Source organism: Abramis brama, assembly GCF_963993115.1.
Source record: "Abramis brama genome assembly, chromosome: 2".
Taxonomy (NCBI): Eukaryota; Metazoa; Chordata; class Actinopteri; order Cypriniformes; family Leuciscidae; genus Abramis; species Abramis brama.
In genome coordinates, this window is record NC_139964.1 from 53,904,538 (window position 1) to 54,151,212 (window position 246,675).

General features: G+C 37.4%; 8 protein-coding genes across 19 annotated transcripts; 3 read left to right on the forward strand and 5 right to left on the reverse strand.

Annotated features, from left to right (window-relative positions):
* The first annotated feature begins 2,495 nt into the window (after positions 1–2,495).
* On the forward strand, positions 2,496–85,536 carry ptprdb (protein tyrosine phosphatase receptor type Db). Its single transcript, XM_084104308.1, has 38 exons — positions 2,496–2,801; positions 7,359–7,381; positions 9,746–9,827; positions 21,404–21,443; positions 40,440–40,583; positions 43,447–43,592; positions 43,824–43,965; positions 45,377–45,562; positions 52,235–52,345; positions 53,317–53,328; positions 56,297–56,566; positions 57,468–58,049; positions 58,161–58,303; positions 58,410–58,551; positions 60,306–60,608; positions 60,969–61,162; positions 62,621–62,644; positions 62,943–63,060; positions 65,158–65,811; positions 66,326–66,423; positions 67,788–68,044; positions 69,373–69,466; positions 69,645–69,854; positions 70,085–70,245; positions 70,812–70,927; positions 72,448–72,545; positions 72,751–72,874; positions 73,674–73,849; positions 75,113–75,136; positions 75,743–75,862; positions 76,949–77,103; positions 78,081–78,366; positions 78,643–78,821; positions 78,956–79,082; positions 79,793–79,918; positions 82,573–82,727; positions 83,017–83,152; positions 85,011–85,536. Exons 5-38 carry the CDS (start codon positions 40,496–40,498, stop codon positions 85,077–85,079), a joined length of 5,826 nt encoding a protein of 1,941 aa, XP_083960434.1. The 5' UTR covers positions 2,496–2,801; positions 7,359–7,381; positions 9,746–9,827; positions 21,404–21,443; positions 40,440–40,495; the 3' UTR covers positions 85,080–85,536.
* Positions 85,537–91,415: 5,879 nt separating this feature from the next.
* Positions 91,416–105,599, reverse strand: ptpn9b (protein tyrosine phosphatase non-receptor type 9b). 4 transcript variants are annotated; one of them, XM_084106705.1, is made up of 14 exons: positions 105,519–105,592; positions 104,718–104,842; positions 103,609–103,752; positions 103,409–103,498; positions 101,832–101,956; positions 101,640–101,745; positions 98,103–98,213; positions 97,116–97,972; positions 96,895–96,991; positions 96,102–96,171; positions 95,934–96,012; positions 94,797–94,947; positions 93,160–93,367; positions 91,416–93,077 (listed from the first exon to the last, which is right to left on the reverse strand). In XM_084106705.1, exons 3-14 carry the CDS (start codon positions 103,681–103,683, stop codon positions 92,854–92,856), a joined length of 2,193 nt encoding a protein of 730 aa, XP_083962831.1. In that variant the 5' UTR covers positions 103,684–103,752; positions 104,718–104,842; positions 105,519–105,592; the 3' UTR covers positions 91,416–92,853. The 4 variants fall into 4 exon arrangements, with proteins under 4 accessions (XP_083962831.1, XP_083962832.1, XP_083962829.1 ...); XM_084106706.1 differs by having other exon boundaries at positions 104,774–104,842; positions 105,519–105,568; XM_084106703.1 differs by lacking the exon at positions 104,718–104,842 and having other exon boundaries at positions 105,519–105,599.
* Positions 105,600–106,073: 474 nt separating this feature from the next.
* On the reverse strand, positions 106,074–110,270 carry exosc9 (exosome component 9). Its single transcript, XM_084106991.1, has 12 exons — positions 110,104–110,270; positions 109,900–109,994; positions 109,393–109,512; positions 109,206–109,308; positions 108,488–108,625; positions 108,316–108,398; positions 107,457–107,589; positions 107,221–107,309; positions 106,876–107,022; positions 106,543–106,661; positions 106,333–106,396; positions 106,074–106,204 (listed from the first exon to the last, which is right to left on the reverse strand). Exons 1-12 carry the CDS (start codon positions 110,167–110,169, stop codon positions 106,180–106,182), a joined length of 1,182 nt encoding a protein of 393 aa, XP_083963117.1. The 5' UTR covers positions 110,170–110,270; the 3' UTR covers positions 106,074–106,179.
* A 5,136-nt stretch (positions 110,271–115,406) lies between these two features.
* Positions 115,407–171,130, reverse strand: limch1a (LIM and calponin homology domains 1a). Of its 7 annotated transcripts, XM_084107231.1 has the most exons (33): positions 170,663–171,130; positions 153,928–153,998; positions 153,474–153,543; positions 152,651–152,757; positions 151,648–151,678; positions 151,434–151,544; positions 151,127–151,328; positions 148,301–148,523; positions 147,920–148,099; positions 146,449–146,787; positions 143,884–144,165; positions 143,082–143,369; positions 141,149–141,460; positions 138,525–138,932; positions 137,481–137,831; positions 136,636–136,851; positions 135,250–135,282; positions 134,098–134,230; positions 133,851–134,008; positions 132,554–133,028; positions 131,581–131,884; positions 130,858–130,976; positions 130,202–130,289; positions 128,347–128,372; positions 127,920–128,033; positions 123,623–123,715; positions 123,342–123,547; positions 122,971–123,065; positions 122,067–122,175; positions 121,747–121,833; positions 119,295–119,403; positions 119,112–119,214; positions 115,407–118,276 (listed from the first exon to the last, which is right to left on the reverse strand). In XM_084107231.1, the coding sequence occupies exons 1-33, from the start codon at positions 170,768–170,770 to the stop codon at positions 118,251–118,253; spliced, it is 5,577 nt and encodes a 1,858-aa protein (XP_083963357.1). In that variant the 5' UTR covers positions 170,771–171,130; the 3' UTR covers positions 115,407–118,250. The 7 variants fall into 7 exon arrangements, with proteins under 7 accessions (XP_083963357.1, XP_083963362.1, XP_083963358.1 ...); XM_084107236.1 differs by lacking the exon at positions 141,149–141,460; XM_084107232.1 differs by lacking the exon at positions 135,250–135,282.
* A 6,652-nt stretch (positions 171,131–177,782) lies between these two features.
* rnf38 (ring finger protein 38) lies at positions 177,783–212,304 on the reverse strand. 2 transcript variants are annotated; one of them, XM_084106813.1, is made up of 13 exons: positions 212,209–212,304; positions 210,151–210,760; positions 196,079–196,140; positions 186,869–187,062; positions 185,890–186,145; positions 184,196–184,375; positions 183,857–184,024; positions 183,011–183,175; positions 181,743–181,846; positions 181,553–181,640; positions 181,336–181,457; positions 181,035–181,134; positions 177,783–180,166 (listed from the first exon to the last, which is right to left on the reverse strand). In XM_084106813.1, the coding sequence occupies exons 2-13, from the start codon at positions 210,686–210,688 to the stop codon at positions 180,104–180,106; spliced, it is 2,040 nt and encodes a 679-aa protein (XP_083962939.1). In that variant the 5' UTR covers positions 210,689–210,760; positions 212,209–212,304; the 3' UTR covers positions 177,783–180,103. The 2 variants fall into 2 exon arrangements, with proteins under 2 accessions (XP_083962939.1, XP_083962938.1); XM_084106812.1 differs by having other exon boundaries at positions 181,553–181,646; positions 181,740–181,846.
* A 10,830-nt stretch (positions 212,305–223,134) lies between these two features.
* Positions 223,135–226,967, forward strand: LOC311073649 (cysteine-rich protein 2). Its single transcript, XM_084099553.1, has 4 exons — positions 223,135–223,288; positions 225,575–225,669; positions 225,848–225,902; positions 225,990–226,967. The coding sequence occupies exons 1-4, from the start codon at positions 223,246–223,248 to the stop codon at positions 226,034–226,036; spliced, it is 240 nt and encodes a 79-aa protein (XP_083955679.1). The 5' UTR covers positions 223,135–223,245; the 3' UTR covers positions 226,037–226,967.
* Positions 226,968–238,538: 11,571 nt separating this feature from the next.
* slc25a51a (solute carrier family 25 member 51a) lies at positions 238,539–241,226 on the reverse strand. The gene is made up of 2 exons (XM_084107278.1): positions 241,091–241,226; positions 238,539–239,602 (listed from the first exon to the last, which is right to left on the reverse strand). Exon 2 carries the CDS (start codon positions 239,520–239,522, stop codon positions 238,674–238,676), a length of 849 nt encoding a protein of 282 aa, XP_083963404.1. The 5' UTR covers positions 239,523–239,602; positions 241,091–241,226; the 3' UTR covers positions 238,539–238,673.
* Positions 241,227–241,679: 453 nt separating this feature from the next.
* Positions 241,680–242,474, forward strand: LOC311078500 (thymosin beta-b). 2 transcript variants are annotated; one of them, XM_084107320.1, is made up of 3 exons: positions 241,680–241,801; positions 241,912–242,029; positions 242,164–242,474. In XM_084107320.1, exons 2-3 carry the CDS (start codon positions 241,930–241,932, stop codon positions 242,193–242,195), a joined length of 132 nt encoding a protein of 43 aa, XP_083963446.1. In that variant the 5' UTR covers positions 241,680–241,801; positions 241,912–241,929; the 3' UTR covers positions 242,196–242,474. The 2 variants fall into 2 exon arrangements, with proteins under 2 accessions (XP_083963446.1, XP_083963447.1); XM_084107321.1 differs by having other exon boundaries at positions 241,765–241,794.
* Positions 242,475–246,675: the final 4,201 nt, after the last annotated feature.

Genomic DNA, 246,675 nt, shown 5'->3' on the forward strand with positions numbered 1-246,675 from the left:
GCGACGATTGGATATAAGACAGGAACAAAATGCAGTGAAAATACCCTGTGCATTGAGCAGTGTGTGTGTGTGGCCTGGTAAACCCTACATTATGGGAACAAAATGTCCCCATAAATTTGGCAATATCCGAAATCCTTGTCCTTAAGGAAAACAGCTTAATAAAGCACAAAGTGATGTTTCTTGAATGCAGAAAGTTTTCTGTAATGGATAGGTTTAGGGGTAGGTTTAGTGTAGGGGATAGAATATACAGTTTGTACAGGATAAAAATCATTATAATTATGAAAAGTCACTTGCGCGCGTGCGTGTGTGTGTGAGCGTGCGTGCATGTTCAGACCCTAATTAATCTCTGCACTGTCTCTCTTGAGGGCAAACACATTAAATACCCAAGATGGGTTGAATTTTTTTATTGATCAATAGTGGATCCCATAATTCATATTTCATTGTTTTTAATTGTGTATATATGTAGCTGAGGCTGCTTTATATGATTAATTGATACCTATTGTATTGCTATTTAGAGAATTATAAACAATAGACATTTAATACATTCTAAAACATCTGTTTAGGAGTTCCGTGTTGTAATCGTGTTTAATGTGTCCAACATGCTTTATGATCAGGCTTGATTATTTCTTCATTTGCAGTGATGTGTGTATGCGTGTGCGATAAACAGTGGCTCCTGTGTGTGTTATCTGGCAGTGATTCTTATTAGAAATGTGAGACAGTCTTTCACTGAAAGATCCACCACCTGCAGTCTCAGCTGTATGGTGATGAGACACACACACAACCACACATACTCACACATAAGCTCTCTCTCACACATGTACACAATCAACACACATTCTGCTTCCTCACATGCATTGTCTCCTTATCTCACACTCAGACAAAGCGAAGAAGTGAGAAGAAAGGTGTTTCTTCTTAATTGGGCTTGCATACAAAATCTTATATGTTGTCTATTTCGAATGCTCTTTATACTCTCTTGAGTGTTTTTAATACATTCCTTGACATAGTGGCACACACACACACACACACACACACACACACGCACGCATGTAAACACTCCCAGGGGATTGATTCATAGAGAGTTATGGCTCTGCTTCTTTGACCTCTCATCTATTAGAGCAAGGTGCTGAGTTGCAAGTGTGTTCAATATGTGTGTTTGTGTGTTTTCGGACCTTAATAAAGGTGTAGACTCGACCTCTGGGTGTGAGGTCAAAGGAGCTAAAGAGATAGCCCATCCAAAAATGTCGTTCCAAATCTGTATTTTCTTTTGTTTTTTGTCCATATAAAAAACGAATGGCTAACTTTGCAGACATTCTTAAAGAGCTATAGGCCTATTGTACAGCTAATATCTGAAAAAGCATAATAGGGACACTATTATTTAAAATATATTCCTTTGTGTTTTCACAGAAGAAAGACAGGTTTAGAACGGCATGTGGGTGAGTAAATTATGACAGAAGGTTTATTTTTATACAATTTATTTATGTGAATCCAAATACATTTTCAACAATAATTGTTTTTACTCTTGCCATCATTCACAGGTTTTTGCATATTCTCCTTCCCTTTCATTTATTAAATATTTCAGCTCATTTGATAACGCTTCCAGCTTCCAATAAAAGTGTACAGTACTCTCAGCTCCCTTTATGTAATATATCACATTTGAACTATTATTATATTTCCATTCCACAGATTCTCCCCCAAAATCTGTGCAGAAAGTATAAAAAAATAATTAAAAAAAATACCGGGTAAGGATTCTGTCTGGGCCTGCTCATTATTCACCTTCTCTCATCATCTGTTTCTTATAGGCCTATATTCTTTCAGCCATGTGAAAACAAGAGATGAAGATAGGATGAAGGCTGGTATTAGGTCATATAGCCTACATGTTGTGCAATTGAGTGTTTGATGTGTTTGTGTGTGTTTTCTTTACACAGCCCCCATAAGCACAGGAAGCACTGGGTGGGCTATACGACCTAGTTTTTATTTTCACACAAACACATCCACACTCAAAATAACATACATCGGCACAGTGGTGCTCATGGAATATACTTGAATGTATATATGATTGATGTATGCTGTTAAAGCATTGTGTTGTGTTGTTAATGAGCTCACGCTCAATCTAATGACGCCATGGGATGTCCTGGAATAGATGCACTGTGTGTGTGTGTGTGTGTGTGTGTGTGTGTGTGTGTGTGTCTGTCTGTGTATGTGTGTGTTGTCTTTTGATGAGTTAATGAACGATGATGAGATTTCTATTGCTCTGAGCTGAGCTCCCCTTTGGGCTTGTATTAACATGAAGTTGTTAATTCGGCCCTCTTTTCTTTGTTACATCTCCCACACAAAAACAAGAGGATTTCCTGCTAAAATGCAGTTTTAAATGTAATTGAAATCTTTTATGTAAAAAAAATCTATTCTAAATCGTCACCCCCCCTTTACGCGCGCGCGCACGCGTGTGTGTGTGTATGGGCTGCATCCTGCATATCTTTGTTCGTGTCTTCATCAGATATGTGTTGAGAATCAACTTGCGCTTCGACTCTTCTGCCTTTGCGCGACCCTGAATACCTGAGAGTCAGGAGAGTATTTTTAAAAGCAGGGTGCGAGCGCGTCGCTTGAAGCTCAGCACTTCAAAAGCTTCTAAAGCCATTCACTTCTATTGGGCTATGCGCGTGGACTCATCGGGTTTTTGAGAACCGTGCAGACTGCACTCGTCTTTTGTCGGAGTTAGCGGATCTTGGACTCTCACTTGGGCGGATAGAGAGACTGATCTCCACCGGAATCTCCTCGCACCGCGACTGTACCTGGAGAATCCGGTAAGAGCTCGAAAATGATGCGAGGTCGTCCGGTCCTTTGGTCAAGTGTGTGTGTGCACGTGTGTATGTGTGAGAGAGCTGTGGTATTCGTTGAAAGACAAACTATTGTTAGGCAGTCAGTTAAGAAAAAAATGTCCAGGATGTGCTTTCACAGAACATGTCGTTATTCAGCCACAGTGTGCAGAACGCTCTTAAATTGAATTATTTATTCGATTTGGACGGGCTGTCGAACGTTTTAGGACAGGATGAACTCATTAAAAGTCTTGAAGTTTTGTTGGTTTTCAAACTTGCACTGACTGCGGACTATTAGCCTACATACAAACCACACTGTAAAAATGTTCGTGATATTAATGCCAAAGTGCTACAGTAAAACTGTAAGTTACATTAGCATATAGGCCTACAGTACAAAATACATTACATTTTAAAAGACAATACATGTAATGGCCTGCATGTAATACATTTTACAATACATGTTAATTGATAAATGTGTATTTAACAATAAAGCTATAGGTCTACGTTATGTATTATTATTGTTAAAATAATGTTACTTATTTTAAGTAGGCTATGAATCCGAATCACCTCATAAATACTTGAAAGTGGAATCCACATAATATCAATTTTAAGTTAGATTCACAATGGGGTGTTTTAAGGTAGGCTATATTTGATGTTTTTAGTTCATGTTTGTGGTTATTTTAGTGTCGTATTTGTTACACATGGTGTTTCTGTGGTGTAGCACAGTCACCAAAGAGGCCAATTTAACTTATCTTTGGGTAATCATGACAATTATGTCATTGTACAGAAAATTAACACGTTTTACAGAAACAAATAGATTTAATAGCTGAAATGTATTATACTAATAATATACAGTTTAATGACACCAAAATGCATCTTGTGACACCGTCACTGTATTTTTACAGTTCTTTACAATTAAGTCCCCTCCCCCTAAATATAAAAAAAAAATGTTTTAAATTTATTTTGCTTACCTATTGTCTGTATTTTGCTGTCTACTTTTAAATGACATTAAATAATGTTTACATATATGCCTGTGAATCTATATGAATGCTCTTGAGAACCAGAGGTCACTTTAGTCTAGAAATACTCTGAGAGACAAGAGGCTTGCATAAGCAGTTTTTTATTTCTGTTCAGCCCTGTCATATTTTGACATTTTCTCACAAGACTTTTGTAAAGTGCTGACTTCTTCCCGCTGCTCTAATGTATACTGAAAAGACAGCCCAGTTTGAATATCCACGTCCTCCCTTCTATAACTAAAAAGTAAGAGTAAAATCAAATGGAAAACATCAGTGTTGTCTTAGAATAGAAGCTCTATAGGCGCTTTTTCTCCTATTTTAGCGCCTGTAGATTTAGGCGAAGTGAAAATGAGAGAGAGAGAGCTAGAAATGAGCTGTTTCTCCCTCGTGCTGCGAGGATGACTTAGTGTCTCTCACCTTCATCCTGACACCTCATCTATTATCATTAGGCACACAGTCAAACAACTCTCTCAAGATGTGGGTGTGAAAGTGTGTGTACGAATGTGGGGGAGTAGATGAGTGTGAAAAAAAAGAGAGAAACAGAAAAGGAACTTAAAATCTTCTCTTTCTGAGTTCATGATTGACAGGCCCGGGTCACAGTCTTGACCTGCTCCATTTACACTCAAACATACATAGTAGACTCGCTTGGTGGTCAGTGAATTTACTTGATGTGACCCTTGACCTGTCAGGCAGTTGATCCCTAAATGATTTTACCTACCCGTAGCAGTTCTACACGGGGATAGAGACACATTAGACCAGTGTTTCCCAACCTTTTTTTTTTTTTGTCTTAAGGAAGACACCAAACTAGAATTTTATTTGATCAATAATACAGTAAAACAGAGCACAGTAAAGCACTGGGCAGAAAATGTATCCTTTAAAGAAAAAAGTCCTGTTTGGGGGATTAATTCTCTTGACATCTGGCAACCCCAAGCAGGAAAGACAGTGGATGCTTGTTACCAATGCAAGACAAAGGAAACGTCTTAACAGAATAAAAAAGGTTTTCAGGACAAATAATCAGAAGGACAAATATCATGACGATTATTTTTAACTAATCGAGAGAAGCATAAATAGTTATTACGATATTTATTACAGTAGCCTAAATACGATACAGCCCTAAGTTGTGCTGTTTAATATTTTTGTGAAAGCATGATCATGTTTATTTTGGAATTCTTGAATGAATACAAAAGCAAAAAAAAATTAACGATGTAAATGTCTTTATTGTCATTTTTGATTAATTTAATATGTCGGGCAGAAACCTCAAATGTCCAAAACCGCTATTTTTCAGGAAATGGAAAACAGTCACTGTATTTAAAAAAATAAAAAAATAATTAAACATTGTGTTGTCAAAGTTAATACTGTGGCTTTATTTGGTCAGACACTTGCATGTGTCATTATATAATTAACAATACTGAAATCAAGCTCAAATGGAGAATGTCGGACATAGCTAGCCAACGTGTTTTGCATTTGAACGGCCGAACCTAAGGCAGTAAGTGCATCGCATTACATTTTCATCAACTTACAAGGTTACTTCATCAATATTACAAAGTTTATTGTGATCTGCTCAAAATCTCATGTAATAAAAGATGAAGTGCTACGTGCGCACAGGCTATTTATGACAGTATTGATATGACTAGATTACAAATGCTAGACTAAAACAGTCTTCTACGCACCTCAAATGCATAAAACATTAGCCTTTATATAAAGAGTATTTCTTGAGTAAAGAAAACAATGTACTTATTCAAACAAATAGTTTATTTACCCTTGCAAACAAGCAGAGACAGTCCAAACTGCATGCGGTATAAGAGTGGTGCAGGTACGACGTCACACTGGCTAGGATCACACTGGTTCCCTCGACAAAAACCCAATAGGATTTTAGGATTTTATTTACCCAATAGGATACTTACACGTTTTGTCCATCAAGTTTATTTTTTACAGATGAACAAAACTTTTATGAATTCTGAAGCCTAATTGCAGTCGCCAGAAGTAAAAAGCTAAATGTATTTTATAAACGAACTCCACCACCAATAAGCTTCCGGCAACTCTTTCAGTTTTTATTTAAAAACATTTTCCCAGAACGTTTGAGTTAGAATAGTTTATAAGAGCACAATTATAAGCATAATGAGGATGTAATAGCGGATTGAGTTTACCTGTTCAGCATGATGACGTTTAATCCTCGACAGCCTCTGTAGTCCAATTTAGCCTCTTGTTAGTAACCGCCTTTTTCAAGACACGTAACAGCTTCAGAAATCACGAGTGGGGTAATAGCGATGTATTTTATGCCGTGTTCACCACACACCTTGTTTCAGCCATTTAACCCCATTCAGAAAACCCATTGACTTCGGGACGATGGAACCGGACGTGCTAAAATGCTAACTCGCTAACTCTCTTTGGCCTACAAAGTGATGTCATACCTGCACCACTCTATAGACCTTATGTAGCCCCGCCCCTTTTCAGCGCTGCTCTCGTTATCTTTTGACTTCCGGTATGTATTTTCACAGCGATCTTGCGTGTAATGAATGAACGGCTCGTTTTAAAATCTTCCCGGTCTACTGACATTTGTTAAGTCGTCTGCTTTAAACATTACAATCCTCATGATAACTTTCGTTAACTTTACATTAAGTAAATCCACTTCAAAAACTAATTACTCCTGGACAGCAATGCCATAGAAATATACAGAGCGACCGCAAAAACAGAAGTTCAAAGACAATGTTCTAAAGATGGCGGCGCCCTCGTTTCTCTGGCGCATAAGGTCTATAGAGGCGGGTGAAGTTATGAGGTTTGATCGACAGTTTGAGAATCCAGTGAAGATATGAAGTTTATTCACAAGCTCTTTTTAATACGTTTCATTTGTTAAATATTTGCAGAAACCCATAAACAGATGTAAAGGGTGACCAATAGTAAAGAAAAAAAAGAAATATGGAGATACGAGGTTTTTGCCGGATATTAAAAATGTAGTTAATTTAGATTAGATAGATTGTCATACAATTGTTTTACCATTAGATTGAAATAATACTAATAATTAAAAAAATATATTATTTCTCCTCATGCGAGCATAGGCAAGTGCCTTGAATGCTTATGCATAAATCCGGCCCTTTACTTTTGAACGGTAGTTGTATATATATATGCAAATATGTTCCATGTCACAAATTGACCAAACTGATACACATTTTTTTTCCCTTAAAAAAACAATTGAAAATTTGATCTGCAAAAATTGTTTAACATTATTTTAACAATTTGATTGCCCTAATATATTTTATTTTAAAGTCGTGATTCCTGTTTTAACAGGTTTAAAAAAGCAAAAGCAAAATCTCTCCAAGTATCCTCATGGGTATTTGTGACCCTGGTTGGGAATCATTGCGTTACATCAACTATGACAGCGCATCTGATATTGCCACAGTTCATGGAGACTGCATTTTTGATCTTTTGTCTGGAAAACAGTTGCATGATAATGAAGTGTTGGTGTAATGCTGTCATTTTGGATGACTGTATTCAGCTCACTCCCTTTTCTCTCTTTCTCTCTCTCTTCCAGATTGACTCAAATAGAACACAGAGGTAAGTGAGTTTTTTTTTTTTTACAGCTTGAAAAACTAACAAGCAGGGTGACAGAGTAGGAATGAGAGGTGAAATGTGTCACGACAAAGATCAATCTTTACATTTCTGAAACCAGAAACTGTTTTAATCACAAGATATTTGAACAGTCACGATTGGAATCTGCGCAGAACTCCACAGAATTGGAACACCCGTCTGCACTTATGCCGCTTCTTGTGTGTTTGTTCAGGAAATATTTTGCATAATTTGAAAATGCTTTCAGCTATCACTGAAGACGTAGTACTATCAGCTCCATTTAACACATTTTACTATATTTAAATCCACTAAAATCAGCACAGAAAATGCAAAAAAGTAAGCAGATTCCTTCTGGGCCTGGCATGAAAATGATGGTATTCAGTTCAGTTGTTTCATCTACAGTTCTTGTCTTCTCTAAATATGAAGAATGCCTATCCAGAGCAGTTTAAAAGCATAAAAAGGCCACTTTTGCATATTTTTCATAGCCAGTAGATAAGGCTTGTCTTGTCTCATATTCAACGCTCCAACACTGTTTAGACATTTTAATGTGCCTTTCTGTACAAGGCCATGCTGGAAGGCGCTGATGTCCACTGAGATCAATAAAACCTCCATTCAGCGAGGGGTTGAAATGTCTTCTCTCTTTCTCACTAAACCCTTTTGGTCTTTCTCTCTCTCTCTCACACACACACACACACACAAACACACACAAAGGGCTGACTGTTTTAGTCTCTTCAGTCTGTATACTGTCTCACTCAGGAACGCACACTTTGCGTATTAGACCCTACGGATCATGTATTGTATAAACATATTATGTAATAAATAGCCGATGTTGAATTTATGTTCCCAGCATTTCTCAGGTAATATTTACTACCTGTTCACAATCAATATTGTGATCGATGAATGAAAGTGAACAGCACAACCTAGTGGCCACATGTTCTTACTGCATTAACACCTTTCTGCTCTTAAAACCCAAAATACACCCCATCTGTCAGTCATCTCACACAAGAGCATGATCTCTCTCGTCGGTGTTCCTCATTTAAAAATAGCTCCAATCCAGATGTTTGCAAGTACAGTATAAAGTGGGGGATATATTTTCAGCACTATTTCTAGGTCACTAATCGAATGTAAACAAATTTGTAGCAAAGGTCAGATGTTCTTGCTTCCATTGAAGCACATGAGATGCTCAATGGAATTTTCTCAAATCATGCTGGAAGCTTTTTTCAGCTCGAGTAATTATAAATTACAATGCCGATTTTATAATCAAATTTTCTATTATAATCATTTAAAGAGACAAAATGCAAAACAGAAGCATTTTTACTTGTGAAAATTTGGGCTCCAAGCAAAATGACTTAAAATATTAGAAAAATAAACTTAATTCAAAGGGAAAACAAGATTATTTTCCGACCCCATTGGCAGATTATTTTTCTTGTTTTAAACTTAAACTTTTTTTTATTATTATCAGAAAATCAGAATATAGTAATTTTGCTTCTCAATTAAATATATCTTGATTTAAGAATGTTTAGACATTTGTAATGGAAAACAGGACAAAAATAAGATTATGCACAAACACGTTAAAAATACACATACACTATCATTCAAACATTTGGGGTCAGAAAGATTTATTATGTTTTTTAAAAAGTATCTTATGCTCACCAAGGCTACATTTATTTGTAGTAATAAATAATTAAATATTATTACAATGTTAAATAACTATTTTCTATTTTAATATATGTTAAAATATAAATAATATGTTTGATGGAAAAGCTGAATTTTCTGCAGCAGTTGTCACCTGTCACCTGATCCTTCAGAAATCATTTTATCATGCTGATTTGGTGCTTAAGAAACATTTATTATTTTCTTAAATTTTTTTTTTAAATGCTTGTTTTCAGGATTCTTGCATAACAGCATTTGTTTAAAATAGATTTTTTTTGTATCTTATAATTTTTTTTTGATAAATTTAATGCATTCTTGCTGAATAAAAGTATTAATTTCTTCTTTTTTTTTTAAATCTTACTGACCCCAAACTTTTAAATTGTACATCATACTGATTTATAGGTCCATTTTTTGTCATGCAGAGTATATCTTAATACAAAAAGTCTAATAATAGGCAAATTTTCATTCCATCTGGCTAAAGTGACTAGCTCACAGTAAGATCCTCATATTCTGACAGATGTCTGTTGATCTCAGAGCTTTAGTGCTAGAACACCTGAGTCAGCTGTTTCCAAACTAGACTGAAAAAATCATAAAACAGTCAAATCCCAACTGGTGCTTTCAGTGAGTGTGTGGATGCTTGAGAGAGAAGGATTTAAAAGGGCTGCGTGTTGTGTGTTTAATGAGTTTTTCATCTTTCAGGAGAGTCCTGTGGAGTCTGTCCTTCTTTCACCCAGCGAGAGACATCTGAGTTTAGACTCAGTTTAAACTCATTATAGCACATGTAAGTTGTTTGCATTCTCACACATTCACTCACACACTGGCTCTGTCCAAAACCTAGTGAGCTTATAGCCTTCTAAGTCATAAACGACTGATTTGGAACTCTACATAGGTAGCAGCAGCAGCTCGTAAAACACACAAGTGACCCGACCTACAATTGTTTTTCATATTGTAAGACTGATGCCGGACTGTCTGGACCAAGAGAGGGCTACTCTCTGTAAAGGTTTTAAGAGTTTAGAGATAATTTGCTTACTGTGGTGGGTGTGCTCCTTTCACAGGGGGTTTCATGCAAATCGTCTTCTGTCCTCAGTAAGGTGCAAACTACCCAGATCTGGGACCCTTATAAATGCAAATTCCTATTGAAAGTGTCTCACTTTGGGCAATGTTTTGTCTTGGTCCCAGTATTTAAAGAAATGCTGCAAAGGGCTTGAGCGTGATTTGTAGTCAGATCAGACAAAAGTCCAGTTTTGAGTGGATCATAGGGCACGCCAACTGAGATTTTAGTGATCCGGCTAAAAATTGGCAGTGGTTCAAGTGAACTTTGACTGTAAAGGCTAATAAAGGGAATTTCTGTTTAGGACAACACAATGTTGCTCGACCAACCTAAATAGGGTGAGCCCTACCTCTGTTTATTGTAAAATTACTCAAGCAATCAGGAAAAAGTAATATCGGTCGGCTTATATCTGTAGTAGTGGTCATGACCTCTGACTAAATATAGTGTTACTTTAGTTCAAATTTATATAGATCAATGGGGACTAAACAAAATACTTTTAGAGAGAGCAAGCATGGGAGCGGCCCTCTAAACAGTATAGTCAATTACCTCTGTCCAGTGACCAAGACTGGCGAGTTTGTGATCGTGGGATCCGCGTTAAACGAACGGCGCGAGACCCTAAGCGACGTTGGTATCCAAATGAACGAGTACAATAAGAGTAAAGAGTTAAATAGAATAATCAAATGTCTAGATAAATTATCATATAAATGACCAATAAAAAATTGCCAATCCAACCTAAATTCGAGGTTGCGATAAAATGGAGTCAGATAAAAGTAAATTGGAATTAACGCCACACTGAAAAGACAGAACGCGCAGTATCCCTTCACCCGCTCTTTTGGAAACCGTCGGTGGGCCGATTGGGCGGGCCTTACAATATATATACAGTTTGACGTTAGTATGTTGCTAAGCTAACAACATTATACTATGCCCACACAAATAGTAGAAAAAATGGTACCTTTTTTTTAAGCTCAAGTATACAAAAAATAAATAAATAATTGTTTGCCTACAATCTGCTATAGCCTATTGGTCAGTTAAAAAGATAACTTTGACCCAAATCAATCTACAAATTTCTTAATTATAACAATCTTTAGAACTATCTTATAAGCTTATTAACGTATTTTTACACTGATTTAACACTGTTTGGATTTAAATAGGCAAATACTTAAGACTGGTTTATTATTGCAGTGATTACTATGTTTCTAGCATGTTATATGTTGGGCAACAATTCTTCTAACCCTAACTGATGAAGTGTGTAGCTTTTCATTTCTTAAACAACCATGTAGGAAAACGCCTCGGTTACGACTGTAACCTCGGTTCCCTGAAGAGGGAACGAGCGTTGCGTCGAGATTTGACGCTATGGGAACGCTTTGCGTGATGACGTCTTGAAGCACATGTAAAATCAGTCCAATGGCGTGGCGGAACGTCAGAGGCGGGTGACGTCACGTACCAGGAAACTATAAAGCCTGCCTGAAAACAGAAAGCGAAAGCTTCGTAAAGTCTGAAGTAGTCGCTGACAGGCATGAAGGAGATATGGCAAGGTGACGCAACGCTCGTTCCCTCTTCAGGGAACCGAGGTTACAGTCGTAACCGAGGCGTTTTCCTACATGGTTGTTTAAGAAATGAAAAGCTACACACTTCATCAGTTAGGGTTAGAAGAATTGTTCAAGGGATTTGCGTTGCGTCGAGATTTGACGCTATGGGAACGTCTATACCAACGCCACCATAGCTACAAGTGTCTGTCCTGTGTGAATCATAAAGAGCAGCACTAGCATGACAGGACCTGAGACCCTGGTGTAGAGTCCAGGTCCAAGGAGTAAAACCTGACAAAGGTGTGCGGTGAGGACCAGCCTGCCGCATCACACACGTCCTGGAGAGAAACTCCTGAAATAAGGGCCTTGGAGGCCGCCATACTCCTTGTAGAGTGCGACCGGACAGCCATAGGAGAAGGCTGCCCGGCCGCTTCATAAGCAAGCGAAATAGCCTCAACCACCCACTTGCTCATTCTTTGATTAGACACTGGAGATCCCTTGTTAGGGGACTCAAAGCATACAAACAGCTGATCACTTTTACGCCACAGGGCAGCTCTGTGGACATAAGCGTCTAACGCCCGAACTGGGCAAAGCAAATTATTCGTCTCCTGGTCCGCATTCTGAAAGAGAGGAGGACAGAAGGCCTGCAGAACAATAGGTCTAGCCACATTAGTGGGGACCTTGGGGATATAACCCGGTCTCGGATGCAGAAAAGCTTTAACCATACCCGGTGCAAACTCTAAGCATGACGGAGCAACCGACAATGCTTGAAGATCCCCTATTCTCTTGAGAGAAGAAATAGCTAGAAGGAACAGAGCTTTCAATGTCAAGAACTTCTCAGGAACCTCCTCAATAGGCTCAAAGGGGGCCAGGGAAAGGCCTTGCAGCGCAATGGACAAATCCCATGGTGGCACCCTAGAGCGAACTGCAGGCCTCAGCCTCCAGGTGCCACGAAGGAAACGAGATACCAAGGGGTCTTTCCCCACAGACATTCCGCCCAAAGGAATGTGGTAAGCACCTATGGCCGCCACATAAACCTTTAAAGTGGACGGGGTCAGACCTGCAGTGAACCGGTCCTGCAGGAACTCCAGCACTGTACCAATTGGGCAGTTAACTGGGTCCAACCGACGGTCACTACACCAAGAAGTGAATACTCTCCACTTCAGGGCATAAAGTTTCCTCGTGGAGGGAGCTCTGGACTGTAGAATGGTTTCAACAACCTCAGTTGAGAGACCTGACTCTATGAGCTGGGCCCCCTCAGAGGCCAAGCCCACAGGTTCCACAGTTCTGGTCGGGGGTGTAATATCGAGCCCTCCGCTTGGGACAGAAGGTCCCTCCTGACAGGTAGCTCCAAAGGAGGCCCGTCGAGGAGAGACACAAAATCGGGAAACCATACTCTGCCCGGCCAGTGCGGGGCTATAAGAAGTAGATGGACCCGGTCCCTGCGAACTCTTTCCAGAACTCCCGGGAGCAGAGCAACTGGGGGAAAAGCGTACAGACGCAGCCTCGGCCACGTCTGTACCATAGCATCCAGTCCCAGAGGAGCTGGATGCGTGAGGGAGAACCAAAGTGGACAGTGAGACGTCTCTCGAGACGCAAACAGATCCACTTGCGCTTGGCCAAACTCCCTCCATATCAGCTCCACCACCTCGGGGTGGAGCCTCCATTCCCCGGGCCTCAGCCCCTGTCTCGACAGAGTGTCTGCTCCTATATTCTGGACCCCAGGAATGTAAGCTGCCCTGAGTGACAACAGCTTCCCCAGGGACCACAAGAGGATATGGCGTGTCAGATTGCATAATGGGCGTGAGCGCAAACCCCCTTGGTGATTTATATAGGCGACTACCGACGTGTTGTCCGTATGTACTAGCACATGGTGTCCCCTGAGATCTGTGATAAAGCTCCTCAGAGCCCGGAAGACAGCTAACATCTCTAGGCGATTGATATGCCATGAACGATGATGGTCTTCCCACAGACCTTGAGATGATCGACCCTCTAGAATCGCTCCCCAACCCGTGAGGGAAGCATCTGTCGTTAGCAGTTTGCGACGACAAGGAGCTCCCAACACTGGGCCTTGGGACAGGAACCAAGGTTTCTTCCACATAACCAAGGCACGTAGGCATCGCCGCGTGACCTTGATTGTGCGAAATGGGTTGCCCCTCGGGGAAAACCCCCTGGTCCTGAGCCACCACTGCAGGGGCCTCATGTGCAGCAGTCCAAAAGGTATCACGTTGGAAGCTGCTGCCATGAGACCCAACAGTCTCTGGAACTGTTTGACAGTGAGTAGCTGGCCTAACTTTACACTTTTCACAGCTGCAAGGATGGACTCTATACGTGGCGGTGACAGGCGTGCCTGCATCGACACTGAATCCCAAACCACGCCTAAAAAAGTGGTCCTCTGAAGTGGAGAAAGCACACTCTTCTTGGCGTTCAGCCGTAACCCCAGCTCTTTCATATGGGCGAGGACGACATCTCGATGCCGAATCGCCATCTGATGCGATTGAGCTAAAATCAACCAATCGTCGATGTAGTTCATTATGCAAATACCCTGAAGGCGCAAGGGCGCCAGAGCTGCATCCACGCATTTGGTGAAAGTGCGGGGTGATAAAGCTAGACCGAATGGAAGAACTCGATATTGGTATGCTTTGCCCCCGAAAGCAAACCTCAGGAACTTCCAATGACACGGACGGATGGAAATATGGAAATATGCGTCCTTGAGATCTATCGTGACAAACCAGTCCTCGGACCTGATTTGTGGCACGATTTGTCTCAAAGTCAACATTTTGAACTTGAGCTGCATGACTGACTCGTTCAGAACTCGAAGATCTAAAATGGGACGCAATCCCCCGTCCTTCTTTGGAACTATGAAATACCGGCTGTAAAACCCGGATTCCCTGTTGGAGGGAGGTACATATTCTATGGCCCCTTTCTCTAACAGAGTGTTCACTTCTTGTTCCATGACCAGAACCTGCTCGGAGTCCACCACTGTGGGTAGGACCCCCATAAACCTAGGTGGGCGTTTCTTGAACTGTATTTGATACCCTTTTTCTACGGTCTGCAGGACCCATCGAGAAACATTCGGCAGTAGCTTCCACGCTGTCAAAGATTCTACTAGAGGTACCAGTCTCTCGAGACTGGCTTCTGGATTTTGTTGCTGTTGAGTAATCGGTTCGTCGCCCTGTAACGGCGCACCGGCAGGGAACGACTGAACGGACTGCTCTAACACCCTCCTCAGAGGGGGCGGGCATCCCGAGGCCACTATGTTTCCGGGTGGTCCTTGAGATATGTGCTCGCCGGAGACCGCTGCGCCCTGAAACACCGGAGGCGGCAGGGTTGGCAGAACGGTCCCCTGAGGGTACCGAAGGGAGACGGGCACCGTAAAAGGAGGTGTTGACCGCTGCACTTCGGGGGGGACTACCCTCATTGTCCTGAGTCCTTGGAAGTCAGGACTTTTTCCCAGCAGCCTTCTTGGCGGTAATAACGGTCCGCAGATCCGTTCTACCCCTCGAAGGCTGCTGGGTTTGAGCGTGCCTTCCGTGTCCCCGAGATTTTTGTGGGGGAGCACGGGAGGACACGCTCTGTTTTTGAGTGGCACGATGTTCAGCGCTCTTTTTAGATGAGTGAGGCTGCTCCCGCTCAGCAGCCTCATAAAAAGAACGGCGGGGAAGAAGTTTTTGAAGGGCGGCTGCCTGTTTAGAAGCTTCCTGAAACTTATCTACAGCACTATTCACCGCATTACCAAATAATCCCGAAGTGGAAACAGGCGCATCCAACAGAAAATGTTTTTCTTTATCTTTGATGTTACTGAGATTGAGCCACAGATGCCTCTCAGTGGCCACCAGGGCTGCCATAGAGCGGCCGATGGATTTAGCCGTCTCCTTGGTGGCCCTGAGAGACAAATCTGTGGCTCTACGCAGTTCGCAAACCACAATGGGACCAATCCCCCCGCCCTCATCTAAATCACCCAGTAATTCTGCCTGGTAGGCTTGCATCAAAGACATGGTATGCAAACACGCTGCAGCTTGACCAGCGGCGGAATATGCTTTATTAACCAGGGAAGAAGTGACTCTGACTGGCTTGGTGGGTAACATAGGAGCCTTCAGGGAAGATGCAGTTGCTGGAGAGAGATAGCTCGCAAGCGTCTCCTCCACCTTCGGCATCTCCCCATAACCATGCTCTTTATAATTGGAAATAGTGGAGTAGTGTGATGTTTGTGCACTGTAAACTCTGTATGACATGGGTTTCCCCCACGATCTCGACACCTCGGTGTGGAGATAGGGGAAAAACGGAAGGCTTCTGCGCTGAGGCTGTGCACGAGATGGCAGAAAACGTTCGTCGAGCTTGCTCTTCGAGCGAACGTCCTGCCTATCTTCTGGCCACTCAATAGATAGTCTTTCGACAGCTCTTGTCACTACCTCTAATAATTCTTCGAACGCATGAGACTGAGGTGGCGAATCCTCAGACTCAGCGTCAACACTAACAACATCCAACTCCTCAGAGCTGGACAATTGCAGTGTTGGTGCCTCCATCGGGGGGGAAGAAACCGCAGCGCGTGCTTCCACACACTGATGAGAGGCACTGGGTCTATCAGAAAGAGACTGAGATAAGGCAGAGCCCGTCTCAGCATCCACTGATAGATCCATTTGCGAACCCCAGGTCTGTGATCGACGCCGTGCCTCGGCAGCGGCGGGACCAGAGCCCTGGGGAACGCGATCCTGAATGTTCTGGAAGAACACCAGGCGGGATCGGAGCGTACGCAAAGGCAGCGCGTCACAATTCTCACAGCCAGCACCCTCGAGTGCTGACTGGGCATGCTCCTCACCCAAACAGGCAACACAAAGGACGTGAGTGTCCCCACCCGTTAAATAACGCGGGCAGGGGTGCACACACAACCTAAACTGCTGCTTGCTCGCCATACTGAATATATATATATATAATATAGACAGACAACACCAAATAACGGGACAAATTCACATAGAGCGCTACTGAAGACACAGAAGCTTTCGCTTTCTGTTTTCAGGTAGGCTTTATAGTTTCCTGGTACGTGACGTCACCCGCCTCTGACGTTCCGCCACGCCATTGGACTGATTTTACATGTGCTTCAAGACGTCATCACGCAAAGCGTTCCCATAGCGTCAAATCTCGACGCAACACGAGTTCCCTTGAAAGGGAACACATTATGGCCATATTCCAGGATGACAAAGTCAAGATTCATCAGGCTCAAATTAAATGTTGTGATGTTATTTCCATCAAGAGGTGCATACATTTTTGGTCAAGATCTTGTATTGACAATGCAAGAGTCAAGCACTCTGTAAAGTCTCCTTCAGCACATCCCAAAGACTTTCAATGAATTTAAGGTCTGGACTCAGAGGTGCCAATTCATGTGTGAAAATGATTATTCATGCTCCCTTCACAATTTGAATCTTGACATTGTCATCCTGGAATATGGCCATGATGTGTTTTCCTACATGACTGTTTAAGAAATGAAAAGCTACACGCTCCATCAATAGAAGAACTGTTGCCAAACATATAACTTGCTAGAAACATAATAATCACTGCTTATTCATAACTTTCCTGCGAATCTTATTGGGCGTCGCCATGACACTCGATACTTCCTGTTGCCGGTATCTCAGTTCCGGTTTAGCCTAACGCTTAATGAAGCTAGCAGCACACAAGGGATACTCACGTTGTGGTACAAACGGGTGAAACTGATTACTGACAAGTAGTAATGCTGACAGATTAAGCAATGGCTCCTTGTGGCTCAACGTGTACCGTTGTCGGGTGCACAAACAACACACGAAAACATAAAGGATTTTATGAATGGGACCTGTTTCCAACATAAACCGACCCTCTACGCAGAAAGTGTTTCTTGTAACGTTACTTAGAAAAAACTGCAGTACAACTGTATATATATATTTTTTAAGTGGCATGTTTACTGTTTTCAATAATTTGAAAATTAATTCGAGAATTAACTTGAATGTGCAGCAATTTGTACAAATAGAGAGTATGTAGGCCTACTATATTTGTTGTAGCCATTAAATAAGAACATTTAGTTTCATATTTGTTCAAATATTATAATGTTATTTTTTCCATCTATGTTGATTATGAAAAGTGAACACCATGATAGGATGCATCTGTCACGATCCACACTAGGAAACACAGGAGAAGATCCAAATGCAGTAAGTATCTTTAATGAGGGAAATCCGTTACTCAAAATCCAGTCCAGGCAGAGGTCATAACCAGGGTAGCAATCAAACATAAACATAAACATAAACAAAACAACGGGCAATAACAGACTTAGAAACAGAACTCAGAAGTGGTGTGATAATTACAAGAACAGTGACACATACTAAAACAGACAGGGTTATATACACAGGGAAATGACAATGCTAATGGGGAATTGGCTGAGTGCAATGATTACTGACAAGGGACAGCTGAGTGCAATGAAGAAGAAGGATCGTGGGGAATGTAGTTCAGAATGTGACAGACACCATGGGGAAGGAGGACATCTAGTGGTGACCCAGGGAACTCAAACCAGACACTGTGACAGCATCGGGACACATAGAGTGGGTCAGACATGATTAAACTTAATTTTCTTCATTACGTTTTGTTTTGTAGAAAGCCTTTCTTTAAAGTGAATTTCGTTTTGTATAAATTGTATCTTAATTTTAATAATTTTTTATATTATAATATAGCATACAATATAAATCATGACATGGAGGCGCCGGCGCGCCGCGGTCACTTGCATTGCACGTGAACAGGAGCGCATCTCATCATAAATTAACTGAAACTCAGACATGAGAAATATAGACTATCTAAAGAAAGCTTTAAATGTCTTTAAATGAAATAATTAAAAATGAAAAGAAATAGGCTACTCTCTGATTATGTAATCCAAGATGTGCATGTCTCTCTAGGCTATAGGCGCGTTCACTACAGAGATGGCGATCGTCAACTTCATCTTTGCAGCAGACACTGACAGAAAAGACTAGCAAAAATCAATGCCACCGGATCAATGCAATCAGTGTCACCGGATTTACAAATCCACATCTTGCTTGTTGCACGCACACTCGGCACACATATTATGTCGAAATAACGAGATATTTTGTTGAAATAACATTATTAATAATAATAAATCTTTAATAATATTTGATTGAATGCCGAATGTTGTGCTTGTTCAATTTAATACAATTAATACTTTAATTGTGATCATTAAAATAATTGAATATTAAATATTAAGTGGCCAATTTTTGCTCATTTATTAAAAGTATTTATATATAATATATCTAGCACCCCCTCAGCACATGTTAAAAAATTATCTGGCGCCGCCCCTGGTTATAACGGCCCACGTATTAAAAATGGTTGGGTCTTAATCGGGCTCATAATTACAGTTAATGTGTCGGGCCGGGCCGGGCTCGGACACAATGGGCTCAGGTAGGGTCGGGCTTGATTTTTTAGGCCAGATCTAAGCTCTACTCATCATTACCCAAGCAAGTTGTTTGGGCTTGTTGAGGCTCTCTGATAGCAGTATCTTCAGGCTAACGTAAACCGGAAGTTCGTTACCGGCTTGTTCTACGTTGCCATAGCGATCATGGGAAAGGTCAGAGTTCGGGAAAGTTGTGAATGGGGTGGTTGATTATGATTTCACTTTTCTAACTTTAGTTAGTGTGTAAAGTTACAAAGCTCAAAGTTCAAAGCCAAGCAAGATATTTTCTTTTAAAGAAATTGCTTTTTAAGGACTTCAACAAACGGCTGGTAGGGACTACACAACATTCCTCCAGGGTTAGTGACATCACCAACCCTAGAATTTACATAAACCCCGCCCCCGGAACACGATTTATAGATTATCAAGACAGAATATGCTAATCAATGACTTGAAGATAACTACACATCAGCTTCATAAGCCATTCAGAAATGTCCTGTTGCATTCTACATGGTGTCACTTCTTCTTGAATCTCCATCATTGTCCGACTCCGGTTTGAACATTAAAGAACATTTTTGACATTCTCAGTGCATGTCTGTGTGAGGTAAAAGGACACAAGCTGTTGTAGCTCTGCCTTCTGTGCTGGGAGCAGCAGCTCATTTGCATTTAAAGGAACAGACACAAAACGGTTTGTTTTTGCTCACCCTCAAAAAGTGACAACTTTAACATGCTGTATAAAAAAATATATGTGGGGTATTTTGAGCTAAAACTTTACATGCACACTCTGGGGACATCAAAGACATATTTGATATCTTGTGAAAAGGGCATTATACCACCCCTTTAAGTATTTGCCTATTTAAATTTAAATTAAATTAAAAAAAAAAAAAAATGTTGTCGGGCCGGGCAGTGTAATAAGTGGAAAAAAAAAAATGAAAAAAAGATATGAATACTTTTATTAAGAAAAATTGATCAAAAGTGAAAGTGAAGACATTATAATTTATCAAAAGTTTTCTATTTTAAATAAATAATGTTTGTTTGAGCTTTCTATTCATCAAATAACCTGGATAAAATGTATCACGTTTTACACAACAAAAAATTAAGCAAAACAACTGTTTCAACACAATGATAAAAATATATCACCAAACCAGCATATTAGAATGATTTCTGAAGGATCATGTGGCACTGAAGACTGGAATAATGATGCTGAAAATTCATTATTTTAATTATTTTAAATGCAGCTTATAAATCAACATTTCTCTTACTTTATTCACCAACTTGGACGTATTTGCAGCTAAGCTTTTTGCAGCGCCATTCTCTGTGAATGATACACACTTCACAATTTAGCCTAAACTAGCTATATCAGAAGGAGCACAGCCATATGGAACAACCTTTACATGTTTGATGATGTCTTAAAATGTGGCCTTAGAAGGCAGCTCATTAGGATTTGGAACAGAGCCAGTCTTAGGAGCTTTAGACTGCCTTCCTTTTTTACATGTGCAAGTACAAATGCCTCTCTGTATTCCCCACATCCCTGTTTCCCTCTTCCTGTGTTCTCACACAGTTGTTCCTGAAGTAGCTTCTCTCTGTCCAGCTGCTGCCAAGCCTTGCAGCAAATAACGCGCACATGAATACTGTATTTGACCATAAAACCTCAGCGGATTTAGCGCGTTAAGAGTGCGTGTGTGTTTTATAGTGCATACACTGCTGCATTATTGAGAGCTACTCACAGATGCATCCAACTCTTTTTGACACTGACGATGTAATCCACTAAAAATACTTACTTACCTCATCTCTCACTCTCTGTCTCTCCCTCTTCCTGTGTTGGTTTTCTTTCTCGCTCTTGTCTCACTCTTTCTTTCATCTTACTCCCTCTCTCCAATTATTTTCTTTCACTTCTTGATTCACTCCTCATCTCTCTCTTTCTGGCCCTCTCTAGTGTGTGTGTGTGTGTGTGTTCACGTCTGACTGTTTTAATGTGCTAAACTGGAGCTGCATTAGATGCATTAGATCGTTTTTCCCCTCTCCTTTCAGTCGCTCAATAGCTATCCCTTTCTTTTTCTCACTCTCCTTTCTCTCTATCTCTTTATTAGAGGTGGTACTTATGAATCTGGTAGTGCATTAAAGTGATAGATGAATATAGTATATTCCATATTGCTCATCTATAAATAGGTGCAAATAAACCATTAGGGAAAGCAGACACAGCACCTCGTCCTCTTCTGTTTATTGGCACAACTTTTACTGTTGATTTTAAGGCATTATCGCATGCTGTGAGACTGCTGCTGCCCTCCTCTGGAGGCTGATATTTTAACATTTTAAAAGCCAAAAGAAATCAAAATATGTTTCTTCTTTTTGTCTCATATCAGCTTTCGTAACTCTGACCAGCAGCATGTGGGATATTAAAAGGTAAGAACACCTCAAGCTCAACATAACACCAGTTAATCCAGGCTTGGTTTGCAGTTTATTGTTCTGTATTATATAAATCGTACATATTATGTATCCAACCATGTCTCTCTCAGCCAGTTTTGTGCATCGGAAGTGGAACGGTTCTGCCATGTTGTGTCAAAGGATGAACTAGACTGGCTAGATAATTTTTGCCTCAGGAGTAAGCACTGGCCACATAGTTCAGTTACAGTATATGCACCCCGATAGACTGGAGACAGACAAACCTACAACAAAATGGAAATTAGTTGGAGATCTGACTTGAAAAGTAATGCACATGCTCTAAAATTTGGCACAGGTGAGAAAGGTCAAATATGGCTGCATATTATATTATATTATATTATATTATATTATATTATATTATATTATATTATATTATATTATATTATATTACAGGCCACAAGTGTTATTGTACTTAACAACAGCGTGATTGATTGCAAGTGTGATATTGATTTAACAAAACAGTTAATCAAAATAAATTAAAATTGAGTCTACATTTTAATAAAACTTTTTTCAGCAAGGACACATTAAATTGATCAAAAGTGACAGTAAAGAAATTTATAATGTTAGAAAATGTTTCTATTTTAAACAAATGTACCTTTATTTATCAAAGAATACTAAAAAAATGTTTCACGGTTTGTGGTGTACTTCACGTATCACCACAAAAATATTAAAAACTTTGAAAACTGTTTTCAAAATTTATAATAAAATGAATTATTCTTGAGCACCAAATCAGCATATTAGAATGATTTCTGAAGGATCATGTGAGACTGAAGACTAATGGCTTCTAAAGTAATGGCTAAAGTAATGGCTGCTTTGTCTTTGCATTATTACAGAATGAAGATATCAAAGTAGCATTTATTTTAAAGAAATACACTGTAGCTCAAGCAATCAATTCAATCAAAATATTTCACAAAAACGTGTTTGTTAGTTTTCAGAATATGAAGTAATAAATATTTAGTTCAAAATGACAAGTCGTGGACACTTTCTGGTTGTCAAATATGTTTATAGTGTGTAGTTTAATGTGATATGGTTAACTTAAGGGGAACTGACTTCATATATCCATAAAAAAATGATCAGTGTGACTAAATTGTCCAAATAAAAAAAGTTCAGTGTAAGACTGGAGAAATTTCCAAACTCACACACAACTGAGGCTCTTAGATGGAATATGAGAACATAAGAAATTACATTTTACTCATAAAGACAAGATATATCTTTGAATTTGAGAGATTATTGAACTCTGAGGGGGGAACTTAATTCATAACGTTGATCCTTACTTGTGCACATGCAATCACTCAATGAGAGAGAGAGAGAGAAAGAGAGAGAGAATGTGTGTTTTTTTTTAGGTGTGCAATAGTGTGGATATAAGTAAATAATCTGATTATTGTCACTTCAGATGAACATGAAAATAGATTAGGCTCACACATATATGAACTGTGACTAACAGCCCTTTGTGTGTGTGTGTGTGTGTGTGTTTCTTTTGCAAGTCTGTTCAATTTGTTCAAATTTTTTAATTTGAATTAAATGGATACAGTACAGTATAAGGTCAGCTGGAGTTGATCAGTATGAGAATGACTCATAAAAAAATAGACACTGGTCCTGCACATCTTTGTGTGTACGAGTTTGTTTGTGTGTGTGTTAGAGAGAGACAGGAAGGACGAATATCTGGGGGATGGGTTGGGTTGATTCTTTCTTTTTCACGTGCTCACACTCACACAAGAAATCAGATTAGTGTGAGGATTACAGAGCACCAACCATTTTAGAGCAATCGTATGAGCATCTAAAACACAAAACCAGTGACGGAGAACGCTGAATAATCTATAATCAACAGTTCACCGGAGAATACAGATCACAGATGATAGTAGTTTCTGTTACCCATTCTTCTCTTTCATTTTCAAAGGCCAGATCAAGATTAATTAAATGTCAGCACGCTGATGTCGTGCGCGTGCGAGTGCATACGTTTGGTGTCTTGCTGGGTGTTAATTTGGTGCGAAATGTCGAGTGTCTTCTGCTCTTACGATGGTATTCTGATTAAAAGCATTGAATACATCCAACTTTTTTTTTTTTTATCTGTATGATGCATTATACATAACCTTACATTTGTATGGTCGATTAACAGTGTTTCCAGAAATAACTCTTCTTTATGTGCCTGCTAGTGTTTGTATGCAAGGGCTGCCGGGTCTGTGGTTACCTGGGCACTTTCTGCAACTAAAGCAAATTAATGCCTTCATTTACATATCGCTGTGGGAACTAGGTTACTGATGAGGCATACATCTTTTTGTGTGTGTGTGTATGTGTGTGAGAGAGAGAAAGAGACAGTGAGCATGAGAGAAACAAATTTCATTCTGCATTTATTTTGTGTATTGTTCAAATTCAGCCCACTAGAAAAGTTGGCGCCTTAATTTGCATATAATTGAATTCTGCTGCAGTAAACAGTTAATTAAAACAGTTCATCATAAGTGTCCCCGTTATTTCTCGCTTCCGCCTGAGACTGCAAAAAAAGAAAACATTTTTTGCATTTAAATGTGTTTTATTTTGTGTTGTACATAAAGAGACAATATAACAATGTTTTTTTTATATATATATTTTAAAATATGTCCTTATAACATATTTGCATTACAACTTGAATAAGTAAGCCATTCATAAGATGAAATAATATTCACCATTTGTGAATATTATTTCAACAAAATCCAACATAGCGGCCAATGGCGTTGTTTGGGGGTGAGGCTATCTATTTGTTTGACCAATGACAGATGGGTTAGTGTTTGGGGGAAACATGTTTGAAAACAGTACTTTAAAAAAAATCCATTTGATGATGCATCCAAACCATTAGTCTCCAGTGCCACCATTTTTCAGAACTGCATCCTACCTGGAGTCTCCAGAAAAACAAGGTGTCCGGATCTCAGAGACTTTAGTAAAGAATCCTGAAATAAGACCCACACTTAATAAGAATCACAAGCTGAAGTGTTGTGAAATACATGAAGACTGTTCATAGACAACCTATCTGTCTGAAGGCTTTATAGACAGATAGGATGAGAGTGACTTTTAAGGGACCAGCACAAGTTCAAGTCAGACAACAGCAGCGGTGGCGAGGGAGTCGTGCTGTGAGCTGCTATGAGCAAGACGGACCTTTCAGGGTAGGAGATGGACTTAAAATCAACTCCCAAAACTTACTGCCAGATTCTGGAAGATGAATTCTTGTGAATTCACTCTCAACCTATCTGTCTATAAAGTCTATAAAAAAAACACTCTTCATGTATTTCACAACACTTCTGCTTGTGATTCTTATTAAGTGTGCGTCATATTTCAGGATTCTTTACTAAAGTCTCTGAGATCCGGACACCTTGTACTTCTGGAGACTTTAGGTAGGTTGCAGTTCTGGAAAACGGTGGCACTGAAGACTAAATGGTTCCTAATGGTTTCCCACCTAATTCTTCACCTTAATTCCTATTTTTTTGTTGTTGTTGCAGTTAACATGTGTCTTTTCTTCTTGGCCTGTTTTTGTCTGACCCTGCTAAAGCAATGAGCATCTTGCTGTCCATTGGTCACGTCTTAATTTAGCAATTTCTAGTATTGCATTAGCATTGCATCCTTGTCATGAGCACTTAATCATTTTTTACTTTTCAGTGCGAGTTACAGTAAATCTCTTTTTGGCCACTTTACATGTAAAAGAAAACCTGCTTAAACCACACCTGAATATAAGGCGTTTTTCACTTCCAGCCTTCCATTACAATTATATATCACTTATAAATGTTTAAATACAAAATGAATAGTAGTTATTAAGATTGATGTGGTTTGGAATTGGTAAAATGTGCGTGGAGAAAAAATATGATTAGAATATTAACTTGCATAATAGTTATGCATGCATGCACGCACTGTGTGTGTGTGTGTGTGTGTGTATATATATATATTAGGGCTGTCAAACGATTAATCGCGATTAATCGCATCCAAAATAAAAGTTTGTTTTTACATAATAAATGTGTGTGTACGGTGTATAATTATTTTCTACATATAAATACACACACATGCATGTATATATTTAAGAAATATTTGCATGTATATACTGTGTATATATATTTATATTATATAGAATTTATGTTATATATAAATATTTTATATATAAATAACACATTTTCTTAAATATATATATATATATATGCATGTGTGTGTATTTATATATAGAAAATAATTATACTATATACACAGACATAATAATTATACTATATACACAGACAACGCCTGGATAATTATACGTACACAGACATAAATTATGTAAACACAAACTTTTATTTTGGATGCGATTAATCACGATTAATCGTTTGACAGCCCTAATATATATATATATATATATATATATATATATAGAAAGAATTTACAGTTTATTTTTATAAATTCTACTTTATATTAATATTCTTACATTGACATTTTAGTTGAGCCAAGTGCTAGTTGTCATGCTGCATGATAAAGTTGTCACAAAGCCTATATCTAAGTTTTGAGCGTACTGGTTGGTAGGCTACAGGTTGTCAAATGTGTTTTACACTTACACACATATTTTGTGTTTTAAAATTGTTTTACTTTTATATTTTCCTGAAAAGCCTGTAATAGGCCATTTCACGCAGGGAGGATCAATTGTGACAACTTACCCCTTCTTATTTTGGTAGCCATATGCCTAAACAGAACTTAATAAACTTAATAGGGGTGTGCAAAGCAGCCGGTATTTGTATCTGTATTTGTATTTGTTGAGGGGGGAAAAGTATTTGTATTTGTATTCGAGTAAAATTCAAAATAGGTGTAAAAATCCAGTTTTTTTGCGTTACACTTCTAATTTACATTATAGTGTAAGTATTCTTTAATTATATCTATTATAATAAATATAGATATGCAATGTGTAAAATATTTTTTTCAAAACTGCATTCATATTTAATTTTAAAATGGCTTTTTAAACCTGCTAAGAGTTATCCAGCCAATAATAAGCCTAGAACTGCTTTTCTGACGGACTGATATTAATGACATAATGACGGCTTTTTATTTCATTTCTCATCTCCATAAATATATCTAAAGCTAATGCAAGGGCTAGAAATCAATTAATTCTTTGCTGATACTTCCTCGTCATCACGGAGAGCGCAGTTCGCACCGCTTTCTCCTTTCCACAAGCGCTTGTTCTCTCGTGGCGTTTGTCGTTGCTATGCAACCGTGAACATAGGCGCGCCTGGAAAAACGAGCGCTCTGCTCGCTTGCCGCGCGCCTACATTTGAAATCTGCACGCGCAAAAAACGCGCTATGTGAGCGAAATATTTCCATATGTGGCTCTTTCCTCCTATCTTATCAACAAGTGGACAGCCACCACATCAGCAGCACCGCCGGTCGCCATGTCTCATGAGGAAACGCAGCTTTTTGATATAAAGTTTTTCTTGTTCCCGAATACAAATATTTTTAAAGTATTTGTTCGAAATAAGTATTCGTAAAAAACACACTATTTGTGCCTTTCCGAATACCGTATTCGGGTTCGGCTCCACCCCTAAAACTTAACATAAGAAATATGTTAAAAATGACTGGAGTTAAAAGTGACAACTTACCCCAGTCTCCCAATTCAAATTATTAGCCTACATAGCCTACAGGTTACTTTAGGCTTGTGTCACACATTAATATTAGGCTATCATATAGGCTACCTTTCAAAAAGATCAATAATTCCTTTTTAATATAGTCCAACCTTGTGAATTAAAACAGTGCCATGTAGGCTATGGTCTCAGTAGCCTACATAAAATAAATAAATAAAAACTATTCTGGATGAGTGACCTGGTTTCTGGACGCTTACCTTAAGTGTCTCCGATGTGCAAATGCAATTCCTCCAAATTATTTATTTTCCCTGAACCGGAGATTCATTCCGGGGCACCTGACGTCACTCCGCCGTCGCCGCTCTGTCCTGCCTCGAGCCCGTCCCTCATATTCCGCTGTACGTGAGTGTGTGCGTGTGCGCGAGCGCTTTTGTATGCTCGCGCGCTCGGCTGCACACACAGCATCAGCATCATCAAAAAGAGAGACCTGCGAGCTCTTTACGAGCGCTGGAAACACGCAGTGCTTCTGCTGCTGTTGTGCTTTTTATAGTTCAGCCCTGAACCGGTGAACATCAGAAAGGAGAGGACGGGCTTCTGGATTATATCTCTGGTGCTTATAGATGATTTCACGAAGGTACCGAGCCGGTGAGACCCGAATGAAAACCTGAACCCGACAGCGATGTTGATCAGGTAGGCGAGGAGTAAAAGCCTCATCCGCTCCCTGGTTATTATAGAGGAAATGACTAAATAATTTCATTGTTATGATCAGTCATCCACTCGAGCTCGAGTCGATGAATCGATTGTTATTTTTATTTTTATTTTTATCATTGGCAGGCTATTACAGAAGACCATATTGCATGCACATTCCCACTTTTTGTGGGTGCTGCTTTAAAAGCATATCAACATTATGATAAGGACGGAGTATTGCATCATGTTCCTAATATTTCTATTTGTCATATTGTTTTACAAAATCACATATATATATATTATTATATGTAAATATATATTATTCATCTATATACAGTATATATACACGCACAATATATACAGTATACAAGCATATGTTGTTAAATGATAATTTAGGCAATTGCAGTTGTCTTTATTGTCTTAAATGGCATGCATTTTTGTGGTGGTTTCCCCACTCTGCTGCTTTTTAGATCATTCAGTGATGTTCGGGGGAACCCAGTGCTCCGGGGTATTATGCTGAGCTTAAAGTATTACTGTTTATGACGGAACGTTCTCCACGGATCATTAAAAGCATATTCTTAATGGACCAATAAACTGAATGACTCTACATTTGAACAAAGTTCACGTTGAAGGGGATTATGTGTGATGACTTTTGCTATACCTCGTAATGCTCTTAGTGTGTGTGAGAGAGACTGAAGGGGGAGCAGGGAGAGTGAGGGATATTATGATGTTCGGGTATTAAGGTTTGCATATGCAAGAGAAAGGAAAGGAGCCGGAGAGTTTGGTGGTTGGTCTGAGGTGTAAAAGTTTGACCTGTAATGCCCAGAGCATGAGCCGTGAGAAAATGACAGATGGACGAAGAGAGAGAGAGAGAGAGAGTGATTTTCTGACTTTTGAATAATTTATTTCATTCCACCTGCAGACTAAGGGTTGCTCAGAGCACACTTGAAAACCTGCACTATTTGAAAAGCAGATTGCATCAGCTTCAGTGGCATATGGTTTATATTAATAATGTAGATATCACAGAGGCACAATCCCTGTGCTTATTGCCCAGACTTGCATCTTTGATACCATTTATAGGTGTGGGTCTTAAGTGCTTCTGCTAGTGAAAGTTGTGCTTATGACACTGAGCTGAAAGCGAGCTGTAAAATCTCTTCCTGAAACTGGAGAAGACTTTAATAGCACTGATGTGCTCAGTGCTTAAAGCTTGATCAGCTCAAGTGTTCTGCATGTGCATTACTGTCAAAACCATATGGTTCAAGTACTTTTTGTATATGATTTCTAACCTTCTTGAGAACAGCTTGCACTCAGTATATAGTGGTAAAGCTGGCCTGATGGACCAGGGCAAGTATGATTGAGTTTCAAACAACTTCATGGGACTGTGACTGGCTCAATTGTTGCAATTCTGTATTTATGCCATACCTGTAAGTTATGTTTGGGTGTGCTTCTGTGTTTAAAGCTATACTGTTGAGCAATAGATATACAAAATAGTGAGTCGTCGTCAACGTGTGATGCATTCCTGCTGTTGAATACAGCTAGACGAAGCACAATGGAATAGAACAGAACTTCTGCATACTTTTTTGTGCTTGACAGTAGAGTTTTAAAAACTGAACGCTCATGGCGCTAGATGCTAAAAAACAGTGAGATGAATTGCAAAGAAGTCTATTTGATGCATGTCTAATGTTGACAACAATTAAAAATGTATAGAGCACGTCCTGTCCGTTCACCATCTTAAAGTCAACATTACTTTTGCAAACTTACTTGTGGAATGGAATATTCAGTCAGAAAATTGTATATTTGTTTCTTTTCTGTTATTTGATGTAAATTTGTAAATCTTAAAGAACCATAATGTTTAATATAAAACTTTTTTTTTGTTGAAAAAAAACAAATTTTCATCAGTGCCTCAGGGCCGGAAAAATGTGTCCTGTCTGTATTTGTTAAATCATTTTTGTTGAGTCCTGTTTTGACTGTGACTATATTATTGTAATATTTGAGCATATCAGCTCACTCACAGCATGATGAGGATTACAGACAAGAGACAAGATTGTTGCTTACAGATAAGAGACAGAATAAAGCATGGCTCTCTGGAATATTTCATTGCATTCTGTATTTTTTAAAATGACTAATAAACCGTATGACATCTGATTTCCTACATACTACATAGCTGTGCTAGTTTCTTGTTTAGCTCTTTTGACTTTTGCTTCTTACGTGACAAAATACAGTCGGATAATTTACAGAGACGATCGTTATTGCAAAGTAAACCTCAACAGGGTGATCTGAAAGCGGGGTTTATTTTCCAGTAATGACTGGCTGACTGTACATTATCACTTACTTGTAAGTCTACGTTTTTAGCATTAACATAATTATCTAGGAGGCTATATTTTTACTTCTCTCATGTCACATCTGTTTTCAGTCATTATGCTTACCAGTTTAAAATTTTTAAGGTGACGCATGTCATTTCAATGACACTATTGTCTCCAAATGGCACCGCATCTGCCATTGTTCAGAAAAACATAATTCCGCCCCAAATAAATGCCATTAACAGCCATTGTTGGTATTTCGGGCTTGTCAGGAAGTAAACAGAGCAATGTTTTGAAAGCGACACAGTAAATTCACCTATAAATAGCTTCTAGTTGTCTGTACTTTAACATTGAACAATTTACCACTTTACCTTTAAAAAAGCTCATAGTATGTGAGGTTCCATGAACTTAAAGGGAGATCTTGCAGGATGCAAGCATTTTCTAGCTTAATTTCCATAAGCTAAACATCAAAGAGTGGTGATCAAGGAGACCTTGTAGTGATGTACAATTCATCAACCAGTTTCAGATCTTTTTTTAAAGCATTTTTGCCTCTTTTTGGATAGTGGAGCCAACTGTTACATAATCACCATGGCTTAATGTGGTAGGCAATACAAGTTATTCTGACATGTTGTTTTAATGAAACATTGCACCTGATTCACGAAACACACTGAATCGGTCTAAATCAATCATGAGTTAATGCTCAATTCAACAACTCTCAGTTCTTTCAAACTGGTTGTTTCATGAATCAGTTTGATTCAGTGATTTGTTTACATATTTTAACATGATGTAGGATATATATAAACGTATATATATGTTTCAGCTGTATATTTTGGAATATGTTAAACCAGTTAAAGAGTATTTATCGTATTGACTGTAATTTTGTGTGTTTCAGTTCAGTCTGTTCAGTTACACCCTAGTTATTGTCTTCATGCCACATAAAGGAACACACTGTTACTTACAGCACTGTTCCTGTTAAATGGAGAAGTCTGATTCAAGGTTGGCCCATTTCTCTTTGGAACCTTTAGAACTATCCATGAGTGGTTTATAGTTTTATTTCTAGTTTTTCTGCCCACTATATGGAGATGGAAACTACCTTATGTATTATGCTTTGCATTCCATGTTCCACTGAAAACAAATATAGGAGTATAAAAAGAAGTGTAAAAGTATAAACAGAATAATCCTCAGTCACTAGCGATCAGGCACTTTAAAAAGGCATGTTATTGATTATGGTTTGTTTTAACTTGGTGCTGCAAATCCCATTTATAGGATATAAAACATAAAATTATGGTAATCCATTTATACAAGCTGTCTTCTCAAGTATGTTTATTTTTTCAATTATCTAAGAATATTTTGATCTATTCTCAAAATATGTATTTTGGGGGTATTCAGATCTTTGTTTCCTATTTGAATCATTTAGCAATAATTACATAAAAACTGAATTGAAGTTTTGAAATAAACAGGCTTTCATTTGTTTATTCACAGCAAGAAAAAAATTCTTCCTCAGTATTTTTGTCTTGTTTTCCAAAAAAAAAAAAATAAAAATCTTAAATCAAAAAGATACATTTAATTGAGAAGCAGGAGAACCGTTTGACAGATATTGTTCTTGTTTTTTTATCTTAAACTCACTTAATTTTGATGATATTTTCAGAAAACAATACTTAATATCCTAAGTCATTTTGCTTTTCAAGTAAATGTATCTTGATTTAAGAATGTTTAGATATTTATAATGGAAAACAGGAGAAAAATACTGAGGAAGGACATGTTTTTGCAGTGTATATTTGTGACTTACAGTATATAAGGGATAATCTATGGCTAGCTGTGCATTGAATGCTTTTAATGTGACATGGAGACAAGGAATCGCCTGACGTTAAGTATTCAAATTGTCATTTTCCAGCATTAACAAGTTAAAGCTGTTATTTATGTTTGCTGCGCAATATTTGACTGGAAGGATAAAAATGACTTTATTTTCATCAGTTATGGCTAGTTAGATCTAGCATTCTGTCCGCTTTAAATCAGACTGAGATAGAGTAGTGTGGTAAGATTACATTAATTTGAATGAATGAAATATTGCATTTATTTGAATTAGCCTAATCATTGATTGAGAGAGAAAGAGAGATGGATGAGACGTGAATTACCTGCCATCTGTGCAGCATCAATGAAGCAGTGAGTATAATTAAACAACGATGTTACCCCCTCATTGCTGAGAAATGGAATGTAGCGATTATGGTTGGGTATCGTTTGAATTTGAGCAATTCTGATTCTGCTTATCGATCCCGATTCTTAACGATTTTCGATTCCAGTATAAAAAAGTCAAACATTTAGATATCAAGCATATTTATCTGTCTTTTCGCAAAACATTCTGTTGCAGCTGAATACCATGAAAAAAACCCCTGCAGCCTAAAGAAGAACTAATTAATAAACTATAGACAAACTAATATAAATTATGAAAAAAACATTATGAAAGTTCAGTAAGAACAAAGGAACAAATTAGCAACTGGACAAATAAATACAACTGAACAAGTTCAAGTTCAGAAATTGAAATCAAATTAAAAAGATTAAACCTTATTAAAGTTACAAAAGTTATTCATTCAAGATCAGTGAGTGAGTTTGTCGTGGAAAAATTAACTTCAAAGGCAGATTTGGAAAAACCAACAAAGTGTCTTTATAAGGTTTTTATTCTTGCAAGAAGGACCCTCTTACATACAGAGAAGAGACCAAAAGGGAATTCACATTAAAACACTTAAAGGCCACCCATCCCCTGTGGTCGGTGGATGTGTGAGGGCTTCCTATTATTCAGGTAAAACAGCTCCTTATGTGGTATTCTGTTATCTGCACATGTGGCACTTACAAAAAAACCAAAAAACTGCATATTGCTCAAGGCTGAGCCACCAAATATGTTTATCACAAGACAACCAGAGGGAGGGTGTCCTTAATATTGGACAAAACAAATTCTAAAACTTACTTTGTTAAAATTTCCATCACATTTATTTAATTAATTTAACAGTAATGACACAGACAGCAGCAGGTTCAGTAGCCTGCTGTCACTTTAAGACAATGCACAGATCCAATATACTGTTACACATGTGTTTTCTTTCTCATCTGTTTACGTTCACTTAAGACATAACTGACTGTGTTTACAAGGATATTTGGACTTGTTTGTCCGTTCAAGCGCAAGAAGACACGGAAGAGGAATCAATTCAGTATTTGTGCACTACATGAGAGGCGGCTTTTCAACAAATTACAAGCATAGATAAATACAATAGAACAAAGATACAAATGAAATAAGCAGTGATTTATGTTTTTCAGGTTAACCTAACAGTATTCAGGTACAGGAATTGAATAATCAAATGTAAAATAACACTGCCTTCACTTAATAAATAAAATATAATGAAATAATTAATACAATTTATCTTTGTAAAAGCTACAAAAGGGTTTTTTCTTTCTCTTTTGTTGCTTGATTAACATTGGTGACAAACAGATGCAGGTTTATTAGGCTGCTGTCACTTTAAGACGAATGCACGGATCCAATGTAATGATGATATCTGTTTTCTTTTTCAATTGTTTACTGTGTTTACCAGGATTCTCGCAGAGATGGGCATTTTGACTTAATTTTGTGTGTATGTGTCCCTTCAAGCACAAATAGATGAGAAAGAGAACAGTATTCGGTGTTCCAGTCTTCTTGTGCTCGATGTTTAAACTGACAGGACTTAAAAACGTGAAAATGATAAACTTTTACTATATGATGGATAAGCTTTGCAATTAATCCGTGAATCACATGTGTTCCGAACTGGGGGACAACTAGCCTGTACGTATCATGGATCAGCTACGATCACTACTTGACGTCCCACATCCTGCGATGTGACACATTGTGATATCGATGCTCAAACAATATATCGTGCAGCCCTACTGTGCATTAAACAGTTTTAATGCACACTTTCCAGCCAATCAGAATCGAGTATTTAGAGTCTAGTGAGACAGACCATGGTATAAAGTTATTTAGGCATACATTTTATTTGTAATTGTAAGTTCTGCACATCCAGGCTAGTTCTTTTTGTTTGTTTTGTTGAAAAAAAATGTGGAATGTAACATCTAGAAGGTCTTAAAATGTTGCATTGAAGTATAACAGAAGCCACTTGAAGTACGCAGAGGACCCATATGATTGTGTCATTCCATATGTAGAAGCTTCGGGTCACTTTTCGTCAGGGTGAGACAGATGTGTGTACCTGTTAACTGTCTCAGCCGCTCCATGTCAAAGTAGCTCTAATTGGAGTTCTGCATTGTCAAGGCAATGAGTGCCTGCCAGCAAGACTGCCCCACATCTACATGTCATTTTGTCCTCATCTGTCTCTTGCCCTGACAGCTGCATCTGTTGTACTGAGACTTAATGAGGGGTTTTGTAGAGTTTGTGTTTGTAACAGACTTACATGTTCTTGTGTTGAGTTACAGCGGCCATATGGCCAAAGAATTGTTTTTCCTTGCTGTTATATGTTTGAGTGCTCATGTGAGGGGATGCATATTAGAGAAGCTGTTTGAAAATGAGAAAACTTGGATTTGATTCAGCTACTAGGTAACTAGTAAAAAATGGTAATCTCTCTTTCCAGTTAGTGATTATATCCGATTCAGTGTGCGTTTTTGTATGTTAGAGAACAAACATAAGGAAACGCACAGCAATTTTCCTCCCCAATACTGCAAATCACCTTATGTAACTGCCGTTATTACCATGTCCTCATCTGAGGCACACACACACATACACATTACACTCTATATGCACAAACAAATATAAACAAGTTTCACTAGTCTTCTACATGAATAAACAGATTTGCTTGGAAGATCAGCAGGGGTCTTTAACCTTTTTCAGGCCAAGGACCCCCTGGTGGATAAAAGACAGAGCAGGGACCCCCTGTTACATTTGAAGTCTGGCCTTCAAATATGCGTATAGTATCAAATGAATGTATGCTATAATGCTTACATTACAAAACCATTCAAATGATCATTAACTATGTACAGAGAGTTTTAATTTTGAAGTTTAATTTTACTTAATGCATTCTGTTGTGGAAGGGGCAATATATAATTTAGCTGAACTTCATTTTATTAACTTTAGCTTAATTCTATTGAAGTTTACTCACCATATTTTTTTCTTGTCACAAACTTCCTGTTGAAGACTCCTACAGCATTAATAGATCAGAAGTTGTATGTATTATTGGCATTGCAGCTCCATCTATAGTTAATAAGCTACATTTTAAATTGCCGCTCATGTCCATGGACCTTAGAGCACAAATTGATTTAATAGTTAAAAACTGATGTGGTTCAGCAAAATAAGAGTGCATCGCTCAGTCAGGGTTTGCGAGGGAGTTTAGTGGCTCGTCTATTCAGCTTTAACTGTAGTCATTCAAAGCCTACATAATTCTGGTTCCTTTTTTCACTTGAAATACAGGGGACGTGGTTTAATACAGTATAAAAGTTGTGTAGACATTAAAAGAATAGTTAATCCAAATTCTCTTGAAATTCCAAACCCATATGACTTTCTTTCTTATGTGGAGCACAAAAGGTGAATTTTTAAAGCATATCCTGGTCAATCATTTCTATATAATGAAACGTGCTCCATAATGACCAAAAACACTATAAAAGCATCATCAAATGTGGCAGATTTTGAATGTATTTAGATTTAGAAAAAGTAGATTTAGATGTTGATGTAGACCTTGTGTTAGGTTTGATTTAGATGTTTTGTTTGACGTCAAAGACATCAAGCAGCATTGCTTCTCGCATATCTTGTGATTGAACGCTGGTGAGTGTGTTTCATGATGACAAAAAGCACCATCATTATCAAATTTGGCAGATTTAGATGTTGTGTTAGGTTAAATGTCAATGGCACCAAACAGCATTGCTTCTTACAAATCTTGTGACCAACGTCAGTGAGTGCATTTACGTACATACATGTTCTTAAATCGATTATGCTTAATAAGCCAACCAGAGTAAGTGTTTCTGGTTGTATATATCATAGAAATACCCAAGGAATTATAAAAATGTGTTCTCATCTTGTGTAGGCGAATGAGAAGTAGTACAGTCATAGAAATTGCAAACATGAGAAGAGAATATGAGTGTACAAGTTTCCTACTGACATTTAACATTACAACTCACATCATTGAAAACTGAATGGAATACATAGAGTGGAATACATAAATGCTTACATTTTGGCATCGCCACTGTGAAATAACTTGATCTTGCATTGCATGGTTATTGTTTTGCATGTATGAACATGTCTGAATCATGAATCATGTCTGAATCATGTCTGAAGATAACAAAAGGGGAAATTAAATAATATATCTACAGATATCTAAATTTATAAACTCATGACTTCAAGTAACAAAGTGAAGTAAATCAAGAAGTCAGAGTTTGCTTCTACCTAGTATCAGAAAGGTTTGCTGAATTATGCTAATGAAGAACCAATCTTATTGTAGGAAAATTATGTTATGTATCATGTCACCTTTGCCATGCTCCTATTCTATAAAAACTGTTGTATTCTTTTTGCTGGTGGGATTCTCTGAAATTTGTCTGAGATCCTCCGGCCATGAAGGCATTAGAAGGCATTGTCTGGAGTCTGTTTAGTTATTGCTGTGCAGCAGGTTAGTAGAACACTAGAGACCTTATTCCCAAGTGATTGTGTTAAAAAAGAAACGAGATGTCGTTCGACTCGGTGTGAGACTCTTAGGAGGGGTTAGTTTGCAGTCAGGTAACTATTATATGCGTTCAGAATAGCTATCTTAGGCGTCAGCCAACTCGATCAGAAGTGAATTCACCAGAGTATAATTTTGCAAGTGTCGACTGTAGACGCTTGGGTGTCGACTGGAGACGCCCCAGGTAAACTTAAGTCTTGTGTGTAGGGGAAAATCTACATGTAAACTGGTCAACAGCCAGGATATTCTTCAAAATATCTCAATTTGTGTTCCATGCAAGAAAGGAGGCTGTATGAGTTTGGAACGACATGAGGGTGAATAAATACTAAAAGAAGTGTAATTTTTTTGTTAACTATCCCTTTAACAATGGACGACGAAGGTCTCTCAAAAGAAAGCTCGTCATTCACTGTTGTTTGATATGCTGTTATCCCTCTCATCACCTAATTGCAGGCTAATTGTGTTGGTGCATGTTAACATGATTGGTGCCTTAGTAATAAATATCAATTATTTGACTCGTTGCATCTGAATAAGTAATTAAGATGCAGATTTGTTTAGTCAGTAGCTATGTCTCGCTGTTCCACAAATACACACATATATGCGCTTGCTGATGGCTTACTTTCATAGTCTCTTATGTTTCTCTCTCTCTGTCTCTCTCATATGCACACAGACGTAGCCACAAAGCTTAGCTATCGACTTCTGACACAAATGGAGTTGAAGCAGGAAATATCAGGTTATCATAATGATCTCTGTTCTTTTCAGATTAGGCAGGGTAGCATATGGCTCTAACACAGGGGAGAGGAATATAATCCCCCCCCACACACACACACACATGCACACACACATGCACACACACATGCGCACACACACACACACACACACACATGCGCACACACACACGTCTGGTTTACTATCTTTGTGGGGACTCTCCATAGACGTAATGGTTTTTATACTGTACAAGCTGTATCTCCCCTTACACTAACCAGACCCCTAAACCTAACCTACCCATCACAGAAAACTTTCTGCATTTTTACATGGTCTCTTTCTGTATGATTTAGAAGCTTGTTTCCTCATGGGGACCTCAATTGTGTGACACAAGTCACCATGAGTCTGTGTGCATTCAGGTTGAAGTCCCCACCGGGGTAGAAAAACATGTACACACACACAAACACACACTTGTTGAGTTTTTTTTATGTTTTATGGGGAATTTCCATAGACAATGATTTTTATACTGTACAAACTGTATATTGTATCCCCTTACACTAACCCTACCCCTAAACCTACCATTTTGTCCCCATAATGTAGGGTTTACCAGGACACACACACACACACACACAATATCCACATTGTCCAAATCGAAAAATAAATTCTTATTTAAACCTGTAAATAAACAGTTAGTTCTAGCATACAAATTTCAGCAAGACTCAGCACTATTGTGACCTTTGTGCAAAAAGTCAGATTTTCTTTCAAAGAAGAGGCTCTTTCGAACATGGATAATCAGACATGTGAAGTTTATTCCAGCTTGAGTGCATGCTGTAAAAAAAGTAAAAATTCTCAATTTTAATTTCTATCTGACTTTGAATTTTATTTATTTATTTATTGTTAAATAATGTATTTTTTAAAAAAAATTTACAGAAAGTGTTATACTCATTAAATTAGAAATATATAAAGTAGAAGAAAATATAAGCATTTTCAATAGTGGTCTTAGACTTTTAGATGTGACGCATCTTTGGTGGATATACTCGGCGTATTTGTGCGTTTGCGTATGCCTTGCGTGCATCTACGTATTTTCCTGATAATAATGTGTATTAGGGATTGTGTTAAGCTGCTGTGGAGTGTTTTCCAAATGAGGCAGATGGTGTGTGTGTGTAGGGTTAGGGGTTTGAAGGGCTTCAGTTTTACATGAGTCAGAGATCAGATTGACCCATTTCCTCCACAGTCGAATCCAGACATGTGGAAACACACACTCATTTGGGGTTTGTATGTGTCACCGTTCTCCTCCTTCACTCCCCGTTTCCTACATCATCACGATTCCCTGCAGGAAGTAACACGTGTGGTCTTTTCTCTCTCAGCACTGTAAAAGTGAAGGAAGCCTCAGAGTGCAGTGGAGGAATTAAATATGGATAGGCAGCACGGATGAGGGGGTCTGCAACCACTCTCTCTCCTAATGATGTGATGTGATGTGACAAGCGTGGTGCTCATGGGGGCAGAGTTACCATAGCGATTCCCAACACACCCCCATCTGTGGCAATCTCCCATGCACAGCATCCATATTTAATGCAACTTTTACTTAGTGCAGTTCAACTGCCCACCCAACTCTTTTTCTCTCTCTCTCTCTCTCTCTCTCTCTCTCTCTATCTCTTTATTTCTCGTTCTCTTCGTTATATTTTCAGAAGTAAGATACATTATACATTTATGGGCTCTAGGTTATAATTATTGAGTTTATGGTAAAGTTTTCTGGCCTACTGGGGAGAGAGAGAGGCCTTTAGGAGCTGTCATGTATTATCATATATTCCATGCTGTTTTTTTACTTAAAGTTTTACAGAGTTATTGTAATCTGAACTTTGTATAACTTCCCAGTTATTTTTTGTCCCACTTTTGTTATAACCAGAACAGATGTTAACAATTTTTGTTCGTCCAACTATCAGCTATTTCCCCCCAAAAAACGTTTCTGCTAAACTCGGCTGACAGCTTTGAAGTGTGAGAAATGGCAAATTGTTTTAAAGTTTATCACTTAGAAATGTTTAGCACGCTGGAGGACAATTACTGTCAGTATTCTCTGAACTAAATTAAAGAAATAGTTCATTCAAAAATGAACATCATTAATTCACCCTCATGCCATTCTGAACACACACCACTCTTCAAAAGTTGGGTAAGATGTTTTGAAAGAAGATTCTTATGCTCCAAAAGCCTGCATTTATTCGATCTAAAATACAGTAAAAACAGTAATATTGTGAAATAATATTACAATCTAAAATAACTCTTGTCTATTTTAAAGTTTAATGTATTCCTGTGATGGCAAAGCTGAATTTTCAGTAACCATTACTGCAGATTTCAGTGTCACATGAATGATCCTTCAAAAATAATTCTGATATGCTGATTTGCTTCTCAATAACATTTCTTCTTATTATTCTCAATATTGAAAATACTTGTGCTGCTTAATATTTTTGTGGAAACCTTAATTCATATTTGATGAAGATATCTATTGCAGGATGCATGGAACTTTTCTGTAAATGAAATTAAATGGGGACTAGGGCTGTCAAGCTTAAAAAACACTATGATTTTAAATAAATCTATAAAAATCATAAAAATACATAATTTGTGCCAGTTTTGATGTCAGCGACAATTGGCCTTGATGCACCATATCTGAATATCCCTAAACATGAATGACAGAACGTATGCAAAGATTTTCATTAAGTTGTACAGCTTCAGAAGATTTATATTCATTCATTCATTTTTTGTGGAGCTCAACAGCCCCTATTTGGTTTGGAACAACATTAGGGTGTGTAACTGGGTGAACTATTCCTTTAATGCAAGCTAGACTACTCTCTGCCTGTGAAGGCTCTATGTTAAATGATATGTTCATTGTTCAGGAATTGATTGACCACTCAGTAATTTGTTATCTGATCCTCAGAGAAAGTCTCACACACAGAGTACTAATTGATTAATGCGATCGATTCATGTCATGTGCTGCGGCCTACACATGTGACTGACAGATATGGTTGCTTGTTCACATATGTATTTTAGGTTATGAGTGCACTTACAGCTTGGTGATCCACATAAACAGACAAGCCAATGAGAGGATGGCCAGAGGTCACATGATCTACAGAAGCGCCTACCAGCCGGTACTACTGATTCTACTGAGCGTGCTCCAGCTGGCGCATACACAAAGTGAGTATACAGGCATCAAAAACATATCAAACAGTGGCTGAATCCTCTGAACTCAGAATAATTGCTGGCTCTTTTCATGAAATGCTCTAGTTCCCCAATCCCCACCAGTGTAAAGGATAAAGGCACACTTTAATGCAGCTTACAACGTAGTATGTAATTAAAAAAGTAAGGTTTGTGAACATTCTAAGCAATTTCATAATGCTAAACCAGTTGGATGGATTATAATACTATCCTCCAATGTTTCTTTCACTGCACCAAATGTCCGGATCAGTGTTTACAAGACAACTGTGCCCTTCGCTGACTACGTAAAGAAATGACGTCAACATTTAATACATGGATTTAATATGTCTTTTCATTTGATGACCATGGCAAAACATTTAAGCAGATAATCAGGCCTGCATTGTGTTATACTCTAGTAGATGAGGGAAAAAATACCATTGTGTTTTTAGTTGTTAAGAATTGAAATGCAGAAAAAAATATTACATTTCATTCAAATATAGTTAATTGTATTCATTTAATTTATTAAATAGATTTATTATGTGGATGTAAAAAAAAAATTTTAATTAATTATTTTTATTAAATTATTTTATAATAATAATTATAAAATGTGTATTGTTCTCTCTATGGTCTTTGTAATTGAATATAAAATATAAATATAAATACGAAAATGGAAAAGTAGTTGCACTCAATGGCTTTGTTGTGCAGATGTTATCTGCGCCTGTGTAGATTAAAGCATGACAAGTTAAAGGGTTAGTTCACCCAAAAATGAAAATTCTGTCAGTAATTACTCACCCTCATGTTGTTCCAACCGCGTAAGACCTTCGTTCATCTTCGGAACACAAATTAAGATATTTTTGATGAAATCTGAGTGCTGGATCACTTCTCCATAGGCTGCTAGGTGACCGAAACTTGCTGGCCCAGAAAAGTCCAAGTGACTACAGTGGCTCAATCTTAAGTATATCAAGCGACGAGAATACTTTTTGTGCGCAAAAACAAACAAAAATAACGACTTTATTCCACTATTCATTTCCTTCTCTCTGGGCCTCGTAGTGTTTTTGCGCTGCGCGTCTGTGTTACACGTCATCACGCATCACACACATGACCAGCGTCGGCCAATTGTGAGCCTACGTGGTGACGTATAACACAGACGCGCAGCGCAAAAACACTACGTGAACCAACTAGAGGCCCAGAGAGAAGGAAATGAATAGTGGAATAAAGTCGTTATTTTTGTTTGTTTTTGCGCACAAAAAGTTTTTTCGTCGCTTGATATACTTAAGATTGAGCCACTGTAGTCACTTGGACTATATTAACGATCTCTTTAATAACTTTTCTGGGCCAGCAAGTTTCGGTCACCTAGCAGCCTATGGAGAAGTGATCAGCTCTCAGATTTCATCAAAAATATCTTAATTTGTGTTCCGAAGATGAACGAAGGTCTTACGCGGTTGGAACAACATGAGGGTGAGTAATTACTGACAGAATTTTCATTTTTGGGTGAACTAACCCTTTAAGATGAAGAGATTTCATAGCACATCATCTGGGGTGATGACATGAACATTCAACCACCCTCGTATATGTTCTATTTGAACCGGAGCTGAACCTTTGGTTAGTTACACATGCCATTAGTTCAGAGCTGCTGGTCAGTGGGTTATAGAGCAGATTAATGTGACATTATCTGTAGACCGAGTGGATTAGCAAGCGCTGCAGAATGTGTCAATCACACTGCTGATCCGCACTCTTTTCCTCATCTACAAGTTAATTCACTCTGTCTTTCGTATTAACTGTAATGCACTTTTAATGCACGCATGAAGTCACTGCCTGATTTTTAAAGAGGTTTTATGACTTTAAGTCAAAGTCAGGTTTATTGTCATTTTCAACAATGGCAATCAATGTGGTCATTATTTTTAAAGGGGTCTTCACATATGATTCTTTCTTGCATCATCCATTTTGTTTTATTTTATTTAAAACGACTGATTTGAGTTTGTAATTGAATTCACAATAGTATACAATTTTACACAATAGTATAGAATTTTAGTATTTGGTACAATGTAAAAATAATTATTCGGCTTACATGTAGAGTTACATGCAGGGTTTAAAATTAACAAGCGCCAAACGCAGGTAAAATTTCTTGCCAATTGGTCCATAAAGTTTTAGTAACTTAAATGTATTTTTTTATTATTTTTTTTTATTTTTTTAAATCAGTAGCATTTAAACCATGAAAATAATGATTGGCTTAACTGTGCATGTCATGACATATGTATATATGCAGTAAACTTATTATACTGTTATATTAAGTGCATTTGTCGCTTGTTTATTTTAAACCCTGCCGTTAACCTTTAACTTATTCTACTCTTTATGAGAACTATAACTTAAAAATGTATGGATGCATTCATATTCATTCTGGAGATTTTAAATACTAGAAGAGAGTTTCCCCATCCTGAAGACATTTTTGCACTTCCCAAAAATGAAAATTCTTTCATCATTTACTCACCTTCAAGTTGTTCCAGACCTGTATGAATTTCAATACTCTGCTGAACACAAAAGATGATGTTTGTATCGATATGTTGGTAACGAAACAGTTGATGGGCCCCATTGACTTCCATAGTATAAAAAAATACTATGGAAGTCAAAGGGGCCCATCAACTGTTTGGTTACCCATATTCTTTAAAATATCTTTGTGTTCAGCAGAAAATTCAGTTCAGTATGAAAAAATTCATACAGGTTTGGAACAAATGAAGGGTGAGTAAATGATGACAGAATTTTAATTTTTGGGTGAACTATCCCTTTAACTGGGCTTGTATTCACCCAGTCATAGTTAATTATGGGTCACCTTATACAAACCACCAATCTCTGTCCTTCTTGGCAGGTGCTCCTCGGTTCACTCGTATGCCCACTGATCAGATAGGTGTTCAGGGGGGCGTGGCCTCCTTCGTATGTCAAGCCACAGGAGATCCACTTCCCAAAATCACATGGAGCAGAAAAGGCAAAAAAGTCACCAACCAGAGATTTGAGGTAAACTCCCGACCCCCGAATGCACAAACACAAACCGTACAGACAGCTTGCTTACACATTTGCTGCAAGCAGCGATATGAGGTTGTAACACTATTAAAGTGAGATTCCCATAGTACACTTCCTGTAATTTCACACATTTGTCCTGGCTCAGTGGGTTCAATACACATGGTCTATAAAAACACACAAGCTATTCAGGGAGTTACTAACACATTTTTCTCTGTCTGTCTGTAGGTGATAGAGTTTGAGGATGGTTCAGGGTCTGTTTTGCGAGTGCAGCCGCTACGGACTCCGCGAGATGAGGCTATATATGAATGTGTAGCATCTAATGATAGGGGGGAGATCAGCGCCTCCACACGTCTCAGTGTTCTCCGCGGTAGGTAATGGATCTGACTGGAAGCTTCTTCAAAAATGTGCTTTAGCTTGGAGTTCTGAAGTGCGCTTCTGTCAAGCTTGCCTGATACATGGCATTTCTGCTATTTTTAGAGAAGTACCACAGAATTTTTGGAAATACCAATAAGAAGTAATTAGAATAATTGTTTTCATGCAGTGACCAATAATCAATATAATGGCCAATATACAGCTATACGCCAACACTGAATCTACACTTTTTACACATTTTCTGTGCTGATTTTGTGGTAAATTTTGCAGATATTATGCATTAAACCATTTTTTTTAAGTGACAAAATATGATGATCCCCTTACCCCCTTCCTGAAACATAAGAGCAGCTGTATGATTTCATGTGTAAAGACCAATTTAAAAATGTTTAGAATGTTGTAAATACGTTATTTCCTAAATTCAAAAGCTTGCTTTTTTGTTCTCACTATACTAAAGCCAGAGCTAATTTTTTAAATATTATTTAGAAAATATGTACTTTTTATTAAGTTGACGGCATATTATATATAATAAAAACAGCTCTAAATTAAGTAAGAAATAAAAACGAAATATGTCTATAGAATAAAATAATTGTGATGCATTTTGTATTTTCTGACTTCAGTAACAATATAAAATTTGGATAAATATGTGTAAATCATTTAATTAATATATTTTAGGGATTTTAGGGAATATGATTAGCCTATATGACAGAACTTGTTGCACTTAACTGTATTTTCCTTTTTTGAAGTGATTCCAATCATATTTCAAGCAATTCAAAACCATCATGACGAACAGTGTCTCAGCATCTGAAGCGTTTCAGCTCAAGGAAATAATCCATTATTTATCGACTTTAATATATTGGCCAAATTTTTGTATTGGGCCGATAAAGATAATATTAAAAATGAACAAATATCGGCCAATAACCGATATGGTGGCCGATATATTGTGCATCCCTAGTATATTTCAATTAATATCTTATATTGAGATGTTAACTTTGACAAACCCTAAACATATTTTTTTTGTAATGAGTGAACAACTTGTAAAAATTGTGAAAATAATTATCGGCTTATGTTACAGACAAGATTTAAAATGAGCAAGTGGTTGTTTTTTTTTGTAAAATGAAAAATTGTCTTAGTTACTGTATATTGTGCATCACTAGTTATTTTGTAGTTTGTGGTCTATAATAGTACAGGCTGTTTATGGTCTACGGGAATTGGGCTTTAAGGTGCAGTAAGCGATTTCTGAGAAACACTGTTAAAGTGGATCAGACCAAGAACCAAAACACTGCAATCAGCAGGAGCGTATACACTCGTGATGGGGGAGGTGCCTGTGTTGCATCATGTTTGTTTTGGTGATTTCCAATATCAACAGAGATGTGAGTGTAATGTTTGTTTGTATTTATTTATTTCAGAGGACCAGCTTCCCACTGGTTTCCCTAATATTGATATGGGTCCTCAGCTGAAGGTGGTGGAGCGTTCTCGCACCGCTACCATGCTGTGTGCAGCCAGCGGAACACCTGACCCAGAGATCACCTGGTTTAAAGATTACCTCCCCATAGATACACACACTCATGGCCGGATCAAACAACTACGCTCAGGTGTGTGTGCTCTGAAGGATTTGCAGTCTTTGTTCTCTTATTCTCGTCATTTGTTTAAAGGTGCACTTAGCTAATTTTCCTCTTTAAAAAATAAATAGTACATTTTATTAATACGTTTTAAATTATGTACACTCACATGAGATGAAGAGTCATATCAGTAGCTTTATAAAAAAAATGGCTCAGTCTGCATGGAGCTGGTCTCCTCATGGGGACAGCCATGTTGATGTCACATGACCAGCTGTGTTTTGCTGAGCTTGAAACAAGTTACAAATAATGCTAATAATAATGTTGTAAGTTTACTTCATATATATAGGTATGCACCAATATTAAAATTCTGGCTGATACGATACCGGAAAGCCTATAATTTTGTCATGTTGTGCCTAATATTAAAATGATATACTACTGTGTCTAAAGAAATCATCTTAAATGCTAAAAAAATAAATGTATGCATCACAGCATTATAATGTACAGTAAAAAAAACGATATTTATTTTAAAATTTGTTGAAGATTTAAAAGATCTAACAGTGCAAGTTAAATTGTAAGTGCTTTTAAAGAATAACTTTAAGTGAGTGTTAAATGCTGGTAGATGTAATGTAAATGTAACCAAAAAATTGCATTCACAATTAAAATATCGTCTGATAGCGATAAATTGAAAAATTCTAGTATTGGATGATAATCAATGTGGTACTGACATATACATATATATATTACTAGATTCTTAAAAAAAAACATAATTATAAAAGTACCTGTAAAGGAACAAGGATACCAGACAATACAATAGACATATAAAAGACACAACATAACAGTGGGAAAAATTTAATGCCCAGACACTCAGTCACTGCAAGACCAATGAAACAATCCATGAGATCCCATGCCGCAAACTTACACGCATAACCTCTCTGAGTGCATCTTTAAAGAAATCCTGTAGCCTAATGTCCTTTCTCACACACACACACAGTCTCAAACACACTGTTTTTGCTGTGTGACGACCTTAAGTGATAAATGTGCTGTCTCTCTTTCTGTGTTTTAATCTACAGAGTCCTTTGGTAAGTGTGTTATTCTGAGGCACAACACACACTCACTCATGTTCAACCACAAAACACACAAACATGTCGTTATTGGTAAAGCGCATGATATATCTACAGTACATATTGAATTTCCCCTAACAATAAAGTCACCCTCTCTCCACACACATATAGTCAGAACATAGTTTAACACACAGTATTCACGTACAGTAGATAGTTCTCCTTACCCGAGCGCTGCCCCTCTAACGTGTGGTACTGAGCCTCTCGCTTCCACTCTCACTTACGTTTTCTTGCTCCCTCCTTCACTAGCTCACTCTTTCACTTCTCCAAACACTCACTGCCCTTGGCATTGGATTTCCTGCATCACTACCCCCTTCTCACTCTTTCAGATCTCTCTCTTTCTCTCTTTCTTTCTCTTACTTTGTTGCCTAGATAGGTTTGAATGTCCTAATGCTGAATGTTACAGTGGCTTTTCACCCAAAACCGTGGCCTTTTTGGCTTTCCTCTTTTTCTGGGCTCGAGTCTGCCTGTCTTAAGTCTCTGTGTTCTTTTCCATGAATTTCATGATCAACTTTTTTAGAAAACAGGTGTCATCCAGAGGTTGTGCTACGAATAATCGTTATCCGTCACTGAGAGGACTTGGTTGTACATTTTTCCGTCATGACCAAACACTTGGTAACACTTGGACCAAACAATTGATATTACAATAACTTTAGTGGAAATTGTTTTTTAGTAGCAGATTCTTGGCTTTTTGTTTTTATTACACTCTTTGTTTTTGTAATCTGGTCATCTGATTTAATAAACAATAATAATAAACTATTGTTTTTCTCCTCAAGTAATCATTTAGATTTCACAGGGGTTCTTTAAGGCTATGTTCACACTTGTCAGGTTTGGTTCAATTAAAAACAAACTCTGGTGCGATTGCTCTTAGTGTGGTTCATTTGAATAAGTGTGAGCTTATTTAACGACTTCAAATGAACACGGACCAAAGACATATAAATGAACCCAAAATAGTATGTTATGATGTCACAAGATGCAAGCCTAAAAAGGAAAGAATTCTCAAGCATTCGTGTTTTTTCTCATTATAGGAGCTATGTTGTTTATCAGTTCAGCACAGGCATCAGAAACAGCGTCTCCTCGCAGCATTTTTGTTTGTGTGCGCAACAGAGCAATTTCTGGCGCTCTTTTGATTCCTTTACACATTTTATAAGCTCTTTGTGAGTTCTCAGCTGGTAAAAATACCATCATATGTATGCACATACAAGGAGCACATTTAGTACACAGCATTGTTTTGGATGTTCAGTAAGTTCCGTCTCAAAATATACATGTATGTAATAAAAGCATTTTTTTTTCTTTGTTTTGTATCTTTAGGTTTACAAAATGACAAGTGTGAACGCTAAGCAAAACAGGACTAAATGTATCATTTTCTTTTTTGGTTCAGAGACTCCAAAGTGTGAAGCAAACTACAAGTGTGAACCTAAAACTTTTTTTTCCCCTTTTTTTCTTTAGTTCTAATTAGGGTTGTGCCCGAAGCTTAAATACGAATTCACAAAGGCACAGAAAACGCATTCTACGGAGCCCCTAAAGGGACATGGTTAGGCTTGCAGCGGTAGTCGGTTACATTACAGTATATCAGATTTCACTTGTCACGTGAAGATAGTAGGAGAAATAACTGACAGGACGATGTCAGAAGATTTGGTGCACAACAGATCCTGAGAGTCATTGACAAATAACTTCTCTTGGAAAATGTGGTGTCAGTACCGCGCGCGTGATTGCGAATTCACATTCAAAAGTGATTTCAATACCCCGCATATTGATAGCTACTTCCTGATGCCCGAAAATTCTATATAATATAATTACCCAACTAAATAATTGCGAGAGAACGCAAAAGCATTTAAATATATATTTTTTCATCCCATTTCGTATTTTTTACATCACAATGTCCCTTTAGAGGCTCCGTAGAATGCGTAATTTATTTTCCGTATTATATATTCGGCTTCGGGCACATCTCTACTTCTAATCCCTATTTGCATACTATAAGTAACTTTGCAACTACATGTCAACTGTTAATGTATTAGTAGACTGGGTTAGGTTTAGGGTTAGTAGAATACGTTGACGTACTTGCAAAGTTACTTATATGAAGTAGAAGGTCTGTTGGGGAACCATTAAAATAAATATTAGCAGATATTAAGCAGACAGTCTACTAATACTCTAATGACTGGTACTTGACATGTTGTTGCAAAGGAACTTCTAGTTAGTAGAATGTCTACAGTGAACTATCGAAATAAAGTGTTACTTAACACATATTTTATTATGGAAATATTTTACTGAAATAGGGATACACAAATAGACATAATTTTTTTTTATTAAAGCATTTTTTAATTATTTGTAAAATTGTAATCATATTTGAAAATATTTATAAAGTATAACCATTATAATCATTAAAACGTGCTAAATGACGGAAAATGTTCAGTTCTTTTTGCTTAAGACGACCTCTGTTGCCATCTCATAAAATCCCAACATACACTTTGCACTTAAGACATGAAGAGTCTCCCTCCTCCCCTTTCTCTTTCTTGCACACTTTATTTTTGCTGTTTCTATTTTATCCCTCTATCTTTCTGTTTTCTTTCTCTGTATCTACTTTTCACTCTCTCTCTGTCACTTTGTTTTTTTCTTCTCATTCTCCCTCGCTGCACTAACTCGTCTTCTCTTTAATCTCCCATCTGCTTTCATTCTCACACATCCAGGGGGTACGCCTATCCGAGGTAAGAGACTAAAGCAACCCACCACATCTATCCTCACCTTATCGCTCTCTTTCTTTCTTCCTTTTCCCCTCTCCCTTCCTCTCTCTCTATCTCTCTCTCTCTCTGTCTCTCTCTCTCTCTCTCTCTCTCTCTCTCTCTCTCTCTCTCTCTCTCTCTTTCTCTCTGATTGTTTGACTAACCGTGTCATTTTCAGAGATTGTGTTTATCATGATTAATGTTTGGGTTCTGTTGCCATGATAAAACTAAAAAATAAAAAGTGTTATTTTCATGGTGAATTAAAATCAAATAGACATTCATTTTGTGAGTTGATAACAATAATTTGAAATCTCTACTTTAGGGGAGAAAAATGAAAGAGGATTTACTTTAGTGGTTGTTTAATATAGTTTTTAAAGGCCCCATGACATTGTCTGATGCAGTTTTCTTTCTTGTGGTGATGTATTACCTATTGAAAAAGGAAGCATGGGCAGGACATATTGAAAGGCTCATCCCTAAAACATATGTACGAGGTATTAAAAGGAGGGATGTTCTCATTCTAGATAGCATATTCTCTAACCAAAAATTGATAGATGAGTCAGATCTTTTGTTTTTGGCCTGTTGTCCCAAAAGGCTATACATTTAAAATGTGTGTATCCTCTAAAAGTGCATAGCATTTAAACAAATTCAAAGCTAACTGCCATGGACTAAATTTTTAGAATATTACATTTTTATGGGATCTTTAAAGTTTTATGTTTAGTCCCCTTTCCAACCTTTGAATGGTTGCATCGTTGCTTGAAAATGAAAAATTTTTTATATGCTATAATTTTTTAGTAGAGTAGCAGATATCAGAGATGACTTAAGGCCCCGATATACTTCAAGCGAAATCGAAGTACGAACTGATGTGATGAAATGAAATTCGTTTGGAGTTCGTTTTGGGAGATCAAAACAGCTTGCCAAAGCGAACTTTCCGGAAAAGTTTGCTACGGCTGGTAAACACTGTTATACTACCATTGGTCCGTGGCGATTATGTAATAGGTGGGTGTGCACTGAGGCTCCGCCTTCTTTCTCGTGGAAATCTTTTCTGGTTCATTTCTCCTGCTCAGTCTGTTGAGGTCAGACGTCCGCAAGAAAAACATGAACACACTGGAGATCAAGTTGTATTTCTTGATTTTAAGCAATTTATTGTATAAAGTGCTATATAAATAAACATGACGTAACTTTACTGGAGTGCCGTAAACTTTACAACTTTACTTGTGACAACACATCCACGTTGCTATGATCAGATACTTTTCTTATGCTTTATTAAAATGCTTGCTGTCTCAGTTTCATTGTGTGTTTATTTTATTATTGAGAGGAAAGCGCGCAGCATGTATTTACATATTCATCTAAACTTTGCTCTCAGCAGTATGGGCGGCATCAGATGTTCATTAACAGTATATCGCTGGTCACATATTTTAAACTTTGTTTTACCCCTAAACTTCGCCATGAGTATATCGGGGCCTTTATGCGTTTTCCAGATAAATTATGGGAAAAGAGAAGCGATTAGCTAAATTAACTTATTATATATTGTGAAAATATTGACCAAATCTGATTTTTTTCCCCAGTAATTTCCGTGACTCATTTTACCGTAACTAACATTACAGAAAATATTGATATTTTTCTGAAATGCTGTTAATTTATTCCAATTAAAACATTTTTCCTGCTTTTGCTGTTTTTCTCACGCTCTTCTGATCCCTCTGCGGATCTTTTCACTTCTTTCTCTCTCTAATTAAACATCACTTCATTTTTCAGCTAGAAATTTCTACTTGGATGAAAAACCAGGCTTTTTATTATTTTGATCTTGTCTTTTTAATGAAGCCTTTTTAGAATCTGCTCTACATGCTGTGCAACAGCCTGTGTCTTTTCTGTCTGTCTGTGTCTATATCTAAATATTAATATTTAAAAAAAAAAAATGATTGAAAGAGACTTGTCTCCTTTGTTTCTTTTTGGTAAGAACACTTGATTGCTTTGTTTTTGAGATATCAAGGCAGTATTTTGTTTATTTTATTCTTGGCAGACTTGTTCCAGGAGTTTTTCTAAATACTCTGATGATTTATATGTTGTTTTAACTCTCTTGGCCACTGTAATTTTGTCCTGATATTTACATGTAAACCAGTTTGTGTGGTGTTGGTATGTCTGAGTTTCAGTTAACAAAATTGTTGAACTCTATGGACAGCATCTGTGACATACTTTTGATTTTCCATGTAAAATAATTTTTACTCATCCCTTAGTTTGTGAAAACAAACAGAAATTGTGTGTACAGTAATGCACTCATAATAGATGTCAATAGAGCAAGGCAAGCCTGATGACCGATATGTTGCAAATAACTTTTTTAATAGTGTGTAGGATTTATAATTTTCTTTTAATAGATTAGTTTAAAATTCATATAAATTATTTAATTTAATAAATATAATAATATAATATAATCATTAATAAATATAAATTAATTCATTTTTTTTCCATTAGTTTATATTGGACTTTTTTCCGACACATGATCCGACTAATAATTTGGTTGTGCAGACCTTTTTTTTTTCTAGCTGGGAAAAAATATAATATGTACATAGAAGTATTGCTACTGTTTATGACATTACGCTAGCATTATATAATCTTTTACTAACGTTGTGAAAAGTATGTGAAATTACAGTAAGTATATTAACTTAAAACAATATACAGTATATAAAATGTCTTTGTTTGGCGAGTTAAATTATTTTCTGTGATGATCAACAGCAGGCCACAGATACTGTCGATAGAGCTGAACTTGTACAGAACATGGAACATTCGATCCAAAGGACTGGGCTGGTGACAAAGTATGTGCATGTGTCGTTGTGTTGTAAATGTTTTGCGTTTTTATGTGCATATGTATCCAGGTGCACTTCAGATTGATCAGAGTGAAGAAACTGATCAGGGTAAATACGAGTGTGTCGCAACCAACAGTGAAGGAACGCGCTACTCGACACCAGCTAATCTTTACGTCAGAGGTACAGCTTTGAGTTACTTATTTGAGCGCTGTAGAATTAAAAATTTTAACCTGTAACTACACATTCTTATGAATAGATACATGTCAAAGCAAATCTCTGTAGTCTGATCGGTCTGATTCTTCTTAGATCATCTCCTCTTATCAAGGTCGTAACCATGTCTTGAACATTGGGGGGGACCAAAGTTTTTTCTTTTCTTTTTTGGTGTTTTTATTTAAAGAAATTAAATAATTAAAGGATTAAAATGAATTTAAGGGAATAAAGCAGAAATAAGAACGGTAAAAAAGTTCCAGGTCTAATTGTAGCCTATATAGTTGTGAAGTAATCCATTTAAACTCTTTGCAAATAATATTTTATTTAAAAATATGCACACATACACTCTTGTTTGTATGTCTAATATGTCAAAAAAAAAAAAAAAAAAAAAAAAAACGGTTCTTGTCTCGTAACATTCATGTCGAAATTAAAACAAAGAAGTTGAGTAGTTTGCATCACTGTATATTACTGTGGGTCGTTAATCGTATATCTGTCGTAAAACAGTTGTCAATTATTAAATGTTTAGCTACTTATATCTTATTACGCACACGCTCTTTCCCTGTAAAAACTAAAAGCGTTGCATTGGAATTCACACGCGTCTTCAGTGAATAGTAAGCCCCGCCTTCTTTGATCTGATTGGCCATAATTTTGACATGGCGCTGTTAGACCGCCGAGGCAGACCAGCCTAAAAATGTAACTTTTTAAACTTTCTGTCATCCTAACAACAAACAGAGCGTTGCGTAATGGAGAGCAGCATTAAGAAATATCATATATTTTGGGGGTGGGAGGGGGAGGGCAATTTGTCCATTTCTAATTAAATACTTGTCCCCCTCAATGCCTATGGTGGTTACGGCCCTGCCTCTTACGTACCTTAGACATGTTGTCATTGTTTGTTTGTTTCTCCCTGTTGGCTCACGTCTCACTGCTGGACTCCTGTGTAGAATTAAGAGATGGTGAGTGCTCTTCAAACTAGTGCTCTGTTTCTTACTCTAATCTGAGTTTCAGACCCTCACATCTACATAATCCTTCTCCTCCACTGGGATTTCCTCCCTCCGGACAGTTTAACTCACTTTCCAGATCCTAATACTGCATATGTCATTTGACACTAATCCACCACATTTTACCTGATCCTTCTTAACTGCATTCCATAACATTATGCTGATAGCAAATGATATCATGGTAATGCCATGTACCCATTTGAACTTCTGTCCATTTACAATTTACAAAATTACAATTTATTTCATACATTCATCCTAGGTTATTTGTGTGTTTGTAATAGTATACTGTGAAGTTACTGCTCCATTTTCACAAATTATTTTCACAATTTGTAAGCAGGGAAAAGTGTGGGAATTTTATTTTGAAAGGAAAATAAGATAGAAGTAAAATGTATTATATAATATGTTTCTTGGACTCATCAAGAAATCATATATACAGTGAGGAAAATAAGTATTTGAACACCCTGCTATTTTGCAAGTTCTCCCACTTGGAAATCATGGAGGGGTCTGAAATTGTCATCGTAGGTGCATGTCCACTGTGAGAGACATAATCTAAAAAAAAAAATCCAGAAATCACAATATATGATTTTTTAACTATTTATTTGTATGATACAGCTGCAAATAAGTATTTGAACACCTGTCTATCAGCTAGAATTCTGACCCTCAAAGACCTGTTAGTCTGCCTTTAAAATGTCCACCTCCACTCCATTTATTATCCTAAATTAGATGCACCTGTTTGAGGTCGTTAGCTGCATAAAGACACCTGTCCACCCCATACAATCAGTAAGAATCCAACTACTAACATGGCCAAGACCAAAGAGCTGTCCAAAGACACTAGAGACAAAATTGTACACCTCCACAAGGCTGGAAAGGGCTACGGGGAAATTGCCAAGCAGCTTGGTGAAAAAAGGTCCACTGTTGGAGCAATCATTAGAAAATGGAAGAAGCTAAACATGACTGTCAATCTCCCTCGGACTGGGGCTCCATGCAAGATCTCACCTCGTGGGGTCTCAATGATCCTAAGAAAGGTGAGAAATCAGCCCAGAACTACATGGGAGGAGCTGGTCAATGACCTGAAAGAGCTGGGACCAAGGTTACTGTTGGTAATACACTAAGACGTCATGGTTTGAAATCGTGCATGGCACAGAAGGTTCCCCTGCTTAAACCAGCACATGTCAAGGCCCGTCTTAAGTTTGCCTATGACCATTTGGATGATCCAGAGGAGTCATGGGAGAAAGTCATGTGGTCAGATGAGACCAAAATAGAACTTTTTGGTCATAATTCCACTAAACGTGTTTGGAGGAAGAAGAATGATGAGTACCATCCCAAGAACACCATCCCTACTGTGAAGCATGGGGGTGGTAGCATCATGCTTTGGGGGTGTTTTTCTGCACATGGGACAGGGCGACTGCACTGTATTAAGGAGAGGATGACCGGGGCCATGTATTGCGAGATTTTGGGGAACAACCTTCCCTCAGTTAGAGAATTGAAGATGGGTCGAGGCTGGGTCTTCCAACATGACAATGACCCGAAGCACAGCCAGGATAACCAAGGAGTGGCTCTGTAAGAAGCATATCAAGGTTCTGGCGTGGCCTAGCCAGTCTCCAGACCTAAACCCAATAGAGAATCTTTGGAGGGAGCTCAAACTCCGTGTTTCTCAGCGACAGAGAAGATCTGTGTGGAGGAGTGGGCCAAAATCCTTCCTGCAGTGTGTGCAAACCTGGTGAAAAACTACAGGAAACGTTTGACCTCTGTAATTGCAAACAAAGGCTACTGTACCAAATATTAACATTGATTTTCTCAGGTGTTCAAATACGTATTTGCAGCTGTATCATACAAATAAATAGTTAAAAAATCATACATTGTGATTTCTGGATTTTTTTATTTAGATTATGTCTCTCACAGTAGACATGCACCTACGATGACAATTTCAGACCCCTCCATGATTTCTAAGTGGGAGAACTTGCAAAATATCAGGGTGTTCAAATACTTATTTTCCTCACTGTAACATAGGACCATCATTTAAAAATATTACCGAAAAAGGGGTTACACTTCACAATAAGGTTCCATTTATTAACATGAACTAATGAATTAAAAATACTTAACCAGCAAAATAAGTTAATTCCAACATTTACTATTGCATTATTAAAATCAAAAGTTTTATCTGTTAAAATGATTTAATGGTCATTGGCTAACATGAACTAACAATGAACAGTTTTATTTTTATTAACTTATGTTAACAAAGATGAATAAATACTGTAACAAATGTACAGAGAATACAGTTTCATTTCAAATAAAAAGGGGGAGGGGGGATTTTACTAATGCATCCCAGTATTGTTATTAGCATTTTCATAAACCAGCCAGTATTTTAAAAACTTTTACAACATTTAAAAGACAAACTCACTTCACTATCTGGCACACTTTACCAATGCTTGGCTAATCCTTAACAAAATGTACCTGTATTTGTACTCCAGCAATTCACCTTAATATATGACCTTATATTATATTTATGAAATATGATATTTTTAGACTTAGATAAATTTGCTTTGATTAAAAAATGATAAAAAAAACTGTAGAATATGCACTTTGACGTCAAATACAGTGTTTAGCATAAGAAATGCACATCACTTTTTAATGTGCATCTCTCGATCACAGGCAGCTGTATTTGATGGCGTCTTTTCTTTTTATAACATTTGTATACATATTTGATGGCTTTTTCTAGTACATAGTCACCTGACAACAATTCTGCATAGTTTGACCCATTAAAGAGGTGACACAGCCTAAACCTAACCTCTACATAACACATTAATAACCTGCAGCGTACAACACTCTGAGGGCGTATCTTATTAGAAGCGGTGCTCTCTGTAGCATTAATAATGTCTTTAGCATGAGTTAGTAAATGGCTCACTGTCTTTTACACCCTCAGTGCGTCGCATCCCTCCTCGGTTCTCAGTGCCACCGATGGATTATGAGATCATGCCGGGAGGAAGTGTGAATATCTCCTGTCAGGCAGTGGGCGTTCCCATGCCATATGTCAAGTGGATGCTGGGAGCCGAGGATTTGACACCAGAAGATGACATGCCTATTGGGCGAAATGTTTTGGAGCTCACAGATGTACGCCAGTCTGCCAACTACACGTGTGTGGCAATGTCTACACTTGGAGTTATTGAAACTGTTGCCCAGATCACAGTTAAAGGTACACAGGAGTGATGTTAAAAGACTCTCAAAGAAAATGCCTAATGTTATTGAAGAAAAAAAAAACATTTAGTTAAACAATAAGTTCCATAGGAGGAGCCAATATTAAGGAAGCAGGGGGGCTGATGGTTGTTCCAAAACCTAGTGAGCTGCCCTGCTGTCTCTTGCCTGGCTAACTAAAATGTAACCTCATATAAGTCAATGACTTGGAACACTCTTCATAGGCTACGACTCATTCTGAGTGCACATCAAATACATTTGATTTCAAAAGGTTTGTTCATTTTTTTTTAAGCAAACAAGCTGAAATAAGCATAAAAATTGCTTGGGTTTCTGCTTCAGTATTTGGCAAGTATTAGCTATTATATAGGTATATATATATCTTTTGTTACAACCTTTGCATTAGGAGCGTCTGTAATGCCTTTACATGCTATCATATGTCATGTAATTTCATGATACTAAATGAAAATATGTTAAATAGTATTTAAAGTTTCGGAAAGTAAGTAAGTAGGTAAGTATTTTTCACTACCATTCATAAGTTTGGGGCCGGTATGATTTTTTAAAATGTTTTAGAAAGAATTCTCTTATGCTCACCAAGACTGCAATTATTTGAACATGCATTAAAACTGTAACATTGTGAAATAGTATTACAATTTAAAATAAATGTTTTTTTTATTTAAAAATATCTTAAAATGTAATTTATTCCTGTTAAATCAGAACTGAATTTTTATCAGCCATTACTTCAGCCTTCAGTGTCATTATATTATATTATATTATATTATATTATATTATATTATATTATATTATATTATAATACAGTCATAAATAAGCCAATTTACAATTTTTTTTGTAAATCTTTGAAGAAATGTTCCCTAATTTATTTATCTCCCTCTTCAACTCCATAGCCCTCCCCAATCCTCCAGGAGCTCCAGTTGTCATGGAGCGATCTGCCACCAGCATTACTCTGATGTGGGACAGTGGAAATCCACTTGCCGTTTCTTATTACATCATTCAGTATCGTCCCGCCTCCTCCACCGACACCTTTAAAGAAATTGATGCCATAGCAACAACTCGTTACAGCGTGGGTGGACTCAGCCCCTACTCGCACTACCATTTCCGGGTCATGGCGGTGAATTCGATTGGCCGCGGCCCACCAAGTCAGACCGTGGAAGCTCGCACAGCCGAACAGGCGCCTAGTTCCCCTCCTCGCCGTGTCAGAGGTCGCATGCTGAGTGGTTCCACAGCGATGGTGCAGTGGGAGGAGCCAGAGGAAGCCAACGGTCAGGTGGTTGGGTACAGGGTGTATTACACGTCGGATTCGTCTCTGTCTGTGAGCCAATGGGAGAAGGAAATGGTTCGAGGGGCTAATTTTTTAAACATACGAGACCTGACACCCAACAAAACATATTATATTAGAGTGCTTGCCTTTACCGCAGTCGGAGATGGACCTCTTTCCAGCGATCTGCACATCATTGCCAAGACAGGAGGTGTGCAGTTTGTGAAGTTGGGATTATTTTATAGATTCTAATATTGCAGCTTATTTTGTTTCGGTTGCATCATTCTCTAAGCATTGTCTTTCTGCCTCCACTCATTTCTAGTCCCATCCCAGCCCACAGAACTGAAGGCAGAGGTGAAATCAGAGACTAGCATTCTTCTGTCGTGGATCCCTCCTGCTCACAGCGGCACAGATGCCATCACTGGCTATGAGCTCATTTACAGGCTTGGAGACCAGCCAGAGCAGGTACGTACACAGACACACACACACACACACACACGCACACATACAAAACGTTTTAATTTTGTAGTGTCTGGTTTAATGCTATTTCCTTTAAACCTCTCTCTTCCAGAAAATATCATTTGATCCAAGCTCCAGTTATCTGCTGAAGAATCTGAAGCCGTTTTCCACCTACATTTTTCAACTAGCAGCGCGCAGTAAACACGGCCTGGGGGCATTCACCAGTGAAATCACCGTTCAGACTCCACAGACACGTATGAGCGATTCTATAATTGGAGTTACATTTTGCATTTCAAAAAGTTAAGGAAAAAAACAGTTCAGTAACAGAAGTTCTTTCCAGTATCTTATTGAAAACGTATTCAATTTTAATAATTCAGTGCTTGCCAAACATAAGTTACTGTCAGCATTGTTCTACCTTGGTAACAGAGTTTGACGGTAACAGAACAGGTTTTACAAAATAACTCTTTGTGTAAGAACTTTTTAGATTAAAATATGAAGAGTTCAGATGCAAAAGCCTCTAAGTGCCATCTGAAATTTTCTTCTAGAATGATAATTTTTATCAAGCTCGTATATTTAAGTTCAGTAATTTCACTTAAATGGCAATGAAAATTACCTATTAATTGCCATTTAAGTGAAATTACTGAACTTAAACAAGCTTGATAAAAATGATCATTCTAGAAGAAAATTTCAGATGGCACTTAGAGGCTTTTGCATCTGAACTCTTCATATATTCTCAGAGAGCACACATACCTTTCAGTGCTTCATATCTTATCAGTGGGAAAGTGACATCATTTCCCGTATCTTACATAGTTGTGGGAGATAATTCCACCAATTTAAAGGCAAAGTTTGGTGCGGTAACATAATTGACACAAGATTTATAAACACATTTTTATAAGATAAAAGTTATTTTTAAATAATTTAATGTTGTAGAATTAGGAAAATTACTATTTAGGGCTTATATAAATAAAATAAATGAAACATTACCAAAAGAAAAGTAAAATAAAATATTTTGATTGCACAATGATGCAATCATTATGGAATAAATACACTAACTTATTCAAACAACAAGAAATTATTATTTTAAGCTATGTAAGATAATAGAAGAAAATATTGTATTGTTATGGCCTGTAATATCTTGTGATCCATGACAATAGGTTCAAAAGTTGAGGTGACAAAAGTTATAGGAATAAACCTTTAACATTTTAAAACATATTTAAATAGAAAACAGTTATTTTAAATTGCTCAATATTACTGTTTTACTGTATTGTTGATCAAATAAATGCAGCATAAGAGGCTCCTTTCAAAGACTTTTATCTTTAAAAAAACAAGAACTTAAAATGGGGTGACAGCATTAAACTTGAACAGAATCATTAAACATGATTAAAGAGATATATACAGCTAATAAATCTATGAAACGCCTAGATTTTTATTTATATGAATTATAACTGTATCAGAAGCACATGTCATGAATCTTGCATACTCACTGAATCCATCAGTATGAACTGATTCCTTAAATGAATCAGATTTCTTCATGCTAGACATAGAGAGTACAGTTTATAGAGCATGTTTTTCATTGCCTTTGTTCACTTGGCTGTAAAGACTTGGATTCTGCTACTAGTTAGAAGTTGTTTGGGAAAGATACAGTAAACAGCTGTCAGGCTATTGAACATTTAGTGAAGTTTAAAGAGCAGGTAAGAACATGAGACACTCAATGAAAGGATCTGGAAAGAGGGAGTCAAACAAGTAAGTTTTACGTTGAATGTATTCGTTTTTCATTTCAGTTCACCATATGTGGACGATCATTTGCAGTTTGATGTCTTGCTTTATTTTACCTGTGTGTGACACCACATTTTACGTGTCAATTTTGTCCTTTTATGTCTTTTTGTTTTTGTTTTCCTCTGATTTCATTTCATTTCCACACATTATCATCCACAACAACACTTAAACTAACCACCGCTGCCTCAACACACACAATTAAACCCACCCAATTCTCTAACCACCCAATCAGAGTCCACACCCCCTCCCCAGGAAGTCACATGCATAAGCCCCTCCTCCACAAGTCTACTGCTCAGCTGGGCTCCACCCCTCACAGATGAAAACGGAATCATAACAGGATACTCCATCCGATATGTGGCAGTGGAACGGGAGAAAGACCCCGTGCAGAGGATCCCGAACATCCCATCTAACTGTTTCCGGTACCGGATAGAGGGGCTGAAGAAAGGGACCCTGTACTCTGTGACAGTTGCTGCCCACACTGACACAGGTCAAGGGCCTGAGAGCCTACCAATATTGGTCCGCACAGAGGAAGACGGTATGTGACAGTGCCTTAATTTGACCCTTGACCTGAAGCTGAGCTTCTCCCAAAAGTCCTTCAACATTTGCCTTGAAGCCTAGTGGTTGCAATATTTCCGACTTCTCCCAAGTTCCTCTTTGGATTTCCTTCTTTCAGAATTTTTCCATTTGCATAAATATTTGCATTTTTGGCTTATTCACCCTGGTGATAACATGTTCAGATCCCGTTCCATGGCTAAAGCTTTTTCCCAAAGGATTTATCAAGATAATTGAACCCCAGTACAATACCTCTTTCCCTGACCTTTCCTTGTCCTTCTCCTGTGAGCTGAAAGGAATGTTCAGCTGTGACTACATGTCCTTTACTCAAATGCCCCTTTAGTGCCCAGCGCACCGCCGCGGGGTGTGGATGTGGTGGTCTTAAACGCCACCTCTGCTAGAGTGTCATGGAAACCTCCGGTTGCTGAGCGACAGCATGGAAAGATCCGTGGTTACCAGGTGACATACGCCAGACGAACAGCAGGGGAGAGAACAGTCTCTCCCAGAATTAGGGAACACCTACTGGGAGAGCCACAGGTAGGAGACTTCACCTCATGGACACACACACACACAAATACTCTTCTGAAGTCAATGTGTGTTCTTTAGAAATGTGGTGTTTATTTTTTGAGTTGTTCTCAGTTTGAAAATAACGAATGCTTGATCTCAAAAATCAAGGACTCTCAAAATTCAAAGACATTTGACAAAAGTTTTTTACTGGTTGCGTAGAAAATCTTAAAATAATGTTTTATGGTAATTTCTTATTCAAACTTTTAAACAAGTCTTCAGTAAATCTATAAAAAGTGTTGAAGTAGGTAAATGTGACTTTTCATAAGAAATGAGATCATATTTTAAAGTTTTTGGTAAACTTTACTTTTGGTTAAAAAAATTCAACGCAACTTTGTGCATTCAGATTAGGTTCTCTTTCTTAAAAATGGTCCTTAGTAACACTACTTTGTTTTGTCAATTTGAATTTGTTAAATGTAAAATGTCTCATTCAAACAATAAATTCATCAAGGCAACTATACAGATTTCCTGTTCAACACATTTTCATTCAACATAATTTTGTTAGCCATTATATATAGTTCTATATGACAATATGTGAAGTGAACTTGATTCTAATGGTGCAATTACTTTACAAAGTAAAGATGTCTAGGATATAATACATAGACCTCAACACTTGACACACAATAACAGTCATAATCAACATGTAAAAAGATGAGCTCTTAACATCACAACACAACAAATATCTAACAATAATATTAAAATATTAAAGAGTCAGCAAACAGTAATCATATAACAGTAACCGCATAATTTATTCATGCTGCAATGTATGCTGTGAACTAAAACCCTTAACATTTCAGGGGTTTTTTTTCAGACAACTGTGTTTGACTAGTTGGTACTACATTTGGGCAGATTTTCTTTATTTTATATACTCATAATATACTGATAGCTATTTGTTTTGTCAATAAGTACAAGGTTTATCCAACTCTTTCTCTAAAAACTTTTCCATTTCCATCACACAAAATATAAAAAATTCATACATACCAAAATCAACTTGATCAAAGTCATAAAAAAATGCTTTCATATAGTTTGAAAATGTTTCATTTTTCAAGGTTTGAAGTAGTGCCACTAATTGAAGAATCACTTGCATACACTAGACTAGAAACATGATGTAGAATCCTAACTATCACTTGATCTGGATGAGCTGTTTGTTTGTCAGTAATTACGCTTCTTAGCTCAGCTAATGCTCTCTAAATGGACTTTCATTTTGCTTTAATCATCAGATAACATCAGTATCTGCTTATTATCCGCATGCTGAGACAGAACCTCCGATAACTATCTTAGAATCTAAGAGCCTTAAAACCACTATGTAATTGTTCCAGTGAACCTTTCACACTATTTATTCTCAGTAGACCTGTGTTGTTGGGAATAATCGTATTACATCTTGGCATTCAAATTCATTTTACTTCTTTTTGTGTGTGTGTGTGTAAACAGCCACAGAATGACTCGAAACAATATGTGAGTATAACTATTTTGAACATGACCCAGAATTTTAATACATTTACTTGAACCAAAGTCCCTTTTAAGGCACATCAGTTCACTCTGCGACCATCTTGGTAATGTTCCAATCCAGACAGCTATATTATATCTAGGCAATAGGAATGTACAGCTCCTATACTTGAATTGGGGAAAAATGGAATCTGTATGTCAAGATTATTTTTCAATAATTAATTTCAAATAAAATGGACATTTAGTTTCTTTGATTTTTTAGTTTTTTTGTTGAAGTATTGTTTTAGAAAGTGCATGTGTTTATTAGGACCTGGTTTTGACCGATTTATGGCCAAACACTGAATACTCTGTGACCGTGGCTGCGTTCACCTCAAAAGGCGATGGAGCACGCAGCAAGCCTATCGTCATCAGAACTAAACCATCATGTGTGTACACCTTCCCACATACATACACTTTCATGTTTTGGTATACACACTTATGTTTATCTCAGTGTTAAATAGAAAGTTCACACAAAAATGAAAAACATTTACTTATCATCATATCATTCCAAATCCAAACCCATATGACTTTCTTTTTTCCACAGAACACTAAAGGAGAAAATTTGAAAATAGTTTTATGCTCTTTTCAATTACAATTCCCCTTCCCCTCATGTGAGCTGTTAAACTTTTCAAATTGTAAGGTGTGAGCTCAACTTTTTGATTTATAAACGAATCATTGAGACCAATTCTGTGAACCAGAATTGATTCACTGAGAAGATCTGCCTCAATAATTATTTGCTAACAAATCTACTTTTATTAACTTAAAAATGCTTTAAAGAAAGCTATGGCCGATGTCAAGATTTTTAGTGAATAACACTGGATTTTGAGTCCATGAGTTCACACAATTTGTGAACTCATAAATCATTCGCACAATTTGTGAACCTGATCAAACGATTCACTGACTAAAAATAATTATTTACTTACAACTTGGACTACTACTTATAGTGTGTGTCTATATTTGTAGTGATTTATCTATATTGGATATTGAGTCTGTGATTTCAACTTTTCAAATTGTAAGGCATGAGTTAAACTTTTCAATTTACAAACAAATCATTCAGACCAATTTTGTGAACCGGATCAAACGATTCTGATTCAAAAGAATTATCTGTTAACAAACTGGACTACTTCTCTTATTCACTCTTAACCAAGGAAATATATATACCAAGGAAAGCTATGTTAAATGTCAAATGTCAAGATTTTCAATGAATTCATTTTGTAGTGAATTTTAGTGAGTCTTTTCATTTTAAAGGGGTCCTATTATGCCCTTTTACGAAGTCTTGATTTTGTTTTTGGGGTATACTAGAATATGTTTTCATGCTTGATTGTTATAAAAAGCATTATTTTTCACAGATTTTACATTATTACTGCACTTCTCTCCCCATTCTGCCTCGAACGCGTCGTTTTCGATGAAGCCCCTCCTTTCTGGAATACGAAATGTACTGTGATTGGTTAGCTGGCCCAGTGTGTTGTGATTGGCAGTGCTTAGTGCGTTCAGGAAATGTCCCACCCCTCTATAACTGCGAGTTCTTCTCTAGTGTAAGTATTGATGATGGCGTCAATTTCAAACAAATTCGACCCCGATTCAGAGTTCAGACCCTGACAATGTTAATTTGCAGACAATGCAGAATGAATTTTATGCACAGACTTTGCAAGCACGGATTTCACAGGACCTTTCAGAGTGCTATGTTTTTTGTAATTTTCTACATTATAGATACGATGTTATCCACCATTTAATCATGATATTTGTCGGAAAACTAAGGTAATACAAACAGTAATCGTAATCACTTCAGTAATCACTAAACCATGGTTAATTTTCCTAAGGAGCAGTGAACCATCTTACAAAAGTGAGATCTTACAAAAGCTGTTCTCCATAAAATGTGCAGCACACAGATAAACGTTAAGCCTTAGGAAGGTCAAACAAATGAGCTTTGGAAACGGGGTGAACAAAACAGCATCTCTTTGACATAGCGACAACACTGTCTTCTCTAATGCAGCTCAACCAGGCCTCGTTCTCTTTTTTGGGCATTCAGTGGGCGGAGATTATTTAAATGAGGAACATTATGACTTCATAAGATCCGGAAAAATCGTGTTGTAGTCCAAACGAGCCGTTCGTTGTAGTTCTTGAAAAGTTGATTCTGTTAAATAATATATCTCCCTTTGGAAGGTACTTTGAGCTTTGTAACCTTGCAGATCTTTTTTATGCACAAACAGCAACATTGCACACTTACTAAAGTGGAAAAGCATAATAGGACCCCTTTAAAGCTTCGGTCCCTCTTCATTGTAATTCAGTTGAAAAGAGCACTGTCTTTTGAGAATTGCGCAAGAAAGTCTTTTTTGGAGCTGTGAAGAAAATAAAAACAATTTTCATTTTTGAGTGAACTATTGTAATAACCTGAAAGTATTTCACTCAACTTAACACATCATGATTTCACTACAGCGCTACATATTTAGTGTTGATCTAAAGTATTGTTCTCTACTCCACAGTGCCAGGTTTGCCCCTGCTTACAGTCTCGCCATCAGAGGATGGCACTGCCCTACTAAAATGGCGGCCTCCCCCTGCTGGTCTGTCTCCTGTGCTGGGCTACAGGCTCTCATATGGCCAGGCTGACCCGACCTCAGACTCCTTCATGGTGCAGGAGCTAGACGCTAAGGAACGCACCTACACCGTCTCCTCTTTGAGTGCAGGGGTGCTGTATGTGTTCCGGCTCGCGGCCCGTACCATATGGGGTTATGGTTCAAGCGCTCAGGTCACATTTTTAACACCAAACATGGTGCAAACAACCACAGATGACATGGTAACAATCACGGGGACAACAGACGGTCAAAATGTGAGCATACAAGAAACCTTGCCGCTTTTGGCTAACTTAACGGCTGAAAACATCAACTCCTCGTCTGTGATCCTGAGATGGGAGCGACCAAGAATCTATGACCGGATCCAAGGTTACCGCGTGTGGTTCGCTGTCACCTATAGTAATGGCACGGATATTGCCATGGAATCAGACGTTTCGGAGGCTACAGTGGTTCTTAATGGCCTACGGGCAAATACTGAGTATGTGGCGAGAGTGTGCGTGCTTAGCAAACACGGCCCTGGGGCCTATAGTCTCCCCATATCCATCAAAACACAACCAGCACAGGAAGGTATGACACTTGTATATCCTCACATACAAACATTTACTCTCAGGCAACCCTTCCTAATCAAAACCACTACATTTTCTTTACTCTGGAAGGATATTTTCTGTTTATGTCTGGTCATTTTTGTCTGTCTGTCTTTGTTGGTCTGAGTCTCTTGTTTGGTGACGTTCACTAAGCGCAGATAAAAGGTGAGAATCTTTCTGAAAATGGGTCTAGGTAAACGTGGAGTGCTCCATAATCTCATAAAACAACTATGGTAAAGGTGAGCCCTTGGAAAAGAGTGGCAAATTCTTATCAGCACTACTGTATGAGAAAAGACTGACCAGCTCTTTTTTTCTCCTTTCGGCTCTGTGCACCCTTTGTAGATAACAACCTGATGTGGTAACCTAATGTTTTTAGTAGAAAAGGTTGAAAAGATTCTTTGATGTTCTGCTCATGCTGGAGGCCAGAGGTTCTGCTCAGGTGAGCTGAAGTATTGAAGTTTGTTGTGTTCTTCTTTTGTTTTATTTCTCTTTAATAGTGTTTGCCGTGAACTTCAGAGTGAAAGCGGCTATGAAGAGTTCTGTGCTGCTGACCTGGGAGCCACGAACCGCCAGTAATAAAGCACAATCTCTCATTGTAAGTACTGCAAAAAACTGCGTATGTGTCTGCACGAGTCAGGTTTGGCCCATTTTGGGGTCTACATGAAGAAAACAGCTTAATAAAACATGTGTGAAAGAGTTAAGGCAGTGGTTCTCAACCTTTTTCTAAAGCCTTTCATTATCCAAGACAATATTCAGAAGCCTCTCATATAGACAAAGATATTTCAGCTTGTTTTCAGACTTCTGCATTGACTGACTAAGGCAGAACAGCCAAAACGTTTGTCTTTGTATCTCCTGTTTTAAGTCAATAAATTCATTTTAGAGTGCAGACCTTTTGTATTGTTAAATGTCTGTATTAACACAAACTAGTATTGGCAATATATTAACATAATAAAATACAATAATTATAAATAATCCACATTAAAATAATTAAATTTGGTAATTCTAGAAGTTTCAAGAACTGAATGTTTTTTCAGGGTTCACATTCTTTATAAGCAATACATTGACATTACTTTCATTTGTTTTATATTTTTTTAAATATATGTTTTACTCAAAATAGCAATTTCTCAGTAGTTTCTACATGCTAAAATATTTAGAGTTTGTCTTAACTAAAAAAAAATTACATTCAGTATAGACATTATGGTAACACTTTAGTTTAGGGTCCAATGCTCACTGTTAACTAGTTGCTTATTAGCATGCATATTACTAGTAGCATATTACATATTTATTAGTACTTATAAAGCACATATTAATGCCCTATTCTGCATGACCATATTCTGCATCCCTTAATCCTACCCAATACCTTACCTTAACAACTATCTTATTAACTATTATTTAAGTGTTAGCAATTAGGAGTTTATTGAGGCAAAATTTGTAGTTAATAGTGAGAATTGGACCCTAATCTTAAGTGTGACCAAGTTTTTATGACCGTAAGATTTTAATAAATTATTTTCCAGGTCTAGAAATCACACTTAAAAATGTCCTCATACTGTATATCCCATTTTTCATTAAAATAAGAAACAGGATGTCAGTTTGCTTTTTAAAGCTGTTTTTTTTTATTTATTTTTTTTATTTTAAATCATTTAAATTCATCTTGTGGTCCCCATAATGGCTGGGTTATGTGATAGACAATATTATTAGCTCAGTATAAAAACAAACGTTGGGCGTGTGTGTTGTTCCTCCATTGCTACCCTTCATGCAACATATTGAGGTGGAATTGTGTACGACAGTGTTGGTATAAACGTGCGAGCGTGTGCATGTCAGCAAGTGTCTGAGGTGTCAATCTTAATCTCACTCTCCCTTCCTCGAAAGTGTGTGTGTCACAACATGCTCATAGTCTTTGCTGGTTTATTGTGCTTTTTAGTGTATTAAATGCTTTTCCAATCTCTCTTTTTCCCTCAGATCTCATATGGTGATGGTGAAAGTGTGGAGGTGGATGGGCGGCTCGGGCAGAAGTTAGTGACTAAGCTGAAGCCCCAGTCTCTATACACCTTCTTGTTAACCAGTAAAGCTGATGGCACTGGAGGCCTGCAGCACCGCGCCGACGCCATGACCGCTCCAAACCTGCTGACCAAGAAACCCCAGCTCCTGGACAAGACTAGCTCTCAGAGCATCGCTACCCTACAGCTGCCCGCTGTCCAGGGACAGGCTAATGTCAGGTCAGCATTCTAATTTTCAAAATGATTTCTGACATTTTTTTTTAACTCTTTATTTCCAGCTTTAAATAAGAATAGGCTCTATGCACGATCGCTTCTGCGTTTTGTCTCAGCCCGCCCAGTTACATCCGGTGCTGCGTTGGAAGCCGTTTTTGCATTCGGTGGAGATAATGGCAAATTACACTCATTGTTTACAAGAACTTCCAGCGGTTAATGTGAATGATGTTAACAATATTGTGAGGCAGTTAGCTGTCACACCTAAGAGTAAGAAAGAGAAAGGCTTTAAATTATATATTTCGAGCTACATCGACAACTTTGAGGGTGAGTATTCTCTCATATCATGCGAAATCCGACTAGCGAATCAGTTTCTAAAATCGTTGTCTCCGTTTCTGAGAAAATTAATTTTATGAAAGTTTTGCTGCTAGTACACTTTGCTATAGAATGCGCTATGCGGAAGAAAAGACGCTGGCTGAGATTATACCAGAAATACGTCAGCAACATTCGTGCATAGAGCGTATTTGAAGTCCAGATTTTCAGTGTGGTCTCGGATTTTTAAACTCAACTGAATAATGTATATTATTGTAAGTTATATAAAATATACACTACTGTTTAAAAGTTTGGGGTCAGTAAGATTTTCTCTCTTATGCTCATCAAGGCTGCATTTGATCAAAAATACAGTAAAAACTGTAATACTGTGAAATATTAATAGAATTTAAAATAACAGTTTTAATATATTATACATTATCATATATATTAGATTTTGATATATTTCAAAATATATTTTTATTCCTTTGATGGCAAAGCAGAACTTTCAGCAGCCCTTACTCCAGTCTTCAGTGTCACGTTATTCTTCAGAAATCATTCTAATGTGGGCTACTGATATGGTTTGCAAAATATTTTATTTTATTTTATTTATACATTTATAAAAAATAAAAAAAAAGAATATATATATATTTTTTAATTAAAATTAGCATAAACTGAATTCAGTACAATAGAAACTGATATATATATATATAAAAATAATATATATATTATATATATATATATATATATTATTTTTATATATATATATATATATATATATATTATTTTTATATATATATATATATATATATATATCAGTTTCTATTGTACTGAATTCAGTTTATGCTAATTTTAATTAAAAAAAATATATATATTCATTATTTATTACAGTTATCAGAATATTTTTTCATATTTTCACAATGCAAAAATATTTAACTGCCTTCATTTGATTTTTGTGCGTGCAAATAAACAGACTTTTCTTCATGAGATTCACCCATAATAATATAATATCATGTTTTTAATTGAAGGGGTTTCTACATTGTGGTTGTCCCTCTGAAGAGGCAGAGAGGAGGAAACTTCCAGAATTTATGGAGTGATCCAGATGAGATGAACATTGATGAGGTACTACATTTTTGTAATGAAATGCTGATGTCGCAATTGAAATATTTTTTTACAGTTTTGATCAAGTCGTTCACTGTCTTTGCAGAACACGTGTTGGTTCAGCATAAGGCAGTTGCAGCGTCTGTTGTGATTAACGTGGCTCATGTCATGTGCTTGTCCTGTTTTCTGGTTTCTCCAGCTACTGAGGGAGATTAATGGCACCGGTCGCTCTGTGCGTCTACGGAGGCAGGCGGAGGCAAAGGCATACATCAGTTCTCATTTCCAAAATCTTCCAGCCGAGTTTAAACTAGGAGACGGCAGTGTGTATGGAGCATTCATGAACCGACCGCTTGTGAACGGACAGGAGTACGTGTGCTTTGTGCTGGCTATTCTTGAACTGGGCCAGAACGTAAGTCCTTCTTTTCTCTCTCATTTTTAAGGTCCACAATTCAATATTTAAGCAATAATTTATTAAAAACAATGTTATGTTTTGAGTACAGTGCCTGCAACCCTTCAGCTGTCTCTGTATTCACAATACCTTTTCTTTTTTTATTCTTTTTTTTTCTTTTTTTTATATTAAAATGTTGTATATATTTTTATCCTAATATGCTAAGTGTCTGTTTGATCCTTGATTGACAGACTGTGTACTCCACAAGTCCATTCTCTGATGCCGTGCTGTTCTCCGATGTTGAGCCGCAGCCGATCGTAGACGAGGAGGAGGGGCTTCTGTGGGTGGTTGGGCCAGTGCTGGCTGTCATCTTCATCATCAGCATTGTCATCCTCATCCTCCTCTTTAAAAGGTAAGATTAAAGGAGAATTGAGAAGGAAAGTGATTTAGAATTTGAAAAGGTGAATGTAGGCTGAATGACATCAATGGGAGTTCCCAGAGTGGAAATATAAGAGAATTTTCAAATTTAAAATGGAAAAATCATAGTGAACATGCATTGTTCTAATTATGCTCTGCTCTAAAATGTTCTAAAATCAAACAGATAGATAACCTGCTAGATATTGCTTTTGTGTAGAGTAAAACTTGAAACCAGCAATTCAGTCAATCCTTGTCAATGAATCTCTTGAACGATTCACAAATTGGCATGAATGATTCATTCATTTGAATGATTTTAAAAAAAAGCATGATAAGCAAAGGATTAAAAAATGCTAGATGTTTTATATTTTACTTACGCAGAAGCTGATTTTATTTATCCCTATTTCTTTTGTCTTCCCTCGCTTTATCTGTGCACAAACCAGCAAACCAGACAGGTCTGTGTATTATGTTTCTCTGTAAATCTAATTATGCTCGAAATGCAATATAAACTATTTCCTACTAAGTGAGTGTTGCTTTAATGCTCCTACGCGTGTGATGTTACAGGAAGCGGGCAGAGCTGGAGGGCAGGAAGTGCAGCTTTCCCAGCAGCAGTAAAGCCATGAGTTCCCAGCATCCATCTGATCCAGTGGAGCTGCGTAGAATCAACTTCCCAACGGCTGGTAATATACTGATGAAAAGATATGTCACTAACACACACACACAGGTACAGAGTGCTGAAGAATCATTTTTCCAGTCCCTATTTAATGCTCACACACTGTCGGTATCAACACAGTGTTGTCTCTTTTCTAGGTTTGCGTGCATCTATCATCGGTTATCGACGGTTATCAAGTTAGTTATGTGTTTTGTAGTCTATATTGACTGATTAACCCCCATATGCTCGCACATATGCAGTAACTGGTTTGGCTTTTTTCATCCTCTTAACTCATTCGAGTCATAATAGGGGTGTATGTGAACACCTGCTGCAGCGTGTGAAGCTTTTCTCTCTGCTCTGACTGACGTCACAACACCTTACACACACCAGCAAACACACTTTCCATATAGCTGAACTTTCCTTTTTTTATTTTTATATTTTAGCTAATGATATTTTCTATCCCCTAACCCTTCCTCTAAACCCTCACATAAACCTTTCTACATTTTTAGATTTACATGTTTATTGTTTGTTGTGGACATTTAGTCGCCTCAATGATAGTGGAAATTGATCTAAAATACACACACACATAACTAGTTATCTACAGGAGGATATGCCAGAGACATTTTCAAATAAAGCTATCTATAATAAAGATTACAGTAAATCATAAGTTTGGTGTTGAATCAATGTTGAACTATGACTTTGTTCTTTGTTAAACAGACAACTATTGCAGACATTAAATTAACTTTTCTTAATTATATTCCAAATGCAGCAATATTGATTTTTTTTTTTTGCTTTAAGTTTAATTTGATCTGATTCAGCAATTTCAATGCTAATTCCATCTTGCTTAATACTTCTGACTGTATTGTAATCTATACCCTCCACCACACATTATTCAGTAATGTTCAGACTTTATTTTTTAGAGATTTTATAGTGGGATGTGAATATGAGGCCCTGCCCACCACAGCCACCAAAAAAAAGTTGTATATCATGAAATAATATTAATCAAGTTTTCTGTGAGGCTGTTTACTTCACTAAATAAAACATTTGTGTATATTCTTTCCCACTGAGTAGGTAAAAAGTAAATAATCTAAACAATTCTATTTAAATAGTATTCAAATTAATTAATTTATAGATGTCTAATCGTATTACTTTACACGATTTGTCATTAAAAAACAACATCTTTTATGTGGATTTACCTGTTTTATAGCTGTTCATTGCATATTAAATGTATTAAAACAGGAACTATTTACAAATGTCCCCCTAAAAGTACAATTAGCCCAAACTGTCCACTCCATTTAAATTGGTCTAAACCATCAGTGTTATTACATTTAGAAAATTAATAATCTCTGGGTACAAACAACTAGTCTACGACACAAATCCTTTTACATTCTTTTAGCAATTTCTATCCTCAAAGCACACACACTCATGAACCCAAGTGTTAAAATATAGATGATATCACTAACATTCTCTCACACTGCTCAGAGCACTTAGCATGTCGTGTTCTCAGAGTGTGAACTGATCTTTGTGTTCGTGTGATGTGATTGACAGGCATGACCAGTCACCCTCCAGTATCTGTCTCAGAACTGCCAGCTCACATAGAGAGGATGAAAGCCAATGACAACCTGAGGTTCTCTCAAGAGTATGAGGTCAGATCTCACACGCGCATACATTCACACCCAGCGGATGTACATTAAAAACATATTGGTCAATGAATGATGTATACATTAGCATTTTTTGTGTGTGTGAGCACTAACTTCATTGCATAGGCCATGTGATGTTTGTAACGTGTGAAGTACAGTATGAGGCATGTCCAGCGTGATGTGTAATTCATGGCGTGCTTCTCTCTTGTAGTCTATTGATCCAGGGCAACAGTTCTCATGGGAACAGTCTAACCTTGAGATTAACAAGTCAAAGAACAGATATGCCAACGTCATCGCCTACGACCACACCAGAGTATCACTCTCCAACAATGATGGTGAGAGCATGTGTGCTCAATATTGCTGTTTCTGTGTGTATTCATTAGAAATAACACGTTTTAATCGTACAGGAGTATTAACATGGGAAATCAACTTAAAGCTATTTCCTGTTCACATGGCATCTAGCAGCACTGCTGTTTGTTATCTCTAAATGGTCGCAGTGTTGGTACAGTAAAAGCCATTTTCAGTAAACTAAATGAAGCTGGAAGTCAAATAAAATATAAATATTAGAGAAGATAATTTAATTAGAAATTGCCGATTTTGCCAACTTTAGCAACTTACAGAAATAAATATATTCAAGAACTAAAATTGAAATAAAAAGAATTGAAAACTAAATAGAAATATATAAAAAAAAAACTAATTAAAAGTAAAAAAAAAAAGCACATAACAAACTAAATAAACCTTAAACTAAAAATAATATAACTGGAAATATAAAAATTAAAGCTAATTTAAAATATTAATAAATATTAACAAATACAATTAATGATTGTACATAAATAATAGTAAAATAACGCTGGTGCATATGACTTTGTCCATGATCTAAATTGTCTCTGATACATTGATAGATTTTTTTTTAAATCCTGTTGTCATTTTCCAGTTAATATCCCATATACTGTGGACTTCTGAGCTTGATTTGTGCTGCTAATTAATTTTTAAATATTAGATCTGACACACCAGTTATGGAATTGAATTATATCTCTCATTTATACCCATTAAATGAAAGGCATTTTAGATTTTTTTTTTCTCTTGTTAGGTTGAATGTGATTTTGCTTTTTCCCATTCCATCTTGTTATGCAGGTGTTCCTGGCGGTGACTACATCAATGCCAACTTCATAGACGGGTACCGCCGACAGGGCGCTTACATCGCCACCCAGGGCCCCATGCCAGACACGTTTAGTGATTTCTGGAGAATGGTGTGGGAACAACACACAGCAAATATCATCATGATCACCAAACTTGAGGAGAAATCCAGGGTGAGAGCGCTAAATTATACATACCACCATGTGTGGAGTCACACAAGCTCTGTTCCAAAACCTAGTATAAATCCTTGCTGTCTACTACCTATATAGGTAGAATCTTAAAAAAAAAAAAAAAAAAGCATACTTACCTCATGATTGAATAATTTGAAAGTCATTAGCTGCAGCTCCTCAAAGCACGCTCCTCTTGTTAGCATGTTGCTAAGCTAACAACAACATAGTCTAATAAGCACAAAAATACTCTGCACACACATTTATCAATCATTTTCTATATTTAATAAAATAAAGATGATTTATTTCTAATCACTTCTCAACTTCACTGACCTTGTTGCAGTGGATTCTGTGAAGGATATCTGCAACGCTGTATTAAGCTCTATACACAATGATTACACTGCAGTAGTGCATCTTATATCTTACAGAACAATGTACACTATCATTCAAATGTTTGGGGTCAGTATGATTTTACCCAGCTGTTATTATTACAATTACAAATAACTATTTTCTAATTTAATATATTTTGAAATGCAATTTATTCCTGTGATGGCAAAGCCGGATTTTCAGCATCATTAAATCATTCTAATATGCTGATTTGGTGCTCATGAAACATTTCTTGTTATTATTATTAATGTTTATTATTTATTATTAATTATTAACAGTTGTGCTGCTTAATATTTTTACATTTATTTGAAATATAAAACATTATAAATGTCTTTACTGTCACTTTTGATCAATTTAATGCATTCCTCCTGAGTAAAATATTAATTTCTTTTTAAAATAAATCTTTCCAACCCAAAACTACCAGTAGTGTATTTGCAAATACTAACCGCAGAACGTAAAGTTTTAACAGCAAGAAAGCTAAATGCTTGTCAAAATCACATTTTTATCAGGAATGTAACTGATTTTCAGAAGCTATGGCCATTTATGCAGCCCACCAAAACATTAAACTAACTAAAAACTGTTTGACTAAAATCTGAAACAGTCTTTGCATCAGGATGGCTAAAAGGCTGTCAAGGTAGGCAGCTGACTAGATTTTGGAACAGAACTAATGAGACACTTAATCAAACTCATAAACACACACAAACACACACACACACACACACACATACATACATACATGCATACATACATTCATACATACTAACCTTACTAACCTTGTTTTAATCAAACACAGCATTGATATTTTGCGTATTTCTCAGTGAGTCTGTTGTGTGGTGTTACGGAGCAGAGTAAGTCTTATGATGTTTGTCTGTTACTCTCCAGATGCCTTCGTATTTCTTCTCAAAGGCAAGACGTCTCACTTGGCTAATTAGACCACTCTCACTTTTCACTTGAATGGTTGATATTTCGTGTCTCACCTCTTACTCCTTTTTATCTCTGCCTCATCCTTTATTTACACCTACTCTCTCTTCTTCTGATCTGTCTCTCCTCGCTTCCTCTTTCCCACTGACTTCAGAGACACATTTTGCAACAAGTCACAAAGTGTAACTTGATATTTTTGGCTGATTATCACACTATCACTGCATGCCAAAATGTACTCGCAAAGGGTGTGTCTCAGTCCATTCCCTAGTTACCTTTTATGGGAATTAGTAAAAATGAGATGAGTTAAAAAAGGCATTCTGTTCATTTCTAGGGAGTGAACTGTTCAATGCACTGGAATGATTTTAATAATGAGGCAACCCACTCCCTGGGTAGTATACCTGCTATTGAACTAGTGAGCAGACTGACACATAGCCATAGTGAGTACTGTTTGATGGAAAGCAGCCAAGCTGAAGAGCAGCTGACTGTCAGTTTATCTCAGCTGGTTCTTCAGCTCTCCTCTAATGTTTCCTTTATCACTGAGACATATGCAGCTGTGAGAGGTTAACTAAGTGTCTGCTGAACTGTGTGCAGAATAAGTGTGATCAGTACTGGCCCAGCAGAGGCACAGAGACATACGGACTCATGCAAGTCTCTTTACTGGACACGGTGGAGCTTGCGACCTACTGCGTCAGGACTTTTGCCCTGTTTAAGGTAACGAAACAGCAGTGACCAGCACATAAACACAGTATACCAACACTTCATTGCTCTCAAAAATGTAACCTTATGGCAGGGTCAACCTGTAGGTTAGTGGAACCCTAGACGAGTTATGAGTTATTCCACTGGTGGAAACATTGTCATAACATAAAAGCACATCACTTTTTTGTTTTTATCTTGGAATTTTTGAAAGAAGGTGTATATTTTAGGTACTGTAACTTTTTGTATACATTTTTAATCAACTTTCAATGAAATTTAATGGAGTTTTAAACTATTTGTCACACTGCATAACTATGTAGTGACATTACTATGCATTTAAATGCAACAAAAATGATCGTAAAAAACGAAACTATGAAAATGCTCTAAACTATGTTCAAAAGTGAATACATTAGTCAAACCATTCAGGTACAGCCACTGTCAGTGAGGAAAAAAATACATATGATATAATAATTAAATAATTTAAACAAAACCTATATATTATATAGAAACACAACACCTCAAAAATATATAGAAAATTTACATTTTGCAGATGAAATGCTCTCTGACATCATCATCTCTTCGGCAATGTCTGATTTTCTTCTCCATATTGTTCTTGATAAAGTCGTACAAAAGTACTTTAAACATTAAGCAGCGAGTTCACCAAACACTAGCTTATTTTTCTGCTAAGCTCAGGAATTTTTGAGCAAGCTATGGAGTCTGGGGATAAAACATGTGATAAAACAGTATTCAAATTCACTGCAATGCATGAATAAATTATGCAGATTACTGTGTTACTGTTTTGCTATTTTGAGCTTTTATTTATGCTATTGTATTTGTCAACTGTTTCAATTATTTGTCATGTGTTGATTATTCAGAAGTCATCCTGTAAAAAAATTTTTTTAGTTTGTCGCTGTTAAGATCATACACGCTAGATGGGAAGTGTGTTGAATAAAATAAGATTGAACTAATTTTGTTGCGGCATGCTGCTGATTGGATGAGATTATGTTGGATGTTATGATATGTGCATTTATAAATGGACTTAATGCATTATTCTATTCTAGAAGTATATGGTGCTGTACTGAATTGTGTTGTTTCTATGTGCAGAGTGGGAGTGGTGAGAAAAGGGAGGTTCGTCAGTTCCAGTTTACAGCATGGCCAGATCAGGGGGTTCCTGAACATCCCACTCCATTCCTGGCCTTCCTCAGACGGGTAAAAGCCTGCAACCCCCCAGACGCCGGCCCCATCGCGGTCCACTGCAGGTAACTAGTACAGAATTAAGCTAACATATTTATATCCAGTCAGACATGCAGGGTACGATTCTGAGAAACTATTGGTAAGTTTGTTTTGTTTTGTTTTTTCCCTTTACCAATGAAATGGGCTCTTATATTGGAGGGAGTATCAAATCATTTGCCTAAATTTTATTGACTATTCCGAAAATGCTGCAGCTCAGTGTTTTGTCTCTGTCGATGCACTTTTTGTAGAGTATGAGGTTTTTTATTTATTTTGCTTGGACACAACAAAGCAACATTACTATATACATCGCTATGGTTTTTACAAATGAACTGACACAGGAAAAATGTAATTACATAAAATTACATGTTAGAATACCGCTAGCTCAAACCCTCTTTTGACGTTGAAAACTACTGTTAGGATTTACTAAAGGCACGCAGTGAAAAACGAGTGCTGCAAAGGCGTGTACAGGGTTATTTTTGCGGCTGACCTTATTGCATATGCATTTTTAGGAGCTTCTCTTTCGGACGCAAAATTTATTGGAGGAGAATATTTACATGAATCACTCAAGATGATTTACTAAGGTTTGCGCTAGTCAACTTACTGGTATTTGCGCCATTATTTACCGCCCCCAAAACAGTATGTCTTAAACCAGACTCTAATTTGCATTGCTCTTGGTAGATTGCGTTGGTTATTATAGAAATGTAAATAAACATAAATAAAATAATTCTTTTTATTGCATCTTTTTTATTAACATTTTAACCACTGACAACATGAACAAAACTGACTGAACAAAGCAGGCACTTACAACAATAGAGGGGAAAAATACATGGGAAAAGAAGAAAGCAAGGAGAAATGTGAATGTTTTTATGATATCAAACTATTAAGCGAGAGAAAATCACAAATACTTTTTCATACAACCTTTAAATCAGAGTGCGCAACTGTGAGTGCGCAACTGTGAGTGCTTGTGACAGAAGCATTTTCTCTCTCTCTCTGTCTTTCTCAGTGCTGGTGTGGGCCGAACGGGCTGCTTCATTGTGATTGATGCCATGTTGGAACGTGTGAAGCAGGAGAAGGCGATAGATGTTTATGGTCATGTGACTCTGATGCGATCTCAGCGAAACTACATGGTGCAGACAGAGGAGCAGTACATCTTTATTTATGATGCGCTGCTGGAGGCCGTTTCCTGCGGCAACACAGAGGTTCCGGCGCGAAACCTTTACGCCTACATCCAGAGACTGTCACAGACGGAGCCGCCAGAGCACATCAGCGGAATGGAGCAGGAGTTTAAAGTGAGTTCATCACACCAATGTAATTTGTGAATTTAAAGGGAACAGTGACATAATTGTGAATTAAATGAAACAATAAAAAAACAACTGAAAACATTAAAAACAAAAACAACAAATTTTTTTTAAAAAGTAACAATCCACAAAAGTTTAAGTTTTTAGATCCATTTATCTTCTAAGCAATATAAAATACTATATTATTTCTTGTTGCTGGCAGTTGTACATAGCTTTTTATTGTTCATAAAGTTGAAAAAAAATTTTTTTTCTGTATCTCCTTTTCAGCGGTTAGCTAATGCCAAAGCGCATAACTCCAGATTCGTCAGTGCCAGCCTTCCATGCAATAAGTTCAAAAACCGACTGGTCAATATCATGCCATATGAAAGCACACGTGTGTGTCTGCAGCCAATCAGAGGAGTGGAGGGCTCAGACTATGTCAATGGCAGTTTTATAGATGGCTACAGGTACATTGTGATCTCTTTATATTTACTAGAAAAAGTAAAACAACACAACTACAAAATAAACCACTGACACATCAACATTTGCTGGTGAAATTCTCCATTTTTGAAGCTTTCATTTCTTTCTCATCACTCTCTAGGCAACAGAGGGCGTATATTGGGACTCAGGGGCCGCTGGCAGAGACTGTTGAAGATTACTGGCGGATGCTTTGGGAACATAATTCTACTATAGTAGTTATGCTTACTAAACTCAGAGAAATGGGAAGGGTTAGTTGACACATACACACACGCGTCAATAGTGTTTAGATGCTGTCGTTCACATCAAGAACGATAACTATAATGATAACTATATTAGTGGCCACACCAGCGGGCGATGTCGTTGTTTATTCTGTTTTGTCATCTGCCCCTTTAAATGTTCGAGCTCTTTAAAGCAGGATGGATTCTGATTGGCTGTCAATGTTTTTATCATTCATCAGCTGGAAAAAAAAGTGATTCCTGCTATATTGTTTCTCTGTGCAGTTATTGTTATATTTGTGGTGTGGACGATTTTTAGAACTATATCTTTATCATTATAGTTATCATCCTTGGTGTAGAGGTGGTATTAGCATCTCTGTTGATGCTAATCAGTGTTATTTTAGTATTGTTTATTCATATATATTGAATTTAGTTTTATAGGTTTTAGTTTTGATTTTGTGCTTTTGTCATTTTTATTAGGTTTTGTTCTTTTTAAATATTACTTTTTAGGTTTAATTAATTTTTCAGTTTTCAGATTTCAGTATTACTTTTTATTTAGATCCAGTTAGTAATTTTTGTGAACTAATTCCAGTTAGGCAACATTTCTAATTTTCATTTGATTTGCATTTTTCATCTAATATTTATATTTTGTTTTTGAATTTCAATTGACAAACATGTTTTTAATAGATTTAGTTTTAGGTAACGGTAATAGAAGCTGATGTGTGAACTACTTTCTTATGCAGGAGAAATGCCATCAGTATTGGCCATCTGACAGGTCAGCACGGTATCAGTACTTTGTGGTGGATCCCATGGCGGAGTACAACATGCCTCAGTATATACTCCGAGAGTTTAAAGTCACAGACGCAAGGGTAGGTCAAACACTCTTTAAAATATCATGGAAACTTATAGAGTGAATATACATTTGCCTATCTACTGTGATGTAAACCTGGCCATTAAAATATTCTCAACTCTTTCTCCACCAGCGTTTACTAAAAAAGTTGCCAGTCAGTGGCAGCATTTTTGATCATATTCACACAATTTCATGGCCCCCAGAATATTTTGTTGTTTGAATATGTAAAAAGTTAATATAACAAAAGAAAGAACTAAGCCTCTGCTTTTTTTTTTTAAGCCCATTTTATTCTAGCTTCATTTATGCTTTTTTTTATCAAGACAACAAACAACAAAACAAAAAGCTGAGAAAATCTTGTTTTTGTCAAAGACTTCGACCAGATCAGATTCAGAACGATGATCTAAACATAGATAGAGTAGACAACACCATCAACACCCCCAAAGATTCACAGTCCTATACCTCTTTGTGGGATTGACATTTTTCCCTGTAACTTTTGGCAGTTTTGATTTTATATGCTGTTGAATATTTGATGATCATATTAGCTTACTTGTGCATAAGCAACTTCTGTCCGATTCTTCTGGGCTGTGTCTGAAATCACCCCCTATACCCTCATTCACTATCCCCTACAGTAGTCCTCTAATATAGTCCACTTGAGGGAGTGAATGAAAACGAGTGAGTGAATTCGGACACCGAGTGTGCCGGAAGGGCTGCAGCTTTTGCATAGTTTGCGTTTGCTGTTTAATAATTATTTGAAACTTAGCAAACTGGCAGCTCCAGTAGTAAGATGAAAATATATGTATGAACCTATGTATAAACCTTAATTAAACAATTTAATAATTAATTAAAAAGGAATTTATACCTGTATGATATTATGCTGTCACCACATTGGACCAGCGGTTTGGAAAATGGATGGATGGATGATTCGGCTGCGGGCGCCACCTTCTGGTCAAACGCGGGCGGCACTCACAATGCATTATGGGTATTCTCTAGCGTTGAGTGTACATTGGTTGTACACTCGTTATTGTGGTGCATTTTGGGATTGAATGAATGTACTCGTTAAGGTCCTCTATGGTTTCGGACCCCACTACAAAAGGCTGTATTTAAAGGTCCCGTTCTTCGTGATCCCATGTTTCAAACTTTAGTTAGTGTGTAATGTTGCTGTTAGAGCATAAATAATATCTGTAAAATTATAAAGCTCAAAGTTCAATGCCAAGCGAGATATTTTATTTAACAGAAGTCGCCTACATCGAACGGCCCGTTTGGACTACATCCCTCGACTTCCTTCTTTAATGACGTCAGTAGAACCGTTTTTTTACTAACCTCCGCCCACAGGAATGCTCCCTCAACTCTACCGAAATTCGTTTATGTACTTAAGCACTTATTATAACTTACTGTGTTTACTCAGCTCTTACGGTGATTTTCTGAAGTAAAACTGACGCTTCATCTTTTGTGTGATGTACAATAAACTTTATTAAACTCATCAGTATATGTTTGATCATCATTCAGACAGCAGACTTGTAGGCTATTAATAAATAATGGATACATACAAGCAGATGACAAATACGTTATAATAACCGTAATCAAACTACTAAACTATACCTGTTTCATCTCTATACAGCACTCTGACTCTGTAGGCATTATTGTCCGACTCGAAATGAACACCGTTACTGAGAGTTTCTGATATTTATCATCATTCTGTGAGATGAAATTGTCCTGAGAGACTGAGCGCGAGCTCATGAAGCTCCGCCCCCTGTGCCGTGCAGCAGCAGCTTATTTGCATTTAAAGGGCACACACTAAAACAGCGAGTTTTTCTGTGCCCCAAAAAATGATAATTTAAACATGCTGTAAAAAATGATCTGTTGGGTATTTTGAGCTGAAACTTCACATACACACTCTGGGGACATCAGAGACTTATTTTACATCTTGTGAAAAGGGGCATAATACGGGACCTTTAAGGGTATATGGGGAGATTTCAGACACAGCCCTGGTTTACACAGATCTTCTTAACTTGTTTTTGAATCCTGAGATGTACTATTTCGGAAAATCTTGTAACAGTGCCTCCTACCATATAACAGTGAAAACACAGATTACTGGAAAAATTTAGGGTGGGGAAGCGTTATATCATAAATAATGGAAAATCTATTCAGTGGTGGAGAAAGAGTTAACTGTCTTTTATTGCTTTTGTATGAAAGTTTGTGCAGTCTGATGCTTTGAGTTATATATATATATATATATATATATATATATATATATATATATATATATTTATTTATTTATATATATATATTTATTTATTTATTTATTTATTTATTTATATATATATATATATATATATACACACATGGTGTGAGTTGGTTCTTTTGAATGATTCAGTCAGATTGATTGGTCTGCATAAATCATTAGCATTGGGATTTCCAACTTTTACAGACCAGAAGCTTCCAGCATAAAAAAGCTAGTTTTTTTCGATTACACTTTATGAAACTTTAATTTGGAACATTAACTAACATTACTACAATATATAGGCTAATGCTTAAAAGTCAGCTGGCAAATTATTTATTAGTTAGAAATGTCATGAAAATGTAATACGATTCCATGTTTTATATAACTTCTCCACACAGAACCCAGGTTGAAATGCTGCTGCTGTCTGTCTCTCACTGGTGTGTCTCTTCTAGGACGGTCAATCCAGAACGGTCCGGCAGTTTCAGTTCACGGATTGGCCAGAGCAGGGTGTGCCAAAATCTGGCGAAGGCTTCATTGATTTCATCGGTCAAGTGCACAAAACAAAAGAGCAGTTCGGTCAGGATGGGCCGATCTCAGTACATTGCAGGTGAGGAAAATAAGTGTATTTCTATTATGTGTTCAGTGTAGTAGTCTGTGTTCAGGGGTTATTTCGGCTTTTTTATCTTTTTGCAAGGTTACTACCTACTGAATTAAAAAAAAAGGAAATTAGTAGATTTTAGTCAAATTACTTCATTATGTGCTTACAGTTCAGGTCAACATTGTACAAAAATATTAACCGCAAAATGTCATGATTCAAAATGCCAATCAGAGTCAAGTCTTACAGAGAGCTGTGAAATAAAATGAATTCTCACATTTTCTGGGATGTGTGTGTGCAGTGCTGGCGTTGGCAGGACAGGTGTATTTATCACTCTGAGTATAGTATTGGAGAGGATGCGTTATGAGGGAGTGGTCGACATCTTCCAGACTGTCAAAATGTTGCGTACTCAAAGACCAGCCATGGTGCAGACAGAGGTAAGCTTTTCACGCAGTGCTGATGTCTTTCTACCCATAATTCCATGGAACTACTCGTAGATCCATCATTTCTTTAGACTAGTAAGAGTTAATCACTTTTAAAACCGCTGTTGGTGTTAAAGTACTTTTTCCTATCGTAGCTTAACATGCAGTTGTTGGTTGATTCTCCCTAAAAGCTCTATTTGCTCTATTTTGAAACATTGGCTCAAGCTATGAAATGTCAGGTGTTTTTTTTTTTCTTCATTATTGTGACTTTATATGCCATCATTTATTTTATTTCTTACTATAGTGACTATATCTCACACATGACTTTTCTCATAATTTTGACTTAATGTATCATAAATACAACTTTCTTACAATTTACTTTATTTTTCACTATTGTGACTTTTTATCTGCTATTTCTCATAATCTCCTAATTTATTTAATAGTCGACTTTAGTTCTTACAATTGTGACTTTATTTTTCACAATTGTGCTTTATTACTTGTCATTGTGACCTCATATCTCATAATTTACTTTATTTCTTGCAATTGTTTGTGACTATTGTTATTCATGTAATTATTAGACAAAGTCACAATTGTAAGAAATAAAACCAATTATGAGATATTTTGTGTTATTGTGACTTTATAGCTCATAATTCTATTTCTTACAATTGTGACTTTGTCTAATAAAAACAACGTTTTTTATAATTATGACTTAATTTCACATTGTTTTTTCTATTTCTTACAATTGTCACTTTATCACTCGTTATTATGGCTTTATATCCCTCTACTGTGACTTTCTAGTAACTGATTTTTATATATAATAATTACAACATTATTTCTTATAATTATGACTTTATTTCTCATTGTGACTTCATATGACGTAATTGATTATTTCTTACAATTGACCCTTCGCTAAGCCCCGCCCTCCTTAGTTACTGTTGCTACGCCTGACAAGCTTTCGCGCCTGGCACGTCTATTACAGTATGTATGCACCGGTGTCAGACATTCCCAAGGAGATAATTAGTCATTTCTGACCATTCAAACGGGAAACACAAATTGAGGAACAGGTATATTCATGCACAGCAGGGTAAGTGAAATTTGAAAATAATCCAATAATTATAAATCAAACATCTTATCCATAAATCTTGTGGAATAAACACAAGACATTAGCCTGGCCACTTTGCAATGAAAACATTCTCCCTCTTATATTTTTAGCGCGCCAGGCTACTGCTCACACGTCGTGGGTCACATTAGTGTCTACTGTTAATGAACTGATTAAGTTTGCATACCAACCTTTTCCCTGGAGATCTCCGGCAAGCCCCCTGATGTTCCCTCCTTAGAACTAACACCGGGAGAGCCGCGATAGGATTGGGGTACTCAGGGGTAGGCCGTCGATTAACAAAATGCTGAAATATATTTTAAAATATGTCAGTGAGCCTCCGTCTTGCCTTTAATCACACTGCTTGATCCATACCCAGCATTTCTCCCCTTGGGTTTTAGGTTTCGAGAAGGAAAAAAATTCCACCACCCCCGTCCAAACTTTTAGGATACCGGGTGTCGGATTTGCACAATCCATACGCATACGCACATGCTTCGGCATGCTTGCCAGACCTCCTGCGCCTAGTTACGGTTGCTAAGCCAAGATTGGCCTGTGGCGGTTTTCGGGCGTGGCTTAGTGAAGGGTCAATTGTGACTTTATCACTCATAATTATGACTTCATCTCTCAAAATTGCATTTTTCCCAAAAAATATACAAGTTTATATTACTTTCAATTTTACTTTTACCCTGAGGCATACACCAATTTCAGTAGTATACAGATCAGCTCTGAGATTCGGATCAAATGATGTGTGTGTGTGTGTGTGTGTGCCCTCCACAGGAGCAGTACCAGTTCTGCTATCGTGCAGCGCTGGAATACCTGGGCAGTTTTGATCACTATGCAACCTAAAACCTTCCCCTGGACCAAGGGCCACATCATCACACACCGAGACCTGCGCCTGATCAATCTGACTGCCTCTTTGTGTTGCCCACAGCTCCAGAGTCTGTTTGATTTCTCCAGACAGCACACAATTTAACAGCCAGTCAGGGAGGGCAGCTGAGATACAGAATTGTCACAACACATTGTAGCTGCAATCATATAGCTGAAAGTTGTCAAGTCATATTTGGGGTTGAGTACAGATTTGGCATTACAGCTAACAGGCCAACAGATCCAGTGAAATCTCCTGAAGCCAACCATGTGCCGTCTGGACCAAATTAAAACAGACCAGTGAGACTCTGAAATTGTGGGAGACGACAACAATCAAACAATTTGATGGTACTTCTTATGTGTCATAATTTGTTTAACAAAAAAAAAAAAAAACAGTAAGGGGATGCAGTCCAGGGTTTAGAGTTTCCACTGTTTTTTTGTCACCAGTTGTATAGTGGATCCACCAACTCACTTGTTTAAGTGATGCATACAAAATGAAATTCAAAAGAACCCTAAGTATTGGTGCTTACGCCAGTATCCTGTTCGTTTATCTGTAGCACACACACACACATAGATATACGTACATATCTATCACAGATTTAAGACAAGGAAAAATAACAAGATGAAAATGGAGATTTGTCTCAAAAACTGTGCAATATTGAACGTGACGGCACCTTCAAGTTTTAAACCACTCAAGTATTAGAGATATTCTCACTGTAATTATATTGTCTCATTAATCCTATATGATATAAAGTATAAAACAAATGTGTTATTATGCATATTAGCAATACATATACATATATACATATATATATAGTTTATATATATATATATATATATATATATATATATATATATATATATATATATATAAACTGTCAATGTATTGAGTGATATTTATACTATGTGAGTGAGGTTCTTGTCAATGCACATACGTTAAGAAAAGTACTGATTGCGATAAAGTTTAAAGAGGTTTTTTTCTTTTCTTTTTTTTTCTTTTTTCACTAAACTGTTACCAAAACAACTATTTAGATGCTTTCAATCAGGTTTGGAAGCTAAACTCTCTAAACATGAGCTGATGTGTTCAAAACAATAACATAATGGATCATTTGACACTGGTAGTGCCTTATCATAGTCACATGTTTAAAATGGTTATATGTTCAATATTTATGGATATGAACCTGCTTTTATCTTTAAAAAAAACACATATAAAACAATATATATATATATATATATACAATGCGTAATAAAACAGAATAAAATACAGTTATATCCACCTGAGCAAATTTTAATATATAATATATTTCACACAGACCAATTTTAAGTACCAGTGCGGTTTATTCATTCAAGTGAAGTACTGCCAAGAAGACTAGACAATTATATTATTGAAAGCCAATATGTGTCCATTTTTGAGAGGGCACACGTTTATTGCATCTATATTGGGCCAAGAGAACTGCATATTCCATTACATATGTAATAGCTATTACATTATAAATGATTTGCATTTGAAATTATAATTATAATTCAGTAAAGTTTTTCGCAGTTTCAGTCCATACCGCTGCAGGAAACTTTAATTTTTAAACTTTAATTGAGGTGTCATCATCTTCACATATGTTTGAAAGCATCAGTGATGTTGGTGTGTCAACATCAACAAAAAGACGATATGACGCATTCAAAAGGGAGATTTCAAAGCCAGAGCTAGTTGCTTCAAACTAAATTAAATTGAAAAGTGTTCACTGTAAGTGTGATGTTTAAAATTTGATTCATAAAACATCAATGCATGACAAATTAGACCTACAACTTGTATTACAACACATAAAAATGACCCTGACGTGTCTATGTGAGTATCATGGCCCATGACAGTCTGGTTATGGTTTTGGAGATGACTGCACTCTTGTTCTATGCACTAACCCTTACTATTTCTTCAACACAGAATGTTATTTGTATTGAATGAGATTAATTTCACAGTGTTGCTCACAGTGTGTGCATGTTAAGAGAAAAATAAGTTTTGGTTACAAAGCTTAAGACAACATGCGCATAATGTTATTGTTGAATACTTAAGATGACAGGGTGGTATAAAATGAGTGATTTTCCTTCTAATAGTCATCATTCAGTAATTCCCAAGGAAGTCTGGTCACTGCGAACTTCAGCTCATTTTACTTTCAGTGTAAGGAAATTTTTCTTTATTTGCAACATCTTTGTCTTTGATTAGTTTTGTTTTTAAACCAGAGTTGAGTTTTTTTTATTTGAAAATCTATCTTGCAGATCTACCTTCTCCTTATTATTACACATTACAACATATTAATATCACAACCAAGTTTCAGGGTTTTTCAAATTTCAACTTTTGTTGAAACTAGCTATGCTTATTTTTTCAAGAGGATATAAATTAGCATTTGTGTAATGGGACATTATCTGCTAATGTCAAAAAAGAAATAAATTCATCTATTTTCCAGTGCATGACAGTCCCCATTTGTACAATACGAAGGCACCATCTGATTTTGATGAATCATGACATTGTCTCGTGTGAAAAATAAACTAGCACAATCTATATCATGTAATCTGACCAAATATGCATTGTATCACAATTTTCATATTGTCAAATGTTGTGAGTGGTTTTACAATTTCACCCATCAAGTAATGTGAAACACAAAAGGGAAATCTTTTACCTCTGATTTTGTAGTAAATGTAAATATTTCAGAGGACGTTTTCTTTTTTAATTTTCCTACTTTATGTTGTAAGGACAGCTGTGTGAGAATACAATTGTACTGGAAAAGTTTTATTTGTTACAAATAAAATGGTAAGAATAGTCCAGTGAGTCATTATTTCTTCTTGGTAATGGTTTGTGGGGCTTTCCATTCTTCACAATAATGGTGCTTTTCCACTACACAGTACCAGCTCGACTCGGCTCTGTTTGGTTTTCCACTGTGTAAAAGTTGTACCTGTACCGGCTTCCAGGTACTTTTTTTCGTACCACCTCCGGCGAGGTTCTAAGCGGGCTGAGGCGATACTAAAATGTGACGTGAAAACAAGGCAGACTGCTGATTGGTCAGAGAGAATCGTCACTATTCACTGCGTCATCATTGCACGCGCCAGACGGAGTATACTGAATAAAAAAACAGCAAAAACAAAAGCAAAAACATCCAAAAACAGCATACACTCGATTTCCTCCATTGTCCTGTGTGTGTGGGTAGCGGGTGTGTCTCGCGGGTCTCGCGTAAAAGATTAAGTCACGGCAGTTTCCTGCCGCGTCGCTATGACGACCAGGTACTATTGTGGAGGTACTATCTGCAATGGAAAACGGAGCGAAAAGCGAGCCGAGCCGAGCTGAGTCGAGTCGAGTCGAGCCGGTACTGGTAATGGAAAAGCGCCATTAGTGATTGGTTATATTGACCAGTGATATGGCCGTGACATAGGCAAAATAAATTTCCGTTTCCTCAACTTACAGGTTATAAAGTTTACTTTAGCTATGTCGGCGCTCACTTTTTTCTGGCATTTAGGCCAAAATCTCATTTTATAAAAGATGAAGTGCTAGCCTGAGCGGAAGGGCGGAGCCAGGCTAGTGCTACGCACGGAATCTATGCTAGACCAAGACTCTCTTCTCCGTTCCTCAAATACATAAAACATTAGCCTTATATATATATATAGTGTTTTTTGAGTAAAGAAAACGCTGTAATTATTTAAATAACCAGTTTCTTTATTTACCCTTGCAAACAAGCAGAGAGTTAACGTTAGTCAAGCTCTTTTCAATACTTTTCATTGGTTAAATATTTGCAAAACCCACAGACAAACGTATGTCTGACCAAAAGTAATGATGAAATATGGAGATACAAGCTTCTGCCCGACAGCAACAATATTATAAATTGTATTAATTTATAGACCTTATGCGCCAGAGAAACGAGGGCGCCGCCATCTTTAGAATATTGTCTTTGAACTTCCGTTTTTGCGGTCGCTCTGTATATTTCTATGGCATTGCTGTCCAGGAGTAATTAGCTTTTGAAGTGGATTTACTTAATATAAAGTTAACGAAAGTTATCATGAGGATTGTAATGTTTAAAGCAGACGACTTAACAAATGTCAGTAGACCGGGAAGATTTTAAAACGAGCCGTTCATTCATAAATACGCAAGATCACTGTGAAAATACAGACCGGAAGTCATTAGACAACGAGAGCAGCGCTGAAAAGGGGCGGGGATGCATAAGGTCTATATAAAGTAATTGTCATACAGAGTTTTAGCATTGGAGTGAAATAATACTAATAATGAAAAATAATTATTTCTTTTTATTGTATTGGGCCCCCATTGGATGTGCGAGCATAGGAACGTGTCTTGAACAATCGTGCCACACAAGCCCTGAAAAGTGAAGCCAAAGCATCTCGATCGCCCCCCAGTGACTGGTCCTAGTATAGGTCATAAACCCCGTGTTATTCAACGGGACGTGAGACCAACTAAACAATTAAATTACACTTCAAATATCTTTTTTCCAAAGGTGGTTTCTGTCATTTGCTGTCGTTTTTACCACGCTGATGTAAGTTCAAGTGTCTAAAATAAGTTTGTTTTTAGTTACGTGATGCTATAAAAACGGTGGTGTAAGTCATGACAGCTGTGATTGACAGGTTCTCTGAGCGAAGTAGTCACTGAAGCACCAACGGACTTTTTTTCGGGATTTTCGGAGATTGTAATTACTTAATTTTAACAAGCCTCTTGTAGTACTGCACTCAACAGACATCAAAATTGTAGCAGAACCATAGACTGTAAAAAAATAGCAGAACGTAGCAGTGCAGGGAGAGTGAGGGCGGGGCGTTGATTTCGCGGCTTTACTTCCTGCGCAGGTCTGGTCCGATTAACAGCTGTTAGCGCCCCCTCGCGTCAGTTCAACAGTTTACCTTCAGTCTTCACAATGCACTAATATTAGTTTTAATGTACGAGTACATTTTGATTAAATATTGTGTAAACATTTTAACATTGTGTATATCTCCTTTGCTTTTAAACTGTATAATATACTATCAGCATTATAGCAGTCACCCAATCATTTTTCAATATTTTGTATAAACAAGGTAGCTAATTTTAGTTTAAATCAATAGTGGGAACAATGTACAGAGTGCTGGTAAGCTTTTTATATTTATATCTAATTCCAGGCTATACAGAAGCTGAGAATAACATCCACCTTCTGTTGTGAACAAGTACAAATCCATATTATAATTCCTATGCAGCTTTCTGTTGGTCTGAAAGTAAGCACTTTAGTTCCAGGCATCAATTTGATTGTTTCGTTCCTACTTTTGTCTGTGAAGCTTTCAAACCAGCAATCAATCATATCCTAAGTAAGTCAAAGTGCTGTTTGGCTCAAAAAATTACACAAAACTGTAACGGATTCTGAAATAAATCACTCCTTTCTGAAAACAAAACGGTTATATATTTCTATAGTCACAAGTTTCAAGTTTCAATCCTCATCAACATTTAACACACAAACACGCGCTCATTTTCAGAATAATATTCATGTTTACTACGACACTACTGCAGATGTCGGGTAAAAAGGCCATTACTCAATCACGAGAACTTTGGGCACCAAAAGAAGAAAGACACACATTGCATTCCCGACTGCTTTAATAAATCAGAGCCAAGTGTGTCTTCCACTTGGTCTCATTCAAGCAGGAATCAGCTGTATAAAACAGTCAAGCATGTTCTGCACACCTGCATTGGACAAGTCAGTCAACAAGTAAACATTAGATGAGAGGGACGTTTCACACATTCACTACCATGTGTCATCATACAAGCATTGATATTCAAGGAGAAAGCATTCCAAAGTTCTCCCAAAGACAACGTGGTTTTTATCTAATCATAACATTCAAGTTCATATCCTGTTTTTTTTTTTTTTCTTCTTCTTCTTTTTGGTTTTCTTACATGTAAAACCTCTTTCTGTCTTGTTGATTGGCAAATAGTTAAAAACTGTTAGTGGCAGGCGTGCTGATGGGTCACATGTCCGTTTCAGTCTTGGCCCTTTAACAGTTCACAGAGTATGAAAAAGGTTCTGCTACAGGCATCTGGAAAAATAACTGAGTTTTTTTTTCTCCCAAAACAAAACGCTGAGTAACATGACTCCACACAGAACTTAAAACAACGTAAAAAAAAAACAAAAAAAAAAAACTGATCAGTCTTTTGTTTTATGGTTTGATTTCTTTAGCTTATCTGTTTAAAATAGTATGACTGTTCATTTTTTCGTACCAACATTCAAATCTCAATACTGCTGAAGTTCTACAAAGGCATAAATAAAAACAGAATATAATACATGATGCTGTATAAAATTCAAAATAAAATTTGTATACTTATTTTTTTTTTTCTCTCTTTTTTTTTTTTTTTTTTTTTTTTTTTGTGGAAATAATTACCAGAGGCAAATGACGTTTTTGAGAGCAGGAAAACACCAAGTACACCCCTGAGATTAAAATAAATTCCCTATATGCATGTGAGACCAGTTGTTCTACTCGTTGCCTGAAACTACACATTGCGCTACGGAAAACTTGAAGGCACAAAAACTGAGGCTTTTCGACCCCAGGACTCCACACACCACACAGCTGAAGACCCCCAGCTCACTCGTAACAAATGACTCCAACACTTCACATCAGAACGGAACACTTTAGATAATCGTGGTAACAGAATTAGTGTCCGTGCGGCTCAGGATACTTCAACTTGGGGCTCATAGTTTTTTGTTTTGCTTTTTTAGGTAGGAAAAAAAAAAAAAACAGCTGAGTCAAAGTTCATACTTTAGAGGGAGCAAGGCAGTGATTGAAGGTTAAGGGCCAGAATTCAGAGAGAATCTAACAGTTGAGACGCTCTGTGAACGACAGATGCCCTGCATTAAGGCTGGATAATCATGGACTACGGTAAGTTAAAAAATTAAAACTGCAGGACCTCCAGAACAGTCACCATGATACACCATATATAACATACCGGTAGTTGTGTTCCTCCTTCTCTTTTCCTTTTGTTTTAACCCAACATATACTTATACATATATTCTTTATATATATCTATATAGATGTGTATATAGATACACATAATTCTGAAGAAAGTTAAGAGTATTATATTAAAACAAGGCTTTTCAAAGGTTGTTATGCACAATATATAAATGTATGCTACAAGATATACAAGGGTTTAAGTCACAACGATCTTTACGGATACATCCAAGCATTCGACACCATACCTTTGGCTTGAAGATTAGTTTAACGGTGAAATACACAAATAATATCAAAAAAAAAAAAAAGGAAAGAAAACTGTTGGAATCTGTTCAGACACAAATAAATTGCTATTTAAATGTGACGGAGAAGAGAGAGAGAGAGAAAAAAAAGAATATTCAAGTTTTATGTTCTTACACTTTGATAAAAAGTGTGAATTTAACCCCAAGTTGAGTGATATTGAATTTCGACAACACTTTGAGCAAAAAAGACCAGGTAATACGATGAACTGGATTTTTCAAGTTTGTCATTCCACATGTGCAAGTCAGTATTTATATTTAGATGTATAAAAAAAAATGCTACAACTCGTACGCCAAGCCACAGTCTCTGATCTCGTCCAGATCAGAGTAAAAAGAAGGGCTTGAAAAGTGGCAGGATAAAAGCATCCTCCGCTCCTCGTTTCTTTATCTCCGCGTCTTCCTCGGAAGAAAAGAGGTGGCAGTGGAGTCTACCTGTAGCCCGGAGAGGGGAAAAGACCACTTCTTTTCCTTCTGTGCCTCTTGCGCCCTCTCGTGCGAGTTCTGTTTTTCCTGATTCACTCGCTGTCGGTCTCCAGCTCTGTGTCGGACCACTCCACGGGCTGCAGCAGGCCGCTCTGTTGGGCGTACTCGATCACTGCTTTGTAGCAGAAGTAGTACTGGTCCCAGGTTTGGATGCTGAAGGCACGCTGCGTCCGCATGCGACGCACCGTCTGCTTAATGTCCACTGTCCCGATGTCCTCCAGACGGGAGAGACAAATGTCTAAAGTACAAAACGTGCCTGAGGGAGAAGAATAAAGAAGGCTTGTAAGACACGCTATAGTGCAGTTAAGAAATTAGATGGGAAAAGAATGTAGACTCACCTGTTCTGCCGATGCCTGCACTGCAGTGCACCAGCACTGGGGGGCCTCCTGGGGGGCCCGTCCAATCAGGATACAGTGTTCGTAATGAGGACTCTTGTCTCCGTTTCACGTGTGCCCGGAAATCCAACATGGCTGACGCTGACTTCGGAACACCAAAATCTGGCCAGCTCATGTAGAGATACTGAGACACTTCCCTACATTCCCCTGTCTGAAAGAGAAGCTTGTACTGTCATTTACATTATTATAGACAATAATATACATATAAAAGGCCTCAACGTACCCCTTGTAACTACACAATAAGTGTGTGATCTAAGGGTGTGTTCACTCTTGGCGGGTTTGGTTCAATTGAAACGAACTCTGGCGCCATTTCTCAGTTCATTTAAATAAGTGTGAACGCTGCCAACCGAACCTTGGTGTGATTTGACTGAAATATGAGCGCAAAGACATCTAAACAAACCAAAAATAGTATGTGATGTCACAAGATGCGATCCTAAAAAGGACAGAATGCTCGAGTCAAGCAAACCTTCTCGTTCCTTTCTCGTCATAGGAGCTACATTACCCATTACGGTTCGACACAGGCATCGGAAACAATCATTCCTGGTGCTATTTTCACTCCTTTACACATTTTATAAGCATAAGGGCTGAAACAATTAGTCGACAATTATTTTTGCTGTCGAATAGTCTCTCAAATGGCCTAATTTAAAGGCCTGCGATAACACGTTTCGACCAGTGGGGCGCTGTAGCACTCCAACAGAAGACACATAGTACAAATGAAGCCAAACCAGTAGAGTAACATACCTACAAAAAGCAACAACAACATTGTTCTCACGCCACACGCCCAAATACATTGCAGAGCAAAGACGACACTGACAACGCACCGGCAGACAAGACAGAGCAGGTTACTTTTGAAATTAAGTCTCAATTCTTTCAATTTTACTACTAAATTCAAACAATAAATGTGGTTTTGGCGCTCTTTCATATGACAAATCGCTGTAGCACCTCAGTTGAAGTGGCACGTGAACCGATCATCTCTTCCTCTTTACTAATAGTTACAGCACAAATGAATGAACATCAGAAAGTATGTTGAAAGTTACAGTACAACTTACTGAAATGCATCATGTCTTGTGTAATCGCTCAATCAGTGTTTCAACCAGGGACAGACGTTAATAAAACAGCTTGAGAACAATGTCTCGTAACATTACATTTACCTCAGGAAAGCCATTCACTGACCATAAACAATTAGCAAGAGAAATTTACTCTATAGAAGAAAACATTTTTCAAAAAAACACACTATATTACATATTCATATTTGTACTCTTATTAAAAGTTACATTATTATACTCATTATTATATTTGTATAATAATATTCATATTATTATACTATATTAATATAAAGTTATTATTATAAAAACTGCATTATATGCAATTGTATACAAATCAGTTGTTAATTTTAACCTTTAATATTATAGTAAAGTACCAGCTAAGAGAGAAAAATTAACAGAATCAAATATATCGGAATCAAATCACAAGCTTATGAACAGAAATCGAATCGTGACGTTTGTCAATGCCCAGCCCTAATAATAACAGTAAAAAGAATATATAGGCAACAAGATAAAAACAGAGACTGAGGGACTGACCTGAGTGTTGAAGAGCTCCAAGTGTGATAGCTTAAAGTCCTGAAACATCTCAATATGGACATTTCTCACCAAAAAGTACCCATAATCCTCAGTGCGGCCAGCCTCTAATGGCCAGTACTGTCCGCATTTCACTCGGCCTCGCTCTACAACTCTGAGATGGACAAAGATAAGATTGTCAAGAATTATACTGGTCTTCTTTACCAGACATTAATCCTTATAATAATAATAATAATAATAATAATAATAATAATAATAATAATAATAATAAGACAAAAGATAAATGGAATAAAAGGACAAACATTTTATGATCAATTCATATTGTTAAAATTACTATTTCTGTCATTCAACTGCATAAAATGTAAATAACTATCATAGGGCTGCAACAATATAATTCTACCACAATTTTAATTGCATGTCAAAGAAAACGGACAGCATAAAGAAAGGGAGCGCAATAATTTTGTCTGTCAAATTTCTTTCTAGAGCTAATTTGAAATGTGTTCGATTAAATTAAAAACAACAAAGCTTTTTTTAAATTGAAGTATTTGACAAACCAGTACACTACCGTTTAAAAGTTTTGGGTCAGTAAAATGTTATAATGTTGGTTCGAAAGAACCATGGCTGCATTTATTTAATCAAAAATAGAGCAAAATAGTAATATTGTCAAATATTATTAATATTATATTATAAAATATTTTACTGTTTTCTATTTTAAGATTTTAAAAGATCATTTATTTCTGTGATGGCAAAGCTGAGTTCTCAGCAGCCATTACTTCAATTTTCAGTCACATGATCCTTCAATAATCATTCTAATATGCTGATTGGTGCTCAAGAAACATTTCTTATTACTACCAATGTTGAAAACAACTGTGCTGCTTAATATTTTTGTAAAAATCATGATGCTTTCAGGGATTCTATGATGAATAGTAAGTTCAAAAGAACAGCATTTATTTGAAATAGTAATCAATTTCATGCATCCTTGCTGAAAAAAGCAAAAATCTTACTGACCCCAAACTTTTGAACAGTATTGTATTTGTTAGTTGCAGTCCTTTATTATCGTGTCCAAAATCCTGTTAAAGCATCATTAAAAAAAAAAACTTAAAGAAAAAGCACTATAACTTTTTATAGAAGGAAACTAACCTTGTAGTCATAACAATGATTAAAACCATTTGCTCCCACACCATTCGCCAAAAGTCTCCAAACGTTTTTGGCAAAGGCCCTGAAACAAGCCAAAATTTTACATTTGCACATTTACTGTATGTGTACTTCACAAAAAAATGTTTAGTTGTGAAAAATAAAAAGTCTCACCCTGAGTAGCTATGTAAGCATTACTCCTCTTGTAACCATCCATGAAACTAGCGTTGATGTAGTCAGACGTCTATATAAAATAAAATAATAATCAAATGTAATGTGTTATTATCGGTAGCTAGTACTTTTAAAAATTGTTTTCAGTAATTGATATAATGCAGAAAATACATAAACATTAGAAGGGATGCACCGAAATTTTGCCCGCCGAAAATGTAAGGTTTTTGGCCGAAAGAGGAAAAAGGCTGAAAATATATGCCCCAGCATATGACTGTGGTTATTGAATAACTGCACTTATGCAGCTCTGTATGACAATAAGTGTCATTTGCAGTTGTTTTAATAGTGGGAACACTGCATCTGCTAGACTACAAGGTAGTGGAAGGGTCTAAAATTAAAGGCATGTTGTACTCCTTTAATTTAGAGTGTGTGCTGCACACTACTGAAACTTGACTTTACAAAATTAAATTGCAAATCAAATCGCAATATCGGTCAGAAAAATCACAATTAGATATTTAATTAAAAAGTCTAATATTAATACAATGATACAAAATAGATGAATTTAAAATAAGAAATTAATCATTATTTTAAAGTCCTTCTCGGTTTCGGTTTTCGGCCAAGTGCTTCCAGAATTTTCGGTTTCAGTGCATCCCTAACATTACACACATAAATTTACTAAGATTAAAATAAAAAAAAGAAAGAAGCTAATATTAAATACTTAAATAATACTATAATATGACTGCAATGAACAATGACAACCATGAAGATCGTCATAAGGGGAAATGGGCATTACTCTGACCTCGTCGTCCTCATCATTGAGCGGACAGAGTCGAACGCGTGATTGGTCAAGGCAAAGGACGTCACTGTAGCGATTCTTTATCTGGTTAGAGGCTTTCCTGTCAGAATAAATATCATATTTATACAAGCAAACACTTCTTGGTCTGTAAATGTATCGTCAAATACATTTACAGACAAAGAAGTTTATAATATGTCAAATAACCAAATGCAAATGTCACTTACTTAGAGTAGTCAAAGGTTCCAGCAGGAGGTTCCTTGCGGATCTCCTCGTACTCCTGATAAATGCCCTTCTTCTTTTTGCGTTTCACGTGCTGCACCAGATCCTGCAGGCTCATTCCGCCCGGCTCAGCCACGTGCACCGACAACGCAGCCGCTTCCGTCGTCGTTCCCGGAAACCAGCTCATATCTGGAGTGGGGCTGTGATGGAGGGGTGGCGGCCTTGATTTCAGTGGGAGGGGTGGAACGCCATCTCCATCCACTTCCTCTTCCAGAAACTCCATTTCCTGTTGGCTGTCCTCAGCACCGTTGCCATCCTGCCTACTGTCGTCTAAACACGCTCCTTCCACACCCATAGTCCCTCCTACTCCTGGTAATATAGCACCAGCTGTGTGTTTGTGATGTAGGGGCGTGTCTGGCGGCGTTTCTGACTGCGGGGGCGGCTGACGGCCACGCCCATTGACGGCGTTGGCGTTGGACCCCGAAATGCCCCCGGAACCTGGCAGCACAGAGCCATTCCAATGCGCGTGCCCTGCAGCCCTGTGGTTCTGCAGGTTGGCATTGCCGTCATCTAGTAAGGTGCAGTTCGAGTTCAGTCCGTCCCCCAGGAGGGTGGCCCCTGAAGTATTGGCAGTTAAGGGGTCAGCTGAGGTGTTCTGCCCATGCTCCATGGAGTAGGAGCGGAGCAGGCTGCCCAAGCAGTCCGCAGTGACGTAGGAAGAGTTATTGGGGTGATTGGGGCTGGAGTTGACACAGGACTGGATCCAGGCAATGTGACTATACTGTGACGAGCCACCCAAATGTTCTGGAAGGGAGTTGACCGGGATGTGATTAACCAGTTCGTGGGCTCTTACAGTGCACACCTGCAGAGGTAGAGAAAAAAGAAATTCACATGAAAATAAATAAGCCATCACATTCAAATTATTGAAACCTTCCAAGAGTTTCAAAAAGTTGAACGTTTGTATATTCAGTCATTCAGAGCTCTAGACATACCCTCTCTCTCAGTTTCTCTCTCACAAACAGACGGAGTACCGCAAACGGTGCTCGGAACCACAGCGGAGACGACACAATGAAGACGCATTTCAGACGAGCAGGGAAAGCCCCCTAAATCACAAAAAAGACAGACAGTAAGCACAATACACAAAGGACTGTGGTATTTCCATTCACAGACCCACCCATTAAACAAACCATCTAAAGAATCAGGAACATACACAATGGTTCAAAAGTTTGAGGTCAGTAAGACTTTTAAATGTTTTTAAAATAAGTCTCTTATGCTCATGAAGGCTGCATTTATTTGATCAAATATACAGTAAAAAATAATATTGTGTGAAAAATTATTACAATTTAAAATAACTTTTCTGTGATGGCAAAGCTGAATTTGTATCAGCCATTAAGGCCCATTCACACAACGATGACAGTTATCCTTTAATTTTCTAATCTCACATGACCCTTCAGATATCACTTTAATATGCTGATTTGCTGCTCAGGAAATATCTGTGTTGAAAACAGTTGTGTTGCTTAATATTTTTGTGGAGAGAATTTCCAGGATACTTTGAATAGAAAGTTAATTAATTTGAAATACAACTATTTTATAAAAATATAAATGTATTTACTGTCACTTTTGATTCATTTAATGTGTCCTTGCTGAATAAAGTTTTAAACCGTATAAAAAACAAACAAAAAAAACGTACTGACTCAACTTTCTCACGGGTGGATTACCTTTGAATACACTATAAGCCTTAAAGTGTGTAGACATTTAGCGTATGCCTACAAACTCACGCTTGAAAAACCATCTGCATTAATAAGCGGTTCATCCACTCTTTGCTGCAGCTTCCACTATTCTGGGAAGGCATTATGTTGGGGACTTGCTCCCATTCAGAGACTACAGCATCAGCGAGGCCAGGCAGTTAAGATGAGTGATGGGTTCTGGATTGCAGTCTGCGTTCCAATTCATCCCAAAGGTGTTCAGTGAAGTTCAGATCCAGGTTTTGTGCATGCCAGTCAAGTTCTTTCACACAAAACCCATAAATAATCTATTAATGGATATTGCTATGTGCACAGGGGCATTGTAATGCTTGAACAAAAAAGGCTTGTCTCCTACTAAAATGTTTGTCTATGGAGGCCGTGCGACTGCATGCTTGATTTTTTTGCACCTGTTCTGGGTTAATTAAAATGGAATGTCTACATACTTTTCACCATTTCTGGACAAAGCAAAGAGACTTTGTCTCATGTTGCAATCTCTCTAGAATAATCCTTCTAAGGTCAACAGTCTCCCTAAATAGCAGTACTCAACGACTTGAACAATCACATTTTTCAGGAAATTTCTCAAGATCTGGTCATTATTTTCTCCATTGCCACTTTTTTCAACCAGAAGAACCAAACAAACCAGTTTCCAAGTAGAAGATTAAAAAATTAAAACACTGGAAATTTAGTTAAATGAGCACAAGAAGTGCTAAAAATGCTTAATAATTTTCATTTACAGTACCATTCAAATGAAGGTCAGAATGTTTTTGTTTGATTCTGAAAGGAATCTAAACTTTTATCCAGCAAAGAAGCATTAAATTAGTCAGAAGTGACAGAAAAGACCTTTACATTATTACTAAAGATTTCTATTTCAAATAAATTCATCAAAAATCCTGAAAAAAAAAAAAGATCATGGTTTCCACAAAAACATTGAAGATTTCTGAAGGATCATGTGCCACTGAAGACTGGAGTTATGATGCTGAAAATTCAGCTTTGCCATCAGAGGAATATTACATTTTAAAATATATTGAAAATGAAATCAATTACTTAAGTTGTACAAAATATTTCAAAATATTACTGTTTACTGTATTTTTGTTCAAATAATGGCAGCCTTGGTGAGTACAAGAGACTTCTTTCAAAAACTAGTGACCCCAAACTTTTGATTGTTACACATGAACAAAAGTAACATAGCAAACAGCAATATTATCAACCTTTTGTTCACTAACATATTCAGTAGCTTTTGCAACTGTACTCAAGACACTATTACAAACCCTTGCCAGTTGCAAGAAAACCAACAATTTTCAAGAAAGTAGCAAGGAAGTAAATAAAATCATAGCGATATGTAAAATGCAGTTGTATGATATATTGTAAAAATGCAATATATCACCAGCCCTTCTTGTATTTTGAGTTGCTCAATATCGTGATATGCAATATTATCAATTTTTTTATATTTATTTATTTATTTATTTTTGCTATATAAATAACAGTGTGTTATTTATAAATAACAAGTGTTACAGTGTGGTCAGCAGGCACCAAGATGAAGGAGATTCAAAAACAAAACAGGTTTTATTAATAATCCAAACACTCTGAATGAACATGCAGAACAATAATGCAAAACACACAATGCATAAACGAGAACTGACCCAAGAACAGCTGAAACACAGGGCTATATAAACGGGTAGAACAAAGGAAACTAGACATACTGTCTCTGTACAAATCACATACTGTCTAGTATGTCTAATACGCAACTATAGAAACATACGAAGACATAATCAGTAACCAATGAAACCAAAACTAAACACAGCGGGGAAACAGGAACTAAAGGAAACAGAACAGAATGTCAAAATAAGGGGCCACAATAACAGAATAGAAACCTGACAAATAGCCTGTTGGGCTATTGGATGAGAGGATTTCTAAGATTGCTGATATTTCACCAGGATCAGCATTGCTAGTCTCTGCGTTTTCTAGACAGGCTGTCAGTCAGTGCAGGTTACATTATTACAGCACTATGTGGCGGCCAGGGACGGTCTTTGAGCGAGTCATTAAACCTTTCATTAAACTAATACGTTCAAAAACGCTGATTCATTCAGTAATGAAACGAGATGTTGAAATAATTCTAACTTTGAGGACCACTTTACAAGGCTCAACCGACCAGCAATGTGTCACCGGGGTGATGCTTCACTTCATAGAGACCCATGGCATTGATTCAATGCATAGACCAGCGCTGATGCCATTCATGGGAAATATCCTTAAACGTTGACAGGATGCTACGACAAAGATTTCGCTTTCCTCTTCAGACATGGCAAACTTTCTTTTCTTTCGCAAATATATGCCTTGACCTGAAGAAGAGCAGATGCAGGTAATCGCACCTGCTCAGTCTTTCTCTCACTCTCGGTCTGTTTAGGCTTTAGTACAAATCTACGGATCCTCTGTACAAATCACAATTGTACACTGAGTCTTAAGTAAAAAAGTACCAGTTGGCCAGAAAAAATACATTCTTCACTCTGTTATCATTAACTTATTTAACATTCAGTACACATGCATGAAGTGTAAAACAAGAATGGCAGAGCCTTATTTAAAATAAATTAAAAAACGTGAACAACGTGGTTGCGGCGGTTGCTTGTATTACAGTAATGCCATTATCACGGCAGCCCTAATAACAGTAAATACAGATGACAGATGAAAAGCTTAATAGATCTCAAAAGAGCAAATCCAAACCCCACCGAGTTCTACTGATGAACACACTGTGAAACAGACAGATGGTCTTGACAGCATAACAACACTTACTTTAAGCAGATTCAAAATCTTGACGCAAAGCTCATAGTCAAAGTTGGCATATGTAGAGTTAGTCATATCATAGATGAAAATGAGCCCATCTCTCTGTGTCTGAACACTAAGGGGGAGAGAAAGATGTTTCAGATGAAGATGCAGAGATACCACATTACATTTGATCAGATTTATGGATGTGGCCTATTTTACCTCTCAATGGCCTTGTCCAGCTGATATATAATGGCTTGAAGAACAGCCTTATGGGTAGTGAGGTCTGGCCGATGGAGACGTGCTGTAAAAAGTGCCAAAGCTGCACCTTTTGCGTCACGGCCGGGCTATACACAAAGAAGCCAAATTAATGCATATACAACTTACATACACAACATACTTGCAATTAATGCATAAACAACATACGTGTAACAAATACATACACACATTACCAGCAAGTGCATGTGAAACCAGTCAATGTAGCCAACCAGTTTAAAGTAGTAGAAGTCGCATTAAAACTAAGTATTGCTTATATCATTGGAACAGTTCTCTTGCATGCTCAGTGCTCTGAAAACTGTTTAAGATGTGATGAATACATCAGACCTGCCTACACAAACACTTGCGCAAACTCTGTATACAGCATGATCCTGAATGAAAAATGGCTGAAACAAACAGTAACGACCAGACTAAACAAAGATCATGGAACTGCTGTGTGTGTGTGATGGTGTGATATCAGAGATTAAATTTCCTTTGCAGTCACTTTAGCAATGATGGTGGCCTTTATTTTCTGCTTCATTTACAGGAACAGTAAATATGAATGATTGCGACTTGCGCAGGTTTTCTTTCGCATAATCTGAAAGTGTTTAAAAATGATTGCGTCCAAAGCAGTTGGCCAAAGTTTGGGTTTCTTACTGAGTGTCTTTCGTTCTTCAGTCTTTCACAAAGTGGAAATGCAGATTTACACCACCGTTTAAAGGTTTGGGAATTTTTTATGTTTTTGAAAAAAGTCTCTTATGCTCACCAAAGCTGCATTTATTTGATAAAAAATACAGTAAAAACAGCAATATTGTGAAATATTATTACAATTTAAAATGACTCTTTGCTATTTTAATGTATTTTAAAATGTAATTTATTACTTATTTTCAGCAGCCATTACTCAGTCTTCAGTGTCACATGATCCTTCAGAAATCATTCTAATATGCTGAAGATGTTGTGCTTAAGAAATATTAATATTACTATTATCAATGTTGGAAACATTGCGCTGCTTAATATTTTGTGGAAACCAATGATACATTTTTTCAGGATTCTTTGATGAATAGAAAGTTCAAAGAAACAGCATTTATTTGAGATATAAATCGTTTGTAACATTTTAAAAGAATTTATTTTTGATCAATTTAATGTGTCCATGCCAATATAATAAAAGTACACATTTATATATATTTAAAAAAATGCTTAATGACCCCAAACTTTCAAACAGTAGTGTACCCACAGCATTTTTGTCAAATGTATTAGAAAGTTCTTTACATTCCTGTAAATGTAAGTAATGTACTATTTGCTCAGATGACTGAAAATGTCCAAAATCTGAAATAGTTTGAAATAGTTTTTAACATCCGACTACGAGAGCTGATCTGACCACAAAAACAACGATGACTTGAGTTTATAAATCATGCCATCTCCAATCTGTACAATTAAAATGTTCCTTCAGTAGAGAAGCAACAGCAAACTGGTAACAGCGTCCCAAAAGCTGATCTGTTCATTAGTAATGTTCACACATTACATTCATCTGAAATCACACTCACCAGAACTGTGAATTTCCCACTGAGTAACTCGCTCCTTAAAGGCTCCTCGTTTGGGTTAATATTGTAGATGCCTTCCTTTATTCTGGTGTTCTGCAGACAACCACAAGATAGAATGTAAAGGGACTCTCTCACACAGTATATTGGATGTTATCATATGAGCAACCACACACACACCTTTTATGTAAGGTTACTGTACCTACCTTGTAAGCTTGGAAGAGGTCAATGGCTCTGGAAACATCAAACTTTCTTGCCATAAGGAACTTAACCGCTGTCATCTGACTGACAAGATCTGCATTCTGAGACTGTTCCCGACATCTCAGCTCAGCCAGAAACTCCTCCACCGCCTGGCGCACACACAAACACAAATTTAATCTAAAAAAACATGTTAATGACAGTTACACATCCCATTCACAGCATCTATTTTTTTATTTTTGTATATTTATTATAATAAATGTGTTCCTATATAGTGTCAATTTTGTCTGACCGCTATTCCTAATGATAAAAATACATAAACCTTGTTGATAAATCAGTTGATATTTGGCATTCTGAGATTATCGTAATGGCCAATAGACGTGCTGCTCGGCCTAGTTTGGCTGATTAGATGACACCATCTGGCTGCAAACAGCATTCTTTTCATTGACTGCCATTCAAAAGTCACTGTTTATTCTGGCAAAATACACTAAGATGAATAGGAATGCTAACGGATGGCTTTCTCCAGGTATTATAACAGAAATATTAACTCTCCCATGTCAAACCAACAAACTCAAAATCTACCAACAGCCTTGTCAATGAATAATGCATCTGTTTTTAGATAGTTTTAGTTAATTTTGACAATCTTTATGTAATCATTTCAGTGTACATTAAAAACATTAGGGTCAGTAAAAGACTTTTTCAAATAAATTAATAGCCTACTTATATTAACAGGCCTAAATTATGTTCTTTGGAGCTTTCTATTAATCAAAAAAATCCTGAATATAAACTTCTGAAGGATCATGTGACACTGAAGACTGGAGTAATTCAGCTTTGCCATCACATGAATAAATTACATTAAAACAGAAAAGAGTTATTTTACATTGTAATATTTTAATTATTGTTTTTCTTACTGTATGTTTGATCAAATAAATGCAGCCTTAGTGGGCATGAGACTTCTTTTACTGACCCCAAACTTTATAAGAAAGGTAGTTTATATATTTACTAGTCTAAAATATCATTACTGTACATCCCAACCCTCTAGTTATCCATATTACCAGACATTAAATGCCACTAGTTAATGCACTAATAACGTTCCAGTCTATCTACCTCACATTACCTGATTTTCCAAAAATGAACCAGTTTTGCCAATGCAAAAAAACAAAAAACATTTACTTCTGCAGAGCCCAAAGATGATACTACTCAATCAAATGCATGTGAAGAAGCAGGAGGATGATCTGACATCTGTAAAGAGAGACGGATCGTGTTGACAGACGTTATGCTACACTCATATTACACCGTTTCCTCAAAGAGTCAGAACAAATGGCACCTCCAGCACTATTATACGAGTGTTCACACGGTGGTGAGACAGGTTAACATTACCTGTCTTACATTTTCCAGCACTGGAGCACATCACACACCCGGTTCACTGTCATTTACCGACAGCGACATGGGCATTCATATATCCACACATATGACAGGACAGCGATGAAGAAGTGTGTTATAACAGCTTTTATTTAATGCAGTCATATTGGAATAAGACTAAATAACGCGAGTCACATTTACGTTGTATGCCAACCTAATGTTACTTGCTGCTAGACAGCTGGTGTTCAGTCCAACACATGTAAGGGTCGTTTTACAATAAACCAGCTCTCCAAAAATCTACAATCATACCTGTCAATAAATATTTAATAAAGCGCTCAAAATTCTGTTAAGCGTCGCTAGCTCGCTAACACGGCTAGCATTAACCTCAGCCACCTTAAAAAATAGCTACAGGGCCGCGATGCGCGTTAATAAATAAACCACAAACTGTATTATCTGACGTATCAACATAGAACATGCTAAAAAGGCGATTGTGGCGGCTCAGCGTGAAACGCCACGGAATCGACGAAGGACTTGTGAAAATATTTAGGTATCTTACCACCTCCTCTTGAGTTGTCAGGGCTTCCGCCATCTTGAAGCCTGAGCAGCAACGTCTACGGGCGCGCCCTCTCTGCTGACGGGAACGCGCCGCTTGTGCCTGTCAAGCGTGCATCAGGATGGACGCGCATGCGCAGTAATGTGGTGAAACCATGCTTGAAAGTTAGCACATAAGATATTTATATATTTATAAAAATTAATTAAGTAGATACGAGGAGAATAGACTGGGAGCAGTTTATTTTTCAAGATAGATGTTCTAAATATGTAGCAATCTATTTGTACAACAGTTATCAACTTGTCTAATTTAAGTTTGTAATCTTATGTGCCACTTTTTTTAGCAAGTTGGCCGGTTAGCTCAGTTGGTTAGAGCGTGGTGCTAATAACGCCAAGGTCGCGGGTTCGATCCCCGTACTGGCCAGATGTCATTTTATTCTAATGTTAATAATTTCACATGTGAGAGATCTTAAAAAACATATGTTGAAACATTTGTAATTCGGTTCATTAACCTGACTGGAAGCATTATTCATTTCACTGTAATAAATCAAAAACAAAAGAATTCCATATCTTTACATTTTATTTTGTAATACAAAAAAAATCTAATTGTGTCCAGTGGTATGGGAGTCTGATTATATGATCATCTCTATCCTCTGCAGTACTGAAGTTCATTTTCGATTCTTCTTGGATTTCCTTTAAAAAAAAAGGAATATTTTTGGTTATATCACACCGTATGAGGGTATGCATGCATTCATTATGTGGTTATGTTGTACTTTTATGAGTGAGGTAACTAAGATAACAGATTTATTGACTTTACTCACTGGGCTTCTTCATTAAGAATGACAACTTCATCCTCTTCACTGTCTGAGATTACCATCACTTCATCTGCACGCGCACACACACACACACACACATACACACACAGGTGTTTTTGGGCAGACAATTTTTCTTCTCAGATTTTAGAACAAACATATATAGTGTGTTTATTACTCTACAGCACAAAAAACACACAAGTCTCTCACACAACTTACCTGTTTTTCTGTCCTCTGTCTGAGGTTCATCCTCTTCATCCTCATCGAGTCCCCATGAGTTTACAATACCCTCACCTACGTGTGCAGTTCCCGTAGCAACAAGAACAGGAGAGGGAACACTGGCTCTGGGGTTAAGGAGTAATATTAGGGTAAAAAAAATCACCTGGCACAGCAATACAATATTCCTTTAACATTTCATGCTTCTCTAATGAGACGTCAAACCATCACACTGCTTTTTCTGCATTCCTAAACAAGATATTAAAACATTCTCAATCAACATGAGTTCTAAAACTGGCTATTCCCCATGTCCCCATGCTGTATGCAATCAGATACGCTTCTGTGGAGGTTTCTGTTCTGGTCACAATGTCATTGGCTGTCTCTTTGACATCTCTCATCTCCACCGGGGCTTCGTCTCTCTTAAGAGTTGTGATTCGCTCTTTGGGCATGGACTCAGCAAAGCCAAACTTTCCACCCTCCTTTCTAAAAAAAAAAAAAAAAAAAAAAAAAAAAAACGTAAATCAATTTAATATAAATGTATAATATACATTTTAATTATTCTAATGCTTTATATTTGCTGTAATATGACACAAAGAGTGATAAAAGGTCTTGGAAGAATTGGAAGAGCAAATTCTAACATCTTAATGCAATTTAAAAAATCATCTTAAACTACACACATACCTGATTTTTTTGTCATTCTCTAAGGCTTTGTTGATGAGCTGTGTAATTTCAGAAACTTTTACACTTGCTATTTTGCTGCATCTCAAAACCTGTGGGAAAACAAAATGTTTATGGTTCTATAGTACAGATTAATAGTGGAAAACAGTTTTGAAAGTTCAGTATGTGATAAATCAATGACATCAACTAAAAATAAGTCGAATTAGACCAAATAAATTATAACTAACACACACTCTTACCTGGTCTTTCAGTAGCATGATCCCACCACTGGACTGAATGGAGCAGATCTCCTGATGTTTGTTCATGGCTATCACCAACAATCCATCCTTCACTCGCTCTTCTCGTTCACAAGGGTCCACAAGCAAATATGAGCTTAGGAAGGAATAAGTAAACAAAGATTGTAAAACAATATATCTTATGTCAAATGAAAACAAAGCAATTAGAATAGAAGAGAAAGGCATGTTTGAAATGCAACTCAATACATAGTAGTATTTGCAATAAGTAAATTGCAGTGAATTCTATGGAAGCTTGTTTCCACCCCTAAATAATAGGAAATTGCAACTTTATATCTCACAATTCTGACTTTTTCTTTTCCTCAGAACTGCATAATAGTGTCTCAATTGCGTGTTAGAAAGTCATTCCTTTTTCCTCATAATTTGACTTTATAACTCGCAATTAATTTGCGAGTTTATTCCTCAAAATTCTGACTTTTTTTCTCGCAATTCACACCATTGCAAGTTATGAAGTCAGAATTGTGAGACATAAACTCAGAATTGGACATTATAGCTTGCAATTACGAGTTTATATCTCACAATTCTGAGAAAAGCAGTCAGAATTGCAAGATATGAACTCACAATTGCGAGCAAAAAGAAGTCAGAATTGCGAGTTTATATCACGCAATTCTGCCATTATAACTCAGGTTATAAACAAGACGTAAACAATTGTTAGAATTTTTTTTTTTTTTTTTAAATTGAGAGAAAGACTATTTTATTGCATAGCGTAAACAAGCTTCCATAGAATCCATTTTCCTAATTTCCAGCAAAATCATATCAGTAAAGAGATTGTTGTAAGAGATTGTGTGCATGTGATGTTTCTTACCCCTGCAGGAAGAAAGCAAAGCTGACACATATGGGCATGTGATAAATACTCAGAGGAATCGGATCTCTCTCCTCTGGACTGAACTGCTCAAAACAAGAAAAAAAATGGAATACACCACCAATACAAAGATATCACCTGCCAAATGCATCCATTATGGGGTCTCAGGACTCACCACAGTAACATCTCGTCCCTGAATAGCGACGTCTGGCCGCCTGAAGTGTGAGAGTGCAGATATGGCAGCAATGCTTGCTGCATCCATCAAGTTTCCATCATGATTTAACACATGGACATCAACCCGTATCTGCCAAACCTGTCGTTAACAGAGGTACAGTGAGTGAAGGGACATTTCATGTGGCAAATAGGATGAATAATTTGCTCTGGTTTTTACTATGAGAATAAGAAATTATGCTACCATTTAAAAGTTTGGGGTCGGTACGTTTTTTTTCTTTTCTCATGTCTCATCAAGTCTGCATTTATTTTATCAAACGCAGTAAAAACGGTGAAATTTTATTCAAATAACTTTTTATTTTTAATTTAATATGAATTTTCATTAGCCATTACTTCAGTCTTCAGTGTCACGTGATCCTTCAGAAATCAATCTAATGTGCTGATTTGGTGCTCAAGAAACATTTTATTATTAATAATATTAATATTATTATCAACGTTGAAAATAGTTGTGCTGCTTAATATGTTTGTGGAAACCATGATACATTTTTCAGGATTCTTTGATCAATTCAATAGAACAATATTTTTTTTTTTTTGTCTTTCCTGTCACTTTAATTTAATGCATCTTTGACAAATAAAAGCATTAATTTCATTAAAAAAATGTTTTACTGACTCCAAACTTTTGAATGATATTGCATATATCATATGACAGGTATGTATATCACCTTTTCTCCTGAAACTACACACAGAGACTCCGTGTCTATGCATTTAGAATTCCGTAGACACCTCTCAAGCTGTCTGTTTAACAACACCAACAGCTCTGACTGCCTATAGAACACAAACACACAGGAATTAGGAGGTAAGAAAACACACAAGAGAATAATTTACATGATTGTGTGTGACAGTGTGAACCTGTTGGGCTCAAAGGCTGGCGATGCCATGGGAGACAATTCCAAATTAAAAAACACGATGCCTTCTGTGGGACGTGAATCTTTTGGAGGGACCAACTCACAAGTGACCTGACACAACACCCTGAAAGGAAAAACACGTGTTCAAAATGGGATTTTCGAGGAAGTACCCAAACAAAGTAGACTAAGGCCTGGTTTCACAGACAGGGCTTAGATTTAAGACAGGATTTGGCCTCAGTTAAATTAGGACATTTAAGTATCTTTTATAAACATGCCTTAAAAAACATTACTGGTGTGCATCTTAAGACAAAACAATGGCACTGACATATTTTAAGATATATCAGTGCAAGTGACTTTCCACTCAATGATGCATTTTAGTCTGGACTAGGCTAGGCTTAAGCCTTGCCTGTGAAACCGGGGGTAACGTTACATTTTCCTAGATAGTAAACAAGAGATTGTTATGACTTCATAATCGGTGGTTTGTCATTTTTAAAGCAACTATAACTGATACCTTGTTTTCCCAAGTTCCACGATGCAACAGCCATAATCGGTTCCAAAGGTGATTTTAATATTCCGGTAATCGTATGTCTGTCTCCCATCTAAGCGCTGCAGAAAACAGAAAACTACTAGTCAGCTAGAGATGTAGAATGACAATAATCACAACTTTTCATTACTTAATGAAGTCAAAAATATATAATCACAAGGTGCAGCTTACTTTTTTCTCTTCAATAGCTTTAAGAAGAAAATGCTTCTCGCAGTTTGACAGCGGAGTATCCCTCATTTTGACAGCTTGAATATCACATAAACAACTCGATCCACCACCACTGCATACTCTCACACGCTTATTTCAGTGTAGAACCTGCGCGATGTTATGACGTAAGTATAACATTGGCGCACGGTATTTGCGTATGCATCAGATGAGCTTGGTGAACGACGGCTCAGTTTTAGAATTTATAAAACATAAAACACAGTCGTTCCGTTTGTTTGAAATTACCTATTCCAACAAATAAAAAATAATAATATATAATTCTATAATTCACCATTAAAAATTATAAGGAGATGGAGTTGTAGCCATAGAAGAATTGTATTTTCTTAATAATAGTAAGACATTTAGTAATATTAGGCTACCCCGATAAATATAGTTTTAAAAAATCCAAGGAATTCGTTCAGTTTTCCGAAGCATGCCAGAATATGAAAATAATTGTTTTAAAATTTGTTGTAAATGGCAATAATTTGTTGCTGAAGTGCATATTATAGTAGGCATAGCTGGCTACTTGTGGATTTTAACAGTAGAAAAAATAAGCTATCAGAGCTAGGTCAATACAAGCACACGTGGACCTATCAGGAACTAGTTTCAGTCGAATTGTGTCGAATTGTTGTATAGATTCGAATATCTTGGTGATTTTGTGCGTGAGAAACTCATAATCTTATTCTGAAATTGTGTATGGAATTGCATGTGAATCTATTATGTAGGCCTATCATTTTAAAATTCATTATCTAGGCTATCCAGCTGTGAAACTGATTGCAGTGGCCAGCAATATTTACGTGTTTTAACCATGTTTTTTAACTGATAGATGAATCACTTTGTTGTAAGAAACGTCATGGGCACGACGCACGAGGCATAGGCCTACATAATGTTCTGTACATATGGAAATAAAAATGATTTATTAAGAATTTAAGCGTTTATTAAAAAATAGACTGATTTATTAACCAGTCCCCCCTTTCAGTGCAGCAATTTGGATCGTTTGATGGGTCATAATATCGTGCAATCTGTAACAAAATAATGTGATTTATCATTTGTTATCATTAGAAAGCTTTTGTTAAGCCCAAATGTGCCTGTGGCAAATTCACACGTACGCAGATGTCCCTTTTAAAAACACTGTTAATGGTACCAGCCGTACACGACTAATCATGGCAGCGTAGATATTGTTCAGCTGGTGCTCTTGTGTAGGACTGTTGCTCTCATAACGTTATGATGGATGGACTGCACACTCGCCAATCTTTTGAGCAGCTCAACGTGATACCCGCTTGTTCAGCACAAAGAAAGACGCGTGGATATTTGCATCAAAACCCACTCTATCATCTCCTGTCTCTCTTCTCCACCTACATATAAACTTACACGACACAATAACTATTTGACCTAGTTCATGTCAAATGTCATGCAAGGTTCAAACTAAGTAAGATCAAATAAATGTGAATGGCTAAAGGCCTACAAAGCCTACAAAGAAACTTTATACAACATTTTTGGTTGTGAAAAATTGCTTCATATTTTCACCAGGGTTTTAACTATAAAAGCAAGCACTGCATATGCATAATATTATGCAAAATGTTTTATTTCTGAAACTGCTTACAACCTCGTTATTCTTAGTCCTATTGAAATTCTAATTACATGCAAAGTGTGCAATATGGACTGTATAAAAGGCTACATTGTTGTATGTAAAAAAATAATAATAATATACTATTACAAATACAATAACAGCAACATTTTAATGACAAATGCACAAATATTTCTGGTAAAGGCAATACAAAAAAAAAAACACCTTCAGAGGTGTGAAGCGTTCATTTAATTTTTAAGCTGACTAAATGAATGAATGAATGAATATAAATAAATAAATAAATAGTCTATTAAATGACAAATCAATATGTTTTGAGTTGTGTAAAAACTCTCAGGTATTATTATATTCACACAGTGTGGGAAACGGCAGATATTTGCTTTATAACATTTAACAAAACATAACTTTTAACAAAACAAAAGAAAATAGGCCCAATATGATCAATAAGTTATGACTATGCTTTTACATTGCTTTAACTCATCAAAATAAGTTAAGCAACTTTCATTGTATATTTCAACTTTCAAGTTATATGATTCAACTCTTTTTTTTTTAAGTCAGTTTAATGTAATTTAAGTTGAAATGACTTAAACATCCAAGTTGATTGTACTTAAATATTAAGTCAGATTTTTTTTTATTTCTTTTTTACAGTGGGAAAATTTGTATACAAAATATATATAAGTGTAGAGGCTATGATGGATCATTATAGGCTGCTGAATGATATGATGCAGGTGGGGGCAGAGATGATGGAGAGACATGTCAAAAGAATAATACAATGAGACCCACCGCCACGTGTCAGTAACCGACTTAATCAGCTGAATTCGGGGATAATAAAAGCCACAGAGTCCTCGCGTAAGAACAGTTAAGAGGACTGCACCAGAGAGACTTCAATACTGCAATACTTATGATGGAGTACAGCTACCTAACGTCTGCATACGAGTCTGGGATGGACACTGGCCGAACTTCTATCAGCTCCTGCAGTCAGCCCTTCAGCTTACAATATAACAGGTGCAATTTAGGTAACACAACCAGTTGCCATTTCATGGCGCCCGGTTCTCATCAACCCTCACATTACATAACAGGTTGGTCTGTGCTTTAATCATATTCATTAATTAGTATATTACATTAATTAAGGATGTAATTATTTGCATTTGAGATTTGACTAAGATTTAAAACTTAGCTATAACCCTTTTAACTAGCCTACAGAAAGAAAAAAAAACATTAATACTGTTTGTCTATATATAGCCTATCTATAACATAGCCTAGCGTTAAAAAGTTTGGGGTTAGTAAGGTTTTATTTTTATTATTATTAGCCTATTATTTAAAGAAATTAATAATTTGATTCAGCAATTAATAAAATCATTAATACATTCAAGATTTTACAGTTACAAAAAATGTAGATGTGCCACAACAGGAATATATATTTAAATAGAAAAAAAAAATATTTTAAATTGTAAAAATATTTCACAAAATTACTGTAGCCTATAATGTATTTTGATCTAATATGCAACATTTGTGAGCGTAAGATACTTTTTTCAATAAAATAATTTAAAAAAATGTACCGACCACACATTTTTAGTGTAGATACAGTCCATTTACTAATTGTATAACATTTATTTTTGTGTTAAATTACAATTTCATTTAATTTCCAGTTCATCGCAATCTTTTGAGTTATGAACGAGGCATCCAGGAGAGACGCAAACAAAGACGCGTCCGCACCATCTTCACCAGCGCGCAGCTGAAAGCGCTCGAGCGCGTGTTCTCACAGACTCGGTATCCAGACATCTACACGCGAGAAGAGCTCGCGCAGGAGATCCATCTTACTGAAGCTCGAGTTCAGGTATTATGTTCTTCTCTTCTTCTCTTACGTTCCATTTAGGCTCAGAGAGTTTAAGACCACCTTCATAGTCGTAAAACCGATTATTTAAACAAGAGTAAAGCTTACCATTTCAAAATTTTAGAGAAAAGTGGCAGTAAGTAAGCTACAAACCAGAAAGGGGAAGAAATAAAATAATATAATTGTTTTTTTTTTTGTTTTTGTTTTTTTTTTCCAACATGTTCAGAGGTATTAGGCCATATCGTCACCTTCCTAAAATAATTGCCTAAGTCATTTTTTGACATTTTTTTTATATTTTTTTTGTTGCACAACTCCTCTCCTCATGATGCTGGCCACCTCTGGTAAAATCGCCCACATCCTCAGTTGAACAGATCATGCAATTCTACCCCTGTAGTAAAACGGCCTATGTCAAGAGTGTGACGTAGGCCGTTTTATTTTGCCTAAGTCAACAGACGGTGAGACTTAGGCAATTTTACAAGCTTTTCGAGATGGCAGTTGCATCAAGAAGAACGAAAATCTACTCAACCTCTAAAGTTAAGGTTCAGTTTTTTGTGTTTTCTGAGAAACCTGAAAAAAATGACATGGGCAATTATTTTAGGAAGGTGAGGATATATAACCTCTTTTTATTTATCATAAATATCTAATAGTGTTGGTTGTGAATGCCTGTTGAATCTGACACAGTGTTCTAGTTGTCCTCAAAACACAATTAGCCTATGCTACTACAATAAATACTGAACCCCTACTGTAAAAAATTATCGTGATTTTAACGGTAAAAGACGGTAAAAATGCTACGGTGGAAAACTGTTAATTGGTTAACAGAAAGTTTTTCGTACTATATATGGTGAATAACTGTGATAGATCTAACTGTTCATTTCATGTAATTTTACAGTAAAATACCGTTTTTGGAAGTGAAGAAGTAATTGTAAAATTTACAGTGAAAAAACGTAAATTGATCGGTAAATTAACCGGTAAATTAACATTATGAATTTTTTTTTTACTGTAAATTTAACTTAAGTCTGTAAAATCTAAAATGTTGCTACCGTTTTTTTTACGGTAAATTTCTGGCAACCACAGCTGCCAGTTTTTTACCGTAAATTTAACAGAATTTTTTTACAGTGTATGAAATTTATTTTATTCAGGTCTGGTTCCAGAACAGACGAGCTAAATTTCGTAAACAGGAGCGTGCGGCCACATGGATTGAGTCATCATCCAAAGTGCACAGTTCGCTTTCTCATGCCAGCTCCAAAACAATGACAGTTCCTGACCCAGACAGCACACAGCCCACTCTTACCCTAACCGAAGACCAGAAACAGGACAACAGCGGTCTCAGAGAGGGCCAAGCTCCAGAAGAACTGCCCTTGTTAGGCATAACTTCTCTTGAAGCACAGAGGTCAAGCGGTCACCTAACTCACTGTGCTACTACTGCGTGCATGTGTTGAGCAGTAAAAGACATGATGTGCCATTTCAAACATCACTGTTTAGATCTCAGCTAGTGCCATTTCCTAACCTTATTTATGTTATTTATCGGTTAAGATCTTCTTTGATGACCAACAATGCTAAAAAAAAGTTTGTAGGCCTACACATGAGACATGCATGCTACATTTATCTTATTTTATTGCATTGAATTCATACACTTGGATAGGAAAATCATTCCACATACTGTAATCGTTTACTGCTTTTTGTTCTAAAAGAGAGAGCTTTGCTCCAGTGATTTATAACAAATAGTATGTGACAAAACAGCTAATTTTCCCCCTTAAAATTATATTCATATTACAGGATGCTGTTACAAAATAAATCTTCACCACATCATTATTCAGTCTTCTACTTACAGTCACAAACACAAGGTGGAGGTGCATTTAAAATAGTTTATTATAGTTTATTTAAAAACATACACTTGCTATAAAAGCCATTGCATTTCAGCGTCTTGTAGGTTGTCTTATATCGCTCATTTTTAAAAGGGTATAATAAATACAGAATATGAAGTTATTTGTCACACACATCTCACTCATCCTTGGCTAATCTTTCCAGTAATTATTGCCTTACTTTAGTTCGTATTCTTACAATGTCACAAAATAAAACAAATGATATACAAGCGACAGTAAAAACCCCCTGTATCTAAATGATGATGTGTTTTAATCAAATTTCAAATATTAACAGAAAGCAAAAGAAGTTATAAAAGCAGAAATTATATGCTATTTTTGCTGAATCGTTGTTGTATTTGATATTTTGGTGACATTCAACAGAACATGAAATCCTTTCCAGCTGATTTAGATTAATATAAATATGGATATTTAACATCTCTAAATGGACATGAAAAGCTTACAAAGGGTGTGCTTTTCATTTTTTAATCTCTTGCTCGCACATTCATAGTGTTTGAATAAAGTACAAGGGTAAAAGCAGAGTGCTCAGTGCATATGCATAATACTCTCACCAATACACATTGGTAACTTGAAGCTTTGGATGCAAGGGTGGCGACACTAGACATTATCTGGAGCGCATTTCTAAGGCACGACATTGCAGAAGAGAGAAAGGCAACAGAACACATAAAACCGATTTTAACGGGACATTTTTAAAAGCTAAAAGGGTTATACTTTACATTACAGTGCTTCAGTTATTACATAAAATGTTTGATTATAGAGCTGCTTTGCACACTGTTAATGTTATTACTTCAGTAATTCATTTTAGTAGCATGTAATGTATGTGTAACATTGGCATTGTAATGTAAAGCGTCACCAAGGAAAGTTACTGGGATCATGCAATTGTCTTACCATTCAAATGCAGAGCAAAACGTAAATATTAATAACATAAAGTTGGAAAAATAATCAAATGGAAATGTAAGATCTACCTGCTAGCAACATGCTGTTTACACGGGTTGTTAAACAATACTGCACAAATAAAGTATCAAACCCCTCACTTATCAAACAGGATAAAACAGGAAATGCAAAATGGAGGAAGGAACATTTAAATCAAATCCACTCCAGTTCATGAAGACATGAAGAAGGTTTTTTCAAACCATAAATAAGGACAATTTGATCAGTATTCATTTCATGTTGTCAGTTAAGGCATCAGGACAAATCAGCTAGGCCTAAGAGTCGCACATCATGCGTTCGTCAACAACGGTTGCCTAACATTTATTAATAATGTGAGAGACCTGCAAGACCATTACAAAAACTGAGATTATTTATTATTAATAAAATAACAGATGCAAAAATTTCTTGGATGAAAACTGGACGTTTGTGCTACCTAACAATAGAAACGGATTCAGTCACACTCTACATTACGGTGCTCATGTTACAGTGTATTTGAGTAATACTAAAAGAACAACATGTAGACATGTTTTTAATCCCATGCCATTATTGTACACTAAATAAGTACAACCTCGTTTCCAGGAAAGTTGAGGCATTTTGTAAAATGCAATAAAATCAAGAATCTGTGATTTGTTAATACTCTTTAACCTTTAAAAGTGCAAAGATTTCCAATGTTTTCACTGACCAATTAATTGTATTTTCTAAATATAAACGCATTTTGAAGATGATGGCTGCGACACACTCCAAAAATAAGTTGGAGCAGAGGCTAAATAAAAGTTTAACTGTTTTGAAACAGTCCACAATAAGCAAGTTAATTGGTACCAGATGAGGGTATCATGATTGGGAATAATAGTACAATCCACCAAAGGCTCAGTCTTTGTGAACAAATACAGGTCATGGCTCACCACTTTGTGCCAAATTTCATGAGAGAATTGCCAAACAATTCAAAAATCACATTTCTCAATGTAAGATTGCAAAGAATTCAGGTTTCACCATCTAACATACATAATATTGTGAAAAGATTCAGGGAATCCAGAGAAATCTCAGTCCTTGTCGGGTAAGCCAGGAAACCTCTGACACTAGACACTCTACGCTGGCTGTCTGCAGTCCAGATCTCTCTTACTGAAAATGTACAGCCCATCATAAAATAGAGAAGCAGACAACGACGACCACTGAGCAGCTGGACAGCATCAGGTAAGATTGGGCAAAAATTTCACTTTGCAACAATTAGTATCCTTAATTCCCAAACTATTTAAAAGTGTAATTAAAAGGAAAGGTGATGTGACACAGTGGAAAACATGCTTCTGTCCCAACTTTCAAAATTTGTTGAAAACAAGTGAAAACATTGGAAATCTTTTCTTTGTACTTTTGTCAGTTAAGTAAAGGTTAAAGATAAAATGTCCCAAATTTTCCTGAAATGGGGTTGTATTTGGGCTAATGGCACAGGCATTTGACATGATCTCTATCGCCACGTTAAGTACTGAGGTTTGTTACTGATGCATTTAAACTAGAATGCACGTCTGCATTTGTGTGAAGTATGTTTCTGGCCTCATTGCTATTGAACTGTGTGTAACATGGCCACTGTGAGGTAAAGTGCCACCAGTACTCATTCTAAAGTGTAAAACTAACTAACAGTATTAACAGACTCGCTGTCATATATTTTATGAACTCTTTATCATATTTCAGTAAGCACAAAAACAGTCAAAGTCCAGAGGAAAACCCATCATGCGTTCATGATTCCAGTTCTGATGTTGATGTATATGTGCTTGTGCTGTAAGGAAAATAGTTGGAAATGTTGTAGAAACATAAAATCCGTTCTTCTTGGTTCTGGTCCTGGCTTGGTTTAACCTGATTCCGGTTCCATTTCCTTGTCAGAAGTGCAGAGGCCTCACAATGTTGTCGGCTGGCCAGCAGCTGCAAGGAAGGAGGAGCGCATTAAAAATTGTCTTGACAATATGTATTGTACCCTTTTACCCTTGTCCCAGACATAGGGGACCTTAAAATATGACAAAAAAAAAAAAAAAAAAAAAAAATCAATCATAAAAATATTATTACATTGAAAAAACTATGATAATCTAAAAAGATGAAATAATCATAACCAATTACATAAACAATTACACAAATTATAAATGTCCCTCGGTTTCCATCACAAACACATTTTACTACTAAAAAAGTTATAAAAAATAAATGAATAATTAACAAATAGAGAACTACCAAGGAGAGCATGTCAATGAAGAGATTGATATGAAATATGGGATATGTGATGTATATATATATAAATAAAAAAATCACAATATTTGTATTGTGCATAATTTCCAGTCAAACTGCCAAATTATGTAAAAAGTGTGAAAATATTATAATTAGATATATTAGATAAATTACATATGCACAGTGCTGGTCAGAATTTTTTGCCCTCTTGGTAAATATGATCAAAGATGGCTGTAAAAAATAAATCTGCATTGTTTATCCTTTTGATATTTAATTTTTTTTTAAATGCAAAAATCTAACCTTTTATTGAAGTAAAAGTATTGAAAGTGGGGGGGAAATCACATTATGAAATAAATGTTTTTCTCCAAAATTTAATAAAAGGAGGCAGAAAATTGTTCTCAATGTGTTTTGGAGAAAAACATTTATTTCATAATGTGATGATTCATGTTTTTGATCACACATTATCTTACAAAATGCAGAAAAACTACAATCACAATATCCTGCACATTTAGGATCATACCCTTAAAACACATTGACTCACCCCTTGATTTTATGTAGCATTCTTGACAATTAAGAAGTCCATTTCGAATTCGGACGTCAGTCCCAGCACTTGTGTCGCCAAGTAACCCTTTACACACGCCACACTAGAACACATCAGATATTCATATGAGAAGATGTAGAGGTTACTCATGTATACACAGAGACTAACACAAACGAGAATTACCTTAAAACACTGAATATGGAAGTACAGCCCCAAGGTTTCAATGATCATAGCTGCTCCTTTACCCAACGGATGTGCACAGCTGGAGCAAAGTTTCTTTCCACTTACTGACCTGCAGAGGGCGCCACACAAAGCCATATGTTATTGGGTGGGTCTCAATCAGCTCCCTAGCGTCCCTAGGGTGTGAGAGGCTACGTCTGAAATCGCATACTCTTTTGAGTAGGTACTTATTTTGAAATAATTACTTCACAACCACTAAAAAAATATGTTCTATATAGTATGAATGTGTGTAGTATGAATGTAATCAGGACATACTACATTCGCCATGTTATCATTATCACGTGACTTTCCAGCGCCAATTGCGTCACTTCTCTGCCATTCATAAATCCTTTCCCGTGGCCTCATGGGATATTAAAGTGTCCATCGCCGGAAGAAGTAGGTCACCCGGGTACTTTTTGTCTTCTGTATATGAGTACTGCGAATTTGGACATTGTGACATACTGTTTTTCATCTACTATATAGTAGGGAAGTATGCGATTTTGGATGCAGCCATTGTGAGCATCAGTGCTCCCTGGTTTTTGCAGTGCATTGTGGGACTTTTTAGGTGCACTGGAAGGATTTTGAGATTGAAACACCCCTTATAATGGCAGACTCCCTGATCAGTGGCCTGAATACTGAACTAGAGCTGATTGAGACGCACCCATTGTAAAACTTTAACACTGACTTCTTGAAACAACAACAATTACAATATCGGTAACACTTTACAATAAGGTTTCATTTGTTAACATTAGTTAACACGAACTAACAATGAAAAACACTTCTAAATCATGTATTAATCTTAGTTTCAACATTTAATTTCAACATTTACTAATACATTATTCAAAACAAAAGTATATGTTAATATTATTCAATGGACATGAGCTAACATGAACTAACAATGAACAGTTGTATTTATATTAACTAACATTAACATACTGCTCCAAATATATTGCTCTTTATTAGTTAATGTTAGTTAATGCATTAACTAATGTTAACTAACACGGGACCTTATTGTAAAGTGTTAAAGGACAACTCCGGTGAAAAATGAACCTAGGGGTAATTAACACATGGTTACCGAGTCGATTGTTCCCTGGGATGCGTTTTCATGAAAATCGGATGCAAAGAGTTTTATCTCTAAAAAAAGAGTAGCTTATAACGCTAGTATATGGGGCACAGAGTAAGTAAAAGTAAATCGCTAGTTAATACCACTAACAAGGCTCAAAATAGCCTCACACTAACACGGTAGCATAATGAGGGTCCCTACATGCAAACCGAACGCCTTGCTAAGTCGGCGTTAGTCAGATTAGTCGAGACTAAAAAGTATCTTCTTATTAAACTGTCTGTACACTTACAAAGTTCTCAATGCTTCAGTTTGCATGTAGGGACCCTCATTATGCTACTGTGTTAGTGTGAGGCTATTTTGAGCCTTGTTAGTGGTATTAACTAGCGATTTACTTTTACTTACTCTGTGCCCCATATACTAGCGTTATAAGCTAATCTGTTTTTAGAGATACAACTCTTTACATTCTATAATCATGAAAACGCATTCCAGGGAACAATCGACTCAGTAACCATGTGTTAATTAACCCCAGGTTCATTTTTCACCGGAGTTGTCCTTTAAGGTGCGTTCACGCCACACCCTAATTACCGTAATTACGAGATTTCAACTTGTAAAGAGTGTTCACTTCCTTGTAACCTGCACATTTTCTGAGAGCTTCTACTTGTACCACGTGACTGCTGCAGATTAATTTAGGCATTGATAATTTTGACATAGAAACGCATAATTCCCAGCCCGAGGACGTAGAACAGCTCCAAGTAGAACGTTGCATGTTGTCATCTCGAAATTACGGCAATTACAACATGCCGTGAATGCAGCTTTACCATAATATCTGTGTAACTATGAATAGAATAAATAGGTTTATGCACAGTGGGGACCAAAAGTCTTAAAAGACCTTTTTTAAGATTAACATTTTTTTTTTTTTTTTTTTTTCAAATCCTGAAACTTTATTTCCAGGTTTAAATGATTTTAAGAAACAACAACGATATGGTACTACACTTTTGGGCCCCCTATATGTATATATATACTTTAAAGTGGTAACAAAAGCAAAATGCAATGCAAATATGCAATTTAAATGAATGGGATTGTGTGCACATAGGCACTTGGCATGATTATGTAACTCCTGAAATGAAAGCATTTGTTGTGCCTTATACGTATGGTGACCATTCACCAAATTGAAACCAATACTTTTGCATTTTAAGAAGATGCATTAAATCTTATAGGCCAGTTCAACAGCATGACCCAGTCACTGTTTCTGGCTGAAGTGCACAAATGCATTTGAAGCCTATTACTGAAACGCTCCACATACACACACACACGCATATGCGATCGAGTATGTGTTGGTGGGAAGGCTCGTACCTGCTGGGTGATGGAGGTGGCGTGTCTTGTGATGGTGTGGGTGATTTTGATGGGTGTGTCCCTAAAACATTTTCACACGACCCAGTCCTGCCATCAGCCATACACACACACACACACACACACGCGCGCATAGAGACAAAGAACTGTGAAAGCAAGTCATATGCAGAAATGTGTCATGTGCCAGAAAAAAAACAGAAAAAAAATCTCATACTGATCTGATCGTTTAAACATCCTTCACTCATAGCAAAGCCAAGCAGCATTTTGGCACTCGTGTGTAAGCAAGCCAGCATGCATCCCCAAACACATACACACACACACACCTCCTCATCCCCGTGGTCTGGCTCTGGGGTGGACTCTGTTTACGATCAAGTGAGGCAGTTTTCTTCAAATCCTCTTGCCTGCCTTTAGACTTACAGCTCCAAGAGCCATCTGCAATTACACAGAAAAAAGTGTGTCTGCTAATTTGCTGGTTTAATATGCATTGTGATTTATATATAGAAACATTATTGTGGCAGATGAGTAATGCATTAAAAAAAGATGTTCTTACATTAAGTCTGGGCTATTTTTATTTTATCAAGATTTCTGAAATGTTGATATAAGATGTTTGGCTATTTCTAAAAACCTTTTGTCAAAAGTAGTGTGGTGTAACCAACATGCAGGAAGAAATTGTGACTAGAAATCAATAGATGATCCCTTTTAGATCTTTATGAATGTGTGTCAAGGTCGTTAATTTTTGTTTTAAAACAGTATCAGATATTTTTTATGAAAGCTTTGTTCTGGGCAAATGTAGTAACCCTAAGAAAACCACTTGATATTCATGACTCAGAAAAGTATATTTTATAAAACATATATAATAATATAACATATATAGTGTTACAATAATAATAATTTATTACAATAATAATAAATAATTTATAATAAAACAACAATATATATATATTTTTTTCAATTATTTTAAATAATATATTTGTTAATAATGGCCTGAGGGCAAGCTTTCTTGCTCTGCCTTCCCACATTATGCACTGCACAGGTGTGGCAATATTATTATTAATAAGAAGGGGGGAATCTCCTCAACCACCAATGAGCAGCATTCACATTTTTAGTGTGTTTTTTGTAGAAACATTTTTTTTCTTCAAAAATGAATAAAACCAACAAACATCACATATAACAACATTTTCAAAAGATTTGACCCAGATTGACCCGAGGTTAGTGTGTGTATCTTACCTTGTATAAACTGCAGTTGTGGTGTAGCTGTTTGACTCTCCTGAGGTTCAATCCTCTGACCATTCTGCTGAGCTGGTGCAATTACTTGATCAGGGCTAGAGAGGTTAAATTGAACATTGACAAACCATTTGACATTGTCAACATCTGAATTTGTATTTTTTTGTTACACCTTTTCCAATGATAGGCTGCCAGAGTACATCAAAGCAAGCTCAATATGGCACAACTACTCTGAATTAAATTACGTTGAGTTTTAGATTTTTTTTTTTTTGCGGGCACGTTGCCATAGTCACATAGTCAATCACATTATCACTTGCTCAGTGGAAACGCAAGCCATTCTGAGAAAAGGTATATGGATTTTGCATATATTCCACCTGTGTGTCAGTCTGTTACTCTGGTTCGTCTGTGCCTGTTTCTCAAGCATTTCCTGTTTCTTCTCCCAGTCAGCCAAGGAGAGGACAATAGTGTCCTGTGGGACTGAGGGCTGGGTGAGGGATGGAGCCTCAGTCACGATACTGGACGATAAAACTGAGGTGCGAGGTGTCAGTGGGGTCACAGTTTCCTCCAGTATCCGCCTCTCCTATTATAGATTAAGAACTAATTAGCCGTCATTAAGAATTAATTAGCTGTCATGTAAAACAATTTGAAGACGCACCTCTTCATGGTGTCTCCTCTCCTCCTCTTCCACCTCTCTCTGCGCTCTCTCCCACTCCTCCTTCAGCTTCTCCTGCTCTCTCTGATATTTCTCCTACAGAGAAAGTAAAGAGGGATTAAAGAAATATTTCACACCAAAAGATTAATTTGTGCAACTTTCTTTTTTCCATGGAACACAAAAGAAGATATTTTGAAGAATGAGCTGGTCGCTCTTTTCCTTGCAATAACAATGAATAACAATATTTATATACGCTTTGTTCAGGTCTAATGGAGGAACTCTGTAACTCTTTATTTTACAGTATTCCTGTTACACATCTTACATGTACTAGTAATAACAGTAAATTAGGCATAGTTACAAGCAACTTACCCTAATTAAATAGTAAGCACATTTTGCTAATTAATATTACTCAGTACATATACATATATACACTATAACAAAAGCATCTTAAAATAAGTGTAACCAGGAACTCTAAGAAAACTGGGAAAACTAAGAAAAAAACGTTTTTGAAAAATGTCTCATGCTTACCAAGGCTGCATTTATTTGACCAAAAATACAGTGAAAACAGTAATATTGTAAAATATTATTACTATTACTACTATTTAGTTTGTGTTTTGGTTCTGTTTTCCCTGTTCGCCCTGTCATTGTAAGTTGACCTAGTTTCCTAGAGAGTGCCAGTTTATTCCCTTAGTTACTGAATATGTTCACTGTTCCCTCATTTACCTCCTTTGTTCAGTTTTCTGTTCTCTATTGCGTTATGCTGAGTTGTTCTGTTTACATGTTTCTTGAGATCTATGTTAAAAAAATCTTTACTGCTTCCTATATGTAACGATCACCAGCTGGAGTGCCTCTGAGAGTCACCAGAGGGCACTCCACACCAGAATATTAACCATCACAAACTCAACATCCCATCATGCCGCTTACCTGGGACTGATTGCACATACACCTGCAGCTCATCAGCACTCATCTCATACACCTGCAGCTCATTCACATACACCCATATAAACCTCTGTCACTCTTCAGTTCAATGCGAAGTATTGCATTGCCACGGCCTGTAATTTCTGAACGTTTACCATATCCTACTGATCTAGTTGCCGACCTCGGATTGTTATCTCACTTCTGCCTGCTTGCCGCCTGTCTTGACTTGGATTGCCTCTGGATTATTGTCTCTTGCTGCCTGCCCTGATCTTCTGCCTGTTACCTGACTACTCTCTCTGTGTTGATCTCTGATTTCCCTGTTTGCTGTTCTCTGACCCCTGCCTGTTTGACGTTCCTTCAATAAAGCTGCAAATGGATCCTTCTCAATCTCCTGTATCATAACAGAATACTTCGCCACTTCAGATCCAGCAGCCGAGAAAGAACCGAGACCCACCATGGACCCACTAATCAGTCTCTTCCGCCTCAGCCAAGGTAACCGATCCATAGAGGAATATGTTGACGAATTTTGTGAGCTTTGCCATGGGGTAGACTTGGACGAAGCAGTCTTAAAGGATAGTTTCCGATATGGGCTTGAGGACATGTTAAATTATCTCATGCCTGACAACACCCCTCAATGGACTTTGTCAATATATTGAATTCGCCCTGAGGATAAGCGGCTCATCCTCTTCTGTGGGCCCTGTGGATGAGGGTTCCCATGAACTTATCACACCCGTTGAACCAGAGTTCTGCTACACCTCAACTGATTCCCCAGACTCTCGTTACGTCTTAGCAGAATTCCCCGAGCCCTCTACTGCTGAGGGGGCGTTTCCAGAGACCGTGCCTGTCACGTCTGCCGATCCAGAGACGCTTCACGTCACTTCTGCCGATCCAGAGACCGTTCCCATCGCGCCAACCATCAAGCTAGTCACCGGATCGGTCTATTATCGTCCAGGACTGGTATCCAGTGTGGCCGATTCCCCGCTGAGGTCAGTACGTGTTGCCATAAGGACCATCGTGCATGAGTCTCGTCCCGCCGAGACTATCCTGCATAAATCATGTTTCGCCGAGACCTTCCTGCCTGAGTATTTTCCTGCCGAGCCTGCACTTCACGCCAGTCCAGCCGAGACTGAGAGCGTCATGCCCGCCAAGCCTGAGACTGAGAGCGTCATACCCCCTGAGCCAGAGCCAAAGCCCTCTTCGCTGCTGGTTCCGCGCAGCTCAAAGCCCTCTTCGCCGCTGGTCCTGCCCAGTCCAAAGCCCTCTTTGCAGCTGGTCCTGCCCAGCCCAAAGCTTCCGTCTCCGCTGGTCTCATCCAGCCCAAGGCCTCTTTCGCCGCTGGTTCCGTCCACTCCAGAGCTGTCTTCACCGCTGGTCCCATCCAGTCCAGAGCTTCTCGTCAGTCCTGTCGAGCCAGTGTCTCCGTACAAGATGGCCGCCGCCGAGCCAGTGTCTCCGTACAAGATGGCCGCTGCCGAACCAGTGTCTCAGGACAAGATGGTCTCCGCCAAACCAGTGTCCCAGGACAAGATGGTCTCCACCGAACCAGTGTCTCCAGACAAGATGGCCGCCGCCGAGCCAGTGTCTCAGGACAAGATGGCCTCCGCCGAGCCAGTGTTTAAGGACAAGATGGTCGCTGCTGAACCAGTGACTCAGGACAAGATGGTCTCCGCCGAGCCAGTGTCTTCGGTCAAGATGGCCGCCACTGAGCCAGTGACTCAGGACAAGATGGTCTCCGCCGAGCCAGTGTCTTCGGAAAAGATGGCCGCTGCCGAGCCAGTGTCTCCAGACGAGATGACCACCGCCACGTCGCCTGAGCCCTCAGCAGAGATGGCCGCCGACACGGTGTCTGTTCCTGTTCCTGAGCCGGTGTCTGTTCCTGTTCCTGAGCCGGTGTCTGTTCCTGTTCCTGAGCCGGTGTCTGTTCCTGTTCCTGAGCCGGTGTCTGTTCCTGTTCCTGGGTCGCCTGCAGGGTCGTCCCGCCCTGGCCGCCTGAAGGGTCGTCTCCTCCCTGGCCTCCTGAAGGGTCGTCTCCTCCCTGGTCGCCTGCACTGCCTGCTCCTCCCGGGTCGCCTGCACTGCCTGCTCCTCCCGGGTCGCCTGCTCAGCCTGATCCGCCCTGGTCGCCTGCACAGCCGCTCCACCCTGGCCATCCGTTCTGCCGCAGTCTGCAGGTCCTTTTCTGCTCCACGGACCTGGCCCTCCATCCCGCCCCCGGATCCGCCTCCTCTTCAATTCCCTCCTGGACTGTTTTTGGAGCGTCTGGAAGCCGATCTTTGGGGGGGGGTTATGTAACGATCACCAGCTGGAGTGCCTCTGAGAGTCACCAGAGGGCACTCCACACCAGAATATTAACCATCACAAACTCAACATCCCATCATGCCGCTTACCTGGGACTGATTGCACATACACCTGCAGCTCATCAGCACTCATCTCATACACCTGCAGCTCATTCACATACACCCATATAAACCTCTGTCACTCTTCAGTTCACTGCGAAGTATTGCATTGCCACGGCCTGTAATTTCTGAGCGTTTACCCTATCCTACTGATCTAGTTGCCGACCTCGGATTGTTATCTCACTTCTGCCTGCTTGCCGCCTGTCTTGACTTGGATTGCCTCTGGATTATTGTCTCTTGCTGCCTGCCCCGATCTTCTGCCTGTTACCTGACTACTCTCTCTGTGTTGATCTCTGATTTCCCTGTTTGCTGTTCTCTGACCCCTGCCTGTTTGACGTTCCTTCAATAAAGCTGCAAATGGATCCTTCTCAATCTCCTGTATCATAACACTATAGATCCTGCTTTCAACTTTATTTGCAACCCATCGGGGAAATTATTACATATTATGTTAATATATATATTAAAATGTAATTTATTCCTGTGATGGCAAAGCTGAATTCATTACTCCGTTATTCAGTGTCACGTGATCCTTCAGAAATACTTCTAATATGTTAATTTGGTGCTTTTTTTTATTATCTCAGTTGAAAACTGATGTCCTGCTTAATATTTTTGTGGAAACTTATACTTTTTTTTCAGGATTCTTTGATGAATAGAAAGTTCAAAAGAACAGTATTTGAAATAGTCTTTCATGTCACGTTTTGTATGAAACCACAATAAACACACAAGTGATTTCTTTGAAATTTGTTCCTCAAATTTTATTTTTCTTCGAAATTTGTCTTTTTATATTCCACAGAAGTAAAGAAGTCATACAAGTTTGGGTCTGGTTATAGAGGAAGTCAACAAATGGTGCGATAAATTGGAGAGAAGGTGAAGGGTAGAGAGGACAGATAGGAAAATCTCATGCTGACCAGAATACTGACACCTACACCAATACCAGTTTTGTGGTGCGCACTTCTCTCAGACAAACCCCAAGCTGGCTATTGTACCTGCAGCAGGCGTTCCTGCTCCTGCTGCCATCTCTCCTGCCGTCTACGCTCTTCATTAGGATCCCACGTCCAGTGATCAACCCTTTTTGCAAGATTCAGCATTGGGGTTTCAATCTGATTCACGCACACACACATACAGAAGAAGAAAGGAAGAAAAGGAAAGGAATGTAAGAAGACAGGGTGCACCTACACTGTAACAACAGCTATAAGCATGAGCACTTGAAAGTTGGTCTGAGACGATGAAACACCAGTAAGAAGCAATGCAACGGCAAAAGACATAAAACACAATCTGCTCCCCTCAAGCCATCTTGAGTACTCTAGCAGCCAAAATCAGTAAAACGCACATCAAATGAGTGACTACCAAGGGAAAAAAGAATGAAAAGAGTTGCAAGAATGGGTGTGAGTTTGGCACGACTGAAGTACTTACACATTCAGTTGAGTAGTCAATCCCCTCTGTGGAGAAAAGGAGAGGGAAACAGAGGCTTTAGAAACTCATCATATACTCCATAATATCGTCTTACGCTAATGAAAGCGATAGCACCACAGGAGTTTAAACTGGTGCACAGATACACAGAGCATAAAACACTAAAATGACACAAACAAAGAGATAGACAGAAAATGTTGAGGCATAATGGCTCTGTTAACACAGATACTCACATCCATCTCATGGTCCTCTTTCAAAACAGATCCCTGTTTACACTCATTACGTTATTATTATTTACATGCACCTCCACTTATGAATTTGAGGCTCTCCGATTTTGTGGCTACTTCAATGCAGTGTGGTCCAGTGTATTTGACCACTTTTGATCACATATTGTGAATGTATCACCTGAGATGGATATGAATACATGAGGCCAAAACAAGAAGGGTGTATTCTCTGAGAGTTGTTAAAATACAGACATGAAAACAACAGTAAAAGCAATATAAAACAGAACATCCTAATTTCTACATAATTCATTTTTGAGCACGACTGCGTAATGATCAGATTAAATAAATCTATTCTATGCCCATGGAGTGCTGACATGTCCATGCTACAGATGCCTGATGAGGACAAAGTGACGCACAAATCTATGTTTAAAAGGAAAGGTCTTTAGTTGAGGAGAGAGTGGGGACAGATGGGAGAGTGGGTAAACTGAATCACCTCAGTTTACACCTCAATAAGAAACGGCAAGACTGTTGTCATGTGACTATACCAGTAAATATATACTATATACTGGTAAATCAAAGTCAAAGGAAATTTTCTACATCTCTACAATATTCTACATTCTGCAAGTGAAATACATTTTATGTCAAAGCACATTTTTTCCAGGTCTAAAAATATATATCATACATATTGGTACATTTTAAGTGCATAACTTTTATTTGTAATATTATAATATAACATATTATAATATTTCTTTTTTGAATTGCCTGAAAAACCACCTCATGCGAGCGTAAAAACTTTTGTGCGATAAATGGGAGTTTTTTTCGAAATTGACGTGTTTCCATTGGGCGTATTTTCAATTCACAATTTCAATTTGCGCAATGTGTAGGGTAATGGAAACGCGGCTTATGTCACCTTAAAATAAAGTGTAACCAAACTTCCCAGACAGCAACATAGTGTCGGCCCAGATTCGGCTCACATCTGGTACGTGTTGAATCCACGTGTACAAGATGTGGGCCGGATATGGGCCGACACTATGTTGCTGTCTGGGTTACTGACCCCAAACTTTTGAACGGTAGTGTGTAATATATGTTTCACATCTGTCTCCTTTGTCCTTAACTATAGGACACATTAAGTTAAAGTGGCACTGTTTACCCCACTTTCCTCTACATTTAAATACAGTTCAAAAGTATTGCCTCATAGTGCCCTCAGCAGACAAGCGTTTACTCTACAATGCACCTCCACAGGAGAAGTCAAAGGAGGTTGACAAACGAGAGATGATGCAGATGGATTATCTGCTGTTCATGGAGAAGGAAGCCCTGTGCCATTAGCTCATCTATCAGTTTTACCTGTTGGAGCGAAGAACTCCCAGCGTAACCTAGAGCTACAAGAGGTATGTGAGGACTCTAACAGACCCACACGCACATCAAATGATACCAGCCAGAAAAGATGGATCGTCAATGAAAGAGACAAAAAGCAAGAGAAAAAGATCGAAAAAGATAAACCAGAAAGAAAGGTAACCCAAAAGAAGATTCAGTGGAGGTAAATGGAGGACTAAAAAGTGGGAAAGTTGGAGTAAGGATTCATTTGTTCATCACATTATGAGAGATTAAGAATGTGGCAAGTGGAGTTGTATTACCTGTCAGTGAGAGCGAGTATGAAGTCTGGTCAGCCTTGCTGGTCTCGGCAGTTGAGCTCAAATCACATGAATTATGGACAGAACCAAGCTGATGGGAATGAAAAGGAAATCATTAAAGATTCTCGCGTTTTTCACAAAGTCAATGGAAATAAAAGCAGGTTTCCAATCAGTATATAGTATACAGTAGCACATTCACCCTACTCATCAAGGTATGCTATGCAAAAAAAATAACCCTAACAGGGTGATCAGGACCCCATCCTGAACTTAATTTGTCTGTCTATTTTGTGAAAATGACCAGCTGACTGTACATTATCCTGCTTATTACATGGCAACTTGTAATATTAAATATTGGTTTATTTATTATTTATTTGGAATTATTTTCTTACTTGTGAAGACATAAAACTAGTGCAGCTATATTGGAAATTAAACAGTTTAGAAGTCGTGAATGCAACGACTGACCAATCAGAAGTATCAAAGTTTAAAGATGCACCCTATAAAGCACCAAACAGAAGTCACTTGAACAAGATCCGGTCTAGTCCCAAACTAATCATTTACTTTCCAGCAGCTTTAGGCTTTATATTTAGGAATCAGTGGATGTGTTTCAAAAACCAATGAACTTTTATTAAAAAAGTGAAAAGAGCGAAATCAAGGCCCACCTGCTCTGTGCAGGACGTGTCATTAGGTGGGATTTGGTGTGTCTGAGTGAGTTCTGTCACTATGGTTGTTGTGACAACACAGCTGAGCTTCATCATTGTGTCTGGCACTGGCTGCTTTCCTGATAAAATAGGAAACTATAAGTTAATATAAAAATGATTCAGTATATACCTTTGCTTTAAAGGGGTCACATCATATTACTTTATTTTATAACTTTATATGTGCTTGATTAGAAGTTTGCATGTAAACACACTTAGTGTGAAGTTGCTGAACACAATTAACATTGTTGATGTGAAACGTGAGCAGTCAAGCATTAATGTATTACTCTGACATCAGAAAGATACGAAAGTTGGAACTACTTAAATAGATAGACCACCTAAATTCTGTTATTATTTACTCACCCTTTTGTCGCTCTGAACGTGTATTATTATTATTTTATTCTGTGGAACACAATATATATATATAATACAATATAATATAATATAATATTCTGTGGAATATTTTGTAGAACATTGGGAACCAAACACCATTGGATCCCACTGACTTCCAATGTATGGACAAAAAAGAACAATTAGTCATACAGTTTACAGTGGGTGAGTAAATGATGAAAGAATTTTCATTTTTTGGGTGAACTATCGCTTTAATTTCAATAAATTGTCTTTTTGGACCGGGGATGAAGTTTATTTTCACATTATAAAACTTTGGATAATATTATATTCTTCAACCTGCTGGTTCTGACACCGATAGTGCAGTTGAGTTGTCTTCTTTGATATTCTCTTCTTGAGAAATAAGAGAACATTCCTTTTCCATCTTTACAACTTCTTTCTCTTGTTCAGGAATGGAAGTCTGTAAGTTTTGCTGGTGGTCTGAGGCTTCAAACACAATTAGCTCCTCGTTTTGTAGACTTTGAGTGGCTGGCTTTGGAGGTGAGGGAGAGAAGTTGATAGGACGATGCATAGAATTTCTATCGTCCCTCTCTCTGCTCTCCTGCTGAGTGCTCTCACCATTCACACGTATCAGCCCATCACTCTGTATTAAAAACAAAGAACACACATTTATTCAAGCTAATTATGTACCCAAAAATGAGAGATTATTTACTCATTCTTCTATGGAACACAAAAGGAGTCCAGCAAAATGTCTACGTTGGTTTTTTTCTTACACAGGAAGCGAATGGTGACCTCGACTGGTCCCATTGACTTTCATTATATGGAAAAAAGCAACATGGACATTCTGATAGATAACTTCTGGTGTGTTTTACGCAAGAAAGTAAGTCATACAGGTTTTGAACAACAAGAGGGTGAGTAATGACAGAATAATTTTTTTGGGGTGAACTATCCCGATAAAAGATTGTCTCATTAGGTTTCAAACTGGGGTCTGGGGACACATACAATTTGAGGGGAAGAAAGTATTTTATTTTTCAAATTATTTTTCAAACTGCTTTGGCTTCATGTGTAGTAATGATATTTTCAAAGATGATATATAAATTAAAAGCCAACTATTTATATATAAACCTTTTCTCATTGTTTAAATGGCTCTATAGCTGTCTTTATATTTCAGTAAGAGTGTCTTTTGCTGGGAAATTATCATATTTCGGTGTCCTTGGTGTCCAAAAGTTTGTAAATCCCAATATTGTCCTACCTAGTTAATTTTTAAAGGAATTGGTTATTGAGGTTAATGTCCAGGATAAAATATCCTTGCCTTTACTGATTTGCGGAGGCCTTGGCTGAATTTTGGCTGGCTGTAGGGTTTTGGGGTGATGAGGGGAACAGGCTTTGATGGAGCAGGAGGAACTCGCGTAGGTGCTGACAGGACTTCTGGAGCGTTGATGGACTTGGCAGGTGATGGTTCAGTGGTTTTGGGCAGCGCCGGTGCCTGTTTTTGTGCAGTCATCTGGTCTACATGGATCACAGGATGTGTTTGGGTAGTTTGCGCAGCCTCTGGAACCTTTGCTGGAACCTTTACTAGGGCGGTGCATGTTGGCTTCTTCTCAGGCTGATGGAGAGGTGACATGTGCATTGGTGAGGCAGCAGAAGGCAGTTTGGGGAGCTGGAGTTTCTCCAATATGGCATCGCTGATGGTGAAACGGAGAGCATAACGTTGAAGCACAGCTGCTTTCTCTTCTGGAGTGGAGGCTTTACAGTATTGTTCATGTAGTTCCTGCTCCCTACGCTCTCTGAAAGAGAGAGAGAGAGAGAGAGAGAGAGAGAGTGAGATCAATAGAATGTCAATTACATATTAGATTGTCTACGACAAAGAAAACTAAAAATCTTACTTTAAGACACGTGCAAAGTAATAACAAATTTTCCAATAATAAAATATATTCTATTTTAATATATTTTAAAATGTAATTCATTCCTGTGATGGTAAAGCTGAATAGCATCATTTTTAGCATCATTACTCCAGTCTTCAGTGTCACATGATCCTTCAGAAATCATTCTAATATGATGATTCGGTGCTTTTCTTATAATTATCAATATTTAAAACATGTTTGGTACTTGACATTTTTGTGGAAACTGTGATACATCTGTTCAGGATCCTTTGACTAATATAAAGTTCAAAAGAACAGCATTTATTTGAAATATAGTTTTTTTGTTACAATGTAAAAGTCTTAACTGTCCCTTTTTGAATACAAATATTTATTTATATGTATTCTTATCTTACTGATACCAAACTTTTGAATGGTAGTGTACTTTTCAATCATTTCATTTCATCATCTAAATTTAAATCCAAAGATTAAAAACATGCTCATTCTAGAAGGTGGAATCTATTCAATAATTACTTGACTATATTTTTTTAATACATTAATAAATCAGACAAAAAAAAAGAGCATCATGTCATTGACCCTAAGGCAGTCCTGATAAATTCTAAAACACAAATTCACTAAACAGTTGCCTTGTCACTGTACTTCAATGCCAAAACGTACATCATACTCCCTAAACTCCCATTATCTGCTAAATCTAAATCTACAGGGTGTAAAGATTTCAATTTGTCTCACTTCTCTTCTACTATTTCTTTGTATGTTTTGATGCTCTTCCTGCGATAGGCGGATCCTCCATCCGTTGTCATTAGTTTCTCCATCATCTTCCTCTCCTCTTCCTTTTTGATCAGATCTTGAGAAGCGCTTCGTCTCCGACTCTTCCAGCGAGCCAAGTCCTACACACAGAAGCCAGAAAACATACATGTGTACACTTGTGAGCTTGTTAAATATGTGTTTGTGTGTGGGTTTGTACTGAGTGACTCACGTCCTGCCACTGGTCCTCCTCCTCTTTGAGTTTGTTGTACTGGTTGTGTAGGCGCTCATGCCGTGATTGGCTGTGCGCCCGAAGGTAGGCAAGCTCATCCTCTTCATCACGCATGTCAATCAAACTCACACTCCTTTGAATAACAAACAAAAACAAAAGGCACATTTATAAGTGCTGTAATGCTTTTAGATGAAGAAAAACGAAATTAAAGTCAAATCCCAAATAATATTATCTCTTCCTCTGAGACCTGAAGGCACAAAGACAGGAAATTCTTGATAAAAGATATGAAATGTCAGTATGATGTTAACTAGGAATGATGTAGAAGAAATGTAAGTAGAAGAACAATGTATGGTTATCAGGACCATGTACAATACAAACAGAACAACTACAGGAAAGGTAGATCTACATATATATGAAAATAAAAAAAAATTATTGCTCAAGAAACAATCATGTTGTTCAAAACCCATTTCATACCATTTAATAAACTACTGAACTATTTTCTTTTCCCATATATATATATATATATATATATATATATATATATACAGGTGTACATCCTGTATATACTGTATAACCAATCTTTTGGTTGTAATTAGTTATATATAGACTACGACTTATATTATGAAGCCATACAATAGCTTTATGTAAGAAACAGACTGAAATCTGAGGAACTTGAGAACTGAAAGCTTGAAACATCCAATTTATTATAAATGCGTGCATGGAAAAGAGTGACTATCACATTCTTATAGATTAAGAACAACATGAAGGCGAGTACATTTATTTACATTTTTTCACTATCCCTTTTAATGCAACTGGGTATGCTGTAGTGGATTGAGGTTATAAAAGTATGTATGCATGTGTAACCACTTCCAGGGAACATAAGTATCCACAACAGCAAACCATGAGAAAGATTCAAACGTATGCCTTTACATGCATGTGTAGGGGCAGGCTTGACTACTTAGTTTTTGAAAATGCATGCATAAAGAGTAAGAGAGAGTATGTCAGTTTAGAAAATGGTTGCATCTGCATGTGAATAGAGACACTGTTGAACACATGTGTTTATAGTACATGCAACTGCTCAGTTCTGCAGCAACAGCAAGAAAGAAAAGGAATGAAAGACGGAAAGATAGAGAGGAAATAAAAGAAACTTACTCTGTTTCATCAGAAACACTAGTAGCTCTGAATCTAGAACATTAATGAATAAAAAAAGTAAATAAATAAAGTTGAAAACAAAACAAAACAGCTGAACATAACAGAACACTAAGCACAGACCTTTATAAATATAAAATACTGATTATTACCCATCAAAATAAAACTTACCTCACTATATTACAATTACACACACACACACACATTATATATATTGAAAATACCTATTTCCAGAAAAGCTGGGACATTTTGTAAAATGCAAAGCCTGAAATTTCTCTGGATTCCCAGAATCTTTTCACAATATTATGAATGGTAGATGGTGAAAGAGCTAAATTCTTTGCAATCTTGCACTGAGAAATTAGATTTTTGAATTGTGTGAAATTTGGCATAAAGTGGTGAGACATTATCTATCTTTGCTTGCAAAGACTGAGTATTTGGTGGATGGTACTATTATTCCCGAACACAATACATCATCTAATTCACCTAATCAGTGCGGACTGTTTTAAAACAGTTGGATATTCTATAATATTTTCACTTTTATTTTGCCTCTGTCCCAACTTTTTTGGAGTGCGCTGCAGCTATATCAAAATCTGTTTATATTTACAAATTTAAATTAAGTTGGTCAGTGAAAACATGGGAAATATTTCCTTTGCACCTTTGTCAGTTAAATAAAGGTTCAAGAGAAATAGCAAATCACAAATTCTTGATTTTATTGAATTTCACAAAACGCAAATGAGGACATGAGGTTGTATATATATATATATATATATATATATATATATATATATATATATATATATATATATATATATACACACACACACACAGAGTATATAAATATTAGCTTCTGCGCAATATAATTATTATTTTTTATTTTTAAAAGCTTAATTTTAAATATAATTTAAAAGGGTTTTGACACTTTATGCAGGAAAATTAAAAATGAAACTTATTTACTTTCTTAGTGTACTTTCTTGATCTTATTGTGCATGATTACACATAGTGAACTTTATTAAAAAAATGGAAAAAAAACTAGCAAAATATTCACACAGAATCTCAGTGGGTTCTGAGCAGCATTTATGTTGACTTTAAAGGTGCCATAAATGATGTTAGCCATAACTCCATTAGATCACCAGCTCTATCTAAAATGCCACACTCTAATGACTTGTAAGCAAAGCTGAACTCTTTAAATGAGAGTGTCTGTGTTTAAATAAAATATTCCAATAATAAAATCCTTTATAGCACCTTTAAAGGTAACCATTGCACCAGTGAGTGAAGTAAAGAAAAACCATGATAAACTGCAGAGATACAGGCACTCTTTCCATGCAAAAATACATTTCAGTAAGAGCTCTTTTCAAAAATAATAAATTGGTCCTGAAAGTGCTTTCTCACATTGGGGGGAGATCATCATCTTCCTGCCAAAGGGACCGGCGTGAGGGTTGGTCGGGTATAGGGGAGGGGCTTTTGGTAATAGTCTCATCTTTAATAAGACTTTCATGTCCCACCAGACCCACAGAGCCCGCCTCCTGCCTGTCCATCATCTGATGACACTTCTTACGCATGTTCTCAGCATCTCTTGGGGGCGGGGCCACAGAGCTAAGGGTGAAGCTGAGAAAGTTGCCATGGTTACTAAAGCAAAGCAGGGCAGTGAAAGGGAGGCTGAGGCTCTCTGTTCTCTGACTACAAAACAGACCAGCCAGACAAAACTGAGAAAACAAGTGCAAAAAACATTGAACAGAAATTCAAAAGCCAAAAGACCTATTGATACTTATGACGAATTAATATTATATATATATATATATATATAATCTGAGAAAAGCCCCCAAATGAAAGAAAGAATATGCAATTGTAATTTCCACACTAAATTTTGAATGCATTTTTTAAAATCACTTAGAATCTCAATAAATGAACAGGATAAAATAGTAAAAATCAATTAAAATTTAAATCAGAGCTATAAATCAAACAACGCCTAGAGACAAGAATGATAGTTTTCCGAATGAACGCCAAACCAGTCACAGATATTAGTAAACAGACAATAGCCACCAAAAATCATTGTTGGACAAGACATCTCTTTTCTGTACTCTAAAAATCAACTGCACACAGCAAGCTCAAACCCACATCTAAAAAATCTGTTAATAATTGAATGGAAATTTAAGCATTTTTCTTTTGCACGGGCACCACAAACACAACATTCCTTGTACTCATAGACAAACACTTCATTCCCAGGCGGTCCTAACCTGTCCAGAGACGGGGCTGTCTCTTGCTCTCTAGTCTTGAAGAATGACTGCGATCCACTGACAGGGATGGTTTTGTGTTTGACAGAACAAGGTTTGGGCAGAAATGCATTAAAAGCCTGTCCTGCCCCTGCACTGGGCTTTTGATAAGATCCAGTTCTTCGCGCTAACATGTCATCCTTCTCAAAATCTGGCAGATGACCATCATCCCCACATTCATCATCATCATCATCATCATAATAACCGCCAGAGCAATCGACGTTAGTTCCAGATGAGCGCACAATGTCAGGGCTCTTTTTGGTCACTACAGCAACTGGAACAGGTGTCTTTGGTACTTGATCGACTGGTTCATTTCTGTTAAAATAGCATATGCTGATAACTACTCACACAATTAAACTCATTTTGATATAGCAAAAGTGTAAATACTCCACAAAGCACAACTTAAAGCAAACAGGTTAAGTTTTTGCCTATTTTATTATTGAATCTAGTGATGCATGATATCGATACCATATCAGTAACTGGCCAACATTCTATTTTTTTTTTTAAATTATCCCATCCGTATTGATCAATATTGGATATTTAATTTGCTGGTAATTTTAATCTATTTTTTATTTATTTAATTAATTTCCCCTATTTTTATATTTAGATCGGTGTCCCATTTTAAAGTGTAAATTTTATCAAATCCAAAAATATCCATTTTACATACTGTACATAATAGTGTTATTATTATTTTTTATTAATTTGTAGAATTGATTTTAGTTTTTAGTGTTTTATTTATTTAGACAAAACAGTGCAGAATTTTAATATCAGCCATTTATTGGAAATGATTTAGGCTTATCGTATTGCCAGAATTTTAACAGTGCAAACAGTGCAGTAAATTCTAAACCAAGTATGAGAAAAGCTCAAAGTCATGCTTGCCTTAGCCATAAATAGTGCACTCAAAAGACTGGGAATAAATATTTTCCACCACAGCATGTTAGCATGTTAGACTCATGCATAATAAACAAAGAAAAGTCTGAGATTTCTAGTAAGTTTTGCTTGTCCCACCTCTGTCCAATCTTAGTTCTCTTTGTCTTTATGTTTCTTTCCAGGTACTGGAGGTCTCCGTCTCCACTCATGCCCATCTGGATACTTCCTTTCTGGGCTATGGAAGCCCCTGCAGTGCCTTCTCTCTTGGAACTAGGCTGCGGGAGGAATCTGTTATATGACGTCCCGCTTGCTGGCTTCAGAAATGCTCCTGTTCTACGAGCTAGCATGTCATCCTTTTCTATATCTGGTTGACTCTCCTCTTCTTCGTCCTCTTCATCATCCTCCCTCTCATCCTTAGCTTTCTTATCCAGCTCCTCCTCTAGCACCCTGCGCTCAGTGGAGGTCAAAGGCTGTTTAAGCTCAAACACGGCAGGGTTCGGAGGTTCAGGGGGCATGATGGGAGCAGGCTCAGTGTTTGCCTCTCCACTAAGTTAGTTTGTTCATGATGTATGAGACGTGGAAGAAAAAAGAGAAACAATGAGTCAGAAACAGAAAAGGAAAAAAATGAGGGTGAAGGACAGAGAATGTAGATACAGGCAATGAAAGATGCAGTCCAGTGGGAACCAAAGCAACTGCATTGCAGTTACTCAAAACTACAGAATCCCACTTTTTTACTCTCTTACACAAGCACAAATGCATACTATTTCATCTTTTCAGATGAAACTCAGATATTTCAGTCCACACCACCACAGTAAGTCATTCACTGCTAATTTCTCTCCTAAACAGACCAAAAAAGCCCAGTTTTAGCATAATTCATGGTTGCTACAGTTGTTAGCATCATGCTAACAGCCTCACTGTAAGCCTTTCACGGTCTAAACAGCCCAAATAAGAGCAGTTTTATCATCATTCAGGGATGCTACAGTTGTTAACATCATACAAACAGCCTCAATTTCTCTCCTAAACAGACTAAATATAAGCAGTTTTAAGCATCATTCAGGGGTACTACAGTTGTTAGCATCATGCTAACAATCTCTCAAGGCACGAGTCCAGCAGCTTCATAAACCCCAGTGAGATGAAACCAACATGCCCTTTTAATGCAGCATCACTGCTAAGATCACTACACACATTCACAATTTCCAACACACTCTGAGGGTGAGTATATGCATCCAGATCCTTCTGTAAACACAACTGAGAACAGGCAGTCCTCAACAAGCAGTGTTTGTAATAGTGTGTCGGTATACTTCACATCACTGGACCAACAATTACTGCTCCTGACAAGATTCTAAGATGACAATGAGCACTGACTACAGGGGTCATATTGTGAAGTAATAACAACGAAACAGGAAATTAATGTTGTGTTCACACTATGTCGTAATTAATTACCATAATTACTAATGACAACCAGGACAATCTACTCAGATCTGTTCACGTCCTCAGACTCGGAACTGTGCGTTTCCATGGCAACATTATTGAATGCCAAAATGAATGTAATTTGAATAATCATTAGACAAAACCATAATACAACAAATAACAGTCATTATGCAAATGCATTATTAATAAACTTTATTTAGCAAGACATTAGCTAGCTATTCAACACTGTGTTAGCGACATTAACTCTATTGTATGTCTTTCACTTATTTTCAGATTGTTCTGAAGCCAGTGCCATTTTGTGTTTCCGTATGACGTTGTGGCTGTACGAGTCAGAGCTCTCAGAAAGTTCAGTTTGCAAGTTGTAATTACGCATTCTATGAGGTCGTGAGCACTTTTTATAAGTCGGAATCTCGTAATCACTGTAATTCTGACATTGCGCCCTAAAGAGTTTAATTTAATTATATATTATCATTAATTAAACTTTCGGTTATCTTCAGATCACAAATGAAGATCTTTTTGATGAAATCTGAGAGCTTTCTGTCCCTGCATTGACAGCTACAGAACTACCACTTTCAAGCCCCAGAAAGGTAGTAAAGACATCATAAAAGTAATCAATGTGACCCAAGTGGTTTAACCTCAATTTTATAAAGTGTTTGTTTGCACAAAAAAATCCCCAGAATTTACCACTTTTACAAAATATTAATCGCCAATGCACAGTCACGCAAAAACGTCTGCTCTCGCATCAACACAACACACATGCGTCATTATGCTCTCTTGAACACACGTCGGAGATTCATATTTTGTAAATAAAGTGGAAAATTATGTTTTTTGTGCAAAGCACTCGCATCGCTTCATAAAATTGAGGTTAAACCACTTGGGTCACATGGATTACTTTTATGATGTCTTTACTACCTTTCTGGGGCTTGAAAGAGGTACAGTGGTAGTGGTGTAGTTGCATAGCTGCCAATGGAGGGACAGAAAGTTCTCAGATTTCATCAAAAAGATCTTTATTTGTGTTCCAAAGAAGAATGAAAAGTCTTACAGGTTTGGAACGACATGAGGGTCAATTAATGACACAATTTCATTTTTTTGGGTGAACTAACCAAAGGCACGGCAGCAAAAAAAAAAAAAGCTTGTTTACCTCTTAGGCTTGGAATTCATTATTTCTAATAGAGTGGCAAATAGTCATTAGAAGCTATATTAACCGTTCTAGTTTTAAAAAAAAAATAACGTGGCCCCTTTATGAGTGTGCCCCTTTTCGGTCTGTTGTGCATGAATGTGCATGTATTTATGCATCTATCCTTCTCTCCTGTCTTTCTTTCTCTCCCTACCTGCCCACCGCTCTCTTTGTCAGTCTGGAGCCCAGCCCTATGGTGGGCACAGCAACAGTTGCCATCGAGAGGAGATACCGAAGCTTCTCCGCCTCGTCCCCCTGTCCCTCTTCCCTTTCCTCATCCTCCTCCTCTTTCCAGGAAGTACTCTCCATCTCTGTCACACCCCCAAATGTCACAAAACGCCGCCGTTCACCGGAGGAACGTTCCTGGCAACCGGCCAGGTCGTTCTTGGCAACCTTCGTCTTGGAGGAGACAGAGAGGCAGCCTTTCTCAAGACACGTCTGACACAGAGGGACAATAGGGTCATCGCTGTTCACACGCACACACATACATGAGACATGTGAGTAAAGAAGAGAAAGAGAGAAGAATTAGAGGAGCAGAGGGAATTATGAACACTAAAACTAATGAAGAAAGACCACATCAGTCTGAGAGTCAAGTCAATGATATAGAGAGGATTGTCATGGATGTTTGGATTGGAATCTGTGTGATATCCAAATAAACCCATTGATGCTGATGCAAGCATGGTCTTTGGACTCATATAAAGGGAAATTACTATACTAAAGGAATGATGCACAGCCTTGGCTCCTGTACAACAGTTTAGTATTTGGTCTTACTCTCACATGCTCCCCTCCCTCTTTCTCTGTAAGCATCTCTTGGTTTCAATAGTTGCCTTGGTGACGTCTGTTTGCATGAGAGGGGCTTCCCTCTGCAAACAGAATTCGGAGTCTCACAAAGGCCCACTTTAACAAACATCTCCACAACAGCGTAACAAGACACAGAGCCCTCTTACGCAGCACTCACGCAAATGACAGACCGAGCTTTTTGGCTCTAAGCCGTGACTGATTTAAATATATTCTAGGCTCGCACTGCGTCTTAACCAGCCGAAATACTTTTTCAGCGACAAGTGATTTGTCTGTCTACACTGACAGAAAAAATGTGTGATGGCACACAATCACAGCCATTCAGAAGATATTTGAAGACCATACACTTCTTAAAATATAAAAGCAGCAACATATTTGTATGCAGACTCATTTATACTGCGTGTGGAAAATATTACGTGTGATATTAATAAGATAACATTATTGGCTTTATTTGTCCTTGTACTAAAGCCTCAACAAATTAATAAAATATAATGTGGAACATATTTACTTAGATATGTAGAAGTTGACAGTATTTTGATACATCACAATATAACTTAAACATCCATTCAAAAGTTTGGGTTCAGAAATCATTCTAATATGCTGATTTGGTGTTCAAGATAATTTATTTTATTATTATCAATGTTGAAAACAGTTGTGCTGCTTATTTTTGTGGAAACTTTTTTTTAGGGTTCTTTGATGAATAGAAAGTTCAAAAGAACAATTTTTTGTTAAAGAAATATTTTGTAACATTATACATGCATGTCACTTTTGGTCAATTTTATGTGTCCATGCTGAATAATGACAACAACAAAAAAATCCCCCAAAAAATCATACAGACCCCAAACCTTTGAACGGTAGTGTATTTTGAATAGCATTTTTCTCTTACAACTAGTGAGTAAGTTAAGGGCAATGACACAGTGGGGAAAAACATATGTTCTACAAAAAAGGAATAAAAAATAAAAATAAAATAACTTATAGATAAAATATAATCATGGACATAATTTACATGGAAACGATTATATTGCCTGTTCTTTTATTGCACCATGTCTGGTTAGGACACAGTGTTAGACACAAGCCGGAAAAAACCCAATAAGGCTATTTGCTTGGATACGCGACTGAATATCAGAAACTGGAGTGGTGTCATCTGTTTTATGTGTGAAAAAACACACAATAAAACATACAATTAGAATTTAAGAGTTTCAGCCGTGTGAAACTTCTAAAAGGTCTTGAAGTGTGTTGTTGAGTCATGTTAGGTCAGGGGTCAGACGTAAAAGTCACATGTCAGGCACCTGCTGTCTGTATTCATCTTGAGCCTCTGCCATTTCTCCAGGTCTGACTGAGTGATGGTTGTTTGAGCCAATGACTGCCGGGGGTCTCTCTGTGGGACGGACCCACTTTGGGCCCGCCTTCTGGCCAGGTCATCTGTCTTTACATCAGGCATCACCACCCACCCCACTTTCTCTCTGACTGTCCCTTCCTCATTCTCCTGCTCACTCCCACTTTCTTTCTCGGGGGTCAGGAAGGGGTTGTCGTTGCGAGTTATGATTGACACTTCAGCAGGGGTGGAGTCCGACTCACTGTAGATCAGTATGAAGGATAAACTGAGCTTAGCAAGAGGACTGACCAGAATACTCAGAGAGAGAGAGAGAGACAATGGATATGTGGGTCCAGAATTAACTTTTTGCCACACATGCAAATACAGTAGCAAGTGAATTACAAATATTTTCTTTACATCGGATATAAATATAAAAATGTTAATATTTAAATAAATTTATTGTTACCAGAATTTTGTAATTTTCTATTTAATAATTTTTTTACAAAATATTTCTTTGTCCCAATAACAATGCGATTATTTAGTTGTTTTTTTCCCTTGCATACTTTCAGTCACTTCCAGCATCATATTGAACACAGTCTTCATGTACAATTTAAACCATGTATAAGGTTACAGTTCCTAATTAAGTTACCAGCAAAATAACCAGTAACCCCAGTTTATTTACTCACGGGGCTCATCAAGTGTTCATTTTGGACACTGTGGTTAACGTATGAAAAGCAGAAATGTATGAGAAAGTGTGTGTGTTTGTTTCGAGGCACCTGCTCTCTGTATTCATCTTGAGCCTCTGCCATGTTTCCAGGTCTGATTGAGTGATGGAAGTCTGGACCAATGACTGATGAGGATCTTTGGGAGGGCGTGGCCTTCCCTCAGTCCGCCTCCTTGCTAGATCATCTTTGTGTGGGTTTGGGACAACTATCTTCCCTTCTACCTCTTTCATATCTTCCTCATCCCCTTCTTTTGCCCTTTCTTTTTCAAGATTCAGGAAAGGATTGTCCTTACGAGTAATGATTGGTATCTCAGGGGGGGCGGAGTCAGCCTGACTGTGGTAGAAATGTAACATTATAAGAGGTACAAGAAAATGGATGCTTGAATCCCACAGAACACAGAAACCATACCAATAATGACATCCAGAATGATCATAGTCAGTTAACTATTATAATAGTACTATAAGTACTATACAAAATGCATGATACCACATGTTTGGTATATAAGGCGAAACTCTGATCATAAAAGATATTAGAGCTACATAAGCGAATAGAACAACACCATACTACAAAAGGAAAATTAGTGAAGACAAACTTGTCGGGTTGACAAAGTCTCACTTGGAACGGTTAGTTTGAAGGTTATGTAGGCCTTTTGTTCTTTAAATATTTGGGCAGTCTGAAGAGAGAAGTTTAATTTTATATCAGCCTTATATACTTTGAAAATGTTGATATTTTGAAGAGAGATTTGAAGTTTGAAGAGCTCTAAGCCATTTTAGGTTGTTGCCCAAATGCATGTTCGTTATTTATAGCAATCTGACATTAACTCGATCTCAAACCGATTAATTAGCAGAAGTTATACTTCACCCCCTGCATGACAGCATTAACAATGGTTGTTGTTGAACCAACATGGTTCGAACGACGGATCTGTGACAAAGTTACTATGGTTTCATGCAGGAAACAGCCGTTTCTCCAAAGATGCATCGTACTATGGTAGTTAAGCAGCAAGTTACACCGTTGTACAGGAAACTGAAACGCATCCCAGACTGGTTGCTTCAAGTCCCCATGAAATCAAACTGGAAGTTTTTTGGCTTTAAGTATGAATATGTTAGCTTTACTGTTATCTATAAGGTAGTGTGCTCCAAAACAATGACAAAATTTGCATTTAGAAGATTTAAGCATTTAAAACCTACAGTCTCTCACTTCCGCCAATATTGATGATTTTAAACTACATCACTTTGCACTTCAGCATCTCTGTCCAATCAAACACTCTCTAGAATCTAAAGCGTCCCGCCCCCTACATTATAAGAGTGAAGACACTCATCAGACACTTGGGTGATGCTGCAGCTAAAATCAGTCACTTTTAAAATCAGTCACATTTACTATTTTCTACATGGTGAATGGCACATAGTGCACTAGGGGACTGGGAATGATTCAGACAGTGTAAATATGCTTTCCATTGGGGCAAATTAAATCTGGTTTCACGTTAGTGTCACGCGAACCGACGTAGCGCGCACACAGTCTGCTCCGGTCCAGAGAAACGATAACACAGAGTGATCATATGCGTCGGCATATACCAGAAAACGTATCGGACCCATTTGAATTCTGCACAGAATGCTATATTTTAAAGCGATATGGAGGAGAATAGGAGGAGAAACGGTTAGAGATTAGGAGGAAACTGCGGCTTTACCAAGTTCAACAGTTCTGGCCGAGCTGTGATATACTGTAAACTAAATGCTATTGGCTATTCTAAAAAAGGGGAGGAGCTGTTCGATATGTCCCACCCAATCGGCAACCTTCCGATCTCTCTCTTGAAACCAACACGGAAGTGACTTAAACTGTAATTCATCGACTGGCCGCTAGAGACATGCTCCAAAAGAGAGTCAATCCCATATACTCCTAAAAAAAAACTTTACAGCAGAAAAAAGTGTGTTTACAGCTTGGTGGAAAAAGTGGTCTTGGTCTATATAGCTAATTCTGGGGGTGAGGGGGGTGAATTTTCATCCGTTTAAATTTTATTAAGCCTTAAAGTTCTGCATAATTAAGGGCACTTGGGTGACAGGTGGATTGCCGCTGCTATCACTACTAGCCGTTTGTCAACTCAGCTGGTCCTGCCTTTTTGCCCTTTCCCGTTTATCCGGGAGTGACACGCAATGGCGACGACCGGCTCCGCCCACTTTGGGCTTCAAAAATGCTCTTCAGAAACCTACGGGTGATGTCACATACACTACGTCCATATTTCTTTTACAGACTATGGTCCCACCCTGTCTTATAGGGTGGTAGTTATGTGGTTACTAGGGTGTTCTAAGTGGTTGCTAGTCAGTTGCTGAGGTGTTCTGGTTGGTAGGGCATTGGGGGAAAGCGGGGAAAAGATGTACTGAAACTGCACAAATTTTTGATCATGCACTAGAAGAAATTCAATCAGATAGAGAAGATCAAATAAGTCAGAACAGACTAAGGACTGTGCAGAGTTTAGTGAATGTAACTTGAAAGCTCCATGAGATAAAGAGTTTGAAAAAACCCTGACTCAAAGCAGTGTGCAATAGCATTGTGTTGGATTTGTCAAGCCAACATAACTAGTCACTGAGCACATGACCCCATCACTCTCGGTCAAAAGCACACCTCTTTTTCTCCAGTTCCATCTTCTCCATTCTCTCCAACACAGCATGCTGGGATGCCAGCCTAATTCCCTCCCATTTCTCTCGGTCCTTCCAACTACAAGAGCCTGGCAGGAAGTTATGGGCAACAGTCGGTTTGAATTGATTCATGCGGGCTCTGCGGGAAGCAAGATCATCCTTTTGGACATCTGGAACCTTCTGCTCTGCCTCTGCATCTTCATCTTCCTCATTCGAGTCCCACTGATGTGGGGCCGCAGCCCGCATGAAGTCATTGTCACGCCGAAGAATGATGTCAGGTGAAGGTGGTTTAGCTTTATTGTCCTCCACAGGATTCTCGATTGGACTGAGGAGAAAATTCGCCATGACAACATTTGAAAATATTTTTGAAAAATAGAGTGCAAAAGTGCATCCACTATTTCAGTGGCCTTGGTTCCAGAAGTATTTTTCCCATTCATTTTCCCCATATAAAACATAATGACATAATCAAATAAAAAATGTGAAATTTAAAACTATTGATTTAAAGATGTTGATTATATATAGAAACAATATATTCTACATTTATTGCAAAATATGCATATTATGCATATATTTAATGAGTTTGACAGTGTATGTCATTCATAGTGCTTCAAGGGAGTCGGCGGGCACTAAAGAGTTCTTTTAACATGATTTGCTGGTTGTGATTATTTGATTTCCCTGCAGAATCATGGTGGGTAATGTCGTTTTTCACCAGGAATTCCACTGTTGAACATGAATATTTAAAAATAAGTTGCAGACTTATGCAACTTAGTTGCAGACAATGCAGACTGATTGCTCCAACAAAAGTATTTACCATCGATTAACAACCTTGTAGCACACAAGTGGGTCTATCGTTGAAAATAAATTCCCCTATAGAAAAAATGAATGGGACTTAACTTGACTAACCAACTTTTGCACTCGATAACGTAGAGATGTTAGTACTTCCATATCAGGAGTTGATGCAGAGTGCAGACATCAGGCCTTTAAAATAAGTCAAATTATCATAACTAGCATAATCTGCTCAACCCAATAAAAAAACAACCAATTCACACACACGCACACACTTCATTACAACCTAGCATAAACAGATTCAGACTAGTCAAAGGGTCACATCCAATTAATTCACAAGCTGACAGAACAAGCCAGCATAACTTTGCACTACACGGCTGATTTCAAATCAAAACATTAGCCAAGCTACAAAGGTTAAAGCCAATTGACAACTGTGTCACTCCATGCTATAATGTAGCACAAATAAATTGGCAACACAAATCGAAAGCAAACGTACATAGCGTCACTCCCCAGACAACAACCTAAGGTTACATGACAACTCATGGCTTTGAACACACAAGGTTTGTGGTTACCACCAGCACCAATTTTTAACTACCAGGTCCCACACACAACTAGTTAGCAGTTTTAGTCGCTGCATACACATGCCGAAAGATCTCATTTTGACCGCTGACCTGTTATATCGCACAGAGGCGGGTAATACTTTAATTCCCGCCTTTTCAAGCTTCCTTATTTTCTTAAGCTCCGCCTCCTCAAGCTCTGCCCCTTTCTCATCAGCCCAGGTGAAATTTTTCTTCAATGCAAGGCTTCGAGACACGCCAGCCCCCTCTTTTACCACTTCTACGCATTCTTGTCTGTGGGGAGCAATGGGGAATTTCACAGCTCTCACAAACACACATGTGGATAAAACAGGATGAATCAAACTAACTCTGACACATTAAACAGATGATGCTTGTGTACTGACTTTTGTGCAGCCAGAAGAGGAATTTCCAGCCAATTCCCTGAGAAATCAAACAAACCAAACACTTACTGTCTATCCCAGCGGCCATGATTACCTGAGAGGTCTTTCTCCGCCTACAGGACTCCTCCTGTCTTCCTCTCTGTCGCTCCTCCTCTTCCTCAGGGGGGCGGGAAGGTAGTTGGTCTGGTTGCTCTTGTTCGGTAGATACTGGTTGAAGGGTAGAGCGGCACGAGGCTCTTTGTAGGACACGCGACGGGCAGACATGTCATCCTTACGCACGTCTGGCAACTTCCTTAAACCAGCGTCACCTTCAGAGTCTGTGAGAAGGAAATATTGAAAGAAAGTGCCATTTGGTATTAGTATTTCATATTTATATGGGTTTTCAGATCAAACTACTGGAGAGACAGAACCAGCATTCATATTTCAACACATACACTGCATATGAGGTGAGATGTCACCATCTGACCATCATCCAGATCAGGGCCAACATTAATGAAAGGCTCAGTGCATGTATTTGAGTGCAAATATTTACAAGCTTAAACATCTTTACACCACATTCGCCATATTGAATGAGTTTATTTTGTCATTTTCACAAACATCGACATGCCAAAAAGCTTCTTGCTGTAATACTTCCACAGTCACGCAGCCTGTCTTATTTAGTTATGAGATATGAAGTAATATACTTTAATAAATAAATAAATAAAATACTTAAAACAAATAAAAGTTATTTTTATAAAACAAATAAATCATTTTTCTATTTTTTCACTGTAATCTTAATTAAACTTAAGTGCTTAAATAAAATCAAGTGCTTTTACTGAGAGAAAAGGCAAACGTTTCGGTCACATGCGACCTTTCTCAATGCCAAACTCTATATACTATATACACTCACCTAAAGGATTATTAGGAACACCATACTAATACTGTGTTTGACCCCATTTCGCCTTCAGAACTGCCTTAATTCTACGTGGCATTGATTCAACAAGGTGCTGAAAGCATGCTTTAGAAATGTTGGCCCATATTGATAGGATAGCATCTTGCAGTTGATGGAGATTTGTGGGATGCACATCCAGGGCACGAAGCTCCCGTTCCACCACATCCCAAAGATGCTCTATTGGGTTGAGATCTGGTGACTGTGGGGGCCATTTTAGTACAGTGAACTCATTGTCATGTTCAAGAAACCAATTTGAAATGATTCGAGCTTTGTGACATGGTGCATTATCCTGCTGGAAGTAGCCATCAGAGGATGGGTACATGGTGGTCATAAAGGGATGGACATGGTCAGAAACAATGCTCAGGTAGGCCGTGGCATTTAAACGATGCCCAATTGGCACTAAGGGGCCTAAAGTGTGCCAAGAAAACATCTCCCACACCATTACACCACCACCACCAGCCTGCACAGTGGTAACAAGGCATGATGGATCCATGTTCTCATTCTGTTTACGCCAAATTCTGACTCTACCATCTGAATGTCTCAACAGAAATCGAGACTCATCAGACCAGGCAACATTTTTCCAGTCTTCAACTGTCCAATTTTGGTGAGCTCGTGCAAATTGTAGCCTCTTTTTCCTATTTGTAGTGGAGATGAGTGGTACCCGGTGGGGTCTTCTGCTGTTGTAGCCCATCCACCTCAAGGTTGTGCGTGTTGTGGCTTCACAAATGCTTTGCTGCATACCTCGGTTGTAACGAGTGGTTATTTCAGTCAAAGTTGCTCTTCTATCAGCTTGAATCAGTCGGCCCATTCTCCTCTGACCTCTAGCATCAACAAGGCATTTTCGCCCACAGGACTGCCGCATACTGGATGTTTTTCCCTTTTCACACCATTCTTTGTAAACCCTAGAAATGGTTGTGCGTGAAAATCCCAGTAACTGAGCAGATTGTGAAATACTCAGACCGGCCCGTCTGGCACCAACAACCATGCCACGCTCAAAATTGCTTAAATCACCTTTCTTTCCCATTCTGACATTCTGTTTGGAGTTCAGGAGATTGTCTTGACCAGGACCACACCCCTAAATGCATTGAAGCAACTGCCATGTGATTGGTTGATTAGATAATTGCATTAATGAGAAATTGAACAGGTGTTCCTAATAATCCTTTAGGCGAGTGTATACATACTCTATATACTATATACTATCTATATATACTATCTCCTAACTCTAACCCTACCCCTAAACCCATCACAGAAAACTTTCTGTATTTTTACATTTTCAAAAAAAACACACATCACTTAGCATGATTTATAAGTTGTTTTCCTCATAAGGGACCAATAAATGTCCCACAAGGTCAAGGATTTCGCCATCTTTGTGGGGACATTTTGTCCCCGTAACGTAGGGTATACCTGAACCACACACACGCACGCACGCACTCACACAAATTCAATTTATAGTTTAGAAGTTTCTTGGGTTTTTATGTTCTTTCAGTCCCTGTTTTCCCTGTTGTCCATGTCTGGATTCACTAATAAAATGCAATTCATGTGAACCCAGCACACAGATAAGTGTGTGAATGTCTGTCCAGCACAACAGCTGCACTCTCACACCCACACTGCATGTAGGAATGTATGATTCTTCTCTTTGAGTCCAGAGTTTTTACCCTCAGCTACTTTTGCATTAATGTTTGGACGTGGACAGTCTATGTGCTGAATTGCTGCTAAACAAACATTTCTTTTTACTATGAATGTTGAAAACAGTTGTACAATGATCCATTAATTTATACATTTTCAGGACTTCTTGAGAAATAGGAAGTACAAAAGAACAGTATTTTTTTTTTTTTTACCATATATCTTTCTCATGAATCGCAAGACACTTAAAAAACATATTTATATTACAATGTTGTCTACTTTTGCATCACCACCAAAATCATTGTCAATGTATCATTACTGCTGAAACATAATCTAATAAAATATAAATAAAAGAGAAAGTCATACCATCGCTGTTGCAGCGGATAACTGTGTCTGGAGAGGGTGTGTTCTGCGATCGAGAGCCAAATGAGTCGAGACTGTCGAACGAATCATCTCGGCCGTGCCTCGGAGGAGACAGCGAATCAGAGCGCTCCGATTCCCAGCTGTCAATGTAACCGCTGTCCCTTATACTGCGCTTAGGGGAGTCCAAATCTTCGTTTGCACACTCCTACACACAAACACAAAAAATATAGATAATGAAAAATATAATAGCATATATTTAATAAATCAGGCTGTTTCACAGGTTTAGTGTTCTTGACTAGATTTGATTTACCTTTCGCATCATGGAGAGGAGCCCCTCAAACTCTTTTAGATCGAGTGTGGGGCCGTTATACGTTGCACAGCTGTTAGCAGCTTTACCAAGCCAGTATATGGTTATGAGCACCTAATCATTCAAAAAACACAGAGAAGAATAAAATTAAATAAAATGTAAATTCAACAACAAAAATTCACATGTAAAGATTAAGCAAACAGTTCAGTGTACTTACATTCTTCAGCTTTCTACTGCAGTCAGAGCCTCTACAGCAGAAAAAGAGAGAGAAAATAACATAAGACGACTGTCAGTCCTTTCAAGCTATAAATGAGCCACATCAAAGTGCCTTTAAGGCAAGTCAGTAACTCACACCATGGCCATCTTGGCCACATCAGACAGCTGTTTGCTATATGAATGAAACCATATTTTTGGCCTGATGCCATGATAGACACTACTGTACAAAAGACGTTTTAATGTTTCTGAAAGACATCTCTTATGCTCACCAAGGCTGCATTTATTTGCTCAAAAATACAGTAAATAGTAATATTGAGAATTTTTTATTTGTTTATTTTTTCTATTTTAAAAGGTAATTTATTCCTCAGACGATAAAGATGAATTTTCAGCATCATTACTCCAGTCTTCAGTGTCACATGATCCTTCAGAAATCATTCTGATATGCTGCTTTGGTGCTCAAGAAACATTTATTATTATTATTAATATTGAAATCAGTTGTGCTACTTAATATTTCCAAAAGGAAAGCGTTATGTTTATTTTATTTCAGAATTCTTTGATAAATAAAGTATTATTTATTTGGAATCGATTTTTTTGTAACAATCTAAAAGTCATTGCCATTCTAAAAATGTCACTTTTGCACAATTTAATGAATCCTTGAGGAGTAAAAAAAAAAATATATAAAAAAACCCCCATCTTGACTCCTTTGAACAGACGTATAAGATCAGCTCTCTTATCTACTTGAATAGGGATTAACCAAAATCTGCAAAATCTGTTGGCTAAGCTTATGATTCAATAGCTTCTTTAGCTAAACCCATTTTTTTTTTATTGGTTAGCTAATATGAATATATTACGTTCTAGAGCAAAAAGATGAGCTGCTGTAAATGACTGGAATTTTAGATGTTCTATAGCTGCCAAACTGATTATGATTTATCCCATTAATTTTTTTGCACATAATCAGTTTCCTCCTCCTTATACCGTCTATGGTCACACAGGCACACACATACGTTAAATTTGCACGTATCGATGTATCTTGCAGATCTCCGGGATCGAACAGCTGTGATCCCTTCAATCCCAGCTCTTCACATCCCCTCAGAAACATGGTCAGATTATCCTGATAAGAGAAAAGACACATATTATGCAATTACAGGCAAAACCTCACAGTTTGTGTGTGTCTGTGTGTGTGTGTGTGTGAGAGAGAGAGAGAGAGAGAGAGAGAGAGAGAGAAAGAAAGAGAGATTCACCCTCAGTAATGTGTGTGTGTGTGTGTGTGTGTGTGTGTGTGTGTGTGTGTGTGTGTGTGTGTGTTAAAACACTGTGGTATCCTCACATATTCTAATTTGTTACACTGTTTATTTAAATTTAAATTATGCTATAATATTTTCTTCTATTATTTTAATGTTTTTATTTTTATTCTATGTATTCCAAGCTATGGCAATATTGTATTATTTACAGGCATGCCAATAAAGCAATTCTGAACTGAATTGAATTGAGAGAGAGAGAGAACAAGCACCAGAAGTTGTGTAAATGTGTGAAATCTTACAAAGTGACACTTACAATAAAGTACCATTGTAATACCAGAATAATTGTTAATTATCTCATTAGGATCTGTATTTATCTGATATCTTGGTATCCCTCTCGGCCAGTTTGGGCCACTGCCCCTAAAAATGTCTGTGCACGTCCCTGAAATGTAAAATAACTGCCACAGACACAGACAGAGACATATTTGTTCTGAGACAGCAGTGCAGAGACTGGCCTGACACAAATAGGCACAAACAAAAGAACACAGACAAACGAATGAGCAAACAAACACACAATAACCGCACTCACCAGTCCTGCAATGGGAGTTGGGAGTCTGTTGATCTTTTTCACAAGGCCTGGTTTGACTGAACTCAGCAACCTAATGAGTCACATAATGAGAGAGAGAGAGAGAGAGAAATAACATTAGAGAACAATAATATGTGGGTTGAATTATACCATCATCAAAATGACTCTTGACACTGCAAAAAAAAAAAAAAGAAGTATTTTTTAGACATCATTATACAGTAGTTTGGACCATAAACCATTTTTTTCTAAATAATTGTTTTAAATTGGATGCTTATGCAAACATCTTTATGTTTATTTTGTATATACACTCGCATATTAATTAATTTGCAGTGTCTGCATTTAGTTAAATAATAAATCAATAAATCAAAATAAATCAATTAAAAAAAAGTAACTACAGAAATGACAACTTCCACTAAAGATTTTAAATGCACATATAAAGTATGCATGTAAAACTCACTCGCAGAGCAGAATGCCGTTCTCCAGTCCACTTCTGAAATCCTTATCACCAAAACTTCTTCCTGTCACTGCCTGTCAAGCAGACAAAGAGCAAAATCATCATCATCAGTGAAAACGTAATGAAAAATGTTTTAATGTAGATGCAAGATATAGTCAAATGAATTGTCCACTGTCACTGTCCTATATATTTAGAGTATAATTAAGGTCTAAATGCTAACTTTAGGGAGGAACAATAGTATCCCAAAGTTTAAATCTTCATGTTTTAATATGTTATGATATTGCCATTTTATTGTGTGTGTGTGCGTGTGTGTGTGTATGTGTTCACACACCCATAGCTCTTTCTAAGTTTAAAAAACTAAATTGTTTTTTACAAAGAACAACAGCTGCTTTTTGCCAGAGAAGCATATCTGGTAATTATTAGGGCAATTCTTGACACATTCTATCTAGATGCACAACGTGTGTTTAGATCGGTCATTGTGTATAAATATGTATGTGTATGAGTGATTATATAAACTGTGTGGAGTATGTGTGCATTTAATGAGCACAAGTAAACTACTAAACTAGATAACCTGTCCTTACTTAGCACATTCACGCACACCAAACATGTGTGTTTAAAAAGAGAGAGAGAAAAAGAACATTAATTTGCTCTATATTGCCAAGAGCCCAAGTACATGACCAAGTAGTTGAGATTAGTAAAGATTATATTATGCAAAGCACATTGGAATGAAGGCAAAAACCTGCAAGCACACACACAATTACCCATAAACCTGTTAGCCCCTAAACCTTTACACAGTTTCTCTCGCAGCAGGAAACAGCTGACCTGTAAATCAGTATGAGGTTACTCATTGTCCATTGTCCTTCAGCTGCTAAGAAGGGAAGCCACAGTGTCACACAGCACTATTAACATGGACACTGTGCTTCTCCTCTGAATTACCCAATATCTGCTAACCTGATGCATCACTCCTCACATTCATTCCTTTCTCTCTCTCTCTTCATTCATTCCAAATGTTCTTATACATTAATATGTTCCATATTAGATCATGACTAAACTGCAGAGTTGATTATGATTTTCATTATGAAGATAATGACATTATGATAGGGTGATAGAGCTGAGGTAATGAGGAGAAACCCAGATTGATGCTATTATTCCTTAATACCATCAGAATCTGCCAAACCTTGTGCTGTTCCTGATGTTGCTCTGCATGCTTTCAAAGTTTATTTTTAGCAGATTCCAAATCATTTCATTCAGATCATAAAGTCGGTATAAAACGGACGCTGCAATTGTCTTTTCTTCCCTATTATGACGTATATCCGAGTGAAACGGCTTCTCGAACAAGATAAAATGTAGGCCGGGACTTCATTCTATCCATCTGGAATTGATTGGATCAATTCTGGATATCTATTGATGTGATCTCATGTGAGAAAAATATGTCATCAAGGAAGAGAAGAGTGGTTGCAAGAGGGAGATGAAGCTGAAGTTTTGATTAAAGATTACGAGGGCACATGAATAAAGACTTTTACTGCAAAAATACTGCAATATTCTGTAAAAATAAGACTTGTTTAGCATAGATAATTTGCTTTGCAAAGAGGCTGTTATTTACGAATAAGGTAAAAAATTATATTAAGCTTAACAGCAACGCTATAGTCTGTGTGGTGTTGCTCATTTCACATGGGAAAGAGGCATTTTTAAAAGAGCCCATTTAATTTAAAAGGTCCGCGAGAGAGTGGAAAAGGGTCACGAAAAAACAAAAATATGCACAAAATGGCACAAAGAATTAATCTAAAAAATTTATTTTAAAAAAGCAAGAAATTACACCAAAATTGTGCAAACTTTTGAGAAGTATTTGTTAATTAGGCTACATTAATATCATAAACATGTCCTTTGTGTTCCTGTAGTTAAATGAAAACCATGTCATCTGATGGTGTTCTGTGAATGATTTGTTGGTTTATTTTTGTAGCTGTTGCTAACTGTGCTAAGGGCTAATGACACTAGCAATGAAATATGGGTCACTGATTTACCCAACAACACACATGCTGTGTCTGAAATTACTCACTCGGTCACTCGTTCACCACCTACATAGCAAATGCCTTATTGCTCACTATAAAGGGAAAGTGAATGAAAATGAGCGACTTCATTCAGACAATGAATAGGGCTCTGAAGCTGTCACACATACTGGGGTCAGTTTGATTTCTTTTTTTTAAATTAATTAAAGGTGCTCAAAGCGATGTTGGGTGACGTCACTTCTTGTTGACGTTCGAAGTATTGTCAAACAAAACGGAGGCTAGCTCGACCCTCCCTCCTCCTCATCCCGTCCCCTCCCCCGATGTAAATTCGGGACTTTTCGCGTTCCTTCTCCTTTCCCCTCTTCTCTGCTATTTGTTCATCGGAACGTCGTCTCTTTGGTCGTGTGTCGGCCATATCAAAATTCAAGAGAATATAATTCTAACGTTAGTCGTTGTCTAGGACATCTCTCCTCTAGCTAACTTCCCTCTTCATGTTTCTCTCTCCTCCACTCCCCACACCCCCCTTCATGTGCAGGCGCACTAACCCCCCAACCCCCACCCACACCCCCACCCCCAAATCATTCTTGTCGGTTACTGGCTGGAACACTGTTTGTTATGTTTCGTGGTCCAGGCTGGGCCAGTTTGTTTTTGTTGCCGTTTGTGGAGCCTGGGCTGTCTACAGAGACCGTGTTTTTTTACAGTGTGTTCAGGGGACAGGCAGCTAGCGGATAGTAAGGAGATGTTTGCTGTATGTGACAAAAAATGTTTCAGCCTAAAAAACGCGTGACATCGCTTAGAGCACCTTTAGATTAATACTTTAATTCAGCAAGGATGCATTACACTTGATCAATTGATCAGTGACAATACAGACATTTATAATGTTACAAAATTCCTGTTTATTTAAACATTCAATGTGTCAGAGTCTTAAAAATATGTTTCAGTTTTCATAAAAACATTAAGCAAAATAACTGAAAACTGACTGCTTAAAACTCAGCTTTGCATCACAGAAATAAATAACATTTTAAAATGTATTAAAACAGAAAACAGTTATAATAATTGTAATAATATTTCACAATATCACTGTTTTTACGGTATTTTTTGATGAAAATAAAAGTAGCCTTGGTGTGTATAAGAGAGTTCTTTCAAAAGCATTACAAAATCTTACCGACCCAGAATGTTTGAACAGTATATACCAAAGTTCACGCAGTTAAAGTGAATTATATAGCGAATTAAATCTTCTCTAAAAATTCAGACAACGCTACAAAACAGAAGTGCAATGGTAGTGCATTATATAGGGAATAAGAAGTGATTCAGGACACAGACACACAAACCAATTTTCACACATGCAGACACCTCACAATCACACACAGATCTTTGAGAAATCCTCTGCAGCTGTCTTTAACTGTCAGAAAGACTCACTCATCTTCTGCCTTATGCCTTTACTCTCTTCATTGCACAAGCACACACACACACACACACACACACACACAGTCTGGTTCGCTATCTTTGTGGGGACTCTCCATAGGCGTAATGGTTTTTATACAGTCCAAACTGTATATTCTCTCCCCTTACACTAACCCGACCCCTAAACCTGCATCACACAAAACTTTCTACATTTTTACATTTTCAAAAAAACTCATTCTGTATGATTTATCAGCTTTTGTACCCATGGGGACCTCAATTTAGGTCCCACAGTGACACAAGTCCCCATGAGTCTGTGTGCATTCAGGTTTAAGTCCCCACCCACACCCACAGGCCTATTTCCTTCATAGGTTATAAAGCTTATGTAGCCCCGCCCCTTTTCAGCTCGTAGCGTTCTGTCTTCTGGTTTGTATTTCCACAGAATGAAGATCTTACAGATTTATGAATGAATTGCTCATTTTCAAATCCTCCCAGGTCTACTGACATTTGTAAGAACATAGGCATTAAACATTTCAATGCTCATCACTTTGGTTAAGTAAATCCACTTCACCACCTAATTAGGCCACTCTTCGACAGCAATGCCACAGAAATATACAGCAAAAACGGTCAAAAAGTTCAAAGACAAAATTCTAAAGAACGGCTATGTGCTTGTTTCTCTGCCTACATGCCGGGAGAGACAGCCGATTGATAGCAACATTTTAGGAAGAACCAAAAAAGCTTCTGGTGGCAGACAAGCAGTTCCGTTACCTTGACGCCAGGCTCGCAAACACACACACACACACACACACACACACACACACACACCTGCGTGTGACAGTCCAGTCAAAATACCCACAGGAACAGCTCCCCTACAGTCCAGTTGTGTAAAAGGCCACATTTCACCATAATGGCCAAGATGCCATACACTAGAGCCAAGAAAACAGTGAGCTGCTCAAGGCAGTGTCCCATTAGCTGACTCAAAGCAATTTGGTTTTGGTAGAGGATATCCGACTTACCACCAATAGTTTTTACTAAGATCCTGCTCTCTATTGTTCATCTGTCACACTCACATATTGCAAAGCCTTATTTTGGTAGCAAGTCAATATAAAACTCCCTGAAATAAGAACAGGAGTAGGCTACCAACATAAACTATTGTACTAAATTAGGACGTAATTCATGGACTAGCTGTGAATGTGTGATTGTGTTTTTGTCCCTTTGTCATTTAAGTGTAGAAAAAAGTTCTAAGTTAAGCACTAAAACTACTAAAAGTAAAATTGAAATACAAAAATTAAAGCTATATAGAAATATTCAATTTAAATAATAAAAGCTCATAACAAAATTAATAAAACAAACTGAAACTAAAACTTAAAAAATAAAAGCCAATTCAAAACATCAATAAATACAATAGAGAGATCCTGTCCACTTACCCAAATTCCTATCCAAATTCTTTAATACCAAAAAAAAATGTAGTGATATCATGATATTGCTATGCTAATCAAAACAGATCTTCCTTTCCAGTTAGCTTAATGCTAAACTTGCAGTCTAAGTTGTTAGCTTGCTAAACAAAGGCTAGCTAACTAACTAAAAAAAGGAAATATAATGTGATATGCAATGCAAATATAATTGTAACATTTGAGCTCCAAAGTAGACGAAGAAGAAGATTGCCAAGAAGTACAAATAACAATAGGATTTATTAAATAAAACGAACTAGAGAAGAACAAACATAAAAGCATATATGACAACAATACCAGACAATGAGGGAGAGGTGGTGAGAAACTTAAATACACAATGGTGATGAAGTAAATGATGAACAGTTGTGATGATTGAGTTAGTGTCCATGGAAACAGATGAGTGGCGGGAAACTAAGACGGAGATTTATAGGGACATGAGAGGGTCAGTATCTCTTACCATTGGAGAAAGAGTAATGGCTAATTCAGATCACATGAGGCGCCTCAGCCTATCGTGTAATGGCAGTGACGTCAGTGCCCACCAATGAAAGTTTTATGACAGTCAGTAACAGTTTACGTTTCTAGTGGATTATTAGCCCGTTGGTCTTGTGAATAAATGTTCTATAATTGGTGTTATATCGCTAGTAAACGTACAGTAGGACTGCATTGTTTGTGGAATGTGCTTTACTGCGGAAAAAAGGGCATATCTCTATTAGCTGCAAAGTAGTCACTGCAGGGTGAATAAAACTACATTTAAGATTACACTAAATCTTAGTTGTAATTTGACACATTTTATTCATTAAAATTATATGTATGTTTTACCCTCATTCATTAAAAAGTGTTATATAATCATTAGGCACACAGCAGTCATAAATAATTATACAAGACTAACCTGGCAGCAATAGAAATAACACTTAATTTTTTATTTTCATTAGGCTTAAGCCCATAGGCTTTTGGATTAACGCTAAAAACAAGCTCTGTGATCAACAAAAGTTTATTATACTTGCACGTCCATCAAGATAATTGTCACAGATGAACACAACTTTTATGAATTTTGAAGCCTAATTGCAGTCGCCAGGAGTAAAAAGCAAAACATAGGCTATAAACGAACTACACCACGGTCCCACAAATTCAACGTCACCATCACTAAGCTTCCGACAACTCTTTCAGTTTTTATCTAAAAACATTTTCCCAGAACTAAAAAAAAAAAAAAAAAAAAAAACTTTCCCAGAACTATTGAGTTAAAATAGTTTATAAGAGCACAATTATAAGCATAATGAGGCTGTAAAAGCGGACTGAGCTTACATGTATTGTTCGGTGTGGCGACGTTTAATCTCCTCGACAGCTTCTGTAGTCCAATTTAGCCACTTGTTAGCAACCGCCTTTTTCAAGACGTTGCAGCTTAAAAAAAATCTCGAGTGGGGTAATATTGATGTATTTTATATCGTAGAATAAAACGTGAAAGTGTCTTGAGCTTGTGTTCACCACAGACCTTATTTCAGCCATTTAACCAAAACCCCATTCAAAGAAACCACTGACTTCAGGACGATGGAACTGGAAGAGCTAAAATGCTAACTCGCTTTCGCGTTTTGGCCTACAAACTGATACTATGGTAATGCCGTAAATGAGTCCTACCTGTTGCGACATTCCCTCTCTGCCTTCTCTTATAAAATAACCTTTTTATCATAGTAAAATCTACATGTCGTTCCCAACAAAAGTATTAGTGGGCAGGCAGTTGATTCATTAAATGATAAGCTATTTCCTCACAAAAGCGGTTTATTTAGTGCTGTGAAGCCCCATACCTTTCTCCATTGACATCCATTCAAAAAAAAAAAAAAAACAGCCTCTGGTCTCCTTCCCTATGTACTGCCACAGCCGAGCGTTAGCATTAGCCGTTACGCTTTTTTGGCTAAAGGTTGCAGGCTTGCCTTCTAGTGGCTTTGACTAAGACACAGGAAACTAACAGTGAACAAATTAAAATTCCATGAAAATGAAACTAACACAACATTATTGTGACATTAATGTGATATGCAATATGTAATTTAACGGACATTTATTAACATGATTAAGAGACTAATACCCATAGAAAGTTTGCTTGAGAATCTGCTCCATGACATCATCATTAAGGCCCAACACAGACCAAAATAGCAGTGTACAGGCTTAGGTATAATCACCTAAGCAACAGCCTCAGCAGCAGAAAGCAGGGCTACTCTCTCTCTCACTGAGGCAGAAACAGACAAGGGATGATGTCTCTCAGGATATACGGTCTTAAAATACATCTGAAAATAGGCCACCTGACTAGGGCTGTTTGAAATAGACAACTCCAACTCATCCGTCCAGACAAAGACACACACAGGATTAACAAGCACTCTCTCTCTCGCCACTACTCTGGCAAAATTAAAAGCTGTAAAAGAACAAGGGATAATACGTGGGCAAAAGCGGATTTTAAAATGTTATGCTCTTCTATCCATTTGCTCGTTGGAATCTGACCCTCACAAGAATTTGCGAGTGAAAATTACTGTTTGCCAATGTGTAAAAGTACTGATCAAAACTTAAATGTAAAACTATCAGAATAAAAACACCAATAACTAAATATGCAGATTACCTTTCACACTGCAATTGGCAGCTTGTTATTGCTTTCCATCAATTGCTGTATGAAACTTAGTACTGCTTGTGTGGCGGTCAAAAATTGTAATTATTATTTCAATGAAATTAATGTACTAGTCTATTTTAGTATGATAAAAAAGTTATATAGGTTTAAGTTTATTATTATGAAAAATGCATAAACATACTATTTTTTAATTTTATATGAAATATTTATTTTTCAAAACATGTTTTACTGTAAAATTGTGAGAAAATCAAAGCCATGAATCTAAACATATCTCAAAGATTTTGCGTTAGTAAGATTTTGTTTGGGCGCAGTACCAAATGTTTCCACTAGGTGAAATTCGTCTGTTATTTATTTCCAACATGGTCATTTTTGACCGCGAACAATACAAGTGTGCCCATTTTTTTCAGGACCATTTAACTTTTTTGAAACGTCCATAATATTTGTGTGTGTGTTCACATAGCAAGTGCCAAAACCTTTACCAAGGCTCGTACCATTCCGACAAACAAAATGTAAAATCTAAAAAACAAAATGCTCAAAAACGACTGAACAGCACCTGGGTCATGAATACATTACACAGTAATCTTCTGTGCATCTCCATTAAGTCAGTTAATTTGTAGTCATAAAAAATATTTATCAGCTATACTAGAGTTAGTTAATTCACCATCTTATTAACACACAGTTAACAACACCTTTTTCAACTTTTTTTCAGCCAATAAGCTTCTGCTACTGGGTGAATGTCACAAAATGTAATTAATTTTCATGAGCAGGGTTAACTGAAAATATTAAACTGTTTCACAAACATTTTGTAATGTTGTTACTAGAAATATATCAAGAATTAATGTCGTTATATGTTATATATATATATATATATATATATATATATATATATATATATATATATCTTGCCATGAATAAAATAAAATAAAAATTTTTAAAATTTGACTTTGCAAAAGGACAAAAATGAGTGCTACTAAAGAAAAATGTAAGCGTTGATCTCTGCATAGAGAGAAGGACACATAAAAAGGGAACTAGAAGTGTGTTAGACAAGGTTGCCAGTGTCAGGACAAGCATTTACACAAGGATGTACACACAAACACACACACACACAAGTATTGAAAAGAACTGAACAGCTGTAGGTAGCCTATATTTAAATGGACAGAATGTGGGTGACTGGAGCATTTTAAAATAACCAAGCAAATGACATGTGTATGTGGGACAGGGGCAGAGGCACCTAACACCCACAGATCAGCACAATGCTATAATGTGAATAAGAGAAAATACATTTGCTTCACATTAATTCCATGAACGTATTATGTTCTATAAGACAAAAGTATGTGTTGGGACCGTTTAGTCAGAATAAATGTTTTCTATCATCGATCCCACAACCACATGGCAACCATCGTTTCTACCAAAATACCACAGATACTGCAATTATTGTTACAAGGTCTACAGAAAAACATTACGTTCATTTAGCTGTGTTAAAACCTTCCAGAATACTTTTTCAATGACAGTTGTTGTGAATACCAGGTTACCACAGTTTTATTGTAGGAGCAATAACTGTAGCAACCATGGTATTTTTGGCAGAGAATATGGTTAGCTGAGTGCATTTTTGTAAGGGTAAAAGGAAACCGTTCAAAACATCACGTTAAGCAATATTTCATTTCAGTGCAAGCTGGATGTATTATCAGTTTTAACATTTTTTTAAATACCTACTATCAGTGTTCATGTTTTAATTAAAATGTTACATTTTAAATCTGTGAAAGAACAACAGCGGTTCCTTTAAGAATGTATTTCATGATACAGAGTAAAGAAATTATTTCAGTACAGTTTCAGTAAAGACAAAATATCTTATTTGGGTTGTGGGCCAAAAAAAGTTTAATAACTCCTGATTTATAGCAGCTACCGGCAGAAACTCTATTTTCAGTGTAAGATATTTTCCACCGCTCTACCTTATTCTCAGAGTATCTTTCCCTCAGATCCTAGATGTGTGTGTGTGCACATGTTTTTCAATTCAGCCAATCTCTCACTGTTTGTGAGTTCATTCACATGTTAATAATCACTCTGCTAATCGGTTGCTTAGACACTATGCGATAACTCCACCTCAGTCAAGACTTGCTGAAGTGCTTGAAAATGCACATCAATATACACACATTTCTTTCATTAGACTCGTTCCTCTCTGGAGGACTGAAGGGTTTTGATTCATTTCTCTATTAATCCATCTCAATGCAGTTTTGTTGTTGAGTCGTAATGTAGACATAGGGTTCTGGGGATGGGAATGGGGAGTGCTTTAAAATGAAAATATATATATACATACTGTATATACTGTGTGTGTGTGTGTGTGTGTCTGTGTGTCTGTATGTATGTGTATGTATGCATGTATGCATGTATGCATGTATGTATGTATATATATATATATATATATACCGGTATTTTTATCAAGCTCGTATATTTAAGTTCAGTAATTTCACTTAAATGACAATTAATAGGTAATTTTCATTGCCATTTAAGTGAAATTACTGAACTTAAATATACAAGCTTGATAAAAATGATCCTTCTAGAAGAAAATTTCAGTCTCACTTAGAGGCTTTTGCATCTGAACTATGTGTGTATATGTATATGTGTGTGTGTGTGTGTGTGTGTGTGTGTATATATACATACATACACACACACACACACACACACACACACACACACACAGTATATACAGTGAGGAAAATAAGTATTTGAACACCCTGCTATTTTGCAAGTTCTCCCACTTGGAAATCATGGAGGGGTCTGAAATTGTCATCGTAGGTGCATGTCCACTGTGAGAGACATAATCTAAAAAAAAAAATCCAGAAATCACAATATATGATTTTTTAACTATTTATTTGTATGATACAGCTGCAAATAAGTATTTGAACACCTGTCTATCAGCTAGAATTCTGACCCTCAAAGACCTGTTAGTCTGCCTTTCAAATGTCCACCTCCACTCCATTTATTATCCTAAATTAGATGCACCTGTTTGAGGTCGTTAGCTGCATAAAGACACCTGTCCACCCCATACAATCAGTAAGAATCCAACTACTAACATGGCCAAGACCAAAGAGCTGTCCAAAGACACTAGAGACAAAATTGTACACCTCCACAAGGCTGGAAAGGGCTACGGGGAAATTGCCAAGCAGCTTGGTGAAAAAAGGTCCACTGTTGGAGCAATCATTAGAAAATGGAAGAAGCTAAACATGACTGTCAATCTCCCTCGGACTGGGACTCCATGCAAGATCTCACCTCGTGGGGTCTCAATGATCCTAAGAAAGGTGAGAAATCAGCCCAGAACTACACGGGAGGAGCTGGTCAATGACCTGAAAAGAGCTGGGACCACCGTTTCCAAGGTTACTGTTGGTAATACACTAAGACGTCATGGTTTGAAATCATGCATGGCACGGAAGGTTCCCCTGCTTAAACCAGCACATGTCAAGGCCCGTCTTAAGTTTGCCAATGACCATTTGGATGATCCAGAGGAGTCATGGGAGAAAGTCATGTGGTCAGATGAGACCAAAATAGAACTTTTTGGTCATAATTCCACTAAACGTGTTTGGAGGAAGAATGATGAGTACCATCCCAAGAACACCATCCCTACTGTGAAGCATGGGGGTGGTAGCATCATGCTTTGGGGGTGTTTTTCTGCACATGGGACAGGGCGACTGCACTGTATTAAGGAGAGGATGACCGGGGCCATGTATTGCGAGATTTTGGGGAACAACCTCCTTCCCTCAGTTAGAGCATTGAAGATGGGTCGAGGCTGGGTCTTTCAACATGACAATGACCCGAAGCACACAGCCAGGATAACCAAGGAGTGGCTCTGTAAGAAGCATATCAAGGTTCTGGCGTGGCCTAGCCAGTCTCCAGACCTAAACCCAATAGAGAATCTTTGGAGGGAGCTCAAACTCCGTGTTTCTCAGTGACAGCCCAGAAACCTGACTGATCTAGAGAAGATCTGTGTGGAGGAGTGGGCCAAAATCCCTCCTGCAGTGTGTGCAAACCTGGTGAAAAACTACAGGAAACATTTGACCTCTGTAATTGCAAACAAAGGCTACTGTACCAAATATTAACATTGATTTTCTCAGGTGTTAAAATACTTATTTGCAGCTGTATCATACAAATAAATAGTTAAAAAATCATACATTGTGATTTCTGGATTTTTTTTTTTAGATTATGTCTCTCACAGTGGACATGCACCTATGATGACAATTTCAGACCCCTCCATGATTTCTAAGTGGGAGAACTTGCAAAATAGCAGGGTGTTCAAATACTTATTTTCCTCACTGTACATATACACAGTATCTACATATACACAGTATACAGTATGTATGTGTATATACACATATATATATATATATATATATATATATATATATATATGAAGAGTTCAGATGCAAAAGCCTCTAAATGCCATCTGATATTTTCTTCTAGAATGATAATTTTTATCAAGTTTGTATGTTTATGATCAGTTATTTCACTTTAATGGCAATGGAAATTACCTATTAATTGTCATTAAAGTGAAATTAATGAACCTAAATATACGAGCTTGATAAAAATGCTCATTTTAGAAGAAAATTTGAGATGGCACTTAGAGGCTTTTGCATCTGAAGTCTTCATATATATACATATATAAACAAAAATAGTGATATTATTCTACAAGGACCTATAAGTGCAATAATATTGCATATTTTTCTGTCATAAAGATGAATTTGACAGTAAAACATAACTTTACACCGGGATGCGGATATACATTTACTGACATTGAACAAAACATTTGTAAAATGATTTTTTATACAGCTGGGAGAAAAATATTCTGATAGTGGGACTGAGTTTTCCTTTCATAAACTCTTGCATACAAAAGCCATAAATACAGTTTGTGTTATTACTGTAAGTGTGTGGATTAAAAAGCCTTATGTCTGCACATGGCACAGCTTTCTCCTGTTGTACTTGTTTACAATGTTTAATCTTGTTAAAGCAATTTCGAGTTTGCGCTGAGGCCTGAAATAAAGAATTCTGTGTTGAATTCAATTGGACCATGCAGTGCATTACTCTGATTCACACAGCGTTGATCAATCTGGTAAACAAACCCACTTTGTGATATTACAGTGTCTTGTGCCAAACAGTCCAGGAAGCCCAGTTTTGCTTTGTTTGGCATTAGTATTTCCCATATAGTAACTAAATATATAACTAAAAATGTCATATCATAAAGAAAAATGGCTGGACCAATACAACTGCTAACAAAATGTAGCCACACCAGCAGAAAAAAAACAAGTTCGCATGCAACATTTTTGAGGTCACAAGCCAAAACTACCACACACATACTATACTCACACACAAATGCAGACATGCACTGTCTGTGGCTGAAATCAGAATAGCATACATACTATTTCTTCCCTATCTTTATATATCTCTTCTCCTCTCCTATATAGCGCAGCAGTGAATTATGGGAGTTATGCTAAATGTTCCATGGACTCTTGCAGATTATTCCTCGACCAGGAAGCTTTTTCCAAGATGAGTAAAATCAGCGTTATATAACACTGCGTTTGAACGATTGCAAAATACATGAGGATTGTGTTTGCTCTTAAGGGTGGGTGGTGGAGCTGGAGAGCTTTTGATGCTGGAAAGAATTGAATTTTTTTACATAAGCTAGAAGACTCATTACACAACATGAACATTGTGTTGGAGTTGAGATAGAAGACAAGAGCAAGAGCATTTTGTCTTCGTCAAAAGCTAATCAGAGACCAGTACGAACAAGAAACAGTCCTGGTAAGGTACCGTAACACAAGTGTCACTACACTAAAATGCGTGTAAATGCATCAAAAAGTTAGAGTCATCATGTCGTTAGAGTCAGTGTTTCTTGCACACAACATGAACACACAGCGCAAGCTATGATGTCAAATTCAAAAAAATAATTTCTTTTTAATGAGCCACAAAGATTCATGAAACAGACGGTTTATAATTGAATGGATATCTAAATGAATCGATGTCAAACTGAAATCGAATCGCGAGCATATGAATCAAATCATGAAGTTTGTGTCAATAACCCAGCCCCCCTCCCTAATTCTCACTCCAAGCTGAACTCAAAAGTTGGCAACCCTGATTTTACACACAAACATTTGGACTGAAGGTCATTTGGCTTATAGTGTCTCTTAGTGTGGTGATCCTGAATACTTGAAAGCAAACCATAGCCAATGGAATAATGGAGAGCTCATATTTAGTCTGTGATTTCAGTCCCTGTGTTCCTGAGAGGACTGTATTACATGAATGTGAATAGTGTAGACAGCCTGTGTCTGTCTCCCAAATCTCTCTCACGGTGTAAGCCGTATCATTTAATCCGCATGTCTGTGTGTGTGTGACTGCACAGCTGTGACAGCTGGCTTTATGAAGTCATATGACAGAGCCATCTGTACTCAAATGCAGAAGCTCTTTCACTCACACACACTTGACCTCATACTCTTGATCTGCCAGAAAGATGCACTCAAAGTTGACCAAAAGTTGACAAGAGTTGCGGACTATACCGTATGGTCTCCATGGTGACTCTATGACAGTGGCGGTCAAATGGTAGGATGGAAAGAAACAGGCAGAGAAAGAGAGAAGTGCTCTGAAACTTGAGAGTCAATGGGAGAGGAACTCTATGGCACTTGAAATATGATAGGCCAAGGCAGAGAAGGACTTTCTGTAATGTGATGTGGTTGCTGCTGTCCGTCTCTAGCCACTGACAGGTGCACTGGGAGGGTTTCCTCATACAATTTCCGTACAGTGTCACATGGCCCATCCAGCACACGCCTATGAGCCCTATGAGAGGTTTTGAGGTCTCCTGCGGGACATACAATACTCTGTCTGAAAACAATCCTTACATACAGATAAGAAGTGGCAGACCGATATATGGGTAGATCAATTAAGCTGCTGATTTTTTGGCAAATTATTATAAATTACTTAATAATAATAATAAACAATTATGGAAAACGTTTAGCCACCAAATCAAAGTCATGTGGTACAACCAACCTAAAAAAAAACAAAAAAAAAAAACCCAGGAAATTATGTCATTGAGAGGAACACACTGAAAAAAACTCTTGACTGTTTGTCATGGTCATAACGTTTTTTATTTATTTATAAATCAGATCTTTTAACCATTTTATGGCATGGCCAGATTAGAACAGGCTGTGAACCTATTGAATTATTCATTCATGAATAGAAAAATAATTTTAATAACAACACTTTCAGTTTGAAAATAATCAATAATAATTCAATTACTTTTATACACATTTGAAGGAATACATACATAATATATTACAAATATATAATAATTCAATTCACTTTTATTACTTGTTACACTGTACAACATTAGAGCTTAATTAAATAATACAAAGATTACATTTCTAAGAACTTGGAAAATGCATTTTAAACTTACATTTTACAATATTTAATTAATGTCTTACTGATCATCAATGTTTTTGAGCAAATATTGCGCAAAATAAGGGTTTGCTTGATTTCAGCCATTTTTGTCACGTTATGCAGCTTATATATCAATATTATATTGTCCATCGTCCAACATGCTTTCTAAATATTGACATCGACCATCAAGAACCCAATCTCAGTTGACCAATAAATAGAGGCTTACTCTATGAATGTGCCTCAAGCATGTCTGAATATTTGTACCGCAGTCTGCTGTTCATGTTTCAGTCTGCCATATGCTTGGGTCAGTAATTTTCTAGCTCTTTCAGTGACTCACTGAGGAAAGAGCATTTTTAGCAGGAGACAGAAGCATGTCTCTCTCTGTGCCAATTTAGTTAAAACTATTTGCGAGCAGCAGGGTGCTAGGCTATTTCAGCCTGTCTATTTATACTGATCGGCCTAAAACGTGTGACTGACATAGGCCTACCAGTGAAACACATGAACAAAAAAGACGGATTAATCGACACATAGCTAGCAAAGCAGACCGAAAAAAGTGTGAACGGGTTATGGCATGGTATACAGACCACTTTTAGTGGGATTTGTGAAATGTAATCACACACACCTAACAAAAACACACATATTCCAATATCATAAGGAAATACTGATGGTCCCAATTTATCTGCAAAAAAAATAAACGGGGGCCGCAAGAAAGAAAAATTTAGAGAATAAATAGGTATTAAAAATAAGAATAAAAAACAAACATTTTATTAAAATAATTACATAATACATCCAACAATACAGTAGTATAATGATATAACGTAACCTAAAAAAACGAAATATTTCCAGAATAATATTTTATACATATTTACATAATTTAGACATTTATAGGCTATTTAATATAATATAAATATTTATAATAATTGTTCACAGTATAAATAGGGTCTTTATACAAGAAATGATATAGATTCCTTTACAATTTTAGGAAGGGGGGTCCCACACATGAGGTGAGGATGATCATATTTGGAGGTCAATCTAAAAAGACTGAAAACCCCTGATCTAATGCACACGACTCAAAACTCAAATCTAGATCAGTGACGTGAGGATGCTCCCTATCCAATCCTCGACCCCTAAAATAGGTCATAATATTAATACCAAGACCTACATCTAAAACCTTTAACATCTCTGGGGATGAAGCAGTTCTGCATTCACATGTTACACTTGACAGTTAATCAGGTCAAATAAAACGAAGGCCACGACGTAAAAAGTGTATATGCCACAAATGCTCCGTAAACAAACTGTTTAATTGAGCCTGTGCGCTGCCATGACGACTGCGCTTGCTTAGAAAAGGGGCGTGGTCTGTAGAGGACAAGGGGGGCGTGTCTTTAGCTTCCACAACAACTGGAATCGCTTAGCGAGAGGGGGCGTGTCAGCTCGCAGAATATGAGTGTCAGTGTATCCTTCTGTTTCTGCACATCTTTAAAATGAGTCCCGTTTTGTTTGGAAAAGTGTCAATTCATGGATAGGTGACCTACAGTATAAAATCTGGCAACAAATTTAAACAGGCTGATGGTTGTCATGTGAGTGAAAAATTCGGTGAGCCATCAAAGCCTCGCTAGTCCGATTACAGCACCCGAATCCCGCGCACATGATCCCCGTGCTGTTGGGCTCCAATGCCCGCTGCTGTAACCAAACACGATACACACGCTCGCGCGCTCACAACAGGTAACGGTGCAATATTTATAAGCTGTTCAGAGCGTAATGTAACCTCTTTATATGAGTGTCGAAGCAAATATTAAAATGATGCGAAAGAAATGTTTACTCTTACTTCTGTGCGCATATATGTGCAGCAGACTCACCTCGATCCATTTCTGAGCTTCTTGAAACGCTGGTTCAGGGGTAGCGTCTGCAGATTCACCCTGATCCAGCTGGGCATTTGAAGCCGAATCGTTTCCAGGACTGGCCATTTCACCCCCCAAAAAAGCGTCTTAGCAAGAGGCCACTGAAAGCCTAGATGAGATATCCAGCGCTCCACGAACAGACCCGTGTGTTTACTTCAGATCATTCGCCGTAATAGCGGACACGTTCTTCAATATGCTGAGCTCGAGCGTTCACGGCGCAACACACTGCGGTTCTCCAGCGCTCAGCAGCACTGCAGATGAACTGCACGAACTACCACGCTCGATGCAATACGAGTCCGACCTCCGACGCTAAAAATATCAACTAAAAAAAACACCAGAGGTCTACGTTCAGCCAATGCGTTAGAGGCAGCAAGGCGAGCGCATCAGCCTCCCTGTCTCTTCTCCTAGAGAACGGGAGACTGGCATGCGCGAGAGCGCGGGGGAACGGAATTTAACGAGAACAATAGAGTTCCGTTACCGCTCCAGTTACGGACAGATTTCTCTCTCTCTCTTTATGTATTATATTACATTATATTATATTACATTATATTATGATATGATATATGATATTATATTATATATAATTATATATTATATTTATAACTCTCTTTCTCTCGTCTCCCTGTCTCTCAAAGTATATTAATTGTTTATTAATATTAAGTAAACCTACAGTTGCATTTCCTGAAGAAAATACCAGTGCTTGAATGGCTGCACGCGAGTTTTAGGTAAATTCATAATTCTAAAAGTTTCGAAAGTTTTAGAAAAAAAAAAAAAGTTTTCTAAAGGTTGTATAGAGGTGGTAAAGAGAAAGACTGAGCAATATACAACTGAAATATGCAATTGCTATTTGACCTCTAGAATTAATTTTCATAGTATTTTTTACCTTAATGAGGATTTATCTAACCATTTAAATCTGTCAAATACTTGACCCTTGAATCATTAAACTGAAAAAAATACATCTGAACAGTTAGGGCTGTTTCCTAAAAACTAAAATCACCACACCAGCCATAAATAATGTATGTATAATAAGACAATAAACACTGCTAGAATAGGCTTGCATTTAATACATTAGCATATCTAATTAGGCATAGAAAGGATTATGAAATATACTATTATGTAGCAAGTTTAAAAAATCTACAGAATGCAGTTATATTTGGTATTTTCCTCCCCCCACATTATAAATGTATTTTTGCCCCAAGGTTCATTTCTGACCCTGGTCCCGTGTGCCACTTTTGGAGTTGCACTTTTGTCAGGCAAAAAATATCCATTGTCTATTGTCAATATTGATGTACGAGGCACAGCTCACACTGAAGCCACTTTTAAACCAAGCAGCTTTGTTAGTTAACACGTGAAATCCTTTACCAACCTAAACCCCGCTATATGAAATTGCATGTGTAAATCTTTTGGAAATTCCTGATTGTGCGGATTCATATTTAAACTGAACAATAGTAAATGTGACTGCAGCTTTAGGCTTATAGTATAGGCTACAAATAAATGTAAGAAAATATATAATTTGCAAACCCCAAAGATTTATTGAATTCCTAATTCTGAAATTATAAGTCTATAAATTATTGTTCAGGCAGAATTAATTTCAGATTTTTAATACTTTACGTTAGGGGTTTGTTCAGAATGTTTGATACATATTAGTACAGCTCATCTGCAGCCTGGCAGCCAAATAAACATAAGCAAAAATGTGATTTTAGGCCAAGAAGTTCAAAGGTTGATTTATTTTTTTTACAACTTACGAGTCATGGTGCTGATCGATGAACTCAGGATGGGGAAGCAGAAGAAATAATAAGGCTAGACACCAGGGTTCACGAGTTTTTAAGCAGAATAAAAGTTGCCACAGGCTGACATATAAATCCACCCCTATATTGAGCTTGTAAAGCACATTAGCTTTTCAGGCACAAATTGGGAAAGAAAAGTCAATTTTTTGAGCTGATGTTGGTCAAGAGGGTTTGAAACCCTCTGCCACCAATTCTTATGTTATATTATTGTTGAAAAAACCCATCAAATCGGTTGGCCAACACAGTTTTATTTCTAATGTTGACATAATTCTTGAATCAGTGAGGACAAAAGAGGTTTAAAAAGTGCATCCTTTTCCAGCTAATGTTGCCCACAACCACTTCTGCAATATAGTTTGTGATGGTTTACTTTCCAATTTTCAAGAGTTTAAAAATAACAACAAATGTGAGGCCTTTTAAATATAAATGAGCCCAAATGGTAGGCCTATACAATACATCTCAATAAGGGAATGAACTTAAGTTTGCTAAGTCAACAGTAGCATTTAGCATATGCCTATATATAAACAGTACATTTAGCCTTTCTAGTGATTTTTGTTTTCGTTTTGCTGGTATCTATTTATTTATTTATTAGCATGAACCATATGAAGCATTGAGGTGAATAGGACTGCTGACGGATAGCTTTCTTCAGGTAGGCTATTAATAGAAAAGTGCTTTTCAGTTGTCTTGTGGTCCCACAGCAGCACTGCATATTTCCCCTTATTTAAAAACACACCTGATTCAGATAATGGCTCTCTACTGAACCGAGTGTGTCAGATAGGAGAGGCGTACAAAATGTGCAGTGCTGTTTGTCCCCAGTACCAGGACAGAAAATATGATGTTCTTATATTGCATGACCAATAGGTGTCATTACACTCCAGCTTTGGCTGCCTAATCTGAGTCCCCTTAGTTGCCATACGCCCCCTGCTGGAGAGGACAATCTACTGTACCCATTTACTATGTCATGAATATTGTATTGCCTAATGATATACCCATTGTTATGATATACCATACACCAATGTTATAAAAAGGATAAAGTTGAACTTTCCCTTAATGTTTCCTCTAATGTTCACATAACCAAAAAAAAAAAGAAAGAAGAGTTTTAAAACATAAAAACTGAATATTTTGAACGTTCAGAGAACATTCAGAAATAAGTTCATAACCTAAAGGTAGGGTAGGCAATTTCGGACAGGCTAGCAATAGCAAGCTAGCTTTAAAGCATAAGATCCCACCCTCCCTTCAGAGCGCTCCACAAAGCCAAGCTTCATTCAAAACACATGAACGCGGACGCAGCCTCTGCAAAGCTCAAGAGACAGCGGTAAATTACCTCATGTCTTAAAGCACATTACATCATAATAATAGTTCTGTCAGGTCCATTAAGTCAAGAACACAGACAATAAAAATAAAAGAATTTTTATTGAATAGATTGCAAACAAGTTGATGTTCCTGAATTGAAATTTGGCGGTATGGCTCTGTTCAGGGAGTCCTCTGACCTTTCATGAGCACCATGAAATAGCAGAGAGTCAGAGGACAGCAGCAGCAGCAGCAGCAGCATTAGGGAACGTTCACACAGTTTAGGACTGTGAGAGCTAAAATATCCCCCCTGTGAACAGATCAGGCAACATGACAAAGCAAATGCCACGTTATGCATAAGGAGGAGCTGGGGAGGTGGCGGGCAGCAGAAGCGAGCAGCAAGCATGTATGAGCAAACTGAATGTGCTTTAAATAGGGCACCTTGTTTGAGCTTTGGCCATTGAGCAGCGAGGGGAGTTAACGAGCTAATGCAGCTCAGCTGGAGCAGATCAGCTGACGGGACAGTGTTGTTAGCAAACAGCATTAGCAGCGTCTTGACTACCTGGCCTGCCAGAACTGACGCTGACGCTCAATTGAACGTAAACAACTTACTGTGCTCTAGTTGAACCACTTGACTGCTGCAGATTCATTTCCGCATTGATAGAATTGCCAGAGAAACGCGTAAGCCCAATTTATACTTCTGCGTCGAACTCACGCCGTAGCTACGTCGTAGGCTGTGTGTAGCGCGCGTACCCTTCGGCGTACCCTGACGTGCACCTCTCTCCAAAAATGTAACAACGCGTCAACTCTACGCGGACGCAAGCGCTGTGAATGGTCTGCTAGGACCGCTCCCTCGGGTTTCACATGCTCCCTCTGCAAAAATGTAACAACGCGTCAACTCTACGCGGACGCAAGCGCTGTGATTGGTCTGCTAGGACCGCTCCCTCCCTCTGCAAGTGTAATTGCAATTTGCGCGTCAATGTGGACAACGACGCATAAAGGCCTATTTATACTTCTGCGTCGAACTGCCGCCGTAGCTACGTCGTAGGCTGTGTGTAGCGCGCGTACCCTACGGCGTACCCTGACGTGCACCTCTCCAAAAATGTAACAACGCGTCAATTCTACGCGGACGCAAACGCTGTGATTGGTCTACCAGAACCCCTCCCTCTGGGTTTCACATGCTCCCTAGGTGCGCGTCAACGCGGACAACGACGCAGAAGTATAAATTAAAACCAACACGTTGCCTACGGCGTATAGGCTCCAGCGTAGGTCCGACGCAGAAGTATAATGAGGCCTTAAGTATAAATGAAAACCAACGCGTTGCCTACAGCGTAGAGGCTCCGGCGTAGGTCCGACGCAGAAGTATAAATCAGCCTAAGTGTCTGAGGATGAACAGCTGGTTCAAGAACTTAAAAGGTGGCTGCAGTGTTGCACTCGGTGATTGTCCACAACTGCATAGCCTGATATATATATTTTTTCATAGGCTGATATGCATAACCCTACCGAACGCGCTGATGACATGATGTCTGGGCAAGCAGGGTGCGTGTATGGAAATCATTATGTTGACGTAGGTAGGACATTGTATGCATTCGGACCATAGTAGTTAGGGATGGGAATTGATAAGAATTTAACGATTCCGATTCCATTATCGATATTGCTTATCGATCCGATTCCTTATCGATTCTCTTATCGATTCTTATTGGGTGAGGGAATAAGTACAAATTTGTTTGTATTAACTCGCTTTAATATCTGATCAGAAGACACAGCACAGAGTATACACAAATTATGTGTAGCAACCTCAGAACAAACCTAAAAGTAGGTGAGCTACTTCTCAAAGTAAAGTCCAGGGACCTATAGCCTAGGGCAGTGTTTCTCAACCTGTGTGCCTTGAAAGATTATCAAGAAGAGTGCCTTAGGATTAGGAAATTGACAATTTTCACATTCATTGGTCCGGACAAAAAAATAAATAAAACTGCCATTTATGTGCCATAAAAACTAAAAACACAGACTGAAAACAGTTTAGGAAGAGCTTGTGTCTTTTGGAATATTAACAGTGCTCATTTGGATTAGGCTATTGAGTTACTAAAACAATCTTTGTCAAATAATACACAGGTTTTCTTCACATTTTGAACGTTTTTGTTTCCATTTGTTTAATTTCAAGATCTGATGTGAATTATCCATTGTTGTTTTTACAGCTACAAAGCTGGGAGCACTAAATGATATTCAGTCACATTATACACGCTTTTAACATTAAATAAAGCACAAAAATAGTACCTGATATTATCATAGCCACACTTTGAGATTGTTGTTCCAGCGCGACGTCGCAGTAAAATAGGATTCGTTTCAAATAGAATCGTCGCGTGTCGCGGCTGGTTAAACTTTGATTAACATGGAAAATTATACTTTTTATCGCGTGTCGCGCAGTCGCGTCGCATGTAGTTAGGACGCGGTCAGAGCGCTTCTGCCTCGATGCCATGTTTGCTCATAGTGTTTGCTACGTTCTGAACCAAAACAACGCAGCACGTGTGTGACGTCGTGTCACATTTGAACGAGCGGAACCGATAAGCGGAATCGTTAAGCAGGCATACTAACGGTTCCAAGGAATCGATTCACTGGGCACCGGTTCTGAAGAAGAACCGGTTCTCGGTTCCCATCCCTAATAGTAGTCATTCTATTTTCCACTTTATTTCATATGTTTTAAAGCCAAAGGTTGCCTGCTAGTGCCTCAAACAAAACCCTGACACCATTGACCTTTCAAACTTTAGGAAATCCAGCTAAATTTCTTCCACAAAAGTAATCATTGTATTAAATCTCATGACATTAGGTTACTCTGACGAACGTCACAGCATGAGTCAATATTCAAAGTTTAGCGCAATAGTGCAGTATATTGAGTGTGACCGTAAACATCCCTTCCTTCCTTCATCAGAGAACAAGGGCAACACCTACATACAGAGACATGCCCTGGACTCACTGCGAAGACGACAAAAGCGGTAGGCAACTATAAACAGCTGTTGGCTTGGGGGCTTTGCTTTGGCATCAGGTTGCTACCACAGAGAAAGAATCAATTGTTGCAAATCTCAAATTGTTGTGCAACTTTGTTCAGGGTCTAAGATGCACTTTTTCAAGCATAGAGCTCAAATAAGCATCATATCAATGAGTTTAGAAAACGTTTTACAATTTAGAGCATATTCAGTTTGTTACAAGTAGTAAAAATGTGACCAAATTAAGTTGTTACATATATAATTCAGAAAACATACTTATATATATATATATATATATATATATATATATATATATATATATAGCTAGCTAATGGCTAATACATGTAGAGAGATGCAGAGGACTGGATTGCTCTCTAAACCCTGACATTTCAAGGTTTGACCAACTGTTGAGACTTCCCTTGATGTTTCAATAGCAACGTTGCAGACACAACCAGAGATACTTTGGTTTGGTGTAAATTAAATGCTGCAAAGCCACCTTTAATGAGAATCAACAAACATTTTGCAACCTTTGCTTCTGCATAAATTTATGCAGGATTAAAATATCTGTATAAAGCAGTTTCAGCTTTTGTCGTCCAATCAAACATGATACCAGTGGCAACTGAGAAAAGTCCTGCACCATATTCCAAGTCTTTTAATCCTCATTTTAATTGTATGGAAAACAGCAGCTTGGACATGCTGCTATAAATGTTTATTTTGTGTTCCACAATATATTCATACAGGATGTGGAAAAATAAGAGGGTGAGAGTAAATTTTCATTTTGGGGGTGAAATATTAATTTAACCCATAAGATTTTAACCATGAAAATGAAGACAACATAGATAAAGAGATGAGATAAGAATGGAAAAACAGAAAAGTTCAAGGAAGAGAAAAGTATACATTTATTACTGAGCCACCCTTCGAAATCCAAAAGACTGGGAATAGGGGTCAGAGACGGAGAAAAAAGAAAAATTGCACTACTGTGTAAAGCATTACTAGTAATATCTCATAAAAAATGTACAAATGTTTGTTAAAAATTTTTATATCAAGCCTTCAAATGATTTTGGTTACAGATATTATACATATGAAACTACAACATGTTAAATGATACAATTGTATTTTTAATGGTAAGAATTAAAATAACCAATAAACAAACGCAAGAGAATTCATAAGCTCTCTTATTGGTTTTGCAAAAGAATAAGGGGAAAAAAACCATAAATAGTAAAACTGAGGTAACTGCTATTGTACCAAGCAGGGGAGAAATAAAACTCCTAGAACACAGAATGACAATAGTTAAGGTAATGCACATTTGTTGTTTGAAAAGAATAAAGGATTCAGAATTTTCTGGTCGCCATGATTTCGACTTATGACACTAAAGCGGACAACACTGGAGAATGTTTTAAAGGCATCTCTCATTAAGACACTGCAGGCTCTGAGACTACATTACAGAATTCATATGACACTTTCTACACCAGTCATAGAGCCTACATAATGCACGACAGAGGCAGTTATATCCATTCATAATGATAACAATGCATGACATGAAACAATCATACACATTCAAACACCCCTCTAGGTCATGACGCATCTCAGGCATTCATTATAAAGTAACGCACGTGGCTATGAATGGCTATAACAGCCTTATGGAGGCTGTATGAGTGGGTGCACTGGAAGGCTGTTTTAGAACAGCTAACTGTATAGAGAGGGCAGTGAGAGAGCGAAACGACAAATGAAAAGACAAAAGAATTAAACCATTTACGAAGACCAAGGAGAGCCTTTTGGGAATGAAGGGAAGGTACTTAAAACGCCACAATTCGCAAGGGGTCTGTGTGTGTGTGTGTTGCCCTCCCCTTTGTCCTGCAGAATCTGTGCATTTTCTTTTTTTTAAAGAAGCCCAAATGTTACGATATAACCTCAGTCCTCTTCGAAAAGGCATGTATACACATACCCTTGAGTCCCTGATTACTAAATGAAAGGCATACGAAACCAAATGACCTAAATTCAAAATTAGAGCTAATTTTGGTAAACTCATGAGTACTGTGGGCAACATTGCTACAGGGTTAACTGGCATACAACTAATTTCCTAGGCAAAAAAAATAAACTTCAGCTTGGGCTTAAAAAGATGGTGAATCACTGTTTTAAGAGATGCTAGACATAAGGCAGATATCAGGATTTAATCGGTGTCTGCGCAGCCACCAAACAATAATAAATTACACTATTTAAGTGCTAAATGAGAAAAGTGGTGATTTGTCTACACAATCAATCTGCAGGACTGGATATGGATTAGGAATACATATTTAAAATGTATGTGTTTGCAAATGGTTATGTTTTGTAAATTGCAATAATATTGAAAAATGTGAAAGGTGGCAAAAAAAAAAAGGAAGAAAAAAAATTGCAGCAGGATACATCTAAAAACTTTGAGAATATTCCACTGCCCCTCCAAACCAATCACGTCATGTCAGTGCACATCCTCAGCCAATCCCAGACGAGAATAAAAGTGAGAGTGACAAGCCAGTGTTCTGTACCACACATATGGGATAAATAACAAACAACTGATTCTCTAATACACACACACACTCTTTCACACAAAAGCACACACACCTCACAGTTTTCCAATTCTATAAAGACTGCTAAATCATAATTGAGCAAGACCCACCCAAAAGCCCCTCTTTATGTATAGATATAATTTGAATCTTATGCAATCTTTTGTTCCATTTTTTGAAGACAATTTTTTTTTCCTATTAAAAAACAATTATGAATTTTGTAATTTGTCCCTCTATATTGATACATACATATTTATATATAGCTATATTTGTTGGTAAAATATAAAAGCCCATGCTCACAACATTAACCTTCGTAAAGACCACCACACCACGGTGTGCTCACATAGCCGGGAATGTTAGTGCACATACACACTCATTCACACAAGACTGCAACATACCAACACCCACCCCCAAAGGGGAGAACTAAACTATATATATTTATATATTAAAAAAACAAAAAAAACAAAAAACAATATCAGAACCAGAACATAACCAGAATGATAATATGAACCATAATCTTTGGACTTCCACTCAAAAGAATTAGTGATCAAACAACCAAAGGGACGTGTGTGTGTGTGTGTGTGTGTGTGTGTGTGTGTCTGTCTCAGTTAGTTGGACATTCATAGATGAATATCAAACAATGTTTTTGATTCAAAGTTCTCACAAATTGTTTGCAGCAGTCATTTGTGTGTGAGGAGTAATTTAGCATTTGGAAGTTAATTGAATGTAACGGTAGGAGAATGACAAAAGTGTTTAGTGGTGTGTATGTGTGTGTGTGCGTGTGTGTGTTTTCAGTGAGCAGCGTCACTCGGAATCCCGCTGGACTTCAGAGGCATCTGCTCGGCAAATAGGACAGGTTCTGTTAGCCTAGAAGACAGAGGAGGATGGATTGTCAAATTGGTCTAAGAAACGTATAGATCACAACTGGGGAAAAGCTATAGTTAGGCAAGTCTATCTCTGCCCGAGGGTGCGGTCACACTAGCAAAATCCCATGGGAAAAATAAAGGTCCATTGTCAATAGTGTCGTCGTGATGTATGAAGCACAGCTCATACAGAAGTCGCTTTCAAACCAAGCAGCTTTCTGTTGGGGTCAACACAGCAAATTTGGTGTGACCAACCTGAATCGGTTGTGAAACCTTATGTCCTCACATGAAATTCACGATTTTGTGGATTCCAATTGAAATGACTGGATTTTGCCCGCAAAAATTAGCTGAACAACAATAAATGTGACCACACCTTAAGACAGTGTTTTCTTAAACAGGGGGCCTCAGAAAAACTTCCCAAGAGGCTTAGAGACGACTAAAAAGGATTTCAATTCTTATTAATATATTAAAATAATCTAACTGTGATCTAAATTGCAATGCTAAAAAAAAAAAAGTAAAAAATTTCATAATAATAAAATAAAAAAAATATTTATCTTCAATAACTAATGTGCTTTTAAATGAAAGTTCTTGAAAGTTCTAAAAATCACAAAATGCATAATGATTAGATTCATTTAATATATCAATACTGTTTCCGCTTTGTCATAATAGCAGAAGAAATACTGGAAATAGTCTACATCGGGGAGCCTTTAAATATTGTGCTGGACAATGCAGGCATTTGAGTTAAAAAGGTTGAGATCCACTGAAATCCTTTATATAATTTAAGGATATAATACCAATAGCACCATTATTATTATTATTATTATTATTATTATATGACTAAATAAAGTTAATTAATTAGCATGCTTGCTTACCTTGAGCCATTTATCAACACACTTGGCATGGAATTCGTGATTACAGGGCAGTACTCTCAACAGCTGACGAGACTCGAAATCACACATGCACACTACACACCTGTAGGCAAAGAGGGAGGACATAATGTTATTAATTAACTTTTTCCAACATCACGATTTTGTTCATGTATTTTTTTTTTTAAAAATCAAAGAAAAAGTGTCTATTATAGGCATTTTTTTCTTTTAGTACAAATATTCCATGTAGGTCACAAAGTAGTTAAATCACAGTCTGTAAGTTTTAAAGTTTGTGTATTGTACTCACAAAGTCTGCTCAGACTGATGGTTGCTGGGGTTGAATCTGTAGGAAGGCAGCTGTTCGATATCGGCTTTCGTCAAGCCTCTAGGCTTCGCTTCTCCAAGACGCTCGGCAAGGTTTAACAGAGCCTAGTCAAACACAAGAACAAATACATGTGTAAAATAGAATAAAGTATTCTTAAAACAAATTCCTAAAGTGTTTCCTGAGATGATAAGACACGCACCTCATAATTCTCAACCTCTCCATCATCTACATCCAGCTCTAAGCTAATGGCGGGACCCACTGCTGTTGGCTGGACTGGAAGAACAGATCTGAACCACCAAAAAAACCAAAGAGAAAAACAGTGACATTTTCTACAGCTCATTGTTTCTCTGAAACAACACTCTGATGTGTGTCTGATGTGTGTAACTCACAGGAAGTAGGGCAGCAGACTCGGGTGGTACGGAGGTGGAGGTACGGCCTGCTGAGAGCGGTAGCGTCTGCCTGTGATTCGCCGAGGCATGAAGTGGGGATACGGCTGGAAAGAACACAAAACCGTTTTTAGATTGTTTAGTTTGCATTAGCCGCGTTTCCACTGTCGGGCCAAAACCAAGCGACAGTGCGCGCTATAGTGAGTGCCAGGTCCAGTCGCATTACCACTGTCAATATCGGGGCTTCCTCTGGGCCAACGGCCAGGGTTTTTTGGCCTGCCGAATACCTTGGTCCAAAGCGGGCCAACTGGGGGTTGAGGAGTGGTTATGAACAAAGGCGGAGTTTATATGATTTAGGAGAGGGTCAACACTGCTGCTCATTTCCCATGCTTTCATTTCAGGCTACCAGCTATTTGTGGGGAAAAAAAACTTCAGATTGCAGAAGTTTTAAATATAGGCAGAAATATATTTATATGTGGAGCTAAAGGCTACTTATGGTGGCCACTGTTAATACCACAGACTGCTTGAAGAAATTAGACAAAGCATATATGATTATAATCTTGTATTTATCAGTCTCTTCCGTGTGCATTTGTTGATACCGTACTTATGCAAATGTTATAGATTAAATATGCTCAGGTTAACTCATAACTTTGTTTTCGTGAGCTCCCTCTGTTGGCTGATAGGATAACCGTATTGTGAGATGGGAGAGATTGCTCAAAATCTCCTTGGATTGCATCATTTAGTGGAAAATTAATAAAAATTCTAATTTTTTTCTAAAGAAATGTGACGTAAACATGATATTTTATCAATATTTATTTTAAATGTTTTAGCTTTTGGACTTAAAAAGCCTTAGAGTTGTTTTATGCATTCATTTGATCACACAAATGGAAGCAGGCACGACTGCATAAGTAGGAACGTGATTAATGTGCACTTCCTGACAGAATTACTGTCCCTGTAACATTTTTATCATAAGCACTGGTTGATGCTGGAGTCTTAAGTCTTTAAGTAAAAACCAAACATTTGCTTCTGTCATGCTTGGTTTTCAGTCAACAGGTGAAATGGTGGGGTTGTGCGACGACATTCTATGGAGTGTTAAGGGTGAGTTTTAGGGTAGTGCTGCGGCCCGACAGTGGATATGTAGCTTGATTTTAGACTCACGCCCCGAGACTATTGGCCCAGCAAGGCACGTTTTTGTTAGCCCTGGTTCGCACTGGCCCGACAGTGTTAAAGCAGCTTTTGATCTGAGGTGATAAAGCTTGAAGATCACTCACCACACCAAAGAGCTCCTGGTGCAGGGGTTCATGGGAGAGGAACTGTAGTGGGGTGGAAGGTGGCAGAGGACTAGGATGGCCAGAGTGAGGATAGTTAAACCCTCCAGCTACCGACAGGTGATGATCCCCCAACAACTCCACCTCATTCTCTATCCTTTGCAGCGGCTATTCACAAAAACAAACAAACAAACCAGGATTTATTCATTTTCTGATTGTCAACATGTGTACTGTAAACATTACTACTAATATTGAAATACTTTTAAATGTATTTTTTATTTATTTAGTAGAACTATAGTAAAAAAAAATTTTTTTAAAGAAATTTATACTTTTATTCAGCAAGGATGCATTAAAAAGAAAAAAAATATTTATAACGTTACAAAAATGTTATTTTTTAAATAAATGCTGTTCTTTTGAACTTACTTATATTGAGCAAAGAATCCTGAAAAAAAAGATCACGTTTCCACAAAATATGTAGGCAGCACAACTGTTTTCAACATTTATAATAAAAAAAAAAGTTTCTTGAGCACCAAATCATTCTAACATATTAGAATGATTTCTGAAGGACACTGAAGACTGGAGTACTAATGCTGAAAATTCAGCTTTGTCATCACAAGAATAAATTACATTTTAAAATATACTAAAATAGATAAGCAGCTATTCAAGGTTGTAATAATATATTTCACAATATCACTGCAATTGATCAAATAAATGTAGCCTTGGTGAGCATGAGAATTTTTTTTTAAAAAAATAAAAAAAGATGCACAAATCCCACAATTCTGAATGGTAGCTTAAATCGATAAAAATATAAATATAAACATTGTGTGGGCATTGCGATTGTCTACTCACAGATCGAGACTGTTGTGTCTGGAAGGGTAAGAACTGTCCAGGAGTGGTGAGGTGGCCCGGATGATGTGACAGATGCGGAGGATGAAGCAGGAAGGGTGGATCGCTGGAGAGAAGAGGAGGAAATGCGTACGGCACTGGCAAATGCTGCACCGAACACGCCGGCAACATCTGCAGGTCAAACAAACAAATTATTTCAGACCATTCCAAATGGAGATTGCGCCCTCAGAGATTAAAATAGGAATGTAACAACTTCCTACCACTGGGAGGCAGCATATCCATACAAATCAATGAGCTCAAAAAATGTATGCTGTGTCTTTACACACCCTGATCTGTACTTACTGGAGGTGGTACGCTACAGATTGGATAGTGTTGCTGTCCGCTGAAGACCACAGAACAGGCAGGCACCTGCTGCTGGGAAGAGCATGCTGGGAGATGCTGTCCTGTGCAGAGGGGAGCGGGTAGACCATGGGGCGGCACTGGAGAAACTGTATATGATACCGGCACCGTACCCTGAGGGAGCTAAAAACGCATGCAAAAACAATAAAAATAAATATATATACACACACAAAGAGTCATTACTTTTGTTAAACGTCCCAAATAAGTTTGAATTCTAAATCAACCATCATAAATGTGTCCACTTCAATAATGATAATGCTAAATTATATCAGTACCTGCTTGTTAATTCGGGTCCAAGCCACTACTCGTTTCAATTGAGAATCTTAACAGCTGTTTATGAGCACTCTTTATTCATATCATACATTTAAGCTAAACTTTTAAAAAAACTCAGTGTACACTACAATCTCTGGGCTCACTGTGACCCAGCCGCCAATATTTTAACGATTCATAGAAGATGAATCACTGTCTGGCCATCTGAGATTTCGGTATGCACAAAGGTTATGATCATAATTTTTCGGTAGTACTACAGCATAGCGGGAGTGTTTATTAGCACCGTTTGTTGTTTGTTGTTTGCTTTTGACATCTGACATCGATTGGACCTGGAAACTGAGACAAGTGGCGACAGACGTGAGATTTGAAAAAACAACAACACACATTTCCACTAGAGATGTGGGGGTACGCGTCTCACACACACAAAAAAGTTATGATATAGGCAGTGTTGGGGGTAACTCATTACAAGTAACTTGAGTTACGTAATCAGATTACTTTTTCAAGTAACTAGTAAAGTAACATTACGTTTAAAATTTACAACAAAATATCAGAGTTATTTTGAAATAAGTAACACAAGTTTTCCCATTTATTGACTGACAGCTGTCTTGTCCCCATGTTGAGACAAACCGAAATGCAGAGGCGTTGTGTGTAAACATGATGGTTATTGTAGTTCTAGACTAAATTTGAGCGTGCATTTACTCATCTCACTTGCACACAAAAAAGATTCAATATTCCTCAAAATGAATGAAATCAGTGAAATGCAGGATCAGAATCCTATGCAAACCTCCAATAACTAAATATGTTAAATAAAACATACATTATTTTTAACACATTTAATCTCACTTTATTGACCAGTGTACTTGCTACTGACCTTGGATGATTCATTTTAAACCAAAAATGACTAGATTTTTTTTTGTAGGTGTAACTTTAAGTAAGTGTTCAACTTTTTTTCTCCTGCATCCTATTCTTCCATTATCCAGAATGGCAGCACAGCTGAAAGGTTTGCTTGAGCTGCGCCCTCTACTGTACACGTGTGAATTTGCATTTCCTTCAGCCTGAGGCTTATTATTTCAATATTGGTGTGAAAGGGTCTTTACATTTGCCCTAAAATATAACTTGTTATAATAAAAAAAACACAAGCCCAACCGAAAAAAAAAGTAACGTAACGCAAAACTTTCCTAAAAAAGTAACTAAGTAGCACAATTAGTTACTTTTTAAGGGAGTAACGCAATATTGTAATACATTACTTTTCAAAGTAACTTTCCCCAACACTGGATATAGGACATCATAGTCTGCTTAATATTGCTGCTCAATAAGCCCCGTTATGATCTCACTGAAACACTGAGCTCCCGCCCCAACCCTCTAACCTGCTCATGGAGGTCCATCACCATGGCGCCCTGCTGTGGCGGGTGCAATAACCGTGGCGAGAGCGTGGGTGGGTGAAAGGCCCGGGGCTCATCAAGGCCGGGTGGAGGGTGGGATGGTGGCTGGCCGTAGGGATGAAGAGAATGTGGGTGAGGAGGGTGGCGGTAGTTTTCATCTTGCCCCCCACCCGGGGAACCATGAGGGGGATGGTGCCGTGACAGACGCTCTCGTCGGCCACGCTGACGCCGCACTGGAGGACTGCACAGAAAGAGTCACGTTTATTTATAATGTCTGCACTGAATGCTTAAAAAAGGCCTACAATTTTGTAAATAATAATAAAAAAATAAAAAAATGTCTATATAATAATATATCCACTGGCTGCACTAAATGTTTATTTATATAAAAATTGTGTTTTAAAACATTATTACCATTCATTAACATTCATACATCATATCACATATATCATAATTATAGTTTTTGTTTTTTTGTTTTTTACATTTAGTGAATGTTAAAGAAGGTTATGTTTGAATAGATAGTTTTTATTAAACATAAATAAACATTCAATACAGCCAGTGGATAATGATATAGTATTTAATATCACATAATATATTCATTGGCTGTATTTAATGTTTATTTATGCATTTAATAAAAACTATTTGTACAAAAATAGCCATCTTTAACATTCACTAAATAAATAAATTATTATTATATCATTCCGTTCTAATAACCAGCTCTAGTATTTATAATGCTCACTGAGGGACTAAATAACTAAAGAAAAGACAAGAATTATGGGCTTTCCCCCTAAAATTAGTAATTTTCCAGCACAGTAATTGATATAATTCAAAATACAGTAATCCATTTTGAAACTGCTTTGAAACAATGCATTATACAGACAAACTAGACCAATGTCACAGCACAGCATGAGCTGACAGCTAATCATGACAGCAATTAGTACTAGCAGTCAACTAACACACAGCATACCTGCGTCTGTGCCGTGCAGGTGTGTGGCAGCGCTCGGGGTGGTAGTGTGGGTGGGGATAGGGGTGTGGCCTGCGACTGGGCGGAAGCTCCCATGGTCTGATTGGTGGTGAGGGTGTGGAAGGAGGGGCCGAGGTAAACTCCAACACAGACTGCTGGGAAAGACGCTGTCTCTTCGGACTAGGAGAATCCTCCGTCTGAGGGACAAAACACAGTAAATCGCTCATTAACTCATCTACAATTACAAACCAATCAAACTGCACCATTACTCTTGGTACAACAGTTTTTTGATGCACTTAAAAGGAACAGTTCACCCAAAAACGTGTTTAAAATGTCAAGCTAAGTTTGAATGTGGAAGCGCAAATGAGCTCTGAAAGCTAAGCTAAAATGGTTTATCAGTGAATTTCAGACTGTTCTTCACATAAACCTATCATCTGACATCAGAAGACTTTAAACATGAGGTTTTTTGAGCTTGACAGCCTTTATCGGATTCAAAACAGCTTAAACATTCTGCTAAATATTTCCTTTCGTGTTTCACAGAAGTCAATCAGTCACAGGTTATAAATATAATTCCTCTCCCACTACATGAGAAGCTTTTTTTGTGAATATTTAATGCAAAAAAAGATAGATTTTTTGTTTTTACCTTGTACATATGCTAGTTGAGTGTAAAAACAAAAACAACAACAACAATTAACATTCCATTCCTAATGATCAGTTATAATAAATATTGCTCACCACTGGACAAATAAATTAATAAAAACACAGCACAAAAAGGAGTAGTTCTGTACCACAGGAATTCCCCACAATATTATAATCCATGATTGTGAACAAATATGTATCTTTTTTGTACATACGCTAATTGGTATTGCCCAATGAGAGCACAAACAGCTTTTGTGCCTGACGGCATTAGTGGCATTTCCTGTCAATTATATCACTGCCTTTGTTGCCTAAGGCAGTATGAGGTCACTTCCCGAAAGTCTGAGGAAACCCATGGCTTGTTGCTCAACACGCACACTTGCTCAGCCGGTGTTACACAAACTCATTCATCTCAAGTCAGCCATCTCCTCTAAGACATGGAGAAACATGCAGCGACACATGAGTCAGTATGTGTAACATGCAGCTTCATCTAACACTCACCTTTTACTGGAAGTCAACACACACGTGCTCACTCATGACTAAACACACGCACTTTATGGCCTTATGAGCTTGTCAAAACCTGGGCCTACTCAGTTTGGAAGAGTCATAGGTAACAAGGGGCAAGATCAGAAAAGGGACGACTGACTTTCTTAAAGCACTTTCGGGTGACTAACAAGTTACTCAGACAAACTTTTCAAACACAAACCCACACACGTCTCTGTAAGGCTTTTAAGATGCAAACTAGAGGAACATCTTAAAATATCACAAGTGCAACTTCAGTGAGAACCACATGGTAGACGCAAACAAATGGACAGTAGAGAGAGAGAGAGAGAGAGAGAGAGAGAGAGAGAGAGAGACAGAGACAGAGACAGAGACAGAGAGAGAGACATTGTGGGTGGTAAGGTGAGCTCACAAAACAGGGTTAAGCCAAGTGTGGAGATACAGAGAGCAGCCGTTGACACCAGGAAAGGCTTTTTTTGTGTGTGTGTGTGTGTGTGTGTGTGTGTGCGCGTGTGAGAAATCAGTAACAGGAAACAGCTGGGGAGCAGGCTAGACTTATCTGCATATGGATTTGAGTCAGGTTTATTTGAATGTCTCTTGAAACAGATACACCATATATTCCCCCTCATCTCATTTTCCATGTGGTAAAAATGTCACTTCGATCTGCTTAGACTTCCAGCAGACACTTCTTTACATCTCTCTGTGTGAGAGATGAGACCTTGCAAAGCAACGTGAGTCAGCTGCCAAATCCCATTCAGAACAATGACATCAACCTACAGTATGCAGTGTACACACGCTCACACACAAACATTATTATACACGTTTAAAATGATCATTTTTTTGGTCTTCTGCAACTTTGTTTTTCCATCTCATCCATTACCATCTACAACCATCTCATCTATTACAAGAAAGTAAAATAAAATAAAGATGGTGATATTTCATGCATGTTCATGTAACACTTATTCAGCAAAGATGCATTCAATTAATCATTGATGACAGCAAATATATTTGTTACAAAAAATATATTTCAAATAAATACTTCTTTTGAAATATATATATATATATATATATATATATATATATATATATATATATATATATATATATATATATATATATATATATATATATATATATATATATATATATATATATATATTTCAAAAGAAGTATATATATATATATATATATATATAAAATAAGGATCAGTTTCCACCTAAATAAGCAGAACAACTGTTTCAACATTGATAATAAGAAATGTTTCTTGAGCAACAAATCATCATATTAGAATGATTTCTGAAGAATCATGTGACACTGAAGACTGGAGTAATACTGCTGAAAATTCAGCTGGAATAAATTACTTATTAAAATATATCAAATTAGAAATATTCAAACAACAAACAAACATCAATATTTCTGTTCTTACTGTATTTTTGATCAAATAAATGCAGCCTCTAAAATCTTAGACCACAAACCTTGGACCGCTAGTCAATAAATCAAGGTTTTATAAGAAGAAATAATCAAAGAGTTTGATTTATGAATAAATTAGAAGTCAAATAGAACTTGAACTGATAAACGAGAGTCTGGGTGTTTTAATGGAGTTGATATTTAACCTCACAAATTATACTTTAACTTTGTTATCTACTAAAAATGTATAACCACTGAATAATGAAAAACAAACATAAAAACGTATATATTCACACCACATTACTAGATTCGGTAGGTATTACACTCAGGACGATCAAATCACTTAAATCAAAAAAGGAGACAACAATCCCACTGTTCTGAATTCTTCATGGGAAATTCATTTTATATACGGACACAGTGATTTACTAGAACAGGGTCTTGGAAAGATGAAGATGTCATTTTCAGCGCAGCTATGGAAGTTTTAACAGCCTTGTTCTAAAATTGGATATTAAAACTACAAGCATGTTGAAATGCCTCTCCTGTTCTGACGGCCATATGGTCACACTGTCGGCCTGTTTGACAACTTTATAATGAACGTTCTAGATCTTTCCACTGTGGTCTGACTACACTTGAAAAGACTAAGAAACATTCGCAAACAATTACACAGCTGGCCATTGATTTTATGAAAGTGAGATTCTTGGACTTGAGGATTTTGGACATGTAAAATGGTTCTTCTGACAAAACAATATTATACCATGTTACTATTTTTCATAGTTCATACATTCAGTTTATTTCACACTTTTTGAGTTCAGACAAAGGAAAGAGTTCAGAGAGTGAGCTCTGACTAGTCTTCCCTCAGTCCTACGGTTTCTTCAGAGTCATGGGAGGAGGGAAGGGGAGGAGGGATGGATGGATGGGAGGAGGGATGGATGGATGGATGGATGGATGGATGGATGGGTGGGAGGAGGACAGGAGTGATGCCTCAGGGTGCTGCAGGGTGGGGCTCAGAGGGGGAAAGTGTACGACTGAAAATGATGAACTATGAACAGCGCCTGGAACACAGCCTCAGGACATTTAAACACAACCGTCCGAAAACAGTAAATATCCACACACATACAGCGGATGGACATACTCAAAATATCCTAAACCAGTCATTTAAATGTCAAATATTAAATGTATATAAAGATGTTATATATTATTAATTGTATAATAATACAAAAACCTGGGAACATTTTAACATATGGAACAGGGAACATAAAATACATAAATTAAATTGATATGTAAATGAGAAATATCTACAGTTGTACCGTTTAAATAATAATAATAATAATAATAATAATAATAAACGTTATTATTAGTATTATTATTATTTACCTTAACATAACTATTATATATTATGATATTTAATTAATATTACATTATAATTGCAACACATTTGTAATTACTATAGACTATCCCAAACATTATCATTATTATATTTAGTATTAAATGTTTATTATATCATATTATTATATCGTATTATATAATATAAACTTATAATTAGAAATAGTCATTTATAACTACTGTAGACTAACCCTAATATAATATAATATTTATTGTACATGATATTTAATATTACATTATAATCTATCTATCTATCTATCTATCTATCTATCTATCTATCTATCTATCTATCTATCTATCTATCTATCTATCTATCTATCTATCTATCTATCTAAGTTAAATGTCCCTAAAGGCTGGTTTTGTCAAATTTGTCCTCAACTTACAGCCAAGTAAACACACCTAAATACATATGCAAATTACAAGGCGTTCACTGAAAAACAAAAAAGCACAAATGCAGGTAAAGTCACAGGATCACACGAGCACTTCAGGGCAAAGCCAAACAGCAACCAAGATGCGCGACACAAACACACACAGACGCACATATCTGTCTAAACCCAGTCAGACAGGTCCATTAGTATGAAACATTAATGGGGTCGTACATCTGTGTTTGGGGGAGGCGGGTGGGTGAGGGGTTTTGAGAACAAAATCTGAACATGCGTGTGGACTTATGTTAGGAGAAGATTAGCAAAAACTTCTAACATACTCTGTGGTCTCACATTTTGACCTTATTCATTGTAGCGGAGCATAAAATAGTCCTTAGTGCCACACGATTATGAGAGAGCTCAACATCCTGCTTAAAAACTACAGCTCCAGGACCCGCCATCACATGCTCAACAAATACCAAGCCCTCTCTGCCTGGGGGGCTGCACTATCTACAGGGAATAACCGCTGCTATTGTGAAGGAGCTTGGCAAAGTGCTGAACAACCAGCCGATATATCCCTGCGATCTGAGGACAGTCAGCACTGCTGTGGATATAGGGCTGGGAATCATAAGGGATTTACAGATTCTGGTTCTGATACCAATTCAGTTGAACAATTCTATGTCTGAGGACAATTTATGTAAAAACTGCTTAATTCAAGCCAGCTAACTCAACTACGCCACTAAAAATGAACATATGATTGCACAATACTAGCACTGAACGATTTGGAGGATCTGACTTCTGGTTTGAAACACCAAGCTGAAAAACTCCAGGGCTGCGTCCGAAAGCTTAGGCAGCTGGCTTGTTGCCTTATCAGGCAGTGACTTAGCAGGCAGCGTTTGCATTTACATAAAGGTACCTAACAAAAATGATTTCAGACATGCTTCTATGGCAGAGTAACGGTTTAATGATCTACCTTAAAGAGCGAGCTTTGGTGATAAACAAGCAAATATTTAATTACTATTAATTTCATGCTAGAAATAACATCAAAAACTTGCACAGAATTGGATATCAAAGGCAGCGAATAATACATATATGCTGCCTTCAAAAATAAATAAATAATAGTAATCAGGAGACAGGAAGTAAAGCTTACTTGGAAAGCATCCTTCGAAGGCAGCATTTTTCAGCTTTCAGATGTGTGTGCTACTTTGTAGCGATCAAATTTGGCCCAACATTTTGTGACCAAGTATTTTTATTTTAGTAAAAATTATATAATTTATTATGATGATTTTTTATTATTACAACTAGTCTACTACTAAAAATATTAAACAAAATAAATCTCAACTCAACTCAATTTATTTAAAAAAATTTGAACTGGAGAAGGTTTGGCTCAGGAATATTATGGTCTGTGACAGGATACTTAAGGAAGGTTACTAAGAAGTGTGATTGAAATAATATTCATTAGCCAGGCCTTTATCATTGTAGGGGCTGTACATTTACATCCAGAATTCCACAGAAATCTTCTGGAGGACAGAATCCAAGTGATGTGGGATACATTTTTTGTGGACTGATGTGAACAAATCATCATGACGAACAAAGCAAGCTAACACACACTGTGTGTTGCAGAGCATAGGGAGCTCTCTCTCTTGAATTAACTATGGCATCAATTAATGCAACTAGTGCAAATCGAGTGAATTATGCATTAAATTCATGCATAAAATTCACGTGAAGGGTCCCTTCACAAGTTGGTACTTCTCAGTCTTAAGGTACTGATGTGTCCCTAGAGATTTTACCCAAGTGACTAACAGTACACTTAGAAATCTGGGGTTAAATGCCTAGCAGAAAGGCACAATGGTGGTTATTCAGGGATTGGTCTTGTGCGAAACTTCTCTTTAACCACTACACTAAATCAATCTGAATGCAATGTTTTTAGTCATAAAACTGCTACAATACAAATTCCATTGCTTAAAGATTTGCTTTCGGACTCCTGTACCTGTCCTGTACCAGCATTTCCCTTATGGTAAATACCGTTAGAACCATTCAAATTTTGGTTATTAGGTTTGATAAAATAATTTGTTGGATATACTGTCCGGTAAAAATATTAACGTACATGTTCGCAATTGGGTAGGGATGGGTCACAATGGACAGCTGACTAAATAACTAAATTAAATTAATAAATTATATATTAAAAAAAAAAAAAAAAAAAAAAAATATTATTATTGTTGTTTTTATTAAGGTTAATAGTCAGCTGTCATTGTGCCAGTGTGACCCATCCCTACCCATTAACAATACTAATAAAAAATGCTGGGTTGTTTCAACCCATGTTTGGGTCAAATATGGACAAACCCAACCATTAGGTTAATTTTTTAATTTTTTATTTTATTTAAACCAATGGTTGGGTTTGTCCATATTTGACCCAAACATGGGTTGAAACAACCCAGCATTTTTTAGAGCGTTAGATTGAACATTTATATGCTCTCAAATAACAAATGCATCTGGAGGGGAAACATGAAAGTTCTGAACTGCACTACTTTGCTAGGCACTGACATCACGAGATGCCATATTTTCCAACCTCCCGAAACAATCAGCAGGAGATTCCACATTCTCAGATGCCACAATGTGCTTCTGTTTCAGTGTAATACTTTAATATTTAATAGGTTGAGTCTATAGAGTCCTTGCGCTGGGTGACTGCTCTTCAAACGCTGGGACTTTATGAAAGTGCTCCGAATAAGCGGGTCCCCCTCATCTCCTCCTCCATCTCATTATTTTCCAGCCTTTCATTTCTCCTCCCTCTGACAGGCAAACCCATTTGAGGCCGCCTCCACATTCTACACCATGGCGAGCTTGTTTCTGCCTGTGCGGAGGCCTAGGAATGGACACACACACTCTCACACACACGTCTCAGTTTCAGCACTCTATATTCAGGACCTCCCAAGAGCCAACACGTCCCGTTCTGCTGTTCATATAGACGGCCAGCAGCGAGCACAAAGCTTTCAAAACGGCTCCACACACCCCAAAATATGCTTTGTTTAGTTCTGAACAGTCAGCACACACAGGATGAGATGCAGTTACCCACGGGCCCAAACACTCTTCTGTTCTGTGTGTATGTGTGTGTGTGTGTGTGTGTGCCGTCTCTCTCTCACACACATTTGTCAAAAACAGGAAACAGTAAGGGTTGTTGGCCTGGTTTCATTTCTGCCACTAAGCAAAAGCATTAAAGTTTTTTTTTTTTTTTTTTTAATGGAGCAAAATCCTCTCAGAAATACAGACTACATTCCCCTTAGTTTCATTCGGCCATAACTCAGTCTCTCGCTCGCACCAACACAGCCCCATCGGTCTTTTTCCACTCCCTTCATTTCGACAGCCATCCATTTCTAAGCCACTGTTCCCCTCTCTCCGTGTCCCACAGCTGGAGGTGAAATCATTAGTGCCCCCGCTCCCCCTTTCCATGCTTTCCTCTTTCTCTCTCTCTCTCTCACATCATCCCTTCTTCCTCTCCCGCCGCCCGCTCGCATTCCTCCCCCTCCCCCTTTCCCTCCCTCACAGGGCCGGGTCCGCCCCCCAGAGGCCGTTGTGGCCAATCACAGAGCTTCAGTCAGCTAGCCCTCCTCCTCCCTTTGACTGTAAACACCGTGGAGTAAAACTGGGCAGGAACTGCCTTTTGTTTTTTGCACCATCTACCCTCCCTCTCGCTCTTGATTTTAAAAGGCCAGCAATGACAGAACATCACATTTCCCAACATGTACCAGAACAGTTCTTTGAATGAATGATTCAACCCAAAAAAGCATTTGGACACTTACAGGTGAAGTGTGTAATTAAAATATTTTCTCTCATAATCACATAAAATGCAGAGACTATTAGCAATCCAAGTTGATTTCCTCAAAAAGTGGTTCTGTGCCATCAAAACAATGTTCTGTTTTTTTTACTGTAGTTTATAAAATTGTTAATTGTTCATATTCATTCATAATATAATCAATAATTATTTTTAGTACACTACTTTTCAACAGTTTGAGGTCAGTAAGATATTTAAATGTTTTGAAAGAAGTCTCACAAAACTGCATTTATTTGATCAATAAATACAGCACAAATATTCTAAAACGCAATTTACTCCTGCGATGGACAGGCTACATTTCATTACTCCAGTCTTCAGGGTCACATGACCCTTCAGAATCATTCTAATAGGCTGATTCGGTGTTCTAGAAACATTTATCAATGCTGAAAACAAATGTGCTGCTTAATATCTTTTGTAGAAAGAGTGATCATTTTTTTCAAGATTCGTTTAACAGAACAGCATTTACAACCTTTTCTAACTTGTATTATTAACTGCCACTTTTGATCAATTTAATACCTTCATGCTGAATAAAAGTAATAATTTAAGAAAAAAATCTTACTGACCCCAAACTTTTGAACTTACATGTGTAAAAATGAATGCGATCCAATAACTGACATTAAGTATATCAAACATTTTAATGCACATTGTCATATTAACAGTTACCAGTAAGGAATTACGCTGATTTAAAATCTCATGAGCCTAAAGTACAACACAACAAAATAAGCTAGGAGGAGTACATGTTTGAATCACTGAAAAGAACTGACTCACAAGAGTCACTAGTTCAAGAATTAGACTACACCTGGTTTTGCACAACTTGCCTTAGTCTCTGCACATTAGGCAGGGTAGGAGAAAGTATTTCAACATTGAAAAAATAACTTATATAAACAATGTTATTAACTTCACAAAACCACATACTGACAAACAAAAATTGGAGCCAAATTGTAATTTAAATGGAGACATTGCAGTCATGGGCATTTCATTTGTAGCACCTTGAGTAGCACTGCTAAACGCTCTGCAAAAGTCAAGGTTAAACATGAAGAATTTGGCTGATTGTTAGTCTACGTAAGTAACCGGCTATAAGTAGTGATGTCTTACCTTGTCAGTGGCGTCCGCACATGCATGCTCTGAATGATAGTGGTATACTCCTCCCATTGCACCTAGAGACAGCACAAGAACAGTTAACTAAAACACTATAACCATGTGATGCAGCATAATTATTTACAGCTTGTATGCAATGTTTGGCAGTCAACAGTTTCAACAAGCCCAAAAACAGACTCTTGATCCAGCAGCTTTACAGGATATCTGCAGCATGTTGAGACATCTGGGCAATACTTTAATCTTGCCTGGTGTGTTATTACAATAAACGTAATCACAATCACCATCATATAATCACATTCACACAACCCAAATTATCTCTATACTGTTTAATGCTGCAGTATAAGCTCCTGTAATACAGTTGTTTGTAAAGGATAAACCGTATTTACTTGGGTCAGTCTTGCTAATTAAACGATAAAAGGTGCTCTAGAGGTTTTGACAGTAAAAGTCTGTCCATTGATGATGACGACAACAACATGTTATTGTGATGGAACGAGAGAGAGAGAGAGAGAGAGAGAGAGAGAGAGAGAGAGAGAGAGAGAGAGAGAGAGAGAGAGAGAGAGAGAGAGAGAGAGAGAGAGAGAGAGAGAGAGAGAGAGAGAGAGAGAGAGAGAGAGAGAGAGAGAGAGAGAGAGATGCATTAATCCTAGATTATAGTATGGTGCTTTCATGACAATACATCCAAAGCCTTTTGTTTTCTTTGGGTCTTTGGTTTTGAGTTTCAAAATATTATTATTTTTTGCCCGTCTGTGTTTGTTTGCGTGTTTCCAGTGTCTCTGTGAACGTTTCATCAGACGAGCACAGGATTACCCTTGAACAATCCATAAAATAAAAAAACCTCTCTTCAAGGACAAGGACGCTTGTGTGTTTGAGCGAGGAGTGTGTGAAGTGCCCACAAAAAAAGCTTTTTATTTGAACTCATGCTTCTATTTTTTTTGTCACCATACGTTTTTTTTCAGTCTCTTTTCTCTCAATGACAGAGCGAGTGAGTGAAGCAAGGAGTGACTGACGACACTGAGATAACAGGGAGAGAGAGGGAGCGAGAGAGAGATATATCCATGGGTATGAGGATATTGACACCATATCATGCAACTACTAGACAACCATCTCAAACAACCAATTAATCCATCCAAAGTGAGACTAGTTTATCAAGAGTTTCAATTTTGAATATTTTTAGCAGTGGTGCATTAAAAGGAATGAATTAACTACTGAAAGGGTTTGTCCTGACAGCATGATGAACACTTTAGTGTGATGGAGGCAAGGTTAAAAGTTCACTCTAAAATCCATCCCCATTAAAACATGGCTGCTTATTTGTAAGATTCACCATCTAAATAATTAAATAATAATAATAATAATAATAATAATAATAATAATAATAATAATAATAATAATAATAATAATAATAATAATAATAATAATATATATATATATATTATATAAATTAATACATTGATTGTTTATATAGTATTTTTCCCAAGGTCACATTTCTATGGAGACCCTAAAGGGACATGTGATTGGCAAATTAGATGGGAGGAAAAAAATAAATATATATTTCAATGTTTTTGCTTTCGCCCGCGAAAACTTTGCCGCAAAAACGTTTGTGTTCCCTCGAGAAACTTTGCGAAACGCAAAAGCATTGACATAATTTCTCCTTCCATCTATTTTCTTCTATTACCATGTCCCTTTAGGGGCTTTGTACATTACAGATTAATAATAATAATAATAATAATAATAATAAAAGAATAAAAAAAAATTAAAACCCATCAATAAAATCTGAAAACATTCTTAAAGATGTTTTGAAATAACACAAAGAAGGATATAACGTAAATCTGGTTGTCACTGCCATAATCTAACTTGGTGTACAAAAAAAATTAAATAAAATAAAAAGCACTCAGATGAGGAGTGAGACTCATATTTAGCCTCAGTGTGAACATGGGCTGTGTGTGCCTGAATGTTACTAATTAAACCATCATTAGTCTACCAGACAGACGAGTCTCATCAACTAGAGATGTCTTTGCACTAAAAGGTACATTTTCATGCTGACAGAAACATAATGAAATATCTGAGAGACTAACAAATTTCTTGCAGAGTAATGATGATTTCAGTTTCTCAATATTTAAAGCCCTCTGTAGTCATGCCAGCCGTTGCCATGGACAACCAAATACCGTATATATAAAAAAAAGAAAAAAAAAAAGCATAAAAAAGTGTTTATTTCAATGCAAAGCAATAAATTGTGCGGCATTTACAAAGTTTGTAGCACAGCATCTCACTGCTCCAGCTTGTTTCATTTTTTGTGACAATTTTTGTAAATAAATAAATCATTTATTTATCATATACAAGCATCTAATGATTTTATTTTCTTTGCAAATACATAGCTAAAATAAAATCTCAATATTTTGCACTGGCTAGTCAAAATTAAGCCCCAATACAAAAGGTCGCTAAATAAAACTGGACAGATAAAAACCGTTTCAGTCAGAATCATTCATAACTTGCTTCTGAAGCCTGACTGCGCTGTTTGTGTGTAACGTTTCCTGTGGTTGTTCTGTTCAACTGTAGCAACATTGACGCATTTTCAGTCCACAGTAACAGGACAAACTCATCGATGACACGTTGTGAAGGATACAAGGGGTACATGATGTACGAGGCACCAAATGACCAGTACACCCACTTTTGCGATGATAATGAAGGGAAACGCAAGAAGGGGGAAGGAGGGAAAGAGGAAGAGAAAGAGGCCCACAAAGGGAAAGAACAAGAATAAAATTTGAATTGAACTGCAAGCAAGACACTCTGCAGAAGACAGAGGGACACAGACTGGGACAGAGTCAATTGTTCATTTTTTAAAAGGACATATCAATAGAGGGAGCAACAAACACTATACACCTCTGACTAATACGCAATAATGCAGCACTGTACCAATGCAATCACGGGTCTCTATCGTGCATTTGGACCAAATTTAATCGCAATCATTATAATGATGCATCCTGATATGTGAGGTAGTTGGTGGTGAGAGCCATAAAGTGAATACTAAATTAATAATAAAATGATTACATAATATATACATAAAATATATTGCTGATTTGGTGCTCAAGAAACATTTCTTATTATTATCAATGTTGAAAATTTTCATGCTACTTAATATTTTTGTGGACATTTTTCAGGATTCTTTGATTGATAAAAAGTTCAAAAGAATAGCAGAAATAAAGTTGTTTTGTAACAATGTAAAAGTCTTTAATGTAATTGATCACATGTTTTTTTTAATTACATTAAAATCCAGTTTACAGTTTTGTTTTTTGCTTTGTTTTAAATCGACAGCTACAATGCATGATAGATGAGGGTAAATTTCCCACTGAAGCCGTGACAAACGTCGCCTTTATTTTGATGGTCTCAGTTTGGATTGTGCCGTCGCTGTCATCTGCGAGGCTCAGACGATCATGCAGTTCAACTTAATCAGCAGATGGCCAGTAACTTGATGCAACTGCAACATGGTTTATTTATTTGTCAAAGCCAATTTTTACCTGCATCTGGTGCACACAGATCGTTCATTCTGGACCTCATTTCGAGAAGAGATCCTGGTGTCATTGTGGGGGAAGGGGCACACAAGAGGTGTCCTGAGTAATGTTATGGGAAGGAAAGAGATCCAGGGAAAATGAAGAGGGAGAGAGGGAGAGAAGGAGAGAGAGCGAGATACAGGGGACTGAGGCTTCCCCCTCTTGACTACTATCGATTTTTCAGTGCATCAGCTTTATCTGTCCATTCCTGCTCCTCCTTTCCCTCCTGAGCCCATCTATCCATTGTTGGCTTTTACTGTCACACGATTCCTTGCTCCTCTCTCACCCCCTGAACACTACAAAAACAGGCATATCTCCACCTCTACATGGAGCAGTGACATTACTCTCCAGAAAACATTGACATTCATGAAGTTCCTCTGCTGAAGCACTTTGCATAAGAAATTTAAAAAGGGGCACAAACAGACCAAGAGAGAGAGAGAGAGAGAGAGAGAGAGAGAGAGAGAGAGAGAGAGAGAGAGAGAGAGAGAGAGAGAGAGAGAGAGAGAGAGAGAGAGAGAGAGAGAGAGAGAGAGAGAGATGCATTAATCCTAAACAGCACTAATGTTGCCTTATTCTAATTCAATTAAAAAATTGTTACATTGCACTGGTGTAAATAACATTGTTATTTTAGTAATATGTATATAGTTTAAATATAGCCTAGTTCTTTTTTTAAATGTTATATTACTATTGAGGTTTAATTATTTCTTCATTTATTAAAAAAAAAAAAAAAAAAATACCATGGAAGTCAATGTTTTATATCATTTTATATTTTATATCAAGAAACAAATGTTTTAATATTCTTTAATAATTTTTGATCAAGATTTAATTATTTGAAATTATGATGTTTAATTATTATTACTTAATTCTTCTTCTCATTATTATTGTTTTATTATTATTGGGAGGAAAGGGACAGATGGAGATACAGTTTGTCTTTTAAAACCCAACAGCCAAAAGAAAAAGAAAAAAAAAGAAAAAAGGAGGAAGGAAGGTCAGAGTTGGAAAAGTTGAGCCAACAGAGAGAGCGAGTGAGAGAGAGAGGAAGTAAAAGGAGTTTAAACGAGCGAGTTCAAGAGTGCGACAGAACATGAGCGAGAGAGAGAAAGATTTGGCTAATGTTTCTCAGCTTGGTTCAGCTTTCCCTCTCACCCCTCTCAGTTCTCCAACACACAAAGAAAGGGACGCCAGAAAGACGCACACATCCACTCACTCTTTCTCTCACTCTTAACATGTAGTCTACCTCTCTCAACAAATCTTCCACAGCCCACTCAAACACGCTTTGCTTTGGTCTGTCTTTTGCCAGTCTTTCTCTTCTTCAGACATGCATAGAGATGGCTCAAGCTTGCCCGAGAGAGACAAAACATCCCAATCTGTTTCCCTGCACCGAGCCTCTCGGTTAACCTGGGAAAAGATAGCATCTAGCAAATTTAACTCTTTGGCCGGCTCAAATCCCATTTACAGTAATAGGCTCTACAGAGTGACGCTGAGTCTGGGCTGGGACTAAAGTGGAGTCTTGGTGAAGACTGACGTCAGACGTGAGATTTACAAATAGACGAGAGGGCAATGCGGTTTGAGGGAAGCCACACTTATGCTTTGGTCTCCAACAAACACAAAGACCTGAGCACAGGATGGAGCTCCTATAAAGAGAGACACTGGAATGGTGTCCCACACTGGGCAAGTCGAACATGGAGTCAAGTCCTGATTTGCACCCATTTAAGAATATGCTGCATCATTGGCAAACATCAGTTAAGTCCAGTCTGATCAGTTTATGACTACGCTGAATTTTGCTCATGTTTCAAATCAAGCAGATGTTTACTTTTTTGGTGAATTTTCTTCCATTTTTTTTTTTTCAGAATTCAGTCCTTTTGTAAGTGACAATATTTTTTAGGAGTCCACTTTAAGTAAATGTAAAAAACACAAAGTTTTTTTAAGAGACACTTTACAGAAAAATGCTGGCAGTCCAGAAAAAGTTGTAATTAAGTTTGTGACCATTTTAACCCACTCTCTGACTCTTAGAATTAAACAAGCCATTGCTGTACCTTTAACATCTTCTATATGAAAATGAGTCTATTATGATTGGGCAACCAGTGCATACTGCTGTGATTCATGCTGAACTTGCTCAATAATAGTTGCTGAATGTGCCTTGATGTTAAAGCTGCAGTCCGTAGTTCTACCTCTTTGTCACCATATTTGCTCGAAATCTGCAATTGCAGTTATTCGCGGAATAATCAACTTTACGTGTGTTGTGCCTCGGCACGGCACAGTGCGGGTGAATCCAATGTTTTGAGGAGAATGTGCGGCTGTCAGTCACCGCGCGGTGTGGATACTGTCATTCGCAATCACAGATTCTACTTTTTGAAAGTATGACCAACATAAGAATTTTCACCGGAAAATGTCGTCTGATCAAGAAAGTAACATCCACTTTTGTTCTGACCAACTAAGGGAAAAAAAAAAAAGCATTGCAGTAAATCGCACTGATTAAATTAACGATCTCTCATCATATCACATCAAACCGTGCAGTTGCAGTCTCTTTTTTCTGTAGCCACTCCGAAGTCTTTTGCATTTTACAACGGGTGAATCTCCAGTTGTCACTGGTGATTGTCGTTTGAACCTTTCTGGATCCGCCATCAAATTGATAAGTTTAATTATATCAAGTGCTGTGAGAAAAGGCTATAAATCTCCACCACCAACACCCTCACATGCAATATAGCCTACTAGCCGAGACTCCTTCTTTATGTGTACAGATGTGATGTAATGATGCAAAGACATGCTCGAATTTCCCGCGGAAATCCACCAGTACCACTGGAATTAAAAACATTATTACAAGCTTATCGTTTTGAATCGAGCTAAGGCAAGCAGATAGTTTTGAACACTGGCTGGTTATGTACTTGCTCACATTTATTTCGGATAATTTTTAACCCAAAAAAGTTACAGAATACAGCTTTAATATGCTCATGGTTGAGACAATGATGACTTGATGACTAATTTCTGCAGTTAATGTTCAGAAACCATCTTGGTGGACTAGAGTGGGAGCTTATGCATAGTTCAAACTTAGTTCAAAATAGCAAGGGAAATACCATTCAGAAACAATTTGATCAAAAGAATTGTGAACAGAATCATTAAGTAAAGTCAATATTCATATTTCTAGCATTACGGACTATAGGTTTGCTGACAGGCCTGCCGGTCGATACTCGCGTCCAGATACAAAGTGGCGAGTAGAGTCCTCAAAACGGAACTGTTGAAGAGGTTGCTTGGAGACAGACAAAAGCAGCCAAAACAAACAGACTCTTTTGTTATGAAAATGGTGTGAGAGTAAGTTTTTCAGAGAGTAAGAGAGTGTGTATGAGAGCTTTACTGCCCTGAACACCACATACATGGATGGATTCAGTCATTCATCGTTCCCTACTCATGGTTTCCTTCATATCCATCTGACAACACGTGAGATAAGGAAAAAAACACAACTCCTGTCTATCTGTATCTCAGAGCCTGAGACACTACTGATTGCATGAACGGACAGAAGTACTAATACTAGAGACTGTGCAATATGGTCTACAAAAATGTAATTTTACTTTGACTATAATATGCAAAATTATAAAAAAATCAAAGTGTAAAAACATTAAAGTAACGGAACAAATCTTAAACCAATTATCCAATTTGAAATATATTTCTAGCAAAAAAAACAAAAAAAAAACACTTCACCTTTAACAGGATTTTTAACAAGAACTTTTCTTGTACTAAAAGCATTAATCAATTGTTAATGTCTTGTGTTACTTTTTTTCCCTCACCTCATCTCAAAAATGGTTTATTAATTTGCTTTCTATAAAACTTTTATCACACAAAAGTTAACACATTTTTATTAAAATGTTATTTTATTAGGCAAATTTAATTACTATAGTCCCTGACACGTCAAAATTCATATTCCTTGTCATGGTGGTACACTAACGTATTTTCACGCATCTGGAAACCTGTATTGATCAATCACCATTTAGTACCAGTTTTATAACATCTAGTTGAGTTTAGACTTCAAGAAAATAAGTGAATGCTCTCACATACAAAATGCTTGGCTTTCTGACAGCTGGCTGTCTGTACGACATGAATCCAGCCAAATTCCAGCTGAATTCACACCCTTATTTCACTGGAGTGATGAAACAAGCTTCTTACTGCTGTGGTGAGGACAGTGTATGTACATACATACATATATACATATATACATATATGTATATATATATATATACATACATACATACATACATACAGAGAGAGAGCGCAAGAGAGAGAGTCACACACATAAAGGCTAATATCATAAATTACAGTCTAAAAGGAGCTTATAATATTCAATCATGTAATTTATTTCAACCGCAAACCCATCCTCTCCCTCGTTCCACCTTCATCCTTTTCTCTTTCAACACACCTGGCACCTGTAAGCACTTCTGAGCATCTGTTCTGCTTTTTTGTCCGCGCTCACTTCTCTCTGAAGATGGTGCCAGGTCAGTGCAGTAGAGGAGAGGAGAAAACCTCCAGCCTTCCTTTTAACACTCTTCCCTGTTCCTCTGTTCCTGGGCTGAAAGGAAACGGCCGTGCTTTCAGAATGGTTTATTGAGAGGTAGGGATGAGGACTTGTGCTAATGCTCAAACTGCACTACTAGTTTAAATAATGATCAGGAGCGTAGTCCAATTAAAACAGCTTACTGACACTACAAAGCCCAGCGCTCATCTCCCGCGCTGCACCTTGCCTGCTGAACAGCCCGCCTCACGAATGTGTGCACGCGCACAACGCAGATCTACTCAAGGTGAAAACTGAAGAGTCCTTCAGGGACACCGGCTTGATTTTGAGCCCTCAGCAACAGTTGTCTTCATGTTAAGTGGAGTTCTGCAATGTTCTGATTTGGGCCCAAGTGTCTCATAGAGCTGAGTGCGCTAAAATAGAGCTGTTGTTCTACTACAGATCGGACCACAAGACTAAAACCGGGAATGGACTCACAAAACAACCCACACTATCTCTGGGGACCAGCTGGGCCCTCATAATGCAAGCTTGGTCGGCCCTAAATGAGAGTCATGAAGCCTGATAAACAAGGCACGGCCATCTTAAGTGTGTCCTTTGAATTCGCAGGAGTTGAGACACTATAAGATTATGTCTAGCTCTAAAACACTGTGACAGTCTCCAACTTCACAGACCTACTGGCAGATTCTCACAACCAATAGTAACAGTTCAAGTAAACCACAGCCAAAAGGATAGCAAATAAAATTAAATAAGTTCAGGCCTTGCCGCTTAGCTCACTCCAGCACTGGAAAGCTTTGCTAATATTAATGCGGATCCTAAAGCTCTTTCCCGATCATAACCCTTAATTTACCAGTGATATTCTTATGAGCTTTTCTCTTTTGTAATGTCTCTCAGCGATCTCTTTCTACAGCCTTTCGTCAAATCTGGCTCGTTCTCTCTCCTCCACCTAATGCTGATTGGCTACACGTTTGTTGTTGTGTCTGGTTGTGTCAGTACGACCAACAGCATTTTTCGATTATTGCTTAGCCTACCTTTCAGGGTATTTTCACACAAGTTAATTTGGAGCATTTGATTCAAAAGCTTTTTACTTGCATTCTCTTTTTGTTTGTCATGTTCATATGTATACATGAATCAATTGCACTCCGATCTGCATTAAAACAACCAGAACGAGACAGCCTTGAAGGCTGAAATATGAGGTTGAAATATGTTAAGCGATAGGCATGTTAAAAAGTTGATGGACATTTGGAGTAGGGATGTTAACCGATGACCGTCTGACCGATGGTTGACCATATAAACGTTAACCGATCAAAGTTGTCGGTTAAAAAAACCCTCTAAATTAGGCTATTATAGACAGTGGACTTAACGCTACTACAGTTAGCCATCTCATTCCAAGATCTTTTTGTGTGAAGTGAACAAATCCCTCACACTCAATTTTTCATAACTCGCCTGTTTGTACTTAATAAACCAATAAAAATGTTTGGCGCGAGGTCACAGCGCTTGGGTTTGCGCGCTCACAAGGTTTGCGAAAAGTAAAGGCTACAGGCTAAAACACTCAAGGTTAGAGCCAGGGCAGACGACAGGATGAAGCGTGCAAAGAAAAGTAGTGTGTGGTACCATTTCACCAAAAAGAATGACACAGATGTAAGTTGCAACTTGTGTGATACAGTGCTTAAATACAGTAGTAGCACATCATCTATGATGTAAGGTGATGATGGTCATCATATTTCTTTATTATTGTTAGCACTATACCTCAAACTAAAGCGGCGTCTCTTCGGAGCTGTCATTTTCTTAAATGAGGCGCGGCAATGTTTCAAATGAACTTCTAACGCTAGACAAACGCCTTTATTTTCAACGCGATCACCTTGTACCCAAACCATTTTGAAACTAAGGAGTCATTTGTCCTCCGTCCGATTACATATAAGCTCCTCGGCGCTGCGTTTGCGGGACTCATGTTTCGCGCTGTAGGGGATTTAAAAAAAGTGACGTGAGTGGAAGGGCCGGGAGGCAGAGAGGCAGAGAGATGCGAAAAGTTGCGAAATTGCAGGCGCGGCTCGAAATGGCTGTTATTTCAAATAGCGTAGCATATTTTAAACTAATCGGTTAACCGGTTTCAACCGGCTAATGAGGCTCGGTGGTCGGTCAAGAAATTTTTTAGTTTTCGCCATCCCTAATTTGGAGACTAAATCTGTGGGGCAGCAGTTTCACCGTGAGATAGTCCCTGTTTTGAAAGAGCACTGAAAGGAATGAAAACGCCCTAATTCACCAAGTATGTTTTTTGCCAGATTAATTTCCCTACCTGTTTGAAAAGATTGAGTCAAATGCTGAGTTATGACTCAGTCACATCACACTTTCCCACCCTTTTGAATAATTTACAAAATACTTTGAACATGATCAAGCTGTACATGTGAATACACAACGCTACAACAGAAAGCTGCTTAATTTGAAAGTGACTTCTGTGTGCTTCATACATCTCTTCGCTATGCTAGTTTTTTTTTCTTCTCACAATTTTGCTAAAATCTTGCTATTGTGACCACACTAAGAAAAAAAGTGGTTCTTTCACCAAAACTGTTCACTAAAAAGGCTATTTTGGGGAACCCAAAATGATGGTTCTATGGCATCGCTCAACATTTGAAAATAGGAAACATTAATCTTTGATTGGAAGAGGTAGAAAGAACAGCTTTAGGGTTTTCATGACAACGATATACTAAAATTACATTTGCATTTTTTCACATAGAGACGACAACATTGTCAAAATGATCCCGGTTCACACGGATCCGTGAAAAGATTAAAAACGCTGTATTATGCATGTCAGGCCAGTAGTTGGCAATGTTACTTTGTAAAGAAACACCACGCGCCTTTAGACTTAACATGTTATAAGCATGCGCCAGGGATGTGACTGAGGAAATTTTCCCACCGGTTAATAAATGTGTGACAACACCGGTAATAACAGTATCACCTAGGGGGAGGGACCTCTTAATTTGCACCTCGCTTTTAAATCGCTAATTCGAAAGTAAAATGCGCACGACCGCTCGAATTAGCGCCAATTTGGATGTGGCAATTGCTTGAATGGTGGGATCATTATTATTCTTAATGAAAAACACAACAAAACCATACAATGACAAACTCGCTTAAATAGGCGCTTTTACATTTCGTTTTGAAACCAAATCTTCTGCCATTGTCTTGTCAGTCGAGAGTGAGCCGAAATGGGCGAAGTGAGGTGAAATCTGACTCTTGCTGCTACACTCGTTCAGCTCACGCTCCATCGAGCATTCTCTAACTGAACTAAATTATTTTTATTACTATTAAAAAAAAATCTAAACGACGGGGTGGAGGGCGGTGCGCAAGTGAACACCGACAACACAAACTATCGCAGCAAGCCTAGCATGCGCATATTCGCGTAACGCCACCGTTACAATTACCCAAATTTTGTCATTTACCATGAAAATGAAAACGTTGTCGTTTTCAAAAACTTGCACTTTGAAACCCGTTTTCCAAAGTTTGTGTTTTCAGGCCCCTCAAAACGCCATTGTCGTGTAAATGAACAGCCAAAACGCAAAAAGATTACCGTTTGAAAACGGTGTAGTGTAAATGGCCCCTTAGATCCTTAATCCGTTTGATCACCTCTAACACATTCTCTGAATTTCTGTTAAGAGTCAGCAGAACTGAGCTCGGTCTGGACCGGCCCCAGGGGGGATTCTACACCCTTCAAATGATCTTGAACTGTCCACATGTACACACACACGAGTGCATTCTCAAACACAGACACTCAAGAGCACACAAGCCAACTAGAAATCCGTTTCTCTATTGATTTTATGGGACCTGATAGCCCTTTTTCTCCCTCTCTGCTCAGCGCTGAGGATAATACCAAACACCTACAGCAGAAAAAAGCCTCAGGAGGTCTAACATGGTTCCTCCTTCCATGCATACATGTGCATTTACAGGCAAATAGGAGTTCGATGAGAGGATGAAATATGCAGGAGGGTAAATGGACAGGGAAAGTCAGTGTGAGAAAATGAAAGGGGGAATCGGGTGGACAAAAGAGATAAAGGGATGAGGAATGAGAGCGGGAGAGGCAAAGAGAGAGAGGGCGCTTCTGTATTGAGAGCAGATGGTGTTGAACTCAGGGGATTTCAGTGTGCCGAGCTTCTCTCATTATCAAAGCGGCCTATCTGATCTCAGTCAATATCACACACACACATACACTAACACACACACAGCTACTGTATATCCAACTAGTCAATATCACATATACACTAAGGTAAAGTACCTCTGATTAACCATCCAGTTAATATCATATGCTCACCCTGAGATGCATTTAAATATCAGGAGGACAAATCATAGGACAGAAAAAGAGCAAAGTCTTGCTTAATGACACATGGCCCCAAACAAAGCTCAGACACACATGTGCTAGACTAGTTGGTGCAGTGGCGGCAGCAGGCAGGCAAAGCAGGTAGCTTGACGCTCACTCCATCAGACAGGTATTTCCAGTCTGGGCTTTTTAGTAAAGTGTGTGTGCAGTGCAGCTCAGCCACAAAAAGCAACTGCCAGTAGGCAAACACACCTGAGCTTAAAGCGCAACACCTGAGATAGCCTACTACAATCCACCCCCTCTGCACGTGCATGCATGGTCATAGTGGCCACGAGTTCTTTTTTTTTTTTAATCAATTTTTTTTTTTTTTTTTTATGTGTATGTCATCAAAGCCCTGCTCCTGTCTCGTAACAGTATACGAGCGGTGGCTACATTAACTCTTAAGTGCATGAACACATGTGCACGTGTGCATTTGCTCCCACCAGCTTGTTGTCCATGTCAAAAAGGAAGTGCTGTGGCAGATTAAGCCCATCATGTAGCAGGAAATAAGGATGCCAGAGGCTTGAACACTTTATATTTTGGAATTTCCATTCAGCTCTTCAGAAATCGTAAAGCACTGTGATGCCGTTGGACAAACGGGGCAATCAGGTCAATTATTAACTTAAACCCTAAAGTCGGAGGGAACAATTGTCCTATACTGTGAAGGAAAGCCCTGTGCTATTTTGGACCAGCGAATAACAACATTAGGCATCTAAAACAGAGGAGAATAGTCACAGCTTGTGTATTTGAATGAATGCATGTCTTTCTGCTTACGCGCCCTTGTACGACAGAGTATCAAATCTGCCGCTTAAGATGGACCATGAAGAGTTAAGAGTCAATAGGAATGCTTAGATCGGTGTGGGGCTCATCAGAATTCGTGCAAACATTAACGAGGAAATAAGGAGTGCAATTTGGTCTGTCTTCAAGAAAGACGCCCAATCGTGACCCTTAATAGCACAAAGTCTGCAGAGTTCTTCACATACTTGCTGACAAAGATTTAACTCTTTTTATTAAGAGATCAGAGCTCATATGAAGCCTGCATGCAACTTGCCATTTTTTAAAAGAAGCTAAGACACAACACTTAGTTTAAAGACTGAAATGCCCTGCCTTACTGTATTACAATATTCAAAAGTAAAGGAGATCCATTTCATATTCAACCCATTGACTTGCAGCTATTTTTTTTTTTTTTTATAAAAACATTGAATTGTTATATTTAAAAAAGTGTTGATTATCATCACAACAAATATTGGAAATAATAATGAATACATAAATAAATAAAATTACATTTATAAGGTTTGCTACATCCCTGATAAAAATTATACCAGTAATTTTGTGAGGTAGTGTTGAGTGGGTGTCATACAAGGTTGCACATATACTGTACATTTGATATAAAATGCCATTTTGAAAACCCCATAAATAGTGTTCAGTCAGTCCAACAGAATTCCATACAACAACACTACACTAATTTAATGTAGTAAAGCCCATACCTTGATATCTTCACCCCCTATCCTGTCAGATGTGGTCAAATACAACTACAGTTGGACCCCGTAAACCATGTTACAACCAAATATGTGACAACATGATAGTGTTAGAAAAAACTCATGTTTATTGCACACCCTCAAGATGAAATGAGATCCATAACCCACAATTTAGACTGGAGGTTTAAAACCCGTCTTACCTGCTCCGGAGTTTCTGTGCATTCCAGGCCCTGCGTGTCTGTGGGCGCCTGGGGAAAGCATGCTCCCGGGTGGGCGCAGGTTTTCCATGTGTCCATGAGCAGCTCCGAACTGCTGCTGCTGCTGCTGTTGGTGGTGGTGGTGGTGGTGGTGGTGGCTTATTCCTCCAGCTGGACTTAACGCACCACCGCCACTACCAGCATTACCGTTCGAGTTAGATAATCCACCGTGGTAAAATCCAGACCGCGAGCGTGATCGAGTCCTGGGTGGCTCCATAGTCACTGGATAGGAGTGATGATGATGATGATGGTGGTGGTGGTGGTGGAAAGGGGAAGTGGGAGGGGAATGAGACGCCGCAGAGGAGCTCTCAAGCGCTCCAGAAAGTCTAGTGCTGCCCAGGCTGTGGCCCCCCTCCGAACCCCCGTATTCCGCTGGGTGGGCCCCTGCGTCCTCGCATAAATCAGCACGCTTGGGAACGGGGTCCGGGGAACAGACGCGGGGCTCTCGAGACGCTGAATGACCAGTAGTGGCGATTGGCATTTCCTTTCGGCTTATACGATTCCCCCTCTTCCTCCTCTCCGATTCCACGCCAGAAAACACAGATTAAAAACACTGTTTAAAAAAAAAACAAAAAAACAGTTCAATCATTAAAATGCTTACAAACATTAAGTTCAAAAATACAGTCATTAAAACGTTTACAAAACTAAAATGTTTTATTATTACAACACTCTAAAACACCAGAGTTGCTAAAACATTTGAACAAACCAAAAAAAAAAAAAAAAGTAAAAACATTGGACTCTTACCTAAACTTACATTTACAGTAAAAATCAAACAGTTTTGGATGCCAGAATTTCACAGTAAAACAATAGTGACATCACTAGAGTGCATAGTTTCTAGCTACATACGTAATACAATTTTATAAATCAATATGTCGATTTGAGCTATTAAATAATTATATAAACATTACGCAAAATAAATACTACAATACTAACTGATAAAAAAAACAAGTATTAAGTTACGAACAACAAACAAAAGTTAGTTCATTTGATTATTTAACTTTAAAACCTTAATACAGTACAGTGAAATTACATGTATTAAGTCTTATAAATAAATTGTTTTTCACCGTTTAGTTTTTCACCAATGTAATGGGACGATGCAATGCTGAAGAACTGGAGATTATTAAAGTTGGTAACGTTAGATTGATAAAACTTATTCGGTTTAAAAGCCTCTTTTTGTTTTAGCAACTTAATTCCTTCTAGGCGTGTCCTACTTACTACATGCAAAACTATTATACAAATATCAATAAATTGGTTTGTTGTCCCTTGAATGATATTTAAAGCATTTTAAAAACATTTTAGACGCCAAACTTTCAAACCCACGCCAAGTCACACCAAAGGAGAAATACGAACTAAAAACAACACAAAAACTACCTGCGACGCGCTACACAACACAGCACGCACGTGCGTTATGTTTATGCTAAATAAAGTAAGTAAATAAAAGTATACAAGTAAGAGGGAGCAGCTGGTTATCAGACACTTCCGTGAAGCGCTAGCGTTAGCTCCCAGCTACACAAAAACACACAAATAAACATAATACTGCCTGTCTACCGCTCTTTTTAACACACCTAACACACAAATATACTCTATCACAACACGCCTTGCTCATCCACACAGTGTTTAACCGATCTGAATCACATTTAGAGTGAAGCCATGTAGATGCATTAGCTTATGTTAGCTGTGAACGTCGCGCTGGCTTTAGTCCACCATCTGCCTTTAGTCTCACAAAACTACAACAAATAAAGCCCTTGTCGTCCTTTAAAACCTCAGGGCCACATGTCCCGTCCTGAACATCGGCTCATCGCTGATGAATCTGCCTGGGTTGAGACACACATTGATATTTATAAACTGTTTTGTGGCGATCCGTGAGAGGCGAAGCGTTTTAAACTCCCTAATTATATTTACATCAGTGGAAAAAACGGTTAAAAAGGGCTCTTTTTTCCACTCCTCCCACTCAAACAAACGCATGTATATATTATCTATAAAATGAAAAGCGGAACTCACCCGGAGCTGAGTGGAGCTGTGCGTTATGAAGTGTTTTTGAGCTGATCTTTTGGCGTGGCGCTCCTCCGCTCAGACGGTGTCAGTGAGAAATAATGTGACAGACCATCAGCGCGATTTCACAGCTCCACAGCACAGCAGACCAGAGAAGCCGAGCACAGAGTCAGCCAACGCACTAGATCGAGTGCAAACAGAATGGCACTCACTGCTCTTTCTCTAAACCAATTTGTTCACAAACGAGGCCCATTTCACAATCCACAATTTTCAACTGAAAACAAAGACAAACTCCCATAACTATAAAAGGGAAACCATTCTTAAAACAATAAAAAAGACATAACTGCACTCTCACTTAAATGTATTATATCCGACATTTCGGCAGACAAGCAGCCTTTGTAAAGGTACAAAATGGTGTGTTTGCTTCAGCTATTGCTATATTTATGGATCATACGATCTAAGATATTTTTTAGCAATGTGTGTCTTTAAGACTTGAATAATATGTAGGCCTATATGCTACAAATTAAAGTAGTTCAGAAAAATATTACTTATTTATCCTTAATCAATGTACGCAATGTACAAGGAGAAATGTCACAACATTTTATTCGAAACTAATAGGCTTAATAATGATTTCTAATTAGGTAAACATGGCGTTATTAGCCTACTAAACATATAGCCTACTTACTGATTTGCTTGATGAATGATTAAAACAGGAAATATGCCAATCAAATAGCCTAGTCAGCATCTTCAAATGTCCCCATATTTAGACTGAAATTTCTTTAGTCTTAAAGTTTAGCCCACCTTTTTGTCCAACTGTAGACCATTTAAATATATATATATATATATATATATATATATATATATATATATATTATATTATATTATATTGTGCTGTTTTTGTTTCTTATTATTGCCAACTTTAATGGCATAAAGTGAAATTAAAATAAAGTTCTGAAATAAATGTACAAATATATAAAGATTATTATTTTAATTATTTATTAATTAATTTTTATTTTTATTATTATATATTTATTATATCTATTTTATATATTTATACATTTATTTTAACAATAATTGTTATTATTATTATTTTAATATTAAATAGCTAGAAAGATGATGCCTATTAAATCGATCGTGTTTCTATTGCTCTGGTCTAGGTGGAGTACTGAAGGGAATGCAAAATAGAGAGATGCGCCGCTGAAGGGGAAACGCGTGAATAATTTACAAATGTTAGATGCTTCTCCAATTTATCTTGACAACACGTGTAAACTGCCTCTATTCACTTAAATATCCCCTGCACCTTTTCGATTTATGTAAACGTTTGATTTGCTTCGTCTGTAGTGGTAAACATGGGCCATTCTCTAGGGCTTGTTGTTGGACATTTAAACCTGATCACGCCTCTTTTTGGCTAGTAGCAATAGTGTGTGGACATAGAAGTCGACCAAGGCAAAAAGAAGATTTAATGAAACTGACAAAAGTGTGAGGTTTACTTTTAAGTGACATGATTCTAGATAAACTTCCCTTGGTCTTTGGATGAATGTATTTTAGTTTAAAGTATTAAATTTATGTGAACATGTAGCCTGGTAGCAGGCTATTATGTCCTGAGATAGTAGCCTATATTGAGGGGCTGCTTTTAACCTCGCTCCTTCTTCTTTCTTTCATTTAGATGAACTGATTTAACCCTGAAATAAATGTGTTCTGGGTTAAACAAGACATTTAATGAGTAAACAGATCTGCATTTTTCAATTTCTTCAAGAAGTCTTCAATGAGTCACATAGTCCCATTTTATAATCCCACCTTGACACACTGTTTTTATCTCACTTTCTTTTGAAAGTCACATGCACATCATATGCTTCCCAGAATGCGTTTATGATGCACTATTTAATGATGTCCTGTTATCTCTTTATTTGTAAGCCCTGAGCCCAAAGTAAGATCTTTCCTGGTTACACTGAAACGCATAGAATAGATACTACTATAGGCGTGTTCTGAAGTGATAATTTAAAGATTGGGCGAGAGATGGCAGCAAGAGGGGCTGCTTTGAAAGGAAATATGGGGGAGTGATAGGGGGATGGGGAGAGAGAGGATGGGGGTAGGGAGGTGTGTGAGAGTGTGTGTAAGGGGGGATCGGCTGATATGCCCTCTTATTGGTTTGTTCAAATGGTGGGGGAGGGGCACCCTGCATACACCAGCTGTATGAGGAGAGAGAGGAGAAACAAAGGGTGAGATGGCGAGGGGGGGGGGGGGGGCATAGCGTGCATTTCCTCACTAATATTCAGGGATAATTAAAATTCAAGCAGGGCAGATGATTTAAAATCCTGATATGCTCAAATTAAAAATTAACATGCACCCAGATTCTGATCTGTTTCCATATTAAACACAAAAAAACTAGTGAAAAACTTGCTTTTAAGTATAGAACTCTTTTATTAATACTTGAGGAATATTTTACAGTAACTTCATGTTTTCAATGGTTTTTCTCCAGTGCCCATTCCCAGCACTCTTTTTCCTTAACCTTGACCAGGCAGATTTTATTCATCAAGAGATCTTTGTAATGCGGTGAAATGTGCATACGTACATAAGCCAGAGGAAGCTGTGCTTTGCATTATTTATTTAAAGGACAAAGGAATTACTGGAACCCTCTAAAACCAGTCTCAAAAAAGAGAGAGCGAGCAAGGAGGAAGAGAGCAGACTGGGTGAGAATGAGCGAGAGAAAGAAGGGGGGGGGGGGGGGGGACACAGGAAATGAGAGAGGGAGAAGGGAGGAGAGCGCCCGGCCTCTTTGCGTTTAAAGCCAAACCAAATCTGAGGAATTGGCATTGGCCGCTTCGCATGAGAACCGAGAGGAAAAAACTATAAGACAGAAAAGGGTTGAAGAGAAATGCCAAGAATGCAAAGGCAAGAATCAACACATTTAAGAGTCTTTCGTTCTGCTGGCTGACTCGCTCTCTTTTCTGAATGCAATTATAAACTACCACATTTTCACACTGTAAGCTGAAAGCCGGTTTTCATTAAGACACGTCGACTCGGGTGTTGGTAGTCAGCCTTAATTAGTTGAAGACCTGGTGGGCCCGTAAACATAAAACCTGCCTACTAAACCTAAAGGTTCTTCAGTAATGGTGCGTTCTGGTACAAGCAGCTGGGATGTCTTTAAGCTGTCTTTGAAAAGTTAGACATCACCATTTGGCTGGGACAGATGAGTTTACTGATTCGGGATCGCTGTGATGTCTTTTGGAGTAGAAATGGTGGGATCCTGGTCTAGGCGTCCCATGACGCGTCTTCCTCGTTAACATCAGAGGTTGTGTGTGTTTGCCAAGTTTTCTATAGTGCGTCGGGCATAGATTTTCTGTCTGCTTTCAAGTCACATGGCCCATGGATGTCATGCCAAAACCTACTGAGACTTATAACACACACATTATAACACACACACAGTCATTATATACATCACGTACATGCCAGATTGTCTCAGGCCTGTGGCTCTGTAAGTTAACATGCCACATACTGTTCACTTAAACATGCTTTATGACATGTTACTAATGCATTGTTTTTCAAACATAAAGTCCCATAAAAGCCAAACCTGCATAATCACGAATCGTGACTTTCTCAGATTTGCTAACAAATAACTCTTATGAGTCGGCTATTTTAAAGCTACACTGTGTAGGATTTTCTCCCATCTAGCGGTGAAATTGTATATGACTACCAACTGAATATTACTTTCTAGCCCCTCCCATTCCGAGGGCGTTTTAACTCCTACGGTGGCCGTATTATTTCAAATCTGCCGGCAGTCGCGAGTAATCTCCCCCTCGCATTCGTCACGCCGCCACTGAGTGTAAAAACGCGAAAGGCGAAGCTTGAATTTCCAGGTATGTCCCTCTTTGGCTAATGTATTTTCAAGATGGAGGCGCAACATGGCTGCCGCCATTCGAGCGAATCGCTCGTATGTATTCTAAATGGCAGATTCCACGCTTACGAGAATACTTGATTAGTTGGTATAAGTAATTACACATTAATAAGCACATATCATTTTGAAAGAACAAAGTGTTTTTTGCTAAGAATCAACTTAAAAAAATTACACAGTAGCTTTAATGAAACTCAGAAATTGAAAAACCATGGAATTAGCATGTTGAATTAGTCTGACGAATACTTCATTGAGTGAACCCACCAAATCGGTTAAAGTGGCTATAATAAACTAATATAGTTTATAATATAAACTATAAGTGTCATGACAAAAGAGTGCTGCAGGGAAGATTTTTGGAGGTTAAAACAGAAACAAGCTAACATGTTCCATCATCCTGAAGTCGATGGGTTTATTTGAATGGGATTTTGGTTAAACGTCTGAAATAAGATATGTGTTTAACACAAAAATATATTTTCATGTTTTATTCTATGACAAAATAAATTCTCCTTCCCCACTAATGATTGTTTAGCATGTGGCTAAGTAGGACTACAGCGGTTGTAGGGAACATTAAACATCATCACTCTGAACAGGAAAGCTCACTAGTCTGCTTTCACAGACTTTCTGTGTTTATAATCAAACTATTTTTAAACTATCAAGGAAAATGTATTTTTAATTAAAGATTGAAAGAGTTGTCAGGAGCTTACTGATGGTGACGTCAAAGTCAATTGACCATGTTGTAGTTTTTTTATAGCCTATGTTTAGCTTTTTAATTCTGTTGTTTTTAGGCTTCTAAGTTCATAAAAGTTGTGTTAATTTGTCATGATGAACAAAACGTGTAGGAATCATAAACTTTTGTTGGTCACAGACACATCCTGTTGGGTTTTTGTTGAGGAAACCAGGGTTGGCCTACAAAAATATGTTATCACTGCAGTGACCTGCACTGCAAGAAAACAAAAATATATTCTCTATTTATCTTTAAACCTCATTTTTTATAGCTACCATTAGCATTATGGTAATGAAATTAATAAGTATGCCTGATATAATAATATGGCAAGGAAAATAAAACAAATGTCAACTAAAATAGAACATTTTTAATGTTTTAATTAAGTAATTGATTCATGTTTATAATTATTTTATTATTATTACTTTCATTTTCTTTGAATATTTAACTCTAATGGGGGGTTCCCCTTACTATACAGCTTTCATATTATTATAGTTCTATAAATTGGTCCTAGTATGAAAAAGTGTGAAAACACCTGTACTATTACACTTCCAAAGTCTTTTTTGCTGCAAACTATATTACACTGTAAAACATTTCTAACCCTCCCAAATCAAAAATTTCAAGTGACCGATAACATCTAAATTTTTCAATTGGCCCAAGTGAAATTCTTGTTGCAATAGTCTGTTAACATTGGCTCAATGAGAAATAATACGTCAGACTAATTGAAAAATTTAGATGTTATCGGTCACTTGAAATTTTTGACTTGGGGATGTATTTTTTTTTTTACAGTGTACCATTTTCATAAACCAACTAGGTCTAATACAAAAAATGTGTATTATTCAGAATATTTGAATATATAGAGAAACTTTGTCAACATTTTGTAATAATTTTTCCTACATTTGAACAAAGCTTTCACTACACTGAGACACTGGCACAACTTACCCCAAATCATCGGACTCACTTTATCCCACAGCTACCATTTGGATGCTTCATTTAATAATTCATGGCTAATCTTTAGCCAAATAATTTACATGTTCATTGGCAATTCACCAACATGTATAATGTATATTTTCAGACCTGAATAAATTTGCTTTGACCTAAAATTAATTGTATGTGCCATGTAGAAAATGTACTTTGAAATGCAAACAACAGTTTTGAATAAAAAATGATTGCCACTTTTCTTGTGTTCATCTCCCAGTCACTGGCAGCTGTATATAGTGAGTACTTTCTAAATATGTATTATGTATGTGTGTATATATATACTGTATATATATATATATATGTGTGTGTGTGTGTGTGTGTGTATATATATATATATATATATATATATATATATATATATGTGTGTGTATATATATATATATATATATATATATATATATATATATATATATGCCCTGGACCACAAAACCAGTCACAAGTCGCACGGGTATATTTGTGGCAATAGCCAACAAAACATTGTATGGGTCAAAAATATTGATTTTTCTTTTATGCCAAAAATCATTAGGATATTAAGTAAAGATCATGTTCCATGAAGATATTTTTTAATTTCCTAGCATAAATATATAAAACATTTATTTCTGTGAGTGAATGGAGCACAATCGCGAACATAAATGATCAATTTTAAAGGCGATTTTCTCAATGTTTCAATTTTTTTTTGCATCCTCAGATTCCAGATTTTCAAAAGTTGTATCTCGGCCAAATATTGTCCTATCCTAACAAACCACACATCAATGGAAATATTATTTATTCAGCTTTCAGATGATGTATAACCTCAATTTCAAAAACTTGACCCGTGTGACTGGTTTTGTGGTCCATGGTCACATATATATATATATATATATATAGTTGCCTTGATTAAGAGGGCGACACAGCTTACCCCACTCTCCCCTACTCTTATTCTATCCCCTCTCCTCCATTTCTCAGCCAGAAAGAAGAGGATTTAGGCTAGTTTTTCAGAGCCAAACCAAACCAGCATGAAAAAAGGACAGAAAGAGAAGCCCTCCCTTCCTCTAACCCTGTTTTGCTCTTCTCTGTGTAGTTTGGCAGTCGACGTGTGTGTGTGTGTGTGTGTGTGTGTGTGTGTGTGTGTGCGCGGTCTGTGTGAACAAGCGCTCATGTGGACAGGGCTCTGACTCTGCTGTTTGGTGAAGTTCCCATGTTAGGCTTGATGGGAAATGCTTTTTTATCCCTCACTGAATGAAGTTGGTTCAGCATAGAGTAACCATTGGACCAAATGCTGAGAAGAAACTCATGCCTGATGCTTACCTGCCCAACAGAAACCCACTATTTAACCCTCTATGGTACGTGTCATGTTATAAATTACCATTCAGCAGTTTTTTATGTTTTTGAAAAAAGTATCTTATGCTCACCTATAGGCTGTATTTACACTGTAAAAAATGTTCGTAATTTTAACTGTAAAAAACTGTAAAAAAGCAACGGAAAAAAAATGTTAATTCCTTAACGGTATGTACCCTTACTATATACAGTGAAAAACTGTAATAGCTCTCACGGGACATTTCATGTAATTTTACATTAATATACTGTTAAATGTACGGATTTTGGAAGTACACTGTAAAAAAAAAACTTACCGTTGCATTTACCGTACCTTACCGTAAAAAATACGGTAGCAAATGTTTTACATCATCGAACTAAAAATTACGGTGAAAAACTGGCAGCTGGTTGCCAGTACTTTACCGTAAAAAATACGGTATAAATATTTATGTTTTACGGCATTGAACTAAAGTTTACGGTAAAAAACTGGCAGCTGGTTGCAGGCGATTTACCGTAAAAAATATGGTAGTAATATTTTAGGTTTTACGGCAGTGATCTAAATATTACGGAAAAAAACTGGCAGCTGTGGTTGCCAGTACTTTACCGTAAAAAATACGGTAGAATTTTTTTTGCTTTTACGGCACAGAACTAAGTTTACGGTAAAAAACTAGCAGCTTGCAAGTGCTTTACCGTAAAAAATACGGTAGTAATATTTTAGGTTTTATGGCATTGAACATTGAACTGAACTTTTATATAAAAAATAAAAACCTGCCAGCTGTGGTTTCCTGTAATCTAATTATTGAGAATTACCAGAGGTTCAGACTTTGATGTTTTATTGAAAATAATAAAGTTTGAAGTTACCATTATGGAGATGAGTGTTTGCTTTAGTTGGGCTCTTGACCCTTGACTTTTTAACTTTAGATTTACTCTGACTGCCTTAACTGTGTGGTAACAGTTACACAAACAATAACACAAACGTTATGGCATGAAAATCAGACAGAAAATGTGACCAGGTGATGATGGCAGGTTAATGATGACATAATCGTCATATTGTGGCCTGATTCACTGATCTCATAAAGAGTCTTATCTCTCACTTTATGAGCAAAGTGATAATATTAATTATAATATTAAAAATAAATATTTCATATTATTGAGTATAATATCTCTGTAAGCCAGCAGCGAGCAACAGATAATCTGAAGAACATTAAAAATACTTGGTGTAGAAAAAAGGTTTTGAACTACTGCTCGATTTAAACCAACACAGACATCAAGATTCAGCGGTTGAATCTCAACAACGGTGACAATCAACACAATAATCAGATAAAACTCTGAACATCACAAAACAAGCTACTAAAAAGCTGCAACAAAAACAACATCAAAAATAAAAGCAGATATAATAATAAAAGAAAATCCTAAGGCAATTCAGCATAATGTATTCCTGCTGCAATGCATGCTGGGAGATACTGATGAGTTTTGATTGGAGGCTCCATCAAGTGCACTGCACTTTTATCATCACCATTGTTGAGATTCATACGCTGACTCTTGATGTCTGTGTGTGTCTGAAAGATACAGCAGTTCAAACCTTTATTGTACACAATGTTTTAAAAATTATTCTGATTCTCACAGCAATGCTGGATCACATGCTGTAGAATCATAGGGCTACTACAATCAATAATGTAAAATTAATAACACATATAATCAAAGATAAGACTCTATAAGAGCTCAGTGAATCAAACATGGTGATTGCCATCACTGATACACAACCAACATCACATGATTAATTTTCTCTTTGATTTCTTAGCCATAATCAACATGTCTTATAAACACAGAGTTACAGCAGGCAGAGAAAAACAAATGTCAGAAAGTCAAGGGTCAAGAGCCCAACTAAAGCAGTCACTGATCTCCATCATGGTGACTTCAAATGAAACAATAAATCATCAACATCTAAACCTCTGTTAATTCTCAAACAGAACTGTAGACGTCTGACAGAAATAAAGTCAGTCTGGTTAGTAATAAGTGAAGCTGGTAATGCTGTTTGTGGAGTTGTTTAATCCTCCTCTGCTGAGATCTTCACAGATTTAATGTTTTTTATCTTCAGTTGATTTCATCTAAGGCTGTGGCTGAAGTCAGTTGTAGTTCTTGTGTTTCTGCTCGTCTCTTTTTTCTGTTCCTGTTGTTTCTCTAAATGGACATTCCCAGAATTCCCTGTGTGACACTTCACATTTGATGCTATTTCATTTAAATAATTATGTTTCTTCTTGGTTTTTGTTATCAGTTTTATACATTTGGGGTTTATATTACATCATATATTGTTTAATGAATGTTTATGGCATTATTTGGAGTCATGTGTGTGTCACCATGATGGTGTTTTGTGTTTGTGTATGACACTGTGCACCTTCTAAATATTAACATGTGCCTCAGTTTGTGAAAAACTAATGGTATACTTAAATCATCGTGTGCTTTTCTTTTTTACCACTTGTGTTATTATGATGGTTATCAGTATATTACAAAGATATAAAGCAGACTTTAATACTTTAGTGAAATTTAATGATAACATTTATTGGTTTATGTAATATAACGGTTGTCCCGTGAAAACTAAAAGGTTCCTACTGTATTTTTTATGGTAAAGTACTGGGAACCACAGCTGATGTTTTTTTTTACCACACATTTAAATCCTGCTGAAGGGTTTTTTTGTTGTTGTTGTTTTTTTCAAAGTAAGGTTGCTACCATATTTTTTACGGTAAAATACTGGCAACCAAGCTGACGTTTTTTACCGTAAATTTCGCAGTTTTTTTTTTACATTGTGTTTTTTTGCCCGTAAATTTAAATCCCGTAAAACATAAAAGGTTGCTACCTTATTTTTTACGGTAAAATACTGGCAACCACAGCTGCCGTTTTTTTACCGTAAATTTCACAGTTTTTTTTTAACAGTGTATTTGATCAGAAATCCAAAAAACTGTATTGTGAAAAAAATTAAAATTTTTCCATTAAAAAAAAAAAAATATATATATCAAATGTAATTTATTCCTGTGATGGCAAAGCTGAATTTTCAACATCATTACTCCAGTCTTCAGTGTCACAAGATCCTTCAGAAATCATACAACAGTAATCATTCAGCAATCAGTTGCAGCTAAACACCCAGGTGAGCATTTACCATTTATTATATAGAATAAATAATTAGCAGGAATTACAGAATGAACTGTTAACCATAACAAAGCTATTCAAATGAAGTGTTTTCCCTTCCAATGCACGCATTGTGGAGGAGTTGTGTGTTTGTGTATAAATAATGCTAAACTGAGGGCAATAGTGCATTGCAACTTAAGCCAGGCTCTTATTCATCCTTTATATCTCAACACGCACATACACAAAACACAGTCTCAGTCTAGGCTTCAATGATTCTCCTTCTCACGGCTTTCCGTGCCCTACCAATCGAGCGCCTTTTGGTGATGTCATCGTTCTGTATATGTGTGTGTGTGTGTGTGTGTGTGTGTGTGTGTGTGTGTGTGTGTGTGTGTGTGTGTGTGCGTGTGCGCGCACGGAAGCAGTTTTGGGTTTCTCCTAAACTCCCGTTCTCCCACACTGGGGCTTTTTAATCTCTCGGATGGAGAGAAAGAGGATGAAAAAGCCAGAGCGGACAGATCGAGGGGTTGAGAAGCGGCGACCATGACAACACATGAAATCTGAGCGGCTGACATCTGTGTCTCTCTCGTTCTCTCTGTCCCTCTCAATCTCCCTCTCTGTTGTTTTTTTGACTCGCATCCAGCAAACAACCCACAAGCTTTCATTTCATAACAGACTCCGACAAGTCTGATGACCTCACACGGCCCTAGACATCATCTTTGATTTCAAACCGCAATGACTGGCCACAGCAGAAGTGTGAATGAAGTCTCTTTATAACATCAAGGCTGACTTGAGTCCAACCCTGCTATGACGGACTCATCATATCACAGCACCCACACACACACATTTTTCTTCTCTCTGTCTTCTGACTGTTCGAATTGTTGAGCATATTTTCTTTTGAAATCATTTCTTGCTTCCTGTCCCTGCACCTCTTGCCACATCCTTTGCTGTACCGAGAGGCTGTCACAGTTGAGACGCTCACACATTTCCTGCATCTCAACATTTTGTGCATCAAAACTACTACAGATCTGCTACAACCATGGTGAGCTTCTGTCCTATATGTGGGAAACCTGTTTATTTTGGTGAGTGGCATCTGGGGGTTGGAGGGATCCATTTTTTAACATGCTTAAAACATACTGATTAAGATGATATCAAGGTATTATGTAGTTATCAACAGTGAGAAACGTCAACATAAAGTGTTGAGGTGCTGCATGTAATGTGTTTACATGCAAACATTTCACATTAGCTTCTGTTTTGACTTAAAAGTGCTCATTATTTTGACTTGCTGTTGAGGTATTTCAATAGTATATGGATTATGTTGTGCCCAAGTTTTGGGTTTTCATGTCTAATTGTGTGTTAACGTTTATATGAACAGTAGAGCATTGTAAAAAGTTCATCGCAGAGCATGCTAAATGCTAAGTTCTGAGTAGCTATAGATTCTGCCTTTATTCTAGATGAAACAAACTAGTTGTTGTGTAACTAAGTGTGTGTAGGCCTTTATCTGTATGCATTTGTGTAGAGTTAATCAGGCTGCAGTCTCCTAACCGCCATCAGCGCCTCACAACATGCGTCACATGCGCACAGGAAGTGTCTGCCTGTGGCAGGAAGTGGAATATGCCAGAGCGAAAGAGGCTTGACTGCTTAAATTGGCAGATAGCAATGCAGAAACCTATGGACACTTGAAGAAAGAGAAGAATTTGGAGAGAAAACTCCTGTAGCTGCCAGTCAGCTTTCAGCGAAAAGACTGAAGAATAAAGCTCCTTCAGTTATTGAGGTGGACTGCAGGCGGTTGTTGATTCTGCCAGGAAGAGAAAAGCTGACCAAGATGTTGGTAGCTGAGGTTCAGTTTCAATCTGATCCTCGTTCAACCTAGAGGTTTCATGTCCTATGGTTAAGGTCAGGGTTTCAGTAGGAGGGCTCGTTGTAGTAGGCCCAAATGAAAAGTTTATAAAAGGGTATATCTACATAGAAATCAGAATGTGAATGCAATCCAAAATGAATGTGAAATCAGTCCAAGATGGACGAATTCAAAGAGTGGAATCTAAGTTCAGTTTCACACTCTGAATCCCCTAACTAATAGAATTATTATTATTTATAACAGGCAATCATTTTGACTCATTCTTCAGTATGTAAAAAAAGAAAGAAAGATGTATTTATAATATTGCACTTTTCAATAGACGTCTATGAGGCAAGTCTAAACCACTATAAACAAATAAACTTTATAACCACACTAAAGAGACGACTCAACGCTGGCGATATGTTATGCCCTAAATTAATACATGATTAACTAACTGTATTTTTCTATGTACAATTCTGAAATGCACTTTCTGTAAAGCTGCTTTGAGACAATATGTATTGTGAAAAGCGCTATACAAATACATTTGAATTGAATTGAATTGAACTAAAGGGCAAGTCTAAATTGTTCTTCTTTGAGTCGTTTCAGAGGATGAGCAAGAATAATTTAACTCAAAATTACTAACACAAAACACGTTTTATCTTCAGAACAACACGCACCAACATGAGCCATGTACAATAAGATCAGGAAAATGCATTAAGGATGTAAATGTTAGAAATTTTGATGTCATGTTGACTGAATATACATTATTGTGTTCATATATCACAGTAAATAACATTTTCAAATCAGTGTTGTTATTGTTAACTAAATCTAAAACTATTAAAAACCCTTTTTCTGTAAGGGCTGACATTTTTTTACATAAATATTATCACTAAAACTAAAATAAAAATAAAGTTTCACAGATTAAAAAACAATAATAACGACAAAAGCACAATAAAATTACTAAAGTTGAAAATATAAAAATTCAAACTAATTCAAAATATGAATCAATACTAATAATCAATACCATATGTGACCCTGGACCACATGGGTAAATTTTTTTGAAATTGAGATGTATACAAAATCTGAAAAGTGAATAAATAAGCTTTCCATTGATGTATGGTTTGTTAGGATAGGACAATATTTGGCCGAGATACAATCTGGAATCTGAGGATGCAAAAAAATGGAAACATTGAGAAAATGTTGATCAAATGTTGATCAAGTTGATCATTTATGTTTGCGATTGTGCTGCATTCACTCACAAAAATAAATGTTTTATATATTCACGGTAAGAAATTTGCTAAATATCTTCATGGAACATGATCTTTACTTAATATCCTACTGATTTTTTATTGATTTTGACCCATACAATGTATTGTTGGCTATTGCCACAAATATGGTTTTGTGATCCAGGGTCACATATGAATAATACTAAAATAACACTGATTCTAATTTACTAATTTATTAGGTTGAATGAAAACGTTTGATTTTTGGGTGAAATATCCCTTTAAACTTTGACCTTTGATTCATCCAGGTGAGAAGAAGAGGTCACTGGGACGGGATTATCACCCATTATGCTTGAAGTGTCACAGGTGTAAAAGACAGCTAACACCTGGTCAGCATGCAGAGGTATACATATGTGCACTTTATCATACGCTGTATTGTCTTTTAATGCATAAATGATACCAAACACTGTAAACTGATGATAATGTCATGCAGACATGCATTGAGGTGTTACACTGATAATATGCATAATGCAATAAAGCTCCAGATTTTGATTCTCAATGTTTTTTACATCTCTATACAGCATGATGAGAAGCCATACTGCACTAACTGCTACATGAGAGATTTTGGACCTAGAGGTGAGAGCAAATGACTGTATTTATTGTGTTTTAATAATACAATATAGGCTAATATAATATAAAAATAATCAATGTTTCTTTGTGCAGGTAGCCGAAATCCTGTTGCTCGGACCTTTAACACAGCACCTTCTTAAAAGAGAAAATCTTGCAATCTTGAGAAACACACAGCGTCTAGATCTACAAACAACACCACATCTACTGTATCTGCTTAACACTGCCACAGTAAACCATTGGAAAATACCGCCAAGTCGATCTCTCTTTACCACAGTATAAAACATAACTCCGCCCTTATGTTTCCATTCCTCATAAAAACCATCAGAACCAAATCAACAGCCATCCACGTTGGCATTCTCTCAACTGAGCTACTTCAATGAACATCATTCTAGAATTAAGTTGTGTCTTTCCTGTTTCATCATTTCCTGGCCTTTAGAATGGGAGATGTGAAAATATCAGACCATAGAGTAAAACTAATTATGAAAAGTGTTGGCTTATACAAACATCATGTGGTTTTGGTTTAAAAATACAAAGTCAAGACTCTGTATACCATTAATTAATTGATTAACTTGAAACACAATGTAATTTTTTTGTGCTCTATTATTGTTTGTTCTTTTTTTTCCTGTGATTTTGAGGATCAGAGGCTATAAAACAAAGTTGTTTTTTTTTTTTTTTCATGAGGCAGCAAATGTATCTACAAAGCAAAAATGACAATAATTAATCATTGTGTCTTTTTAATTAGAAGCAGAAGCCTGCGTCCCAAACCTCATGGCGCATATGTGATGGCTTTATCATTTTTGTTATTCAGGAAGAATACATATTTGATTTTATCATTTTATCTGGGTTTTTTTCTCATTAGTTCATTGAAAAGAAGTGTCACTCAGAGAGCTGCCAGCAAGTGCATTGTCAACTCATTCAATCAGAAGTATAATTCATGTCTCTTATCCTCAAATTCATAAAACAAACTGTAAAAAAATGAATAATTTAATAATTATTGTTTGTATAGATCACAGTTTTTTTTTTTATGAAAATTGGATTTGAATAATTAAAGATTTATACCTCAAAATGTAACTGCCTACAACTGGAATATAATAATTTATTGTTGCATATCTTATTAAAGTATATATATATATATATATATATATATATATATATGAAGAGTTCAGATGCAAAAGCCTCTAAGTGCCATCTGAAATTTTCTTCTAGAATGATAATTTTTATCAAGCTCGTATATTTAAGTTCAGCAATTTCACTTAAATGACAATGAAAATAACCTATTAATTGTCATTTAAGTGAAATTACTGAACTTAAATTACTATTACTATTGGTATATATATACACACACATATATACATACATATATATATATATATATATATATATATATAATTATATCTATTTATTAATATATTTGTTATAAATTATATAATTTTTATTTATAATTATATAGCTGCCTGCTAGCGTATTGTCAACTCATTGAATCACAATAATAATTTCATGCATCTTATCCTCAGATAAACTGTAAAAAAATTATAATTTAACAATTTTTTTCTGATGAAAATTGGATTTGAATAATTAAAAATTTATACCTCAAAATGTAACTGCCTACAATTGAAATATAGATGATTTAATATTTGCATATTTTAAAAAGATAAATGATAAAAACATAATTACATAATTATGATTAATTATTATCATTAAGCATAATGAACTTTTTTATGTATCATATCTGCTCATATTCATAAGCATCCACATGCATTCATACTAAGTAAAAATGACAAAAACACCCATCATCTGTAGTCAGAGTCAGAGAGAGAAAGAAGCCTGGCAAAAGGCTATTTTCACGAGGCCAGGGCAGTCTGCTGGAATGTGTCTGTGTGAGTGTGAGTGAGCTGGCAGCCTTTCTGGAGCAGACCTACTGCTGGATACCTGCTGTTGATCCTGTCAAACTCTCACGCGCACACACACATGCACACACACAGGGCCTGTTTGTGCAGGCATATGTGCATGTGTGAGCACGGCCACATATGTGATTAGCTTCATGCATGAGCAAACATTTGCACTAAGGAAGAACATAAATCAGGTGAGGATCCCAGACTTAGTTCGGTTATCATCACCGCTCTTTTTTTTCTTTCAGATAAAGAAAAAAAAATGAAAGCACAAAAAGGTGGCATGGAGAAGGTGGAGGGATTATTCCAGGGAGCGAGTGAGGGAGGGTGTGTGTGTGCATGTGTGTAAAGAGGGTTCCCTGCTGCAGCGTGTCTTTGAACCCACCCCCACCTTGACAGGTCACATGGTTTGTGTGATGCCAGCTGTCTCATTTGCATGTGTTTTAACTACACCGCAAATCCATCAATTGGGAGAGAAAGGGAGAGAGAAAGAGAGAAGGGGAGGAGATACAAAAAGGGGCTGCAGACACAGTAGAAGAACTGATTGATGAAGAAAGAGAGAGATGCCTTCATTCCTATGGGCTTCAGAGATGTGGAGGTTGTTAGATGCCCATCACACCCTCTGAAGGCTCATTTGATATGTGCATGGTGAAGAGTAGGGATCGTCCATGTTATTGCATGCAATGGGTATGTCGCTAGTATGCTAGGGCTCGTTCTATAATTGGGGTACTTTTCACATCAAGACAAAAAACAAAAACAATGCTTACTCAAATTAAATTACTATTGGTTTCAGTTTATATATTTCATCAGTGTAACATCTGCTTGTTGCCAAGCTTTATCATTAAACACCATTTGGATGTTAAGAGAAAGGATGTTTTATTAAATGTATGGGCATTTAAGTGCTGCACTTCAAGTAACATGTATCTATTTTGCCATATATATATATATATATATATATATATATATACACTCCCCTTTATCAACGTACCTATCAATGAGATTTTCATATCAAAAACATCCACATGTTAACCTTGCAGGGTTGAAAATACCCACAGGTCTTTGTGTTTGAGGATCTCACAATACATTGTTTGAAGTGCAGTTCTCTCATGCAGACAGTGGTCTGCAGAGCTGCTGTCTCTGTAAAGATGAATGGACTGCTTCATCACTCTTTGATAACATTAGCTATTAGCCCAGGTTATATACTGTATATATATATATACAGTGATTGTTTTTTAAAATCATATTTTTTTGCGGATATCCATGTGTTTTTTTATTATAAATCTGCCTTTTTGCATATCTCATAAAATGACCAAAATTATCTTTAAAGGGATAGTCCACAAAAATGAAAATTCTGTCATAATTTACTCATGTCCTTCTAAAAATGTATGACATTCTTTCTGATGTGGAATGTAAACAAAAATATTTTGAAGACTGTTGGTAACCGAACAGTCACGGTTCCTCCTTGACTTCCACTGTATGACAAAAAATACAATGGAAGTCAATGGGAACCCAAATTGTTTTGTTATCAACCTTCTTCAAAATATCTTATTTTGTGTTCCGCAGAAGAAAGAAAGTCATTCTGAAGACCCACTCAAATGGGACACTGCAAAAACTGTAATTTTAAGAGACATCATGGCAATTTCAAACAAACTGAAACATATTTGTGAGATTATAATGTTCTTCCTTAATGGATTAAATAAATATTTTTCTCTAGAAAATAGTTAGAAAAATATATATAATTATCATCAATGGACAAGAAATGTACCCTAAATTGTAGAATGACTCATAACATTTGCGTGAGTGGGGCAGAATAATGCATATGCATTCATGGAACATTTTTCATTTATTTTATTCTTCATTGTGAACCATATTCTTCATTGTTCTCGTTGGCTATTAATAGCAGTAGTGTGCTTAATTATTGTCCTTACCAACTTTTATTGTCTTGCATTCAAAAATGTGTTAATAAGCACCCTGAAGCACTTCATAAGTCTCGGTTTGTGCTTCTGTGGTGGAGGTTTCACATTCACCCACTCGTATCGGTGACAATGTGGACGTAGGAGGCTAATGTCATTGTACTAATCAAAGCCTGGGCTAATAGCTAATGTTATCAAAGAGTGATGAAGCAGTCCATTCATCTTTACAGAGACAGCAGCTCTGCAGACCACTGTCTGCATGAGAGAACTGCACTTCAAACAATGTATTGTGAGATCCTCAAACACAAAGACCTGTGGGTATTTTCAACCCTGCAAGGTTAACATGTGGATGTTTTTGTTTGATATGAAAATCTCATAGGTACTTTGATAAAGGGGAGTGTGAGTCTATGTGTGAGGACGGTGGGCAGTGTGATATTACTGCATGGGAATATCAGGTAATTTATAGATTATGATGTAAAGTACAAATCATTTGTATCAAATGTTGTCTTTGCAGTAGATTGAATAAGGCCTTGATGTAAATGTAAAGATATATAGGCCCTATAGCAGAAATGACAGTTATCAACTACGGAAGCTAGATGTGTGGTAAAAAAGAAAAGAAAATTATTTAAATTTGCCACGAAACGTAGTCAGACTGGTATGCGTTTCATTGGCAACACTATCAAAGCCTAAATGAATCTGCAACAGTCAAGTGGTACAGCAGTCACGTGGTACAAGTAGGATATCTCAGAAAATTCCCAGCTTACAAGTTGTAATTACGAGCTCTGCGAGTACGTGAACACTTTTTACAAGTTGAAATCTCGTAATTACAACATGGCGTAGTAGGCTAAACATAACGCACCTTTGGTTCCCAATGAAACAAGCAATGTTTTCATAGTGCCACAAAAAGAAAACAGTGTTTATAGTTTTTAGGCAATTCAATATTCAAAAAACTTAATTGTAGGACTAGTTGTCGCTGCATATAAGATCGAAAAGAAGGACACTTTTCATCTTTAAAATAAAAATAACTTACCTTCTAGCTCATCGTGCGTGAGAGCTGTTTCAGACATTCTATCGTCGCCCCCTGTTGGAGACTGTTGTTTGTGCACTCTCCATCAAAACAAGGGTTAATTCAGCACACTGCAAATGCAAACATCAACTGTAACGAAGACGAATGAAACGAAATGCTGTAAATGTCTGGTAGGCTACACATAGTACTGACTAAAGTGAAAAGAAAAAGAATGGTATTTAAACTAATAAGCATGTGTTTACTTGTTGTACTTATTTAATATGTAAATGCAAAAATGGATGTCCTTTTATGTGACGTAAGGGCATTTTATACCTCACATCTCTCTTTGAGCATATCAACAAACTGTTACAACAAGGATGACATTATTTAAAATGTAAAACATCTGAATTACAGAATAACATTGGATGATCAGAATAAGTAGGCCTTCATTTTGTTCAATAAGTTATGTTAAAATTACATTTGAAAAGTTTTTTCTTAATTATAAACACACAAAAAGCAATACAAAGTCTTTGCTTAACACTTGTCACACACACAAATTTGCAGTAAACAGATTTACATTTAGAATAAGATGACAATATCGGACATAAACTGAGGTCAGAAGATACATGGGAAAAGCTTAAAACATGTTCAATTGTAAACGTGAGTAAAATAAAGTTATCAACCATTGTAAACAGTCTGACACAAACAACATTTGATCTACTTAGAATGTCTATATCCATAAATGTACTTGACTTAAAGGGATAGTTGCAATAATGTTCACTGTATTTAACCTCCTAAGTGGTATAAAAGAAGTAGGCTAAATATTAATGTTTATAAAGATTTCATCTCTCAGTTCACATGCAGTTGTTTTATACAGTGTGTTTTGAGCTTAAATGTTGCCAAGTTTAAGATTAAATACTTTTTTATTCTATTATTCTATAATATCTTTTTCTTTTTATATCAGCTATGTCTTCTTAACTGAAGTTTAATCATCTAAATATGTGCCCAAGAATTTTAAACTTTTTTTTATTTTAAACTTTCATGACATAGAACAAGATGATGTGAAGTGTTCCTTTATGTTGATGTTTAGTTTGTGAGGTTAAACTGATATTTTGATTCTCTGTTTTAAGTATATGAATTTGCAGGTCAGAGTTCATGGAATGCAGGAAAGCTTCTGTATTCATTATCACACATTTGAATACAGTTCAAAAGTTTGCGGTCAGTAAGCTTTTTTTCTTTTCGTTTATGACAAATTAATATTTTGATAAATTAATATATTCAGCAACAAAACAATAATTTGATCAAAAGTGACAGTAAAAATGTTTATAACGTTACAAAATATGTCTATATCAAAAGAATGCTGTTCTTTTGAGCTTTCTATTTATCAATAAATCATGAAAAACACAAAAATATTATCACGAGTAACCTGATAAGGGTAGAAAGGTTTCAAAGATTGAGAAAGGAGGAGGACCCATATAAATTCACTAAAACTTTGTTGGGAGAAGCAAGATCCAGGGGTTTGACCAGCCTTAAGGAAGTTGTGGAAGCGTTCCTTAAAGAGAGTTACAGTGACACTTTTGGGGGCCAGGCGTTATGCGCACACCTCACCAGAACTGAAGGAAGACTTTGAAAACCAGTGAACCATGGAGAGAAGTCCAGAAAAATGTACATGCATCTGCTATAGGACCAAGTGGTATACCTTATAAAGTATACAAGAGATGTCTGATGTTACGCCGCAGGTTATGGAAACTATTGCGTAGGATGTGGGCAAAAGGCATCATCCCGTTGTCCTGGAAAAGAGCGGAGGGCTACTTCATACCAAAGGAAGCGGACTCCTCTGAGAATAGCCAGTTTCAAACTATTTCTCTCTTGAGCATTGAAGGAAAGATTTTTTTCTCTGTCTTGGCCAGAAGGATGATACCTGGTGAAGATCAAGTATGTTGATACATAAATTCAGAAGGGAAGCATTCTAGGCTTCTCTGGGTGTTTGGGACATACAGGTGCCCCCAGTCAGATAATTTGTGAGGCCAAGGAGATCAGAGGCAATTTTACAGTAGTCCGGCTCGCTTTTGTCTAATGCATATGGATCAATCCCCCATGATCTTATTAATACAGCCATGGGAACGCAGCACTGGGGAAGGAATCCAGAGGGCCGTTAATGGAGTCCGGCATTCGTCAACCTCCAATAAGAGGTTTTATGGATGACCTAACTATAACCACTTCAAACAAGCTAGATGGATCCTCAAGAACCTTGGTGATGTGGCAGCATGGGCAAGAATGAAGTTCAAACTGAGGAAGTCAAGAAGTATGGTGATTAGAAATGGGAAAGTGACTAGCAAGTTCCAAATTCAAGTCCAGGGGGAGGTTATACCTATAGCCGCTTTCAGACCAAGTAGTTACAGGAACTTAGTTATAGGAACTGTCCACTTCTAAACAGTTCTATGAACTACTCTCCCCCAAACTCGGTTTTGCTGTTTGCATTCGCACTGGCCAAGTGGCCATAGGAACTGGTAGGAGGGGTAAGGGAGTGACGCAATCACGGCGAATTTTATTTTGACGGAGCGACAGACCTTTATTTTGACGGCGCTGAGAACGCCAGAGCAAACAATGCTCGCATTCTCTGTGTTCATTAGTTAGCGATCGGTCTAACAGTACTGTTTAACATGTTATTAGATATAATTGTTATAGAAAGTACACAGTATATGAAAAAAAAGTTATTAGCCTATGCCGTGTGGTTGATGTCCAGTGTTGCTAGATGGGCAGAAATACATAATCATGTTTAACTTGGTCCCCTCAAAAGTTGCGTTGGAAATTCTCTTCAGCTTAAAGGTTTAGAGGCCCATCTATCACTGTTTTCCATGTTTGTATCTAGTTTCTGGAGTAAATATATAGGCTATAATCTGTGTGTTTACATATAGCTGTTTTAAAAATGGCAGGTGCTGGTGTTTTGTGTGCGTTCGGTCATCAGCGTACACTAACGTCACGGGTAGTTCCTATAGTGCTGGTTTAGACCCTACTCTGAAGTAGGAGCTAAATTAGTTCCTCCAAATGGAGTTCCTAGAACTAAAGTCGTTCCTAGTCGGCATGTTCGCACCGCAGGATCATACGGGTACTTTAGCCAATAGTTCTAGGAACTGTGAAAAGGTTCCTCCGGTCGGAAAGCGGCTATTGATTGAGGAAGACCCAGTAAAATGTCTATGGAATTGGTATGATACCTCTCTTAAAGGGATATTTCACCACTGGAAAGATGAATGTGTATTTAAATTGGGTCATTTATGTAGTAGAAATGTGAAATTATTTTGGAAGTTGGTGCCTTCTAGATTGAGAAAAGCCAGAAAATGTATTTTTGGCTCATGTGGATGAAAGACAACAACTCCCAGAATGCACTTGCTTCGCTGCCCTACGAGGCCACTCCCAAGCCACGCCTACCGGTTACAGAGGGCAGTATCGGAAGAAATAATACAACTAGGCTACTAGTTGACTCAAAACTGAAAAGACGCCATTTTATCGTGAGATCCCACCCCCATGGGCGGGTTGAAAACATGCGGAACAAGCTCCTACTACTGGCTGTAGTCTCTAGCCTCTGGCCAAAAAAGCCTCCGATGACGCAAAATGACGATTTTTGCATCATCTGAGTTTTTTTTCCAGACACACAATACAGAAATCTCTTGTCTCAGGGGGACATGAGGTAGGGAATCACAGTCATTCAAAAATACTACCGGGTTTCTACTGATACAAAGCTTAATGCTAACCGGTGAAGTATCCCTTTAATGACAGAAGCAGCATATGGACAGAGAGACAGGCGGAAGAATGCTTGAGAAAGACAGGCAAGTTCAAGTTCTTATGTGACTACTGGCAATTTATGTTCCCATGACATTAGTAGAAGGACTTAAACACCTTGCAGCTGGCTCGGAATTCCACCAAGTTTCACATCAGTAGAGCTTTACATCAGATCTCAACAGTGGTTGAGTTCAAAGTGGCAAAGTGAAGGGCTGTGCTGATGTACAGAGATTCCGGCGGTGAAAGATCAGAGGTGCAGACATCACCACAAGATCAAGACACAAGTGGGCAGCAGATGCAGCAGTGGCACAGGCTGAAAGAAGGCTACAGTTGAAGGACATCATTGGGAGGTAGTGCATGCGGGAGTCAAGAACTCAGAACTACCCATTTCCGGCAATGGGGGAAGTCGGACCTAATGCAGAGGCGAGAAATTATCCAAGCCAAAGTTCGATACCTGGAGGAGTAAGGGCAAAGGGCTAGGGCAGTGGAACTGGGGAGTACAAGTACCCTGGAACAAAGTGGGACCTGCCAAAGCAGAAGACCATGTAGCCTAAACTTTAGAAACTGGAGCCCTTTCACATCTCTTTCCTTCTCCGATCAGTGTTTGATACTCTACCATCACCAGCAAACTTGTACAGGTGGGGAATGAGGGAGGGCACAGTGTGTTATGTGGAGGGAAAAGCACATTGGCGCACATTCTTGCAGGATGTAAAGCTGCTCTTGGAATGGAATCGGGATAATGCACTGACATAATGTCTGACATCTTGGAGAAGGGGAGATGGAAAAAGCACCAGTGCCATCTATCCAGTTCATCAGGGAGGGAGATAAGTCCAGCCTTATGCAGGAAACACAATCATGGGAGATGAGGGTGGACCTGGGAAGGAAACTATATTTCCCCTGGTCGTCCAAACATCCCTAAGGCCAGACATGGCCATCTGGTCTGAGGAGGAAAGGAGGATCATAATGATTGAGCTGACAATCCCAAGGGAAGATGGATGCGAGGAGGCCTTGGAGAGGAAAGCAACCAAGTATCAGGACCAGGTCCAGCAATGCAGGGACAAAGGGCGGAAGGCCTGGCTATTTTCAATTGAGGTTGGTTGCAGGGGTTTCCCTGCATAATCTGTGTGAAAGATGCTCAAAGCTTTGGGAATAGCAGAAAATGGAGATGAAGCCAGCAACATGTAGGTTGGGGAAGGCAGCAGAAATATCCTCTTTTTGGCTATGGAATAGGCGGGAAGAGTTGATCTGGAAGCCAGGAGAAGATGGGCAGTGACTGGCAACTGCCGAATGAAACGTCCAAAGAAAGTTGGATGCCGCCTGATGACGTCTTCTCCTGGCTGAAAGTTACAGTCATAAGTAAGTGACTGCAGGAGTTTGCATTTCATGTTTTTAATAGTATGCAGCACAACTGTTTTCCACATTGATCATAATGAGAAATGTTATCTGAGCACCAAATGAGCATATTAGAATGATTTCTGATGGATTGTGTGACACTGAAAACACTGAGTAATGGCTGCTGAAAATTCAGCGTTATCATCACAGGAATAAATGACACATTTTAAAATATATTAAAACAGAAAAGAGTTATTTTAAATAGTAATACTTTTTCACAAAAGTACTGTTTTTATTTATGATCAAGTAAATGTAGGTGAGAATGAGACTTCTAACAAAAATATATTTAAAAAAAAATGAATGACCCCAAACTTTTAAACAGTAGTGTAAATGGAAGTGAATAGAGCACAAAATCTACTGCAACTGGCCCTTTACTAAACCAAGCCATTCACACTGCTGTTTACACCAGAACTGATGACAGACTGACAACATAGCGTGTGAAAATTGAGAGGCGAATCTTAATTCCATAAAACTGCACCGAATTGCATTTACAGCACAGCCGATTTCATCCAAATTGCACCATAGCACTTTGCCATTGTCAACTGGGGTTTGTGGTCTTACCTTCTTAAAATCCAAATATATTTGGGAGGGATTCAAAGAAGCTTTTAGTGCATTAAGGAACACAAATCAAACATGGCCAAATCATTGCTTATGTCATTGAAATAACCTATTATAGTTTCAATGGGCGCTAAAAGCATGAAGAATACAGGCTCGGATGGGATGATTCTATTACCACTATTACCACATGAAAGCTACAACGACCACAAACACCAAACTGACTTGGTGACAAGTCTACAGCATTTGGCGTCACCAAAGCTAACTCAGCAAAACTATATATAAAGCTGACGGCAAAAAAATGCCCTCATTCCCACCCTGGTAATGACAGTGATTTGAATACTTTGTGGTTAAGAGACCACAGTACAGTCAGTTTAGAAAAAAGGAATGCTGGGAGCTTATCACAGGAGAATCTGGGTGAGTTGAGGTCAACAATTTCTCTCTCAACACTCACTTCTTCTCATGTTTGATCCAATCTGATCGAATCGAATGTAAAAGACATTATTCACTGAATATCCACCATTTTATGAGCACTCATGAAACAGATGTTTGGTTCATGAATGAGCTGCTCTTTTAAGTCTGTCAATTAATCAGTTGATCCAGTTCACAAAATCAGTCTGATTCGTTCATGTGTCATTCAATGTCATGCAAGTTCCTTCTGAGGTAAAATTATATTTCTCTTTCCTCAATAAAACCATTCCATTGGCTAAGACAACTTTTATAGGTACTGCCTGATTAGAAATAATAAAAAAGCACTTTTTCTGTGCAGTTAATCTTGGAAATATGTGACCCTGGATCACAAAGCCAGTCACAAGTTGCACGGGTATATTTGTGGCAATAGCCAACAATACATTGTATGGGTCAAAATTATCGATTTTTCTTTTATGCCAAAATTGTAAATTTGTACATTTCCTACCATAAATATATAAAACATTTATTTTTGTGAGTGAACGCAGCACAAACGCGAACATAAATGGACAACTTTAAAGGCGATTTTCTCAATGTTTCGATTTTTTTGCACCCTCAGATTCCAGATTTTCAAATAGTTTTTTAAATTAAAAGTTAATTTTCAAATCTCGGCCAAATATTGTCATATCCTAACAAACCACACATCAATGGAAAGCTCATTTATTCAGCTTTCATGTGATGTATAAATCTCAGTTTCGAGAAATTGACCCATGTGACTGGTTTTGTGGTCCAGGGTCACATATGTCAAATAAGGTATTTTAAATTACATACGCCACTATTCTAAAGTTAAAGTTTTTTTTTTTAAAGAAAATTTATTTTTTTATTTAGCAAGGATGCATTAAATTGATCAAAAGGGCATGTATGTAAATGCATGTATATTGTTCCAAAAGATTTCTATTTCAAATAAAATTTTGTTCTTTTGAACTTCATATCTACCAAAGAATCCTGCATTTTTTTAATCATGACTGTTGAAATGTCAGCTTAAAAAATACATTTTCAAATGTATTTCAAATTGTAATAATACTTCACAATATTACTGTTTTTACTATATTTTTGATCAAATAAACACAGCCTTGGTGTGCATGAGACTCCTTTTACTAACATGTTTTTCTTCTAAAGCTACACTGTGTAATATTTTAAGTTTTTTTTTTAGCAAAAAACACTTTGTTCTTTCAAAATTATACATTCTTATTAATGTGTAATCACTTCAACCAGCTAATTAAGTATTCTCTTAAGTGTATAATCTGCAATTTAGAATACATACGAGCGAGTCGCTCGAATGGCGGCAGCCATGTTGCGCCTCCATCTTGAAAATACATTAGCCAAAGAGGAACATACCTGGAAATTCAAGCTTCGCCTTTCGCGTTTTTACACTCAGTGGCACCGTGACGAATGCGAGGGGGAGATTACTCGCGACTGCCGGCAGATTTGAAATAATACGGCCACCGTAGGAGTTAAAACGCCCTCGGAATGGGAGGGGCTAGAAAGTAATATTCAGTTGGTAGTCATATACAATTTCACCGCTAGATGGGAGAAAATCCTACACAGTGTAGCTTTAATTAAACATTATATATAGCTAAAAATTATCACAATTTTCAAAAAATTCCCTTTCAGTTAGTTCATTCAGGTTTGGAATGACATGAGGGTGAATAAAATGAAAACATATTTTAATTTCTTGGGTGAACTATCCCTTTAATATAGCATAATATCCCTTTAACATATTGTCTATTATTGCTTTTCACTTTAGTTCCCCCTTTGTTCTTTCTCACCTCAATCAGACCATTTTCAATAATAGTTCATATGCAGCATTTATGATTCCCCATGAGAAAACAGATCTCTGGAAGTTCAAATGCACACCTCGGAACAGACGGCTCACCTTCCCGTCCCTCTCTCTCAAAACATTCGCCAAAATCACCCTGCAGGACTGAAACTCCCCTCCAATCTTTACTTGTGCGTGAGACTTAACTACATTCAGAGGGTAAAACACCACCCCGAGAGCCGCTCCCAGAATCCCCCCACATACAAAGTCATTAACCAAATGCCCTGCCTTTGACTCGGCCTCGGGGAGCAGCTCCTTAATTGGTCCACGCAAACCGAAGAAAAAAACATTGCTAGGACCATTGCGGAGTAAGATCGGGACAAGGCCACGGTAAAGTTCTCGGATGCCATGTTGCTGAAGCAAAGCACGGAAAATATGTGCAGTGTTCTGAAAGTTTCCATGATGACGTGGATCCTGCAGTAAAGTTTGGACCCTCTCGAACGGCGTCAAGACTGCTTCAGCGGTTCCCGCCAAGACTGCTGCAATACTGTCCGTTAACAGGATGGGGGCATGAGGAGCATTTAGCCGCAGCAACCTGGAGAAGTCCTCATAGAGTCCAAACATAATTGCAATAGTGCTGCTTTTCTGGAGTAACGGCGGGAGGATGCCTCGGTACAGCGTGCGCAAACCATCCCTCTGGAGCTGTCGCACAGCTTCCCACGCCGGCACTCCGAACAACTGCTGGCGGAACAGCGCCTTGTGTATGGGAAACGTGATGACGATGTTGGCGAACGCCGCTACAGAACCACACAAGTAGTGGTTCTGAGTCTGCAGTGACTCCTGGTCTTGGTCGGTGGAGGCCATGGTCCTCGTTGATACCCAATCAAAGGTTGAAAATGAGGATCAGATATGACATCATCTGATGCATGAACTATAATGTGCTTCTGAGGGGAAAAAAGAAAGAAAAAATTAGTCATCAAAAATTGGTAAAACAACTATATTTCCTACATAAAAATAACAATTTAAACAGTATGTTGCATTGCATGATCTATGAATTTCAATACAATAATGCATATGAAAATATTTTATAAAATTGGATAATTCAAGCCATTCCTTCATTTTGGGAGCATATGAAAGGACATAAGCTGACTATGCATACATCAGAAAACAAAATGTGATTCATATGCCTAAAGATAATCTGATGATTGTTCTTCATCATTTGACCCCGTTTTGATTTTTATTCTGCATAGAACTTTTAGCCTCAGGTCACACTTTTTTTTTCCACAATAAATAATACATATATATATAAATTATGTTATATCTGATATACACTACTGTTTAAAAGTTTGTTTGTTTGTTTGTTTGTTTAAAAAAAGAAATTAATACTTTTATTCTGCAATGCACTCAATCGATCAAAAGTGACATCGAACATAAAAGAATCTATTTCACAATATTACTGTTATTGTTGTATTTTTGGTCAGATAAATGCAGCCATGTGAAAGACTTCTTTCAAAAACATTAAAAAAATCGGCTGTGTATATTTCTGACTTTCAAAGTGGATTTGAAATACAAGTAAACATCCTTCAAAAAAATAAATTTGAGAATTCATAAATAAACATACAAAAATAAAATAAATTGAAACAGCTTTATGTATAGCCTACTTAATTTATTTTACTCATGGGATTTTTTTTCCTTCTCAAATAATGTAGTCCCTTTGGAAGGTCGCTGGGGCCCCCTAATGGGCTCCAGCCCTTTAGTTGACAACCACTGGACTAGTATGTTGATGTAATACCGACATCAGATCCCTAGCTGATTTTAATATAAGAGGTTTTTTTTTATTTTATCCAGGTCATTCACTCAATTGTTATAGTCTAAAATTAAATACAGCAAATCCAGTATAACATTTAATTCCACATTTTTAGAGAGAAAGAGGAAACCAGTAGACATTTACATAGGTGTGGGCCTACCGATTAAAATTTACCATGGTGACCTTCATCACAAGACCATACTTAGTACAAGTATTGCTGTTACTGTAAAATCAGAATAAATTAATATGGGGTTGCATTCCAACAGCTTTCATAATATGTCTGCCATTTTGGTTTATTATTTTTCTTTTGATGCATCGGTGAAGTATAAGTCACTGCATTTTAAGAAACTATGGCATTTTGGCAGAAATTATGGTTGTCATGGAAATTTAAATAAAGGCGTGACCAGTAATGTTTATGACAAAGAAAGACAAATTAAATTATCCGTCCCCGTTCATTTCAGCGATGCAGAACAGATATAAGATAATTTCATACAGTAGAAAGATTATTTCGGACTATAAAGATAATGAAGCATCTTCAGTCGTTGACAACAAGCTACATCATCCAAAAACACCACATCACGTTCAATAGGCTAGGCATCAATTGATCATATTGTTATTGTTTTACCCGCTATGAATGACCTCTGGGTGAAGAGATGATAAAATATCCGTGATATAGACAATCTGATGATTATGTGTCTATTTTATAAATATAGAAACATCGCCTCATGTCATTCGTGCAAATACACGCGCTTCCGTCGCCCACATGTATCACATCATGCTCGCGCGCATCTCGCGCTCTGATTGGCTCGAGGATGCCATCGCTTTATGTGCTGATCTGAGATCTGCTGTGCCTGACAATGCCATCAACGCCTTGTCTGAGATTTGCTGTGCCTTTTCCTTTTAAGAACTTTATTTCTACCAGAACAGAATTACACAGTGGTCTATATGACAACATACAGCAGAATAATAATTGTACTTGATAATGTGGCATCATCATTAATAAATTAAATGATACATTTTCATGGTTATATATTTTTTTTACGCCTAACTAAAAGAAAAAATACACTTAATATAGTATAAATTCAAGATATTTATTTTCATCAGTGTTTTTAGAGGAAAGTGTACTGACAGAGACACAACTTGTCAGTCAATTGATCAATTAACCAATGAAAATAAAGGAGCAAAATTGTCAACAAGTTGCACCTGCATCATTAATTCAGTTCAGCCTCAGTTATCTAGAAGTCAGATTGGATTGTTTAAATCCAATATAAGAGTCAAATCAGGAGCCCTGTTTTGTATCTCCTTGTTTCTTGTTTGATCTCCAGTAAAGTGAGAGGTTTGGGATTTTATTTATTGTTATATGTTATGTCTTGGATAAGTGCACTTATTTGTTTATGGCATGCCTTATACATGTATTTGTAGTTTATCTCATTTATTTCCCCATAGATAAACTAAAGTAAAACAATGGCTGACAAACCAAATATCAGTGAGATCTCTCAGTTTGACAAGACCAAGCTGAAGAAGACCGAGACACAGGAGAAGAACACACTTCCCACCAAAGAGGGTAAGTTTGAGTTTTTCAGAGCACTTGTTGCCTTCTGATATTTTTGTTCCTGTTTGCAACATTCTTTGCCACTACTTGCTAGTCTATTTTGTTGGTCTCAAACCTCTGTTGGTTTTTGTTTTTCCCTCCTGCAGTCATTGAACAGGAGAAAAAAAGTGAGGCGTAAGTTATCAACTTCAGATCTTCACCAAGGGCAAGATGTAGAGGACTCTGTGAGATGGCAATTCACATCACTTTAGTCAGAAGATGGCATCGCCCAACCACCAGTCATTACAGCCGTAGGCTGGAGTGGGATATTCACAGTCTTAACTTCTGTAAGGCTTTTCATGATAATCAGTACGATCATGTGTTTTGTGAAGAGGCAGTCAACTCTGCACTGAGGATGTCTAACTCTCAGAAAGATTTATGTAAATCCATCTGTAAGAAAATGAGTTTTCTCTGCCCTCATTTTGAACTTTGGTGAAATAAACCTTTAAAATGAATTGCTGTGTTTTGCTTTGTGGGACTTTTATAAAAATGTAACCTGCCACTTTATATTTGGGTTAATTTACTCTGGCCTGGATACTAATTAAATTCTGGGTTTCAGGCCTTTGATCTCATAGGCCCATTGTTTGCAAGAGGTTTAACTTGTTTGCATCTTTAAGAGCTTAACAACTTTGACTGGCCACAGCATTTGAATTTGTTTGATCCACTGTTTAATTGTTTCTCAATGTTTTTGGCTAGCATTAAGATGCAGTGGCTGTATCAGAATATGCACACTTGCTGGCTATAGTATGTCTAAATTCATCACTGGTTCTGGTGAGATTCTAAAGCGTGTATCTAATGGACACTTTATCCCATAAGGCTATGGGAGAGGATTTATCTGATGACTACAGGGAAATAAAAATGTAGTACATCTGGACTATATTCATATTGCACATATATACCGTGAAAGTACAACGTCCTCCGAGTGTAGGCAATTTTGGATGCAGCCAGCGTCAAGCTCCAGCAGCGTGGTGCCTCTGCAGTCGAATACTATTGTGCAGCGTCTCGCATTTTCTGTGAACGGCCCCCTAATCTTTTAACCCCTTCACTATATGCGGAGTACGCAGCCTGCATAGGGCACCAACAACCATGCAAGATGGGCACCATAGAGCCAAAGAATATGTTGTGTAGGACACCTATGGGAATAATAATCTGGCAGTGTTCGGAAGTCGGTACAACAGCGGTTCACACAACATTTTCTTTGCTCCCTATCTAGTTACCTTTTCAGCATGTTGCTCATTAGTGATATGTGAACTTTGAAGAACTTCTAATTTCAAGACACTGCATCCCTTTCCCTTAACGCTGCATCTCGTGTTTTTAAACGCAATAACATGTTCTGTGTAAACTTTTTCATCTCTTTCCTTGCATTCCTGACCTGCTTACTCCAAATCCAAAAAAAGATCTATGCAGGGAGTAAATGACATCTCTTGAGCATTTAGTTAGTTGCAGCTGAGGTGATGACAATGCACCTGTCCTCCACTTCCTGTCAGAATCATTCAGCAACTTGAGATGTGCATCAGTTAGCCATGTGTTGTACTTTTCGGCCTTTCTCGCAGCTGTCCTCAGCACTGGTCTCTCTCTTTAATTTTAAACAGATCCTGTTTTGTAGACACAACACAATTACAACTGAACATCTGTGAAGTCAAGTTTGATACCAGCAAGATGGTCGACAGTCATTATCATGAGGAAAATACTGGACATGTGTGTGTGCGACTGCCAGGGAAGTAATGAAGCACCATCCCCAGGATAAAGCTGGTACGTGCACCAAACGGTTCAAGCTTCAGAAGTATAGAACATGTAATATCTAAGGGGAAACCAGGGCATTTCAACACCCGCCATCCTGAAGACAAGAATTCTGCAGTCCAGTATAGGGTTAAAAGGGTGGTATAATGCCCTTTTCACAAGATGTAAGAAAAATCTTTGATGTCCCCAGAGTGAGTATGTGAAGTTTTAGCTCAAAATACCCCACAGATATTTTTATATAGCATGTTAAAGTTGTCACTTTTTGAGGGTGAGCAGAAACGCACCGTTTTGTGTCTGTTTCTTTAAATGCAAATGAGCTACTGCTCCCAGCACAGAGGGCGGAGCTTCAACAGCTTGCACTCACACAGACATGCACTGAAAATTTCTAAAACTTTTAACCTTTTTATGTTCATACCAGATTCAGACAATGATGGAGAGACTCAAGAAGAAGTGACAACATGTAGAATGCAACAGGACGTTTCTGAATGGTAGTTGATGAATTTATGTAGCTTATGTGTAGTTATCTTCTAGTCATTGATTAGCATATTCTGTCTTGATAATCTATAAATCATGTTCAGGGGGCTAGAAAATTGCTTTTTAAGCTTTTTTGCTTTTTAAGGACTAACAAACAGCTGGTTTAAGTAAATTCTAGGGTTGGTGATGTCACTAACCCGGGAGGAATGTTGTGTAGTCCCTACCAGCTGTTTATTAGTCCTTAAAAAGCAATTCCTTTAAAAGCAAATATCTTCCTTTGCTTTGAACTTTGAGCGTTGTAACTTTGCAGATGTTGTTTATGCTCAAACAGCAACATTACACACTAACTAAAAAATCATAATCAACCACCCATTTAAAGCTTGACCAACCACGTCATCATATTATTACACCATTAAAAGGTTTTTCACACTACACAACAACCTTTTAAGATAAAGCTACTTTTAACTCTTGGTTAAGCCAGGGGTTTCTAAAAAAATCCCTTGGAGGACAACAAGGGGGTGCTAGAGGGTAATGCAGAAAATTTCAGAGAAAAACTTTGACATTTACTGAATTTGACATTGTTATTGCTTCATTCAGCTTTTTACAGTAGGACTGAACATTAAGGGAAAATCTAGGGATTTCTACTCATTAAAGATGGTTTCAAACAACAATTAATATTTCTTTTTCAAGTTTATACATCTAAAATAACTATACTATAAACAATATTATGAACTATGAATATGTATGTGTATATGTATATATATAACTCAGAAAAAATAAACATCCCTTTTTCAGAATACTTTATTTTTAAGATAATTTTTCAACAGATCATCATCCTTGCAGTGCCAAACATGGTGTCGCCCCAGACGTGTTCGAAAAAAGCAGTTGAAAGCGAGAGCGAGTTTCTTTTTTTGCTGAGTTTTAACGCCACTGTAAGTGGTGCTGACACACTAGTACAGTGCCTGGCCTGCAGTAGCTGGGTGCATAACTAAGGGACAGGCTGATAAACTGCCTGCAGGGCAGGACAACCGAGGTGTAACAGACAACTCTTTACTGCCCTAGTTCTTCAAAAATCCTTTTGAAATGGTATACATGTGAATTAAACGTGGCACAATGGCCTTTCTCATCACAGTATGCTAATGCCTATCTAGTGCAAGGGATTTCATCACTATGCTGATTGAGGACTGTTGGGACACTACAGGCACAGGATGGTTCTGTCGGGAGAGACAGAGTCATTTACACCAGCGGCAGCCTACCATTTGCTTCACAGGACTTATGCTTTCAATTACATACTGTTTATTTACTAGTGTGTTCTAATAACTATATCATGTTTGGTCTCATCTGACAGCTTATAAACTGAAATGAATGGTGGTGAACTTAATAGAGATATTAAAGTATCCTAATGTACAATCTAGGTACTATTGGTTAAACATGCATTGAGGAGAATATGTTAATGTTCTTCTTTTGGTGTCCTGTCAGTTGGTTTCGGTGTTGGTATTCCACTCATGTTTAAACATGCTTTGCTCATGGTATAATTAGGAAAAGTAACTGTTGATCTAGGTCTAGGAGAAAGACTTTAACCCCGCCACTCCCGCACACCGGTGCATATGAGAAAGGCTTTTACGGCTTTGCTTGCACAACAGTGCATTATTTGTTACAACTAAGTTTTCTATACAGTATGTTGCTCCATTCTACTGTCTGTATATTTAAACATGTAACTTAATAAATAACTTTGCCTGCTTTTTGAGAATCTTTCCTTTTATCAATGATGATGTTTAAAGCTAAAGTGATTATAACTTTTGTTAAACATTCAGGTTAAATCCTACGTTTTCCTATCAGTTCTAAGAAAGACCTTTAAAGAATAAGAGGTTAAAGAATAACAACTACTTTAATGGAGTCAGATTAATTATATTGGAGTCAGATAAATATTTGAATTATAAACGTCATCCTTCAACTGCCTTTTGTTCTGATTATTGGTCCAAAATAGCAGCGTAAGCTTCCAGCCTTACCACCCAAATGGTCACCGTGATTTTGCCAAGTAAGACATGTTCCTGGATCAACATATTTTGTGATCCTGGAATAACATTCCTGTCCCAAAATTTAGTCCTTACCCTATCCCTACCCCTAAACCTAACCCTACCCATAACTTTTCCCTAAAATCAGAGGGAAATGCTTCTAAGCCTAAACTTGACATAAACTGTAAACTTGTCCCTCAAATATGATTGGTTGATTGGAAAGTTGTTCCTACAGGAACATGTGGTACTTGGTAAAATCACGTTCACCCACCTGAAAATGCAGTTGAATTTTTTTTTTTTTATATATAAATATTTCCACTGAACAAATGGACCATATGTTTATAAGGGCTTTCACAAATAACATAAAGCGATACTTTCTGCATTATTCGA

Coding starts and splice junctions, on each gene's coding strand:
- ptprdb (XM_084104308.1), top strand. CDS start 40,496: ATGGCCAGAGGTCACATGATCTACAGAAGCGCCTACCAGCCGGTACTA. Junction 77,104..78,080: donor CCCATCGCGGTCCACTGCAG/GTAACTAGTACA, acceptor TGTCTTTCTCAG/TGCTGGTGTGGGCCGAACGG. Junction 82,728..83,016: donor CCGATCTCAGTACATTGCAG/GTGAGGAAAATA, acceptor GTGTGTGTGCAG/TGCTGGCGTTGGCAGGACAG.
- ptpn9b (XM_084106703.1), bottom strand. CDS start 105,551: ATGGCGGAAGCCCTGACAACTCAAGAGGAGGTG. Junction 96,013..96,101: donor TGCTTACATAGCTACTCAGG/GTGAGACTTTTT, acceptor GGCTTGTTTCAG/GGCCTTTGCCAAAAACGTTT. Junction 94,948..95,933: donor ATCATTGTTATGACTACAAG/GTTAGTTTCCTT, acceptor TGTCCATCTCAG/AGTTGTAGAGCGAGGCCGAG.
- exosc9 (XM_084106991.1), bottom strand. CDS start 110,169: ATGAGGGATACTCCGCTGTCAAACTGCGAGAAGCATTTTCTTCTTAAA. Junction 108,626..109,205: donor GTGTAGTTTCAGGAGAAAAG/GTGATATACATA, acceptor TGTTAACGACAG/GTTTGGCAGATACGGGTTGA. Junction 106,205..106,332: donor ATTCTTAATGAAGAAGCCCA/GTGAGTAAAGTC, acceptor TTTTTTTTAAAG/GAAATCCAAGAAGAATCGAA.
- limch1a (XM_084107231.1), bottom strand. CDS start 170,770: ATGGCCAGTCCTGGAAACGATTCGGCTTCAAATGCCCAGCTGGATCAG. Junction 130,290..130,857: donor ACACGTCCTGCACAGAGCAG/GTGGGCCTTGAT, acceptor CATTCCCATCAG/CTTGGTTCTGTCCATAATTC. Junction 118,277..119,111: donor ATGCTACATAAAATCAAGGG/GTGAGTCAATGT, acceptor CCTTCCTTGCAG/CTGCTGGCCAGCCGACAACA.
- rnf38 (XM_084106812.1), bottom strand. CDS start 210,688: ATGCCAATCGCCACTACTGGTCATTCAGCGTCTCGAGAGCCCCGCGTC. Junction 187,063..196,078: donor GTGCGGACGCCACTGACAAG/GTAAGACATCAC, acceptor TTTGTCCCTCAG/ACGGAGGATTCTCCTAGTCC. Junction 180,167..181,034: donor GTGTTGATAAATGGCTCAAG/GTAAGCAAGCAT, acceptor TCTGTCTTCTAG/GCTAACAGAACCTGTCCTAT.
- LOC311073649 (XM_084099553.1), top strand. CDS start 223,246: ATGGTGAGCTTCTGTCCTATATGTGGGAAACCTGTTTATTTTG. Junction 223,289..225,574: donor TGGGAAACCTGTTTATTTTG/GTGAGTGGCATC, acceptor TGATTCATCCAG/GTGAGAAGAAGAGGTCACTG. Junction 225,670..225,847: donor CACCTGGTCAGCATGCAGAG/GTATACATATGT, acceptor ATCTCTATACAG/CATGATGAGAAGCCATACTG.
- slc25a51a (XM_084107278.1), bottom strand. CDS start 239,522: ATGGCCTCCACCGACCAAGACCAGGAGTCACTGCAGACTCAGAACCAC.
- LOC311078500 (XM_084107320.1), top strand. CDS start 241,930: ATGGCTGACAAACCAAATATCAGTGAGATCTCTCAGTTTGACAAGACC. Junction 242,030..242,163: donor CACACTTCCCACCAAAGAGG/GTAAGTTTGAGT, acceptor TCCCTCCTGCAG/TCATTGAACAGGAGAAAAAA.